This window comes from Panthera pardus, unplaced genomic scaffold (genome assembly GCF_024362965.1).
Source record: "Panthera pardus isolate Hobbes unplaced genomic scaffold, ASM2436296v1 HiC_scaffold_21, whole genome shotgun sequence".
NCBI classification, from domain to species: domain Eukaryota; kingdom Metazoa; phylum Chordata; class Mammalia; order Carnivora; family Felidae; genus Panthera; species Panthera pardus.
In genome coordinates this window covers 30,120,406-30,408,763 of record NW_026526777.1, presented here as the reverse complement: position 1 = coordinate 30,408,763, position 288,358 = coordinate 30,120,406, and the positions used below count along the sequence as shown (strand labels likewise).

Genomic DNA, 288,358 nt, shown 5'->3' with positions numbered 1-288,358 from the left:
TTCCTAGTGCTTAAACAAGAGTGAGAGAGAGAACCCTAACATACCTACCATCTTTAAAAAGACTTCTTTTCATTTCTGTTTTTTTTTTTAAGTTTATTTATTTTGAAAGAGAGAATGAGAGAGAATGAGGGAAAGAGAGAGAAGGAAAGAGAAAGAATCCCAAGCAAGTTCTGCACTCCATGCTGAGCCTTGGGGCTCAATCCCATGATGGTGAGATCATGACCTGAGCCGAAATGAAGAGTCAGTAGCTCAACTGACAGCCATCCAGGTGCCCCGTGGGGTTCTCTTTAAATTCCAAACTTCCTATCTTCAAAATGTACAACATTTTCAGGTCTTCTGCTTGCCTCTTATTTTGTAAGAACTGTTAAGTTTATCAGCCTCTTTCTTAAGCCCAGATATGAGAAAAGAGTTACGTTGACATTTGTTTGGTTAGTTGGTTTTATGTATTTTTTTTTTACATTCTAGTGTCTATTGGGAAACAACACCATGATAAAAAGGACAAACAGGAACCCCACACCTGACCACAATAAAAAAATCATGGTTTCAAACATCACACAATTGGCTGACCCGTATTTTTTTTCCTATGGGCCAACAGCTGCATGACTCACTGATGTATGTTTTGCCTGTCTTCACACTGAGTGGGCTGATGTAAATAGGAAGTGATGAGGAAAATCAATTTGGGGCAAACACATTTTTTCAAGGCTGTAACAGGAAGAGATAGGAAGCCCAGGAAGATACTTGATAGATATTCAACTCTGTAGAAAGGAGGAAGTAGCATGTTGAAGCACGAGGCTAGTTATTTTGAGTTGTTGAACGGAAACGGGATACAACAGAGAAAGGACGCAGATAGGATGCATTTTGTTGCATAGCAACACAGAGGATGGCAGCCACTGTACATAACGGAGACCATCTGTTTGCATGAAAGACTGAGGAGAAACGGTTGTTTACAAGAAAGGAAAAAAAATGAGGTGAATAAAATAAGTCTGCAAAGAATTTATGAGGCTCCATATTCCTTTTTAAAAGCATGTTTTGTAATAATATAAGACGACTCTTATTAAGATTTAAATGTTATTTCAAAGAGTTGATTTTAATCCATGAAATATGATGCCTTATACTACCACCCTGACTCTGTACCACACTCCTTGCTTTGGATCAAGCACTTGCTGCACAACTTTCTAGAAAGGCTTGGAGGGGGTTAGGTTGGTGCAGTGTGTACTGTTTATAACTTTGGACAACACGATTCAACCCAAAAGTCAATGTCCAATAAAAATTAATGGTCAGTGGAATCTCCCAGATAGTTATACCAGCAAGACTGTATCTAGAAATGATTAGGAGTGGGACTGTGCTGTATTTCAGATGGGTAAAGGAGGTATCTGGTAAGAAGGTACCAAGGTATATCAAGGAGGCAGAAAAATGAACGATTAGGTTTCCAAGGAACAAGCAAACGCAGTAACTGCCTCCAAGGTCACCCAGCCTGAACCATGCAGGGATCTCAGTCACTGGTAATCCGATCACCAATGTCCCTCAAAGGTCCCTCAGGTGAAAGGCATAAACTGGGCTGGTGAACTGGCTAGAACTGGCCAACATCCTGGTGCAGCACCCCAGCCCACATTGGGACCTTCTGAACTCTGTGTGGTTAAAACTGAGAGAATTTCAGTAAATCACAGTTCAAAAAAAAAAAAAAATAGTGGCCAATTAGCTTAAAGACGAATTAGTGGAGTGGGGGTGATAAATGAGGAGGGGAGTGAGAATGTTAGCTCCACTGAAGATAAATGTCCTCTCTCCTGTCCCATAAGTTCCTCCAGAGGACTTCCTGGGGAGTAACTCCTATCACAGACCCCTGGCTGAAAAGAGAGACATGGAGCCACAACAGTATTTTCCTAGGAAGCCCCTAGTGTAAGTAGGAAAATGTGCAAAGTGGATAAATTCTTCCTTTTGGGACAGGAAGTGCTCTCCAGAAATAATATCCAATTTCCTGCTGCCAAAGACTATCAGCCCTTGGCTGATTCTACTTCTATAGAAATGTACTAGCCTGCTTCCTTCCCTCTACCACTGATATGCCCCAAATTTGCCCCTTTCTCCACCCCACAGAATTATCGAGCCACACTTGTCCAGAGACTGTGCCTCTGTTGCTGTCTTCATACACTGGTTGGCAGCCATATCCTTGCTTCTCTTTTATGCAGGGGCACAACTAAGGGGACAAAGGATCTATGTTCACCCAGCAGTGGCACCACAGGCATTATATTAGGGGAAACCATCATCCCATCATAAAAACCTTCACTTTGGTGGTACCAAAAAGAGAACCCTACCCCCAGCAATATTCCATTTTGGAAGAGGTATTTATATGATATCCCACAAGATAGAAAACATCAAGGAGAATACCAAAAAATTAAAAAGAACATGAGCTAACACTGACCTAGAACAGGATGAGAAGCAGAAGTATTAGTCTATTTGCCACTTTCACCTTACATTATAGGTAAATAATACAGTTAGGAGCATGGACTCTGGTATCAGAGTACTAGGTTCAATTCCAGATTCCCCTCTCTACTGGCCTGATGGCCTTCGGGTTTTCTCATCTGTAAAATGGAAATAACTACACCAAATACCTCATGAGGTGGTGAGGATTTGGGAAGACAACTCACATGAAGCATGTACATAATAAACATATACACACATGGTAAGCACTCACTAAATATTAGCAATGACCATTTGGGGAAACCAATTTTGGCAGGTAAAGTTATGAACCTGAAAAAGTTTTAATCCATATAATAAATCTAACACAATCCATCATATATGTAGATCTCTGCAAAAAAATGTGGAAAATAGTTTCCCTTGCTGAAATATCAGGAAATCAAAACTACATGACCTGTGATATTCTTAAAGTACATATGTTTATACTGATTAGTGACTGTACTATTTATTGGAAATTAAAGTTCAATTTTTGGTATGTTTGTTCCTAATAAAAAGTTTATTATAACACAGACCTTTCTCTCGATGTGAATGCTTACCCAGAAGAACCCGAATCAAGATTTCTTAGAGTGTATTAAATTTTTAAGCAATGAAATGATTTTCAAGTTTTAGTCCTAGGATTCCTAAATTTAAATATATCACAATTTCTCAAACTCATGTGTGTAGGCTCTTAGTTTTGCCCTATATAGTTTACACTTGTATATTACAAAATTCTCATGAAATGCAAAAGACAACTGACAATACATTTACTCCCAGAGTAATCACTGAAGAGTGGCTAGTACTGGAAGTGCAAAAATTAAGTTCAAATACCAGCTGCACACCTTGTACCTGAGAAATACTGAGCCTTCTGCTCAACCTCTCAGAGCCCCAGTTTCCCGATTTTTAAAATGGTATTTTTTATAATAATATATATATTTTTATAATATATATATTTTATATATATTATTATATATAATATATATTTATTAATATTAATTAATTAATATTAATATATATTATATATTATATAATATATAATAATAAAAATAAATTCATATTATTAAGACTTGTTTTGCAGTCTAACAAATGATCTATCCTAGAGAATGTTCCTTGTGTGTTTGAGAAGACTGTGTATTCTGCTACTGTTAGATGAAATACTGTAAATATCTACCTGGTCTAATATGTCATTTAAGCCAATGTTTCCTTATTGATTTTCTACCTGGATGATCTATCCCCATTGTTGAAAGTGGGGTATTGAATTACCCTACTATTATTGTATTGCTATCAATAACTCCCTTCAGACCTATTAATATTTGCTTTATATAGTTAGATGTTTCTATGTTGGGTGCATAAACATTTACAAATGTTATATCCTCTTGTTGGATTGATCCCTTTATCATTATCAGATGACCTATTTTGTCTCTTGTATAGTTTTTGGCTTAAAGTCTAAAAGTCTAATTTGTCTGATATTAAGTACAGTTACCTCTGGTTTCTTTTGGTTTCCATTTGCACGGAGTATCATTTTCCATCATATCAAGCATCTTTTCCATTCACAATGTTATAAAACTAGAAATTAATTAAAAGGATAAAACTGGAAAATTCACGAGCATGTGAAAATTAAACAACATGCTCTTGAACAACCAATGGGGTCAAAGAAGAAATTAAAAAAAAAGAAATCAAAAAATATCTTGAGACAAATAAAAATGGAAACACAATACACAAAACTTATGGGATACAGCAAAAGCAATTTAAAGAGGGCAGTTTATAGTGATATACACCTACATTAAGAAAAAAGAAAGATCTCAAACAACCTAACTTTACACCTAAAGGAAACTAGAAAAATGAGAACTAAGCCCAAAATTAACAGAAGGAAAGAAAAAACAAAGATCAGAGTGCAAAGAAATTCAATAAAGATAGAGCATGTGACCCTTTGGGGTCCTGATTTCAAGCCTCATGTTGCGTGTAGAGTTTACTTTAAAAAAAAAATCCTCAAGATTCCATCAAAAAACTGTTAGAAATAATAAACAAATTCAGTAAAGTTTTGGGAAACAAAACCAATATAAAAAAATCAGTTGCATGTCTATATACTAATAATCTATCATAAGAGAAATTAAGAAACAATCCACTTTATAACAGCATTAAAAAGAATAAAATGCTTAAGGATAAATTCAACCAAAGAGGTGAAAAATCTATACACTGAAACTATATGATGCTGATGAAAGAAACTGAAGAAGACACAAATAAATGGAAATATATTCCATGTTCGTGGATTAAAAGAATATTGTTAAAATGCCCGTACTATCCAAAGCAATCTACAGAATCAATGCAATATCTATCAGAATTTTAATGCCATTTTTTTTCTCAGAAATAGAACAAACAATCCTAAAATGTGTATGTAACCACAAAAAGTCCTGAATAGCCAAAGCAATCTTAAGAAGAACAAAGCTGAGCACATCAAGGTTCCTAATTTCAAACTGTATTGCAAAGCTACAGTCATCAAAACAGTATGGTATTGGTTTAAAAACAGATACACACACCAACAGAATACAATACAGAGCCCAGAAATAAACCAAACATATATGGTCAGGTAATTTATGATAAAGGAACCAACAATATACAATGGGGAAAGGATAATCTCTACAATAAATGATACTGGGAAAATTGGTTAGCCATATGCAAAAAAATGAAACTAGACTCCTATATCATACACAAAAATTACCTCAAAATGGATTAAACACTTGAACATAAGACCTGAACCCACAAAACTAGTAGGCATTACAGAAAATGTAGAAATATAAGAAAATGTAGGCAGTAAACTACTTGACATCAATCTTGGAAGTGATTTTTTAATTTGACAACAAAAGCAAAGGCAACATAAAGCAAAAAGAAATAAGTGGGACTACATCAAACTAAAAAACTTTTGCACAGCAAAGGAAACCATCAAAAAACTGAAAAAGCAACCTACTGAATGGGAGAAAATGTCTACAAATCATCTATCTGATAACGAGTTAATATACAAAATATATAAGGAATACATGTGACTTAATAGCAAAAAAAAAAAAAACCTGATTAAAAAATGGGTAGAGGAACTGAATAGACATTTTTCCAAAGAAGACCTACAAAAGGCCAACAGGTGCACGTGGGCACTGTCAGTAAGAATGTAAAATGGTGCAGCCACTACAGAAAACAGTTTGGAGTCTCCTCAAAAATTAAAACAAGAACTAGCATATTATCCAGCAATCCCACTTCTAAGTATATGACCAACGGAAATGAAAATAGAATCTTGAAGATATATCCACACTCTCATACTTACTGTGGCATTATTCACAATAGCCAAGATGCAGAAACAACTTAAGTGCCAGTCAACAGAACAATAGAAGAACATAAAATGATATACATATATGTATCATATATATTATATATATATATATATAATATTAAGTACTATTCAGCCACGACAAAGAAGGAAACCTGTCTTTTGTGACAACATGGGTGAACCCTGAAGGCATTATGCTAAGTGAAATAAGTCAGATGGAGAAAGATAAATACTGTACGATCTCATGTATATGTAGAATCTAAAAAAGCCCAATTCGGGGTACCTGGGTGGCTCAGCTGGTTAAGAGACCAACTCTTGATTTCGGCACAGGTCATGATCTCACAGTTCATGAGATTAAGCTGCTGTTGGGCTCTGCACTGACAGCACAGAGCCTGCTTGGGATTCTCTCTATGTCCCTCCTCTGATCATGCTCACTCACACTCTCTCTCTCTCAAAATAAATAAACATTTAAAAATTAAATTAAATTAAATTAAATTAAGCCAAATTTGTAGAAACAGAGACTGGAATGCTGGCTGCCAGAAACTTGGGGGTGGAGGAAATGTGTGGGTCAAAGAGTACAAATTTCCAGCTATAGGATGAATACATTCTTGGGATCTAATGTGCAATATGGTGATTATAGTTAATAATATTGTATTATATACTTGGAAACTGCTAAGAAGGACCTTCAGTGTTCTTACCATAAAAAAGAAATGGTATTTGTTTGATGTGATGAAGGTGTTAACTAATGCTATGGTGATAATCATCCTACAATACATAAGTATGTCAAACCAATACATTGTACACCTTTAAGTTACACAATGTTGTATGTCAATTATATCTCAATAAAACTGGGGAGAAAAAAGAAACCTGGAAGCTCATGCTAATAAAAAACTTGACTTCAGCTTATTTTTCCAAAGATTTTTCAGAAAAGGATTAAGTTTGTGTCTCTGTTATTCAGATGGATACCTTAATATATACTTTTCTTGGCCACTTATGTGTTAGAAACAAAAATAAAGGGGTGCCTGGCTGGCTCAATAGGGGGAGCATGTGAATCTTGATCTCAGGGTTGTAAGTTCAAGCCCCACATTGGGTATAGAGATTATTTTAAAAAAAAATCTTTAAAAAAAAAAAAAGAAACAAAATAAGATCATCTACTTCTAGGATGCAATAAAAAAAAAATTTAAATCAATCACAGTCTGCATTTACAATTAATTTTGAAGTGCTTTCTTAAAGTATTCTTATCAGTGACGTGCAAAAAACTGAATCCTTGGCAAAGACTTCAACATATTGTTAGATAAACATTGTAAGTGAACCTTTTTAATGCTCCAGAATACACTTCAACAATGAATATAGTTGGCACAAAAACAGACACATAGACCAATGGAATAGAATAGAAACCGCAGAACTAGACCCACAAACGTATGGCCAACTCATCTTTGACAAAGCAGGAAAGAACATCCAATGGAAAAAAGACAGTCTCTTTAACAAATGGTGCTGGGAGAACTGGACAGCAACATGCAGAAGGTTGAAACTAGACCACTTTCTCACACCGTTCACAAAAATAAACTCAAAATGGATAAAGGACCTGAATGTGAGACAGGAAACCATCAAAACCCTAGAGGAGAAAGCAGGAAAAGACCTCTCTGACCTCAGCCGTAGCAATCTCTTACTCGACACATCCCCAAAGGCAAGGGAATTAAAAGCAAAAGTGAATTACTGGGACCTCATGAAGATAAAAAGCTTCTGCACAGCAAAGGAAACAACCAACAAAACTAAAAGGCAACCAACAGAATGGGAAAAGATATTTGCAAATGACATATCGGACAAAGGGCTAGTATCCAAAATCTATAAAGAGCTCACCAAACTCCACACCCGAAAAACAAATAACACAGTGAAGAAATGGGCAGAAAACATGAATAGACACTTCTCTAAAGAAGACATCCGGGGGGCGCCTGGGTGGCGCAGTCGGTTAAGCGTCCGACTTCAGCCAGGTCGCAATCTCGCAGTCTGTGAGTTCGAGCCCCGCGTCAGGCTCTGGGCTGATGGCTCGGAGCCTGGAGCCTGTTTCCGATTCTGTGTCTCCCTCTCTCTCTGCCCCTCCCCCGTTCATGCTCTGTCTCTCTCTGTCCCAAAAATAAATAAAAAAAAAAAAAAAAAAAAAAAAACAAAAAAAAAAAAGTTGAAAAAAAAAATTTAAATAAATAAAAAAAAAAAAAAAAAAAAAAAAAGAAGACATCCGGATGGTCAACAGGCACATGAAAAGATGTTCAACGTCGCTCCTCATCAGGGAAATACAAATCAAAACCACACTCAGATATCACCTCACGCCAGTCAGAGTGGCCAAAATGAACAAATCAGGAGACTACAGATGCTGGCGAGGATGTGGAGAAACGGCAACCCTCTTGCACTGTTGGTGGGAATGCAAATTGGTGCAGCCGCTCTGGAAAGCAGTGTGGAGGTTCCTCAGAAAATTAAAAATAGACCTACCCTATGACCCAGCAATAGCACTGCTAGGAATTTATCCAAGGGATACAGGAGTACTGATGCATAGGGGCACTTGTACCCCAATGTTTAGAGCAGCACTCTCAACAATAGCCAAATTATGGAAAGAGCCTAAATGTCCATCAACTGATGAATGGATAAAGAAATTGTGGTTTATATACACAATGGAATACTACGTGGCAATCAGAAAAAATGAAATATGGCCTTTTGTAGCAATGTGGATGGAACTGGAGAGTGTGATGCTAAGTGAAATAAGCCATACAGAGAAAGACAGATACCATATGGTTTCACTCTTATGTGGATCCTGAGAAACTTAACAGAAACTCATGGGGGAGGGGAAGGAAAAAAAAAAAAAAAAGAGGTTAGAGTGGGAGAGAGCCAAAGCATAAGAGACTTAAAAACTGAGAACAAACTGAGGGTTGATGGGGGGTGGGAGGGAGGGGAGGGTGGGGGATGGGTATTGAGGAGGGCACCTTTTGGGATGAGCACTGGGTGTTGTATGGAAACCAATCTGACAATAAATTTCATATATTAAAAAAAATAAATAAATAAATAAAAAGTGGTATATACATACAAAAAAAAAAAACAACAATGAATATAGTAATTCCAAATTAATATTCCTCAGGTAGGGGCACCAGGCTGGCTCAGTTGGAAGAGGAAGCAACTCTTGATCTCGGGGTCGTGAGTTTGAACCCTACATTGGGTATAGAGATTACTAAAAAACTAAATAAACTTAAAAAAAAATATTGCTAGGGCATAAAGAACTTAGAATAATATTCTAACATTCTGAGTAGCTATATTAGAAGTTGTATGTGTTTTGATGATGTTAGCTACAGCACACAATGTCATCATGTATTTGTTTTTCGAAAATAAAACAATCAAAAAATAATTTACTGTGTCCTTAAAAAAAAAAGGAGTACAACTTGATAGTATGGGATTTTTAATACAAATTAAATGTTTTAGGATAGGAAAATACCTGGCACAAAGCAAGCATGAAACAAATGATCATTTCCTTCCATCCTCCAGTTCATAAAAAAAATTTCTTATGTCAAATTGCTCTATCAAATCCTCAGATGGTAGGTACTATATCTCATCCTCAAATGAAAGAAATGAAGTAATGAATGAGTAAACTGTCTTGGTGACTGCCTCTCCCCTGCAGAGTAGGAGAATCAGTCTTGTTAAACCCCACACGACTCTCTATAGTGTATAGGGAAGAGGCCACTCCATGTGTCTAAGTCCTCAAGACATAGTTATAAGCACTGCACAGTCTCAAAGATGGGTCTCATCTGGTGACAATTTTCCCAGCATCCTGAGAGGTAGGGAAGCTTCTGAAAGTGAACTCCCAAGTTCCTAGCTTACAAGTAATCACTCTCTCCTTAGTCCTTAATAAGAACCAAGAACCTTGACTTGAAGAAAGGTGTGTGTCCCTCAGGTGTGACAGTGGGATGTAATTAGTTTCCATGCACTGTTCGAACCTGTACTAGTCTAAATATATTTGTTTGTTCTTCTTGTTCAGAGGTTCCAAAGGATTATTTGAAAAGTTAAACTCTTTTCAAATGGTTGAGTTAAAGAGTTAAACTCTTTTCATGGTTGAGACTTGCTCATGACAAGCTGTTTGCTAAATATGTGATACGTCTAGTTACATAATTAGCAACCCAATTTATGTCAACATAAATGTGTTCCCCATAGGAAAATCTAGGAGATTTGTTCTTGGCACTTGCTAAAACTCACCTTTACCATGTAACTTATTCTCCACAGCAACTTATAAAGTAATCTAGAAAAGCTGAATCGATCACATCATATCAGCAAAGTAAAGCTGTGATGGAATTCACTAGTTAACAGAGGATACTGGTATAAAACATGTTCATTATGCTTGGTTAAAAGATAACTATACCCCAGGGGTGCCTGGGTGGCTTAGTCAGTTAAGTGTCCGACTCTTGATTGGCTCTGGTCATGATCTCACAGTTCATGGGTTCCAGCCCTGCACAGGGCTCTGTGCTGACAGCTCGGAGCGTGCTTGGGATTCTCTCTCTGCCACACCCTCACCCCTTCTCACACACATGTGTACCCTCTCTCTCTCAAAATAAATAAAATTTAAAAAAAAAAGAAAGCTATACCCCCTATTGCTCTGAGTAATATGCTCAGTAAGAAGCATATCAAATCTAACTGCTATCACATCAAGTTTTAGTTACAACTGAAATGTTTTTTTCTGTGACAGGACTTTTTACTACATGAATAACCCAATATTTCAGAGACTTAATTGTAATGTTGAAAGAAATAGGCTTAATTTACTCCACCATTCATATTTCTAAAAGTATAGATTTGATGTCAGATCCAACAATCTGGGCTCTAAGATGTCTTCTTTGGAAGCTGATAATCTATAGCACTGTTTTAAAATATTATAACATGAAAATTAAAACATTAAAATATGATTCATATAAATTAACAGGAAAACTAATCCAACTGGCTAATAATGACAAAATCTGTGCTTAGTTTTAAATATGGCATAGGCATATCTGTGTGTGTGTGTTTGTGTGTGTGTGTGTGTGTATGTGTGTAGAAGGAGAAATGGAAGGCAACTGAAAGGAAAAAGAAGATGAAGAGGGGTGGAGAGAAAACAGAGGAGCAGGGAGAGGTTTAGTCTTGGCTCTCACACTGACCCTCACAAGCTGCATGACCCAGTGCAAGTTCCTATGAACTCCCAGCTCCCAGCTTTGTATTGAGAACAATTATTTCTGTTTGTAAGGTTGTCATTGAGATCCCTTGTCTCAGTGTGTGACCCAATGAAGATGCTCAACAAATGACAGCTGACAATGCCCTTTTCTATCCATGGGTTCATTTGATTATTTAACTCCTAAATGCGCTGTCTACTGGTCCCATTCTTCCTTGAAGAGCCTATGACAGTCTCCTGTGCACAGTGCACCTTCACAAAAAATTTTTGTGCCTCACCCACAAGTATTTCTCAAATGCTTATATAATAAAAGCTCATGTTTGTTTCTAACTTCATGAAACACTTTCATGTACATTATGTTATTTGAGCCCTTAACCTAGGAGACTGAGTCCTAACACCCCCCACAACCCCTTGAAGGAGGCAGAACAAGGATTACCGTCCCCATCTTACACCTAGAACACTGAAGGTCCCAAAGGCCCAGAGATTTGCCTTAACTCTTGCAGCCAGCAAGTGGGCTGGTCTTCTGCCCAGGAACTCTGGCTCCTTCCTGCTCATCCCAGGCTTCCCCTAGAATATGAGCTTTACAGAAGCTGGCACCATCTAGGACCCAATTCTACCCCCTTTATTTCTGTGGATGGTGAGCATTCGAGTACCAATTATTACCATGTACAGCATAGTGGGGTATTTGAAAAAGAAGATACCATTTCACTCTAATGACCACCTTCCTGCCAGTGGTCAGATTGAAATCCCCCGGGGTGGGAGAGGAAACAGTATTTCAGAAGAAGAAGCACAAATAGCTTCCCTTGTTCTCAGCATTTGATTCCATTTTATTTCCTTTCCCTACTACCGTCTGAAATAAGCATCCAGCAAAGTAGTCATTTTCTGGGGCACCCAGTATGTAATTGTTGAGGAAATAACTGTGCTCCATCTGTCTTAGCTAATTTATTGCCACATACCATGCTGGCCTGAATTGCCGCAGTGACATTGCTGGGTTCAGGTGGAGAACAGGGCACTCCCACTCCCAGTGTTTATGCACAGAGTTTTTACTGAGGGTTGTTTGAATTAAAGATCTCGTGGTTTTTAAAATGGTGCGGGAGGGGCACTGGGGTGGCTCAGTTGGTTAAGGGTCCGACTTCAGCTCAGGTCATGACCTCACGGTTCATAGGTTCGAGCCCTGCGTCGGGCTCTTTGTTGACAGCTCAGAGCCTGGAGCCTGCTTCAGTTCTGTGTCTCCCTCTCTCTCTCTGCCCTTACCCTGCTCATGCTCTGTCTCTCTCAAAAATAAACAAACATTTAAAAAGTTTTTTTTTTAAGTGGTGAGGGAGTGAAAACTTTTGTTCTAGATGATTATAGGTTTGACTAAAGAGAAACTTGAAATGGAAGCAAGAGACACAGGCAGAGGTAAAACAGAATGAGCCACTGGATGATCACAAGAATAAAATTTTGCATTTCTAAACTATCTACTTTACAGAGTAGCTCGTTAAACCTTGTAGCTATTAGGTTAGTGCTTACAATTTCTTTTAGATAACACAGAAGTTCCATTTCCTTATTAGTGGAAACTAAGGGCCAGTTACTGGCAATCAACCTGGGGGGGGGGGGGGGCACGTTGTACAGCAGTTGGCTCCTGCCCTGAAGAGAAGAATGTCTGAGAAAGCAGGGAGGAAAGACAGAGACCACCAGGGAGTGGCAGAGGTGGCCTGGAGCAGGTGGGAGCATCAGGCAGGAGGCAAGCTCCCATGACTCATGTAGGACTGTGGTCTCAGAGGTTTGACAAGTGAGTGCAGTGAAAAGCTGGAGAAAAAAAACCACCACTCACTGTGCACCTTCTCCTAGTGAGGGGCAGAGCAGAGGCATGAGAATGTTGATGTGTACCTACCCAGCCACTCGTCTCACAAAGTGGGGCAGTCTCTACACCTGTTTCCTGAAGTTCTACCTAATGGTCCTTCCTGTGGTTCCTATGGGTCCCCATCTTTTTCCCTTCATGTCAACTATTTTGCATTCTTACTTTTAATGCTGCCATAGAGGAAAATTAATAAAATATAAATTTAAAGTATGTGCAAATTAAATTTATTTGCTCACTTAAGAAATACTTCCTGAGCCCCTATGATGTATCAACAGAATGTGCCAGGGATACAGCAAATGAAAAGGCAGAGGCAGTCCTGCCCTCTTGGAGATGTGATGTTTGTACTAGGAAGGCAAATACTTAACACTGCTTTAATTTTTAAGGAAGGTCTAATTTTATAAGCAAATCATGTATCTTAAGTATATTAGCAGGAAAAAAAATGTAGTGTTTGAAAGTTATTGACAAAAGAGTATAAGCTTTTACTATGTACTCAAAGGAAACAGATTCTCTGAGGTTCCTGCTTCTTCCTGGAAGAAATCCACCAGGTGCCATTATAAGGCCCTAACAACCTCCATTATCTTACCTCAAGTATCTTTGATACTATCAGACAGGAGTATTCCAAGCGTGGTCCCGAACCTGCTTCACCTGCATTACTTGGGAACTCCTTAGAAATGCACACTATTCCAGGGGTGTCTGTGGCTCAGTAGGTTCAGCATCAGACCTTGGTTCAGGTCATGATCTCATGGCTCGTGAGTTCAAGCCCCGCCTCAGGCTCTGCACTGACAGCTCAGAGCCTGGAGTCTGCTTCAGATTGTGTCTCCCTCTCTCTCTGTGCCCCTCCCCCCCGTCAAAAATAAATAAACATTAAAAAATTAAGAAAAAAAGGAAGAAAGAAAAACAAGTGCCCACTATTTGGCCCCAGTTTCAACCTAACAAATCAGAACTCTAGGGCTAGGGCCCAGAAATCCATGTTTCAATAATCCCACCAGGTAATTCTAATGCACACTACAGTGTGAAAGCCTGTTTGATAAGATAATGTCAATCAAAAGTCATCCCCAGTGGCAAGGCTCTTGACCTCAACAGAGTCTCTAGACCTTATTCCCCACACTTGGAACTGCCTGAACATCACTTATAAGCTGATTTTCATCACCTAATCCTTAGGCAAGAAAAATATGAGGACAAAGTTTGATAGCTCAGCATAAAACAAGCTTTACCAGGGTTATCCTCTCAGCTTTGAATTCTGCTTTGAGCAACCAGGCTCTTTTGTATTCTCCTGAGCAAGCCTTGCCCCATTATCCAGTTTCAGTAAATCTGCCATATTATCTTTTGCTTAACCTCTGCCTTCCGTCCCATCTCAGTATCTTGATATCTTCATTTCCTAATTACTCTAGGTGACTGCTCTCCCAGCCCTGAAAATGAGGTTCAGGGTCTACAACTCCACATCTGGCTGTCAAACTTTTGTCTGACTCACACTTGCTGTAGGATCCTTTGCCTTCTGGCTGCTGTGCAACCTCTGTGATCAGGGCTGCATCGCCTGTTCAATCTTCCACTTGCCTGTGCCCCGCAGTCTAACACTCCTGAGATTACAGGTGTTCATCACAGTCAGCTGAGAAATCCATTTGGCCCTTGACAAGAGACCTGAAGTATGTTCTGTTTCCGGATCTTAGTGGATAAACACCTTCCTAGAATTCTAGTTGACAAATAAAATTGTATTCTAGGTGATGAAAAGAGAAATAACTGGGTAGAACATTTATTGACAATCCAATAATCTACCTTTCCTTATGGAACAAAAATTACCTTCAAAGTACCACCCTGATTCAATCACCTAGACTGCAATCCCCACAGTTACTGGTAAGGCTCACATCCCTGTCGTACCCTACTGTGTCTCACGGAGTGTCTTACACAATGCACGGCAACATGGTAAGCACTCGATAAATATGTGCTACATAAATGAAGGCATAGTCTATTCCCTTTCTCTTGTTTTCCAGCTAATTTATAAATTAGCTTAGTCATCATTCTCACATGCTTATTAAGTACCATCATGGGAAACATTAGGGCCAAGACTGACTGTTGATTGCACAAAGAGAACAAAGAGAGGGGAGAGGGTTCATTTAAAACATGCACACTGTCCTGGGGGCCAGACAACTGGATTTCTCTCATGGCTTAGCCACTGGTTATCTAAATTACCTGAGCATGTAGCATAAGATGTCTCAATTGCCTCATCTGCAAAAGGATGAGATTGGATTATACAGTCTCAAAATCTCCTTCTGGCTCTATCATTCTAGGACCTTACAGTGGACCAAAGTCCCCTGGTTTTTAATTTTTAGAATAGATTCAACACAGAAGTTGCTGACATGCTACATAACTTATTATATTTCATTACAGTGCATAAAGGTAATTATTTTTCTGCTAATATAGGTAAGAGACATAATTTGCTTTAAAAATGGATATTCCCTTCAAATTTGAAATAGACTACAGGTAGTCTTGCTCAAGGGTATAGAGGTTGGCTGATCTTGGCTGCAGACTCTGAAATGGGTTTAGGTCTGCTTCACACGTCTCCTCCTTCTCTTTGGATCAGCAGCTACCTGAGGATGTTCTTGTGTTAACTGGTAGAAGCACAAGAAGCCAAGTCAAATCACACAGGAAAATTTAAAACCTCTGTTTGCATCACAGCCACTGATATTCATTCTACTGACCAGGACACGAAAAGATGTTCAACATCATTAAGCCATTAGGGAAATGAAAACCAAAGCGATAAGATACAACTTCACACCCACTAGGATGACTATAATCAAAATGACAGATTATAATAATATTGTTGAAGATATGGAGGAACTGGAATCCTCAAACATTACTGAAGAAATATAAAATGGTACATCTACTGGAGAAAAAAGATTGGCAATTCTCCAAAATAGAGGTATCTTATGGTTCGATGCTATCCCTATGTATATACTCAAGAGAACTGAAAACATTTGCTCATATAAAAACTTGTACATGAATGCTCCTAACAGCTTTATTCACAACAGCCAAATGGTGGAAACAAGCAAAATGTCCATTAACAAATAAACAAAATGTGGCATACCCATACAATGGAATATTATTTGACCATAAAAAGAAATGAAGTCTTAGTTCATGCTGCAGCCTACGTAAGTCTTTAAAACACTGTAGTGAGTAAAAGAAGCCAGACACAAAAGACCACGTAACATATGATTCTATATGACATGTCCAAAATAGATGGACATATCTTTCTTATAAAGACAGAAAGTAGATTAGTGGCGGCTTGGAGTTGGGGGAGGGTGGAATAGGCAGAGACTGCTGACTAGTATATGGTTCCTTTCTGGGGTAATGAAAATGTCCCTAATTAGATGACAGTAAGGGTTGCACATTTTCATGAATATGCTAAAAGCCACTGAACTGTACACTTTAAAATGGTGAAGTTTATGGTATATGAATTACGTTTCAATAAAAAATAAGATTAGAGTTTCAATGAGTAAAGTAAATCAATGAGATAAGAAGTAAATCAATGAGATAAGAAAATATGTATGTTCTGCCTATTGTAGAAGGAGGGACTGTGAAGCCACACAGTAAAGGCTTCAATGTATGGTCCATAATTAAAAGGAGTGAAGAAGTGGAAAATTAATCCAGCATACTAAAAATAATGTTCTGTATTTTCATAAATTTTAAGCATATTTTCAAAGCTTAAAAAGCAGAGAGGAATTCTCAGCAGAGATAAACTTGGAAATGCCCAACATTAATAATATATATTTGCCTAAAAATAAATTATATATAAATATATATATATATATTTTTTTAGATACATATATAGATAGATCTCCTGTAGAAATCCTGCTTTCAGGAGCTTCTTGAAACAAGGTGGAAACAAACCATCAAACATCAGTAATGAGGGATGAGAAACAATTGGAATTTGTGAAGCATCTGAATTATAAACATTCTTGAAGTACAGTTTCATTCCTTTCAAATACAAACAACATAAACTAATCTGGAGAAAAAAAAACACCTGGTAGAAATCTTTAGAAAATTAGTTTAATGAGATTTCAAATTGCAATTAGCACATCAATTATCCATATATAAATTGTGTTTCTACAGTGCTTAGTGGAATTTTTTAAGTGCCTCAAACCATGTATTCTGTTGAACAACTTAAAAATTTCCTCCTACCCTCAGGTCTTGTTTACATATTTAATGTGTGTTATCTACAAATTAAGTGTTTGCTCATGCACCCTAATGTTTATAGCAGCATTATCAACAGCCAAAGTATGGAAAGAGCCACAACGTCCATCGATGGATGAATGGATAAAGAAGATGTGGTGTATATATACACACACACACACACATATATACACACATATATATACACACATATATAATGGAGTATTACTCAGCAATCAAAAAGAATGACATCTTGCCATTTGCAACTCCGTGGATGGAACTGGAGGGTATTATGCTAAGTGAAATTAGAGAAAAACAAATATCACATGACTTCACTCATATGAGGACTTTAAAATACAAAACAGATGAACAAAAGGGAAAGCAAAAATAATATAAAAACAGGGAGGGGGACAAAACATAAGAGACTCTTAAATATGGAGAACAAACAGAGGGTTACTGGAGGGGTTGTGGGAGGGGAGATGGGCTAAATGGGTAAGGGGCATTAAAGAATCTGAAATCCTTGTTGCACCATATGCTAACTTGGATGTAAATTAAAAAAATAAATTAAATTTAAAAAAAGAAAAAAAATTAAGTATTTGCTTAGCAAAATAAACCTCAGTACTACGCTCCTAACTCAACCATCACCAGTTGAAAATCACTCAAGTTCCAACTTCATTTGATCTTCCTCATGATACATCATGGTAAAGCAGTGAATGGCAATAAAAAGAGATTTTAAATTCGAGTCTCAGAATTAAAGTGCCTGAATGTTCTGATTCTACATATGCAGCTAACACTCTTTTCTATACACCAGGCTTACAGTGGCCCATGTTAATGTACACCTGAAAAACAAAAGGCCCTCCTACACAGAAATTCCTCTGTGAAGTACAACTCATTAACTCTTCTTAGCTTTATCTAAAACTGACCTGATCAGGTTACAGTTAAACTCATACCTCTCTCATCTCGCCATAACCAAAATATCCTAGGTAATCAGAAGCACAAGTGAAAACTATCAACATGTTCCAAAGGAATCATTCTTTGGTTTGAGATTCCAGAGAAACAATACATACAACCTCCCCACACACACAATCCTACTAAATTGCAGTTACTACCTTCCCATTTACTGCTCAAAACTCTTCAGAAGGGGGTGCACCATGGACGACAAAATCCTTGATTTCGTTGGATACCAGGGAAGAAAAAAGAGAGAGGCAGCAAAAATGTGCACTACAGACGAGACAGAGAAGTGTGGGAAAAGAGCAATGAATGGGTTAGAAGTAATTCTTGGGCAGAAGCAAGACAAGAATAGAGTGAAAACCAAGAAGAGAAGGAACACAAGAAAAAAAAATCATGGGATGGGTTAAACAGGTTAAGGGGATTATGAGTACACTTATGAGCACTGAGGTATTGTATAGAATTGCTGAATCACTATCTTGGACACCTGAAGCTAATATAATACAGTTAACTATACTGGATTGATAATAATTAATTAATTAATAGATGAATAAATAAACAAATAAATAAATAGAAAAGGCTATTCCTCTGAGAGTAGGCAAAGCAAAGAGAAGCTAAAAGAAAGAAAAGGGACAGAAACTTAAAACTGAGGAACAAGATATGCAATATTTTATAAGCAAAATTTGGGCAAAGTATCTGACTTCATATGGTAAAAATGGTATCTGTGGAATAAATAAATGAGCATCTAACTCTGAAGCAACAGCAATAAAAGCAAACTCACCATTTCATCTCCAAAACTCATTCTTTGCTGATGTCCTTTCTTCTGTTAATAGTGTCATCCTTTTAGGGGCACCTGGGTGGCTCAGCCGGTTAAGCTCCTGGCTCTGGATTTCCACTGGGGTCATGGTCTCACTATTGGTAGGATCGAGCCCCGTGTCAGGCTCTGCCCGGACGGCAAAAAGTCTGCTTGGGATTCTCTCTCCTTCTCTCTTTGTCCCTCCCACCTCGCTCTCACGCATGTGTGCACACTCTCTCTCAAAATAAATTAATTAAAAAAACATTTTTTAATAGTCATTGTTTTCTCAGCTCCCCAAGCTCTTAAAATCCTAGAATCATCTCTACTATTCACTTTGCTTCTCCAGTGCCAGCTTCAATCATTGGAGCATAATTAATCGTTTCTTCATCAGGTCTCCTTTACCCACCTTTTCTGTCCACTCTGACCAACTCAACGCATATCTCAATTATGGACTCAAATTACCCTGCACCCGCACTAGTAATTGAAGATAGTTCTTGCCTTCAACGAGTTCAAATGAGACATATAAACAAATATAAGTTGGCCCTTGAATAATGCGGGTTTCAACTGCAACAATCCACCAATAAGCCAGAATTTTTCTTTTTTTCTGCACAAAATTTTATTGTCTCCATTTGGTCCGCAGCTTTGAAGAAGGTTCCAGGGTGGTTGAAAAGCCTCCTAGTGACTGCAGGGATAGGCTCAGGCAAAAGCCCTGACACCGTGGGGCTCCAGAGGTTCCCAGTGGCGACTGAGGGTGAGCCTTTCCAAGAGACACTCACCCAGCCCCGCCTGGAGGCCAGCCAGCCTGCACAGTCAAGTTGTTGCCCATCTTCTTGAACAGTTTCCTCTCCTCATCCAGGAAGTGGTTCTCCAGGAAGTCACAGAGATGGGGGTCTGCCCGGGGACAGGCAGGACATGCACAGTTCAGTACATGCAGCTTCAGGTCCTTCTCCGTCCAGGGCCATGGCGGCTTCCATGATGTCCGCGGTTTCTGACTGTCCTGAAAGAGAGCACAGCCACGGAGCTGGTTTGTTAAGGTCAAGGGACACGTGGCACCCTCTGGCGGAAAAAAATGGCCCATGCTCTCAACATCCACATCCTCCAGGTGGAAACAGTAGCGTAGAGAAAGGTAGGTGCCCAGGTCCTTGGATGCACACTGATCAGGTGGTCCATGGAGCCTTCACCACCGTGGAGTAATTTTGATGAATGTGATCGTTCACGGTTGATCAGCAATGAGGTGCTAAGCTCAAGAAACAGTGTTGGCTTGCCCTGGAGATAGAAGATGGTAAGAAGATGCCTTCAGAGGTTTCAACTGGAAAAGAAGTTGGAAGGGTGGTGGGGGGCTGGAAGAAGCTATTCCCTGGATGTGTTCCCTCCCAACACTGTTGAAGCAAGAGACAGATCCTGTGGATCTGCCTACACATAGATTTTTTTATAGTACACTAGTGTAAGTGTATATTATCTTCCTTATAATTTTCTTAATAACATTCTTTTCTCTAACTTACTTTGTGATAAGAATATATAATACATATAACACACAAAATATGTTAGACTGTTTATATTATCAACAAGGCTTTCAGTCAACAGTAGGCTATTAGTAGTTAAGTTTTGGAGAGGTCAAAATTTATGCCCAGATTTTTTATGTGAGGGGGTAGTTTCGGTGTCCCTCACCCCCTGCCCCCAACCTTGTTAAAGGGTCAGCTATAATACAGTGTGAGAAAAATGCCCGAGAAACTCATAATTTAATTATAAGTTTCCCCTAATCTCACTATCCCTAGCCTCTTCCCTTTTTTTTTTTTTGAGAGTTCATGAGCATTTAATAGCACTTCCTGTTTAGACATACCATTTCTTTTACATCATTATTTACTTATTTATTTATTACTAAACATGAATTCAAGGCAAGTATGCAGTTTCTTTTATACTAAAGCAAATCAGGAAATGAAGACAAAATTGCCATCATCGAATGTTAATCTCCAGAGGGGCACCTGGGTGGCTCAGATGGTTAAGCGTCCCACTCTTGATTTCAGCTCAGGTCATGATTTCATGGTTTGTGTGATCCAGCCTTGCAATATCAGCCTCTGCACTCATAGGGCAGAGCCTGCTTGGGATTCTCTCTCCCGCTCTCTCTGTCCCTCCCCCACTTGTGCACCTGTTCTCTCTCTCTCTTAAAATAAATAAATAAGCTATAATTTAAAATGCTAACATCCAGAGAACAACATCTCCACAAAGTTGGCCTGAAGACACTCAGATTCTACCAGTTTTTGAGATATTCCATATTTAGGTAGTATAGACACTGCAGTTACTTTTAAGCTTTTTCTTTTTTTTTTTTAATTTTTTTTAATGTTTTTATTTTATTTTTGAGACAGAGAGAGACAGAGCACAAGCAGGGAAGGGGCAGAGAGAGAGGGAGACACAGAATCCGAAGCAGGCTCTAGGCTCTGAGCTGTCAGCACAGAACCCGAAGCGGGGCTCGAACTCACAGACTGTCAGATCATGACCTGAGCCAAAGTTGGACACTTGACCCACTGGACCGCCCAGGTGCCCCACTTCCAAGCTTTTTCTGAAGTCATTATTTGGATCTTTGCAAAAAGGTTTTTCTCCTACTTGGCAGCAGATGAACACACATCCTTCACTAGCAAACTTCAGCCCCTCTCCTAAGACTGGTTCAGCCTGTGCACAGTTGGACATCAGCCATTCCCTCCAGCATCCTCAGAGCAAGTAAAGTTGGCAAAAATTGTCTTGCCACTGTGCTGCTCCATAGCCAGTTGCCATCATGAGGGCACATGACCACAGGGTCTCTGGGTGACACCACCAGGGGCTGGGGCCCCATAAGCCTCTTCCCTTTTAGATAATATTTTTAGCTAATCTATCCTGAAGGATTATGTGCCAGGCATGTATGAAAGGACCAAGCATTTTACATACTTCCTCTCATTTACTCCTCACAATAACCCTAGAGATAGGTGGTATTATTATTCAACACCTCCATTTTAAAAATAGAGCAACAGTATTTTTCACCACAATGAAAAATAAAACTTAATTAATAAATTAAGTTCTTTAATGAGGGAACTAAGGCTCAGAATGGATAAAGTATTTGCCAAAGTTTATACAGCAAATAAATAGTCAAGGCTATGGTTCTGATTCTATACCCATGCTCTTTACCTCTGTGCTATATACTGTATATTATCACCAGATTCGCTTTCTTTTTTTCTAGTGCTTATTTTATTTTTGAGAGAGAGAGTGAGAACACGGAGGGGCAGAGAGAGAGAGAGACAAAGGATTCAAATCAGGCTCTGCTCTGAGAGTGGAGAGTCCAATGTGGGGCTTAAACTCACCAACCATGAGATAACGACCTGCGTCAGACACTTAACCAACTAAGCCACCCAGGCACCCCCCAGATTCATTTTCTTAAAGTATTCTGTCACTCTCTTTTCCAAAACACATTTCCCACAGGATCAAATCTTTAGCAATTTTCAAGGCCCTTATCACCTAACCACAGCCTCTTTTACTAACTTTACTATTGCCAATACAAACTCCCTCTTCTTCCGAATGAACTCTACACACTCCCATACATACCAGCTCATTCTAATCCATTCCTCTCCCCAAACCTGATGTGGCCTCCACCTCTCCAACCATTTAAATCCTGCCTATGATTCAAGACCCACTCTAAGTCATACCTTCTCCATAAAAACATTCTCAACCAGCAAAAGCTCACCCTCAGGGCCCTCTTCTCTGAAATCTCAAACTTCACTATGTGTACCATTAACTTGATACATAATTATAGACTGCATTTGATTGCTTTTTAATTTACAAGCATCTAAACCTTAGGAGCACCTGGATGGCTCAGTCAGTTAAGTGTCCAACTCTTGATTTCCAATCAGGTCATTGTTTCATGGTTCGTGAGATGGAGCCCCAGGTCAGGCTCTGCACTGACAATGCGGAGCCTGCTTGGTATTCTCTCTCTCCTCTCTCTCTCTCTGCCCCTTCCCCTGCTCACTCTCTCTCTCTCAAAAATAAATAAATAAACATTAAAAAAATTTAAACCTTACCTGTGAACTCCAACAATGATCCTAATCTCAGCATTTCTTTATATCTCCTACTTATGCCTTTTTTTTTTTTAACATTCACTTATTTTTAAGAAGAGACACAGAGTGTGACTGGGGGAAGGGCAGAGAGAGAGGGAGACACAGAATCTGAAGCAGACTCCAGGTTCTGAGCTGTCAGCACAGAGTCAGATGCGGGCTCAAACACCAACCACAAGATCATGACCTGAACCAAAGTCAGACACTTACCCGACTAAGCCACCCAGCTTCCCCCTACCTATGCCTTTAATAAAGAAGGAGCTAAACAAGTGAATACTAGGACATCAATAAATGACTCATAACTCAGCTAACACTTTGGGGGGTTATAGGAATTGGAAATATAAAGATTAGTGCTTGTTGAAAATCAAATGCATATAAGCAAGGAAAATGTCACAAATATAGCTCTTAAGCACATACACTAACTTTTAATTAATTTTCCAGTAGACACAAGTGTATTTTAGTATTTTAGCATAAGCACACTGATGTAAAAACAAAAAAAAATAACAGTCTAAAATACTATTAAGCCACTAAGCTATACATTTTTAATAATACTAAAAGGGAATTTACCCAACTCAAATATCTTGTCAGAATCTAGATATCAGAAGAAAAGGAAAACTGAGGAATCACTGGGAAGAGATACTTCTCTTACTCCATGGAGGACCTAAGAGAGAGAGATAAGAGTAAGATATAAGAACTCCCCTGCACAACAATGTGCTTCTGAGAAAAATTATAGAACCATTTACTTTGAAAGTCTCTAAAAATATGGATATAGGAATAATCTTTGCAAACATCCAGATCATGGATTCATTGATTTCCCAAATCAAATCTCAAAATGATTTATTTTTCCAAAGTATTCTTTTTCCTAAGAACAAGACAGCAGAGTTAGAGACTTTTAAGGTCATGTCCAACACCATAACCATCCGACCTCTCTTTCTTTCCTGCTGGTGACTCTCCCTCCTAAGCTTTGGAAGAACTTGATCTTTCTAATGATGCATCCAACATCCATTAACCCAAAAACAGTGTTAGCTGAGTTATGGACCTCTTAAAATTCCCTGTGGTGTAATGGCAAATTCTGGCTCTGGTCCTCTATAGAATGACACATGTTCAAGCTGTAGTCAGAATGATGAAATGTATGCCATGCAAATGGAGCCTACTTTTTGCGTAATATCAATACTTTCTATTTACACTGATAATACCTTATTCAATCTGCACAATATATTGCTATTTAGTCTCTCTTGGAAACAGTTTGCTTTATGATTCATTAAGTAGTTAAGGTTGCTCTTTCACAACAAGAAGGATGCATTCGTGCCCCTCAACTACACTCTAAGAGTCATGAATATTTAAATTAGGACATTATAGCCAAACTAAATAGCATATTTATTGTAGTCCTTGTCATTTTTAACCTGAAAAGGTATTGTTCCCTGACACACAGGATAAGAAACAGAATGGTGTGGTTAAAAAAAAAAAATGTGGTATTGGAGGCAGAAGATCCTAGAAGCCAAATTCCAGCTCTACTACTTATTTCTTGTGTAACTTTGAACAACGTACTTAGCCCCTCTAAGATTCAGTATTTTCTTTCTTTTTCTTTTTTTAAGTAGGCCGTACACCCAGCACAAAGCCCAGTGTTCGGCTTGAACTAATGACCCTGAGATCAAGACCTAAGCTGAGATCAAGAGTCAGGTGCTTGAGGGGCGCCTGGGTGGCTTGGTCAGTTAAGCGACCGACTTCGGCTCAGGTCATGATCTCACGGTCCGTGGGTTCGAGCCCCACGTCGGGCTCTGTGCTGACAGCTCAGAGCCTGGAGCCTGCTTCGGATTCTGTGTCTCCCTCTCTCTCTGCCCCTCCCCTGTTCATGCTCTGTATCTCTCTGTCTCAAAAATAAATAAACGTTAAAAAAATTTTTTTTTTTTTAAAAAAAGAGTCAGATGCTTGGGGTGCCTGGGTGGCTCAGTCGGTTAAGCATCCAACTTCAGCTCAGGTCATGATTTCACAGTTTGGGGGTTCAAGCCCCCTGTCAGGCTTTATGCTAGCAGCTCATAGCCTGGATCCTGCTTCAGATTCTGTCTCTCCCTCTCTCTCTCTGCCCACACCCCCCCACTCGCACTCTGTCTCTCAGAAATAAACTTTAAAAAAAATTTTTTTTCAAAAATAAAGAACACTAATTCAAAGGGATACACACTGCTTGTGTTTATTGCAACATTACTGAACCAGCCCAAGTGTCCATCAGTTGATGAAAGTATAAAGAAGATGTTGTATATATATTTATATACATTATATATACATATAATGGATTATTATTCAGTCATTAAAAAATACTGAAATCTTGCCATTTGCAACAACATGAATTGACCTAGAGAGTTACAATGCTAAGTAAAGTATGTCAGAGAAAGACAAACACCGTATGATTTCACTCATATGTAGAATTTAAGGGGTGCCTGGGTGTCTCAATCAGTGGCTGAGCTGTCTGTGCTACAGCTCAGAGCCTGCAGCTTGCTTTGAATTCTATATCTCCCTCTCTCACTGCCCCTCTCAACCCATGCTCTGTCTCTGTCTCTCAAAAATGAATAAACATTTAAAAAAAATTTTGTTTAAATAAATAAATAATTTAAGAAACAAAAACAAATGAGCAAAGGGGAAAAAATAAGACAGAGAGAGACAAAGCAAGAAATACTCTTAACTGTAGAGAACAATCTGGCATTACCACAAGGGAGGTGGGTGGAGGGATGGGCTAAATAGGTGATGGGGATTAAAGAGATGAGTGCAGGGCGGTGTATGGAAGTACTGAATAATTATATTGTACACCTGAAACTAATATACAACTGTACGTTAACTAACTGGAATTAAAATAAAAACTTAAAAAAAAAATGAGCCATTAACTGCCCAGAACAATGGATGAAAACAGACCATATTATGGCACATGAATATGCAACTTAAGAACCCTGGAACAATTAAAAGATTCACCAGAAAGAGAAAGAAAAAGAAAAAGAAAAAGAGGGGAGAAAGGGGATCCATATGAATGATTTTGAACTTCTCAACAATCCTGGAAGCTAGATGACAATGGCATTCTATACTGAGATGTTCAATCAAGCACTATTTTTAAACATACCAAATTTATTAGATGGAGGTAAAGCAGTGCTTAGAGGGAAATTTTTAGCTGTAACACCAAAATTGTAAAAACCTCAAATCAACATGTAAACCTCCACCTTAAGAAACTGGAAACAGAAGAGCAAACCAAACTGAAAGCAATAGAAGGAAGGAAATAAGAGACATTAGGATAGAAATCAATGAAATAGAAAATAGAAAAACAATAGAGAAAAGGCAATGAAAACAAAATTGGTTCTTTGAAAGTATCAATAAAATTGACAAACTTTCAGCTAGACTAACCAAAACTCATTTAAGTTCCTACTCTAAAACTGACATACAAGCTGTCTGAGAGCTTTATATTCTAAGTGACAAGAAAACCACTTATAGGGAAGTTAAGAACTAAAAAGTTACCCTAAAATCCAAGATTGATGATAGTCCTTGACAAAAGAATTGATATTGCCCCAAAGTTTGTAACCTATCAGTGAAATAAAGTCACTTCCCAACACATAAGGTTGGTTTTATGATCCCATGTTTAACTTACAGTCTCACACATCTGTGTTCACCTCTACTAAGGAAGGGGTTAGACTCACCTATACTAAGGAAGCATTGGCATGCAACAGAGGAATATATGTCTAAAGATATTATATAACATATATACAAATGTACAATAAAACCTTGGTTTGCAAGCATGATTTGTTCTGGAAACATGCTTGAAATCCAAAGCACTTGTATATCAAAGCAAATTTACCTATAAGAAATAATGGAAACTCAAAAGTTTCATTCCACAACCCAAAAATATTCACATAAAAATGATTACCATACTGTAATGTAATACAAAATAATAAATAAAATACAAAATATTTTTTAAAATGAAAAAATTAACCTGCAATTACCTTTGAAAACCTTTGTGGTTGGTGTGAGAGAGACAAAAGAGAGAAAGGATACTGTGTAGGACGACTTTCACTATCACTAACAGAATCACTGCTGTCTAGTGGCTCAATGGCATCTTTTTCTTTTCATGAAACTTTAACAAGGAGCCTATCCAATGACACTTGCTTTGGCCTCCTTTTGAGGATTTCACGGAAATGTGACATTGCATTGTTGTTAAACAGATTAATGGCTCATACTGTTACAGCCTTACTCGGGTGGTGCTTTTCCACAGAATTTGGCAACGTTTCCCACATTTTACACACCTCCCTAATCTCATTTGAAGTGATAGATTCCTCTGCCTTTTTCTCCTCCTCTGCAGACAAGATCTCCTCCATAACCTCTCACTGTTTTTTTTTTTTTTCAGTAGGTTTTACTTTTTATTTATATTTTCATGGCCACTTTTTATTACTTTGATAGTTGACAGATGATCACTTAATATGATAGTGCTTATACTTTCACAGATTTACCAAACACTTGTATTCTTACGACTTTTTTGTTTTGAAGACAATTCTTTTCTTGCAATAAAAAAAATTATTTTCAAAGAGAACTGCTTTCAAAGTTTCATTTACATTGGTATATTAGAGAGCCTTGACCTCTGCAATTACATAATAATTGAATTAACTATTCTTAAATATCTATCAATTTAGTCTGATTTAATTTAATCTTTTATGGTTTCTTTTAATTTTATATTTTTTAATTTACATCCAAATTGGTTAGCATATAGTGCAACAATGATTTCAGGAGGAGATTCCTTAATCCCCCTTACCCCTTTAGCCCATCCCCCCTCCACAACCCCTCCAGTAACACTGTTTGTTCTCCATATTTAAGAGTCTCTTATGTTTTGTCCCCCTCCCTGTTTTTATATTATTTTTGCTTCCCTTCCCTTATGTTCATCTGTTCTGTGTCTTCAAGTCCTCATATGAGTGAAGTCATATGATATTTGTCTTTCTCTGACTAATTTCGTTTATCATAATACCCTCCAGTTCCATCCACATAGTTGCAAATGGCAAGATTTCATTCTCTTTGATTGCCAAGTAATACTCCATTATATATATATGTACATGTACATATATGTATATACATGTACATATATATACATGTACATATATATACATATATGTACATGTATATATATGTATATATATACACCCCACATTTTCTTCATCTATTCATCCATCAATGGACATCTGGGCTCTTTCCATACTTTGGCTATTGTTGATAGTGCTGCTATAAACATGGGGGTGCCAGGGGCACCTGGGTGGCTCAGTCGGTTAAGCGTCTGACTTCAGCTCAGGTCATGATCTCACGGTCCATGAGTTCGAGCCCCGCGTCGGGCTCTGTGCTGACAGCTCGGAGCCTGGAGCCTATTTCCAATTCTGTGTCTCCCTCTCTCTCTGACCCTCCCCTGTTCATGCTCTGTCTCTCTCTGTCTCACAAATAAACGTTAAAAAAAAATTGACGAAAAAAAAAAAACATGGGGGTGCCTGTGTCCCTCTGAAACAGCATACCTGTATCCCTTGGATAAATACCTAGTAGAGCAATTGCTGGGTCATAGGGCAGTTCTATTTTCAATTTTTTGAGGAACCTCCATACTGCTTTCCAGAGTGGCTGCACCAGCTTGCATTCCCACCAGTGCAAAAGAGATCCTCTCTCTCCACATCCTCGCCAACATCTGCTGTTGCCTGAGTTGTTAGTGTTAGCCATTCTGACAGGTGTGACGAGGTATTTCATTGTGGTTTTGATCTGTATTTACCTGATGATGAGTAATGTTGAGCATTTTTTCATGTGTCAGTTGGCCATCTGGATGTCTTCTTTGGAGAAGTGTCTATTCATGTCTTTTGCCCATTTCTTCACTGGGTTATTTGCTTTTTGGGTGTTGAGTTTGATAAGTTCTTTATAGATTTTGGATACTAACCCTTTATCTGATATGTCATTTGCAAATATCTTCTCCCATTGTGTCGGTTGCCTTTTAGTTTTGCTGATTTTTTCCTTTGCTGTGCAGAAGCTTTTTATTTTGATGACATCCCAGTAGTTCATTTTTGCTTTTCTTTCTCTTGTCTCTAGAGACATGTTGAGTAAGAAGTTGCTGCAGGCAAGATCAAAGAGGCTTTTGCCTGCTTTCACCTTGAGGATTTTGATGGCTTCCTGTCTTATATTTAGGTCTTTCATCCATTTCGAGTTTATTTTTGTGCATGCTGTAAGTGGTCCAAGTTCATTCTTCTGCACATCACTGTCCAGTTATCCCAGGACCACTTGCTGAAGAGACTGTCTATTCCATTGGATATTCTTTCCTGCTTTGTCAAAGATTAGTTGACCATACGTTTGTGAGTCCATTTCTGGGTTCTCTATTCTGTTCCATTGATCTGAGTATCTGTTTTTGTGCCACATAACCTCTTACTCTTGCTCTTGACACAGATCCATCAGTTCATCAGTGGTCAGCTCCTGGCCATGTTTCCCCACCAGCTCTTGAATGTCACCCTCATTCACCTCCAGTCCCACAATCTTCCCCAAGGACACAATTTCATCCACAACTGGTGATGATCAAGCCCCTCTAAGTCATGTTCAAGAACACAATCAGGCCATAGCTCTCCACGCAGAATTGAGGGTTCTCTTGATGACCCCATCCTAGGCTTTATTGATGATCTTGAGGTAGTTCATGATGTGGAAATGATTTTTCCCAAACTCTTGGAAGGTAAGGTTTGATCCTTCAGTCACCTCAAAGCATTGCTGAAAATAGTGCTTTGGTATAAAGCATTCTAAAGTTCAAAATGACCTGCCAATCCATGGACATACCTTGTTCATTCTTCTCGATGATTTCCTTAACTTCTGCCATAGTCATCTCCTTCTTCTTACTGCCTTTCTTTTCAACCTTTTTCTGCATCGGGGCCATTGTATATGCTCTCACAGATGTTGACTACAGTACAGTATCAATAAACTTTATCATATACAGTATTTAATGTAACTGGCAATAAGGCAGCAGAGGCAAGGTTCTATATCTGTAGGCAGCCTGACCTAGAATGAAGCAAAGCAGTCCTAAGCTTACTCTTATATGAAGAAGCAAAGGACTGTCCATTGGTGCTTTGAAGTGACAAAAAAATACACTAGTGCCAGTTGTGGGCACCTTCCAATGTTCTTAAAAATCACTGATTTCTGCCAAACACAATGGCCTGAGACTGAGCATCCAAGCATGGGAAATGATCACCCACAATCCCGCAGCAAGAGAGAGAGAGAGAGAGAAGAACCATTGGCTCAGTTGTGATCATGTGAGATTCAGCATCACTTTCTACTCATATTGCAAAATATTGCTCATTTATCAAATTAAAATTTATTAGAAATATTCGCTCATCTTGCAGTACCCTTGAAGTTACTCACAATTCAAGGTTTTACTGCATATTTGAATGTCTTTGGGTAATTTTTCTTCCATTATTTTACCTCTGTATTGCTTTTTTTCCCCTTTATTCTCTAGTTAACATACAGTGTAGTCTTCACTTCAGGAGTAGAATCCAATGATTCATCACTTACATATAACACCCAGTGCTCATCTTAACAAGTGCCCTCCTTAATGCCCATCACCCATTTTCCCCACCTCCATCAACCCTCAGTTTGTTCTCGGTATTTAAGAGTCTCTTATGATTTGCCTCCCTCTCTGTTTTTATATTATTTTCCTTCCCTTCCCCTATGATCATCTGTTAAGTTTCTCAAATTCCACATATGGTTGAAATCATATGATGTCTTCTGACTGACTTATTTCGCTCAGCATAATATTCTCCAGTTGCATCCACATTGTTGCAAATGGCAAGATTTCATTTTTTTTCATCACGAAGTAGTATTCCATTGCATATATATATATATACACCGTATCGTCTTAATCCATTCATCAGTTGATGGGCATTTGGGCTCTTTCAGTAATTGGTTATTGGTAGCACTGCTATAGACACTGGAGTACATGTGCCCCTTCTAATCAGCATTTTTGTACCCTTTGGATAAAGTCCTAGTAGTGTAATTGCTGGGTCAAGGGTCTTCTAGTTTCCATTTTTTGAGGAACCTCCACACTGTTTTCCAGAGTGGCTGCACCAGATTGCATTCCCACCAACAGTGCACAAGGGTTCCCCTTTCTCCACATCCTCACCAACATCTGTTGTTTCCTGAATTGTCATACCTCTGTATTTCTAAGTCCACAAAATACTGTGCTGTGCTTAGGAGATTCATTCAATTTTTTTTCTTTCCCTACTTCCCTCAGGATCCATAGCCACAACTGGTCTTACAGTATTTTAGAAATAAGAGTGGTTGCTGTCTTCAAATTTTATGACTTCAGTCAGTCTTATTCCTTTCCCCTTTGGCTGGAATTCTGTTTAACTGAGTATCCATCTGTCATGTGACCTCCCTGTGTCTGCCTTATGTTTCCACATTTTAACTTAGATGGAATTCTCTTGTGGATGAGAAAGGAGAGAGAGTGACGACTGAAAAGATGGAAGGTAGGGAGTTGAAAATAGTGATACACACACACGGACATATACATACACACACACATAAGCACACACATGCATACACAAAGTACAAAAAAACAAATTACAAAATTATTAAGAGAAGAAAAACTATGTGATTGAAGTAGGTCACAGTTGGGGGTTTCTACATTACAAGCAATGAATGACCTATTTCTTAACAGAAGTAACTACACAGTTTATTTTATTATAGTATTATTTGTTATATTATCTAAAAGAGATACATTTTAGACACTTTTCTACATGTGTGACATAGTTCACAATTATAACATAAAAATAATAAAAACAAAAATGTACCCCAAAATGCAGAAAAGTCAAAATTAAAAATACTTTTAATTTAAAAATATAATAAAACAAAATTTAAAATAAGTGACAAAACTATTAGCTCTTTATCTGACAAAGAGTTTTGCAAATCATTCAACAAAATATAAACATTTCCCAAAAGGAAAATGGACAAAGGCTACTCATTGGCAAGTCTCAAAAAAAGAGAGGAAAAAAGTGAACAGCCAATGTATTAAGCAATGTTCTCTAGAGAACAGAGCCTGCAGAGAGACTTAAGCATGAATGCTTTATGGGGGAGATACAACTTCAGGACAGGGAGGGTGAGGGAATAAGGGAAGGGAGGAGTGAAGGATGAGAAATAAATTCAGATGGTCCTGCATCACCAAAATATGCAGAGCATTTCAGGTCCCAGTGGGTCAGATTATACAGATATGCAGTACCTTAGTCCATGGGTGGGACAGGAATGGAGAGTGAATTTAATTAATTTACAATTTCATTCACTTGACTCTTTCAGCCTGCCCTGCTCGCGCGCTCTCTCTCTCTCTCTCTCTCTCTCTCTCTCTCTCAAAATTAATAAATAGGGGCACCTGGGTGGCTCAGTCGGTTAAGCATTCAACTTCATTTCAGATCATGATCTCACCATCTGTGACTTCAAGTCCCATGTCAGGCTCTGTGCTGACAGCTCAGAGCCTGGAGCCTGCTTCAGATTCTGTGTCTCCCTCTCTCTCTCTGCCCCTCCCTACTCGCACTCTCTCTCTGTCTCTCAAAAATGAATAAACATTAAAAATAAATAAATAAATAAATGAACTTTTAAAAAAAGAAAAAGAAATTTCTCTATCTTGAACACCAATCTTACATACCAGTGTTATTAAAGGAATCTTTATAGAATGGGAAATCACATTGTTATAGTTGACAACAGAACAAACAATCCTCTGAATGGTTTAAAAATCCAGTTGTATGTTCTGTTCAATCCTTCAGTTATGTGTGCTTAGGAGGTAATTCTAGCAGAGTATAACATAAAAAAGCTGGCTACAGGCAGCAAAACTGTGGTCACATTCATAATTCTTCTGCAGCCAAAGACAACTTGACATACAAGAGGTTTCAGAACTGCCTGATCATCATATAAGATGATCAAACAATAAAAGATAATAAATGTCTTCAAAAAAAAAAAGCAAAGAAAAATAATTTTAACTGCTTTCCAAAAGAAAGCCTTAACATTGTACGTTGTAGAGATGAATATCTACAGCACAGAATACACTAGCAACTCATAGTTCCTCACAGAGAAAGTGGTTGGTTGAGTGAAGCTTACCACGAAAGAGTAAGTATTACATGATGATATCTGCTGTGAAGAGCTTCAGGTCACACTGTTCCACCAAAGATGCAGTGAAAGCTGAGACACAGATGGAAAGGCAAAGAAAATTTTGCTAAACTGAAAGCCAATTACGTTATTCCACTGCTACATGTCTAGATCTAAGACTTAAGAACAAAATTGCCCCAGTGATTATATAAAACATCATGTGTAGACAAAAGAATTTTTTTAATTAAAAATATATGTTATTCAGGGGTGCCTGGGTGGCTCAGTCAGTTGAGCATCCAACTCTTGACTTCGGCTCAGGTCATGATCTCATGGTTTGTGAGATCAAGCCCTTCATTGGGCTTTGTGCTGAGCCTGCTTGGGTTTGTCTATCTCAGTCTCTCTCTGTCACTCCCCTGCTCGTGCTCTCTCTCAAAATGAATAAGTAAGTTTAAAATATATATATATGTATGTGTATATATATATATATGTATATATATATATGTGTGTGTGTATATATATATGTATATATATATATGTGTATATATATATATATACGTGTATATATATATATATGCTATTCATTAAGTATCTTTCTCCCATTGAACAAAAAGCTTAAATTTGTGGAATTGCTTCAAAAAAGCTACATAATTACCACTAATCAAATCTTCAAAGACAGAATATAAATAACAGATAAATTTTTACCTTAGTTGGTTACAATTCCAAAGAAGCAAACACTCAATCACTTAGGGCAACATGGCCATTAGCAACAAACATCATGTTTGTCACAGAACTGAGCTGAAAATGAGCATCTCTTTAGTAGCCCAAAGTGGAGTCTGAGGCCCATGAGCAGACCAGCAGCTAAGATATCTAGGTAGACGGTAATGTTCCTGTCCCATAATGTCAAACTTTCAAATTATATTATGAAAATCTTAATATGGAACTGTAGTAATAATTAAGTTTATTGACCTCATTTTGAATTTACTTTGGTAAATTCATTTTTGATGGTTACATTTGCCTTTGGTCTCAGTTCCACTGAATATTGATCTTCATAGTCAATCTCTCAGCATTTGGCCAAGATGAATTTAGTGTTCCTTCACTATCAATGTACAGAAACCATGGGTGCATTATACAGGTACAACATGAGAAAAAAAAAGGCCAACACATTAGGCATGACTTTCTCTAGGTGCCAGTGAATTATATTCTTCTTTGTACATGTCTCATGTTTCCCAGTTTCTTCAAAAAATATATATTGGTAGTTAGATAAAAAAGAAACAAATGCTCTTTTTAGCAAAATAGCAGGACATACAAATATCATTAAAATGCAGACTTTGATCATTCTGTTTTTATAGTTTATTACAAACGTATCATTGAAAATATTTTAATATGATGACAGAGATGCACAAATTCTAACTCTTGGAGTTCACTTCAGGGCTCTACAAGGATTTTAAGTAGACCTAACATTGCTTGTGCATCTTTATGTTCATGGTGAAGATCTGTGAACTGAGATTGAGTATCTGAATAATTAACAACCTAACTGCAAGCAGAGGAGCTGAAAATTTATATCCATCTTATTCCAAAGACAGGTTTAGGACATTTGGCAACTGTAGACTGAGACAAAAGAATTGGAACTGAAATGTTGAGTGTGAAATTGAGGTCAATTAGAACATCCCTCAATCTAAATTTTTCCCCATGGAAACAATTCTACCCAAAATTTTTTCTGTGAAAAAAAATTGGTTTTCTTTTAAAAATACATAGTTCTAAAATATATGGAAAATAGCAAGGCTGCCTACATCACAGGACATGTAAAAAATAAAATCCAAATGCATTAAATATTTAAAGACAGAAAAGAAATACATTTTTGGTCTTGGAATAGAAAAACATTTTTTAGGCAGGACAAAAAACACCACACTTATAAAGGCAATACAGAAGCTAAAATTTTTGTGGCACAAAGTGCAACGATATCTATTGCAGAAACGTTCATAAAAATCAAAAATAGAACACAAACTAAATGTCCACCAATAAACAAATTATGATAGTCATAAAATAGAATACTATGTGCCTACTAAAAAGAATAAGGTTTATCTGAATATGTAAACATGGAAAATGATCCAAAATATATTATTAGGTTAAAAGAGAAATTTCAGAAAAATATGTATGGTATAATTTTGTTTTAATAAAATGTATAGGGATATGTATGAATGACTCTTTGCATAGTAAGAATACTATTTAGAAAATAGTAAATATAGTCTTTATTTCCTCTATAAATCATATTTGCTCATAGTCCTCTCATCCTATGGCCCCAGGGAAAGGATGTCAAATGCTACCTTCATATGGAGAAAGACACAACCTGATCATACAGACACTGGTAAAAAGAGAAGGCCCTTCATCTTCCAGAGGTGGAACGATGCTGTGAAAACTCAAAGAGATGTTTAGAAAATTCAGATAAATATGACTGGATCTGAGAACATCAGATCTAATGGTAGAGATACAGAAATGGCTATGGCAGGGAAAGGTGATCTGCAAGATAGACTTAGCACATAGGCTAGTATACAAAAGATCCATAAATTCCAACCTGCCATGGTGGCAAGGGCATGCTGAGAGGACCCCTGAAATGGCAGGAACCTGGGGTCAGAATGTAGAAGCCACAAAGAGCAGGTACCTCAAGACTGGAAGGTAATGGTGGAGCTTACAGTTAGCAACAGTGGATGCTAACACCATCAAAGACCAGGTAAGACTTGTTAGTGAAGACAGAGGTTAATACCCAGGGAGAGGCACGATATCTCAGCTGGAAATCAGATGACAGCAAGTGGATCTCACCTCCTGCACACACATACCCCACTGCTCCCCAGACACGCACACACACACTTCTCACATTGTCATAAGTCAGCTTTCCTCCACCCAGATGCCCTCTTAAGAAGAAATCGGGGGAAGAAAGAAATCTTAAAAGGCTAAGTTAACCTAAAATAGAACCTGGATGAAACTGAGGCAAAATATATTGTTAAATGGATGCTCCAACACCACCACCCATTACTACCTAAGCATACCAACTATAAATTTTTGGCACAGTATGAATTGTAGAATGTTACATTTTCACTAACTACAAGAAAAAATGGATTATTTTGAGGATTAAATGAACATGACTTAGTGACAGGTTGGATACTGAGGTGTGAGGGAAAAGGAGAAATTAAATATGACCCCCAGGTATCTGCCTTGATTGCCAGGTGGAAACAATATCATTAACTAATGTATAAATATGAGAAGAACACCTAAAATGGGCTTATAGGAAAACAGATTAATCTGATTTTTAATCTGTTGAATTTGAAGGGCCTCTGATACACCTTAGTAAAGATGTCCTGGAACCAGTTGGAAATTCTGATCCAGAAAAAAGTTTTGGGGGTGCCTCGGTGGCTCAGTCGGTTAAGCGTCCGACTTCAGCTCAGGTTATGATTTCACGGGTTTGTGAGTTTGAGCCCCAAGTCAGGCTCTGTGCTGACAGCTCGGAGCCTGGAGCCCACTTCAGATTCTGTGTCTCCCTCTCTCTACCCCTCCCTTGACTGTGCTCTTTCTCTCTCTCTCAAAAATAAATAAACATTAAAAAATAATAATAAAAAGAAAAGGAAAGAAGTCTTGGAAGTCTTCAAGGTGCACAGCAAATTTAAGCTAATGCTAATGGAAATGGATGAGATCATTCAGGAAAACAAAGTAGAATTCCTGTGCTCTTAGAGCCAACTCTACGTAATCAAGCTCCAATTGGGTTATATTGTCACCTTGATTGTGAACTCCAAAAGAGTAAAGAACATGCCTTCTAGGTATCTGTGATGCTGTAATTTATAATAAAAAGTATGTATTTGTTATTTGTCCTGGTTTCTGGCACAGAGCTTCTAAAACACTTATTTCCCGGGGCGCCTGGGTGGCTCAGTCGGTTAAGCGGCCGACTTCGGCTCAGGTCATGATCTCGCACTCCGTGAGTTCAAGCCCCGCGTCGGGCTCTGTGCTGACAGCTCAGAGCCTGGAGCCTGTTTCGGATTCTGTGTCTCCCTCTCTCTCTGACCCTCCCTTGTTCATGCTCTGTCTCTCTCTGTCTCAAAAATAAATAAACGTTAAAAAATTTAAATAAGTAAATAAATAAATAAAACACTTATTTCCCTAAGTGATAAGAGCACAAAGGTGTCTTTTATTAGGTTAATGAGGTGACTTTAGAAAGCCACTAAGTAAACTAAGGATGGAGGCTGATTGCTCTTGGAGCCAACCATGTGATTAGACAGTTGAAACTTTTGGTCCCACCACAGGACCTCCTGGAAAGGGAGAGGGGATGGAGACCGAGTTCAATCACCAATGGCCAATGATTTAATCTATCATCTCTATGTAGTAAAAACCCAAAAGGGCTGGGTTCAGAGAGCTTCCAGGTTGGTAAACACAAGGAGGTCTGGGAAAAGGCATGAAAGATCTGTCCTCTTTCCTCCTACATTGCCCCATGTGTCTCTTCCATTTGGCTGTTCCTGAGTTCTATCCTTTTATCACAAACTGGTAAGTAAAGTCAGTAAAAACTGGTAAGTAAGTAAAATGTTTCTCTGAGTTCCGTGAGCCTCTCTAGCAAATTAATCAAACCCAAGGAAAGGGTCATTGAAACCTCCAAGCTATAGCTGGTAAGTAGGTCAGAAGCCCAGGTGGCAAGTGGAGTGTGGACTGGGGAGGCGTTGCAGTTTTATAGAACTGAACCCTTAATCTGTGGAATCTGTCACTATCTTCGGGTAGTGTAAGAATTGAGTTGAACTGTAGGACACTCAGCTAGTATCAGAGAATTCCATGGTGTTGGGAGGAGGGGACCCCACACATTGGCATTGGATGCAGAACCTTTAATCTCTAATTCCCTTTAGATTGTACTGAGTATGGGACAAAGCTCAGTAGATACCCATTGCTGAATTATGAAGTATTTCATTTCTCAGTGGGTGGTAAACAACGATTCCAAGTGGTCACTCTTTCCAGAATTAAAAAGATCTCAGTTTGGCAGAGATAGTCGCCCTCTTTATGTACTTTCCCATAAGGTGGTAATGAACCTGGAAACTGTGGAAATCAATGTCTGGAGATCTTGGGTGGTGTGCAGGTATGAACCAAGGACTTCCCTGGAAGTCAGGAGTCCTGAGTTATAATCTAAACCCTCCTAAAGAAATCATTCACTGCTATCAAAGCTTCAGGTCCCTCCCTACCCCCACCACAAGTAAACAGATACAGAATGCTTCTCATTTGTCTTAATCAATATACTGTGAGTGCTTTAAAGGCATCATCTATAAATATCCTAGACATCCATCCTAACCCACTCTACAATAGTACGAAAAGCTACTAGGTGCAGAGCCTGTCTTGGATCCCTGTTTATTTAACTCTTCAGAAAGAAGTAAATAGAAGGAGATACCATAGTATCTCAGAAATAAAATGTCAGTGGGACTCCAGACAAAACAGTCACATACTCCTTTTAATTTAGTTGTACAGAACAATTCGCATTTCTCCCAAACTTCTTACTCCCAAAAGCTTTGTCACATGTTGTTCTGTCTGACTGAAAGATCATTAGGCTTCTTCTTCACTTCATAAACTCCAGCTCGTTCTTCAAGGCCCACCTAAAAGTTTCCCCTTTCTAGGAAGACTTCTTTAAGCAGAGTTGGTGACCTGTTACATGGTGCTTCAATTATAGAATTTTTTTACACTGTATTATCACCTATTCATATTTTTCCCCATCTAGACTTCAAGACTGGGACTATATCCTTCATTTTTTTAAGTTCAGAACCTGACAGGGCACCTGGGAGGCTCAGGTGGTCAAGCATCCAACTTCGGCTCAGCTCTTGATCTTACAGTTTGTGGGTTCAGGCTCTGTGCTGACAGATCAGAGCCTGGAGCCTGCAAAAGATTCTGTGTCTTCCCCTTTCTCTGCCCCTTCCCCACTCGCACTCTGTCTCTCTCTCTCTCTCAAAAATAAATAAACATTAAAAATAAATAAATAAATAAATAAATAACCTGAGTTCTAATTAAAAAAATAATACACGCTGTTCACAGAAGGTGGTCACTAGTTTTAATGATGCCTCTGATCCTTTGCCTCTGATCTGTGGTCTGATGCCTTGGAATAAACTCGCACAAGGAGGAAAGAATGAACGCCCTGCTGGAAACTCTCTCCCTTTATGGAAGCAAATATAAGATCCTATGCTATAAAGACTACAGTGCAAATTTTTGGCAGGTCCTAGCATGACACTAAGGTTTCCAGAGAAGCATCTCTGATATTCTTTCACACGTCATATCTTCGGAGTATTCGAAGACAGTGGAAGGATGTTTCTGGCTTTATCCCATAACAAAGTTGTCATAATGCATTCTGACATTTTAAAAATACATTCAAAGCTGATAAAATGAAGATTTTGGATTTTGGCATTGGAAAAAGGCCTTGAACTTCAGCCAGAGGGTTCCCAAGAGAAATAAAAGTGATTTATATTGGAAGCTAGGTAGCAAAATGTATTGGACATTCAAGAACTATTTCAAGGTCCATAATCATTGACTTCACTGTCAGAGAGTTAAAATCTCTTTGCAGTAGCTCTACGGGTTACAGTTCATTACAGCGTTAGGTTAGAGCAACTGTTCTCAACCATGGTGTCATCACTGACTGTACTGAAACCACCTGAGAGGTGGACTGCAAAGAACTTAATACAAATAATAAACTACTAACATTTGTGAATGCTATTTTAGATACAAAATTACTGTAGATCTAATATTTCCTATCAATACATTATCATTAGTATTTCTAGGCATCAATTATTTTTTTTCTGAGTTACAGATGAAAAGTTCTAGTCACAGATTAATTCTGTAGAAAATAAACGTAAACTGCCATCTACTTTGTCTGTTTTGCATAAGAACCACTAGCTTTCATGGCAGTTAAACATCTCTTGATGGGAGGAGTGCCAAAGAATTCTTGAACCTCTTTAATCTCTCAAAGGAATGATTAACAGCAGCATATGTGGCAAAGAGATCCCTAAGAGCTGGGAAATGCATATTGCATTTAACAATATGAAGGTCAACAGGAACCATACTGAGATCAGTTCAGTGCAACAGTTAAAGCAGAAGTCAAATTCAAGTGTTTGGGAAATGAACTGAAATGTATTGTACTTCAGAGACATTCATAGAAGAGAACGGGAAAACTGAACTGCAGCCAGAGGAAGGACAAGAGAGTTGTTATGAAAGAAAAACAAAATAAAAACAAAGCAAAACACCAACAGGTTGAAAAGAAGAAATCAGAAAAGGAGATACAGCTCAAAACATAGGGTGGAGAAGAGATAAATGAGGTCTTATAAGTCGTTAAAAGGAAAGGAGTAAAAAGCATGGATGGAAAGTTTATCCCTGAATAAGAGAAGAAATGTTTCAACTTCTTTTTTTAGTATATGTGCTGTCTAAGGAAGCACAGAAATGTTTCAACCTTTCAACAGTTAATTTTGTACCTCAAGTGTCAGGAAGTATATACACATGTCCTCAAAGCATATTTCTCCATCTCTGCCTTCTCCTTCCACCAACAGGAACAGCGTCTACAGGCTGATACACCCTAAAGAAGTCTGTCTGTCTGAAGAAATGCCATCTTTCACAATTCAGCTGGTGACGGTTAGGTACCGTGTTGGACATTTCCCAGCCATAACCACCTATGGCTTTGTGTGAGGCAGCTGGGGAAGGTCTCTTTCTGCAGAACTTTGCTGTAAGTTCAGAATCACAGCCTCCTGGTCATAGTTAGGCTCAACCAGTTTTTGGAACATCCTAGTTAGGCATATACATGGCATAGGGAATGGGATACAGAGATATCCTTTTAAAACATTATCCACAGTACAGCTTGCTAATCAAGGTGCCAAAATATACTGGTACATAGTGAATGGATTATGGATACGCTGAGTGATACAAATCCCCTCAAAATGCAGGGCAACTTGTCCTAGACTAACTTGTCCCCAAGCCAGTCACCTCCATCCATAAACAGCCTCCCCTGAGGACCCTCAGAGGACTGAAGGAGTGTGAGCAGAGTTTGACACATCTCAGAAGTGCCTGCAGGGGACAAGCAAAATGACTGTTACCTGGCACTTGCTGCTTCGCCACTCTCTAAGCCTGGCCAAAAGGGTATTCCACTGCCTGGATATTGATTTTTAGGAGCCAGCTCTCTAGATTATTTCAAAATAATAATAAAGCTATTTTGCAGAATGTGTTTGACTTTTTAGAGTGGTCACTTAGAACACATTAGTACCAATGGACAGATGTGTCCAGCATGCATGGTGACAAAGACTCAAGCTGCTTCCTTCCCAGGGCCTGCCAGGAGCCCTGTCAGCCTCACCACCACCTACCGCCTTCATACCATGGGCAGGAATGCACTTTAGGAATCTTTTATATAAACTTCTCCAGCAGCTCCATGAGCCCCGTATCAGAAGGTTAAATGGTGGCTCTTGGCAGACACTGTTTTTTACAGCTTAAATTTCTTGTCATTATATGTATCAGATACATTCATTGCTACTGACTGCCCTAACAATGCAAGTGCATTCTGCAATATGTAACTTTATTATTATGTTAAAATATCTGATAGGAAAGGCTTTACAGAAATCACATTATCCTAAGAAATAAACATTAATAGAGTGGGAGAGAGCATAAGAGACGGTTAAAAACTGAGAACAAACTGAGGGTTGATGGGGGGTGGGAGGGAGGGCAGGGTGGGTGATGGGTATTGAGGAGGGCACCTTTTGGGATGAGCACTGGGTGTTGTATGGAAACCAATTTGACAGTAAATTTCATATATTAAAAAAGAAAAAAAAAAGAAATAAACATTAATTACACTTCTAAGCAGAAGGAAAAATGTTATTTCCAATATAATTCAAGTGTTATAAATATTTTTAACCGTTTAAAATTTTCATCATATAATTGCAGGAAGTTCTATTGTCAAACTTGACCTTAAATATGAAGAGACTATTATTTAAAAAGTCTTAATCAGAAATTATATTTCAACTGTAACACCTGATAATAAAACTTTATGGACATGAAAGCAAGTTTAAGGTTATTAATTTTTTTAATATTTTATTTATAAGTAAGTTCTTTGTAAGTTCTTCTCTTCTCATAACCATTTAATAACAAAAAGGGGGGGGGGGTGCCTGGGTGGCTCAGTGGGTTAAGTATCCGACTTCAGCTCAGGTCATGATCTCATGGCTTTTGAGTTCAAGCCCTGCATCAGGCTCTGTGCTGACAGCTCAGAGTCTGGAGCCTGCTTCGGATTCTGTCTCCCTCTCTCTCTGCCCCTCCCCTATGTACTCGCTCTCTCTCAAAAATAAATAAACATTTGAAATTTTTTTTTTAAAAAAAACAATGAATTTCTCCCCAGGCTTCATATAGACAACTCAAATCCCCTTCAGTTCATTCTACTGTACAATACCAATATCATTTTTCTGTGTGTGTCATTACAATGAAAAAGGTTAGGAAGTACTGATTTACAGATACTAACTGAATATAAGAATAGCAGAAAATACACAAATAAGGCACATTTGATAGAATATGGATGCCTTCATCAGAACATTCCAGAGAAAGACACACCCTTCTCTCGAAGCTATTTGGAAATGAAAGAGAAGTCCTGAGATTTACGGAGTAAATTCTTCTTTCTTCTAATTCCTAAACAACGCATTCTCATCTAATTCTTTTTGGTCTTTTAGGTATTGCCTAAATTAATGTAGCACCTGCTTATCTAATACACAGTATCTAATATGCATCCCAGAAGAATGAGAAAGAAAAACCATACTGCAGACACATATACATTGTACCAACCACAAGGGTTGAGATATCCCAAAGAGGGGTTCAGAATGGTCCAATATGGAAAATGTTCCACAGACAGAGATTTGACTGTATTGGAAGCAGCTTTGCACAACGAACAAGGACCATGTGGATCCAGAATAAACAGACCTCCTTCAAGAAAGGACCTTAAAATTCAGCTCACAATAAATGAAACATCTCCACCTAAACTCAGAGAATGAAAGCCCAGGCCAAAGTGAACAGAGAAGCCTCAGATCTTGGCTTATATAATTTCTTGTGACTCCAAGATCAAGTAAATAAATAATAGGCAATAACTGACTTCATTTGGAGCCATTTAAAATGACTGCCTCCTTCAGCAGTCCTGTAGAGCGCCCCAAACACAGATAGGACCTGACAAGCAGGCAGCTACGAGCTGGCCCAAGAGCTAAGCTGTTGGTAGGAAGGCATCTGGGAAACAGAAAGGCAAATGCGTTGAAGCAGTTGCCTGAAATCCCCAAAGCTTTCTCCATTAATGCCTGTTTTAAAATGCCGAGAGCATTTCTGTGAACTATTAAGGGTAGGCAGAGTTACCTAATGAGGCTGTTAAATTCATTAGCCGTGTGCTTCATCTTTCTTGGTTTCCAACGTGCACGTGAAGGAGACCTCAGAGAAGTCTGTCAGAGGTCATAACCGCAAGGTGGTCACTCAGTCCTGAGCCTTAGTGAAAGGCTCAAGGCTCCTCCTAAACCATTTCTTTGAAAATACAATGGATTAATTACTGTCATTTGCATCTGTAGCTATGCAAGCTATGATAATGATGTGCTCTAATGAAACCGATGCCTCAGGCTATAAGCTGACGACCTGAGGGGCTGAGGGAGGATTCTCTCCACCTGAGCCCCAGGATTTCCTAAATCCTAAAGTGTGTTAGAAAAGTTGGGGAATGGTTCATAACTTGGGGCAAATTCCTAACTGTAGACAAGCTACGCTGGGTCTTATATTCATAGCTCTCAGAAACCTTTACATGCCAGAGTTTGTTAATCTACATGTTGCCAAATACTGACAACATTTATTTGGGTGAAATACCATTTAATCACGACTGGTTCTCAACTGATTTATAAGGCTCTTCCAAAATATATGCATCTAGGCCACCTTGATTCAAGTCTAGTTTTCCTATTATTAGAAAAAAGTACCTCTGCTCTCTACAGAAAAAATGACTATATTTTTTAATAGTCTTTAAACAGGATCCTTATAATTTTCTCAAATCTTAGGGTCTCAAGTTGTATGTTTATTAATCAATCACTTCGCAGGAATGGAGCTTGCTTTCTGCTAACGCTTTTTTTTTCTTCCAATTTTTTTAAGCAGCCTCCACACCCAGCATGGAGCCCAATGCAGGGCTTAAACTCACAACCCTGAGCTGAGATCAAGAGTCAGATATTTAACCGACTGAGCCATGAAGGCGTCCCCCAATTTTTTTTAATTGAAGTTGACATACAATGTCATACTGTTGCAGGTGTGCAACAGGGATTGGTGAGTGTAGTTGCCATGTGTCATCACACAACATTATTACAGTGTACTACTGTTTTCTTTAATATCAATTGCACGGTTTACAAAGCGAGTGGTCCAAAAGACAGTAGACTGTATCTGTGTTGAAAAATTAAAAAGTTGGGGCGCCTGGGTGGCGCAGTCGGTTAAGCGTCCGACTTCAGCCAGGTCATGATCTCGCGGTCCGTGAGTTCGAGCCCCGCGTCAGGCTCTGGGCTGATGGCTTGGAGCCTGTTTCCGATTCTGTGTCTCCCTCTCTCTCTGAGCCTCCCCCGTTCATGCTCTGTCTCTCTCTGTCCCAAAAATAAATAAAAAAGTTGAAAAAAAAAATTAAAAAAAAAAAAAAGAAAAATTAAAAAGTGAAAAAAAATATCTATCAATGATTTCAAAAACTGGCCGAAGGAATGTTACTTAGCTAGAGATTTCAAAATACTGATTTTTCACTTCTCATCTGGAAATGTGGGAGCTGGACAGCCTCCCTGTAGTCGTTTTGAGTATTTCCTTATATTAGACAAATTTGAATAATTGTTTAACCAGTTTCAACCGTGTTGCATTAATCACAGCAAGACTTGGAGGAAAGAATTCGAAGGTGAAGCAACACCCTGGGATTTCTGTTTTTGCTGGGAGGTGCGGATTGTTGTTAGTTTGTTGTCACGCCCTGTTAGACTCTTGAATGCTGCTGTGTTCTTAAAACATATAGACTATATTTTCAGTTCACAAAGAACTTTTGCAGGTATTATCTAACGCAGATCAACTTAAATGCAAAAAAGAGAAATGTTACCCAAAGAACAATTGTTTACGAGTTGAAATTTTGTGAAAAAATGTTTAATCAATACTTCAAGATTTTCTTCTACCCTGGTAAGTTTGCAAAACTTAGCAAGTAAAAATACAAGACACCCACTTAAATTTGAATTTCAGAAAAACAAATAATACTTTGTTTAGTATAAATATGTCCATGTAATATTTGGGACATATTATACTAAAAAATTATTTGTTGCTTATCCTAAATGTAAATTTAACTGGGCATTGTGTATTTTACCTGGTAACCCTATTGGTAAAGAATAACCTAAAAATCCTCTTCTAGCCAGGCTTTCTAGCAAGTAATTATTTGAGCAGAGAACACTAGGAGGCCTCTTTTTAAATGAAGTCAGGGTAATTTAGTAAAGCAAAGATTCTCTCTGAAAAACAATTGTGTCCTAAAGTGTTATTTTTGCACATCTGTATTTTTGTGCAATACATTTCTCAAAGTACTCTACACCTTTAAAAGCATAATTTTGAAATAGGAAGAATCATTTCTGTTTAAGTCTGTTTCAGGCTCAATCATCACAGAAACGCATGTTGATAAAGAAAAAAAAGGGGCCCCTGGGTGGCTCAGTCGGTTAAGCATCCGACTTCGGCTCAGGTCATGATCTCACGGTCAGTGTGTTCAAGCCCCGCGTCAGGGTCTGTGCTGACAGGTCAGAGCCTGGAGCCTGTTTCAGATTCTGTGTCTCCCTCTTTCTCTGACCCTCCCCTGTTCATGCTCTCTCTGTCTCAAAAATAAATAAATTAAAAAAAAAAAAAAAAGATGTAGGCAGCAAAGACAGTGATAAGCTTCAGTTATCCTTAAGACAAAAAACATTACAATAAATTGAGGATGAAAAACTGCCTTTCCTAGACATCATTTTAACTAACCAGAATATAATTGATCTTATGGTATTCTGTTCTTTAAATATGATATATTATGGCCTTACTCTGCTCTTGGCAGAAGGTATAATGTTTATAGGAAATAAGCTTAAAGATTGTAGGAGCTAGGTGATTCAAAAATTACAATGCTGTATTTCTAGACAGACGACCTAGACAGGATAGGTCTAAAGAAAAAATCCACGGCTGTGTGGAAATTGAAATACTCAACACAAAGAGTTGAGGGACTACTAACAGAGGCCATTTTACTTACCCTTCAAAGTATCCCTGACATCTATCTCCATCAATTCCTTCCCCATTGCTATTGTCAGAGAAACAGTTTTCTGTGTGATGCAATGCTGAGTAAGCCCAATGTGAAGCACCAATGTTTGTCAGGGTCTTACATTCAGATTAAAAGTCACTTTCGCTGAAATTATTATTCTAGAATCCTATAAGCAGAACTGTCTTGGAGAAGGAAAAACTAAGGTCACATTCACCTCAGACCTACACAGTGTTTAGAAAAAGATATGAGCAATGATGTTCTCCCAACCCATCCTTGGGAAAGTGCAACTGCCTCTAGTGTATAAACATGGGCCATTCCCCTCCCCATGTGACTTATAGAATGCGTGTTCTCATAAATAATACATGAAAGATGCTGCAATTGCATTGTTTTGAAGCTGAAGGTCATCAGTATTCTTTCCAAATTATCACAGTGGCGATTCTATTTTCCAAGAACTTGGTTGTTTAAAGAGGTTATTCCAAAATTGTTTGCATCTGTTTAGGACATGAGGATCATGTCTGACCAACACAAACAACCAAAGGGCAGGTCACTTATTATAGATAAAACCAGACTGGGGAAAAACTCACAATATTTAGTATTAGGATATCTTCTCTATGTAACAATAGGAAACATAAGGGGCTCTTGTTATAACATCATAGCTCTTGGGAGTCTAAAATCTATGGCTATTTCTGATTGACTTAATTATTTAAATACCTGAGCATAAAAAATAAAACTTCATCTTTTCCTTCTTTAATTGTCATTTTTTAATGCTTTGAAGTTTCAATATGCCTGCTTATGACTTACTAGGAATAGACAATGATCATCAAACCAACAAAAAATTACTTAGCACTTATCATGAACTTGGCCACATATTAGATCCTATGAGGGATAAAAAGACAAACAAGGTATAGCCTTGTCCTCACAGAGCTTAGGTTTACACACTAGCAGAGAAATGGACTATAATAACTATACTACAAATTAGAATATGTAAGTGCCCTAGCAAAGAAGTAAACAGTAATGAGAAAACATACAAGGAAAAGTTTAATTTAGGGTTTCTAGAAAGATAGCTTCTGAGTCTAAGGTAGTGGGTAGGATTTCATTTAGCAGATTTGGGGGGAAAAACAAAAATTCCAAATGTGCATTAGTTCAAAAGCACAGAAGTAATAAATGGTGGGACATGGTCACAAAACGGTTGGGTATAGGATGGCTGAGAAAGAACAGGAATGATAAGTTTGACAATAGAGTATAAATAATAGCGTACCCATTATGATAGACTTCTAATTTGGTTTTTGTTTTGTTCTCTTGCTTATTTTTTGCTTTCCCAATATCTGCTTCTGGTATCCACTTTCCTTATTCTGGCAACAGTACTGGATTTTTTTCTCTACAGAACAGTCAGTTGCTGTTCCAGTAGGGCTAAAGACCGTGTAGAGTAGGAAGAAAAGAAGTCTAGAAGAGCGCCTCAATATATCCCAGCACTTAATAACTGCATGGAGGAAGGCAACCTATAAAGGAACAGAGAAGAGATGACAAGAAGTAGGAGCAGGCTGGCAAGAAGAAGGTCAGGAAATGGACACTGCCAGAATAGACAACTTTTTCAAGTCTTTAAGGTGAATGTGTTGTAAAAGAAAGATGACTGATAAGGCAGGGGCACAGAGGGAAATGAGGGATCGAGTGAGGGTTTGTTTGTTTGTTTTTAATTGGATGTACTTAAGCATGATTAAAAATTGATGGGGAGAATCTGAGAGAAAGATGACGATGCCTGAGAAAAAAGAAGCAATACTTTATTTAGATCCTATATGTTATCCATCATAGATGGCAAAAGTATCACTGACTGATCTGGTAGGTTTTCAAATTTTCTCAAATTCAACTGATTCAGTCAAACAGCAGAACACTTTAAAAGTAAACAAATAAAAAGAAAACAGAAATGATTAACAGTGTGAGGTTCCTGGAAGGTGGAGGCGATGTGATCCAGAGTACAGACTGGTAGGCCCTGCCACAGGATAGGGATGACAAAGAGGTGCAGAAGAAGAGACAACGGCAAGTTCGGTATCGGGAAAAGAGGGCATTCGCAGACAATGGAAGTACGAGTGATGTGAAATCAGGCACCAACATGGACGAGAGCTAAAAAGGGAAAATAAAGTTGGAGGACAGGAATAAGTTGCTGCAAGCACCACTACTGGTTAAGTTTTTTAGTAGAAATATTTATTTCCACATTGACTTGGCATGCCCATCAAAGCAGCTAAATGGAAGAAACATGTTTGGAGATACTTGAAAATGTCTCTCTCATTCTTGAAAATTAGTAGACTGCAAGTAAAATAATACTTTTAACCCTCCAGGTTTAGACTGGATAATGCAAGTTTTATTTATTTTTTAAAGCAAGTGGGGTTTTTTTTGTTTTTTTCATGTTTTTAATGTTTTTTAATTTATTTTGAGAGAGAGACACCAAGTTGGGGAGGGGCAGAGAGAGAGAGAGAGAGAATCCCAAGCAGGCTCTGCACTGTCAGCACACTGCATAGGGCTAGCATCCACGAACTGTGAGATCGTGACCTGAGCTGAAACCAAGAGCTGGACTCTTAACCGATTGAGCCACCCAAGTGCCCCCTAAAAGCAAATTTTAAATGACAAACTGAAAATGAGTTTTGGAACCAACAACTAAAGTCTGTATTGCCAAGTGGTTAGTATGCTCATCGTGTAAGAACCATTCATTTATATAAATTATATAAAGTATAGTTACTGATGGCCACACCAAACATTCAAATTTAATCAGTATACGGATAAATGGGTTGTATAAATAAATAAATAAATAAATAAATAAATAAATAAAGCAATGCCTTTGTCTTTGCTGCTTGGTTATAAAAGCCTTATTCCATCACAAATATTTTAAAGGTATCATAAACAACAATCCACCGACATAAATCAGAGCATACACCTTGCAAAGCAATATCACTGATGTCTATTATCTGGCTGTGATTGATTATCTGCTTATCCCAAACTCATCTAAGTTCCAATCCAGATTGTACACTGAAAGCAGGCTTGGTTCTGAAAATAGGGGGAAATTATTTTCAAAGCCAATGCATTAGTGGTCTAGAATTTTTAGTTACTCATCTTAAACATATGCACAATCTGGAACAAAAGTAATTGCTAAGTAGTAGTAACAGAGTAGTCTAAGTCACATGGGAGACGGGCAAGATGCCCACATGTCTCTTGAAAAGGAAGTTCCTGGTATACGATTTTAAAGGCAGCTTTGTTAAACTGGCGTTCAGTAAAGGCCAAAAAAGGATCTATAGAGAATTCCAAGCTCATATTTGTCTTGTCGCATATCAATTTTTTATCAAAGTAATCATTTTATCACTAGTTTTTAAAAGCTTAGATAAAATTTTTTAAAAATTTGTCAATGATTATGTTCTACTTTTAAATATTCTTTTTTTTTTTTCAAATTTTTTTTCTAATGTTTATTTTGGAGAGAGAGAGAGAGACAGAGCACAAGCAGGGGAGGGACAGAGAGAGAGAGAGGGAGGCACAGAATCCCAAGTAGGCTCCAGGCTCTGAGCTGTCAGCACAAAGGCCCACACAGGGCTCAAATTCACAAACTGCAAAATCATGGCTTGAGCTGAAGTCAGATGCTTAACTGACTGAGCCACCCAGGTGCCCCTAATTTTAAATATTCTGATTTTGGGGTGTCTGCATGGCTGTCAGTTAAGAGTCGGATTTCAGCTCAAGTCATGATCTCACATGGGTTCATGTGGGTTCAAGTCCTGCATCAGGCTCTATGCTGACAGTGCAGAGCCTCCTTAAGATTCTCTCTCTCCCTCTCTCTCTGCCCCTCCCCCATTCACAGATTCTCTCTCTCAAAATAAATAAAACTTTAATTTCTTTTTTTTAGATTTATTTATTTTTGATAGAAGAGAGAGACAGAGCACAAGTGGGGGAGGAGCAGAGAGAGAGGGAGACACAGAATCTGAAACAGGCTCCAGGCTCTTGAGCTGTCAGCACAGAGCCCAACGCAGGGCTTGAACTGACAAACCACGAGATCATGGCATGAGCCGAAGTCAGACGTTTAACCGACTGAGCCACCCAGGCACCCCTCAAAATAAATAAATAAAACTTTAAAAAAATAAATGAGTAAATGTTCTGACTTTCACTATTCTCTCTTGGTCAGATTCTTTAGTTTACCTTGTCCTTCATGACATATTTTCTTGTGCGTATCTCTTTATCATCTGTCAAAACCCAGTTTAAAATGCCATCTCCGGGGCGCCTGGGTGGCTCAGTCGGTTGAGCGCCGACTTCGGCTCAGGTCACGATCTCGCGGTCCGTGAGTTCGAGCCCCGCATCGGGCCCCTGTGCTGACAGCTCAGAGCCCGGAGCCTGTTTCAGATTCTGTGTCTCCCTCTCTCTGACCCTCCCCCATTCATGCTCTGTCTCTCTCTGTCTCAAAAATAAATAAACGTTAAAAAAAAAATTTTTTAAATGCCATCTCCTCAGGGGTGCCAGGGTGGCTCAGTCAGTTAAGCTTCTGACTTCGGCTCAAGTCATGATCTCGCAGTTAGTGAGTTTGAGCCCCGCGTCTGGCTCTGTGCTGACAGTTCAGAACCTGGAGCCTGCTTCAGATTCGGTTGTCTCCCTCTCTCTACCCCTCCCCTGCTTGTGTTCTGTCTCTCTCTGTCTCTCAAAAATAAATTAATGTTAAAAAAAGAACTGACTCTGCTAAAAAAAAAAACATGCCACCTCCTCAGTGAAGCTTTCCCAACTTCAATTAATAAATTAGTTCCCCGTCCTCCTCACATGGCATTATATAGTTATACACCTCTCTCTGCCCCTGAGCACCATTTCTGACATTGTAATCTCAATAAATGCATGAGTTTGAAAGTCACTAGTATTTATCGGTAAGCACGAAAACAACTGTCATGACCTCTCAAGTACTTCCATAATGCCATCCAGGTTACACATTATGTTCTCTGCAGACAAGACTCCAAACGCTAGCCTTTCCACTCACCCAGGCTGTTTTGGACTCATCCTCATCAATTCTGTATTTACAACTTTGTATGTACTCTCATATTTGCACCCATGTCCCAATCTCTCTGTCAATCCCTCACTCTCTTTCTCCCTCACCAGAATTTATATCTCTATGGTAGGAGACAATGAGAAGTCTGTATTTTCTTAGCCCCTTATTGCTATTTTCAGACTGTTCTTCTAGTGCTTTTATCTACAAAACCCTCTTCCCCTGAAGTTCATGCCTCCTTATTTATTACCAGCTTCTCCATTTCCTTGTCAATTTCAAACATCTGTTTCAAAACCATGACCCAAAAGTCATTGATGACTGTGGCACCCAATTCACATTTTTTCTCCCATCTCTTATCTTATTATGGGCAACTTCAACAATTATGTGGAAGCTTAAAAATTGGAAAAGAACTACCTGGTATTTTTTAGCACCTTCTATGTGCTAAATACTGTGCAAGTGCTTTCATGAATTATCTTGTTTAATCCTCCCACTGATCCCATGAGACATGTGCTACAATTAACCCCATTTTACAGGTGAGAAAATGGAAGCTTAGACACTCTTACTGACTCTTGGCCAAGATCACACAGCAAGCAACTAAGTAGCAGAACTGAGAGGGAAACTCAGGCAGCATGACCACTGGGCTCACTTTAAACCACTAGCCCATGCTGTCCCTAGATTAACAGAAAAACCACAGTTCCTTGATTTCCCAAACATGGTGGCCTCTCCCTTCGTAACAACAAACTCCCAGTGCCAAACCAGGAGTCTGTGGGCACTGGGAACTGCTCCTATATGAAATATTCCAAATTGCATTACGCCTTCTCCCTCCACCTCACCTGATTGCTTACTGCCCTCCCACATGTTCCTCTACCCCATGGAGATTTCAGTCCTTCTACTCACCCCCTACTAATCTCCCTTACCCACACTTTCTAGACTATTAATAACCATCTAACCTGCACCCTCAACAAGCTAATGCCCTGTTCTCCAGCCTTACTGCTCCCCAAATTTCTAATCATGATCCATTTTAATCACATGCCTTTCCTCTCCTATATCTAGCCCTGACATTACCTCACCATTCAGCAGCATCTGATTATGATGCTGTCCCTCACCTTATAGTACTTGGGGCTGGGTTTTCCTGGTTTTTATTATTTCCTGACCTCTCTTTCTAAGAATCTCTATTTGGTTTTTCTGACCAAACTTTCAATGTTGGATTCCAAGGGTTTTCTCACGGACTCTTTTATAATTTTAAAATAATTTGGGGGCATCTGGGTGGCTCAATCGGTTGAGCATCTGACTCTTGATTTCGGCTCAGGTCGTGATCTCACAGTTTGTGACATCGAGCCCTGAGTAGGGCTTTGCGCTGGCAGCACAGAGCCTGCTTGGGATTCTCTCTCTCCCCATCTCTCTCTGCCCCTCCCCCCACTTCTCTCAAAAATAAACTTTAAAAAAATACTCTGTATGATACTATAATGGGGGATAAATGTCATTATACATTTGTCCAAATCCATAAAATGTACAACACCAAGAGTGAGCCTTAATGTAAACTATGGACTTTGAGTGATTACGATGTATCAATGTAAGTTCAACTCTACCAAATGTACCATTCTGTGGGCTATGTTGATAATGTGGAAGGCTGTGCACGTGTGATGGCAGCAGGTATTAAAGTCTAAAAAAAAAAAAAAACTTTATAGTATAAGCTGTACGTATTTCTACAATTTTATCCTTCTACAACTTGTTCTTTTCATTCAAATTTTCAACATTATTTTTAGACACCTGAAACAATTTATCTTTTCTCCTACTAGTAGACATTTAGGCTGTTCCCAGCTTTTTACAACTGTAAATAACACTGCAGTAAGCATTCCTCTTTCTTGGTACACATGAGACTTTCATAAAGATTTTCAAACTTTTTGTAATCAGGACAGCTTTACACTCTTAAAAGTCACTGAGGACCCAAGGAACTTTTGTTCATGTGGATTATATCTATAAATATTTGTCATATCAGAAGTTGAAACTTAAATATTAACAATGCAGGGCACCTGGCTGTCTCAGTCTGAAGAGACTACAACTCTTGGGTTGTGAGTTTGAGCCCTACGCTCCATGCTTGCAAGGTGTGGAACCTGCTTAAGATTTTCTCTCTCCCTCTCCCTCTGCTCCTCCCCCACTTGCACACATGTACAATAAATAAATAAATAAATACATACATACATACATACATACATACATACATACTTTATTAAAAAGCTTTGACCTTCCAAAACCCCTAAAGGATCTCAGGGGCGACCAAAGGTCCCAGATCACATTGTGAGAGCCGCTACTCTTAGGTATATACAAGGTTGAAGATCTCTGCATTAATATAACACTGCCAAATTTCTCTCCAAAGTGGTTATACTAGATACACTCCCAGCATCTGGCAGTTCTGCTTTTTATTTTTTCCTAACTGGTGGGTGCAATTTTCAAGGATGTTATTTATATATGTGTGTATGTAATATATATAATTATATATATATATTACATATAATTACATATAATTTTTATTATATTATATATATATAATATATATATCACAATTCCTTGCTACCTTGATAGATCTCAAAGGCCTTCAAACAGCTTTTTAAATATTTAATCATTTTTCTTAAATGACTGAGCCACCCAGGTGCCCCTATTAAACAAGTTTTTCTAATGAGCTGAGCAGAAGATTGCTTTCTAGCACAAGAATGTCTATGATTACCACAAGCAGAAATCAGATTACATTTTCTTTTTAATATTCATATTATTTAATATTCATATTTGGCTTAATAAAATGTAAAATTAAGCAACAGTTCTATTCTCCTCCTGAACAATATAAGAACCTAAAAACACTTTAATTGTAATATCCCTCCTATTTTAGCACTGTTTATTGAGTATTTTTTATTAACTTATTTTTATATTTCCTAAATCAGTCATAGTTATATGTGTATATGTACATATATATGTATACATATATAAATTACATAGAGTTTCTCTGATTAGGGAAATGAAATATATAATATGCATTATATATTTTATTATTATATATGTTACATAATTTTGTAGTATTATTTATTAAACATTATACACGTATATATTTTATATGTTATATATATTACATATGTATATACATATATAATGTATATAATTTCTCTAAACTGTTTTCTGGATTATTTTCTCAAAAAATATCTTCCAATTCACTAATTTTGTCTTCAGCTATGGATAATCTGTTATTTAACCCATCTACTGAGTTTTCTATTCTTTTCTATTTTTCATCTCTAGAAGTTATTTTTTTCTCTTCCAATCTATCTGCTCTTTTCTCAAAGTATCATATTTTTCTCTATATTTTCAATAATCTTAAGAATTTAGTCTTTCCAAAAAGTCTTATTTATTGTTTCTCCCAGATTGTTTCATTATTCAAAGGTCTGTGGAGTATAATCCTAGTTTTTTTGTGTCCAATGACTTTTCCTTTCGACGGTTCTTTTTTTTTTGAAATTCCTATGAAGTTTTGAGGTACATCAAATATACTGTATCTTGATTATTTTGGAGATTACATAACTATACACATTTGTAAAAACTCATCAAACCTTTAACTTTAAAAGACTGAAATTTACAATCTGTAAATTATACCTCAATGTGATTTAAAATTTTTTTGAACCCCAAACCCATATTGATACAAATTTTTATTTAAAAATCCCTACATGAGACTTTTTCTATCTACCTCAAAACCCAGGTAAAACAGTTTACAGGCCTTCCTTCTGTGCCAGTGGGCATTTTTTCCCTAATCCACCACTTGAAGTGCATACATCCATTCAGGGATCCCAAATGGGTTTGAGTCTTAAAGTCCTACTCCACTAGGGACAAAAGCTTCATCTCTTGACCACATGTGTTACAACCCAATCCTCTAGGTTATTGAAAGCACAAAACCTCCACCGCATTCCATCAGGTGGGCACCACCTCAGCTTACTCTTTTACCATTATGGTAATTTTGAGGGAATCATAATTGAGAGGTAGTGAAGGAAGCTTTCTGCTCCTTTTTCATTTCTGACCCCTGGAAATACCCACTACTTTCTGAGTGTGGCTCTGCTTTAGTGAGAGTCGCTGCATGTGTATTAGATTTGTATGAGTTTGCAGGGGGTGAGTTCTTATGTTTTCTGGTCTGCCATATTTTCAGGACCAGAAGTGCCCTCCTTTCCTCTTATTCAATGAACTGTCACTGGGTGGCATGTATTCCCACGGCTTCAAGTTAATAGGCTGATTAACTCCCAAATCCACATCTCTAGCATAGACATCTCATTTCAAATCCAGAAATACACTTGCAATTCACAAGTAGATATTCCCACCTGAACATCCCATAAAAATCTTAAACTCCATAATATGTTCATATCTAAACTCCCTCAAAACTATATCTTTTCCCCCAACTAATGGCATCACCATCCCATCAGTTTTCCATGCCATACATCTGGCATTTTTCCTCTACTTTTCTGCTCCTTTATCCCCTGTCAATACTGCAATTCTACTCCTTTATGTCCCCCAGATAAGTTCCCTCTTCTCCATTCTCACTGCCTTAATTCATACCTCTCTTTATAGTCTCCCCAAAAATATTCTCTACAGTTAACAGTCCATCTTTTGTACTTTTTCCAGAAAATGACAAACCCAAATGCCACTCTTCTCTTTAAAATCCAAAACTGCATATATGTTCTGCCACTGTATACATAAGGAAGCGCACATCACGAAATTTCATGTCACATCCTTTCATGACCTCGCTTCTTATTCAATGTCAACTCCTGCTAGCTCCCTCTGAAGCTCAAGCCTTAGGGAACATCTGACTTCCCTAAATGCAATGTACCTTTTGACACTACCAAATCTTTGCACATGAGAACCAAGCTGCCTAGACTACCACCCACACCACACACCCTCTTGGCCTAGAGATTCTCTGGCATCCTTGTCATTCACGTCAGCCCAAGAAACATGTTCTCTCTGACACCTTCCCCAACCTTTCAGAACCCTGCCCTAGCCATCACGAGTGCCCCCTCTGAGCTCCCAGGGGAGTTCAGATAAATGCCAAATGCCATTTACCACATTGTTTTGAAAAACTATTTAGACTTCTGTCTCCTCCACTATACTACGAATTCCCTGAGGGAGGGGAATACTGTTGTACTATTTATGTTACCACTCCTAATTCCTAGCATAGTCCCTGGCCCATAGTAAATATTCTGCTGACTCATTAATAAAAATTGTCATACTTGCAATTTAGGGAAGACTACATGATCTATTGGGTCTCATCCAGATATATGATCAGTGAAGGTTGAAAATAATTGTACCTAAAACTCTACAGGCAAAATATGCTTATTCTTTTCCTGTCTGTAAGCCTTATAGTATAGGCATTCTGTAATGTACAGGTCATGATAAGGCTGCCACTTCCAGCTTCAGTCTATTTTTTAGAATTCATAGGGATTAGTGTACATTATCCTCTCTTAAAGCAAATGGCACTTCAGCTTGACCAAGTTTAATGTCCATATAAAAATCAGAAATGCTACAAATTGAGGCATATAGAAATATTTCCCATCTCTCCTTCAGGCTCTGTCTGCCATCTGCATCCTACATCCCCACTGCTAACCTGCATCCAACCACTTTCAATCTAGAAACCTCATTCTCTGTGGAATACTTGAATCGGAACTAATTATAGCAATAACTAAAATGGTCCTATGAATGCATGCACTGCACAACAAGAATACTTTTACTGGATTACTTAGCCGTGGCATGCTGGGTCTGTTAATGTGCTCTGCCTGGCTTCACTGCAGACATACTTCAGAAATTGTAAGGCTGCAGTTAAAGTAATAGAAGGCCAAAGAAACCTGAAGAGATAAAGAATCAAATTCATCTCCTTGGGAATATGTTTTAAAACAATCTTCTAATGGGAATAAGGGACTTAAGAGGTTCATTTCAGAGCAGATGTCAAACCGGAGCTGGGTCTGTTTTGTAGGTTTTGTTCACTAGTTGGCTTTCTGCTGCATCAGTTTTACTTGAGTTTAGAAAAGCAGCCTGAGACAGCACTCACAGCAAAAAGTTGTACAGGGCCTTGTGATGCTCAGGCTCCCTTTCTGTGCAGCAACCCACTGAGAAGGAAGGGATGCACCAGGCCACTGGTTCTCTCTCACTCAGTTATAAACACATGGCTCTTGCTTCCTGAAAAGCAAATGGAACTAAAAAACTTAATTCGGCATGGTGTTGCCAAAGCATAAAAGCAATCAGCTTGGTCTTTAGCTAATTCCATCAAAATAGAAGGAAACATGAAAATAAACAGGCAACAATAGGACAATGTCTCAAGACAGAGGGCATATAGCATGGCAGTTAATACTTTGGACTATGAATCAAAAGGGAGCTGTGTTTAAAGCTTAGCTCTTTGGGAGCACCTGGGTGGCTCAGTTGGTTAAGTGTCTGACTCTTGGTTTCAGCTCAGGTCATGATCTCATGGGTCATGAGTTCTAGCCCTGCATCAGGCTCTGTGCTGACAGTGCAGAGCCTGCTTGGGATTCTCAATCTCTCTCTCTCTGTCAAAATAAATAAGCTTAAAAAATATTTAACTTAGCTCATCCATTTACAGCCATATGACCCTCTCAGAGCCTTAGGGTCTCTGCCTATAAGAGAAGAATGAAGCTTTTAACCAAGCTTCAAAAAATTATATTCATCAATAAATTTAAATTGTCTTAGCCTCAGTAGTACAAGACAGCAGGTAGTATAAGAACAAGAGGGTGGATCTATTATGTCCTTCTTTATTGAATACTACAGAAGAAACTTTATATAATTGTTGGCAACTTGGCTCAATGATCAATGCAACAAACATCTAAATACGTTGCCTAGATTCTATCCACCTCTTCCTCTGACTTATCACTTCACCTTCAACAAACCTTCAGTTAATCTAGTCTATGACAGTATTTTCTACCATATACTGTAATTATAATATATTTAAAGGGATATTCCTAAACTGACAACATGTCTGTGATCTTCAAATACAAGATTCCATCATATATCAAATTACCACCAATGCTAAGCATGTAGAATGTTACAAAAAGCATTGCCACTATACAAGTTGAAGTCAGGAGCTCAAACCAAATTTAATTTAGATTTGATTTGGAAACATTCTAGTGTTATGGTTGCGTGGTTTTAGAAAAATACTCATGGTTGGTTCTGGTTTGAATAGGTTGACTGGGTTAAAACTAAAACATTTCTCCATTGGTTTGTGGTTAACCAATTAATTTATTGCTTCAGAAATTGAAGCTGGTTAGCCAGCCCCAGGTTTGGGTTCCCGGTTCAATTCAGTTCAAGTTCCTAGAAAATGTATACTCAGAAAACTGAATGATTCCTAAATTACCATGTGCTAAATATCCCAACTTCCTCAAAAACCACAAGTCTCCCACAAACCGCAAACTCTCCTACTCTGGTAAGACAACAAATGTCCTAGCAAGAGGCTGCCCAGAATCCAACCCAAAGTAGAGCAGAAGGCAGGCAACACCTAGTCTGAGAGCAAAGAGGACCCTGACAGTTCAACTTACAGCAGAAGATAATCACTGTACTAAAACATGTGCCTTTCTTGGGCATTAGGAATCTTTATGTTAGCAACTCTCAACCATGATATCTGGACATAAATGTGTATCTCTTCTAGTTAGGAGGCATCTGTCAGGTAATCATTTACAAATAGTTGTTGAATTTGTTTCAAATGGACATATTAATACATGGATGTGTGCATTCATATATATAATGACTATATGTTTATGCCTTAATGAATTATTCTTAGTCACATGCATTCTGATACGTGTTCTTTGTCCAGGAGGAAAATACATGGGGCTACAGGGGGTACATATCTGGGAATGATATGTACCTGCATTTGGGCATAAACTGTATGTGGCAGCAGAAAAATTTGACAGCGGGTTCTTTGGATGGCATTCCCTTATTTCTGTTCATACCACGGGATAAACTTGGTAATGAAGACATGAGAATGTGGACATCAGACTAAGGGTTGAGGTACAGCCATAGGCATCACAGGTCTTGGATTCCCTGAAGTATTACAATGGCTATGAGACCTATTAAAGCATTGCAATAGCTGAGGCCTATATTAAAGCCAATTTGCCCTGAGAGTAACTAGCTCTAACAATATCACAGATTCCTTGATAAGACCACTTGACCTTGGTTAGTGCCAATTTGCATGAGTTGAGCAATTAAGTATCAAAACCAAAACCTTCTCAATATTCCAAATTTAAATTCTGGAATGTGCAGCGGAGAGGAAATTTAGAAATCTCCTAATCTAGTGGTTTCTAAATTTAGCTGGCCACCAGAATCAGTCACAGAGGTTTATAGAAAAGATCTTTTAAATAAGAATGTCCAGTGCGGCAACCTGGAAATCTAGGACCTTAGGAAGCACCTCAGGAAATTGTGATGATCAGTCAGCTTTGGACACTACTGATCTAGTCCATCCCCCTTTTTCCATTCAGAATAATGTAAGTGCAGACAACTCTTCAGTTGTAATAATCATAGTTAATATGTGTAAAGCGCCTGCTGTGAACCCCTTTAACAAACCTCCCCTCCAATCTTTGTAACTACTCTTAAATCCATACTGTGAGTAAACAACTTTCTACAATCTCCTCTCTCTAGATGTTCTGCACTATTCTCATGCAGTTTATCTTTTCATATGCTTTTGATGGGCATTGTTAGGTGTCCATGTGGTGCTTCAGAAAGTCCTGCCATCTTAAGCAAAGAAGATAAAGTGATTGAATGGCATTTTTCATCAACAGCAGGTTCTCAAGGATGTTTCCTAGGACCTTTAAGGCATACATTATACTTTTCTCAGGCTTGTGACATGTCAAACCCCATAATGATCAGGGAGATTAATGAACTCTTAGCAAATTAATATGTTCATGATTCACATGAGTATAAATTACCCAGTGAAAACCCATGGTGCTTGATCACCAGGCACTTCCAGGACCAGGGCTCCAAGATTTCAACCTCTTCTTCCCACTTCCAACCATTTCCATGTTGGGCCAACATATGATTTAGATTGATGGGCCTACTCAGAACATTAAGATGCTTGGCTACATGACTAAGTTTTCATACACAAAATGGCTTCACTTTTATTAAAAATACCCACAATGAAACAAGTCTAACTTCAAGAAATTTTGTTGCCAGGGTGCCTGGGTGGCTCAGTTGGTTAAGCATCCGACCTTGGCTCAGGTCATGATCTCATGGTTCATGAATTTGAGCCCAGCATTGGGGTCTGTGCTTACAGCTCAGAGCCTGGAGCCTGCTTCAGATTCTGTCCCTCCCCTGCTTGCATGCTCGCTCTCTCTCTCTCTCTCTCAAAAATAAATAAACATTAAAAAAATAAAAAGAAATAAAGAGAAATTTTGTTACTGATGTTTCTACTATTACTCGCTTCCAGAATTTCTAGCAACAAACACTTTGACTTTAATCAAAATCCACATAAAAAAAAATCCACATAAATGCTTTACTTTTCAAATGATTGTCTGGCATCCTGGTAGAGAATTTACCTATTAAGCATCGTCTGCCAAAAGGGTGAAATGAAATAAGACAGCATCTGACAATATCCCTGGCAACACTGCCACAGGCCCTCAGTTCACTTACATCATTTCTGAACTCTAATCAAAGCCTCCCAAGGGAAAGTTTTGGAAGCCTGAAAACATATCTAATCCCCTTTGAAATAGTTATTTTGGGGGGCTCCTGGGTGGCTCAGTTAGTAGAACATCCAACTTCAGCTCAGGCCATGATCTCACGGTTCATGGGTTCAAGCCCCACGTTGAGCTCACTACTGTCAGCATGGAGCCTGCTTCAGATCCTCTGTCCCCTTCTCTCTCTCTCTCTCTCTCTCTCTCTCTCTCTCAGTCTCTCTCTCTCTCTCCGCCCCTCCCCCACTCATGCTCTCTCAAAAATAAAAATGAATATTTAAAAAAATAATAATTAAAAAAATAGTTATTCTTAAGGGGGTGCCTGGCTGGCTCAGTGGAAAGAGCATGTGACTCTTGATCTTGGAGTCATGATTTTGGGCCCCCTATTGGGTGTAGAGATTACTTAAGTAAAAATAAAACTTAAAAAGAAATAAGAAACAAAATTATTTTTCTAAATTGCAGAAAATTGAATGGATCATATCACAAACGAGCTATAAAAGTTAGTGCCTCCATAATAAATGCCAGCTACACTTCTTGTGATTATTTCATCTCGTTTAGCCAACTGTGTAAATGATGTTACCTAAACTAACAGATGAAACAGGAAGAAGGTATAATAGAGTCTTCTATAAGCTAAAACTTCAAGAGTCGTATTTACAGACACATGGGCATTTGGGGAACTCCAAAATCATTGGGTCTTAGCTCATTTTACAGTTTTCCAAATCCATTCACGGACATTATCATGCATGTTCCTCACAGCAATTTCCAAAGGAAGCAGTCATGCAGCAGTGAAAGAAGTGTGCTCTGAAGCAGGAAGCTTGAGTTTGAGTCCAGGTTCTTGACTTAACTAGAGGTCTGATAGTTATTTATCAATGCCATTACCTGTGAAATGTGTGTGGTGATAGCTACTTTCACTTGCTGAACAGATAAGTGAAATGAATACATAAAAATATCTAGCTCCGTTTCCAACTTCTAACTTCTTTCCATGCAAATCCCAATGGGTATTCTTTTTTATTTATTTAGAGAGAGAGAACACGAGCGGGGTGGGGGGGGGGGGGAGTGCAGAGAGAGAGGAGGAGGGAGAATCCCAAGCAGGCTCCATGCTGCCAGCACAGAGCCCAACCTGGGGCTCAAACTCAGGAACTTTTAGATCATGACCTGAGCTGATGCCAAGAGTCCAATGCTTAACCAACCGAGCCACCCAGGAGCCCTCCAATGGGTATTTTTTTTTATCGTGACAAAATGGTTCCAAAATATAACAAGTCTCCAGGAAGAGCCAATAAAAAGTATTAAAGAAGAATAATGGAAGACTACCATGGTGGTACATGAATTACATTAATGGACTCAATTCCTCAATCCCTCTCTGCATCCACCTTTTTTGCAGTGTGACTCAGCAGTTCCTTCTAGGAAAAATGGAATGTGTTTCCCTGCACCTCAAGTCTAAGTTCAGTCCTGTGAATTGTTTTGGCCAATGAGATGTTAGCAAACTTGCTGCAAGCAGAGATTTATAAAAGTGGTTTTGCATTTGCTTCCTGTCTGCCCTCTGCACCTCACCATGGAACATGTCTGGGCTAGCTGGCTGGTGGTTAAAAGATATGTAGCCCAATTGCATGCATTTCCTTAGACCATGAGCCAGCAGACCACCAGACTTAAGAACGAGCCTAACTAAAGCCAGAAAAACTTCCCAGCTTAGCCCAGCCTAAATTACAAGCTGCAAATGCAAGAGCTAAATAAACATTTATTGTTTTAAGCTGTATTTTCTCAGTGGGGTTTTTATAAGAAAATTAAGCCCTATAGAAAAAAATATTTGAGTGACTATTTTCTCAATTCTCCCAAATGGTACATAGTTAATTCATTACATATAATAAATGTCTTAGGCTTAATTATCTTCTGGAACCCTGCTAAGAAGGGATGTTTTATGCCATTGCACTTTGGATGGTTGTCATATAGCATAATTGTAACAACAGATAACTAATACAACCATATATGCTTTATAAAGTCATCATTCTTAAAATAATGTGTCACAAAAATGACAGAGTAATGGACCAAAATTAAATATCAAAAAGTCTGAAATCTATAAAAAATACAAAATAAAAGTGACATTTTAAGAAAGAAATGGAGCATTCATTGTGACAAGTGGCTACTATATGCAGAACAAAAACCTAACTCCTTGACATCTTGCCTTCAAATACACTCCATATTGTTAAAAAGAGTATTTGTTTGAAGAAAAAGCTGTATTATAAAAAAAATAGGTAATAGTTCACATCATCTTCTACTGATAAAGGCTTTTTTAAGCATGATTACCAGTAAAGGAAACAATAATAGAATGATTGATAGATCTATGTGAAACTTTTAAACACCACTGTATGTTTAAAAATCAAAAATATTAACTCTGACACAAAATTTTCATATTTCAACAAATAGTTAAAAGGAAAACAAGAATTAAATTTGGTAATTCCTATTACTTATATATGTGTTTTCATAGCAAAAACTTATTGAGCTTCTTCTATATGCCAGAACTGTGTATTTGGAGCTTAAATAGAAAGCAGGGGGAAAAAAAAGAAGGAAAGAAAGCAGAAAGAAGCACAATCCCTATCACACAGCACTTAAAGTTTAGTGAAGAAGCCAGAATAGAAGCCAGTAAATAAGTACAGGAGAGCATTCCAGTAAGAGGAAACTGCATGTGCAAAGGCCCTGTGGTGGGAGGGACTTTAGTGCATTTGAGAAACTGAAATAAGGCCAAAGCAGCAAGAACACAGCAAACAAATGAGAGACTGGCTCAAAAAGAACTAAAGAGGAAAACAGGGGCCAGAAGTTGCAAAGCTTTATAAGGCCTCAGGAAGACATTTGATGTTTACCCTAAGAAAGTTACTTAAAGTGAATGGTTTTAATTGGGTGGGTGACATGATCATATTTGTGCTTTGACTTTCTGACTATAGACAAGATAATTTATTCAAACATGTGAAGTTAGTGAGTTACTGTATTAACACAGGCAAGAAGCTCTAGGAATTTGGCCCAGAGGGATGGTAATGAAGATACTGACAAGTGAATGGATTCGAAGATACTTTAATGATTAAACACACACACACACACACACACACACACACACACACACACAAGCTTGGTGATGGGAAGGATTAAGGGAGTGACGGAAAGATAATATTCTATTATGCCAAAATGTGATAATGGCATTCACCAGGCAAGTTAAAATCAGTAGAAAACCAGGTGGGGAAGAGATGGATCATGAGCTTTATCTTAAATATTAAACATATTAAGGCTGAATTGTCTCTGACACATTCATGTAGAAGTGAAGTAAGAGGTTCAGTATAGAGTAGAGGTAGGAGCTAGAGAAAGAAATTTGGATCTCATCAGCATTTAGCGGATAGCTGAAGCTACAAACATGGATATTTGAAGCTGTGGGAAAGCTTCTCAAAGCAGAGATCGAAGATAAGTATCCCTAAGACTTAGCCTTTAGAAGTTCCCAAGATTGACGGCCAGCTGGAGAAGAACAAAGACTTGCGAAAGCATGAGGCGAGCGGGGAGGAGTAAAATCACCAAGGCCAGCAGAAGAGAAAACTTCACGAAGCAGTGGTCACCAATGTCCAACTCGGTGGAAAGGCCAAGTCAGACAAGGACCTGACAAGGTGGTATCCTGAGCAAGAGCTGCCAAATGCATTCAGAGGTGGGAAAATGAAGACATCAAGGACAGTCCTTCCCGCGAACCCACGGGGGATACCTTCCAAGACTCCTCGTGGATGCTTAAAACCAAGGAGAGTACCAAAATTTATATATCCTATGGCTTTTTCTATACATACCTATAATGAAGTTTAATTATAAATTCAGCACAGTAAAAGATTAACAACGATAATGATAAAACAGAACAATTATACCAATATACTGTAATAAAAGTTCTGTGAATGTGATCCCTCTCTTTCTCTCAAAATATTACACTGTAGGGGCACCTGGGTGGCTCAGTCGGTTAAGCGCCCCACTTCGCTCAGGTTGTGATCTCACGGTTCATGGGTTCCAGCCCTGAGTCTCTGTGCTGACGGCTCAGAGCCTGGAACATGCTTTGGATTCTGTCTCCCTCTCTCTCTGCCCCTCCCCCGCTCGCTCGCGCGCTCGCTCTCTCTCCCTCTCTCTCTCAAAAATAAATAAACATTTTTTTTAATTTAAATACTGTCATCTTTACAAAGTATCTTAAAAAAGATATTACCCTGTACTCACCCTTCTTGTGACGTTGTGAGATGTGAAACTGCCTACGTAATGGGATGAAGAGAGGTGAGTGACGCAGGCGCTGTGACGTAGCTAGTCTACTATTCACCTTCTGATGATTCGTCAGGATCATCTGCTTCCTCCCTGCGGTTTGCCGTGGGGAAAATGAAATCACGGATAGCGAAACTGCGGATAAGAGGGGAACTACTATATAGGCAACTCTTGTCAGAAAATAGGTTGCAGAACAGAAGGATTATCGAGGGATGTGAATAATCTTTCCCTGCTTTCTTCCTTTTTGAATTTGCCATATGTTTTGTTATTAACAGAATTTTAAGTTTATTTATTTTTCATTTACACCCAACGTGGGCCTCAAACTCACAATCTGGAGATCAGGAGTCACATGCTCTTTCACCTGAGCCTCCGGCGCCCCCTACAAAATGTTAAAGGTTATTAATATCGTCAAATTCAGTACTCCAAAATTTTGTCAGTAAGTATAAAATGGATAATAGTTTAAAATATATGGGCGATTTACATACTAAGTGGTATATATTAGTCCTCATCATTAAGGTTTGTAAGAAATAGAAGTAAAAAGTAAATGTAATTTAAAAATCAAAAGTAAGTAATGTATGGAAAGTTCTTACTTCCCTGGCTGACACAAATAGACATTTTCTTCCCTTTTCTCTTTATATGAATAATACTACAGTCTAAGACAATTGAAAGATTTTGTGCAATTGAAACTGAGCATTCTGCTTTATCAATGTTAATCTTCATTGGACAAATTCTACTTATTTCATCTCTTTCTTATTCTGTTAGTACATATATACTTCCATTATAATTAAATTGATATAGGTTTAATAAGCAAACAAATACTTCACAAAAATACCATCCAGTATTTTTGGTTGTGGTGTTTTTTAAAAAAGATAGGGCACAATTTATGCATATACACATATTATAAGTAAAGAAATGGGTACACAAACATGTTTAACTTGTTTAAGATCAAAATTATTTGATTAGGGGCGCCGGGGTGGCTCAGTGGGTTGAGTGTCAGACTCTGAATTTCAGCTCAGGTCTTAATCTCGCGGTTGGTGACTTCCAGCCCCACAAGGGGCAGGCTCTGCACTGACAGTGTGGCTCCTGCTTGAGATTCTCTCCCTCTCTCTCTCACTCTCTCTCTCTCTCTCTCTCTCTCTCCCTCTTTCTGCCCCTCCCCTGCTCATGCTCTATCTATCTCAAAATAAGTAAAAACTCTTTTTAAAAAAAGAATATTTGATTAAATGAAGCAGTGAATAAATTTTTTTCTTGCAAAAATTTTGCCTGAGCCTGAAAAGGAGTAGGAATCAGCGCCTGGCATTATGAATGCATTTTATCAGGTGCCATAGGCACATAAAAATTGGTTATTCCTGCTTTACTCATATGTTGGACATAAACCAACACCACTCTGCAGCAAGTTCCCTTACAGAAGGAACTCTGTCTAATCTCTTACAAAATGTCCTAAATAAGAAAATAAAATAAGTAGAATTAAAGCTGTACTATACCAGGGCACATTTATATTTCTGACAACTATGGATTATTCAGTAATACCCCTCAGTGCACCAGTAAGCAGAGAGCATGGAAAGCTAATAAAAGTAATGAAGTCTTTGTAATACATGAACTCACTGCTATTAAATCTCTTCTGAGAAATGGGATGAGCCTGCCAAGTTTGTTGGGAGGACAGCTGAATTTGTAAGCTGGTGAAGTGAATATAAGTTGTGCCACGTGGCAACAGGGGCTGAGAGATAATGGGTGTTAATCCTCAGAAACTGAATGCTTTCTCTAGCCTTCAAATTTATTGAGAAGTGATCATGACACAAAGCTGGATTTGTCATATCTGTGTACTTGTCAGCAAAGTCCAGAGATGAAATCGCAGTTTCATAGTATACAAAGCTTGGGTGTATCATAGTTGCTACCAGTATTGAGCCACACAATGTAAACTTAACATTCTTCGTCCAATGACTGATATCATTTGCCATCCCTGTTTAAGGCCTGGTGAAGTGCCTTAGTTGTCCAGAGCTCCCTGGAGCCATGATGATATTCAGGTCTATGGAAAGTGCTAGTCAAGTGGTGTATTGGTCAAAGACCAACCAGGAAACAGCACACTGTAATTTAGGAAAGCTTAATATACAAAGGTGTGGGCAGGGTACACGAAAACCACAAAAATAGTACAGTACATACCCTGAGGTAGTATTAGTGGGGAGCATTTACCACTCCTGGAACAGAAGTGTCAAGAGAAGGAAGAGGTTACTGGAATCTAGAGACAGAAAGGGCTATGCAGAAAACGTCACCTTACAGAAGCTGTGACTTTCAGAAGAGGGACACAGCCAGTCTGAAGCCATCCTGCAGGGAGGGGGATAGGCAAGTAATACCCCAGCCTTCTCTTCCCTCTACTCTCCAGCAGGTGCCGCCCATTGACTGAACCCAACCAACAGCCCAGGGCAGAGAGCCCTCTGAAGCAGTCTCTCCGGCATGGTGCAAGGTGGAGTAGCAGGTAGGGTAACCTGAAGGGGCAAATGGAAGGTACCCAACGTAAGTGGAAAGACAGTGTTATTGTCTTAAGTAAACTCTAGCTTTGCCTAAGCCTTATTTTATCGGTAGTTCCCTAGATGATATTATTTGCTTGGTTTCCTCTCCAGCAGGAAGAGTTTTAACCTAAGAGTGGGTGAAGGACATTAATCCCCCATAGTCAATTTCCTTAAGCATTTTCAGGTAACATTATCTCCTGCTTCCCCATAAAAATCAAGAAGGCTCACCTGAATCCCCAGGAGAATATTTATTTTCATTTTACAAAGAATGCCTGTTGTTGAGTCGTGGCTTTTTTTAAAAAAAGAGAATAATTAAAGCTCTCAGTTTTTCCTTTTACAAATCAGGTGAGCAATGTACTTACTCTGAACAATGACAGTTTTTTGGCTGCTTGTGAACCCTGGAAATATTGATCAGTTAAAAATATTCGGACGCTTGCATCTCCTGAATTTGCTTACTGCAGCCCTTCTTCCTGGTCGGTCAGGAGAACACCAGCAATTTTGTTCTCATGATAAATTATCCTCCCTGGTAGGTCACTCTTTTTTACCTAAAGTCACAATTTGCTCCTTCCTCTAGGTCACAACCTGATTTTTCAGGGTGACAGATTTATTGCTTGCTTTGTGCTCCAAAAAACAAATAGCCAACATTGCTCAAAATACAGTACTGTCACAATAACTTTGGCTATTTCCCAATGGGAATAAGACCTGGCATTTATATTCCTGTTTGGATTTGGTAGAGAGAGAAAGAGAATTTCCACATTTCTCCAGATCTGGGCTGGAGATTGGTAGTTAGGTTCAAGCCACGCTGCCAGCGTAAGCAAGTGTTTGTTGGCGTAGTCTTGGAGGTTCTCTTCTTCTTTTGAGGAAGTCCAAAAAGCAGAGCAAACAGCTACTTCTGACCTCCAAAGTAAGCCTTTTCACTGATGGCACATTTACCCCTTCCATCATAAAAGCCCAAGTCACCCATAAAATGTCCCTCAAACCTGAGAAGGAAGCTGTGATATTAGGTAAGGTCATGTCGAAGACCTCTCATGGTGGAATGTGGATTAAAGTGATGAACCACATTTCCAGGACTGTTCATAAAAAAGAAAAGGAAAGGAAAGGGGAGGGGAGGGGGAGGGGAGGGGAGGGGAGGGGAGGGGAAGGGAGGAAAGGGAAGGGGAAAGAAAGAAAGAAAGAAAGAAAGAAAGAAAGAAAGAAAGAGAAAGAAAGAAAGAACAAAACCCACACTCAAGTCTTCCATGGTTCCTTCCCCAACCTGCCATCTGGATATGCTGCAAATCTCCAGCCCTGCATCAAACCCACATTGCACATTTGTAAATGCTGTGTGACCTTGCAAACGTTATTAAACAGCTCTGTGCCTCCGTTTCCTCATCTGTTAGATAGAGAAAATTATAGAACATACTTTATAGGGCTGTTGAGGGAATTAAATAAGCTACTGCTTATAAAGCATGTAAAACAATGCCTTCCTATGCAGGAATTAGATAATGTTTATAAATTTAGTCTGGTGAAAATAAAGTGGTATCTTCTTTGTGGTTTCCATTTCCTAAAATGACTGCTCACATCTTTTGCCATTTTTTTCTACTCTGGTTGTTAATCTTTCTCTTATTCATTCATTGAAATTCTCTATTCTGGGCTAAACATTTGCTATTTGTGTGTTGCAAGTATGGCTATTCTTATTCATTCACTTTTAAGGATGTGGAGGAATGGTTGGCAGACCAGCTGAGGGTTTATTTGGGAAAAGACACTTGAATTGGCTTTTAGCTGGGGGCAAGGGTGAGAGGGAATACCCAGGGCAGTAGACTCCCCAGAAGGGTAGACTGAGGATTGGGACTGAGCCTCAGGTGGGTCTCCTGTTCCTGTAGCCACCCTGCACAGCCCCTTCCCCCAAAGGCTCTATGGCAGCCACAGGAGCGAGGAGGCTGGGAGCAACCACAGTGGCTGCTCAGTTGGACAGGACATCAGATGACTCGGAAACCAGCTTCCCATCACGTGTCTCAGCCTTCTTCACAACCACAACCCTGGAGGAGCTGACTCGGCTGAAGGTACTGGAGCCCCGCCGCAGCAGAAGCAGGACTGGAAGGAGCTCAGGCTGTAGTTGTGGCCAAGGTTCCTGAGGCCCCCCCAATGGGTGGAGCTCAGCCCACGGGAGCAGCCACCTTGGTATGGTTACTCATGTTGTGCATTCCAGACTCCAGCTGTATCTCCCCGCCCTCCAGCAGCTTGCAGGTGGTGGCGCTCTCCATGTCCAGGGCCAGCTTAATGTTCCCAAGCTCCAGGCCCTCACACATCTGTCCTGCCATGGTCCACTGGGCTCGCTGCAGTGCAGCCTCCACTTGGCGTCAGCGTCCTTCGTGACCAGCTCCCCACACTGCCCGGTATCAGCAAGGGCAGCCTCCAGGGAAGCCCCCTGGCCTTTGAGGCTGTCGATCTCAGCCTGGAGTCGGCCATTGTTCTGGTTCATCTCACAAATTGTCTTTATGCAACTGAGGTCATCCCTGTGCTTCTCAGCCAGTGCCAGCACCTCTCATACTTCTAGTACAAGGTCTCAGCCTCGGCCGGATACAGTTAGCAATCTCCTTGTACTGGACCTTGACCTTGGTGATGATGCCATCGGTCCAGGAGGCTGCTGCTGTCCACGGAGTGGAATGCAGAGGTGTCCGAGATCTGTGGCTGCTCTCGGCTCTCCTCTGCACAGGCCGGCCAGCAGCTCCAGGAGGGACTCCAGCTCTGCCTCATCCATGGAAGCTTCACCCACAGCCTTCTTGACTTGGAAGATGCATCTTCCCATCTCTGCGTGCTCTGTATCTCTTCCTCCTACTTATTCTTGAAGTCCTCCGCCAGCCCCTCCTGTTGATGGGCTCCACCTCAGGTTCCAGCTTCTCCTGGGCCAATGTGTCCAGCTGGCACCCGAAGCTGTTGATGTAGCTCTCCAATATGTTATCCATGTTGCTCCAAGCCGTCTTCCACTGCTGCAGGAGGCTCCAGTTGGTCTCCAGAATCTCATTCTGCTGCTCCAGGTTGCGTAGCTTGTTGATAAAGGAGGCGACTTGCTGCTGAGGGTCTTGAGCTGCTCCTTCTCCTGGATGCACACCCTTGGATGTTGGGGTCCACCTCCAGCTTAAGAGGGCTCAACAGGCTTTGGTGCCCTGAGACAGCTACGGTGCCCCCTGGACCCTCTCACCTGCGTAGCCCCTGACCACATTCATGCTGGTGCTCAAGCCACCTCTGAAGCTGCTGCTGCTGCCCACCTGGGGGGCTGGGGAGCTGATATGGGAGCCAGGTGTGCCAGAGCATGAGCTGCTGCTGAAGGCCCAGGGGCCAGAGGTAGACACCTTATAGGACCTCTGGGTCACCCTGATGGACACGGTAGAAGCTGGAGAGGAGGCAAGTAGGCTGAACCAGAGATTCCAGAGGGAGCCAAGGATGACTTCTAGGTGGGGCGTTCACTCTCATTATGATATGCACAGTATAGATTTTAATCAGGAAAATAAGAATTTTCAAAAAAGGCATTGAAAGGCAATGCCCTAATAATTGGAATAAAATATTCCAAACAGGCTGACTGCCAGCCTTCATTAGACATTGCTTTTTACCAAATCAAACTGGCTTAAATGTTACATCAAATTGTTAAATCAGAGTAAATTTATAAAATAATCATCAATAATAACACATTCGGGGATACACAGAATAATAAACACAATTCCTGCCTTTATCAGATTTAACATCTAGCTATGATGAAAGAATAAGCACATTAAAAATATTTAAAATTATAAGGAAGTATAAATTTTAGGTAGTACACACCACTGTACGTCTCGTTATAATTCATTCCTATATTTAAGAAACTCATTTCATAAGTCACACCAACAAAGACAACAAAATGGTGAAAACTCATTTCCTTCCCTGTTGATGGGAATCCTTGAAAAGTCACAGTTTCTAGTGTCCAAACCATGAAAGAACAGATTTTTGTTATTGGAATTAGTCCATGGATAGGAATATTGTCATAGATTCAGTGTCCAAGAGGATGATCGGGCTGCAGCTAAGTCCTTGTTCTCTTTCTCTTATCTTTACCATCTCTCATTTGTGTTGTATGGTTTCTAACACATCATGCATATGGGGAAACTCCTAACCTTTAAAAAGTCTCGTTATCTTATTTATGTAAACATTATTAAGTTTTTCAAGGCTCTTTCTATATAGGTCTTGAGTGATAAATGCATGTTGGTTTCAATTATTTTTATTCTTAAGCATTTTGTGATCCAAATATGACCTCTGTGGACTCAAAATATTTTTTTTATTTTTTTTAATGTTTATTTATTTTTCACAGACAGAGAGAGAGAGAGAGAGACAGAGCATGAGCATGAGCATGAGCAGGGGAGGGGCAGAGAGAGAGGGAGACACAGAATCCAAAGCAGGGTCCAGGCTCTGAGCTGTCAGCACAGAGCCCAACATGGGGCCCAAACTCACGAACTGCAAGATCATGGCCTGAGCTGATGTCAGATTCTTAACTGATCGAGCCACCCAGGAGCCCCTTAAATTTCTTTTTTTTTAATTTTTTTTAAATTGTTTTTGAAATTTATTTATTTTTGAGAGACAGAGAGAGACAGTGCATGAGCAGAGGGAGGGGCAGAGAGAGAGGGAGACACAGAATCTGAAGCAGGCTCCAGGCTCTGAGCTGTCAGCACAGAGTTCACGGGGCTCAAACTCACAGACCTCGAGATCATGACCTGAGCCGAAGTCGGACGCTCAACCGACTGAGCCACCCAGGCATCCCTGGACTCAAAACATTTAAAGTCTCAGGTGTTTGTTTCAAATCAGTCCAGCTTCGGTCCTTAGTTCAGTATTGGTTATCAGAGAACAAGAATATGTTAAAACACAGTTTTCTCTGGACAGAGAAAGAGGAAGAATGCCAGGCAGGACCCACGCTGTCTTCACAAAGCCCGATGCAGGGCTTGAACTCATGAACAGTGAGATCATGACCTGAACTGAAGAGTTGGATGCTTAACCAAGTAAGCCACCAGGCACCCCATTTTTTAAGGTGGTTTTTTTTTTGTTTTTTTTTTTTTTGAGAAAAAGAGAGAGAGAAGGGAGGGGCAGAGGGAGAGGGAGAAACTCAAGCAGGCTCCATGCTTAGCACAGAGCCAAACACGGGACTTGATCTCACTACCTTGAGATCATGACCTGAGCTGAAATCAAGATTCGAATGGATAACCGACTGAGTCACCCAGGCACCCCAAAAATATTACATTTTAATTGTAAAAATTTATTCCTGAATTCTTATGACTGTTACAAGCCAAAAGACCAGTTGGCAGAGCAAGTATTTAAATTCTGATGTATTGTTTCAATTCAATAAATGTTTGTAGTAATGGTAAGAATAGTTCATAGAAAATGAACGTCTGTGTGCCAGGCCCTGAGCAAAGCTCTATCAGAACTAGGGCTTATCTACTCAACTCAATATATGCTTCTTGTGATCGTGGTATTTGCAAAGCACTGTCCTAGGCGTTTTGGAGTCTATACTCCAAATGCCTGCTTTGGTAGCTCAAAGACTGGAGAGAGCCTATCTCTAAAGGAATCTGGAAAGGTTTCCGAGCCGATGTTAGCACATTATGGCTTGAAAACCGAGGAAGCCTCCCCCGCTCTGCCCGCCCCACACAAGCCACAGGGGCTGGGCCACGGGCCTTAGCAGAGGCACTGCTGCAGCAGGACGCTGCCCACACAACTCCATCCCCACCCCTGCACAGGAGCTCCAATCCCCATCGCCCTGTGCGTGTGCTCTTTTTGACTCTGGTTTTGTGTTTCAGTCCTGCTTGGTGGTGGTGTCACCTGCTCATGAATTGGTTTGTGGCCACGGCCCATTCTCACCTCAGCCTGTCACATACCCCCTGGGAAGATCTGTTAGGACTCAACAGATCACCATGTCCATATAGCTCCTTAAGCTTTTCAAAGTATCATCTCAGATAAGGAAATGTGTGGAGATTTAAAGGTGATTAACTATATCACTATGTAGTAAAGAATATCGATAGCAAAAAACACTGGATTGTATTAAGCAGGAGTTACAAACCTGCAAGGCATCTGGGGGAAATAGATTGGGCACATAATGACATCCCTGACTTCAACCCACCGGTATTTTTTCAATTTACATTTTGTAAGATGATCTATAATGACATGCCATCGAAACATAAATACTTCCACAGGAATCAGCAGAATTTTCCAAGGTCCCATCCAAACCACTCTGTACACATTCATAATCCGAATAACAGAATTCCTTTCCCTCTGTCAGTCACTGTGTTTGTTTTCTTTTCGTGGCCATCAGAAGCTACCAGTGAGATAACTCAGAAAATATCATGCACAGAGAGCTAATTGGAATGGACTTTGCTACTCCTTGGCTGGTTTCAAGAAGCTGACCTCGAGCAAGAAATTTCAGAAAATGGGGGGTGAATGCATGAGCAATGTGTTCGAATTCACTAACTCTCTTCACAATTCTCTTCCGGGAATGATCGACTCAGAGGAAAATATAACCACAGCTGAGCCTTAATGGTGGGCACTGAGTGGAATGTAATAAAAATATTCTCTTTTTAATATTCATTTATTTTTGAGGGAGAACGCACACAAGCAAGGGAGGAGCATACAGAGGAGGGGGCAGAGGATCTGAAGTGGTCTACATGCTGACAGCAGAGAGCCCGAAGCAGAGCTCAAACTCACAAACTCACAAACCTGAGCCTGTAACAGACACTTAACTGCTTAACCAACTCAGCCACCCAGGCACCCCTTTCCTCATCATTACTTCAGGAGACCATGGAGTTTAATGGAGAGATCAGTGAATTTAAGGCAGAAAGATGGAGATCTAATCTGCCAAAAAGTAAACATTAGTCCTTGCCCAGGATCCTTCAGTTTCTCCTGCTGTAACAGGGTGGGGAGTAACTAAATATTCTCTAAGATTCCCCAGAGTTTTAACATTGTCTCACTAGATTGCTCTCCATTCTAGGCAAGCTGGTTTTCCTAGACTATCCATTAAGTATCCAATATACAAAGGAAGAGATTCTTAAAAGTGGCAGAAGTTAGATTTCAGGTCAAAATTGTTTCTCAAGGTTAGAGTCTTGAGGCGCTTGGGTGGCTCAGTCAGTTAAGTGTCCAACTCTTGATTTCAGCTCAGGTCATGATCCCACTGTTCGTGAGATCTAGCCCCATGTGGGGTTCTGTGCTGACAGAGTGGAACCTGCTCAGGATTCTCTCTCTCCCTGTCTTTCTGCCCCTCCCCTGCTCGTGAGCTAGCTCTCTCTCTCTCTCTCTCTCTCTCTCTCACTATCAAAATAAATAAATAAACATTTTTTTTTAAAGATTAGAGTCTCTCTCTGTGAACTAAGATAAAGCAAGCACCACCTCTCAATTTGACAGAGACAAACTGACTCTCTGTGATAAACTCAAATCAAATGCCTAAAAATTTTTAAAGTTACATATAAAGCTTTTTGGCCAATCCTGTTCCTGTATTGGGGCGCCTAGCTGGCTCAGTTGGTAGAGCATGCGACTCTTGATGTCAGAGTTGTAAGTTCAAGACCCATGACGGTATGGACATTACTTAAATTTTTTTTTAATCTTTAAAAAAAGAACCTGTTACTGTATTATTGTCATTCAAATACTTAAAAGTAAACTGTGTTGATAAGGTGCCAGATAAAGATGCCTACTGCAAGACAACCTGTGCCTCTCCTTCCCATTTATTCTCAGCTTTCTTTTCCAGGAGGGGCCCTCCCCAGCCACCATGTCCTAAAACGTACCCCCAGAGGCTTTCTCTTCACCCTTTACTTTTTTCTTGAGTACTTATCATCATCTAACATAAGATATATTTTATTTACTTGACTTATTCTCTCTCCATGAAAGCAGAGAATTTTGTCTATTTTATTCACTGCTAAATTTGTAACATCTAGAACAGTACCTAGTACATAGGAAGCACTCAACGTTTATTTGTTGAATGCATAAGTAAATATTATTTACCATTATGATAAAACAATTGCCACTTTTAAAAGAGTGGTGTATATCTGGTATATAACCGGAATAAATGTAGGCCTGCATTCAGGATGTTTTCCAGCTCCAGATTACAAGAAAGGTACACCTTTGGTAGGTACACCCTACCAAAAATAACTACATAAATGAACATTCCACATTGGCAATTATGACACAGTCTGAAGTCTGACATAAATCAAGGGATTTAACTTCAGGATGACAAGAGAATCAGAGAAACACATTATTCTCAAGTGTCTTCAGTCTGGGTTTGGGTGACACACAGAGCAAGCAAAGGTATCCTAAAGGCTTTTTTGCTGGAGTGGCAGCCAGACTTGTCTTGCTTTTGCTTTATAAGCGCAAATTATAATGAATAGCTCTATGATAAAATATAATTCTGGTTCTCACCCACATTCCAGAAGAAGAAACTCCAGAATCTCTCTTTGGGCTTCTCCTAAATTATTCCCGAATTCTAGGGGCTGATGCAGTGTGAACGGGGGGTGGTTAGTCAGTAAGATGCCCACCAGAGTAGGAAAGGCCATTCCGATGTCTTGCCCACCTGTCCGCCTCTCAGTTCTCAGTTCCGTGTGCCTCATGCTTAGTCTACCCCAGGCACCAGGCAGCTCTACAGCATTGTAGTAAGATCTGCTCTGTGACTCACCTGCAAAATCACCGTCTTGTTTTGCCTCCCAAAGCCCAGAACTGTCTTTTCAATACTGACATACAGGATCTTTTTCCCTCTTCTTCCCTTGCTCAGAAACCATTCACTATCCTGCTACCCACTTCCTCTCCTCAACCCCTAAGTTCCTTAACACACACACACACACACACACACACACACACACACACACACAATTTATTTCACAAGACTCCTTTATTCCTATATCCCAAAACCTAAGTACTTTTTGCTTGGCAATTGCACTAAATTGGCTCTCATGTAGCTAGTTCCACTTACCTGTTTACTCTTTGGAAGTAATACTTTCTTGTCTTGTTATCAATTTATCACCTCCAATGCCACCCCCATTTCTAGGCTTGTCCATTTGGTTGGCAGAATTCAATGCCTTGCAGTAGTGGGACTGAGGACCCCATTTCCTTGCTGGCCATCACTCACTCTCAGCTGTAGAGGCTGCCCATATGCCTTACTGTGTAGCCCTGTCCATTTTCAAACAAGCAAGAGTGCATCAAATCTTTCTCAGATCTCCTATGGTTGGTAAGTGGCAATCAGCCATGTTGCCTAAGCCAAAAATTTGGTGATCTTTCTTGACTCTGTCTGTCTATTCAATTCTACCTCCATATGTATAAAATTTATCCACTTAGCCTCATCCCAACTGTTTTGAATTCTAGTCCAAGCTGCCATTGTCTGCTACCTGATATTTTGTAACAGCTCCTTAACTAGCCTCCTTGCTGCCCCACCTCCTGGTAATGGAGTTTCCTCATTGCATCCAAAAAGGTTCTTCTAAATCTTAGATCTGGTCTGTTTTTTTAAATTGCCTTCCTAATTCCCCGTCATCTTCAGGATAAAGATCAAATTCCTTACCATAGTCTACAAGTGACATTCCTAATCTAGTCCCTATTTATCTCTCTGATTTCATCTCTCGCTCCTCTCCCTACCCAATCCTCAACACAGAATAGAAGAAAATCCAGAATCCCCCTCTTAGGGCTTCTTCTAAATTATTCTACCATTTTCTCCCTGTCTCTCTGCTCCAGCCTTTCAGAACTACTTTTTATTCACCCAACATGCCTTCTCCTCTCCCGCCCACCACCAAACCTGTAGGCAGGCAGTTTCATTTTCCTAGAATATTATGTCCTCCCTCTAGGCTTTCTTAGATGTCACTTTAGAAATCATGTCTTTAAGAAATCTTCCCAGGGCCGCCTGGGTGGCTCAGTCGGTTGAGCGTCCGACTTTGGCTCCGGTCACGATCTCGCAGTCCGTGAGTTCGAGCCCCGCGTCGGGCTCTGTGCTGACTGCTCAGAGCCTGGAGCCTGTTTCAGATTCTGTGTCTCCCTCTCTCTCTGACCCTCCCCCGTTCATGCTCTCTCTCTGTCTCAAAAATAAATAAACGTAAAAAAAAATTAAAAAAAATAGATAAATGTTAAAAAAAAATTTTTTAACAGAAAAAAGAAATCTTCCCAGACTTGCCAAAGGCTTCCCTAAGTCCCATTATGTTGTACTTACTCCACCAAACTGTTCATTATGTTCTGTCATCAATGCCCGTCTCATGGTACTTCCATCAGACTGTAATGAGACCCTCAAGGTAGGAACCATGTCTTCTCTCTTGTGTCTCTAGTAGTTAGAAGGTGATTAGTAAATGTGAAGCACTACATTTTTTAAAAAGTTAATGCATGAATTTATTACCAAAAGTCACAGGTTGTTTCCCCTGGAAAGTAAATAGTAGGAGGTTAAGAGTACAAGAGATGTATCAGTGAGTAATACTAATTAGGAAGAAAAAAAGGAAGAGCCAGATGGGCAGAGCTAAATGTCAGGCTGAAATGCATACCTGACAATGTCTCTGCCGGCTCAGCAGAGAGTGTGCGACAAAGGTTTCCCATGACAGGGGCTTCATGTTGGGCACATGGCTGGACTGCATAAGCCTTGCTTAGACATTGGTGGAGACCCCTCTGAGAAGAGTATGACCTCGGCCTGAAAGCGGAGGCCAACTCTGAACAAGCCAACAAGTGGAGTTGTCAGCTGAACACAACTTTTGGGAGCCAAGTAACAAACAAGTCTTTTTTTTTTTAAACAGGCTTGTTTGTTTTTTAATGTTTATTTATTTATTTTGAGAGAGACGCAAAGACAGAGAGAGAGAGAGAGAGAGAATCCCAAGCAAGTACTGTCAGCCCAGAGCACCACACAGGGCTCAAACTCACAAACCAAACCATGAGATCATGTCCTGAGCTAAAATCAAGGGCCAGGCACTTAACCCACTGAGCCACCCAGGCACCCCCAAACGAGTCTTTTCTTGAAGGGGAATCTGAGTAGCACATCTCCCGGGCTACCATACCAGCAAAGGTGTCCAAAAGTGTGTTCCTTGGGCTTTGAAAACAATATCAAAAAATGGGTTCTAAAAATAGTTTAACTTTAGTAACGTCAATGACAGTATGTATGAAGGGGCACCTGGGTGGGTCTGTTGGTTAAGCCTCAGGCTCTTGACTTCAGCTCAGGTCATGATCTCACAGTTCATGAGTTTGAGCCCTGCATTGGGCTCTGCACTGACAGTGTGGAGCCTGCTTGGGAGTCTCTGTCTCCCTCCCCCATTCATGTGTTCTGTTTCCTGTTTCTCTCTCTCTCTCTCTCTCTCTCTCTCTCTCTCTCTCTCTCTCCCTCTCTTTCTCTCTAAATAAGTAAACTTTAAAAAAAAACAGTATGTATCAAGATAATACTGTGTTAACATAATATCAACAATATACGTTAACAATATTTATAAATAACATCATGTTTTAAGTATATTTCTCCCAAGGTAACAATTTTTGCTATTTTTGAGGAGAGGGTATTCATTCTTTGAACACATCAGTTCTGGCATATTTGGTTTTCAAAATCTTAATCATATGAGAGCACCTGGGTGACTCAAGTCAGTTAAAGGCCTGATTCTTTATTTCAGCTCAGGTTATGATCTCATGGTTTGTGAATTCAAGCCCTGAGTCAGGTTCTGCACTGACAGTGAGGATTGTGTTTAAGATTGTCTATCTGTCTGTCTGTCTGTCTCTCTCTCTCTCTCTCTGCCCCTCCCCCACTTACACACACACTCTCTCTTTCTCTCACTTAAAATAAATAAATAAACTTAAAAAAATACTTAATCATATGACTTTAGAATCATTACTCTTACATATACAGGATGATGAAGTCTTGTTTCATTTTATTAACATATATTGTTAGAATTTCTAAACGGGCTATTTTTGACCCAATATTTGTCTTTTAACAAATTGTAAAGGAATAGTAAAAAGTAAATTATTGTTCTAATATGCTCACATAATCTAATTTGCACTCCTGCAACCCAGAGTCTGCAAAATGTCAATCACTTAATGACACTTTGATAAACTGAGCAAAATGAACAAATTCCACTAAATATACTGAGAATAAAATGCAAGAATTTTTGCTTTTAGCACTTCATCTCTATATTCAACTTGATAACTATACATTTTAAATTGAGATTTGATAGAATCTAAAGACAAGTTTTCCTATATTTTCAGAAACCAAAGTAGTAGAAACAACCACAAATTTTCAGGAAAATATTCTATGTGAGGCAAGTTGTTTCATGAGGCCTAGATTAGAAAATTCCACTTTAAATATCTTGTGCAGGAACACAGTGACCACACATATGCAATTTCACCAGACTTCATAGTATATGAGCAACATAGTTCAAATATCCCCAGAACCTTTTTCTAATATTAAATATGTTGTGTTCCCCATCCTAAATCATCTTTATAATTTATTCAGTCATTTTTTCTGATATCTTAAATTCTTGGCTTTTCTATATCCTGTATACATACTCAAACTTTGCTTCTAAAAGAATAGAGTCCAGGAGCACCTGGATGGCTCAGTCAATAGAGCATGAAACTCTTAATCTCAGGGTCATGAGTTCAAGCCCCATGTTGGGAATGGAGCCTAGTTAAAATTTGAACAATGTATAAAAGAAAAGAAAAGAATAGAGTTCATATACTCCCTCACAAGAGAAGGGTTCTATGGGTTACCTATAATATTTGGAAGACAAAAATTATTGGTGAGAAAAAATAATTATTGGGGTGGGGGGGATAGTCAAACTGATTCTATCCTACAGGCACGTACTGAACAATGACTTCATACAGAACTCTGCAAGGTGTTTGGGATACCAGGATGTACAAACTAGAATCTTGCCTCTGGTAGTTTGCATTTTAGAGAAGGAGAAGAAAAAGGAGAAGGAGAAGGAGAAGGAACAAGCGGGAGAGGAAGGTGGGGGAGGAGGAAGAAGGAGAAGAAGACAACATAGAAAGAAACTTTACTGATGAAGAAGCATATAACAGTGAAGAATGAATGTGATGTGAGCATGACCTATCAGAAATAAGAAGAGGATATTTTAACAAAATGGGTCTATTTTGTGTATGTGTATGAGAAGAACACTTACCATGAAAGCTACCCTGTTAACAGACTTTTGTGTGTGCAATATAGTGTTGTTACTGCAGACACAGTATTGTACTGGCTTTGAAACACAAAGCATATAAAATAGCTGCCTTTTGAAGTTGTGGTTGAAAAATGGATCTTATCATCATCATCATCAAAGAATGATCACTATGTTGCTGTCAGTCCACGATTATCATGTGAGATTCCCTGGGTTGTTCACACCTTTAGAAGTCATGCTGCCTCAGGAGTCATATCACCTCTTTCAGATCCCTAAACTCTTACTCTATGATAACACACTTCAAATAGTTCTCCACATAATGGTTAACTTCCTCTTAAAGCAGTGGTTTGTGCCCTCAGGAGACTGGTATTCATTCAGTCAGCACTTACTGAGAGACGACTAGATATCAGGCTTTCAAGAAAAAAAAAATCATATAAGCTCTCAAGGAGTTCACCTTTTTCTCTACACCACAAAGTCCAGCCTGCAATTAAATGTGTTTGTATGGGAGTGCCTCGGTGGCTCAGTTAGTTAAGGGTCCAACTCTTGATTTTGGCTCAGGTCATGATCTCACAATTCATGGGATCAGGCTCTGCACTGACAGCACAGAGCCTGCTTGGGATTCTCTCTCTCCCTCTCTCTGCCCTCCCCCCCACCCTCAAAAAAATAAATAAACTTTTTTTTTTAATGTGTTTGTATGATTACTTATTTGAAGTCTGGCTTCTGCCTTACACTGTAACTTCCCTGAGGCAATATAACATATTGGCTAATATACGGGACTATGAAGTCACACTGCCTGGGTTCAGATCCTTACTGTGCCACTTACTTGCTGTGTGACCTTGGAAAATGACTCAACCTCTCTCACACCTGAGTTTCATCATCTGAAAAATACCTACCTTGTAGAGTTGTTGTGAATACTAAACAAAATAAAGTCTATAAAGCCCTTAGTATAGTACCTGCCACACAGAAATGCTTGATAAATGTTAAATATTTCTAGGATAGGAGTCATTTCTCCTTTGCTATACAGTTTATTCCTTGTGCCTGATACCCACCAGTGCTCAATAAAACAATTTAGTTCATTTTGGTCCCATTAAGAGTACACAGAGCAGATACTAAATGCACTGTTGAATTCTTTAATTCAACAAAAATTTGACCGCCTACTATGTGCCAGGCAGTGTTGATACAGCAATCAATAGAACAGTAAAAAATCCCTGTTCTTATGAAGCACATAATATAATGGAAGAAAGACATGCCAAAAACATAATGCATGTAGAAATGCTATCTTTAAAGGTGGCTAGTGCTAGAGGACAAAATAGCACAGAAGGGAGACTGGGAGTGCAGAGGAATAGGTTGAATGTTTAAATAAGGTAGTCAGGATAATCCTCCTTGAAAAGTTACCATTTGAACAAAGACTTAAAGGGGTTGAAAGAATAGGCACTGCAATCATCAAGGTAGGGCATAGCCAGTGCCAAGTGCCTGAGGCAAGAGCATGCCTGGTGAAGGAGCAGCAAAGGGACCGGTGGGGCTGGAGTAGAGTCAGTAGAGGGGAGAAGCGTAGCAGATGGGGTCAGAGAGTTAATGGCAGGATGGGAGAGGGCACAGACCATATAGGGCTCTGTAGACCATTGTGAGAACCTGAGCTTATACTGTGTGACATCAGAGCCAGCATTGAACAGAATGACATGATCTGTCAGACATACGTATAGATATAGATATACACATATATAATTAAGAATCAATCTAGTTGTTTCCTCGGAATACATCAGATGAAGGAAGGAGACCAGGTAGGCAGCTGGTATAATAAACCAAATGAGACATGATGGTGGCTTCGATCATAGATGTAGTAAGCAATAAGCTTCTGGATGCATTTTGCAGACAGTGTCATCAGGATGTCCTGAAAGATTGATGTATTCGGAGAAAAAGAGTCGATGAGGTCTCCGAGGCTTTTGGTTTGAGCAACTGAAAGGATAAGGTTGTTATCAACCAAAAAGGGGGCGGTGATTGGGCAGAACTGGGGATAAGGAAGATCCAGAATTCAGTTTTGGATACATGAAGTCGGACTTTCAAGTAGAGAGCTGAATAGGCATTTTGGAGTACAGGCTTTTGGGCCTTCCTCTAGGTGGGTCAATCTGAACTCTCTCAGGACTGTCTTCTCTGAAGGAGAAAATCATATGGAGGAGTTGGGAAAAAAATGTCTTTTAGATTCTTCCACCTGTCATTTATTCAGCTGGTATTTATTTTATTGGAGGTCTTGAATGTATCGGGAATTCCTGAAGGTGCTGATACAAATGCAAACAAGAAAACAAAACCCAACTCTTTCCTCATAGGACACATTCCATCTTTAACTCTGTGATTCTGCAGAATGACCCATCCAAAGGAACAGCTAAAAATCTGAGCCTTCCCAAGGGTTAGTCCTGGAATTAAAAATAAGTGAGCTGTTGAAAAGGTTTTTCTGATATTCTGTTAGGTCTTTTTTTTTTTTTAACTGTTCAATGGAGAATGTGAACCAGGTAGTCAGTTTGACTGCGTTCTAGAGCATCAACATGTGAGAGATCAAGATGGAACATCATTGTCACAAAACTGCCTTTTCTGGGCAGCGCCCTGGAAGAAATTGCCAGAACGTGAGTTTTCTAGTTAAAAGGAAAAAATGTTGCAACTACTCAAATCAATAAATGACTACCTCTATCATCTCTGTGGCCACATGTGTGGAAATATCCTGGCAGCACAGCCAGTATTTGTGCTAACATTAGCACATTCAAGGAAAATCAAAATGTGCTGTTTTTGGTTGCCAGGCCCTCTTAAAAGCCTTCTCCCTCCCATCACCTCTTAGATGAGATTGACATATCTGCAGGGTAATGGAGAGAAGCCAAACCCCTTTTTCATCTACAAGGACCATGGCTAAAATTATCTATAGAGTATGCTCCCCAGACAATTGTATATCACGTCTGCCTAGAACAATAAACACAAGATTGAGTAATGAGAGGAAACCCAGTGGATTACACAGACACCCTTTCTGGATCTCAAGTCCTAAGTACTTTGTGTTCCCTCTGCCTGATGCCCCATTCCCCTAGATATTTACTTAGCTGGCTGCTTCTCACCAAAACTTCTGAAGCTCCTCACCTCAGAAGGACTTCCCTGATCGCATCTTCTTAAAGGGGGATCCAACACCCCCCAGACTCCCAAGTGTCCACAGTGATATAACTGCCCTTCCGATAGAACTGTATTTGTCACTCTGAAAGAATCTTGATATTTAACTTCTTGATAAGCAACTTCTTGATATTGTTTCAATCTCACTTGAATATAGGCTTCATGAGGGCAGGCACCCAAGACTGTCTGATTCTCCTTTGCGGGCCAGAGTTGAGAATAGTGCCCAGCAAATATTTATTATCCAATGAGCAAATGCTTGACCTGGATTACCTGGGTGGTGGTCTACAGTGCCTGAAGCCTGAAGATCATTTTTCAATCGCTCCATTTCAATGGGTTAAATCCCTCATAAGCAAGTCAAAAGTAAGAATTGTGGCAAATATCCAGAGAATTCAGGTGCAAAAACCTACTTTGACCTCAGATATCCATTTCAAGAGAAAGTGAATCTTTCCAGTTCCTTCGGTTCTTGACTTGACTTTGTATGTGTAAATCTGGCTATAAACAGCTTTTCCACTGATAGTAGAGAATAGGCTTTTCTCCTTCCTCAACAATTAGGAAGTTTCAAAGTAGTGAAGCTCTAATGAATTATGGATATATTTGCAGATAGTTTGGGGTTTTGTTTGTTTGTTTTTTCATTCTTCACTTAGAAAAGAATTAGGCCAGGGGCACGTGGGTGGCTCAGTTGGTTGAGCGTCTGTGAGTTCCAGCCTGGAGTCGGGCTCTGTGCTGACAGCTCAGAGCCTGGAGTCTGCTTCGGATTCTGTGTCTCCCTCTCTCTCTGCCCCTCCCCACTCATGCTCTGTCTCTGTCTCTCTCTCTCTCTCTCTGTAAAAATAAACATTAAAAAAAATTAAAAAAAAAAAAAGAATTAGGCCAGAGAAGCTTTGGTTCTAGACTCAATACAGCTGATTCTCTGTCAGATCCTGACTTTGCTGTACCTCAGTTTCCAACTTTTTGAATGACAAGGTTTAGCTAATAACAGGTAAAGTTTCTTCTTTAGAATACGTAATTCTAAAAATTAGACATTTTTCTACAATTCTAAGATGATTTATGAGCAAGATTCTATCTCATGGGGAACAAGGAAAAGAAGAGTTCTCTTTGAATCCTTTCTTACATACTTTTACTCATCTGCTGAACTTTGTTCACCACAAAGTATTGAAGATTTGTGTAAGCCATGACTTACCTGAAAGGATTTTGTAATTATTATTTACACACCAAAATGCTTCAACTGGGTTAAAGAGTTAAATATACAAGAACAATAGCAAATATTTATTTGCATAGCATTTAATACGTGTTTCAAAGTATCTTAATCTCTACATCAGCTTTATGAAGTTGGTAATAGTATAATCATTGTACAGATGAAGAAACTGAGGCATAAAGAGGTTAATGATCTTGCTTCAAGTCACACAACTTGTAGATACCAAGTGAAGATTTGAACTGTGTGCAGAGCTCCAGAACTCACACAATCACCAAGTTATACTACCTCTGGGTATAGGATTTTTCTAAATCCAGAATGCAGAAAGGTAATGCAAACCTTACCAAAAAGAAAGTTATCAAGTGTTTTGATATGTTGATTAATCTACTTAAAAATGAAAATGGCTCGGGGCACCTGGCTGGCTAATTCAGTAGAGCTTGTGACTCTTGATCTCCGGGTCATGAGTTCAAGTTCCACATTGGGCATAGACTTAAAGAAAGGAAGGAAGGAAGGAAGAAATGAAAGAGAAAATCGTTCTGTCAGAAAACAACGTACGTAAAATTTAAAAGACAAATAAATAATAAATATCTGGGGAAAATACCAGTACTCTCAACATTTATGACAGACAAGCTATTATTATCCCTTTTATATAGAGCTCTTTAAATAAGACAAAGATAAATACCAGAAAAGAAAAATGGACAAAGGATATGAATGTACAATCCAATAAGAATAAATACTGACTGTAAACAAGTGTGAAGAGTATCTTCAAACTCGGCTATCAAATAAGTGCAAATCAAAACAACAAAATAATTTTTGCCTATAAAAATTTGTTTTTTCACACTAATATTTTTACTGAGACAAGCTCATGGTAAAACAATTTGGCACAACCTTTCTTGAAAGTTTTTTTTTTTTTTACATTGAGTACCTGGAAAAATAAAAGTAATCATTCATGAATGTGGGAAAATATTGATAATTGTGAAAATCTTGATGTCTTTTGAAACTTGGTGACAGGAATGTGGGGGTTCATTGTAATAGACTCAATCTCTGTGTTTGAATTTTTTCACATAAAAATACTTTCACATAAAAATACTTTACAAAAAACACATTTCAAAAAAAATGTGGGGGTTCATTGTAATAGGCTCAACCTCTGTGTTTGAATTTTTTCACATAAAAATACTTTCAAGAAAAAGTTTTTAATTTAAAAACATTTAATACTTTAAAAAAATCACTTAATGCTTTTAAGCAACACCTCAAAAAGCTTATATACAAGTCATCTTAGCCTTATTTATTATAGCCAAAAAAAATCACATTATATTCTGGCAACAGAAATGTGTTTTTAAAATAGTAGTGTCAAATTGCTAAGATGGAATATTAAGGGACTGTCAAAAACCATATTTACAAAGAATGTTTCATGACACGAGAAGATATTCCTGGTAAAATATCAAGTAAAAACAAAAAGAAACCAAAAGATTTTATGCTTTGCAAAAATATATTTATGGGCCCAATAAAGTTGAAAGAAAAACATTTTCAAATTATACACAGATTTTCTTTGATAATTTTCTTGAAATTATTTTTACACTTTCAAAAAAACATTTGCTACATGTTTAACAGTACATACAGTAATGTTACAATGAAGCCAGAATATAATCTCTACATTAAAGATAGGGGGGAAAAAAGAGCAAGAAGGACAGAGAATCACAAATGAAAAAATTAATCTTATTTGAACCCATTTAGTTGAGTTTCCCTGGAAGTGCTACTATCCTAAGGAGATGTGTACAATAAACATGATAATACCATGAGAGATAGCACTCATAGCCCACAAATGCTGAAGACTCTTCTCTTTATCAAGTTCTAGCATTTTGTAAGTACTGACATTTGACCGAGCAAAAAGCATTTCAGACTCTAAGCTCAAATGACTTAGGGGCTCCCATCTGAAAACAGCATGTCAAGCCCATGCAAGAGAATAAAGTTGAGGCACAGGTGATGTAAATTAGCCGAACAGCCTTCACAGATCTGAGGCCCAGAGAGACCGCGGGCTAGCAGCACAGATGTGAGCCCCATTGGCTTTGCCACTGAGCACATTGCAAGATCATAGAACACTCTCTGGAAGAACAGGGCTTTATGAACAACAAAAATCATTTTCACAGATAGAAATAATCATTCCTTCTTGTAGTTCATTAGTATAAATTCCCACTCCTTTTTTTTTTTTTAAATGTTCTTTCAAAATGGAAAATCTGCATGACCCAACTCAACACGTATGTGTTCAATTTTTTACTATGGTCAGCAATTGAAGGTTCAGGGTTTAAAGATAGACAAGATGGCTGCAGTTGTCTGATAAATGCTCTGCTTCTCCAGATGGAAGAAATTTGAGAAAATTCAACAGAATGTCAAAATGTTTATAAGAAATATGAGATGAGAGAATACCGTGATACAGGACAGATAGACAAAATAAACACATTTTAGTCCTTTGCCACCTCTTAGGCCTCGTTACAAATCTTTTAACTCCCTGAACTGTGTGCTTCAATTTCCTCAACCAGTGGGAGAGTTGAGATTATCCAAAAGCATACACAAAAAATGTAATGAAAACCTTGTCCTGACATGATGTAGGACCTACTTTAGTCCTGCACATCCAACTGCTATGTGCCCAGGTGCTTCCTTCTGCACAGTCTTGCCAAGCATACTGCTGTAACTGCCCAGGTAGCAGGAACTAGAAACTATAACTTGTTTTGTAGAGTTCAACAACATCAACATGTATGACTGGTTGACAAATAGGACTTGGAGGTTGAGGTGATAAATTTTAAGGCACATGTGAAAGATGACAGTCCAGTTCCCTAATGATAGAAATATAATTTTTAGGATATAAATTGTCATATTATTTCTAAGAGTGGAGGATTAAAGAAGCAAGAAAAAAAAGCAGAGAGGAGATTTTAAATCACGGATGAAAAATCAAATCCTTTACACCTTTCTCCTACGAAGTGCGCATTTTTAAACTTTTAGCTTGGTTATCTCGATTTAAGTTTTTACTCTTTTTAATGTTTATTTATTTTGAGGGGGGGGAGGGCAGAGTGAGAAGGAGAGAGTCCCAAGCAGCCTCCTCACTGTAAGCATGGAGCCAGAGTTAGGCCTTGATCTCAAAACCCCTGAGATCATGACCTGAGCTTAAATCAAGAGTCAGATGCCTAACCAACTGAGCCACTCAGGTTCTCCCAATCTTTTTTTAATAGAATTTTTAAAAGCAGCTTTAGGTTCATAGCAAAATTGAGTGGCAGGTACAGAGCTCCCCATATAGTCCCTACCTTCGCACATGCTAGCCTCCGCTATTATCCACGTTCCCCACCAGAGTGATTTATTTGTTACAACTGATGAACCTTCATCAACATATCATTATAATCCAGAATTTGTAGTCTACATTAGAGTTCACTCTTGGAGTTGTACATTATATGAGTTTGGACAAATATATTCATGTATCCACCATGATAATATCATACAGAATAGTTTCACCTCCCCCAAAATCCTCTGTGCTTTGCCTCTCGTGTGTGTGTGTGTGTGTGTGTGTGAATAAGAGTTAATAAGTAAATAAACCCACTTTTCTTTTAGTTATTTAGTTTGTCATCCAAGGATGTTCATAATCAGACTCAAAGTTCCTTCCTCTACTCTCTTCTATACCAACTTGTCTTATTTAATCACTGCTTCCTCAGCACATTTTGTTCATTTAAGTCCTTATATCTTTTTTTAAACACTTCTCACCTGAGTGCTCCCATTTTTCATCTCATCATCCATCCACTCCTTGAAGACCCAGTTGTATCCTACCTTGCCTAGGAAGCTGCTACTGATTCCTCCTACCAACAATGATTTCCCCCTCTGAATGCTTACTCGGTCACTGTTCCATCATTTGACTTTGGTTTATATAACTGGTTTTTACTGCTGGTTAAATTTTCGTATGTGTAGGTCTTGTCCCCAAAACTGAACTGTAAACAGCTAAAACACAAGAGCTCTGTTTTCCTCTTAAAAGAAAGCATAGTTCCATGAATGGAGATGCAGTTCACTAAATTCTTTGCACTTTTAATTAAATGGAATCAAACCAAATCCATGGAGTTTCCATCATTAGAAAAGTAGGTATGGTTAGAAGACCATAAAGACCATCTCTTTATGCCTCAGTTGAACTATAACAAAACCATAAACCTGTTTCAGTTCAATTCACTATGGCTTATCCAGATTTATCTCCAAGCAAAGTTTTCCAATCAAGAAACAAGTACACTGATTCCACCTTCACTAGATGATTAAATGGCTTACAGCTAACCAGGCTAGCCTTCCCTCAAACTCCACACCCAATTGGTTCACCATGTTTCTCCACAGATAATTGGAATTTTATGTAACAAATTATTAGCACTAGCATATGTTTCTTCTGAAACCAACCTGCCCTGATGTGCCTTAATGAAAGCCAGTTGCTGGTCCTTCTGTAAAATAAAGTACTTTCTAAATTATTTTAATGTTTATTTATTTTTGAGAGACAGAGTGTGAGCAGGCAAGGGGCAGAGAGAGAGGGAGACACAGAATCTGAAGCAGGCTCCAGACTCTGAGCTGTCAGCACAGAGCCTGACGCAGGGCTGAACTCACGAACCACGAGATCATGACCTGAGCTGAAGTCAGATACTTAACCGACTGAGCCACCCGGGCGCCCCTAAAGTAAAATAGTTTAAAATATTTTTGTACAAACAAAAAATATACTTGCAGCGTAATCTCTCATGGAGTTCTATAGATGTGGAAACAATTTTAAAAAGACTAAATTGAGAAAGGTATGTTTGTATAATGAGAATAACCTGTCTTGGTCGACATACGGTTATTTTCTGCTTAAAAGCTGTTTTAGTGCTATTGTAAGAACCCCCCAACACACCCTTTTCTTTTTCAAGCCCATCCCTTAGGAGAGAAGAAAATATGGCTGGTGATCATTAGCCAGTTTTATTTTATTTACTAAGATAAGATTTATAGCTTTCAAGTAAGACTAAACTCTTGTGCACTACCCACAATTACCTCGTGACACAGAATATGGTGACCAAGTTTCTTTGTAAATGTTGGACTCTCCCAAGACAGTGAAAATTCCTGGATACCACTTGCCCCACTGACCTCAAAGAAATTGTCAGATCACAGCTCATAACTGATTGAAACAGTCAAATAACAGAAGGTAATGTGTGGGAAATAAGTTATCATAAGACAATGGAAAAAGGAAGATTATTATTAACTGGTATTGGGATAACTAGATAACTCTACATACAGGAAAAAGGAGGCCAGACAATGATTTATATTAATTCATAAAATCAAACACCAAAATAGAGTGCATTAGTTTTTAAATCATTCAAAATTAGCAAATATGTCTTTGGAAGAGTGATGATAATATGTTCCTCAGCTTTGACACAATAGAAGAAAATATAAACAAAAAGATAACTAGATAAAATAAAATAAAATAAAATATTTAAATTTCTATACAATAAAAAGATCAGAGAGGAAAATCAATATAAATGTCAAACAATTTGTGTTATAAATATCTCATCTTAAGGTTTAAGAGTAACAAAACTTCAGGGTGCCTGGATGATTCAGTTGGTTAAACGTCAGACTTTTGGATCAGTTCAGATCATGATTTCACAGATTGTGAGTTTGAGGCCTGCATTGGGCTCTTTGCTGACAGCACAGAACATGCTTGAGATTCTCTCTCTCCCTCTCTTTCTGCCCCTCCCTCACTTGTGCTCTCTCTCTCTCCAAATAATTAAATAAACTTAAAAAAAAAAATAACAAAACCTCAAAAAACAAAAAGACAAAAGAAGGAAACACCTAAGTCATACAAAAGAAAATGAAAGTTATAGCACACAAAAAAATACTCAACTTGTTAACAGTTAAGGAAATAAAAGTAAATACTAATAACACCATAATAATAATGAACATTTATTATGTGGTAGGCACTGGGCTAAACTGTAGATGTCATCTTATTTAATCTTAACAATACACATAAAAGTGTACATTTCATTCCCATTTTACAGATAATGAAGCCTTAGAGATATTAGCAATCTATCCAAGGTCATGTAACTAGTATTTGGTTATACAGAAATGTGAACTCAAGCAGTTTGATTCCAGATCTTCATATATTCAGGATACCTGTTTACAACTGATTATTTGTAATGTGGACAGATGGTGGTGAAACCATTCAGCTTATACGTTGATTGGGTACAAACTGATACAACTCTTTTAAAGAAATGGCAACACGTATTGAGTCAAAATGATGCTCATAGCATTTGTATTGATAATCTAGTTTCTTAGGAATGCATCCTAAGAAAATAACTCAAAAGAATAAAAAAGATGTCATAAAAATGTCTATTGCATATTAATTCAAAATAGCAAATAATCTGAAAACTACCATCACTCAGAAAGGTAGAAATTATCAAATAAATGTTGGCATAAGAACATGCCGGACTATTAAGCAAATTTTAAAACATCTTTATTAAATACAAAATAGCAGCATAGAACAAGAGAGAAAAATGTTAATATATAAGATAACACTTAAAGCTAAGTAAGTGTTAATCTTGTTTATCTTTAATCATTATGATTATAATGATCTAAAATGTAAATGAAGATTGAAAGGGAATACAGAAAAAATGCAAACATCTAGATTTGAATGTTTCACAAATATCTCAAAGCAGGAATGTGTTCAAGCTGAATTTATAATCTTTATCCAAATTTTGCAAAACTAAAGAAAAATCTACATTAAAAATATTTTTAAACTTTCCATAGAAACACAAATATATATGATCTCATATATCCTAATCATAATTGTCTCATTTGAGCCAATGCATTTAAAAACTAACTGAAATAGAGTTTAAAGGTCCCACAAAATGCCTTAAATTTAAGCAAAACCTCTATGAACAGCTAACGCAATGCTAGTTTGAAGTGCAAGTTGCTGGAGAACATTCCAGTCCACTCTTCCAAGCACAAGATATTTGCAAAGAACTAGCATATTATTCTTCCGCCCTTTGTGAGCAAATGTTGGCTTTTAATTTAATATAAGAAATGACATACAGTGTCTAACCTCACTTGATAGATCCTTTTTTTTATCACTTGATAGATAATTGACCTCTAGAATCCATGAAAGGAAAATGGCAGCAACAGTACAGCACAATATTTTGGGGGGCACGATATATTCAAACAGCCTCCAAAATTATGAATTTCTAGAACAACAGTACTCAATAATCCAATAAAAGCCATCATAATGTTAGATCTCTTTATAGTGGAAGAACAATTCTCATCAGATTTAATTTCAGTTTTAGATATATAACTTGAGCATAGTACAAATGTGTCTATCTAATATATCGATTTGTAATGTGCTCCCTTGCTCACATTCTGGTATAGTATCTTGATTTTGGAATCTCTTATTCTGGTATCCTGATTCATCAGAATTTATGTCATCCTTTAATATGATATTTTGGCAATAATGTTAAGTGTGAAAGCAGATGTACTACATTGTCTGACTGTTTTAGCTTGGTTCTCACCCAAGAATGAAAGCAGCACTGTCCAATTGAACTTTCTGCAATAATGGAAATGTACTATATCTACATTGTCCATTACTGTAGCCACTAGCCATGATAGGTTATTAAGCACCTGAAATGTGACTATTGGAACTCAAGAAATAAATCTAGTTTAAATAATTTAAATTGAAATAGCTAGTGTCTACTATATTGGACAGTACAAGTTTAGAGAATCCTTATCCATTGTTAGGTTATTTGTTATCTTTTCATACTTGAGCTTCTTATCTCTGGAACCAGAAAAGTCATCTTCAACATCAAACAAACACATATTAGAACAACCTCAGTTCCCATTTCAAAGACACAGCAGCAACTCCTTGAACCAGTGTCCCAGATTAAATTAATGATATTCCACATATATATTGACTTCAGTTTCATCAAAATTCGGTTGACTTGTTCATTCTGATAGAAGCCTATTAATTTAGAGGGTAGCATCAAATTTAAAGCTTAGGTCACCTTAGAATGATCACTGGCAATATACAGAGAACTAACTTTAGTGTTGAATTAGTACTTCCAACTTACTCATGTCTACCTCGCCATCAAAAGCCACCATGTGTACATCACTATTGGTCACATACCATACTTAAATCAAGACAGTGGTTTGCATAAGACTGGCATAGCCTTGAATGTTCTCTGGAGAAAGCAAATAAAACCTACATTTTAATAAAATTGGAAAACCTGCTTCTGACTTTCTAAAGTTCCTCTGAAAGGCAGTAAAATGGGAATCTAAGAGATGGAATGTAAAACAAAGCTGTTTTCTGGTTTATGGGATGGCAATTCTCTAGAAATTCCAAATCCTGTAGAATGCAACATTAGAACTTTGCCCTGGGAGCAGCCTTTGATTTGTAAATATTCTTAAGGAGCTATGGCCAATCAAGGCAAACTTCAAGGAGGGGGAACAGGTGGAAGTCTGCCTCCCAGCTTGGTGCTGTCCCCACATTCCACTGAACTTCCCTCCTACCTACTTCCACCCCTCCCTCCCAGTCCGAGGAACCAATGGCTCCTGGAACTTGAGGCCAGTCATGGTCTAGTGGGAGAAAAGAGGTCACTTAGCACAACTGGAATTTGAATCTACATTTGTTTCCTAGCTCCTCCCTTGGGCTCTAAGCTCCATCACAAAAGGGACTACATATGGGTTCTTTACCGAAGAATTCCCATGCTTAAACTGTCTGCTCATAAGCACTTTGGGGCATTTTACTCATTTACTCATGAATTTTAACTCATTAATGAGTAAGGTATGGTGGTGGGATTATGTGCGTTATAACCTTTCCTCTTCCGTGATGTTATAATATTCTTCTTCCAGTATTAAAATTGGAAGCTGAGATTCACTTGTGTACTATTTTTCTGGATAAAGCAAATACGATGAGAAAGAGAAAACATTTTTATCATAGAAGCACTTATTGAGTGGCTGTTACTAGGAACTGGATTCAGTGTAATGGAGGACCCAAGGATAAGTAAGACAAAAAGTCCTTGCCCTCAAAGAGCTAGTATTAGAGTACAGGGTGGGTGGGGAAACATGTACACATACAACTTCTACATGGCAGCAGGTGACGGGTGCTATGAATGAGGACAGAGGATTTACTTTTAGCTAGAGTCGCTTGGTGACTTCTACGGGCATTCCATTTCCAATGACCTCTTGTTTCTGATTAACTGCCTGTTAACTTGCCCGAATATTATACTGAACTAGAAAAATTCCTGGAAAATCAGGGTTTATGCTTTATCTTCCACAGTATCTGTAAAACCAGCACACTGATTTAGAATAAGCACTCAATAAATATTTGCTAAATAAAGAAATGAATGAACTGCAAGGCAACAAAAAGTTTTATCATGAGTCTTTGCCCTCCCCTTTTCACTAATAGTCCTGGTTACTACCCAGAATGAAGAACAAACAGGGCCATTAAAACCAGTTTGAATTTGGGGCACCTGGGTGGCTCAGTTGGTTAAGCAACTGACTCTTGATTTTGGCTCAGGTCATGATCTCATGGTTCGTGACGTTGAGCCCTGCATTGGGTTTAGTGCTGATGGTATGGAGCCTGCTTGGGATTCTCTCTCCCTCTCCCCTCCCTGCTCCTCCCAGGTTCGCATGCTCTGTCTCTCTCTGTCTCAAAATAAATAAATAAACTTCAAAAAAATTTTAAATTTGAAAATTCCATAATGAACACAAACTCCAGTTTGATGAGGGGCACCTGGATGCCTCAGTTGGTTAAGTGTCCAACTCTTGGTTTTGGCTCAGGTCATGATCTCAAGGTTCATGAGTTCGAGCCCTGCATTGGGCTCCACACTGCACTGGCAGTTCACAGCCTGCTTGTGATTCTCTCTCTCCCCCTCTCTCTCTTCTATCCCTACCCTACTCATGCTCTCTCTTTCTCAAAATAAATAAACTGTTAAAACATTTTTTTAATTAAAAAAAACTCTCCAGTTTGACAAGAACTAAGCAATATATTAAGGACTATTTATTAAAAAGTATTTCAGAAAGAACTGAATAGCAAGAAAATATATCTCTGAGTATCCCTCTGTGACAGCCAACTAATCCAAAAGTTGAACTCAGAGCAAGCTTGTTCTGGCCTGGAGGTGTAAGTGTGCCCAAGCTTTACAGTGAAAATGTGAATATCTTCAAGATAGCAGAGTTAGTCTTCCAACTACAGATACCAATCCAGTCATCTGAATGAAGAGTGAGATTTTCATCACTTGATTTCACTTAGCATATATTTAATTGTTCGGTAAACTTAGACTCAAACAGGAAGAAGAGAGAGGTGAAAATAGTAACTAAACTGGTTCATATTTATATATTTCAAAGGAGAATATGAACATCTGGAAAGTACTCGCTTTAAGGAACCAATTGTGTATAATCTTTGACTAATTAAAATTAATATGAATAAAGTTACAATACTCATTTTCCACATGGGTTGGTGTTCTGTGATTATTACCAACTTCTAGTTTTATTCTTTTCCTCGGAAATCACTAAGACAAAGGGAGGGGGAATAATTTAATGAAGGAGTTTGCAGAAGAGGATTTTCGTGTAATATTCTTGGTCCTCCCAAGTGGCTCTTGGCATACAGTGTAAATATTCACAAATCACAGACTTAGCAAGAACTGCTTGCCAGAATCTTAAAGATCCACTATTAATAACAGCAACAGTTCTGATAAAGAATCACAGTGCTGGGTGCTTTAAATATATCCTTCTTAATCCATTTTGAAACCTGCAAGGTGGATGTTATTATCCCTACTTTACAGATGAGGAGACTGAAGTTCGAGTGGGTAAAGAAATTTTCCCAAGATCAGACAAGTAAGTGCCTGATGAGGATTTAAATCCACATCAGTGTGATTCAAAAACCCATGCTCTTGAGCACCTGGGCGACTCAGTCGGTTGAGCATCTGACTCTTGATTTGGGCTCAGGTCATGATCTCACAGTTTGTGGATTTGAGCCCCAAGTTGGGGTCTGCACTGACAGCCTGGAACCTGCTTGGGATTCTCTCTCTCTCTCTCTCTCTCTCTCTCTCTGTCTCTCTCTCTCTCCCCCTCCCCTACTCTCCTTCTCAAAAATAAACATTTAGAAGAAAAAACCCCAAGCTCTTTGCTCAGCTTGACTTCCTGAAGTAAAAACTACATATACACGAGTAACAGCTAGCATCCCTGCAGCTGCTAGAGCAGGTTTGTAAAAATGGCAAGAATAGCATCAGCCATGCTTACCATTAAAATCTGCTACATGTGCTGTTTCGTAAGTCTGGGCCTGGGGACACCTCAGTCATCCCTTCCTCCGCACTCCCCCCTCTCTTCTCCCTCCTGTAATTTATGTGGTGATTCTCTTGGGCCATTCTCCCTGAATACATCTATGCTCTTCCATTTGAGAGTCATCAAGTCTAGTTCATCTTTGTACCCTCAGAGCACTTAGTGTAGAGATAAACTCATGGCATTCATAAGGGGCTGTTTTATCTTCTATGTATCTCAAAGAAAGAATCAGACATAAATGGAACCCTCTAAGCCCATGGATATTACCACACATATCATCACTTCACATGCTGGTTTTCATACCAATGCCTATTGTCTCCAGGCATTGGAAGACAGCTAATATTTTTTTTTAAGTTTATTTATTTATTTTGAGAGAGAGAGAGAAAAGAGGAGGGGCAGAGAGAGAGGGAGAAAGAGAATCCCAGGCAGGTTTCACTCTGTCAGTGCAGAGCCCGACAGGGGGCTGAAACTCATGAACTGTGAGGTCATGACCTGAGATGAAATCAAGAGCCGGATGCTTAACCGACTGAGTCACCCAGGCATCCCTAATATGTTTTTTTTTTTAAGTTGATTTATTTATTTTGAGAGAGAGAGTGTGCACACAAGTTGAGGAGGGGCAGAGAGAGAGAATCCCAAGCAGACTCCACACTGTCAGTGCAGAGCCCAACACAGGGCTCAAACCCATGAACCGTGAGATCATGACCTGAGCCAAAGTCAGACACTTAACCAACTGAGTCACCCAGGCACCCCCCTAATATGTTTTTGTTAAGTAATCTCTATACCAGCGTGGGGTTCAAACTCATGACCCTGAGATTGAGAGTCAGATGCTCTACCAACTAAGCCAGCCAGGCATTCCAAGAAAACAGCTAATATTTATTGAACACCCACTGTGTGCCATAACTTTGCTAAGTGATACTCATTGTCCGATACAATTCTCACCACAACCCCATGATGTGAGTACTGTTACTGACCCAGTTCACAAAACAAAGGAACTGAGGGAGGCATACGTGGTAGGGCTACCATTTAAATCCACACTCTTTCCCACAATGAGGGACAGTATGGACAGGTCTCCACAGTGTTTCCCATCCATCACATCAGAAGCCCCAGTTCAACACCCACATCTCATATTGTTCATTATTGTTTCATGTGCTTGACTACCTTCAACTAGACTCTGAATTCCTTAAGGAATCACACTGCATTACCCAGAACACGTGGCACAATGATAATCACACTCCACAGAATGCTTATGGGATCAAGTACTACTTTTTTTTTTTTTTTAATTAGTTCATTTTTTTAAGGTAAGTTCCACAACCAACATGGGACTCAAACCCACAACCCCAAAGTCAAGAGCTGTGTGCTCTACCAACTAAGCTGGCCAGACACCCCACAATCACTACTTGTAAACACTCAGAGTAACACCATTCTAAGTCAGGCAGTGCTGTGGAGTGGGACAACAAACAGACACTTTAGAGCCAGACATGCTTGGGAGTGACTCCGGTTCTTACTAGTTGAGTAAACTTGGGAATTTACTTACATTCTCTGAGGCTCAATGTCTCCAATTGCAAATGATATAGACACATGCCTTACTGGTGTCATGGTTAAAGTTAAATTATCACATGAGAAAATAATCCCAAATACTTATCAAGGTGACTAACACCTAACAGGTTCTCACTAGTATTCTTGATATAGATTCCTAAATCCCGTCGGTCAAATCAGGATAGGTTAGATTATACTGTGGTAACAAATAAGGTTATAATATTGGTGAGTTAACACAATGGTAATTTATTTGACACTCACTGAAATATCTGGTTAATATCTCAAGGTTTGAGTGACTTTCCTGGGACAACAGTATTATTATTTTTTTAATGTCTATTTTATTTTTGAGAGAGAGAGAGAGAGCATGCCCAAGCATGGGTGGGGCAGAGAGAGAGGCAGAGAGAATCCCAAGCAGGATCTGCACTACCAGCGACAGGTTTGATAGATGGGGGCACTCAAACTCATGAACTCCCAGACCACGACCTGAACCGAAATCAAGAGCTGGCTGCTTAGCCAACTGAGCCACCCAGGAGCCCCAAGATAACTGGTTTCAACGTAGCAACTCAGCCATCCATACTGAAGTAAGCACCACCATCTTGTATCATCTGGAAAACATAGCCTCTTTGGTTGATATGGAAAGGGAAAAGGTTCTGGAAAGTGTCACACTGACACCTAAATAAATGTTTGTCTCAGAAGTATCACATAATTGTCACTTCTTCTTGCATAATCTTGGCCAAAGAAATTCACATGGCTATGTCCCACTTCTAGGAGGCAAGGAAATACTACCTTCCTGTATGTATGAAAATATTGGTAAGCAGCTATCATACCATGTTAGACAGGAAGTCACTTCATATTGAAAGAAGAATTAAAATGGGACTTTCTGGGGGCGCCTGGGTGGCTCAGTCGGTTAAGTGTTAGACTTTGGTTCAGGTCATGATCTCACTGTTACTAAGTTTGAGCCCCACATCAGGCTCTGTGCTGACAGCTCAGAGCCTGGAACCTGCTTCAAATTCTGTGTTTCCCCCTCTCTCTGCACCACCCCTGCTCACACACACACACACACACACACTCTCTCTCTCTCTCTCTCTCTCTCTCTCTCTCAAAAATAAACATTAAAAAAAATTTATTTTAAGTAAAATGGGACTTTCTTCCAAAACAGAGGTAGAACAAACACACTAAAATGGACACTGTTGGGGCAGCTGGGTGGCTCAGTCAGTTAAGTGTCTGGACTCTTGATTTTGGCTCAGGTCATGATCTCACAGTTAGCAAGAGTGAGCCCCTTGCCAGGCTCTATGCTGACAGCACAGAGTTGCTTGGGATTCACTCTGCCCCTACTCTTTCTCTCTCTTTCTCTCAAAATAAATAAGTAAACTTAAAAAAATAAAATAAAATAAAACGGACACTCTTTACTACCTTTGGAGTGGAAAAGACACTGAAATGAGAGGTAGGTGGTATGGTTTTAGTCCCAATCCACATTACTATCTGAGTGTACGTTGGCCGTGGACCACATTATTATTCTGCACTTTGTTTCCTCCTACATAAAAAGAGAGGAATAGATAAAGCCTATTTTTAATGTTTTGTTCAGATCAAGTAGGTTTGGACATTTTCATTGAAATTGAATTTTAATTGAATTTGAAGTGAAAAATTAGACCAGATATTTGAGTTCATCTAATTGTCTTAAACACTTCAGGATGGACTTTTATTTATAGGCGTGGAAAACAAAAATGAAATAGAAGGAGAAAACCCAGAAAACTGATTCAAGTGGCAAGTTCTTAATTATTATTTGAAAAAAATTGAACAGTAACAGTAGTGACAAGGAGTGTGCTATGAGCTATGTGTAAGCTATGAGTAAGACTCCCATAGCTGGAACTCTCATGTCCAACTGAGACAGTCTTGAGCCTCAGTCGTTTAGCTCTTTCCGTCTTCTCTGCCATCTCTGCGGAGCATGGGATCAGAAATGGAACTGCAATCTCCTGCTTGGTCATTTACTGCTACTTTCAAGCAGCAAGAACTTTGTGGTTAATAAAAATATATATCCTGGAAAGACCTGATTTCTTCTCACCACATGGCTTCATGTGTCTTAAGGCCAACACTGAGGGAATATGTCAAAGACAAAGGTCTTGCCCTCGACAAAATTCTAAGAACATCAAGGGTAGGACAAGTCTTATCTCCACTGTCAACCATCCTCCACTCCTACCTTCTTCCAACTCGTTTTCCTCCTAGCAAGTAAAGCTCAGGTCCTGGAGCCAGACGACCTGATTAGTAGCTGCGTGACCTTAGGTAAGTTGCTTAGCATCTCTGAGCTTTAGTTCCCTTGCGTGTAAAACAGAGTAATAACAGTACTTAACTTATAGGGATGCTGTGATGTAAGGATTGAGTTAACAGTTGTGAACTATGTCTGGCATATAGTAATGATGGAGAAATGTCTACTCTCATAATTATCAATAACAATAGTAGTAGTAGCAGCAGTAATATAAACAGTGCTTCAACCTGGTCTGCTACCCCAGCACTTTGTACCCTGGAAAATCTGCCTTCATAGCATTGCCTATAGACCAAGATCATAATGGGCAGGTATGTTGTATCCTTGACTTTTAAATAGGTCCTGGTGTGATTTACTTGATACTAAAACAGGGAGGGAACTCAAAGCACCAAGGCAGATTGGTGAAGAACAAATAGGGACAAATAGTTTTTTCTGCATCCTGTGACTGCAGATTTGAGTGACTTTCCTGGGTCCTTTGATACAAGGTAACTAAGAAAACTCTGCTTCTACTAACCTCTACTAATTAATACTAGCAGAGATATACACTCAAAATCTAAAATATATGTTTCCTCAAATTGCACACAAGATCAATTCAAATCCTAGTACCACAGTACGTAAGGCTCTATGTATTATAGAGATTACAAAGAATTATAGATCCCAGTCTTTTTCCTTGAGTGGTTCACAAATGGCACAGGCTTTCTTAAGGAATTCAATTTTATTTTATTTTATTTTGTTTTACATTTATTTATTTTTGATAAAGTGAGACAGAGCACGAGTGGGGGAAGGGCAGAGAGAGAGTGAGACACAGAATCCGAAGCAGGCTCCAGGCTCCGAACTGTTAGCACAGAGCCCAACATGGGGCTCCAACCCAGGAACCGTGAGATTGTGACCTGAGCAGAAGCTGGACACTTAACCCACTGAGCCACCCAGGTGCCCCAAGGAATTCCATTTTAAATGTGTAAGAATAAATAATAACTCGATAAAGTTGAGGGGGGAAAAGAACAAATATCAATACAAGACACCAACGAAAAAGAAACCTGGCACATTATGTAATTAATTGCTAGATGAAAGGCACAGATACAATGAATTTCAAAAAACACTGATGAAGCAGATTAAGTAATTTAATCAAAATCAGTTCGTCTATTTGTGAATCAGAGAATTAACTCTAATTACACAGGGGCGCCTGGGTGGCTCAGTCGGTTAAGCATCTGACCTTGGCCCAGGTCATGATTTCGCGATTCATGAGTTCGAGAGTCAGGCTCTTTGCTGACAGCTCAGAGCCTGGAGCCTGCTTCTGCTTCTACATCTCCCTGTCTCTGTCCCTCCTTGCTGGTGCTCAGTCTCTGTCTCTGTCTCTGTCTCTCTCTCTCAAAAACAAGAATAAACATTTTAAAAATAATTATAAATAAATAAATAAATAAATAAATAAATAAATAAATAAATAAATGAAAGTAATTACTCTGGAACTGCCTAATGGCTCAGAAAGTGAAGTCAGGATTGGAACCAAGAGACTGCGGCTCTTGCTGACTCCTGGGCTGTGCTGAACCAATCACTTAGTTGCACTGTGTTTCTATTTCTTGACCTGAAAATTGAGGCCAATAGATCAAACCAGCCTACAGATAGATTCTGAAAAATAATCTACCAGAAAGATAGGAAAAGGTTTTTCTGACGTTATAAAAAAAAATTATGCTATAGCATGAGTTCAAGTGATTCAAAATAGCATGTGGAAATTAAACCCCAATTAAAAAATCAAAAAATAGAAACCATGGAAAACCCAAATGAAGTCCTTCATTACTAACAGTGTTTCAGAAGCAATCCAAATAAGGTCAGTTTCGCAACTGCAATGGGACAGTCCCTCTATTTTGCATGAAATATTATTGAGATTAATTAAGCACTCCAACATTACTGGATTGTATAGTTTTCTGGAAAGCTATCCATTTTTTTAATTATTGCTCAATTAAAAATAGAAGAAAAAATTCATAGAGATAATCATGAATCTAAGGGGGCAAAATTTTGGTCACTCTCTTCAGTCTTTCAGATGAGTTGAGAAAACAATGTATACTTTGTAATTTGTAACTTCTCAAGGCCCATAAGGAAGGATCCAGAAAACAGATACCTAACATGAAATCATGCCTTAATGAACACTAAGTATTGGCATAGACTGGGGGATTTTACTCACTGAATATGATATTGCTACAATTTAATTTTATTCTCAACCAAACCAACTTTAAAAAGCCTTATGTTTTTCAGGGACATTGGAATGTCAGCTAAACAGTATTATCTGACATGGTCGGGTCAAGGCAAATTATCTGCTCGGCCTAGGGGTAGCCTAACCATCAAGTCCCAGTTCCTTAATAACCTAGTTCAACCTGAATCCTTTTCTTTTACACTCTAAGCAACCACTGGAAGCCTATATAATTGTCATCTTATAAAAGAATTCATTTAAAGGTGGTTTGAAAGTTAATGGTTAAACCCATTGTTTGTGGTTCCATGAATATAGGTCACAATAGTAACAAGCCTTTAGACTGAAGGTACATAAAGAGGCAGTGAGCAGTTCAGGACCTTATTACAACATGTCTATCAAACCCAGAGGAACAAACAATGTGTCTGATTGATTTTAAAAAAAAGAAAAAGAGAGAGAGTCTGGTAGACAGCTCTCATTGTGCCATTAGCCCCAAACCTTGTCCCAAATTAAAATTGGAAGTTGAAGCAAAAACTTTCCTGACTCAAGTCCCCAGGACCAGCTCTCTTTAGGGCAAAACTTTCAGTTACATTCAAAATTCTCATCTTTCCTGTCATAGGTTCAGCTGCTGGTGACCCAGAAATGTCTATGTATAAACAATGGTCCCCAGGATGGCAAGATCTATGGAGAACAAAACAAGACCCACCCACACTGCCCCCAACAGCACATAACATAAAAGCTCCCTTTCACTTTTGACACTTCTGTTCTAGTTAATCTCCTGTCTCATTATGGGAAAGGCCAAATATGAACACTGCAAATGAATGATATGCATGGCCTTTTGAGAATAGTTTAGGGAGAGGAATATAATGTCTGAACAGTAATTTTTATTTCTTAAACTAATATCACATCTCAAGTCTCTCACTACCAGTTATTTGGACCCTTGGAAGCCTATAGGTAATATAATGGTGGCTCATATCACATTACATTATTGTCTCCCATGTGACCATGAAGAGTTCCCTTTCTCTTCTTATTACCAGCACCTCATCCAGTGTGAGCCATTCAAGAGGTGCTCAATGAAAGCTGTGCAGACTACACTGGTTTAAACACAGCTAGTTAGGGTGCCTGGGTGGCTCAGTCTGTTAAGAGTCTGACTTCAGCTCAGGTCATGGTCTCACGGTTCGTGGGTTCAAGCCCTGGGGTGGGCTCTGTGCTGACAGCTCAGAGCCTGGAGCCTGCTTTGGATTCTGTGTCTCCATCTATCTCTCTCTCTCTCTGTCCCTCCCCTGTCTATTCTCTCTCTCTCTCTCTCTCTCTCTCAAAAATAAGTAGACGTTAAAAAATTTTTTAAACACAGCTAGTCAAAGGTTTCAGATTTAAGTTTCAAAGTATGTATCAAATTGTAAAAGCATATTTTAGATTCAAATAAATGAGGGGAACATAATTGGAAACTGTGAATACTTAATTAAAGGACTACATAGGACAATTCCAGCAATCACATTTAAAATTTATAAAGCCTGTGCAACTGAATCACAAAAACTGTGGGTATGGGATCCGGGAAATGCAAATAGAAACCACAGTGAGATTGCACCTTGCACTCATCAGAATGACTGGAATCAAAAAGACAAGAAATAACAGGTGTTGGTGTGGATGTGGGGAAAAAAAGGTACTCTTGTGCGCTATTGGTAGGACTGTAAGTTGGTAGAGTCACTGTGGAAAACAATATGGAGTTTTCTCAAAATATTAAAAACAGAGGTACCATATGATCCAATGTTTCCAGTATTTATCCAAAGAAAATGAAAACACTAATTCAAAAAGATGTCTGCATTCCTATATTTATTGCAGCATTATGTATAATAACCAAGGTATGGAAGTGACCCAAGAGTCTACCCATAGATGAATGGGTAAAGATATGGTGTGTGTGTGTGTGTGTGTGTGTGTGTGGTGTGTGATAGAATATTACTCAGCCATATAAAGGAGAAAAATCTTGCCACTTGTGAGAATGTGCATGGTACATGGACCTAGAAGGTATTCTAAGTGAAATTAGACAAAGACAAGTACCATATGATTTTACTTACATGTAGAATCAAACAAACAAACAAAAAAGAATAAAGAAAGAAAAAGGAGAATCAGACTTACAAATTCAAAGAACAAACTGATGATTATCAGAGAGAAGGGGATAGAGGAATGAGCAAAATAAATGAACATGAGTGGGAAGTATAGGCTTCCAGTTATGGAATGAATAAGTCACAGGGATAAAAGGTAGAACATAGGGAATATAGTCAATGATATTATAATAGTAATGTACAGGGACAGATGGTAGCTACAATTGTGGTGAGCATTATGTAATGTATAAACTTGTTGAAAAAAATAAGTGAATGGTATATTTGGGTATATACTTAAATTTTATTTTTCACACTGAGTCCTGACCAAATGCAAAAGGAATTAACCAGTTGACCTAAATTCAAAGTAACTCCCCCTCTCCCCCCCGTCCCCCACACACACAAAGACTATCTTCAAATGCTTTAAGTTCCTTGAGGACAAGGCTGATGTCTTAGGCCTCTACTGTATTTTCCATAGAACCTACCAATATGCTACAAAATGCTTATTAACAGTTTGATAATACACGCTAAGTGATCGGCCTTCTCTATTTGAAAATATAAGACACGACCACTTCGACAACCACATACCACTATCTAAATGTTTGAGGTTTCCTTAAATATGAGTAAAATGAGTAAATTGGAGAGGATTTAATCTCTTTTAAAATATAGAGACTTTTATTGTGTTGCTTTTTAGAGGTGATAAATGATGAAGATTGCTGTTCAAGGTGATGCTGTCACGAGGTTTCCAGGGCCTTGGTGCATCTTGACTTAGGTTTTACTCGCAACACCTTGTGCAATGCCTACTACAAAGTAGGTACTCAATAAATATGAATTAATATCAAAGAGTCAATACCTAAATATCGGCAACTTGATCGTTAATTCTTATAAGGTGAAAACCTCTCTTTCTTGCTTATTTTTGGCACTAAAATATCCCAAGGCTGCCAAATTCTTTCATTAAAAAAAAAAAAATTTTCTGTAACTTGAGAAAGCTAAGATTGAATCTGATTAGTGGTGTGAAAACCTAGGAGAAAAGAACCTGGAGACATGTTGAGGAGGAGAATACAGGGAGCTTCCTGTAGAGAGTGAAAGAGAGATAGAAGAAATGGAGACATTTTTGTCCTGGATTATTTTTGAAGACCTTCATTTTATTTTTTTATTTTTTTTGAAGAAGACTTTCATTTTAAAATAATCAGAATAATAATAATCAGAAATGATCAGGGGCGCCTGGGTGGCTGAATCATCTAAGTGTCTGACTCTTGACTTCGGCTCAGGTCATGATCTCACAGTTTGTGAGTTTAAGCCCCACACCTAGCCCAGAGCCTGCTTGGGATTCTCTCTCCCTCTCTCTCTGCCTCTCCCCTGCTCTGTCTCTCAAGATAAATAAACAAACTTTAAAAAAAGATCAGAAATGATCATTTATGAGTAAATTAATTATGCCAAATACACTTGTCAATTTCTAAAGTAGCAAGAAGGCTTTGAACTTAAAATATTCTAAATATATTTACCACTGTGCTCATTTACCTGCACTGCTAGGCTTTTTTCTTTGTATATCCCCAAATAGCTTATTCCTCAATAGCTTGAAAATTCTGGACATTTTATCTCTGCCTACCTTTTGACTAATCAGGTTGAAATCAAGATATTACAATGATTGAGACACAGGGTGCTGGCTATGCTACTGTACTGAGGTTTCTCTCCTGTACAAGCAGCAAACATGGGCACTGGCCATCTCCAGCTTGGCCTTACCTCAGGGAGAAAATGGACTTTGCTGTTAGTCAGCCTCAGATGTCAAAAGACCCACTTGGGTCCTAAAGAACAAGGGAGGCTCAGTGGTCTTCTCTTGTTTATGGTTTCTTTTTGTAATAGAAAAATGAAAAGGAGGGGCACCTGGGTGGCTTAGTTGGTTAAGCATCAGACTCTTGATATCGGCTCAGGTCATGATCTCATCGTAGTGGGATCGAACCCCTCATCAGGCTCCAAGCTGAGCGTGGATTCTCTCTCTCTCTCTCTCTCTCTCTCTCTCTCTCTCTCTCTCTCCCTCTCTCTGTACCTTCTCCCTTCTCTCTCTCTATTTCAAAAATAAAACAAATAAACATTTTTTTAAAGGAAAGGAGAAATCTTAAACCAAATGGAACACCATGCTAATCTCTTGCTAAAATGATTTGAGGACTTGGGACCGTGGATACCTTTAACAAATCAGAGAGGTCTTGAGGCAGCTAGGTGGCTCAGTTGGTTGAGTGTCCAACTCTTGATTTTGGCTCAGGTCATGATCTCATGGTTCATAGGATCAAGCCTTGTGTCAGGCTCCATGCTAACAGCAGGGAGCCTGCTTGGGATCTTCTCTCCCCTCTCTCTGTCTCTGTCCCTCCCTCCCCCCCTCTTTCTCTCAAAATAAATACACTTAAAAATCATAGAAGTTTTTCCTGAAAGCCTGATACTTTGATATCTCAAACAAAGATTCAGATCACAAGTATAAAAGTGATGTTTTTACTGAGAGAAGTTAAATTGCTTAAATGTATTAACTGTGCAGAGGGATTTTGTTTTTATGTGGTAGTTCTGGAATAGCAGATTTGATGAGAGTCATTTGCTCTTTGAAAGATATTAGGAGAGGATCTGCATTTGCTGGTTTTCATATGTGAAACAAGAAAAGAGAATAACCAAGTTCTTAACATTAAGCCAGTGTAAACATGTAGCCAAATCGATTTCAGGCTGTGGGCTTTCCATGTGGCAAGGCAGGCTTCTCTGGGAGGCCATCAACCTGTGGGTAGGCTTACCCAGGATCAGAGAGGTGGCTGGATGTAGCCATCCCCCTCTGGGGTCATAACTTACGCAATCTCAAACCTTCTATTGATTTGTTACTCTGACTTTCACAACACCACCACTCATGCCTGAGTTTTTCCATCTCATTAAGGAATAATAGTAATAATATTTGTCTTTTCCTCATGGTACAATGGCAATGGAAGTGAATGGAAGTGAAGTTTCGAAGTCTTGGCAGTCTAAAGAAGGATATTCTTCAGGCTCCCTAGAACACATCTCAGAAGAAAGTATACACAATATACATAAACCAAATCAGTATTTAACAAGCTATCCTAAGTGACATTAGGTGAGGTTTTTGTTCTAAAATTAATGTTTAATTATTTTTGAGAGAGAGAGAGAGGCAGAGAGAGAGAGGGAAACACAGAACCTGAGGCAGGCTCCAGGCTCTGAGCTGTCAGCATGGAGCCCAAGGTGGAGCTCGAACTCACGAACCGTGAGATCATGGCCTGAGCTGTCCGCTTAACCAACTGAGCCACTCAGGCGCCCCCTAAAATTAAATATGGGGGAAAGCAATGATTAAAATTAAACACAAGCTACTTTTCAAAGTGATGAAAATGTAAAATCCCAAGATGGTACTTTAAGTGTTTTCAATACATACACACACACACACACACGAGTCTCTAGCTATAGAATTCTATTTTAAGGGGCGCCTGGGTGGCTCAGTCGGTTAAGCGTCCGACTTCAGCTCAGGTCACGATCTCACAGTCCATGAGTTTGAGCCCCGCATCAGGCTCTGGGCTGATGGCTCAGAGCCTGGAGCCTGGAGCCTGCTTCCGATTCTGTGTCTCCCTCTCTCTCTGCCCCTCCCCCATTCATGTTCTGTCTCTCTCTGTCTCAAAAATAAACATTAAAAAAAATTTAAAAAAAAAAAGAATTCTATTTTAAGCAAAACCAAGAAGAGTAAAATATTTAATGTGGATTCCAAGAGCTATAAAGAAAAATTCCCTAAAGTTCTAAAGTATAATTTTTATGTTGAATGCAGAAAAGTAATGAAATATTCCCTGAAGGGCTCTAGAATAATTTTTCTGTATCATCCCTCTCAGCAATCTGATAAGGCAGATTTATAATTGCAACTAGTTTTTACAGATGAGGAAACTGAAGTTGAATAAAAGGGAAAAAAACATCTTCACAAAAAAAGTTCAAATGTAAGCTCTTGAAATCCTATTCCCCAGTATTTGGGCATAATAGAAGAATTTATTTTCAAATACACAAGTTTATTGCAAATTCAATTAAAGGTCTTTAGATGTTTAGATCATAGTTCAGAAAGGTTTTAGAAAACTGTATTTCTTTAAGAAGTTGCATTTGAAGCACATTTGAAAATTATCTAATAATACATTTAGAAAGTGTCAACATAATAGTAATTCCCATAAAACTTCAAAAGTTGTCAACACAATAGGTCTTTTGTACCTCCTAGTGACTTTAGGACTAAGGCAGATCCTTCTAGTAATTCAAAATTGTCCCACCAGCTTCTAGAACAATGAGCCATCTAACTGAGGCTTAAGATGAGGTACAAAGTATTGTGGATTCCTAAATTGGACCAAAATTTTTCTTTCGGGGTGGGGGCTACTTTTGATGATGTCCTTACTGATGCCAGATAATGTAAAAACAGGAATGTCTAATTTGCTATCAAGTTGCTTTGAAACCCATTCATCAAGGAAATATTTTGAAGCCCCTAAATCAATCAATCTTTGCAAGCATTTCTCAAAGAGCTTTTTTGTCTTTTGCTTTCCGCTTTTAAACTTAGGCAAATCCCACATGGCTTCATTGATCAATTAATTCACGGATGGGTACTTTCTATAGAAAATATAACGTCAGTATTAATAGATGAAAAATAAGGACCTGCGGGTGTATTCTATGCTCTGGCAATCTCATCTCGTTCCCTCAGGCTGAAGCCAGTCAGCAAAATCAATGACCCCACCCTCCCACCAAAAAGGAAAATTATTTTTTTCTAGTGTACCTTGCCCCACGTCCCCAGACCACTCTTCATACTTCATTTTATGCCACATCAACTTTGATGTTAAAAGGACTGCAAAGCAGCTTTTACCAAAATGGTAATTCTCAGCATTCTTCCCAAAGAGATATTAGAGTTTTTTTCTATTAATATATATGTAGGTTTAAGATGAATAAATGATTGTTAGAATCAATTCTAATCAATATTTAATAATTCTAACTCTAGTCAAAAACTTTCACCTTGGAAGGCTTGAGTGGAGAGCCAACCATGGGGAGAAAGTAATAACTAAGATACTTTGTTACTATGTACCAGGCTTTCAGTGTAACTCATTTCATCCTCACAGTGACCCTAGGACATTTTAGGACAATTAGTATCCTTTTTTCATAGATGAAAAAACTGAGGCTTACAGGGGTTAAGTGACTTGCCCAAAGTCAGCTGAGCTTAAATCAATGCAGTTGGCCTTTGGAACCTGCACACTGAAGCCCAGCACTCTACTGCCTACACACACACACGTGCGCGCGCATATGCACGCACACGCATTTCTTTAACTCCAAGTATGCATCGTCTCTCCCATTTGGTACTAAGAATGTACCTTCTTAGCAGACATGCAGGGAGCAGTGTGATCTAATAACACACCAAACACAAGTAAGGAACTAAAACTATAATGACCCTTCAGGTCCAGAATCCACTGCTCTGTTACTCTGATTCTTTGTTTCCCCCTACAAAGCCTAGGACAGTTCTGGGAGGACATCCTCTCAGTACTGTCTATTAATTTTTTTTAAGTGCTTATTGACTTATTTTGAGAGAAAGAGTTCACATGAGGGAGGGGCAGAAAGAGAGAGGGAGGGAGAGAGAGAATCCGAAGCAGACTCCTCACTGTCAGCAAATAGCTGTACTTGGGGCTTGAACTCACGAATGCTGAGATCATAACCTCAGCCAAAATCAAGAGTCAGGCACTTAACCAACTGAGCCACCCATGTGCCCCTCTACTGCCAATTAATTTGATTTTAGTAATACTGAAGGATGGATGATGAGCCTTTAAAAAGACTCAACCCAACCACTAAAACTCTCTGTAGCAGCTAGAAGTCCAGCCAGATCATCCAGATAACAGTCACAGTGTGGACAGGATAACTTGGGAGCAAGGAAATAGGATGTGACCGGGGGGCTGCTTTTGATGCAGTTAAAAATTTTTTGAATATTTCCCAGTGGTCAGATTTATGGCTATCTTATGTGAGTTATTGAGATAGCTACTTTGTATGAGTACATGTGTGACTAAGCATAGAAAAAATAAGTTGGAAAAGGATGGAAAATGGGAGAAGAGAAAGAGGAGAAAGGATCCACACCACAGACTTGGTATCCCAAACTGCAAACTTCAAATGGATCAATGGGAGAAGGGTATCAACACTGCAAAGAGATTTCCATTTTGCAAAAGGAATACAAGTTGGGGGCACTTGGGCGGCTCAGTCGGTTAAGCGTCTGACTACGGCTCAGGTCATGGATCTCGCGGTTCGTGAGTTTGAGCCCTGCGTCGGGCTCTGCGCTGAGGCTCAGAGCCTGGAGCCTGCTTCAGATTCTGTGTCTCCTTCTCTCTCTGCCCCTCCCCTGCTCATGCTCTGTCTCTCTCTGTCTCAAAAATAAATTCAAAAAAACATTAAAAAAAAAAAACAAAAGGAATACAAGCTTGCACTGAATAGCAAATATGGCATTTTTGTTTTGTTAAATTTGATTTACATCTAAATTATTTATTTATTTAAAAAAGTTTTAATGTTTTATTTAAACATTAGATAACGTTCAATTATTATTAAACATTAATAGTAATTAATGAGATGGAGACAGAGTACTAGCTAGGGAGGAGCAGAGAGAGGGAGACACAGAATCTGAAGCAGGCTCCAGGCTCTGGGCTGTCAGCACAGAGCCCGATGCGGGGCTCAAACTCACAGACCTCGAGATCATGATCTGAGCTGAAGTCGGACGCTCAACCAACTGAGCCACCCAGGTGCCCCTATATCTAAACTTTTTAAAACAAATCTATCAAATAAAGCAAGATATGATGATACTTACTTACACTTGCAAAAGTTTGATCTACATTATTTCCAAAGTTTTCGGAAATAGCCACCACAGGTTCCAGTGCTGTAGCTGGGTTTTATTGCTAGATCATTTAGATGTTAAGATTGACCTTTTCTAATTAAACATCTTTAGAATACAAGAATAAAAAGCCTAGTTGTGTGTTTAAGGGTACTCTAGGAAAACAGTGACTTAAGTACTCAAATATAATCATCATTGCCTCTAAGGTTATTCATTATCAGAGAGTATACACACACACACACACACACACACACACACACACACACACACATCCATACATACAATGTACAGTGTATGACTTCTAGCTCTATATTTGTCTGAGGTGTTAACCAAAGACTCTCTTGGATTTACAATTTAAACTTTAAGCCGTGGTATGAGATGCAAAACAATTATCAAAACAAAACAGAAAAACACTAGTGAGAAAACTAAAGCATTTTTAACATTCCCCTGTACCAAGGTTAAGTGAAACTACTTAATAAGGCAAAAACAAACAAACAAAAAAAACTTATCAAAGTGGCATCTGTAGCAGGTTCAAGCCTCCTGAAGGAAGCAGGAAGGTATGGGGCTAAGTGCAAAAACAACGAACTCACCAGTTTCTTCCATTTACAATGTCTTCAGCCCTATGCAAGTTACACAACCTCACCATGTGTCAGTTCTTGATCTTCAAAATGGGAGTGCAAATACTACTTGCCTCACAGGATTGTTGAACAAATGAATTAGTTCACATTAAGTGCATATAACAGTGTCTCAACATAGCAATTTGCACTTAACTGTTTGCTATTATTCGTGAGATAAAAGATAGGACCGGAACATTCAGATAAGGTCAGACATATAAAAGTACCACATATGTTTTGGTTCTACCCTCTGCCGGTTTCCCTGTGGATATTCTGATGAGTCCAATTTTATTTTCTTACTGCACAGAATCTCTGTGCATCTCCAGAGAAAGATGGAGAGAAAGAGAGAGATTGAGAGAGAGAGAGAGAGAGAGAGAGAGAGAATCCCAAGCAGACTCCATGCTATCAGCATGAAGCACAACTCAGAGCTTGAACCCATGAATCATGAGATCATGACCTGGGCTGAAATCAAGAGTTAGACGCTTAACCGACTGATTCTGGTGCCCCAGAATCCTTGTGCATCATGATAATGATGGCCCAGATCAAAGAATTGATAGAAGTTGATAATTATGCAAAATGTCTAGGGGAATATAAAGTTTCCAAGCCTCTGTATCTCTTCAGGCTTATTTTGGGTTCTCAGGACTTCTACCTCTTGCACGTCTTATCTTAATACAGTTGGGTAGGAAACGGTGTTTCATCGATAGGTGTGACCTACTTCTAACCACCCCGTATGATCTGTGTACACTGCTCTCACCTCCTTGCCTGTGAGTCTCCTTTCTGCCTCAGGCTGTTAAATCCTCCCCCACCCCCACCCCCACCACACACAAAGACTGCTCCATTCTAACTTTGCAAACTCTCTTGTCTAAATATGTGAAATTAATGATTGCTAAAATGACATAGGCATTAAAGGGGCAGAAAGAGAACAAAATTTAAAGAACGTGGCAGACATTAATTACTTATCCCAAACCATCCTCTCTTTCTTCCTACCAACAGAACCCTAATTTTTTCCCACTGGACAAGTGATCTATTGTAAGCTGAGCTTGAGTCTAAATCCTGAATATTCTAACTAATTATGGCTATTCCATTTCCCTTCCCAGTGAGTGGTTTAGGGATGGGCATGTGACCAGGATATCATCAGTGATATAATGAGGAATCTGCCAGGTGTTATTGGGAGGATTTCTTTTCTGATAAAAGGATAAAAAATAAGACACCCTCATTTCTTTCACTGGACCTCATTTTGTCATCTGATGTGACTTCTGTAACTGCTGCAGCCACCTGGCAACAATGAAAATTACCAGAAGACAAGTCAACATATTGGCTGAAAATTACCAGAAGGGTAATTACCAGAATAATTACCAGAAAAAAAAAGACAAGGGTTCTGATGATGTCACCAAGCCATGGATTAACCAGCCCTGGAGCTGCCCCACCTCTGACTCTCTGATGATGTGACAGAGATTATATTTTCCTCAGGTTGAAGCCAGGTGGGTCTGGGCTTTCTATTGTTTGCAGTTTAACTAAAACAAAGGGAAACCATTGTCTTGGAAAAGAAAATAACCTAAAGATATGCCTGGAGAAAAGAGGGTGGAGGATGGAGGGAGAGGGACAGGGTGATTATGAGTTGCTTAATGATGGATTCAGGATATATTTTAGTCTATTTTTAATTGTAGGAACAGCCTACCCTTTTCTTTGCATGAAAGCTGATAAACTGTATGAACAAATATTAAGTGACATACAGACTATAGGTCTGTGGCATTTATCCATGGTGAAGACCAAAACACTTCAAATTTTTGTCAAATGCCTCAAGATTACTGGATAGTCAAATTGGAAGTCAAGTCCAGCATCTACTCCTCATTACAAAGTCAGAGCTTACCTGAGGCGACATTATGAAAAGAAAATCAATGCTAATTATTTAAATCATTAGTTCCCATTAACTGACACTCCATATCTCTGATACAATGATTCGCTGCAAACAACTCTAACCACCCACTAACTCCCTATGAGACTCAATTCGGGAGAGAAAGTAAAAGTATTTTTGCTTTTGATGAATAAAGGAGAAAACACTCCTCTTCAAATCTTTCTCTAGTTGAGTGGCCTCTTTGTAAAGATCTAAAGTCCAGTCGTATCAGAAATGGGAGACTGCGAAGATATGATGAACCCCTAAAAACTGTTTGTCCAACCCAGAATTCAGAAGTAAATGATGCATTATCGGGACCAGTAAGAACCTGGAGTCATTTGTGGTTCTGCTGCAAAGAGCCTGCCCAAATGAACTGCCCCTGGACATTTCTCTAGAACTGCAGTTAGAAACCTTCGTGCCCTCTATTTAAAAGCTCAAATCGTGGGGTGCTTGGGTGGCTCAGTTGGTTGAGCATCTGATTCTTGGTTTCAGCTCAGGTCATGGTCCCACAGTTTATGAGATTGGGCTTTGCCTCAGGCTCTCTCTCCCTCTCTTTCTGCCCCTCCCCCCCTCCTTCTCTCTCTCTCTCTCTCAAAATAAATAAATAAACTTTTAAAAAATTAAATAAAAGCTCAAGTCTTTATTTTATTTTTAATTATTTTAAGTTTGTTTATTTTAACAAGGAGAAAGAGAATGCATGTGCAAGTGGGGGACGGGCAGAGGCAGAGAGAGAGAAAGAAAGAGGGAGACAGAGAGAGACTGAGAGAGACAGAGAGACAGAGACAGAGAATCCCAAGCAGGCTCCAAGTTGCCAGGGTGCAGCCCAGTGCAGGGTCCAAACCCACGAACCTTGAGATCATGACCTGAGCTGCAATCAAGAGCCAGATGCTCAACTGACTGAGCCCCCAGGTGCCCTTCAAATCTGTAGTTCAAAGCAGTCCTTTTGTTCCTTGTACTCTGTACTGTGGCTTTCTCGAAGCTCACGTTTGGGATTTTATAAATATATTTTCAAATGTTTTAACCTTTAGCTTCTCAACTGTTGAAGATTTCCAGATTCATATCTCTGTTTAAAAATAAAATAGATTTTAGTTTTGCTGTTCATCTTGTTAATGTCTCCCTGCCTATTTCACCAACACTGTGCTACTTTTCCATGATTTAGTATAGGAAAATGCCACTCCTCATCCCATGTCTACTCATTGCCCTCAATTTTCCTTTCTTTTCACTGATGCCTCATAAGCAATGAGATGACAGATGTCACTGCAGACAGCCCAAGACTATGGATGAAAAAGGGCATGACCACTGCATACCTTTAGCTTGGTCCACTGAAACCAGGTTCTTCCTGCCATCTTTCAGGGGACATTCTGACCTTCTTGATTTGGTTTCCTCCTGCAGGACGTTGCCTTTTCATATTACTGGATGGCCCTGTAAGAATGTCAATAACTGTATGCCGAACCATTACAGGAGAAGAATACTGAGAGCCAGGCTGGCTGTGCAATTTACCATGGTGACTGACAAGACACACTTGACCTTATTTGACAAACACTGAAACCAGGTCTGGTCCAAGCTCCATAAAGGACTGGGGAAAGCAGAGTGATGAGTGCCCAGGCCCTAGAACCAGACAGACCCATGAATCACAGCTCCATTTCTTACTAGCTCATTGACCCTGGGCAAATAACTTAACTTCACCAATCCCCAGTTTTCTCACCCTTAAAATAGTTCTGGGAAATATTTCCCCCGGGGAGGAATTAATACATTTACCTAACGCAGGGTGCTTGAAGTGATTAAATGAAAATCATATTAGAACTTAGCCCAGTGCCTGCCACATAGCAGGGACTCGAAAGTTAGCTGTCAATTGCTAGGCAGAGAGGGCAGTCCCACCTTGCACCTTGGCCCGGGATTTCCTCTTCTTCCTTTTGTTTTTTACCCCAAGTAATCAGTTCGCACTACAGAGATCCTCACCAATTTCACTGCTCCTGTTATCTTCACATTATCTTCCCTTTCTTCACCTTCTCTGGTTCCCTGACAGTTTAATCCCATTTCTCACGATGATTCTTCTTTGGTCTTTTTCTTCTCTGTTCCCTCAAATAACCTCCCTTGTAGGCCCTCCTTCTTGCTACTATTCCTTTGCCAGACATTGAGTGCCCACAATGTATGAGCCATTGCACTGGGTGCTAGGGACAGACAAATAAAGGACTCAGATGTTAGCAAACAAGTGAAGGGGAAAATAAGCCATCACAATACAGAGAGATAAGTCCTATAATAGAGTTAGATGCTGGCTGTCATGTGAGCACAAAGCAAGAACATTTTATGGAGGCTGGAGACCTTCTGAGACCCAGGAAAATGGACTGAGGGTCTGCTATGTATCACATATCACATTAGCCACTTGGAGCACATTGTTTAATACTCAATAACAGTGATAGGAGGTAGACACTGTCCTCTTCATTTTAGAAGAGAAGAAATTCTCATACACTGCTTAAAAGAGCTTCGTAAGAGCAAGTATTTATTGAGTACTTACTTTGCAGCAGGCTTTGTTATAAGCAAATATATTTTAATCATTTTACTCTTCACAACTACCCTATACTAATATGATGTCCATTTTACTGAGGCACGAAAAGATTAACATAGCCAGTAAATGACAAGATTGTTTAAATTAACAAAATACATACATAACAAATGTCTCACAATAGGAGACCAAGTTATGAAGGAACCATCTGAAGGACAGTGGTCAAAAATAAAACGCATATTTTAGAAAACATATGGTGTGGAAAAATATTCATCATATAATGGTAAACGTCTAAAAGGGAAGAATATGAAACTGTATATACAATATACCAATTTTGTCTGTATTTAAGTACTCCGATACATACAAAAAGATTAGAAAAAAGACTTCAAAATGTAAAGATCTCAAGATGTCAGGATTACAGGTGATTCGTATATCTTTTCTTTATACTTGTCTGCATTTTCTAAGTTGTTTTAATCTCTTTATTTTATTTGCATACATAACCTCATGTACACAGATTTTTATGTAAATGCATGACGTGATCATACTCCAGTACTTTATTTGCTTCTCTTCTGCTTGGTTCTCCCATTCACATAATTACTTTGCTTTGCTCATGCAACACTAAATGTTTCACACGAATTCCTCTAAGCCATCCAGAAAGTCTCTACTTAGCCAGTTTTAATGGCTGCATTATAGCCAGTGAAGTGGAGATACTGTAATTTATTCAGCCATTCCCCAATTGTTGGCCATTCCCTCTATTTTCACTTATGAATAATCATTTGCCACTATTGAAGAAATGCTTCAAGAACAATACATATATATGTATACGTATACAGATACGTATATGTATATGTATATGTATATGTATACGTATACACACACACACACACACACACACACACACACACACACACACAGGCACCTGGGTGGTTCAGTTGATTAAGCATCCTAGTCTTGACTTCAGCTCAGGTCATGATTTCATGTTTCATGAGTTCGAGTCCCAAGTCAGGCTCTGCAGTGTGGGACTCTCTCTCTCCCTCTCTCTCTCTCTCTCTGCCCCTACCCCACTTGTACTCACACACACTCTCCCAAAATAAATAAATAAATTTTAAAAAAAGGAGTATAAACTTTATCCCATAGTATGAGAAACCATCGAAGAATTTTAAGCAGCAAAATATCATTAATATTTTTTAAGTTATTTATTTTGAGACAGAGAGAGAGAGAGAGCACAAGCAGGGGAGGGGCAGAGAGAAGGAGAGGCAGAATCCCAAGCAGGCTTTGTGCCATTAGTGTAGAGCCCAATGTAGGACACAAACTCACAAACTGTGAGATCATTACCTGAGCTAAGATCAAGAGTTGGACACTTAACCAACTGCCACACAGGCGCTCCTCAAAATATCATTAATTTTTTAAAAATTCTTTAGGCTGGGGCGCCTCAGTAGCTCTGTTGGTTAAGTGTCTGACCTTCGGCTCAGGTCATGAGCTCATGGTTCGTGAGTTCGAGCCCCGCATCAGGCTCTAGGCTGGCAGCTCAGAGCCTGGAGCCCACTTCAGATTCTGTGTCTCCGTCTCTCTCTACCCCTTCCCTGCTTGTACTCTGTCTCTGTCTCTCTCTCAAAAATAAATAAAACATTAAAAAATTTTTTAAAAATTCTTTAGGCTGAGTATGGAAGATGTCCTATATTAAGCCAGAGGAAAGACCAGGTACCATTAGAAGGAAACAAAGTAATAAAAGGAGAAATGATGAGGGCCATCTATGTGTCGACTGTTGGCCTAGATTTGTCACATGTGTTTTCATTTAATCTTCCCATCACCCCAAGATTCATGGTTCATGCTCCGCCCATGCTAAGGAAGCCATCTATGTGTCGACTGTTGGCCCAGACTTGTCACATGTGTTTTCATTTAATCTTCCCATCACCCCAAGAGCCATGGTTCATCCTGCACCCATGCTAAGGAAACCATGCTAAAGGGAACAAATCGATCCCCAAGGGTCACACTGTTAATCAATGATGTGCCCTGACAGGACCTCAAGTTCCTCTGGCTCAAAGCCAGTAAGCTCTCCACGTGGACGTTGTGAAGAAAAGGCAAGGGCACTGCTAGAGAGGAGGGATGTTAAGGAAACAGAATGGTCTAAGCTTGTCAACTGGATAGACACAGCAAGTAAATCAGAGGGAGATTTTAGAATGATACCAAAATTTCTGATTTAGTGGTGTCATCCAGCAAAATAAAAAGGGGAGGGGGTGGGCATTTGAAATGAAATTTAATGAGTTCCATTTGGGACTTGAAATCTAACAGAACTCCAAAAATCTAAAATGTATTAGTGTGTCCAGGCACCTGGGTGGTTCAATCAGTTAAGGGTCTGACTTTGGCTCAGGTCGTGATCTCACAGTTTGTGAGTTCAAGCCCTACATCAAGCTCTCTACTGTCAGCACAGAACCCACTTTGGATCCTCTGTCTCCCTCTTTCTCTGCCTCTCCCATGTGCTCCCTTTCTCTCTCTCAAAAGTAAATATTTTAAAAATAATAATAATAAAATAAAATATATTTAGTGTGTGCATAAATAATGCTTGAGGACTTGTTAGATTCACAGTAATGAAAATAACAGGTAGAAAGTAAGCTTACCTTTGAAACTCATTTACGTTTTTTCAATTTCATATTGTATATGATGACCTTTCTAAGTGTCAACAGCTTTTTTTTGACTAATCCTTTCTTTCTAGGTTTTATCCTTTATTTTTCAAAATATAATAAAAAAGATAACATATGTACATATATGCACTCTTTCTACTTTATGATTTAAAAAAAAATTTTTTTTTAGTAATCTCTATGGCCAATGTGAGGCCCAAACTCACCACCCTGAGATCAAGAGTCCTGTGCTCTACTGACTGAGCCAGCCAGGCACCCATACTTTATTTATTTATTGTTATTATTATTAACATTATTATTATCATTTTTATTAACATTTCCTTTTTCCACAAATGAATTTAGAGAGCAGAAAATAATGTCTATTAAAATAACTGAAACACAATCAAGATAGGCTTATATAGCCATATATAAGATTTAGCCGTATAAAATATTTCGTTCTAGGGGTGCCTGGCTGGCTCAGTTTGTAGAGCATGTGACTCTTGATCTTGAGGTTGTAAGTTTGAGCCCCACAATGGGTGTAGAAAAATAAAATACTTAAATTTTTTAAAGTTTATTTGTTTATTTTGAGGGAGAGAGAGAGAAAGAGTTCAAGTGGGGAAAGGACAGAGAGAGAGGGAAGGAGAGAGAATCCCAAGCAGGTTCCACACCACCAGTGCAGAGCCAAATTCAGGGCTCAAACTCACGAACTGCAAGATTCTGACCTGACCCTAAGTGGGATGCTCAACCAACTGAGCCGCCCAGGTGCCCCTCCCCCCAAATAAAATATTTAAAAAGTGTTCATTCTAGAGGAACCTCTATTATCTGAAAAACTATTTTTCTTAATGTTTATTTATTTTTGAGAGAGAGAGAGAGAGAGTCAAAATGGGGAGGGACAGAGAGAGAGGGAGACACAGAATGTGAAGCAGGCTCCAGGCTCTGAGCTCGCAGCACAGAGCCCGATGTGGGGCTCAGACTCACAAACCATGAGATCATGACCTGAGCCTAAGTAAGACACTTTATGGGGTGCCTGGGTGACTCAGTCGGTTAAGCATCCAACTCTTGGTTTTGGCTCAGGTCATGATCTCAGGGTTCATGGACTCAAGCTCTGCATCAGGTTCTGTGCTGCCAGTGTAGAGCCTGCTTGGGATTCTCATTCTCTCCCTCTCTCTCTTCACCTCCCCTGTTTATGCTTTCTCTCTTTTTCTCTCTCTCAAAATAAATAAATAAACTTAAAAAAAAAGAAAAGAAAAAAACCTATTTTATTTACGTGGTCTACCAGACAATGTTTAGTGACATACAACAGTTTCATGAATTAAGATCTATTTTGTGGTTCCATATTTTAACAATACTTACTATGTGACTCCTAAGGAAATCACTTTGAATGCACTATAGATCCCTTTTTTAAAAATAGTTTAGTTGAGGTCCCTGGGTGGCTCAGTCATTTAAGCATCTGACTCTTGATTTCAGTTCAGGTCATGCTCTCATGGTTTGTGAGATTGAGCCCTACATACGATGCTCTCTTTCCCTCTCTCTCTGCCTCTCCTTCTCTCTCTGTCAACATAAATAAACATTTTATTTTTATTTATTTTTTTAATGTTTATTTATTTATTTTTGAGAGAGAGTGCAGGTGTATGCACACAACTGGGAAAGGGGCAGAGACCGAGACGGAAACATTAGAATCTGAAGCAGGCTTCAGGCTCTGAGCTGTGAGCACAGAGCCCGACACAGGGCTTGAACTCATGAACCGAACCATGAGATCATGAGCTCAAGTCAGACGCTCAGCTGACTGAGACACTCCTGACTAAATATTTTAAAAGCTTTTAAATGGAAACAAAATGGTACTGAGTTTACTTCATTTACCCTAAATAAAGATATGAACCATAAGTCACTAGACATAGATCATAGATTGTGATAAACGTGGGGAACTCAACATAAGCCTACAGAACAGTAAAGTCTTAAACATTTCAATTGCCAAAAGATTGACTAAGGCTCTGTTTAATTGTTAGTGCTATAAAAAGTGGGTAATATTTACCTGGACCATAATAGTACTGCATAAAAGTCACTTATCTTCCTGCCAGGTGCCACATTTCTCACAGCTATTAAAAAGAATGAGAAGAAATCTTTACTTCTTTTCCAAACCTGCCATCCCATCGTCTCACATAATTTGGGGGTTCACGGGTTGCTAAGGAAGCTGATAAAAAAAAAAGTGCCAACCTTAGCCCCAGGTTCTAAATGCAATCAGTGGCAAATGCCTTTGTCAGTGAAGAGTCCAACAACAATGGACCAGTAAGCAATGGTTCGGCAGAAACTACCCAGTTCGATATTTATGCCTTCTGTAAACTCCCTAACATCTGGTTCCTCAGTCCATTTGAATGATGACTAATTTAGGGTGGTGGTTCTTAGTAAATCCAAATTATAAACAAACTTGAAGGGCTTTTCTGGTATATGTTCATGTACAGTGCTCACCAGAAATCCAATTTTACAAGAATATCAGTTCCTAACAGATGTGTTATAATGCCTTGGAAGAGTATATTCAGGAAGTTTACAGTGACTGTAATTCATTAACTGAACTTTTAACATCATCGTGCAATACGGGTTCAGATGACATTGTTGAATGCCTTTTGGATTTTGGCAAAGATGCCTTGGGAATCATTAGTGATCTGTCAATCATTTACAAACCCTTTCTGAAATCAGTTAGCAAATAATGTTTTATCATCATAAACATGTATTTTTGTAAATGTGAGTCATTATAAGTATGCCATGTGGTGGTATCTAATGTGTTCAGTGGGATGCCGCAGAATGCCATAATGGAAAATGCCCACATATGCCAAAAGGAAATGGTTACACTGTGCCTTGATTGAGAAAAAGAATTACTCAAAACTGAGGTTGTCATTTGTTTTGTGGCTTTCCCCACCATAGTTGGAATGTAAATTGCTTATTAACTGTCACAGGGGCTGAGTTCTGAGCACCTGTTATTTGCATCACATGTGAATGTTACTTCACTCCCTCTTTCACAAAAATATGTTCATTTCTCACAAAGTACTGAGTATTTATTTCTATTAAATTAACCAGGTAGATAAGCTTCAAAAGACCAAAGTAACTCATTAATGTAATGTTTCCTCTGCATGCCAGTAAGTTCTACAGAAAAGTAAGAGAGCAGCAAATAGTAAATAGTATTTTCTTTAAAGGTTCTTGTAGGAGTTATTAGGAACCTAGTGATGCTATCATCCTTCAACTTTTTGGGTACATTTGGTAATATAATTCTGTCTAATCAGAGGCTTATAACAAAGAATGAAATTCAATCTTTTTTGTTGTTACATGTTTTATTAGCCACATATAAAAAGGAAGAGAATCAAAGCGAATCACTACATAATGTTTTTAAATTAAATGAGTCATATGAGATCTTCTATAGAATGTCAAATAGTATCTGTGACTAAGAGCTGGTGTCAAAGACAAAACACAAAAGAAGAAACTTGCAGATGTCTTTTAAACTTCCATAATGAGGTGCACCTGGGTGGCTCAGTCAGTTAAGCATCTGACTTCGGCTCAGGTCATGATCTCACGGTTCATGGTTTCAAGCCCCTCATCAGGTTCTCTGGGGTCAGCATGGAGTCTGCTTTGGATCCTCTGTCCCCTCCACTCCTTCTCTTGCATGCTGTCAAAAATAAACGTTAAAAATAAATAAATAAATAAATAAATAAATAAATAAATAAATAAATAAATACTAAAATTCCAAAATGAAAGGTGTCTCTCACCTAAGACCCAAGTCACATGGTCTATATTGGTTTTTAATGCCATTTAAATATGTATTGAGCACTTTGTCTCTCTTAGAAACTGAGCATTTCTATATTATATCATTTTATTTCTCACAACAACACCACTGGATTCCATCACTTTTGTCATTTTTACTTATGAAGAATTCATAAGGCTTAATTAAAGAAGTCAAGCATTACTTGGCCCCTGAGTAAGGGGCAAAGCAGGGACAAGAGTTGTGAACCTTGTGATTCCAAATCTTAGCTACTGTTTTCATTTGTACCACGATTTCATGATGTGTTGTCATGCTCAGATAGGTTGTATTCACCAAGCACAACTGCATGGTTTCTCAGGGAAACACACTTATGTCTATAGCCAGAATGTTGAGGAGTTGATGGACAATGTTTTATGAACTGAATAATATGTAAAACCCTAACAAATGTGTCTCCAACATTTTGTCATATATAAAAGAAGACCCATGTATTTCAAAGTAGTCATAGGTATAAAATATGCCTAAAAATATATGCCCTTTCTGACTTTTCAACTTATCACTAGTTTCACTAAAAATTGTATTTTCAGGGGTGCCAGGGTGGCTCAGCTGATTAAGCATACAGCTCTTGATTTTGGCTCATGAGGTCATGATCTCACTGGTTCATGAGTTGAGCCCCCAACTTCCCCTCTGCGCTGAGGGTCTGGAGCTTGCTTATGATTCTCACTTTCTCCCTTGCTCTCTGCCCCTCCCCCGCTCATGCTTTCCCGCTCTTTCTCAAAATAAATAAATAAACTTAAAAAAATAATATTTTGAAATCCACATATATCTGAAAGAAAAAAATGAATCTAAACAAATGATACCTAACATGGTGTTAATGCAGAGTAGATTGGGTTGGTTATGTGTACAAAAGAACTTAAAACTCAGACAGACATAATGTTTACCAAATGCTCTCTCCGCTGGCAGCCAGAATTACCAGTCCCCTCACTTTGTGTGAATCAGCAAAGTTTTAAACTACCTACATTCCATGAGCAGGTCTCCTCAACAAAATCTCACCTTGATGAGGCTATGTGAATATTTAACTGGGGACATTTCCAACACCCATGAGGACCACAGTCATGGCCATGGCCAGTTCTCACCCTGACTTTCAGGAGTCGCCCAGACCTCAAATCACCCAATCCAATACAGACGTGAGTCTGCACTGGGTGGGGTTGGGAGTCAGCAGAACATTTAAAAGGCAGGGGACAGGGACAGAGGGTAAAACCTTTCTTTGTTCTTCTTTCCCTTCTATCTGGTCTCTCTCCATAAAGCATGTTTATCATTCTCAGACTATATTCCAACACTTCAACTGAAATAAAGTAAGGTGACGGGGGGAAATAAAAACATAACAGTAATCAGAATAAACAACAAACGGGGGCACCTGGCTGGCTCAGTTGGTAGAGAGTGTGACTCTTGATCTCAGGGTCATGAGTTCAAGCCCCATGTTGAGCGTGGAGCCTACTTAAAAATAATAATGATAAAAATAAATAAATAAACAACAAAGAAAAAAAGAGATCATAAATTCCATAATGTGAATCTTCAGACAATGACTGCTAAATCTGTTCTATGATATGTGAAATTGTGTTTCAAGAAACACCCATATATTAAGTTATAAATTACCTGCATACATACATACCTCATTTACTTAGTTTAAAAGAAATGTCAATGTTAATATTGTTTAAAACCACATGAATGCTTGAAAATATATTTACATGGGCTTTAGTCACTTATAGAGGCAGATTTTCTACAAGAAACCTAAAATAATAAAGTAAAATTTAAAATTTAACAGTGAAACTAGCTAGAGGCATAAATTTATATTCTAATTGACTCGGTATCCTTATCCAACTGAGATTTCAGAAAAGGTCCCGTCCCTCTTTATTAACTGCACAATGAGTATATTGTGTTGAGCCCTTTCTAATGAAGGCACAACTCTGAGTGGTAGCTAGAGATAATAGGTGTCCATATGATCTTGCAAATAGTTTTTCCCTTTATGAAACTTTTCTTCCACAGGAATTAAAATTTAGACTTTAGCCTCATTAACACTCTGATTTAAACAACTAATCCAATTAGATTATAATGTGATCATTAAGGGAACATATAGTCCCTTTTATATATATGTATGTAGACACCTTTCTATTCATTTAACTTTTCTTCTTAGGTCCTGGGCCAGAGGTACAATTATTTGGGCACTGCCCCTCACAAACACCAAGTCTTTTCTGTTTAAAGAGCTTCAAAGGCTCAGGGAAATATCCTTGAGTTTTTTAACTTCAATGCCATAAACACAAACCATTTCTCCAGAAACCAGTCTTCTAATCATGGACAATGTATCCCCAAGATACAGAGAGGTACATTTAAAATAATCTTGACATTTGTTTCAAAGAGATGAAAAGCCATAAGAATAGCTAAAATTGGGGCCGCCTGGGTGACTTAGTTGGTTAGATGTCTGACTTCAGCACAGGTCACGATCTCGTGGTTCACGAGTTTGAGCCCCACGTCAGGCTCTGTGCTGACAGCTCAGAGCCTGGAGCCCACTTCAGATTCTGTGTCTCCCTGTCTCTCTGCCTCTCCCTGACTCACACTGTCTCTCTCTCCCTCTCAAAAATAAACATTAAAAAAAATTAAAAAGAATAGCTAAAATCATAGGATACATAGGATCATAGGCTAGCACATAAAATTCTGTAATAAGCTCCTCCTTGTTCTGAAAATCCCTCACAACACACTGGGGACATGCAGCCCCAGGTTAGGATATGGAAGCCTATGAGACCAGGAAAATTTCTATTCACAGATGAAATCTCAACTTGCCTCGTTTTCAACATGGGGGTGGGGGGTGGGAAATGGCTCATAGTATTTGACAAAAGAAGAAATAATCTATTTTAATTCAATTTGGACTTCTTCTATGCCCCCAATTTCACAGAAATACAAATATGAAAGTATGTTTTTAAAATAGATGAAATTAACAGATCATTTTGTTTTATAAAAAATTCCGTATGTTGTATTCTGAGTGGAACAACTACCGTGTTGAATATATGATGTGGGTTGTAAAAAGTAATTAACACAATACTCTAAGAACACAGCTACTTCACAAAGTAAAACTTAAATTTCCCCCTGAATGTACTGCCCATAGTTCTTTAAGTTCTTCAAGTGTCGTTAAGTGCTTAAGTCAAACCATGAAGGCTGATTCTAGGAAAAACACTGATGTGATTGTTCAAGTGGGGAGCTGATCTAGCTGCTTTTTAAAATGGAACGTTATTTCTACATTTTAAGAATGACCTATAGATAAACTGTGGTTATTTAGACGTGGGTATTTTGGAGGAAATTCTCAAATATGAAGTGAATCTGTTACTGCACAGAAAAAACTGATGGTACTTCTTTCCATTGGTAAAATTCAGGCTTCCAAGTGAAAATTTGGATTTAAGAAAATTTGTATATTCCACGGTGAGTTTGACAGCTTCCCAGTATTTAAAGACATCTGATGAGATCAGTGGTAATATTAATAAATAGAATTTTTTTAATGTTTGTTTGTTTTGAGAAAGAGAGAGAGTGCACAAGTAGTGTCAGTGCAGAGCCCAAGGCAGGGCTGGATCTCACAAATTGTGAGATCACGACCTGAGCCGGGATCAAGAGTCGGACCAGGCATACCAATAAATAGAATTTTTGATATTCTGTAACAAAACATGTCAACATTTAGAAAATTTGCCAAATTTGATGAACTTCTATCTTCCAAATTACCAACGTAAGATGTAACAAAATCATGCATAGGTGAAAGGTGTATTTTAAGTGTAAAATAAGCCAATGAATTTTAGTATAATAGGGTGCAAAAAGTTCACAGATATGGTTTCAGATTCCACATTACAACTAGTCTTTAAGAAGATATTACTTGTGGAGTTTTGATGCAGTGTCAAAGAAAAAAATCCAAAATTATTTGAAGAAGTTATTATAATATTCCTCCTTTTTCTATCTTCATATATTGAAGACCATATTTTCTTATATATACTTTAACAAAAACAATGTATTGCTACAGATTGAATATAGAAGCAGATATGAGACTCCAGCTTTCTATTAAGGTGGATATTAAAAAGACTTCTGGAAATGCTGCTTTTTTATGAATTATTTTGTTTTGAAAAAGAGTTATTTTAATTTAAAATACACTGTACATATTAATGTTTTTTAATAAAAATAAATTAGTATATTTCTAAATAATTAATAACTTATTTTCTCAATTTTAATCTTGAATACAACAAATACTCATAGGTATAATTCACAGAAGCAAAAACTTTTGGGGGTCCTAATAATTTTTACGAGAACAGCTGCTTTGGGCCACCTGGCTGGCTCAGTCAGAGGAGCATGTGAGTCTTCATCTTGGGGCCCTATATTGGGTGTAGAGATGACTCAAATAAATAATCTTAAGAAAAAAGAGAGAATAGTAGAGGCATATGTCCTTTAACACATGCATAGGTACATTTCTAGTATTGTGGCATGTTATTGTTTGATTATTCATTTTTTTATTTTTTTTTTTAAATTTTTTTTCAACGTTTTTTATTTATTTTTGGGACAGAGAGAGACAGAGCATGAACGGGGGAGGGGCAGAGAGAGAGGGAGACACAGAATCGGAAACAGGCTCCAGGCTCCGAGCCATCAGCCCAGAGCCTGACGCGGGGCTCGAACTCACGGACCGCGAGATCGTGACCTGGCTGAAGTCGGCCGCTTACCCGACTGCGCCATCCAGGCGCCCCAGATTATTCATTTTTTTAATAAAGTTGGGTTTTTTGTTGTTTTTGTTGTTGTTGTTTTTTAAGTAAGCTCTACACACCCAAGGAGATCCAGGATCACATGCTCTACTGACTGAGTCAGCCAGATGCCCCTATTGTTTGATTATTTTAAAAAATAACAGGGGAAGTTGGATGGCTCACTCAGTTAAGCAACCAACTCTTGATTTTGGCTCAGGTCACGATCTCGTGGGTTCATGAGATCATGCCCCGCTCGTGCTCTATGATGACAGCACACAGCCTGCTTGGGATTCTCTCTCTCTCTCTCTCTCTCTCTTTCTCTGCTCCTCCCTCACTCATTCTCTCTCTCTCTCTCTTAAAATAAATAAAGTTTAAAAAACGAAAGAAAGAACAGTAAAGAACTGACATGGATAATTATAATCACCCGATCCTTTTTAGTTTGAAATACTTGTTCATTAAAATACTTCACTTCCTAGCTTCCCTTGCAGCTAAGGGTAAGTATGTATCTAATTTCTGCATAATGAGATGTAAGTAACATGTTTATGTGGTACTTACAGGTAATGTCCTTAAAAACAAGTATGCATTCAGGGCACCTGGGTGGCTCAGTGGGTTGAACATCCAACTTTGGCTCAGGTCAGGATCTCCCAGTTTGTGAGCCTAAGCCCCACATCGGGCTCTGTGCTGACAGCTCAGAGACTGGAGCTTGTTTCACATTCTGTGTCTCCCTCTCCCTCCCCCTTCCCCGCTCATGCTCTGTCTCTCTCTGTCTCTCAAAAATAAATAAACGTTAAAAAAACAAACAAAACAAGTATGGCGTTCTCTCTCTTTCCTCCATACTGCTTCCTGGAATGAGAACTGGAATTCTAGCAGCCATTTTAGAACATGAAGATAAGAGATCAAGGATAGTAAAAACGGAAGGAACCAGGTCTCCGACAACTTTGTAGAGCTATTGTACCTTCCCTGGATTGTCTACATCTGAACTTCTAAGAGGAAAATAAAGGTTTTATTTAAACCACTGTTATTATGACTTTTCTATTATATGCAGTGAAATCTAACCCAAGAAAATATAATTTTGAACAGGGGTGCCCAGGTGGCTCAGTTGACTAAGCGTCTGACTTCGGCTCAGGTCATGATCTCACGGTTCATGAGTTCAAGCCCCACATCGGGCTCTGTGCTGACAGCTCAGAGCCTGGAGCCTGCTTCGGATTCTGTGTCTCCCTCTCTCTCTGCCCCTCCCCTGCTCACTCTGTCTCTGTCTCTGTCTCTCTCAAAAATAAACATTACAAATTTTTTAAAAAATGCTGTACATAAACATTTTGAGTTTTCTAAATAGAATCTCAGGCAAAAAAAAAAAAAAAAGAAAGAAAACAGTTTGCTTCATTAGACAAATCAAAACAAATAAGAAAACAATGAACTGCTCCACAACATGGGAAAAGATATGCATTTGTTACACAATCCATAGTTTATTACTTTGAAGAACAATAGGGATATTTAACAAGAGCCTAAAACTACCCTTGGTCATTTGCATAATAATTCTTTCATGGCAAAGAGTGATCCAGATTTGTCCTATGGATTCAAGCAAAGAGTAATTACTTAAAATTATGGAAAATATATTACACATTCACCATTTTGCCAGCACCAACCTCAAAGTATAAATTTTACTTTATTGAGGGTAAATAGATAGGCTGCCCTTTTAATCAACTGACCAGTGTCCAAACAAGCTAAGATTAACAACTCGGCTAATGAATAGGCATGATTAAAAAGTTGGTTGACGATGCATGAATGAATAAATAGCCATAAGCTTGGAAATACTACCTGTAGTATTTTAAAGTGTCAATCATATCTCTAGTCATCATTTAAAGAATTAATGTGTGCCAATGTTATCATCTAAAACGTATTTACAGAGGTCAGAAGAGCTACGTCTGTCCTCCTCTATGCAAAGAGGTGATGACATCAAGGGGGTATGTCACAAGCCTAAGTTCAGTTAGTAGATTTAAGTTGGTTTGGAGTTTTATCCACTAAGTATGATCTTCTGACCCCTCAGTTTTACAACTTTCCACTCTCTGTGCTGCATAGCACCTCTCCACTTCTGAGTTAATCATTTCTTTGCCATTATCTGCCAGGAGTTCTTATCTCTTTTGCTGTCACTTTATAACAGGGTCCCCTTATCAACCTGCATAGAGTCATGTGATCCATCCAAGCCTATCAAAAGTTTCCATTCTTCTGATTAGAAACCATCATGTAACTGGATACATGGTTTACAGCAGGCAACTAATGCTGGAAAAAGTACAGAGTCCAGGGAAAGACTTGCTTGTAACTTTCTGAATTCTTGGACCTTTTTTTTTTTTTTTTTTGCTATTTTTTTTTTTAACTTTCACTAAGGGTTACTGTAGTCTGATGTGTCCTCCTCAAGGCTACAAAAGCTATACTTTTTCTTATGCTCAATGATTTCTGCTTTAAACCAAAGGACCACCTGTAATTTTACTAAGAATGTCTTCTAATTCGGATACTGGAAATTTACAGGATTCTCTAAAGCACGGACTTACACCTGTTGGTAAGTAGGAGTTGCTTTATATCATCCATTTATTATTTTGCTACTATATTAATTCATGTAATTTAATCTTATTGATGTATTTAGTATTATAAGTCATTGCTCCTCCTATTGTCTATTAAAAGCACATTAGCCCATGTATCACACATTTATCTTTCTTGAAATTCAAAAAAAGCAAATGGATATTTCAATATTTTTTATTATACCCACTGGTTTTGGATGCCCATCCATTATTCTGAAACAGTCAGAAACAAAAATGTATAATATATGTATTTCATCACTAATATTTTCTGATAATTTCTAATCAGAGATAATCTAAAATTTTAACAACTTGAAACAAGTTAACCATATGGAAATCATCACTGATCAAACTTTAAAAAAAGCTTTCAAATACTGTAAAGTTTCCAGCCACACCACAGTATGGTGTCTCATTCATTGCAGATACTATAGAGAATCTTTTGTTTCTCTGACGAATAAAAGCCATGTAAATAGATACATATTTTAATATATTTAATAAATATATGTATATATACACACATACACCATCATTAGTTAAAGATTCGAATTTAAGGGTTACTGTCTGTTTTCCAAAATAATGAGCATGGCTTGTTTTTACAAACAGAAGTAAATAAAGCTAATTTTCATTTTAAAAAAGAACAAAAAATATTGTTGTTACAGCAAGAATACATTCACTTAATCCTAAAAGTAAAGGACTAAAGGGAAGTGATTTCCAGTGGTGTGTAATTAGTAGTCTGTTGGCAATCATGTCTTTCTTCCTTTCCCTTAGTTTTTGAAGGACCTGTTCCTTTTCTTGTAGCACTTTCTCAGGCTTTCGCACCGGAATTTCCCTGCGAATTCGCAGAGGCCTGTCAGGAGCTCTGAGTTCCAGCTCCGCTGTAGAAGGCAAATCAAGGCTTGCTTGGGCTTTTCCTCTTTCTCCCTTGATAACCAGCTGACTCCCCTGACTGCAGTGATTGCTTTTTTTTATGGGCCAACTACACCCTATAGTATATCAGTTGAGGAAATGGTTACCAAAAAAAAAAAAAAAAAAGTTCTCTACTTGCGAAAAAGAAAACACGAGGGAGACAAGCAGAGTGCAACAGAGAATCAATTGCCCTGCAGATAAAAAGAAAATACGAGCGCAAGGAAGGAGGTGAAAGAGAAGCACAAACGGTTTCAAATCTTTTTCGCCCGGCAAAACCGCCGCGACGCGCTAATGAGCCCTCGCAGGCAGCGGCGGGCTGGGTGTTCCGGGGGCTCTGGGCCGGGGGCTCGCGGCGAGAGCGCGCTCCAGCGGGGACGAGGGCGGCGCGCGTGCGGGGCGGGCCCGCGCTCCGGCCGCAGCTCGGGGCGCGCGCAGCCGGGACTGGTAGGCAGCGAGTTAAGAGGGCGTGGGGTCCCGAGGACACGTTCTGTTCTCCCCCTCCCCGTCCCCCGTCCACGGCGTCCTTCACACCCCTGGGGTGAATTAAAGAGGGTAAAGTGGTAGAAGGAGACGCCTTGCATGTCTCTCTGCTACCGCGGAACTGTATTTTTACCCACCGTAGCGGGACTCACACCGCACCGGCTATGCTATGGAGCAGAGACAGGTCCATCCTGCACGCAGAGAACACCCGCAAGTCGGGATCAGCCGGGTTCCAGAGAGCCAGAACCTGCGGAATGTCTGGTCCGGGAGGGACTGCTAAAGACAGCCTCGAAAAAAAAAAAAAAAAAAAAAAGTACAGATGGAGTCGCTCAGCGAGTCTATCCCAACATCCTAACCCTCTCCAAGGCACTTCCGGGCGCCAGATCCCGGGATGACAAAATTCCAGTCAATTTTCCGGTAAAAGAAACCTCTTTCCGGATCTCGTTGGAAGCCACCGCCCCATCCCGGCCCACCCACTGTCCTTCCTCAATTCCCTGGTATTCCCAGGTAGCTGTGAGATGTCCCTGTGTGCAACATCCTAGACACTCAGAGGCGGCTCCTGGCACTGCGAATCCGATGTGTTCATGGGGTAGCCTCCAAGGAATACTGAGGGTCATTCCTGGGGTTCTTGGCTAGACAGGTCACCCAAAGGGTTGACAGGAAAGGGGGACAGCGTGAGCCATCAGAGTAAACAGTTAGGGCTGACCACAACCACGAAGGTGAGTGCCTCTTGGGTTGGATTCTGTCTGCCCAGGGCAGGCCCATTGAGAAGAACCCACAGGTGGAGCTCTAGAGAGTGTCAGGTCCTGGAGTAGCTTTGAGGTGGCAAATTGCAAGTTAGGGTAGGGATGAGAAGTGGTTCACAAAACTGAGGCCAAAGCATGTAGAGATCAGTCAAGATTTCCAACTTTACATTGATTCAGTTGTGTTGTACTAGAAAATGTGCCTCTGTTCATTAAAAAAGCTGTCTCTGGGGGTCCTAGCTGGGCATGACATTTTCCTTTTATGCACGCTGATGGCTACATGCAAATTGTGCATAGATGTCAGTACTTTTTTAGAAAAGTAGATATAAGATAACGTTGTTCCTTCTGCCTACCTGCGAGATAATCATTCAGTGTGGTGTAAGAGTAGCAGACTTGGGGATATAACCAGATTGTTCCCTTTAAGTTAACTAGCTCTGGGACACTTTCTGGATTCTTGGTTTCTGACTTAGGTACTTCTTCATTCTCCAAAATGGGGCAATTTTACTGATGATATGCAGTACTAATTTGAGAGAGAAAGATAGAGAAATGGAGAAAGAAAAAGTACTTGTCTGTATCAACGAAAGAGCCAAATTTGCATGGTGGGAAACATGTCATATAACAAGTATTTATTGACTCTTCTGCAATGTGCTCAACATTATGCTTTGGTTTGTATTAAATTTATGTAATGCTTCAAATTAAGTGCATTTATGGAATATATTATACACATTTATTATTGTATATTATCCACAGGAAACTATGTCTTCATAGTAAGGGGTACATAACACACAATGCAAACAATATTAAGAAATGATATAAAGTTTGTTATCTAGTCCCCTTAGCACTCTTGGAGTCTGATTTTTTTCCAGCAATAACCTCCAGTTAGCTCTGTGCCCATAAGGGTCTCTCCAAGTAGGGGTCATGGAGTGGAAAATGAGATAGCCCATTATGTCACCCTAAAGTCTAGCCAGCTCTATTTGCAGTGCAGTTTAGAATGTCAGTCACTCAAACCCATGTTCTGATTCTTGCTGCTGGGCTTAGCCAGTTCCCTCGAGGAAGCTAAACCCTGGTGCCTCTTCTCCTTCCCTGCCTCAGCCCAACTCCAAAACAGTGCTTTCCCAAACTCTTTTTACTGGCCTTGATCGACAAGTTGTGACTGGAGCTAAAGTCACCCCTTTTAATACACCAAGAGAGATTTATGGAGAAAGGGAGAACAGAGGCTTGGTAGTGCTTTTTTCCTTTACTTAATGCCTCCACCCAGACACATGTCTAAGGTTATCTTGGCTTCAGCCTTGAACTTGAGATGAGCTAGCTGAAGGGCTCTGGGACGGACTCCCACCTGGAGGCCCAGCTTCCCCCAAGTACTTACGGGGAAGTTTGACACAGGGAGACAGTCAGACATCTTCCGGTCCCCGAGACCAGAACCTACCCCAGGATAAAGCTATTTCTTTGGGTTATACTTCCTCACTCTTCACCTTATTGGAACAAAAATTCTCTGAGAAATCCAGTTGGCTTTAAGGAACTTTGGGATTTTGGGGGCTTTGAGGTCTGGGGAGGTCCTAGGGAAGAATTGAAACATGACCAGAGTGGCTTTGAGAGATTAAGCCTGGGAGAACCCTGTGGACTGAACTTGAGCAGACAAATTAGCAAAGGCTGCCTCTTTTTTTAGTCTTTTGGGAAACTCTGATATATGTTTTTTTGTGTAATAAGTAAGAAAAGACACAAGTTTAAACTCCAAATAATCTGAATACAGAGGAACATAAGCAGTTCGGTGAGCAGTTTTTTCTGGGAGTGCAATTAAGTCCCAGAGGACTGTGTCAAGCAGTGCACGACAGTCAAGTTTAGCGAGTACCTCTTACTGAAAGGATCTTGTTTTTTATGTTATGTTATGTTATGTTATGTTATGTTATGTTATGTTATGTTATTTAAAAATTTTTTTGGGGCGCCTGGGTGGCTCAGTCGGTTGAGCGGCCGACTTCGGCTCAGGTCATGATCTCGCGGTCAGTGAGTTCGAGCCCCGCATCAGGCTCTGTGCTGACAGCTCAGAGCCTGGAGCCTGCTTCGGATTCTGTGTCTCCCACTCTCTCTGCCCGTCCCCTGCTCATGCTCTGTCTCTCTCTGTCTCAAAAATAAATAAAACATTAAAAAAAATTTAAAAAAAATTTTTTTTAAGTTTATTTCTTTATTCTGAGAAAGACAAAGACAGCATGAGCAGGAGAGGGGTAGAGAGAAAGTGGGAAGGAGAGAGAGAATCCCAAGCAGGCTCTGAACTATCAGTGCAGAGCCCAACGTGGGGCTCGAGCTCACAAAACCAAGAATTGGGCGCCCCTGGAAGGCCCTTATTTTTAATGGTTCTAAAATGGTCAGTGATTCCCTTCCTAGTGATTTTCCTTACAGAAAGATGAGTGTGGGTGAGTTTAGAAGAAAAGAGATAAATACAAAGGAGAACTGGTATTTATTAACAGCAGGATATGCTGCCCTGCTGGGACTGTCTCATCCAGGTGTAAAGTTTACTTTGTTAACCCTATTTTACTGATGACAACATTGAATCAGAAAGGTCTTGTGAGTCACCCAAGACCACTCGGCTTTGTCAGGAGAGTGAACCATAAACAGAACCCATGGATGTGATTCTGAAATCCATGCTCTTTCCTCCAAGTAGTGACTATTTGCCTTTGTTGATATAATGGAATGATGGTTGAAAATAATGTTGATCTACCCAGACTTTCTTTCCAAAGGCATTCTGGGATTAAGAAGACATTTGTAAATGGTTATTTATCTTCCTTTTCATTCCACAGTGGAAATCAGATTTAGATTCCAGTAGAATTCAGAAGGGTGGGATGGGAAGAGGTGTAGCGGGCAGGGTGGAAACAGCAGCCCAGTACCCTTGAGGGCAGAGCAAATCAGGGTGGGGAGGCACTTTGGATCTTGTATTCTGGGATTTCTTGGAAAGGATCTCTGGAGTTTGGATGGAGTTTTGCTTGCAGTTTGGGGTGTATGCTGGCAACTTGCAGGGCTACTGACAGGGTGTAAGGGAATTGAGAGACAATTCAGAGCATCTATTTGTTAGAGAGTTAGTGGGTATGAGGAGGGCAGAGAAATCACTCAAAATGAGGGACTGAGTTTTCAGAGAAAGGGACCTTTTTTTTCCACCCTGAGAAACCAACATCTGTTTTCTTATAAAGGGAGGAAATAGAGAACAAGATAGTTTAAGCACAGACAGGCACGCACACACCCTTTTGAAAAACCACTTTTGACAAACCCCAGGGGTGTCCCTAGTGAGACGCTGGTCCCACAACCGGCGCTATCATGTTTCACAGTAAATGCTGATTCCTTCCCCATGATCTGGACATCCGCGGCCTCACCCCCACCAAGCTCCACCTGTTCCACCAGCGGTCTATACATGATTGAAAAGAAAATAGGTCGGAACCCGCCATCAGGTCCCCGATGCATCTTCCCAGTTTCTAGACAAGAAACCTTGGAGGGAAGGAGAAAGAATTTGCCCCAAACCTTTGCGCTTGGCTGGCCACCACCTCTTCATCGCCAAAGTTGCCTTTAGGTTAGAGGAGCCGACATCCTCCCAAACCAGAGAACGACGGAACCTCCTAGACCCGAGCTCTTCCCATCCTTGGGGACCGTGAGCCAGAGGGTGAAGCTATCACCGCCAGTCCCGCCTTTCTAGCCTCTCGCTTTGTGTTCTGTCCCAGAGGGGCCCAAATTGGTAGACAGAGCTCTGCGCGGCCCCGTACGCTTTGATCTTAGAATGGAAACCTCTAGGTGGGGGCTTCCCTAAGGCAAGAACCTCGAGACTGCCCATCCCCGCGGCGCTGCGAGAACAGAGGAATTCGCGAGCTCCGCGGAGCGCAATCCCTTCCCTCATGACACTTCCAGTCTGGTCGTATTCACCTGAATGGTAGCCCTGAATAATCTCGTGCTAAGGATTTAGTTCCTAGTCCGGGTTGAGGAGGGGGGGGAGGGGACATGGGGAGTGGAATTGCAACGCAAGTTCTCAGCTGGTTTCACTAAGCGCTCGGTGGCCTGCTGGCGCCAGGATCGCCCTCGAGAACGTCACTCCGAGTTCTGGTTTGTCCCGAGGAGGGATGGCGTGGTTCCGAGAGGGGACTCCCACTGTTTTGAGTTGGAGCTGACTCACATCTGCATTTCAATTACAGAGGAAGAGATAGATTAGATTGGACCACCTACCCAAGATTATTTCCCTAGCCAGCTCCTTTCTCAAGACCGGATCTCCCCGCCCACTTGGAGAAGGGCAAGGGCTATACCCAAGGCGGGATGCGCCCGGACCCCTGGGTTGGGGCAACAGCCGCCAAAGAAAATGAAGCCAAAACGTTCTAGATTAGCCTTTTTCCAGAGAGATGCGGATACCGATAATCCAGGCCAAACTCTCCAAAAACCTCACCTTTACTTCAGGACAAGGGTGGGATGTTGTTTGGAGGAGGGGCTGGAGGAACCTGGATTGCCTGGATAATTGCTTCACCTTATATTTTCCTCCTCAGTAAAGATGGGGCCATGGTATATTAAGATACTCCCATAGTGATTGTGAGTCAATCCCCATTTGCGGGTTACCCCAAACACACAAGTCTTTCCAGGGGTAGAATGTCTCAACTGATAGCAGTTTTTCCTCCTGCTCCAGGGCTGTGGTAGATGATGTCTTAAGTAGTAATTTACACTCGTAGCAGAAAGGGATCTTTTTTTTTTTTTTAAATGAGGCAGGACTTCTCACCTATTTAAGTTTTTTTTTTTAAATTTTTTTTAACATTTATTTATTTTTGAGATAGAGAGCATGAACGGGGGAGGGTCAGAGAGAGAGAGGGAGACACAGAATCTGAAACAGGCTCCAGGCTCTGAGCTGTCGGCACAGAGCCCGACGCGGGGCTTGAACTCACATACCGCGAGATCGTGACCTGAGCCGAAGTCGGCCGCCCAACCGACTGAGCCACCCAGGCGCCCCATAAGTTTGTTTTTTCAAAGTTCCGGCCAATAAGGTGCTCCCCGGTAACTTGTGTGTCTATACTGAAATTTAACCCTTCTTAAAACAAAGCGCTCCGGACGCCGGCGGGGGGGCAGGAGACCAGAGGCGGGGGCGAATAGCCCAGCCTCCAGAGCTCTGGAGCGGAACTCTGGAATCCTTTGCGAAACTTAATTTTCGGAGAAAGGCAAAAGTGGCTTCTGATGGGCTTGTTGAGTGGGAGGGGCGGAAAAGTTAGGCAGAGCCCGAGTTTTCAGTAGGCTGATAAACTTGCTTCTCTTTCCCCTCGGGCTATCCCGGCCACTTGGTGGAGACCTCCCGAAAAATATCTCTGCTGCTTCTGAGGCTGAAAAGCAGACACGTGCTACAAAAAAAAGTAATGATTCTGGTTCCTTAAAAACACCAAAAAGTAGAAATGGAGGAGACATCAGAAATTGTTTCCAAGAATGCAGATTTGAAAGTTTCGTGCGAGATTCGGTAGGTCATGCGAGGCTTCTCCCACCTAGGCGCGCGGGAGGGGTGGGTCTTCCACTTGGAAGAGCCCAGGAAAGTTGAACCAGTTCTAAAAAATCATGACATTTTCACTCCCTTTGCGGCCTGCAAGCGTTAAGCGCGCAGGGCTGGCATACAATTCTCAGGTCAGGTCAAGGGCAGGCTGTTCCCGGCGCGCTCTCTGAAATGCAGCGCGGAACAGCGCACAAGTGGAGGCGGGGGAGGAGAGCGAGGCAGTTACATCCTCGCGGGTGGGGAGTGCGAGACCTCCTCAGCTACAGCCCGCCGGGTGAATGGGGCGCACGGCCCCGTAACGCTGAGCCTGGATAAAATATGCCAGGACTGCGCTCCTCGGGCTCATCAAGGCTGCGCGGGAGCCTCCCCGAGCCATCATCCTTTGTAATTGCAACCGTCAATCAACGCTTTAAGACAAAGTCAGAACCGGGAAGGACGAGCCCTGGAGACCAGTCTCGTCGGAAAGAAGGTGGAGGCGTGGGGGAAGTGAGGGGAAAGGGGAGAGAAGTTTGTCAGAAGTTGGCAAAGGAATGGAGGGGAGACATTGTGAATCCGCACCGTAGCTAAAGCCGGAACTGTCTCCCCCGGTCTCCCGGCCTCTGGTCTGTGGTCTCCGCCACCACTTGTTTCCCGCCAGACGGGGTGGATTCTTGAGTGTGCATCCACTGAGAGGCAGGGGGGCAGTAGGTTAGATGTTCCTGGCGGAGGATGGGATGCGTCTGCCCGCCTGCGGGCGTTTTAGCATTCCAAGTCGATCGATGTGTCTGTCGGTCAGTCCAGACCACCACCAGCATCAACGTTTAGACCACACAGGCCCTGTTGCCCTACTCCCATCACAACTGCCTCCCCTTCCCGCGTCCACTTGGCTCTCCTTCCTCACTGCTGCCTCTGCAACCTAGAACCATCTTCAGGTAACCGATCCGAGGCACCGTGGGCGGCCCGGGCTCCTCCTCTACCAGCTATCCTTCCGAGAGGGTGTTCTGGGAGACGCCCAGGCCGATCCCAGGTCACAGGGCAAGCGGGTCCGGGGCTCCAGTGTGGGCCCCTGCCCAGCGGAATTGAAGGGTCAAGGGACCAGATCGTTCGGAACCAGGGAACTTAGGGGGTTTGGAAAGGATGCGCTTGCAGGGCGGAAATGAGAGTGATGTGGGAAGCCTGGTGCCGCCGCCCCACCCTCTGCGTCTGCCCCAGGGCTGGGGACTCTGCCGCTCCCCTAAAGCCCTTAGGAAGCGACCCGGGAAAAGGTGAGTGTGACCTCGGGTCCCTGACATGAACCAATTCCAGTGGAAGATTTCCCCCTTGTCCACCGCCGGCAGGGGTTTCGACGTCCCGGATGGGGATCTGGATATGGTTGACCCTAGGGAACTCTTCTCTTCCTGGAGCAGGAGGCCTGGGACGCCGAAGTTTTCTCTCTGCTTGAGACCTGCTATTTAGGTGCCCCTTCCGTTGGGGGGCGGGGGGGAAGCCGTGAGCCTGGACAAGAACTTCAAAGCAAGGTGAAGCACCTTGGATCTTTCTTCTGTGATACAACTGCGGATTTTTTTTTAAGGGTGGTTTTTTGAAACCTTGTCTGCAGCCCCTGTTTCCCCACCATTGCCCCCTCTGATTTTGGGAGGAGAGAAATGAATGCCAACTGCTCCTTTGTCACCATCATTCCTGGTTTGGGGTGTGAGGCAAGGGCAGACTGGCCTGGACTGAAAAGGCGCTAGGGTGGTCTAGGCAAGCCCCTTCTGGGGCTGAAGCTGGGTTATGAATGTGATCACAAAGTTTTCCTTGGCTAGGTCAAGGCTCTGCCTCAAGTGCAGGCAAGCACTTTTGCCATGCTACAAATATATGGTCCTGTCAGACCCCCTTTCTACTTCTTTCAAACTCTCCCAACCTCTTCCTCCAGCTCTACCAATCAGAGGACCTTCCCTCACCCTGGAAGCTCCCTCTGAGGACCAAGAGTCTGGAGTCCCCCCAAAGCTGCCAGCCTGGTATTTGCAAAGTGCTACATAAGTGCCCCCATGAGCTCTTTGATTATAGTGAGAGGAGGCTCTTCCTAGATTAAGACTTTGGAATAAACTGATTTTCCAAGTTCATCCGAATCCACAAAGCACTGCAAGAACTGAGTTGAGCCCTGAGACAACTCCTTTCCTTTTCTGAACTTTGTGTATGTGTGTGTATATATTCTATATATAATATATATATACTTAAGCCACAAAACTTATTTAATTTACAATGATATTTAAAAACAACTAGTAATATTGAAAATGAATTGACAGTGTTAGTTGATGCTACCCTGGAAATCTGATCATCTTAAGGGTCACTCATTTTGGCAACTACATCCCACTGCCCTTTACAAACTAGTGGCTGGTCCCCCTCCCCCCAAGTTTAAACATTTTTATGAAATTTGGTGCTACAAAACTGAGATTTAAATAAGCTAGATTCTGAATATACATTGAAGAAGAACAAAATGACCAAAAAAAAAAAAAAAAAAAAAAAAGAATTAGAGAGCCAACAGTACCTGAATTACCAGGCGTGGGTGGGTGATGAACAACCCGCTTCATATAAAAGTGTAGATTAATCGTGGGGATGATTGGAGTGTTATTCAATTCATCAAATACTGGCCTGGGCAGTTTGAGTGTGTGATCTCGATGCCATTCAAATAGAATAAATTCAGATCTTTTGAGATTCAAATTCACCCCCTTGCGGGAGGACTCTGATAATTACCCAGTCTCACAGCAGACACTGAATATGAGGCATTTCATATGCAGTCACGAGGCTGGAAAAAATGTTTTTTCATCTTGTTGGGATGAGATCTGAAAACTTTGAAGATGTGGCTGGGCTGGTGGCCGAAGAGCTTACATAACAGATGGTTCTTTAAAACTTTATTAAAGTGCTGGGCCTCTGGGCCTCATGTGGATTGTCCTACCAGAGACACCAGAATGAAAAAGGAAAGCCTAGTCCGATCGTTGCTTTCTGCTTGGAAACACAGTGCCCTAAAATTTAGGAAGTCTGCCGCCAATGTAATCTTAGTCTGGAGGGGGTGGGGTGTTTATAAATGAGTGAAGGACCCGGTAAAGAGCGGGGGAAACAGGGATAGCTGTTCCTCCATTGCCGGCGAGTGGGCGAACTCCCGGCGAGATGGGTCTCCTCGGTGAGCCGGGACGCTCGGCCACCGCAGGACTCCTGGGGCCCATGGTGGGGCCTTTTCGGACTGAATACCGATGGGCAATGAAGCCGGGAGACCCTTGAGAGCAGGCCAGCTCTTCTGAGAAGAGCGATCAACTGAATTCAACATCTCTTTTCTCCTTTAAGTTGTTTAAATGGGTGTTTAACTCCCCCTCCAGCCCCCGACCCGATATTCGCGCGGGGACACACACGCACACTCACACACTCCCGCGTCCCTTCTGGTTTCCCCTCAGCTCGCAGAAATAAATCGCCGCCCTAGCCTCCCGTCCTTCGCCGCTGCGCTCAGACAGAGGTCGCTTCCCACTAGCTGTAAGACCCGGCAGCATTCACATCCCCCGCCCCAGGTCAGGGTGGGGTGGGAGGGGGTTAAGGCGGGGTGGTGAGGTTGGGGCAGGCGAGGGGACTGGAGCTCGCGCCTCATCCTCATTGGCTGGCTGCTGGTGTCCGACCGAGTCCGGAACCCGCGTCCCCATTCACTGTCATCACCCCTCATCCCAGCCTTCCCCTTACCCCCGTCCTACTTACCTCCCCTCTCCTCCTCATCTTCCCCCTTTCCTTCCCAGCACCGTCACCCTCGGGGCTGGAAGGGCTGCTCTCGGACACGCGAGAGGAGTAAACGAGGCAGGAGAGGGGGGTTGTAACTTCACAACTCCACACTTGTGATAGCGAGAGGGAAGCAGAGACAGGGGAAGGGGCGGAGAGGAGGGGAGAGAGAAGTGAGGGGGGAGAGAGAGAGAGAGAGAGAGAGAGAGAGAGAGAGAGAGACCCCTGCCGATCTTGAGCCAGAGGGCGGGTGGAGGGAGGGGTAGAAGTCGCCGGAGCCGTCCGGGAGCAGCGGCAGCGGCACCGCCGCGGCGGCAGCAGCAGCTCGGCGGCCGCCTCCGCTGCCCGCCCGGAGCTCGGCCGCGCACGGATCCGCGCCCCGGGCAGCTGCGCCCTCGCCGCCGCCGCCGCCGCCGCTGCCGCCCTAGCCGAGCCAAAGCCAGGCGCGCGGACGCAGGCTTCGCCGCGTCTCGTAGCCCGCCTTCTCCTCCCAGCAGCTTGGGGTCGGCTCCGGAGTTGCGAGACTGGACGGGGCTCAGGGGTCCTGACCCGCGGCCCCGGAGGAGGCGGAGGCACGCTCCTGCGAGCGGGTGGGTGAGCCAGCACCCCAGCCGCCCCTCCCTCCTTTCCGCCGGAGTTGAATCTGTGCTGCCCGTGTCCAGGTGCTGGGCTTCCGGACGGACGCGGACCCCCTCTCCCCGCCCGCGGCCGCCTTGTCATGCTGCCCAAAGTGGAGACGGAAGCCCTGGGACTGGCTCGATCGCATGGGGAACAGGGGCAGATGCCGGAAAACATGCAAGGTAAGGAGGCGCTGCGCGGCGCTCGGGTTCCCGCGGCCACACCGCCCCCGGGCTCGCCCTGAGGGCTTCAGCCGCCCACCCCTCGCGGGCGCCGGAGCAGCCCTGCGGGGCGCTCGTCGCTGCCGGGCTGTGGGGCCGCGCGCGGGCGGCAGGCCCCCTCCCGAGGGGCAGGCATAAAAGTTTATGGCTCTTGAACAATGCGGGGCGGAGGTTTTCCAAGCAATGCCTAATTGGCCGCTTCTAATTAAGAAAAGAGAGGTTTCAAGCTCTATGGCAACCCGAGGGGGGCAGCTTCAGGCTAAAGATACTTCAGAATAATAAGATCATTCTAAGAAATGAAATGCCTCACTGGAAACCGGAGCGGGTTCTCGGTCATTGGAATCGGTGGGAACTTTAATCAATGCTCGTGTGTGGAGGAAGAACACCCTGCTTAGCAAAGTCAGCTACAAAGAGAGGAGGCTCCGGGAAAGCTGGTCTTAGCGGCGTTAGAATGCATGTTGGGCACCCCAAAAGCCCAGGGGGACACTGCGAACTGGCTCTAATTTGGACAACTTCAGAACCGCAGACAGAACTGAAGAAATCCCAAATTATCCCACCCCCATCCTCTGCGCGGGTATTGCCGAGTTAGTTGAGGGAACGGGGCACCGGTTTAGCTTAATGCCTCTTCTACAGTCCCAGAGCTGGGAATGTGGAAGCCCGGCTTGTTTTCTTACCTCTTGATTGCTAACAACAAAAAAAGCAAACCCTGCTGGCTATATTTTCGCCGCATTCCAAATAGCGACTCTAGATGTGGTTGTATTAAGCCCTTCAGAAGTTTATCGCAGTTGCCCTGGGCCGGGGAGGGAACAATGCTAGGAAAAGTCACCGGTGCTCTTCCATCCTCGCCCCTTCCCGCGCGCAGGATGTGCGGGCAGGCGGGCCTGTGATCCCGGAACGCTTCCTGCCATCCCCTTGAGCGAACTTGAAAGCGCCGGGGAAGTGTTGGGAGCACAGTTGGAGCAGAGTTTGGGGTTGGTGCACGCCGCGGTGCGGGATCGGCGGCGCGCCTGCCGCGCTCGGGCCCAGGGCCCCTGACGTCTCCCGCCGGGACTGGGGAAAGCGGGTGGCGGCTACGCGTGCGTTGTGCCTGTGGGTCGGTTACCTCTCGGTGATGCTGGGGTCTCTCCAAGCCTCCAGGAAGGGCTGTGGACGTCCCCTGGGGGCTGCGGCCCCTGAGGCTAACTTGAGGGTTGGGTGCTGGAGGAACCCGGTTGGCCCAAAGAGGCATTGGCGCTCGTACCTGGGAGTCCCGCGAAGTCGGGGCGTGGGGGACGCGGCGCCGTGACCGGGATCCCGGAACCCTCCGCCTCTAGCTGCGGAGAGGGAGTGCCCTTTGGGCGCCCGTGAGGCCACCGCGATCTTAGGTCCAAAAGGAAAGTTTCTGCCCCTCGTTCAGGCGCGCGCGTTTCTGAAAGACTAGGGAAAAGACGCTCAGGGAAACGCTGGATCAAGAAGTAGGGGAGGCAAGAATAAGGGTTTAGGGGGCGGGGGAGATGCGAGGGAAATGCCACTGTAGTATTCCTTTTAAAGTTCGGGAGGGGCGTTCTTGACACGACCTACTGTCCCAAAGCAGAAAGTTAGACTTCCATTGTGCCCAGGTCTCAGCAGAAGCCGCCGGCCGCTCGCTCAGCTCTGGGTTCGAAAACATCGTGGGAAGGGTCAGGTCACGACTTCCTCTATGCCACTCGGCCTGCACCTCGCGGGAAGTCCCTGGGGATGGGGACCCCTTTCCCTTGCTTGCTCTGGGCTCAGCCGGGGACGCGCCCTGGTCCTACCAGAAAGACTCGCCACTAGGTTTCGGGACAGCTTACTGTGGAGGGATTTATCCGCGTGCCTCTCTTCGGCCCTAGCTTTCCAAGGCCCCACGGCCCTCTCTACTTTCTAAAGACAGGGACTTCTTTGCCCCAACGGATTCCGTTCTCCGAAAGCCTACTTGGGTACGGCACCTGGGACACTCTGAAAGATGCCCGGGTCCCGCACAGCAGCGATTGGCTACCCACAAGGCCTCTGTCTTTGTCCAAGAGGGTCCCCATTCCCAGCCCTGGTCTTTTGGCGTTGGATCCCCGAGGTGGGCACCGAATCCTCCTGCAAACGGTTGCCTCGCTGTGCCTCTTAGGTGCGAAATTAGAGTTTACTTTTTTGGGAGAAGGGGAGGTAGAGAAGAACACACTTGGTAAAGTACAGTTTTTCCCGTCCCGAAAACACGCCGCAGGACAATAGTTACGAGTTGTGGAAGAGATGGGGCTATAAACAAACTTAAACCCTCAGTTTCCCCAACCCCCAGCTTCCCAAAGCCCGAGCGCGGACCTCTTAGGGTTGGCGCCACTAGGAGGACTGCGCTTAGCGTCTCTACTTCTACTTCACGGAGCTCAAGGAGCCTGCTTCTACGCGAACATCTTTTCCCGGGACCCCACCCCCACCCCCAAACTCTGGCTAACTCACTCCGGTTTAAGCCCCAGGCCAGGGCTCTGTGTCTCGGGAAGAGACGTCTCAACTCAGCTGCTCGGTCCTCGGCCCTCAGCCTCGAAGTGGTGCCAGTGACCTCACCTCCCCACGGCCCTTTCCGGAGGCCTGCAGAATCCGTAAAGAAACAAAAAACAAAACAAAACAAAAAAACCCACTGTACTTTAAAAAGATAAAAAGGAAAAGAACGAGTCCTTGGCGAAGAGGGCACATTATCGTGATGGAGTGGCCGGGAACTTTGGGGATGCAGTGGGAGCTATTTCTCTTTCCTTTTTGGTAAACAAATCAGAGGAAACTTTTGTCCGGCCGTCGGTTCCCCCATCTCCCTCCCCCCCCCCCGCCCCGCCCCCTGCAAACGCCACTGATTAACTTAAACTCGAATCTGCATTTGTGCGCCCGTGTGTCGCCGAGCAAGAGTTGGGCAAGGGGCGAAAAGGACAGCGCGCCCCGGGGTTTCACAGGAAGGTGCCCGGGAGGGGTACAGCTGGTGGCTGGGCTGCGCGGACCTGCCCCTTAGCACCGATACCCGCCGCGTCGCCCTCCGAGACCTGCCCCTGAGTGAGTCTCAGGAAGGGACTAGATCAGGTATCATCTGGGGTCTCCTGGCCACTGTCCTTCCTGTGCATAGTTTATCCATCTTTTAGCTGCGATGACGCCTTCGCAGGGGCTAAGTCCGGCGGAAGGCGGTTACTCGATCCCCGCAGTGAGCCGCTTGTAGCCGCGGCCTGATTTCTGTTTAACTTTAACCGGGCAATCTCAAGGTGTTTATATTTTGCAATGATTATCGGAAACATGTGAAGTTTTATCGCAGGACTTTAATACTTGGGGACGAAACCAAACCCTCCTGTGTATCTTTTCTTTTCTTTCTTTTTCTCCCCCCTCCCATCCGGGCGTCCTCCCTCTTTTCCTTCTTTATTTTAACAGGACGTTTTCGAATGTGAAGAGACTAAAGTATCCAGAACAGGAGCCCTGTCGATAAGTAACTGAATGTTTCAATTAGTCTAACAGATTCGAACGTAGGGAGCCGCAGGCTGTTAAAAGTGGGGGCTGCTGCTGGAAAGCTGTTTCTGGGGCTTCAGGTTCTCGGTCAAGTGTTTGCAAATCGGCAGTTGCTATCCTGATAAGCGCTGGGTACTTGCAGCAAACTTACTCCAAGAGTGCGAGAATGCGAGAGCTTGCTTCTCTTCCTTAGGCAAAGGTGACATTTTGGATCTTAACTTTAGAAGGTTGAAAAGAAGTTCTAAATGGTTACTTTCTGCAATTCATGTTTCTTTTCTGATTTGCTGTTTTGCAGTTATGACCTCTGGGTTCAACAGCGGTCAGTTTAAAATTCTTAACAAAAGAAGTTGGAAATCTTTTTAAGTTAAAAAAATAGGAAGTGCATGCTCGTTGAGTCCTAAAGATGTTTTGCTTTCATTGTATAAAACTATTTTTTAAGTATAACTAGACAAAATATCATATATATAATATATATGTTATATATATATATATATATATATATATATATATATATATATAATATATATATAATATTTTACCCGTGGTATTTGCCCACTGATCACCAAAATGCTTTTCACTGCAGGATTAAAACCTACATAGTAAATTAATTAGATATGTATACACATTTCTTTTTCTTGTTTCAGTGTCTCAGTTTAAAATGGTGAATTACTCTTATGATGAAGATCTTGAAGAACTCTGTCCGGTGTGTGGAGACAAAGTATCTGGATACCATTATGGGCTCCTCACCTGTGAAAGCTGCAAGGTTTGCCTCCACGTTGCTACCTGATAAATATAATGTTTAAATCCAAAATAAACCATTGGATTACTTTTTAAAGCTAAATGGAGGCTGTCTTCTATAGACAATTAAAAATGAGAGAAAGAGTTAGTCCTAGGGAGATGATTCTTTGAAATATGTGTTTGATTTAATTCCAAAGGCAAAAAAAAATTTATGCTGTTTAGAAAACTTTGCCCGTCTCATGGCTTTAAAATATTTTATTGTAGTAAAGTGATGTATCTGTAGAAAGACTTCTATTTCTAACAGTCCTAAATATTGATTTTACTTGACTTATATATATTTAAAGCATCGTTGTTCTTGAGAGGGAACATGACAAAGTATTTCCCAAATATATTTTAACTTCAGAGTATTCTATGCTGCAAGTCTAAAACATTTTTTTATCCACAGATAAAAGTCTAAATTCTCAACTGCATGATTTCATCCTGATTTATTCCAAAAACAATTTTGAAGATTTTTTAAAAGATTTATATCATAAAGGATAAGAAAGCACATCTCAGTTTATAGTATAATGGCATTCATAAATAAGTCATATGACCTATTTAAATGCAAGAAGTTTTAATATCTAAAATGTACTAAATTTTTCCTATTACTATCAACCATACATCAAGAATTTCTCCCAGACCTTTTTGATATAGTCCCAGTCCATTTGATACTATTTGCTGTTTCTCAACATTTTTTAAAGTAGAAAGCTTAGTACAAATACTTAAACCACTGCCAGGAAAATCCCTTCATTCTCTCTAACAAAGTAAGATTGTTCCACTTTATAGCTAGTAAGATAAACATAAAGAGTATACCATCCTGGTAAAGCTGTTATTATATTATAAAGCTACAAAATTTGTTTTGATGAATTCTTTTGGGTGAAATAGAAGAAAAGCACACTGTGCTAAAATTCAGCTCTCTGCTATACATTTTTTCTTTTCCATCAGTTTCACTTTTTTTTTTATTACACAGTTCCCCAACTTGAATGTATTTCAATGGAATTATGAACATTTTCCCATTTTACTCTTTAAATCCTCTTGCTCTCGACAGTCTAGTGCTGACATTTGTAAAAAAAAAAAAAAAAAAAAAAAAATCTGGGGTGTTTTGCTGTTCAGTTTTTCCAATGGTATTTTATAATAATTTGCCACTAAAATCTATCAGGCTGCTTACAAACGGTGCAGAGCTCCATGAGTACCTTATCTGGAATATGAGGTTAATAAGAAAACAGATTTTTTTTGAAATTACTGGTCAATGTGGAATGTATTTTTCTCCGTCTGTCGAGATTAAATGGTGTATATCCAAATCTCCCCAAGATTTGATGTTATTCTAGGAATATAACTTTAGTGCCAGAAAAATCTCCACTTTGGCCCAGCACCATTTTGGAGGGTTGATCTTGTTAAAATGTAGAACAAACCACAGAACCACGGAAAGGCTCATTGGTTCAATGAAAAGATTTATTGGTGATTTCCTTAAAATGAAACAATGGACGAGACGGGTGTTAGATTTATACTGTGCCTCACTATTTTCTCTGTCTTATAGGGGTTTTTTAAGCGAACAGTCCAAAATAATAAAAGGTACACATGTATAGAAAACCAGAACTGCCAAATTGATAAAACACAGAGAAAGCGTTGTCCTTACTGTCGATTTCAAAAATGTCTAAGTGTTGGAATGAAGCTAGAAGGTAAGTTTCTTCTAAAGACTACTATTGCCTGTTAAAACTCTCCAAGGACATAAGATTTAAAGTAACATTGTACTTATAATATGGTAACATTACTCTCCTAGTCTTCTAACACCATGGACAATAATGTAAGATCTTTTTATGTTTTATCAGCAGAACAGTCCAAGTCTCATTTAAATACTGGTGAAATCTACCAGGAAAAAATTTCAATCTTGGAGTCCCCCCGCCCCCCCTTTTCTTTTAATTTTTAGTTTGGGGAGCAGATGCACCTGACACTAAAGAGGCCAGGTGAGATGAAAACAGGACTGTGATTGAAATGAGAACAAATTTTAAAATTTGCAAAAATTAAAAAAAATGTATTGTCAGTTTTCAAGTCAGGATAACTTAGTAAAAGCCTGATTTTAATCTTTTAAATTGTTTAATTGTCATAATTGTTACTATTAACTTCGTGACTCCTGAGCAAGAGTCAAAGCTAATTTAACTGTGAAATGGAGTTGCTCATAGAGAGTGCAAGTTTTGATGGTGTAGGAAAACACGTTCCTTTTTCTTTTTTCTTTTTTGTAAGATAACGATCAAGTCTGCAAAATGAAGGTGGAGAGTAGGAAACGTGAAAAATGATGAACTATTAAATCAGTAGCATTGGTTTGACAGGAACAAGAAAGAGAGTGGTTCCCCAAAAGCCATGTTAAACTATGTCGAAAGAGTAGAACCTGGTACTTACAATGCACAGATTGGCAGGGAGTAAAGTTAATGTGTGACCACTGTAAATAATTTGGTGCATGGACTCTCATGGTGTGTTGCTGTTTTTCAGCCTCCAGCCTACTGACTGTCCACAGATTAACTACAGTGCAAAGAAAGTAATAATAAGGCATGCCGGTCACTGTTCAGTGCCAGATACAAGAATGCATTTTATTTGATCAGGGAGGCACAGGCTACTTTTGTTTGGAGTTTTTCTGTTATGTGGCACTCACACTTGATAGAAATATTCAAAAGATTTCAAATACATCTTCTGAATCGCTAACAGATTCCTTCCCAATAGAAGTAGCCACTTTGGTTATCATGAGAACTGTTAACTCTGTATTGTTTTTAAGAAGAGATTGGGAAAGAGATCGAGAAAGAAATGCTCATTCATTTCTTTATTACCAATCACGTTATTATTTTCCAGACAGCAAAATACTGTGGGAGATGTTTACTCTAGTATGAGACTCAAAAGATAAAATGTCAAAAACCAAATGTTGTGATTTCATATGATATCATTTGATTTCTTCTTTTTTTAATGAAAGGAAAAAGTTGCATTTCTTTACCTTAAAAAGTGTGCTTTATTAACTGTAAGTCACTTGTGGGGCTGAGGTCTACTTCTTTAACAGTGATGTGAAATAGTTGAATATTCAATAAATTATCACCCAGATGAAAAACTCTCTGTTATCTTGTGCAATATTCTGGATACCTTGCATTCACAATAAATTTTTAATGCCATACTAATCCTAAGATAAAAAGCTCAAAAACTTAACCTCCAGCAATTTCAACATGTCAGAAGCTGTCAGAGGTCGCTGGTTTCTGTCTAATTGCCATTGGCCACTATGGGCTTGGAGAGAACTGCTAACTCACTTATTAGACGTGGTCCCAGACTCACACAGCACTGTGATGGTGGACTGTCTTGACAGCTTCTGAAATGAATTTGCTTTAATTATGTCCAGTTCTGCCTAAATTAAAAACAATAACTGGTGGTTATCTGATGTGTGCTCATCAAGTCCAGGTGAAAATGATTTTCCAGGAAGAGCATGTACCCAATCCTTTTGCAGCAAATTAGTCAAAATGGCTTTGAGGGAGGAAGATATTCTAAGGGAAAACATTCACAATTTAATCCAGAAATGGGTTATTTGATTTTTTAGTTTTTCCTCTTAGCAGTTTGGTTTTCTGTAAAGAGAATTCTGACACAACAGGCACAATACTCTTTCTTAGCAATCTGAAGGATCCCCTGTGTGTAGCAAAAATTATGAAATCTTTTCAGTCCACCAAAGCGTTAATAGTAATGGGTTCCCAGGTATCCAAAATATTTTTTTTGATGACAAACACTTAGAGGAGAGAATTCATAAATAAGGAAGACACGGTTTTGGGGGGGAACCTTTGAGAGGTATGGTGTGAAACAACCACACACATAACACTTCTGGACAATTTTCAACATTTCTAGATATCTGGAGATCCAGAGAATGATAATAATTTCCATCTTATTTATACCCTTACTCCTTTTTTTTTTTTTTATTTCCCTACAGCGGTAAGGGCTGACCGAATGCGCGGGGGAAGGAATAAATTTGGGCCAATGTACAAGAGAGACAGGGCCCTAAAGCAACAGAAAAAAGCCCTCATCCGAGCCAATGGACTTAAGCTAGAAGCCATGTCTCAGGTGATCCAAGCAATGCCCTCTGAGCTCACCATCTCTTCTGCAATTCAGAACATCCATTCTGCCTCCAAAGGCCTACCTCTGAACCACGCTGCCTTGCCTCCCACAGACTATGACAGAAGTCCCTTTGTAACCTCCCCCATTAGCATGACAATGCCACCTCATGGCAGCCTGCAAGGTTACCAAACATACAGTCACTTTCCTAGCCGGGCCATCAAGTCTGAGTATCCAGACCCCTACACCAGCTCACCGGAGTCGATCATGGGCTATTCCTATATGGATAGTTACCAGACAAGCTCCCCGGCAAGCATCCCACATCTGATACTGGAACTTCTGAAGTGTGAGCCAGATGAGCCTCAAGTCCAGGCCAAAATCATGGCCTATTTGCAGCAAGAGCAAGCTAATCGAAGCAAGCATGAAAAGCTGAGCACGTTTGGGCTTATGTGCAAAATGGCTGATCAAACCCTCTTCTCCATTGTTGAGTGGGCCAGGAGTAGTATCTTCTTCAGAGAACTTAAGGTATGTCATCAGCTATTACAGCTTACAGCCCTTTCAAGAGAGACCTAACTCTGTTCCTAATTAATATATTCGTGGTGCTGAACATACTTTTTCCTTACTTTTCTTCTTTGTATGATTTACAGAGTAGAAGAATCTTATGACCTTGATTTCAGGACTATCACAGCTTAAGTTTATGGGGCTTTTATTCTATGTAGCTCTTAGTCTAGGGGGATGGCATTTCATGTAAACTATAGGAATTTTTTTTTTTTCCCTGAATAGTAGAATGTCTTTATTCCCTCTAACTCAGATGGTTTATGGCTATAAAATTTAAGACAACGTGAACCAGTACCTAGTGAACTTCTTAAAAATTATCAAGTAAAAAAAGCTGTAGTATATTGGTGCCAATTTAAAAGAAAAAAATACCAAAATTTAGTTGTGTTTAGACCCTAAAGAGTGAAAATGATACCACCAGTTAGTAGTGTAAAATGGGTTTTTACTACCTGTTTACCTTGACATTAGGTGGGTAAAGCCTTTGTTTTCTGAGCAGATTCCAATAGGATGTTTACTGTCATTGGATGGGGATTGGGCAAATGGTGAGTGCTAGTCTACTTGGCTCAGGTTTTAGTTCTCATAATCTATGCCTCTCTTTGATTTTAATGGATTGCTACATTGTAAACACGGTACTTGTTTGTATAAGGATCTCTGTTTAACTACATAATTATTTTATTTCCTGAAACTTAAGACTGAATTAATATGGGAAAGTGCTATAGAAGTTTGGAATCTAAGAGTACCTCCCATAGCACACATGGTCGTCAGTGGTTTCATTCTCTGTTCTAAGAACAGAAGTGAATCCTGGATTTGATTTCTCAGTGTATCTGTTACAAAACCAATTTCTTCCTTTTACTGTCACGGGAGTAGATGAGGCTGCTAGACATCTGTGGCTTCTGATCACCTAGGACTTTTGGAGGAGATTTAAAACTCTTGAGGAGGACAGTACAAAGCAGACCTTTAATGTAAAGGGTGGCCATTAAAAACTGTCTGTGTAGACGGACTAGGGCATATGGAAGCTGTGTGCAAATGGAAGATGGTGTTTTTCAAAGCAGATGTCCTTAAGCACTGTGATTTGTACAGGGAAACAAAAGTTTTCTGAACAGATCCAAACAAGTTGGTAGAATGCTACCACAATGCTGTTGAGACTGTCCACCTGTCCAGCTCTTTACTCTCTTGTCCTTTATCTTTCCATTTAAAGATGGCTTGAAGGTGGAGATAGATACTAGACTGCAGAGACGACGAGCAGAAAGTATTGAGTTAGCTCGTCAGGCCAGATGTTTTCCGAGTATGTAACCACCTTGTGATAATCAAAGTGCTTTTCATTAAAAACAAAAACAAACAAAGGAAACTTCATGGTGTTTTTACATTCACAGCTTTGTCCTTCAGTCGACAGGTAAGGTATTTGAAATGAAAATGAAAAGGACAATTTTAGGTGAATGTAAAAGCGAGGAAAGCAAAACTGACCTTGCAGGCAGGTGGACTAGCTTTGGGTCATGGCTTTCCTTGCTACTCAGTAACTGTGTCTTGATAGGCAGGATGTCAATCTCCGAGCCTTAGTTTTCTCATCTGTAAAATTGTACATGTGCTGTTTATGGTGCAGGGGGTATACAGGGAATGACAGTATTTTCATTGAAGAGGTTTTGCAAGGAATAAGTGAGACTATGTGGGCAAAATACTTAGTACTGGGAGCCTGGCATATATTTTATACTCAATAAATTATTAGTGTAATTTAAAAATTGTTATTATTGTGGTTTTGTGATAAGTGTGTGTCAGTTTTACATGACACCATCTCATATTCAGCATAAAAACATGCATTTGTGCTTTCTTCCTAATTTGACATTGGGAAACAATGTTACCACATGTGTTAGAAAGTAGTGTCATTACATAATACACAGTCATAACTACTACTAATTAAAGATGTAAAATTTGCCAGGCGGTAAGGTGGGTGTAAGATGAATACAAAGTCGAGTAACATAAAATAGTTCCTCTCAAAGATTTTATGATAAGCAGTTTCAAATATCTATTAAAAAAAGAAAAGCAGCTGAAGTTGTAGTTCCCAAATCTCCGGGGAAAGAAATCATGCATATCATTTACGTGTCAAAAAGGAGACATTGGAAGGGAATAGCGCCAGCCACAGTTAGGACCTGAAGGGTGCTACGAAAGCACTCTTCCTCTCCACATTTCTCTTTTCCTTGCCCTGCAGCTAAATTCTACAAGATTCTTTTATAGGGTGTGAGGTCTCATATTTGGCTAAAATATAAATACCTTTGGGAATGGAGTTATAGTAAAGCATCATCAGTCATTTATACTGTTTGATGCATTTATCAGTCTTTCATGAGAAGATGCTTTGAAAAAAGGAAAGGGAAAGAAAGTACAAACATTGGTGGGGGCGCCCCAGGAAAAGAGGTAGGAAGCACCCCCATGAGAGGAAGACAAATTTGACCCACTTTCCAGTTTGCCTTGGGCTGATGTGGAAAAGTGATTCAATAGAAGTATTTTTCAGAGACAGAAAAGTAGAATTCAGAATAACTTAGGGGCAGTTTAAATATAGAGTTGGAAGGTAACTATTCACATTCAGAAGAATTTGTATTCTTTTCATTTATAAATTTACCTTGTCACAAATAAGTAAGTTGTTGGGAGCCCACATTGAAACATGTGTATTGTGGTGTATGTCTTTACTTTGAGAGAGAGAGAGAGTGAGCACAAGTGGGGTAGGGGTAGAGGAGGAGAGACAGAATCCCAAGCAGACTTTGTACCATCAGCACAGAGCCCGATGCGGGGCCTGAACCCTCAAACTGTGAGATCCTGACCTGAGCTAAGATCAGGAGTTGGACACTTAACCGACTGAGCCATCCTGGTGCCCCTAGAAATACAAGTTTTTAAACTGTGACCTATAGTAAGAATGTATTTTACACTGGAACTTGGTGTCCCAAAACGGATCTCTCTCTCCCTCTCTCTCTTTCTCTCTCATACACATTCATACATACACACACACACACACAACAAAGTTTTCACTAGACATTACACGAACTTCTCCATGCCATGCGCTCTGATGTTTTTTATTCTATTCTGCTTTAGTCTAATTTGCTTCATGTTTTCAAAAATTTCCGGTCATCAGCCACTGAATTGATTGCATGACCCACTAATGAGGCATGATCTGCAGTTCAAGAAATGTTGCTCTGGGGAAGGTTTTGTGGACCATCCACTGGGCATTGCCTACCTGGCATTGCTAAGAACAAGTCCAGAAAAAAGCCTCTTTCCCCTGGCATGGCCTCCAAGACATCTCTGAAACTTATAATTTCCTCTCAAAGATTTTATGATAAGACAGTTTCAAAAATATCTATTAAAAAAGAAAGGCCACTGAAGTTATAGTTTGCAAAACCCTATCTTCCTGCAAAAGTTGTGATTTTTAAATATCATTTGGGAAGATGAATGCTCCCCTTTAAACCTTTGTCTTTTTTTTTTTCTTGTTAACACAGCAAATTACCCATCAAGTGATATACTAATAGGGCAGATTGCTTGTATCTCTACAATCCCAAGACGAAAAGTCACTTATTTGTTCCCAGAAAGTAATAGCATAATAAGGCAATTTTGCAAATGACCCCCTGGCTCAGTCTCCCAGGACAAGTTACACTCTCCACCATGTATAAAAGGAAGGAATACAGATTTCATTTGTTTACTATTTAAGAGAACAGAGGGGCCTGAGGAGATTTGGTGGGTTGTTCTGCTTTTCTACGTGTCTACAAGGTGCAAAAAAGATATTCTGGGTCCTATTCAAAGTATCGTCATGAGAAAGGAAATTACAACTCCCAACATCACAGTTAATGAAATAGGACACAAACAGCAAAAGAAAGAAAGAAAGAAAAAAGGACAGTATACTCATAGAAAGTGTGCATTTTCACAGCTGGAAGATGATTAGGGAAGAGGAGATAGAGGAAACGTAAGTGAGCTGTTTGTTTTCTCTACACCTGTAAGGGACAATTCTAATTCTAATCCAAGATACTGGTGTGAGAAAGACAAAATCATTATTACAAAACTAGTAGCTTTCAGGGTGCCTGGGTGGCTCAGTCGGTTGGGCGTCTGACTTCAGCTCAGGTCATGATCTCACGGTTTGTGAGTTCGAGCCCCGCGTCGGGCTCTGTGCTGACAGCTCAGAGTCTGGAGCCTGCCTTCGGATTCTGCGTCTCCCTCTCTCTCTGCCCCAACCCACTCGCATTCTGTCTCTGTCTCTCTCAAAAATAAGTCAACATTAAAAAACAAAAGTAAAAAGCAAACAAACAAACAAAACTAGCAGCTTTCAAAACAACACATGTGCATCAAAAGAGATGCCATGCCTAGAAACCAGATTTTCCAGAGTTTGAAGACATGGTGATCATTTGACCCACCTCCTGCTTTTACATATGAGGAAACTGAGGCAGGAGTGGAATTGTGACTTGCTCAGGATGATACAGTCAGAACTGGGACTGGCAGATTCAGAAAAGCAGTACTTTGTACAGTCCCCCTCTCCACCCCCAACACACACACACACACACACACACACACACACACACACACACACACAAATAGACAGTGTAACCTTTGACCCTGAAAACACAGGCCTTTGCCAGTGAAGCTAAAGCAAATCTCTAGGTTATCAGAAGTCCATCACTACCGTCCAATTACTAAATCACTAATAATCAGTGAGACAGATTTTCTCTGAGCCCAGACAACCAACCTCCTGGGAGTGAATGAGTCACTTTAGAAAGCTACAATAATTCTTTCAGGCCACGGGGGTATCGTTCAGTAGAGTAGATCTACCAGCTAGCACTTCAGAGCCTTGAAAGCGTGTCCGGAGCATCCTTTAATACCTTACCCTCTACACATAGTATACTGTCTGGGAGAATCTGGGTCAGCAACCACATACGGGTGGTGCTCAGCAGTTAAATGGTTAACTACAGTCATATCTTGTGTTCTACTCAATGCCAGGCATATTCAGCATGGGTTACTTTTTTTTTTTTTTTTTTAACATTTTTATTTATTTTTGAGACAGAGAGAGACAGAGCATGAACGGGGGGAGGGCCAAAGAGAGAGGGAGACACAGAATCGGAAGCAGGCTCCAGGCTCTGAGCTGTCAGCACAGAGCCTGATGCGGGGCTTGAACTCACGGACTGTGAGATCGTGACCCGAGCGAAGTCGGACGCTCAACCGACTGAGCCACCCAGGCGCCCCAGCATGGGTTACTTTTTATGTATGTTTGTGAAAATATGCAGAAAGAGAATACATGGTTGTAATCAAGTGATAGATGAGCCGGTAATTATAAAAGTGTAAGCAGTGTTTTCTGAGGTAATATCTTAAATCCTGTGCACTTTCTAATTTTTAAACCGAATCTGTCTTACAATGGCCGATAATCTTGACTTTTTTCCTTGTGTTTTTCAAAATTAAGAGCAAATTCAAGATCTCCTCACGCTGCTGAAAGATCTGTCTTTGTGAGTCAAGAAGACAGTATGTTTTCTTTGTTATTTTTCTCTCATCTGGGTCTTAAACATCTCACGAACACAAGAGCAGTGAGAAAATAATTCCCACTTTGTTGAACAACTAATGAATCTGGAGGATCTATTTGATCTTCTAATGAGACCAGATGTCTTAAGAGGATTCTGGGAATGGATATATAAGAACTTCCCCTCGATGAATGATTCTGATACAAGTAGGAATAAAAAAAAAATTCTAAATTAATCCTGACTGAAACACATAACTGGCGTTTCTGTGGAAAATAGTTCTCAGAGACTCAGGGGGTTTGTGCCAAAGGAATTCAGCCACGCCGAAGCCAGTTTCTAAGCGCAGTTTTGTCCAAAGGCTAGAGTAGGATTAAACCTTCTCTTTTCTCTGGTCTATGACAGAAGCTTTCTGAGCAAAGTTTTACTTATTTCTTTTGAACATTCTAGGTCCTTTTTCCCAAGCCTTCGTTCACCTTTCCTAACCAATACAGGTTTATACTCTGAGATTTCATTGGATCTGCCTCAATTTTAAGCTATATTCTTTAGTAAGCTTACTTAGCCCTTTTCTATATGCATGTAGGGTAGTGGTGGGGAGCATAGAGAAAGCCCCTGCATAGGGTCTTTCCACATTCACCTACTGTCCAATCCCAGCATCCCTTCCCACCTCCTCACTTGCTCTTGTGGCTTCCCAGAGTTACAGTTAGTCACTTCACACGCACTGTCTTTTCATTCCTCTGGATGCCAAGTGGTTACTCCTGGGAGGAGATGATATGCAGGAAACAAACTTCAAAGTGATTCCCACTCAAGAGGAGAGAGATTTTTCTAACTGAAGGAGAATGAAAACATTTATCACCATCTTACTTACTCTTCAAAAGATGTCGGAATGTGGGCGCCTGGGTGGCGCAGTCGGTTAAGCGTCCGACTTCAGCCAGGTCACGATCTCGCGGTCTGTGAGTTCGAGCCCCGCGTCAGGCTCTGGGCTGATGGCTCGGAGCCTGGAGCCTGTTTCTGATTCTGTGTCTCCCTCTCTCTCTGCCCCTCCCCCGTTCATGCTCTGTCTCTCTCTGTCCCAAAAATAAATAAAAAACGTTGAAAAAAAAATTAAAAAAAAAAAAAAAAAAAAAAGATGTCGGAATGAAAGAAATCTGTCCTACTTAGGTAGAAATGGGAAAACTAACTTTTCTTCCACCAGAGGTGGGCATGGAAGTTTTCTTCTGAACTTGTGAATTTGGAGAGAATATTGGAATTGGCAGGTTTGACTCGATGGTCTGTCAGGTCTCTTCAGGTGTCAGACATCTGCTTCCATGATTTCTTCCAGGTAGACTTAGAAAGGAAGCCTCTGGTTTGGCTGAGGGTATTAAGATTTGTATTATTCTAAGCTTACTTGCTTATGCCCGTGCAACTGTATACATGTCTATTATCAGTTAAGGAATCCAGGATTTTAATCTTTCTTCTTCACTACCCACTGGATGAAACCACTCTTCTCAGTCAATACCTGTTATTCCTATGGCTAGTTCTTTGGTGGGCAGCTGACAATGCCCACCTGACTGTGAAAACATGTAGTCTTTACCTTCTCTGTTCTTGACAAGGATGTCAAGAAAGTGCACCAGGCACCCTGAAACTGCTATGTGCTAGTTCTTTTTATTAAGGTATAATTTATATTCCCTAAACTCGCTCTTTAGTGGACAGTCAAATATAAATCACTTCCCCAAATTCTCCTGTGCTCTTTGTCATAGTCAAGGCCTCTCTCTACCCAGCTCCTGTCAACCCTTGTTTTTGTCCTCATAGTTTGCAGTTACTTTTTTTTTTTTAAGTAAGCTCTACACCCAACATGGGGCTCAAACTCACAACCTTGAGATCAAGAGTTGCATGTTCTATTGACCGAGCCAGCCGGGCACCTCAGTTTGTAGTTACTTCTTAACGTTTATTTATTAATTTATTTTGAGAAACAGGGAGAGAGAGAGAGAGAGAGAGAATGAACCAGGGAGGGGTGGGGTGGGGGGTGGGGGACAGAGGATCTGAATTGGGCTTTGTGCTGACAGCACACAGCCCCATGTCAGGCTCGAACTCACAAACCACAAGATCATAACCTGAGCCAAAGTCAGATGCTTAACTGACTGAGCCACCGAGACACCCTGCACTTACTTACTTTTTAGAAGTATTAACTTTGCTTTATTCTGTGAGTATGCATTTAGAACTACAGACTCAGTTTAGACTCTAACTTCCTGAAGCTTGGTTTCAGTGTGGTGGTTTCCATGCAAACATATCCTCCATGGGAAGCCAGGATATTTGGTAGGAGTGTTAGTAGTGATGATCATAGCTTCATACTGGGTTTGCTTGTTCACACACCGATAAGCTTCCTGTTCCTATTAATCTTTTTGTTATCTACTAGAATCATGGGGAGAGCATGAGAATAGCCAGCCACACCCAAGAAATCCATGTTTAACTGGCTTGACCATTGTCAGGTGTCTAAAAATGAACAATGAGAATAGGAAGAAAATCAACATTTTCCTTGCTGTGCTCAAGGTCAGATGGTGAAGGGGAAGAGAAGTCCCTTTTATTGGGTGCTCGTTATTTGCTTGCTATAGTACTGGGTGCTTTCAGGCCATTTTCTGGTTTGATCCCTTAGAAAGCCCTCTGAAGTGAGCATAGTATAAGGTCTCCCTTTGGTGAGAGAGTCTGAGTAAAGACTTGGACCATTGCCATCACATAACATGTTCTTTCCAGAGGATATATCTATCCATCCACCCCTTCTCATGCTAGGGATCATAATAGCCCATAGAGACACTGAGTTACTTGATTACTAAAAATTTGCTACCTTCTTTTTTAACCAACCAGTCCTTTCAGTCTACTAATCTGTTAGTACCAGCAAAATTAACCAAGATACTTGAATCAGTTTGGTTTCCAGGAGGCAGGAATGAGAAAGATGGGGAAAAAAAACAAAGACATGAAAAAAACCTTGAGAGGTAGTTTACATGTAAGGCGAGGGATAACATTAACAGGTGAGAGTTTAGAGAAGACTCAAGGTCACAGACAAACACTTCCAGTTTTCCTTGACTACGGAGTTTGGACAATGGTTGATAATAATAGCTGCCATTTGTTGAGCTTTACTATGAGTCAGACAATTGTTACACTTTACATGTGTAAAGAGTGATAACACTTTACATGTGTTATCTCATTTAACACTAATTGATCCCTGTGCAGTAGGCTTTATTATTACCTGTGTGCAGATGATACTAAGACCTAGAGACATCTACTGACTTGCCCCGAGTCACATAATTAATAGTAGTGGTAGTGCTGTCATTAAAACAAAAAATGTATACGGAAGTCTTTGGTAAACTGTAAAGTACTTTATAATCGTAGCCATTATCATTGTGCCCATATCTGTGTACATTACAATAGATCTTAAAGGACCTCTGTTACCCTCAACCTGCTTTATCTTAAATTGGCCCAAGGATGTGCAAATTCTGTCTTTTTTTTAATTAGATGAGGACACTGTAGGAATGGAAAGTACTGAACAGTTCAGTAAGTTAGCATCAGAAGGGGGTCATGGTTGCCATTGGTTGAAGAGTCCCACTCCAGAGCCTCTAAACCTGACTGTAACTGGAGGCGGCAGTATGGAGGCGGCAGAATGAAGCAGTGACAGGCTAGAGCCCACTCATGCTCCCAGTTTAGGAACACCTGGTAGCTCCCCCCCCCCCACCCCAGTGCCTCCATTGTCCCAGCTCCTGCTGCATAATTACTAGAAGCTGTTTGGCTAGTTTGTCTGCTTAGAAGCAGTTGCCTATCTGTTTTCAGAGAATAATTATGGTCCCTGCTTACTGCATTAGTTGAACTTGCCCATCAGGGCACACAAATTGCTCACAGATCTTATGGAAAGTCTGTCCAGGTTAGCTCCTTGGTGTTGGGGAGGTGGAGTTCCTTCAGTCCCTATGCCCCCTGGGTCCCCCTCTGAACGCCGTATCCTCTGTCCTACAAAAGTCAGGTAACAGGTAAACAACTCTGAGAACATGACTCATGTGTGACACCCCTTAACACACTTTGAAGGGATTTGCCCTCTGAACTTCTGAGGTAAAATAGGTCTTTTTATTTTCCAAGATAAGTGAAGAATGACTTTGCTCTGACTTATTCTTCTACAGCTTGGGAAGTAGATCATACAAATCTTTGAGGGCTCAACATCCATTTGCAGAATGGCTGCATAGACATTGGGCCTTTAAGCTATTCTTCACTTTAAAGACATTAATCTCTAACCCAAGAACACCACCCACACTCAAGAACAACGACCCACACTGCATCACCGATTCCAGCAGCTGAGTCTTTCTTACATGACTGATACTTAAAACCTACTTCCGGCTGCACTTCTGTGTTCTCCGTGCACCAGGCCAAGCTCAGCCAGCCAGCGGCCTGGGGCCCGGCCACCATCTCTGGAGACACTCTTATCTTCTGTGTCAATTTCTTCATTCTCCACTGCCTTCCACGTCCACCTTTCCTTTTCTTTTCTTTGTGTCCAGACTGCCTTTCTTTTTTTTTTTTTTTTTTCACTCCACTTTTCTGCCTTCCCTTTTTAAGCCTCCGGCTTCTCAAAGGCATTTGACTACATTACTGTAGTCCCCCTCCCCCCCCCATCCACCCTGCCCCTCCTCTGCAGAGGATAAGACCTCCAGTGGATGCCTGTAACTGCACATAGTACTGAACCCCAAATATACAATTTTTTCCTGCATATACATACCCATGCTAAGGTTTAATTTATAGATTAGGCACAGTAAGAGATTAACAACTAATCATAACAGAACATTATAACAATATACTGTCATAAAACTTATGTGCACGTGTTCTCTCTCTCATTATCTCTTACTGTACTATACTCCCCATTCCTGTGATGATGTGCATGACAAAATGCCTATGTGATCACATGAAGTGAGGAGAATGATGGAGGCACTGTGACATGGCTGACACTGGGGAAAGCGAAACCATCGTGAAGGGGGGACTACTGTACTTTGTAGAGCATAGTGGTTCAGGGACCACATAGTTGCCCCCTTGGCTGTATGTGCATTTTCCCCTCAAGTGAAATGTGGAGCAGTGAGGGGACCAGAGCTCTGTAGGTGCAAGGAGGGATAGAGAAAGCAAGAAAAATAGTTGGGTAGCTAGGCCCTAGGAATGGAGTGTATTCAATGATAGTAGATAGAACTTCTATCTAGTTCTTCCATGGTGCAAGGTGACTTCCGCACTGTGGCGTTTTCTATTGGGGGTAGCAGGTCAGCTTTAAAGGTCAAAAGGGAATATTATGGCTACAGGTTCAGCAAAGGGAGTATGTATGAGTCCTCTGTATCTCTCATAGTCTTCCAGCTTTCAGATAGTGAAGAGAGTTTCTGTGCATGGCAAGGCACTTCTGTTTCAGGTGTTTTAGCCACATCTCCACATAGTCCCACAGATGGTTACCAATGTTTCCCTCACGTTTAACTTCCTCCTTGGAAATCAACTTCAAATGCCATGTTGTTGACCTACCATGACCAAGTCTATGAATTTTTCATGTACGGTGTACTCTGAAGGAATAGCCAAAAACTTTGAGGAGAAATATGTGCAGTCTGAAGTAGACAGAACTATAGGGCACAGCTGCTGTTCACTTTTCTCTTAGAAAACTAAAAGAAAACCACATTATCTTGAATATTTAGAAATGTCACTGGGATTACACAACGTTCGGGATTAACTTTACAACCAAACTTGATCCGACTTCTAATTCTGTAAGAAAGCTTTTTCTTTACATGACAGATAGAATAATTGGCCAATAGGTCCAAAGTCTGCCCTTCATTGTGCAAGGAGAGCATTGCAAAGGCAGAATGTAACCTCACACCGGTGCCTTTAAAGGCACCAGGCCTCTGTCTTTCATTTTGGGAGCATGGGCGTAACTGGCCTTTCATCAATGGTTCATAGTGTTGGTTTTTAAAGTCTACAGCAAGACCACCTTCTATGAATTGACTATCACATTTCTAAATACCTTGTTTACAGAATATTTTACCTGGGAGAGCAGTATAATTATTTCATTTAAATTAAAAACATTTTTATGGGAATGAAACACAGTAAAAACACAGGATACATGTTGAATTAATGCACTCAAGACTTAGAGGGAGACAGACTCCTCAGTGGTAAAGGCAACACATATACCTCTTGTCTTTTAAGCAACATTAAATATACATTCTTGGTAATCTGACAGTTCTCAAAATGATGTTTTAAATGATTTCTTAATTCATGTTACTGATTTTATACAGACACACCCACATTCATTTGCTAGAAAATAATTACATGCACCCAAGTAGTTCTCTCTGGCAGAACTTGTGTGTATATATCAAGGGTTTGAGGGCATATCCTGTTTTCAGGCATGTTCTCTGAAATGTTGGCTCATTCTAAGGTCCGTTGTTTTATTTTGACCACTGTATCCTGCCTACTCTAAAATCACTACAAATGCTTCTTTACCACACATATCTGATCATCACAGTTGCGATTTTTTTGATCCAAAGTTGCAATGAATAAGAGGCTTTGTTTGTTGCCTAATTTAAAAACAAAACAAAACAAAACAAAAACCACAACTTTTTACTACATTTCCCCTTGTAAAATAATGATATGGATTAGTGTTTTTGCAGAAGTGTTGGCAATAGAATTCTTCAAAAGTTTTCCTTTGGGTGATGAAAAGCTGTTATGTTATTTTGACTAGCTAATCAAATGTAATTGGGTAGCTTGAAGTGCCTTAGATTTTCCTTGTGCAGTTATCAAAGTGGGAAATGTAACTCGGGGAGCTGATGAAAGGCGTCTCTCATGGTATTCTTTCAATTATAGATCTTACAGAGTGAATGAAAGAACAGGTCTGCTGCTAAAAACTCGGAAGCCTGAAACGCCCCTTAATGTTAACTGCTGTATTAGCTAGTTAACACGTTATTATATATTTTAATTGATTCTTGCTCCAGCTTTGGAGAAAAAAATATTCTGGATCCATTGGCAAGTAAATTGGGCGGGGGGCAGGGGCAGGGGGGTGGAGGGTGGTGGTGGAGGAAATGCTTGGGCACAAAAACATTGCTGTTTACATTAGGTTCAAATCCTGTCAGATATTTACAGTGGAAATAATAGCTCTGGTTCACTTTTATGGGGAATAACTTGCTTTAAAAGCATTCATATTTTACACTCCTGTATTGGGATTCATAGTTATGAGTGTTTTGAAGGAGTCTTATTTGACCATTGAGAATTACTTTTATGATTTTTATCAATGAAATGTTGCAATCCTGAAAACGTAACCTCATTGCAGTCATATATTTGGATGGGTGCAGCTGAAGGTGTAGCTTTCGAAACCATCCACACACACTATGTCTGCATTTCACAAGGATATAGCATTTTTCTTTAGGGTTGCGTCACACTCTCAAGCTGCCCCTAAAACATTCCCGGCATGAATAATTTGTTATGATTTAGGATTAGGTTAGATTCAATTTTAGTTTGTTTTTATTTATTTTTTACTGTTTTATTTTATTTTTGAGAGAGAGACAGAGTGTGCGTGAGCAGGGGTGGGGCAGAGAGGGAGACACAGGATCCAAAGCAGGCTCCAGGCTCTGAGCTGTCAGCACAGAGCCTGACTCGGGGCTTGAACTAACGAACCGTGAGATCATGACCATGGCCGGAGCCGAGGTCTGGCGCTCGACCCACTGCGCCACCCATGCACCCCAGGTCAGATTCAGTTTTTATACATTTAGTAATTCACTTGTTCACTAGCTCATTCATCAAACATTTAGTGAGCTCCTACTGTGTGTCTATCTCTATGCTAACTTGCTAGAGATAAAAACAAAAGCAGTCTTGCTACACGTTAAGCCCTCCAGGGCACTTTTCTCAAAATAGAACTCCTTGGCATTGATGCAGCACTAAAATACAATGGCAAACCCTAACGTGGAAATCTTGTGCAAGGCATGCGGATGATCCTGACTTTGCTTATACCAATGTTTAAGATTATATTTGAACTGAAAAATGCAATTTAATTCTCATAGACAACAAGCCAACCCTTGAGAAACATGGCCTTAGTCCAATATTGACTGAAAAGGAGGGAGACTTGCCCAGAATATAGTGCAAGCTCTTTGGAGGGCACCTAACCCAGTGTAGGGGAGGGGAGAGGTAATATCTGAGGAGAGGCTTGGAGGATGAGCAGGAGTTGTGAACCAGGTGAGCCAGTGGGAGTGAGGGGAGTCAGGGAGGCATTGCTAGCAGAGAACACGTACAAAATCAGAACTGCTGGCATTGTGCTTCTGGGGAACTGTGAATAATTCCTATAGCCGAGGGTTGAGTGTGCAGGGAAGTGCCAAGGAGTACAGTTAGACAGGTGAGCAGGGGCACTTACATAAAGTCCTTATGTATGGATTTTACTCAAATGAAAGGGAAGCCTCCAGAGGAACTTAAGTACAGGAGACCCAGAGGTATGGGAAATCTACCATGGTAACTGTTGGACAATGCGTATACTGTGTTATTTCATGATTTTGGTTTTGGTATAGATTTTCCTTTGCATCCCAGCATTTAGTGGATAGTGAATTCCAACATGGTCTTTTTATGTATAGCTTAAATTTTGTTGTTGTAAAGAAGGTATGTGGTTGATATCTTTGACATAATTACGTTTGTTATTCTTTCAAGCAAGCCTTTTCCCTCTAGGTAAATTTCACTTCTTGGTGATATGTATATATTTGAGGTGTTGGTCCTTGTTTTGTGTGTAACTTAAATAAACAGGATGTTTTAATATTTTTTGAGAGAGTGATAGAGAGCAACTGGGGGAGAGGCAAAGAGAGAGGGAGACAGAATCCCAAACAGGTTCTGCACTATCAGCACGGAGCCCAGCACGCGGCCTAAACCCACAAACCATGAGATCATGACTTGATCCTAAATCAAGAGTCGGATGCTTATTTATCGGCTAAGCCACCCAGGTGCCCCAGTATAACATATTTTTTGACCAGGATGGTTAAAAAAAATTTTTAACCTCAAAATATCTATTGCTATTTATGTCTTAGTCATTTATTTAATTGGCACCAAATCAGCCTTTCAGTTTATATACATATTGAAGGGGGGCGGTCTGCCCAGTGTACCTAAAGTGATTACACATGAGCAAATTACTTGTGCCTAGGTCCCACCTCCAACCTGATGAATTACTCCTTCTTCCATTCAGCATATGTTCATTAAATGCCCACTACGTGCCAAGTCTTATTCTAGACCAGGGGATACCGTAGTAAATGAGATCCACGAGTGTATTGCTTTTATTAGCGCTCATGGGAGGGAAGCAGATGATAAGCCAATAAAAATACTGAGAACTGATAGCATAAAAGAGTAGTAGGGTGTGGGGAGGGAGGGAGCTCTTCAAATCGGAGAAGTGGTATGAAGAGCTGATACTTGAGCTAATAGTGCAATAGAGAGAAGGAATTAGGCTTGCTAAATCTGGAGGGAGATACAGAAGTGCAGGTATAGGAATAGCAAGTGCAAAAGCCCTGAGGCAGAAACTAGCTTGGTGTTTTCAAGAAACATGAGGAAAGCTAATGGGGGTAGAAATCAGCCATGGCAGGGGCGGGGGGGGGGGGGGGGGGGGAGTGGCTTTTGATAAGTCAAAGAATTTGACACGGTCCAGCTCATGTAGGGCTTAGACTCCATCAAATCCTCATTATAAAAATGTTGCTGTGGCTACTGGCGGGAAATGGGTCGAATGGAAGTAGGAGGTGCAGCAAACCAGGAGGGATATTATGGTAGCTGAGATCAGGGCACGACAGTGGAGATGGGAAGAAGTGGATTGAAATAAAGCTGACAGTGTGCTAAAAAGGGGTTTGAGAGAAAAAGATGACACAAGAAGACTTAGGTTTTTGGCATAAGCCATTGCGAGCCATTTATTGAGAAGGGGAACATAGAATCTCCAGTAGCAAGGACTGCACATTTTCTAAAAAGCTTCTGAACACATAGTTTCAGATGCCAGCCTTGGTCTTTTGATGTCTCCTTTGAGAACTACTGATTTATTCTGATCCCTATTTTTGTTCAAGAGAACACAGCTGAACCACCCCATTTAGATAAGAATTCAAGCTCCTCTGTTTAACAGCAGCCATGACATTGTTTTATACACACCTTAAATCCTTTGTGCAGGTATATGTCACTCCCTCTGGGTCTGTCAATATAGTCAAAGCATGAGGTTACCCTCCACTTGATCCTAATCTTTTATTTTAGCTGCTTCGTGAAAACCTAAAAATATTCTGTCACTAAAGGGATCCAAACTTGTTTCAGTATTAAGGCTGAAGAGTCTCGTTGAGGCTGGATCCCTATGCTGACCAAACTGACCAGGTTGCAAATTCAATCTAAGTGGTGCAGGAAATTAACGGCCAAGAACATACAGTGTTTGCCCCACATGACTTTTTTTTGTTGTAAGATTGGCTCTGAGCTCTTCTGAAGGAAGAGGGGAACTTTGGACCCCTTGTTTGTTTGATTTAAGTTTATTTATTTTGAGAGAGAGAGAGAAAGAGCTTGCCAGGGTGAGCATGGGGCTGGGGGGAGGGGGAGGGAGTGGGAGGGAGGGGGAGACAGAACCCTAAGCAGGCTCTGCACTGATAGCAGAAACCAAGATTCTGATGCTTAACCCACTGAGCCACCCAGGCACCCCAGACCCCTTCATTTAAAGGTGTAGAATACTACCTTTAAAAGTATTTTTCGGGGCACCTGGGTGGCTCAGTGGGTTAAGTGGCCAACCTGGGCTCAGGTCATGATCTCGCAGTTGGTGAGCTGGAGCCCCGCATCAGGCTCTGTGCTGACTGCTCAGAGCCTGGAGTCTGCTTTGGATTCTGTGTCTCCTTCTCTCTCTTCCCCTCTCCCACTTGCACTCTGTCTCTCCCAAAAATAAATGAACACTCAAAAAAATATTTTTCTTACTTCAATGTGGATTCTATAGAGGAATTTGACCCAAAGTTTGAGGTCAGTGCCTGGACATAGGCCCAGTTTGTTTTCCTCCATAGTCCTTTTTAATAAGAATAAAATTCTTTCTAAGCTTTATCTCCAATCCTTTAGTTCTCTTTGTTCTTTTAAAAACTTTTACAACTTTCTTTTCTATAGTAACACAGAATATCCAAGCTATGCTCTTTCCAACGCTTCTCTCCTCCCAATGCAGAGCAGGGGCAGGGTTTGGTTTATAAAACAAATCCAGGGATTCACCTACAAAATTGTAAATGAGCATAAATATGTCCTACCAGAATTAATAACCCTGTTAATAATAATGAGTGTTTCATCTATTAGAATTCTTCAGTCTCCTGATATTCCAAAAGGTCTTGGTTTTCCACTACTTAGCACCTTACTTACTTTACTTCTAGGCATTGAAAAAGAGTGGTGTAATTTTGTCTGATATGTTCGCAGTTGAAAAAACTTCTAGCCAGTTCACATATTAGCCCGTCAGCGGTCACTTGCAGAGATGGAACCCAGCTTTGTAGATCCTGGAGCTTACACATTTTAGGAAGCTCTTGATGAAAAAAAATGTAAAAATATCTCCTCTTTTGCGCATTTTACAAAAACAGACCTTGTGTTTACGAAAAACAGACCTTGTGTGTACAATCGCTTGGATCCCTGGAGAGCCTAGGAGTGCCTGGACATGGGATAGTTTCTGAAGCTTAAACTCATTAGTTGCAGGTAAAAGTCTTCTGATTTGCACGTGTACACATTCATTTGTACTTCTTTCATACAATATACATATGTGAAATCACCACGATAGACACTTAAAATATTTTATAACTCAATGTCAGCCACACTTCAATAAATAAATAAATAAATAAATAAATAAATAAATAAATAAATAGTAGCTGGGACCGAAGGATTATATGTTAATTGGATGAAGGGATGGAAGTAGTTTGAAAAGTGATGGGAGTGAGAAAGCAGTCTAATGACTTCTATGAACCAAGACATATTTTGGAGTGTCTTTTGATTTTTATTTTTAAATAGTCTACAAGTCAAGAATATCCTTTCAATACAGTGATCAATTAGGAGATTTCATAGACCGTTTTCTGCATAATAACATTTAATAGAAAGTCTGTTCTAAGAATTGGATATATAAAAAAGTCTGAATTAGAGCTGGCTTAGGTTGCTGGCTTTTGCTCTGTGAGAAGGCACCATACCTGATGATGTATGGACATGAGCAGTGATGATGTTCATTCACCAGAGTGTCAGTCTTTGCATGTAGGCTCTCAAGTGAAGGGGAGAATTCTGGAAGAATTTGTAGGGAATAGTCGAAACACGTTGGCATACTTTGTAAGAGCAAGTGAAAAACAAATTTGTTTTTTGAAATGAGAACAAAACTCCCTACTTTTCCTAGATGTACAGTACATATCCTTTTATGAGGTGGTCTTTTTGAGTCATCTTCTTTGGTTAAGAATTACTTACCCCGGGGCACCTGGGAGGTGGCTCAGTCCATTAAGCATCTGACTCTTAGTTTCAGCTCAGGTCATGATCTCACAGTTCTGTGAGTTCGAGCCTTGCTCTGCACAGGCAACGAGGAGCCTGCTTGAGATTCTGTCTCTCTCTACCCCTCCCCCACTCGCCCTGTCTCTGTCTCTACCAAACTAAACTTTAAAAAGAAAGAAAGAAAGAAAGAAAGAAAGAAAGAAAGAAAGAAAGAAAGAATTACTTACCCAGATCACGAACTGGTAAGAATTTAGAGATCAGTCACATCCTATGTAGAACCACTTTGATTCATGTTCTTTGATTGCTAAACTAAATGTATCCTACAGGATGCTTTCAGAGAGAGGAGTTAATATCCGCCAAATACTATTTCACCTGCTTTTGAAGTTTTGGTTTTTCTACAGCTTTGAGCCCTATCCCACTTCACCTGAGGAGGTAGAAAAAAACTCTAATATATCAATAATTAGCTTAGATCTGAAAGCACTTTGCTGCACAGATGTAATATTTTACCAAGGTTTCTGAAGTAAAGAGTATTTATTTTAGTTTAACGTGCCAAAACAAAACATTCGGTAAAAACACAATGAAATGGCACTTAAACTAACATCGGTGCCCAAACTCTATTATTCTAGTACATTTGAGCGTAGGGCAAATCCAGTTGTTAAATTATCCCATATTGAGAATCGGTGAATGAATGTCTCCATAATTGCCCTCACTTTTCCTGACTCTTTCAGTTCCATCAGTTTTAGAGCAGGGGAGTAAAAAGTATTTTTATTCAAAGAGAGCTTTTAAGATTGAATGCTATAATTAAATGCCGATTGTTTTTCTAAATAGACTATTTCAGATAAAAAAAACCTAATTGTCTCCATTCTAGTGGATTTTAAGGTTGTGCTGAAAAGCAGAGCTGATATTCAGTGAGACCACAAGAGCCTGGACCACCTGTGTTGCTCAGCATCTCACTACTTGGAGGTAGAGCCAATTATAATATTTAATGGATTTTTTTTTTCCCTGAAGATCTTAAGTTGATCAATTTAAAAAGAGATGTATACAGATGATCTGCCGTTTGAATTTGTGATTCAAACAGTCTATGCTGTGGAATAAAGGGCTCAATGGATATGGGATGTTAGTTAGGTTGACAGAATATACATTCTTGTTGTCTTAGAGGAAAGATTTGATCCATTGTTGATATAACCGTTTTGATAAGGAAGTACTTATAAAGGGATAGGATGTAACTTACTTATCAAAACTCAAGGTGAAGGAATAGAAGGGATCTGGAAAAATAGTCTTTCCACTTTTGGATGCTTCTTACACTAGGAAACCTATTGGCTTCAAAGCAGATTTCTAGGTATGACCACTTATAGAGACCCTGTATTCAAGAAAGCATTTTGAGGAGGAGGGGAGCGGAAGGAGGCACTTTTTTTCGTAATATATTTTCTAACCCTATTATGTAGCAATCAGATATCTTTTGCAATTATAGTCTGCTGATTAGTAAATTAATGGCAGGTTAGCTATAACAGCAATTTTGCTTTGATAGCAAGACAAAACTTGAGTGGTTTGAGAAAGCATGATCTATAACATACGTGAAAATATTTTAAGCAAAACACCTAAAGGTCAAATAATAAGGTTTCATATAAAACTTGCGGGAAAAATGTTTTATACCCCTCCCCCCATAGAAACCTGTTTTTAGTTAATACGGAAATGGGAGTAAAATATTTTATTGAGTCTAAATATAGGCTTTCATATATTAAAAGAAAAGCTATTTACAGGTAATTTGTTACTAAATAAAATCTTGGAGGAACACTTTAAATTACCAAAAAGGTAAGGTAACAATAAACACAGGAAATATAAATGAATAAAGTGTTCACAGCGTCATGCTGCTTTCTGGACTATAAATAACCCCCCCAACTCTTCCACTATTATTAGCTTGTATGAACAAAAGAAGATTCCAGAAATAGAAAGGGGAAGAGCATCTAGCTGAGCCTTATATTCCATGGCATAGGAAATGTTTCTAGCAAGCTCATGAATTTAGGGGGTTAATTGATTTTTAAAAAGGACATTTCCATGCTGTCTGTTTGCCAAGGAAATTCTTTTACTGGCATGTTTGTAAAATTGGCAGGCTGATGTTTCCTCTGGGTGACACAAGGTGTGATGAAGAATTTTATCTTTACTTCCTTACTAAAATCAGCACTGATTGCTTGCCTTTTTCTCAACTTATTTGGTTACTATTATCAGATTACATCTATGGACGATCTGTCGATGCCTCGAAGTTGCTGCAGGGTGGGCAGCCCTGGAAAGGAGCCAGGTCTCAGTTTTACCGGGGCCGCCAGTGAGCTCTATGACTTTGGTCAAAGCATTTGTCCCTGGCCCACAGTTGCCTGATTGATTAATGTAGCAAACATATATTGAGCCCCAATATTCCAGGCATCGTGCTAAGCCAGGAGGGATACAAAGTAAATAAAAATACCTGGTCCCTATGGCTGAACGAGCAGACTTGTGAACACATAATCAGAATTCACAAAGAACATATTATAGAGTTGATATGTGTGAGCACACAGGGCAGAGGAACTCTGTCTACTTAAGGAGCCCTCGGAAAACATTTCTATTTTATCTTATTTTTTAGAACAAAAGGACTCACGTGAACGAATATTATAGATCTACTTCTCATTTCTGATTGTTCATTAATTTGTTTCTTTTTGATAACTAAATTGTGAGTACAATTATTTAAGAACCGACTGAAATTGTAATTGAAAGTGACAGAAACACAAATTTCAAGTACTTTTGTTTTATTTTTAAGTTTTTTAAAAATTTATTTATTTTTGATAGAGAGAGAGAGAGAGAGAGAGAGAGAGAGACAGGATCCCAAACAGGTTCCGCATTGTCAGTGCAGAGCTGGACCTGGGCTTGAACTCACAAACTGTGAGATCTTGACCCGAGGTGAAATCAAGAGTCAGACGCTTAGCCCTGTTTTATTTATTTATTTTTTAATTGGTATAGACCAGAATTAAATGAAGATTAACTTCTCCAAATTTGAACATGTTTTGCCATAAATAGTAATGATAGTAATTATTTTTTAAATAGTTATGTTTTTGGTGATTTTCAGGATATGAAGTAATAAGATTATTTTTTAAGATATTTTATTTATTTGTTTATTTTGAGGGATAGAGAGAGAGCGAGAGCAAGAGCATGTGCATGGGGAAGGGGCAGAGAGAGGGAGAGACAGAATCCCAAGCAGGCATCTCACTCTGAGCTCAGAGCCAGACATGGGGCTCAAACCCACAAACCATGAGATTATGATGTGAGCTGAGATTAGGAGTTGGACACTTAACCGACTGAACCACCTAGGCACCCCCAATAAGATTTAAAAAAAAAAAATCAATCACTTATTCACAAACTATAGTAATATTCTGATGAAAGGCATCATCTTCTTTTTTTAAATATTTTTTAATGTTTATTCATTCTTGAGCAAGAGAGAGAGACAGAGCATGAATGGGGTAGGAGCAGAGAGAAAGAGAGAGAGAGAGACAGAATCTGAAGCAGGTTCCAGGCTCTGAGCTGTCAGCCCAGAGCCTGATAGGGGGCTCGAACCCACCAACTATGAGCCAAAGTTGGACGCTTAACCAGTCGACTGAGCCACCCAGGTGCCCCCAAAGAGATTATCTTCTAGGCAAAATAGGTAGTATTAGAATTACCTCTCTCCAGTAGAAATTTATTATTTTCGTATGACCGGACAACTCTGTGATTATTTCATTTAGTAATTCATTCAACAGATATTTTTGTGTGCCTGCTATATGCAATGTCAAACTAGATAAACAATATCTTACAGAATATGTTCCAGTGTCTTTTTAGAATGAAACCTTTAAAAAGTACATGCAAGTCGGATGTTGACTACATGTCCCACCCACTCATCTTGACTCCATGTCCCATCCACTTTTGTAATATGTGATCCCATTTTCAACAACAGAAAAGAAGGGAAGCCTCTTTGCTTCAGCAGTATGCAAATTAATTTTGAATATGCAAATAATTTGAGCACACATTGATTTAGAATTACCATTGCGAATAATCTTCACTTCCAGTATTACTTTTGCTAAAAGTAAATGCCAATCAGAAAAAAGTGTAAAACAGAACAGATATCTGTCCTGTGCACTTGAATGGTTATTGATGGGCTAGCATAAACCATTACCTTTACGGGTTCAACTGCAAAAGTCCCATGTCTGTGTCCTGTGTCCACCTCTCCATTTATCCCATTCATGCTGGCTTTTCTCCCTGCTGGTGTTTCCCCTCCTCTTTTTAACAGTTTGAACTAAGGCGTGGATAGACTAGCCAGGGGTCTTTTTGAGCCCTCTGCAGCCAGGTTCCCGGAAAATGTAAGCATGGTAGTTTGAATTTAGAATAAATACAAGTGTATATAAAAGCTCTTCTGGTTTCATTTGATTTTTTTTTTTTTTTTTTTTTGGTTAAGAAACAATAGTGTTTATTTATCATGTTTGGCTTACAATTTCTTTGGTATTCAGTTCTTTTAATTTTAAAAAAGAAACTAAACTCAATAACATCTTTCAGAAACAAAGTAGTTTTCAGTTGAGGGTGGGTGGGTGAGGAAGTTATATGAAGATTGAGTGGGAGCCTCAACCCAAGGACATAATAGACAAGAAACAATTTTTTTTCTCCCTTTTCTTCAGAAGTAGTCTTCCGCATGGTTTAATGTGCTAACATAGCCCCGGTTCCAATATTTCAAAAGATACAGAACTTCCCAGCATGATGATAAAGTTTTCCTGTGTTCCAATAATAAAACCTCAACGTACCAGTGATTTCCAGTTCCTTTGTGGCTCAGCAACTTGTGAAGACCAACTAACTCCTAAGTACTCAGCCTGCAGTATCAGTGTGGGAGTCGGAAACAGATGTTCACGGGACAATGCCATTTGTTGTCACTGTCGATACTATGTGGCAACTTTCCCAAACGAAATTGTTTGTGGATGGAAAAGAATGTAAGCAGTGATTCATGCCCAGGAATTTTTTTTTTTTTTTTTTTTTGGCTGCAGGCTAACCATATTTTATTTGTTTTAAATCATAGAACATTAGTGGATTAAACGTTTTAGGATAACTTACTATTAGAATATCTTTTCTTTTTTTTTGGGGGGGGGTTCAGCATTTCCTTCTAAAAGGAGTGACTATTTTAGGTGGTTTACTGAAAATATTAAATGCCTTACTTTTATCTGAGAATTCAGATAAATGAATGCCATGCTTTCAGCAGTATTTTTGTTGATAATTTGGAAAGACAGAATTCAAAATAATCAGACATTAAGTAGAAACATATTTATTTGGTAATATTTGGCATTACATGATCTTGGTTTGAAATTTTCATGACTATTACAAAGGAGCATCCACTAACTCATAGTTACTATAAGAGACAATGAGTTTATCTGTGCAAATGAAATACTAACTTATAGAGAAGCTTAAAATGTGCTCACAATGGAATAGACACAACAAAGCTACTTAAAAATTAGACTCACCATGTGAGCATGTGCTATGGCACATACACAAACCATCTTTTTCAGGAAGAAAACCTAACAAGAATTCAAAGCATAATATCCATCATTCGAGTGCCGTTTTTATAAAAACAAATTTTAATCCACAAATGAAAGTCTTTTAATGTTTATTCATAACAACAGATGCCTAAGGCCATAATTATAAAATGTTTTATGTTCTTTCAAATAATAGGTATCTCTTATAATTAGGTTTCTACATCACAGAAAAATTATTTTAAGAGACATGAAACAAAATCTGACTTTTAAACAACAGCCAAAGGAAAGATTGGGATCATAGGTAGTTGAAGGGTCCTAGACTAGGAAGCGAGAGTCTGGAGTCCCAGCTGCTCTAACTGGTCACGTTAATAAACTAGGGTTGTGTGCCCCTCTCTTGCTCAGCCTTCTTTGTCTTGCCTGCAAGATGATGGCTGGGCTAGATGACTTCTAGGATTCTTTCAGGCTCTCACCATTTTTGCTTCTAGTTCGGTAATAAAACCTTTCAAGACCTCAAATTTTACTTTCTACCATTCACTGTCAGTGACTTCTTTGGACCACAGACACCTTGGAGTATGTGATGAGAGCTCTTCTTAATCTTCCCCGAAAATGCAGAAACAGAAAATTTTTGCATGCCATCCTAGGACTTCACAGACCCCTGGGAGCCTCAGGGAGGTCCCAGGTTAAGAACCCTGTGGCTCTCTAAAGAAGGTTGGTATCCCCATGCTTATGTGAAGATTTAAGAGATATTTTTAAATTGCTCTAAACTTCAGCATCCAGGCCTTCCAATTATTTTGTTAAGGTTGAGAGTTTTTACCTTCTGACATTTCTAAGTTAGAAATTCGACATTGGTGTCAGCAGGGAAACACACGTTAGTCGACCAACCAAGGACCTGTGTTGTACTTGAGAGAAGTACTGTGTGTGCACAACTAGAGTATAGGGTTACAGAGGATGCCACTGTATCCTGGCCAGAGTCTCTGCTTTAGAACAGGAAATGAATGAACTAAGGCATGCTTGCATCTCTCCACCAGTAACCCCAAACTGGTTATTGTTGTTCTTAATTGGTGGAAAATTCAAAATTAAATACTCCCACTGAGAAAATAATGTGCTTACGGAATACTGGAATATGCAGAGTGACTGGAGAAAGCCATCATTTAAGTAATAAATGCGAACCAGAAATTAGTTCTAATTCACATTTGAGAATATTATAGGGGTACCTGGGTGGCTCAGTCGGTTGAGCGTCCAACTTCAGCTCAGGTCATGATCTCGCGGTCCGTGAGGTCGAGCTCTGCGTCGGGCTTTGTGCTGACAGCTCAGAGTCTAGAGCCTGCTTCAGATTCTGTCTCCCCCTCTCTCTGCCCCTCCCCTGCTCATGCTCTGTCTCTCTCTCTTTCAAAAATAAATAAAAACATTAAATAATTAAAAAAAGAGAGAATATTATAAACTGCTAGTTTCCTTCCAGTATACATCTCTGTTTCTTAAACCATTCATGGGTAATTATACATTTTCCTAAATTGTCATTTGGAGAAAACTTTGGACTTTTAAAAGTGCTTTCATAGACGGAATCTCATTTGATCCTTTAGTTACTATCATTTTTTTATGCGTAACACATAACTAAACCTATGTGATTTCATTTTAATGAATAGCGTTAAGTCTCAAAAATTTACTAAACCACTTATTTCACCTAGAAAATGTAGACGCTTCAGGGAAATTTCTTTTTGCCTTCGCAACTAGAGCTTTTAAATTCTCAGATTGAAAATTTTTCATGGCCCCTCTTTTCTATTTTTCAAATTCTATTCATTTCTCTGTATTAAGGTCAAATTAGATAGATTTATGTTGCCCATTCTGGCATTCATAGAAACTATAAGGATTACCAAGAAAACAGAAATTCTAATCCTGATGTTACAGGAAAGCCCCCAATTCTACTTGACAGAAATGATTTCAATTAGGGAGTCCCTGGCCTACCTTTTCTATTTCACCAGAACAAATGTTATTGGTATAAGGGGAAATCCTTGGATACCAGATAACCCGCACACTCTGTGGAGCAGAGTTACTTAGAGCTCTCCGAATCCCATCTTTGATCTCTGGCGATATTTTTCTCTGTTATGTCACAGAGGTCACCTGGCTCATGTGTGACAAACTGCCTGCATAAGTCACAGTGCCAGTGGCAGAGATTTGTAACCATGCCCCTGGTCCATTGCCTTTGAATTATTTCACAGGCCCGCTGCTTTACATTTACACTGTGTCGGAAGATGAACAGGGGAAGGGAGTAAAATCAAGGGCAGGGTCTCATCCTGAAGGACAAGGGGAAACAGGTGGAAGGTTAATGGCCCTGGAGCGATTCCACAAGCCTCTCCGGCTTGATATATGGGCCTCGGGCCTAAAACGGGCATTGGCTTTCAAAGATATATTATTTCATTTGAGGAGAGACATTCTGGAGTTCCTGCATTTGTCTGCTGATAGATGATCCTCTGTCCACAATTGGTTATGGCGTGTGAGTTTTCCTTGGGTCTGCTCCCGTACATAAAAATTTTGCTGAGCTCTCCAACCTTTCACATGCCTTTAAGAATGGGACGTGTGCAAGCCCGTTTGGCAGGCTGTTGGATTTTTGTTGCTGCTATTTTAGTAGTTCCTTTTGAACCATGAGGCAAGTGGGGGATGAAAGGCACTTCTGTTCATTCATACATAACTTGATAAGAGTGGCCTTGCCCCCCCCCCCAAAAAAAAGGGGGACAAAACGATGTTGGGAATCAGACATGTGTGTCAGTCTGGGAAGATGGGCTCAGTGCAACAGTCATTTGGGTTTCCAAAGTGACTTCCATAAAAGATCGGCCCCACCAAACAGCTTTGGACTTTGTAACTGGTTTGCACTCTCCTTAAGCTTTTAATAAATGGCTTACTCTATTACTGTGTTCAGAAAATTTGACGTGATTTGGGATACGGGGGTGAGCCACTAGTTAGAAAAAGATGCTTTACACAGAGACTGATGATCGATTTGCCCAACAAGAACTGCTGGGCAACGCTACCAAAAATATGTCTAATGGCTCAAATGTTACAAATGAATTGGTCACTAGATTAATGGAACCAGTCTCTCGAATTAACCTTGTGTGGCCTTTAAAAAGTTGTCCTCCAACGTCTAAGACTGCAAAAGTCACTTAGCCCCTGCCTCCAAATGTTCATGGATTAAATATTCATTAAAATCTTAGGAATTCTAATATGCCTTAATTTATAAGTATTCTAGAATCAGTTATTAACTGTGGTTTGGGGTGTGTACATGTGAAACCTTTGACTTTATAATTCCTGGTAATTGTTGTACTAGCCTTGACAGAAAGAGAGTGCTTAGTTTTTGATAAGGTATTAAGTAAAAATGATCTCTGTCACTCACTATCCAAACAAAAGGTGAGTTTCCAGTTCTTCTGTGTTCCACTGCCCTTGTGTTTGGTGAATACTCACATCACCTTATTAAGTGTCAAAATTCTATTTGTGGACATTTTAAACCCGAATAGCTTTGTCAAAAGCAAATTCTTCCCTTGAAGAAACTTTGCATTATCATTATAGATATACTGGTATTTATAAGAAGTTAATATTGGGCATCCAGTCTGATAAATGAATACCAATAGGAATTTGATTTTTGAATGAGAGACACTGATTATAGATACTTTCATATGTATTTTTCAAGGCACCTGTATCATAATCCTTTTCAGACAAAAGCTCCCAGCCCTTAGTAGATAGTTGTAGAAAGATGTAGTATCTGGCCATTGGCTCTGTAAAAGTGGGGTTATAAACATGTTCTTTTCTTTTTCTTTGGAATATTATAAAGCACAGGTTAGACCAGAAGTGGGGAGACTGGAGAGATGTGTTTAGTATGTGCAGGAAGGAAATGCACTAGCTCTTATAAAGGAAGGTTTCAGAATCACTAATTATACAGAGTTGGATGATGAGTGTTAGCAGTTAAGAGAATCTGCTTTTCCACTTGTTGCTTGGGTAAATGGATAAAAGGCTGCCAAGGACTTCAAGCCCCCAGTTGGGGGTACCATAGATAAAATAATCCCGGCAGAAGGGCAGGTCCCAAACCACGCAGGCATGCTTTTCAATCACAGAATTTAATGTGGTTGTTTCACTCCTTTTTGCTTGTGACCTAAATACCTCATTTTAATGTTTGAAAAGTTACCAACTTTATTTCAGTCATATTTACCCTTCCTCTGTGGTATTTCCCAGTCAGTAGACCACAATCCTGTGGGTTATGTCAATGCCTAAAGCAAAGATCAAATCAAAGGATCTGACATAATGGAAGCTCAGTCTGAATTAGTAAATAACACTAGTCTTCTGCATCTGTCAAAGTCCCCCAGCTCAGATGGACACCTCCATAAGCTGATCCATAGGAAGCCAAATACTTGCAAACAGTCTCTTAATTGCTCATTTGCAGTTGGACAAAATGCTAAATGCAGAAAGACTTCAAAGCCAATGGAATCTGCATTGAAAACAGGATCTCAATACACATAGTCGCTTATTGTTGCAAAATTAGAATAACAAATGTTCCCAGCATGAAGCCAACATAAACTTGCCTGAGTATTATTCAACCTGAGACTTATTCCACTTTTTTTTTTTTAACTGCGACAGAAGAGGCATACATGGTACCGTTTGCTATTCTATACTGTTCATTTTAATGATATATTTAGATCTCCATCACACTTTGTATTTTTACGTGTAATTACCCGTATTAAAAAAAACACTCATTAGTGTTCTGTTCCACTGACTTAATTATGCCCTTAATTAAATCTCGACTAACTGGGGGTCACTGCAGTGTCAGTGGGATTTGTCACTGTTCGTCAGCAGGTGTCTGGTTGCATCTATTTCTGGGTTTCCTATGGTTTGAATCTATTTAAGAGCTGGCTTTTTCCCTAAATGCCAGAGAAGGAGAGTTCTCATTGGAGAGAGCGAATAGCGCATATCTGACAGATAACTCCTCAAAAGCTGGTTTGGAAGAGGACATTTTTGTTATTAGTGTCGGAAAACCTCTGGATTAGGGGAAAGAGGTTGAAAAGAGAGTTGGGTACAACAGATGTACTTTTAAAAAGATCAACATGTTTACATTTTTAAAAGTTGTGATAAGATCTATGTATATAATTTTAAAGTTTCTTAAAGAATGAAAATTTTTTTTTGGTTGTTATAAGAGTATCACATAAGATGTTTTGTACCAGGGTACTTGTATTAGTTAATGATTTGGTTCACATTTGTCACTGTAAAAAATATAAAACAAATGACAAAAAAAGGAATCAAGTTGAAAAAAATGTGTTTAAGAGTCTAATGTACAGCGTAAAAGTCAATTCATTATTTGGAAGGGGTTTTAATAATATATTAAGACTGCTATACCTTCACATTTCACATTAGAATGTTTTAGACTCATGATTTTAGTACATTACTTAAGGGAGATATAATTCCCATGTTCATGTACATAATAGGCACCTAATGTTGATCTGAGTAATTGATTAGTCCAGTAAGGCTTTTATAATTAGTTGTCAGCTTTTCAACATAAGCCCTCAAAACACCTGCTGTGAATCTACAAAACTTTTACATTTATTAATCAGTTTTTAATCTAAAAATGTATTCAAACTACCTGAAAAGCATTTATATTTTTTTCTGGAATTAGGATGGCCCTTCTAACATAAGCCCTAAGAAACTAAACTCAGACTATATGTCTCTTCATTTTTCAGTCTAGGAAGTTTTGGACTGTGAAATCCTGATATTTAAAATGACATTTATTTTCGTGTAAAGGCAAAAAGCCACAATTTTTCTACCAGTTAAAATGTTTTTCAGAACCCAGATTTCTAATGGTAACTTTTAAGTGAGGCAATAAGCAACAGATATCAGACTATCAACAACATATAACAGTATTGTGACTTTATTGTCTTTTGTCATTACACGAACAATTTAAGTTTTACTGGTTCACCTACAAATATGGCAGCCCAGAGTCAGAAGGAATTTTAACGTTTATTTATTTTTGAGACAGAGACAGAGCATGAACGGGGGAGGGTCAGAGAGAGAGGGAGACACAGAATCTGAAACAGGCTCCAGGCTCTGAGCAGTCAGCACAGAGCCCGACGCGGGGCTCAAACTCAGGGACAGATCGTTGACCTGAGCCGAAGTCGGACGCTTAACTGACTGAGCCACCCAGGCGCCCCAAAAGGAATTTTAAAAGAAAGATATACAATAGTTCAACTTACTATATTTCTGAAACTCATATCATTTCATTTCATCCTAAAGCATTAATTCCAGCTATCTCTCCTTCTCCTCTTCTTTTTAATTGTTACCTTTTTTTATTGAGCTATAATTGACATATAACATTACCATTTGGTTTGGGTCCAGCTGCCTCTCTTCTTAAGTAACAAATATTCTTATTTGTTAACCAAGTAATTCTCAGTGCAATTCTTATTTCATGTTTCTTTTAAGTTTTCTTATCACTTTTAAGTAATTTAAAATTTAAATATGTGAGTATACATGGTTTTTTTTTAAACTGTTTCAAGTGATAAGTTTTTTTATGCATTCTGTGGATTCCTGTATAGTCTCTTAATTGTTCCTGGATAATGAAAGACTAGGTCCTGTGTGTGATCACAAGTACCTACTGAACCAACATGACCTCAAGATTTCCTCACATTTTTACAGTTGAAGTTATTAATGTACAGTTTATACTGTAAGTAGGATTGGTCAGGTGTTTTTTTTGTTTTGTTTTTTTTTTACGTTTCTTTATTTTGAGAGAGAGAGAATGAGTGAGAGTGAGTGCATGAGTGGGGCTGGGGCAGAGAGAGAGGGAGAGAGAATTTCAAGCAGGCTCCATGATGATTTAGTGCAGAGCCCATATGAGGCTGGAACCCATGAACTGTGAGATCGTGACCTGAGCCCAAATCAAGAGTAGGATGCTTAACCAACTGGGCCGCCCAGGCATCCCAGTCAAGTTTTTTAAAAATATGTTTATTTTGAGAGAGAGAGAGAGAGAGGGAGACAGAATCCCAAGCAGGCTCTGCACTGTCAGCACAGAGTCGAATGTGGGGCTCAGTCCCACAAACTGTGAGATCATGACCTGAGCCAAAATCAAGAGTTGGACACTTAATGGACTGAGCCACTCAGGTGCCCCTGGTTGGGTATTTTTAAGATTACTTTTTTTATTCAGTACATACTTACCAAGTGCCAGTTGTGTGCAGTTAACATTTTAGGACTTGGAGATTGCATGCAAAGAGTATAGACAGAATCCCTTCTCTCGAGGAACATATTTTATTTTACATATATTTTAGGGATTATGAAGATTTAAAAAAATTTTTTTAATAGTTTTCTTTATTTTTGAGAGAGAGAGAGAGAGCTTACAAGCAAACAGGGGAGGGGCAGAGAGAGAAGGAGACACAGAATCTGAAGCAGCTCCAGGCTCTGAGCTGTCAGCATGGAGCCTGACACGGGGCTCGAACCCATGAACTGTGAGATCATGACCTGAGCCAAAGTCAGCCGCTCAACCGACTGAGCCACTCAGGCGCCCTGGCATTATGAATGTTTTTAGAATAATTACATTAACATATAAAAAGCATTTGTAATTCAGCAAAGTAGCCTAATCAAAGATGAAAAATGCAGGTAATGGAAGGTTTCTTCTCTGTTGGAGCCTCCAGAAGACTTCACCAGTTCTAGTCTGTATACATCGTGCGTTCAAGTACATTCTCTTGGTATGTTCAAGGATAATAGTGTTCCTTTCTGAAGCACAGAGTCAAAGAAAAAAAAAATGACTAAGAAGAATAATATTTTTTTCGTAAACTTAGAGCTAGTAACTTTATGTAGGTAAATTAATCACAGATACAGGAAATCATACGAATAAGCATATGAATAAACAATGATTTTAAAGCTTGATAGAATCTTTAGGAATATTTTTTCCTGTTACAGCTAAATGATACCCATTTGTAGACTTTCTTTTCAACTCACAAAGCTCCTATCTGTGTAAATTTCATAGACCTGCCATCATTCTTAGAGAATAATGAGTTATATTGTGCAGCTTCATTAAAAAATGCATTAATCTTATAGTAACCTCTCTCTAATTCATCGATTTGATAATACAATAACAACGAACATTTTTAGCATAACAAAATGAAGTATCAAAGTGTACTATACCCTTAAATACAAAATGTAACAGGAAAACAAATCTACTTACCAAAAGGGGTCCAGTTTTCTACCTACAAAACAATGCTATGGTTTAACACAGCTAAAATCTAATATATTGAGAATTCTGTCACAGGGCCCCATGGTGAAAAGTTTTACACCAGGTCAAATGACTTGAAGATGATGAACAGGCAAAAGTATCCAGGTTCTTCCCCAGAGGAGGTTCTAGTGTGAGTTCATGTTTCTACCTCTTTGGAGCTATTGCTAATCTAGGAGCAACCTGCCTTCTCTTAGAGACAGGAGAGGGAGGGTCAGAGCTTCCTGGTTGTGGGTTATTTACTTAGCTTGTTTAAGGCTCAGTCTCCTCATATGTAAAACACAGTGTTAGTTCTTTCAAAGGTTTTATGTGGGATAAAAGGATTTAACCCAAATCAAGATGCTGGGAGTGTATGTTTAAGTAATACCAATGTCATCTTTCCTTCATCAATGCTTGAAAGTCTCTGATGCTAAATGAGATTCATTTGGCAAATACTTTGGCATGATGTAAGGCACAGGGTAGTTACTTCCCTCTTACCACAACAGAGGCCTGCTGATACAGAAATTAGGTGGGATCTGGGGTCAAACAAACTCAGCCTCAAATCCTACCTCTGCCACTTGCTGGCCATATGCTGTTAGGAATGTGACTTAACTGTAGTGTCCTTATCCATAAAATAGAGATAATGTATAGTTTACATGATATTTTTTAAAATTAAATAGTATTTGCAGAGCGCATGGTCCTAGGACCTAGTCAGAAATGAATGAGAAATGGTCTCTATCCTTGAAAGGAGGATACATGCATGTGAAATTATGTGTGAATATGCTATGGGGGGGGCACGGCGTGGAGATGCTTGAATGCTGTTCATGAACTTGTACCTCAACATCATCAAAGCGAGAATACATTTTGGAAATTTTACTATAAAGAAACCCCTGCTAAAGACTAACACGATTTATTGTTCAAACCAACACTTATGTTTATTCATGTGCATTTGATATTTGCTTTATAGCTAAATGGCATTTTATGAGACAGTTTTGAGTCTCTATTTCCCATTTCTCCTGGGTCTGATGTAAGTCCCCCTTAGTGCCTAGTCACCACTGAAGATGGAAAAAGGAAAGAGTAGTTTGTGAGGTGACCAGCTATCTAATCTAATTCTGTGGTAAGTATACTGAAATGCTGGGTGGAGTTAGGGTGCAGAGAAGGAAAAGAATTATAAGAGTCAAATACGATTCATTCACTGTTGTTCAGTGACTTTCTGTATTTCTTTTATTAGTATGTCAACTAAGGTTTATTTATGCCAAATAATTATGTCTGTTATTAATGGAAAGATGTGAGGGTGGAGAGAGAATGAGTTCTGGAAGCTTTTTTAGATATAAAAAACCTCAGATAATTACATTACAGTATGGTGAATACAATAATAGAGGTCCCCAAAGGAGAAGAAAAGCTCAACAGTGTGAGTCCCCTTCTCTCTAACCCTGACGTGGGTTAAAACTGGGGAGAAAGAAACAAATTTTAAGCAAATTTTAGTTTCTGAAGTAGATGAAGGGGAAAGGGCTTTATTCCGGTGATTTCTGCCTTTGAGCTCTGACTTTTGTTTGCCTTGTTTTCACCACATACAAACTCTTCCTCTACCAACACACACACCCCCATACATCCCTACTCCATCAATACACACTTCCTCCTGCACCAACACACACACACATCCCCCCCTCCATCAATATGCTCCCTCTTGCACCAACACATGGGCACACACACTCCTCCCTCAACATACTCCCTCCCTCACCAACACACACACACACACACACACACACACACACACACACACACCCCTCCTCCATCAACACACTCCCTCATGCACCAACACACATGCATCCTCCCTTCATCAATATGCTCCCTCTTGCACCAACACACACACACACACACACACACACACACACACACACCGCTCCTCCAACAACTCTCCTGCAGCAACACACAGGTGCACAACCCTCTCAAGCCCTATTTCAAGAAAGGTTCAGATTTGTGCTGAGTTCGGTGTCCTTTCTGGGGCACCTGGCTGGCTCAGTCGGTAGAGCATGTAACTCTTGACCTCAGGGTTGTGAGTTCAAGCCCCATGTTGGGTGTGGTGCTGACTTAAAAAAAAATGCTGTTTCTTTTTATGGAGTCTGGAGGTTTCCTTCTTTTCTAATTTTCCCACTTGAACGGTCCCTCTCATGTTCTCTCAATTCTATCAGTTTTTTCATGCTGTGCGAGCATTTCAATCTTCCTTTTCCACTGGGTCCCATCAGTTACAGGGATGTGCAAGGTCCCCCTCCTAAAAGGCCCAAAACAAACCACCTCTGTAACCAGTCCTCTCCATCTCACCGTCCTGCCTTTCCCAACATGGTGGCCATGCCATCTCTTCCTGGTGTCTCCACAGCCAATCTTGCTGGGAGTGGTGGTGGAGGGTGTAAGGGGGTGCAGGGGGCATGGGGAGTTCTCAAGCTGGGCCAGCAGGGAGGCTGCACTTCCACTTCTCCATGGGAAATGTCTCTCATGAATCTCAAACATTATCAGTGGCCTCAGCCAACTTTCTTTCTCCATTTTGCCTCCCTGACATTCCTTCTGAAACAGACTTTTGGTCACTACTCAATGTTGCTGATTTTTCCACGTGAGTCTCCCTCACTGGCTCTTCTCCTTCTACCCAACTTTTAAGTGGTACTTTTCTCTAATTCAGCTGCTGTTAATCTCCTTTTCTTCGCACACTACACATTCTTCTTTGTGATTTCACCCACACACACAGTTATGCTGAACCGTCTCTCCAGACTCCACCGTAACATTCCGAACTGCTGGCTGAACAAATGAATGTCTGCTACCAACATGATCAACATTACCTCCCAGAGGCCTCCTTTCCTTCCCTGTATTCTCCTTAAACACATTTCTTCCAGCTGTTACCCTAAGCTTTCTGATTTGATCAAGGCACTCTCAACTTTTCACTGCATCTACAGAAAAAGGTAAAACTCTTCAGATGGTATCCCATTACCATTATTGTTTCATCTCTCACCCCACAGCTCACTCCCTGACTCTCGACACACACAAGTGCTCATCTTTTTCCCCACGTCTTTAGCCGTCTTTATACCTCTGTGCTTTGGCTCACCTTGTTCTCTTTGCTTAGATTCCCCTCCCAGCATTTATCATACACGGTTGAGTTCAAATATGAATTCCAAGAAACTTCCTTGGGTGCTTGAGCTGGAATCAATTACTCTCTTCCCTATATTACTACAGTATTTTGTTCATTATTCTATTTTAGCTTATAGATATAGATAGATATAGATATAGACATAGACATAGACATAGACATAGACATAGACATAGATATATAGATAGATCTATTCCACCACCACCAAACTCAAAGCCGTTGATTTGGCAAGTCTAAATGTAGTCATGGAACTACTTGAAATTAGGACGGTCTGACAAAATCTCGGTTCTTATTACTCCCTTTTCCCCCAGTGTTACTTGCTTATGTCTGTCTCCCCAACTCATCCCTGTCTCTTACTTATCAGTGTTTTCTCTCACAAACCCTAGAACAGAGTTTTGAACTCAGTAGATACTCCATAAAATTGTTAACTTGTCAGAAATTTATTTATCTGGATGTGAAATGATTGATTATGATTTAAAGCAGTGGTTCTCAAACTTTTTGATCTCAGGACTCTCTTAAATGATTGAGGACTCTGAAGACCTTTAGTTTATGTGCATTTTAACTACTAATATTAACGTATTAGGAGTTAAAAAAGAGAAATGGGTAAAACACAAGAGTTCACAAGCATGCAATTCATTTGCCACCAAAGTGATGATGTCATTACATCCTGGAGCTTCTGTCTAGTCATGAGAGGTAGAGGGTCAAAAGGGCAAATGGCAAGTTAGTATAATTGGGAAAGTAGTTTTAACCTCTTGGACCCTCTGACCACACTTGTAAAACCACTGATTTAAATATTGATACCTTTGTGGTATTTACTCATTCATAGGGATTAAGGCTTGAATGCCAACTGAATGCAGTTCCCAAACTGGAATTTTCAAACCAGCAAGTAAGTGGAGTGTCAAGAGAGATAGGGGAAAAGAAACCCTCTCTGACTACCAGTGGTTGTGAAGTTGCTCCCCTGGGCAGAGGTGTAGAATCTTCAAGGGGGAGGGTGTAGCCCTGGGGGCAGCCCAGATGTATGTGTATGTAGGTCACTGACAAACAGGTACATATTTTCCCTGTATGTCACTATTGGCCCTCTCACCAGCCATACATCCACACTCACACTGGTGACATCCTGGGTCTTGACCGCTTTGAGATGCCACTAAAGGGCAGCTCGTTACCATTGTGCTCATTCTCCTGAGGTCCAGATCCCTCAGAAATAAAATAAATAAAACCAAACACAAACTTAGTATCTTACAGTTCTGTAGCTACAATTTCATTGAAGTATAATTTGTTTTGTAACACTGGACCAAGCTAAGGGTCAAGGACTAGATCTGACTTTTCATGGAAGAACACTGACATACTCTAATAATAGCTGTTATTTCTTAAACCTAAGCCTTGTTTTAAGTTCTGTGTGTGCATTAGCTCAATGAAGCCTCACAAAAAGGTACAGGAAGACGTGTCGATATTAATTAGAATTTGACTAAGCTGGAATAAAGTAAGGTTCAAGGATTTAAGTCATTTGCCCAGGTTACATTCATCTGTTAGCCACTGGTGGGGCCTGGGTTTGTATCGGGTTAGTCTGATCCCAAAGCTCTTACTCTTTGCCATCAGAGTATATTATTCTCATAACCGTATTCCTATGCCTAAAATGGGTGTGTGAGTGAGACAGTGTGTGTGCTCACACAGACACATGTGGCGAGGGAGTGGTATTTATTTGCTAGGATTTTCTAGAGCTTTTTATTTGAAGGGTGGTATATGGTATATTCAATCAGAATTGGCCTCACTGCTCAGCCTGTTAGATGTATAGAATCCTAGTCCCAGACCTGCTGAATCAGAACCTCCATTTTAACAAGATTCCCAGGTGAATTGTAGGCGTCTTCAAGTTTGAGAAGCCCAGACCTTGAGCACAGTTGTATTTCCCTGAACTCTTAAGAGCGGATGAAGTGAACCCATTAATAGGACATCCTGCTTGGAAAGATATCCAGTACCATTAGTGAAAGAAAGAAAGAAAGAAAGAAAGAAAGAAAGAAAGAAAGAAAGAAAGAAAGAAAGAAAGAAAAAGAAAGAAAGGAAGGGAGAGAGAGAAAGAAAGAAAGGAAAAAGGAAGAGAGAAAGAAAGAAAGAAAAAAAGAGAAAGAAGGGAGAGAGAGAGGAAAGAAAGAATGAAAGAAAGGGAGGTGCTTTTTAAAAGAATATGCTTTGTTTTCAAAGTATGCATTTAGGCTGTCTTGTCCATAATTTCAAACATAATATACTAATTCTGCAAGACCTACTTTGTACACAATATGCCCTATAATTTTTGGTAGTCATCTTTGAGGTCTCCCTACAGTGTGCTTTATTAAAACGAGCAAAGACTGAAGGTCCCCATTCAAGAATGTGGTTTGTGGCGAAGTCTAATTTGTACCACCGGGCAAAGGTCACACAGAGGAGCTCGTTAATGCACTCACTCTGGGAGGAGATCAATCTCCATACTTCACCATATTGATCTGAGAGCTCATTGGCGCTTCCCCCCTTGAACTGATTAGCTCATGTGTGAATGGAGATGGATAGCTTTCTGACCCAGAGGATTCTAGCAGGGCCGCCACCCGTGGCAGAAGGTGGAGGTTTTGACAATCCTCAGTTATGCGTGGTTTTGGTTCCTTGAGTTAGATCTCCCACTTGTTTATCAGTTACTCTGACAAAAGGGTTTTAAGAGAAAGGGATTGCTTTCCTACTATGAGCAGTGTTGTTTTCCTTCTGTAGTTTTTATAAATCATGTGTGATCAGTGTAGGAATTCAATGTGTTTGAATGTAGGCAGAAGATTTGCTTTTAAAATGTAACATTGCCAAGTTCATTTCTTAATTAAAAGACACCTGCCTGCCACCCGGGAGTCACCCCTATGTTCCTCTTTGTCAAACTTGCTGCCATTTCTTTTTTTCTTTTTTTTTAAATGTTTATTTATTTTTGAGAGAGACAGAGCATGAGCGGGGTAGGGGCAGAGAGAGAGGGAGACACAGAATCCAAAGCAGGCTTCAGGCTCTGTCAGTACGGAGCCCAATGTGGGGCTCGAATTCACGAACCGGGAGATCATGACCTGAGCCGAAGTCGAATGCTTAACCGACTTGAGCCACCCAGGCGCTCCAACTTGCTGCCATTTCTTTCTATGTTATCCTTTAATTGCAGAAACACTGAGGAAGTAGTGACTTGGTGCATCTAGCTCGTAAAACATTTATGTGACCTTTGTGTACTTCCTCTTTGAAGTAATAGGCCATGTGAATTCTAGAAACCAGGTAGAAGTAAGCCAACAAGCAACATTCCCTGTTTTTTTTTTTTTTTTTTTAAGGTGTGTAGATTCCAGACTGAGACTGGACAGAAACACAGTCAGAGTCCTCCAACTCTCAGACATGGTTTCCAAGAGAAACTGTGGATATTGGGAAAACCGCAGCCCCCACAGCTCCCAACCTCATTATTTTCATTGCACTTGGTTCTAAGCTCATTGGGAAGTGTTTCCTTTTCATCCTTGAATCCCTTCCAGGCCCAGCACAGTGCTTATGCACAGGAATGAGCAGTTGGCCTTGCACTCTGTAGACTTCCCCTAGACTTCATTTTCCTCATCTTCAAACCAAATTTTGCTTTGAAAGAAAGAAGCTTGAGTCTGAAGCAAGAATACTTAGGTCAATACTTAGGCTGGCAGTTCAGACAAAGTTGAATGGGGCCTCAGGGAACGGGGATAGGACAGTGCTGCACAAATCCGGCTAACGTTGAGCACCTGGCTAGGTCCTCCATTGGTGGAATATTTTAGGAACGTCCTGTGAGTGAGTTATGATTGTTATTTGGTATCTTACAAGTTCTGAATTATAGTCAACAAGGATTGCAAAAATATTATTTTGGCAGGAGAAATTCCTAATTGGTCACGAAGAAATAATAGGAAAACAGCTCATGTTGGACCTGGAAACCCTTTGCTTTCTAACTTGTGTGTGATGGCCAACATCAGTAAGAGAAGGACTTGTGACAGACTAATTTAAAAAACATATGCTCATGTTGCTGCATTTTTATTATTCCAATTATCAAGACTCCACCCACACCATAATGCTGCTTTCTTAATATTAGATACAATACGGCACTAATTGTACGACCAGCTGTGTGTAAACAGAACTGCTGTATGATTGATACGTTGTATGTGTTGTAATATCCCATCTCTAGGCCTATTATCTGTCTACACAATCTGGAAACTGTTGGCCTGTTCAATTAAAAAATTAATTGACTTTATGAGTTGGCTGAATTACTTTATTTGATATGAATCAGCCAGCCTACTACAAGAAAATAGTCAACGCAGTCACTCTGTAGGCACAGCATGTCCTTGAACTGTCAAGAATGTGGTATCTCTGAACAGATACAGTTCTTTCTCCAAAGAGTACTTTCTCTCAAAAAACAGTGCTGTATGTGGAAAATGTAAGTCATTTCATCCTATAAATATTACAGGATATATAATATATATTATAAATATTATGTCCATTTGCTGTGTGATCCATACTTAGACTAAAACACAGCAGAATTAATTACTTAAATTTGGTACTAACTTCTTTTGTGTGAAGCCCGGAGGTAATGGGGTTGAATAGCGTTCTCATTCTCTCTTCTTTTTTGAAGATGCTTATGTCCCCACCCTCACTTACCTCCATTAGAGAAGCCACCCTTCAATCTAAAAGGTTTTTTTCTCATTTTACGATGAGAATAATGAGGGACATGGAATTCAATACCTTGCATTTCCCTTCTCAGTCATCTTTGTAGGAACTTCTAACCTGTGTGAAAGGATATCTGTGCTAGCTGTAAGTTCTCTCAGAAATCAGTTTGCTACTTTTCATCTTTCTATTCAGATAGGAACACCAGAGCTGTGGAGTTTACTAAGAGTGAATAAAGGAAAGACCACCTAGAAATAAGGAAGACGTAAAGAGATTGGCCTCAGATTGACTTACAGAGTCATGGCCTCCTGGGAACAGAATCAACAGGCAATTCCTCAGTCTTAGGGAGTGTATAGGAGGGATGTGTTGGATGGGTAGGGAGGAGGCAGTGCAGCGTCATAACCTACATGTTTCCCTCCCTGAATCTAGAATAGAAACAATATGAAAGTAGCAATAAAGGGAAATAATACCAGAAGGCACATCCACCTCATGCACAGGTGCAATAGAGCAAGGTGTGATATTACTAAAAATCTAGGTCATGTGATTTTGATTCCAGAATCACTTCGTTTGCAGCTGGCGTAGAATGTTTACCCCTTTTAAATGGCCAGAACTGGGGGACTAAAAAAAATTGATCAAAATTAGTGCTGTACAGTTTTGGTGAATTATGTTTCCGTGATAATAAATGTCACTTGTTTTTAGATCTGGGCCCTTTGTTGGGCTCAGGAGTCCTATACTCCACCATTCCAAGCTGCAGAGGGTTGTAGGAAAGGGCATAGGCAACCAGGAGTTATGTGATGATTTAGTTCACCTTTGGGTCTTCTGGAACTGGGGCTAGGCCAGAAAGGGGCTACCCATCCTTTTCAGTGATGACACACAGGAGCACTAAGAAGTTAGGTGCACCACTGTGCAGAGGTCCAGGGCCAAAAGATTTGAGGGGAGGTGGTCCCAAATGCTATTCCAGCGGACACAGCTGGTGGCAGGTGGTTCCCATGGACTACTGGTGGAGTGCCACACGTGTTCTGTTGTGACCAAATAGACACATCCTGACAAAGTTGTATGTGGGCTACTAGGAAAAAGGCCTCAGAATCAAATGAGGTTGTTATTTTGCCTGAATACCTTAAAAGAAAATATGAAGTGAATGCAATCTTATTTCTCTAGGATTCTTCTCCTTCTTGATTCTAGTTGACCCAGAAAAATCTCATTCTTACCTAAATTGGGGCATAAAACAGATGCCCTTGGGATTAAGTAAATGCCCAGTTTTAGTTCATCTTCCATCCAAGTCACCTGCATAGTCTTTCCCCTCAAATAGGAGAGATCATCTCTCTACATTTTACATTCAAATAATTCCAAGGTTCTATCATTTGGTGTCTATGTTTTTACATTTCCAAAAGCCTTTAATTTTCAAATCACAAACTTCTTTACGTTTGAAATAAAGAAATTAAATTACTGTTACTTTCTTTCCCTGCAAGAAAGAAATTGAGACGGTATTATTAAAAAAATAAACTTCTGGAGGCGCCTGGGTGGCTCAGTCAGTTAAGTGTCCGACTCTCGATTTCAGCCCAGGTCATGATCTTACAGTTGTGAGATCAAGCCTCACGTTGGGCTCCGTGCTAAGCATGGAGCCTGCTTGGATTCTCTCTCTCCCTGTATCTCTGCCCCTCCACTGCTCGTGTTTATGGGTGCTCTCTAAATAAACAAACTTACAAAAAAATAAAAAATAAAAAAATAAACTTCCAGAGAAAAAATAAGATTATTCTTTATTCCTGTATGACAAAAGCATAGTGACAGGGCACTGGACTAGGATTCAGAATACCTGTATTCCCATTCCATTTCTGGCACCTGAGTAACCTTATGTAAATCACACCCCACCTTGCCTGAGTTTCCTCTTTTTTAAAATGAAGGAATTAAACTACAGGGGTTACTAGGTCCTTTCAGTGTTGATCAAGCAAATATTAACCAAGCACCTACTGTGCGCCCAAGACCAGGGTGTAGTTCGTAATATATCCATATGGGGATGCCCTCAATTCAGACAGCGTGAAGGGATGCCATTCATAGTGTCCCAGACGGGACATTAGATAGAAGCTATTAGTGTTGTTAACATGCTGAGTTTGGAGCATGTATATTTCTGAATATACGCTATTGAGAGGTTTTTCACAAAGCAGAAATTGGTGGTTATCCTGTCCTTGGGGGCTGACCCTTTGACTCCTGGAGCTCTTTCCTCAAATGCCACCACTTTCTGTGAATCCATTTCTGAGTATCTCTAAAGGCTTGGATTGACCATGTACTTAGCTCTGTGACCTGAAGGGAGAATGTAAATTGTGTGAAGAGACTAGGTCATCCATGTGTCGCTGGGGAGCTGGGTAGAGGAATTCTCCCAGGAGCCTTCGTACCCAGTGAATTCCCACCACTGGATGGTCCTTAAGGACCTCTCCTTTGCCTCTGCCCTAATTTCAGTTGTATTTTTGGTGAGTGATATTTAGGCCACTTGGGTTCTTTCCTCCTTTCTTTGGCCAATTGCCTGATTGAAACGGCCAGCCAAGAAGGACCCAAGGACATTTTAGCTTCTGAAAACTCTTTTTCTGGTTGTGAAATGTAGTCTACAAAGGAAGTTACATTAAGACCTCAGGGAGTCACAGAGCACACTCACCGGAATATCCTCAGCTTCTCCCTTTCTTCTCTACGCTGGTATCCCAAGGACTTCAAGAACATGCCCATTTCACAAGGTGTAGGGCAGCTAAAATGCTCCTTAATTATGCCTCAATCATTGATGTCCAGATAATGGGCCTGCTACATACCTGGAATTCTGTGGCTGGTGGTATTACTGCCTTCAGGCAATAATGAAGAATACAGACATTCTGAAAATGATCACCATATTCACAAACGCTTTCTGGACATTCCAGCCAAGCTAAAAGAAAATATATTCATCCTTAAAGGGCTTTGTCTTCATTGCTTGAATAATATCTGCCTGGTTGGACATGTGAGGAACATTGCTTTAATTATACAGAGGAGATTTTTAAACTAGAGAACAGGAAACAGGTAGTGGTCATAAATGAAACAACACCCAGCAAGAGAAAGCACTGGAAAATATTTCACATTAATCTGCCTTAAAATATTTTTCTTTAATCGTTCATCAGCCTTTTCCATCACCTGAAATTTTTTCCTTTGTACTTCATTTCGCATCTCCGGTGCATTGCCTGCTTTTAATTTTTTAGATTTAAGTTTCACTAGCATTATTAAGGTGCCTGTATGTGCCTGTTACTCAGCTAGGCACATTTACATTTATGTCATTTAAGTATAAGCTGTGAGAGCAGCTGAGGTTTGAAGAGTTTGAATTCTTTGCCCAAAGTTACATGTCAGGAGTGCCGAGATAGGAATCCATGTTTCCGAGCTGCAAAGCTCATATATTTCCTTTACAGTGTTTAATGGTCCTGAACTATGCTATTAATGAAGGGGCCTAAAATACATGCATTCTCTCCATTTCTGGATTGTCCCAGTTTATCTTTGGAAAACAGACCATCAGAAATTTGTCCTGCAGGACCAAATTATCTTGTGCCCTCTTAACATTGTCATTGGCTTTAAAAGGAACACTCCCAGGGCACCTGGGTGGCTCCGATGGTTAAGCGCCCAACTTCGCTCAGGTCATCTCACAGTTTGTGAGTTCGAGCCCTGCATCGGACTCCGTGCTGACAGCTCAGAGCCTGCAGCCTGCTTCGGATTCTGTGTCTCCCTCTCTCTCTGCTCCTCACCCGCTCACGCTCTGTCTTTCTGTCTCAAAAATAAATAAACATTAAAAAAAATTTAGAAGGAACACTCCCTGTGAAGCTAAATATCGGGTGCACTTAAGGATGTTGTTTGAGCTTAGTTTACTGCATTATCCAGAGTCCTCCTCGGAAAACTCACAGAGAAATTTCTCACAGGTGTCCAGTACTAAGATAGGCTGTTTTGCAGGTCACCAGATTTTATCTCATGCACACTGCAAATCATGTTAGTTAATGGTGCTCTGGCTATAAGGAACCAAAACTGTGGCCCATTTCCAATAACTGAAACCACCCTTATGAAACTGATTTTAGGGACTGATCCTAGCCTTGGCTTCCACTTGTCATTGTACCTTTATTTTCCTTTTATCTTCACTTTCTCATTTATTCCATTATTCATCTTTTATTATATGTACATATAAACTGCTTTAAATATTGTAACGATATGGCATTTTATACATACATATAATAACTCAGTTATAATAAATAAATATAGTAAGTTGAGTTATTACATATATAACTCAGTTATACACACAACTCAGACATACACACAGTATTATATATTCATTTTCAAGTCATTGATTCCATAGTTTAACACTGTGTATGCTGCCTTATACACTAATTACTTGGCATAGATATGTCTTATTTGTTCAATTCATTTATAAGTTCCTTGAGGATAACGCCTTATATTCATTCAAGTCTCAGTAAAACCCAGCTATATTTTGTTTGATTTATTGTTGATTGGGATATGTTCATAATCTGACAAGGTAAGTGACTCCTAGATTAACCATGCTGTCATACAGACCAGCCTTTTTAATACCAGTGGCAGAAATCGGGCTAGGCTGGCCGTGAAGTTCATTGCTACTCTAATTCCTGTCTTCTTTACTTTGCAAAAGTCACCACATGGAAGAACCACCCCATCATGCTAACTGAATTGTCATGTCAAAGTAACTCTCAGAGAAAGTATCAACATAGCTAACTTTCTACGCGTGGCAGAAACTCTCTTTCCCCCATCTCTTTACATACGTACATGCTTTGGCTTCAAAGCAGTGGAATGCAATGCATTTTATAAGCCACAAGGAAGAATAGTCTCTTTAGTGTTTTGTGTCCGCCCTAATCAGATCACATAAATTATATGTGGATGAATATGTAGACTTAAACAGGAAAGACTACCAGCACCGCTGTGTGCACATTTTTATTTTACACCCCCCCCCCAAAATGATGAGCTTACTATTAGCTTATAAGTAATTGATCTTTCAACAAGAAGCTTTTTGAAATGTGGATAAGAGGAGGGGTAAAAGCGGGGAAAAATTTGTCCTTTGGTGTGACAAAATCTGAGACCATAGCTACTGTGCTATGTGAAAGAAATTGGCTGAATTCCGTTATGCTGTCTCTGATGATACACAATTCAAGGGGTATTTAACAGGTACATACACTGTGCAGTATTCTCTCCAAACCTCAAAGATGTCTCCCACTTATGTAATTATCTCACATTTATTTAAATGAAAAAAAAACCTAACATTGATTATCTGGCATTAGCACATCTTTGAATAAAATAATCCTGCATGTGGGGCACCTGGGTGGCTCAGCTGATTAAGCATCTGACTCTTGATTTTGGCTCAGGTCATGATCTCACAGTTTGTGAGTTCGAGCCCCAGATGGGGCTCCATGCTGACAGTGTGGAGCCTGCTTGGGATTCTGTCCCTCTCTTCCCTCTCTCTCTGCTCATCTCACATGTGTGCTCTCTCTCAATAAATAAATAAACTTAAAAAAAAAAAAATCCTGCATGTGACATCCCTAGGAAATAAGGTATACCAGCCATATGAATGTTCTGGATAAATGGAACTTCCCTTTGGATGCATTAGACTTTGAGAGAAATTTAATAATTTTTGATGGAAGACCTTTACCACAAATCACACCATTCCTTGCTATTGTACCCTGGGTGACAGGGTGGTTCCCTTTGGGATTCCTTGGCCTGGGGCCTCTGACTGCCTTTGCTGAGTGACTCTGGATTGAGTGTTCAAGAAGTAGAGGCTGGTCTGTTTTATTTCCTGTCTTCTCTCTGTGCTGACAGCTATCTTATTCATTTCCCAACCACACTCCACTCTTTAACTTGACACCCGATTATGTGGAGGGTTTGGCAGGACTGAGGTGGCCCCACTTCTCTGGAGATTAAGGATATCAGCTGCATGGAAGCCACTTACTTCTCTTTACTCCCCTAGCTTCTGGCCACTCGAGGCCCCCCTAGGCTGAAGGATCAGCAGGCATGCTGGTCAGTAACTGTTCCCAGCATACACTGCTCAGGGAAGTCTGGTTTGGTAGACATCTCAGAATGGAAATCTAGGGAATTTGGAAGAGGTTCATGTCCAGGGGTTTGTGTTTATAAGTTTCTCCCTTTTTGAGAGAAATAATGCTGGTGACTCTGTGTATGATGGATGAGAACAAAAGGAGAAGCAGGTAGACTTACAGAGATCCTGGATTCTGTGGGCTGTTGGGCCTCAATGGAAGGTGAAATGAGTGTAGATTGGAAGGGGTTGGTGGAATGGAGACAAAGGACAGATATCATAGTGAAACCCCTCTACCTCCTGCTTCCATGACCTGAGAGGTTACATCAAGGGGGGTGAGGGGGAGGAATCCTTTGTTGTTCCACTCAAGAAACATAGAATAGGGCCAGAGTAGTACAGTGTGCTGGCCAAGCATTGACAGGTCCGTCTTTGTGTTATGAACCAGGAGAAACCCAGTTAGACAGTATACTGGAGCCACTTCAGTAATCTCAGGGCAGAGAAGAACTTCTGGCCATAAATCTATGGGGCATTGTAACAATTGACAGGGGAGTTTTACTGGCTGTTATTTCTCTTGTACAGTATTGTTTTTAGTGCTTGTTTAATCATTGTTAATGTGAAATCATTTTTTTTCTTGGACTTTGTAGCAGTTTATTACAGAGGCAGATAATCAGCAGTGTTCTTTATAAAAACAGTAAAAGATTAAAGCAACTTGTGTGCCTGCCTTGCCCAGAGCACGTTCCCGTTAAGATTTGTGAAGTTGATTTTGATTTGTTTTGAATTTTCTGTCCTTGCTTTTGAATATGCCTTTGTAAATGTCACCATTGTCACAAAAGGAAGTATAAAAAAATGGAGGTTCATTTTGAGGGTTTTTTTTCCCTTTCTGCCAGGAAGAAAAAAAATGAAATAATAGCTGGATTTATTTGTCATGATTGTGAAGAATCTTCACATTGTTTTTAAATACTTTATTCTAAGAATTATTCTAACAGGAGTTACTGAGAGAAAAAGAAAAAAAGAAAGTTCATTAAGTGATTCTACAACATTAAGTCCTGTATTTAAGTGCCCTCTTTTCAGAAGCTTCCCTGACCCCCTGGGATGCAAAGCAGGGTAAAGACTTCCTCAGCTTTCTTCTGCATGTGTGATTATAATAGCAGATTTACACTTCTGTCTCCTCTCCCTGGACTGTGAGTCTCTTGAAGGCAGGGATCGTGTCTGATGCATTCACCTCAGCCAAGTTTGTAACCGCGGCCCAGAACACCAGACTTAATGATCAGAAATAGACGGGTCCACGTCCACTTTTCAGTTACCAATCCACGTCAGTAGAATGTGCTCCTAAAAATATCCTTCTTAAAATTTAACCACAGTGATTCATGATGTCAATTTCCAAAACCCCCTGCCAGAGGAAAAGTGAAATCAGTTTTGTTGCCAGACTGTTAAAAGATAAACGGGAGGGGGCAACAGAAAGGTTTTGATAAATTAAATGAGGGCTTGAGAAAGTTCTACACATTTTTCTTTCTCTAATTGTTTGCCCAAATTCACTGTTCTTATGAGAAAGCATGAGTTTCTAATGATTAACATCCTGGGTTGTGGGAGGTGTGCTTCATTAACAATATGTGGATTGTGTTCTTTTACACACTCACCTGTAATGTCAATATAAATAGTTTCTGTGATGAGTAACTAGGTTTCTGAGAGAAGTGTTTCCTTTTATTACAGCTGATAACACAGCGTTGTATGAGGCTGGTATGGCTAACTAGTGAGAGGTTTTGATATATAATGGAAATTATACTCCATTGGTTCCCTTTCTAGGCTCCCCAGATGCCACCCTAAATATTTATTGACAGCATTGATACGTGGAGAATTTACTCAAAGTAGTGGATTATTTTTCTCTTCTTCCCCCTCCCACGCCATGTCACTATAACTCTGCTTTCTAAAGGAAAAATATCTTCAAAATTGCCAGCTTTTCTTATCTAGAGATAGAGAGCAAGTGGGTCATCAAATTTACCCTGCCCTTTTATTCATAGACCTGCATAAAACCTGTGCCACCCAGAGCACTGTGAAGCTGCATACTCACCAATTTCAAGATAACATGAAATATTGCATAATCAATTATGGAAAATAATGAAATGGAATGTTGGCATGGAAAACCCCCTCAGAGAGTGTTAAAACAAGGAATCAATTGCTCAGGAAGAGTGTTAAAATTACAATCAGTCAAGAAGTCTTTATGAAGGGGCAGCCGAGGGTCCAGACCTGCCAGCCCACGTGGGAAGGGTCGGATATAAGTTACTCGTGTGTTCATTGCTGGGGAAAGACTATTATTTATTCCACAAACACTGAAGGAGTTGCTTGCTTATCTTGTGGGCTAGGTACCAGAGATTCACAGGTGAATAGCAGAAACTTGCAGAAGGGAAGGTTTTCCCTCTTAACAACCATTTATGAGGTACATTTTTTTTTTGCCGGGTGCTGTGGTAGGCACTGTAGGATTTGTGGCCTGACGTTCCACCCCGTCCTCACGGAGGGCACACACACACACATGAACAAGCAATTACAGTACTTTGTGAAAACAGGGGCATTACAACAGAGATCCGATGACATGAGTAGTACAAAATATAAAACCAAAAATCAAGTGCTCATATTGAGAAACAGACATGTTCACCTATTCTTGCAATTTCTGAAGAAGCTGAGGAACCAGGAAATATGCAGATTTTAAAAGCTTACCTATTTTCTTACTGCTTCTGGATGTAGGCAGCTGCGGGCAGAAATGGGGATGAAGAGATACCCAGCCCTTTAGTAAGAAACTTACAGAGGATTGGGCACCTGGGTGACTCAGCCGGTTCAGCGACCGACTTCAGCTTCAGTCATGATCTCACGGTTTGTGAGTCTGAACCCCACATCAGGCTCTATGCTGTTAGCACAGAGCCTGGAGCTTGCTTTGGGTTCTGTGTCTCCCTCTCTGTCCCTCTGCCCCTCCCCCATGTGCTTGTCCTCTCTCACAAAAAATAAATAAATATAAACATTAAAAAAAAACTTAACAGAGGATACAGGAAAGCAGAACTTTGGTATCTTCCTTGGCAATTGGCTGGCACTCTTCTCTTTCTCTCTCCCTCTCTCTGTCCTTTTCTCTCTCTCTCTCTCTCTCTCTCTCTCTCTCTCTCTCTCTCTCACACACACACACACACACACACACACACAGAGTAAGGCATAAAGTCTGAAAATGGTACACCCCATTCTTTTTCTGAACACGAGACAAAAATATATCATTGTTTGGAAGTGTATCTTCAACATCCCCAAAGAAAAGAAGGCCAGAAGTCTGATTCTGTTTTACAACTGGAACATGGTTTGATGCTGGAAAACTATTACGGCAGTCTTTGTGTCATGTTCTATGTGAAAATAAGGGACCATAACATGCAAATGAAGAGGAAGAACCCCTTAATGGGATGGCTTCCAAAACTATGCTGCTTTTAATTTTCACTCACCTTTTCTCCTTTTCTGTGTGGCCCGCAGATAATCTCCTGGCTCTTTCATTTTTCTAAAATGGGAATAACAAATACACTTTGACATGTCTGTATTCCCCCACCCATGCTGAAATTATCTGCAACATGAACATGTATAATAATTGTTTCTGGGGAGACAATCTCAGGGTGGAGTCTTTTCGGTTTCCCTGAAAAGAGTGCTAAATAAATAACTAAAGCTTCAGACACACACAGACACACACACAACAAAACAAAGAAACATACAGGGGAGCCAAATTGCCCTCACAGACTGATAAATTCGAAATAAGATGCTGATCTTGTTTTTGCTGGAATGAGACTATAATAAGACCCAGTAGAGCAAAGTAAGATTTGTTTTGAAATCACCCCAAGCATATGAGAGAATTCTGGGACTCTGCCCTGGTTACTACAACATGTATGTTGCTGGTACATTTGGCCCCAGCTCCTTGTGACAACAGTTTGTGGAGAACATATAGGTGGATCTAATTAACTGCTGCCCAAAGCCTGACCTGTTACACCACATGTCACTCTGGGGATTTTCCTGGAGAGAAGAACATGACCTCCTATGGCCACTAAACCCCTAAGTAGTAGTTGAGTGAGCGTCGTCCCCCACGAGAGTCATTTTCACAAGGTAGAGACCACATTAGTTCACCGTTCTATCCCCGGTCTGGCACTCATACCCACCACACAATCATCTCTTAAAAACATCTTATTTGCTAATTGAATGAAATTCTTCTTGTCAGAACAGACTAACTGGTTCAAAGTATGGTTGTTTTTTGTTTTTTTTTTTTTAAGTTTATTTTGAGAGAGAGAGAGAGTGAGCAGGGGAGGGGCAGAAGGAAAGGGAGAGAGAGAGAATCCCAGGCAGGCTCCTTACTGTCAATGCAGAGCTGCATGCTGGGCTCAAACTCATGAACCTTGGGGTCATGACCTGAGCCAAAATCAAGCATTGGACGCTTAACCGACTGAGCCACCTAGGAGTCCCTGGTTCAAAGTATTTCTGATGGAGGTGTTTTGGGAGCATTTTCCTGATCACAGAGCCTGATTGTAGTTTCGTGTAGTTTCAATTTCTACTACCACTTTTCTCCTTCTCCACAGAATCGATGTGGTCTACCAAGCAGGAGCCCTCTTTATTTCTTCATTTGTGTATTATTTTACGTTTTATGAAGGGAATTTCCCACCCACAGTCTTAATTCATCCTCACAAAAACTATCTCATGTTTTTAAGTGAGGAAATAAGTCCGAAAGAATTAAGTGACTTGACCAAGTTCTTATAGCTGGGAAGTATAGAACTATGCCTTGAATCCTTCTTTGTACTATGAGTTCAGTGCTCTCTTGAACATATTCACAATGTCCTAGACTCATGGAAATAAAGTTAGTCACAAACTCACTACTAATGAATGTATGAGTGGAAATTTCCCAAGAATCAACAAGCTATCCAGAGTTCCATTGAATGGCCACTTGAAAATGAGTTTGTTAACGGGGTGCCTGGGTGGCTTAGTTGGTTAAGCATCTGACTTTGGCTTAGGTCATGATCTCACAGTTCATGAGCTCAAGCCCTGCTTGGGGTCTCTGCTGACAGCTCAGAGCCTGGAGCCTGTTTCAGAATCTGTGACTCCCTTTCTCTCTGCCACTCCCCCACTCACACTCTGTCTCTCAAAAAATAAATGCTAAAATAAAAAATTTTTAAATGAATTTGTTAAAAGTAAGTCAAATTAATTTCACTTAGAAAATGTTAGCATTGGGGCACCTAGGAAGTTCAGTCCGACTTTTGATTTCAACTCAGATCACAATCCCAGGATTGTGGGATCAAGCCCTGAGTCAGGCTCTGTACTGAGCATGGATCCTGCCTGGGATTCTCTCTCTCTCTCTCTCTCTCTCTCTCTCTTTCTTTTTCTCTCTCTCTCCCCTGCTCATACACACTCTTTCTCTAAAATAAAATAAAAATTTTTTTAAAAAAATTAAAAAAAAAATTTTAGCACCTCCTGATGTAATTTGGAGACAACCTAGAACTTGAGAGAGAGAGAAAATTTTTTGGGCATACCACTTAACCTCTCTGAGACCCTATTTTTAAATTGAATAGAATAAATTGAATAGAATGATACCAGCTTGGCTAACTTCAGAGGCATGTTCTGTCAGTCAAGTCTAAACCAATGCACAAAAAACGCTAAAAACTATGAAGCAACATCTCAATGTCAGATGTTATTTTTATAAATACACAGTGTATGTCTAGATGTGGCCACATTTGGAAAAACCAGGGTCTTTTGCTGGTATATGTTACGGAATGAAGAACAAACTATTACAAGTAGCCATATGATTGGGTGAATATGCTCGTCACATTTAGACCGTGGATATGTGAGCTGTACATGAAATAGGTATGGGTTTGTCATTGAAGAATCCAGTTTCCTGGAGGACAAGACGAAATAAGAATAAAATGCCCACTGGGACACAGCACATTTCATTTTCTTCATGGAGTCCTCTGAGGGAGGTAATGTTCTTGGTTCATTTTTCAGTTCTGGAAACTGAAGTTTAGAGAGTTTGTGGGAAAATCGTCCAAATCGTAAAGCAAATGCAGGGTAGCATCAAGACTATGGCTGGTGATCGTTTGGTTCAAAGTCTAGCAAGGTTTGGACTTCCGATCAACACTGATGACAAAGCATGGCAGTGTTCCTCTGTCTCCAAAAGTCATTTGTGCTGGCATGCTAGTTGTCTCTTATATAAATCTTCTCAGTTTGTCAGCTTACAAGTATCTATATACTATTTCAGCTTTGGGTCAATGTATTAAACTCTAGACACATAAGCACAGGCTATTTGGGGTCATTCCAGTGGGGTCTACTGAGGACAGAGTGAGGCGCCTGTACCTCCCATAAGCAAACTCTAATAGCTCTGTTAACGTTGGACAGACCGTTCTAATGGAGGACCTTTTCCTAGCAGCTCATTGATTATAAATACTACTCTTAAGTATTCATACGTGGCTTAAAACGTATTTGTCCAAATGAAAATAATGATTTTCAGGAGCAGCGATGTAAACCCCAAGCATCTATGCTGTGGCAACCGTCAGCGGAGAGTTCTTGGCTTATAGCGAGTTCTCTTATGCAGAAAATTATGCAAAGACAAAAAATGTGGTGAATAACTGTGCCATTTTTTTTTTCTATTTCTTTTATAGGTTGATGACCAAATGAAACTGCTTCAGAATTGCTGGAGTGAGCTCTTAATTCTCGACCACATTTACCGACAAGTGGTACACGGAAAGGAAGGATCAATCTTCCTGGTTACTGGGCAACAAGTGAGTATAGAGAATCAAAAAAAAAGAAAAAAAAAGAAAAAAAGTCTTTTTATTAAGCATGTTCAGAATGGCAGGAATTTAACTAGGTCAGAAGCACTCTGGTGCTTTGAAAGGGAGAGATTGGCTGTACATAATTTAGAAAAGCTGGCTTGGTGCACTCTGTTCCTACACTGATGATTACGGTTAAACTTGTAAAAGCAAACATAATCACAAACATTCTGCTGCTTTCAGTCTGCTGGGATTGAAAGTTGTGCTTTGAAGGGTCCAAACAATTGCTAAATCAGAATTCACGATTAGTACCCAGCATTTTTTCCACGAGCTTCTGCATTAATCTATCACACTTGTTTATCAGCCATTAAAAAAGCTTATACGTTGTGGAATCTTTACTGTCTTGAAGTCATAGTGGTGGGAAAGACTGATTCAAATATCATATATAAACTAAATGTTTGGCATAAAGGCAAGCACGTGAAAGGGGACAGGGGTTCGAGTTTTCAAGAGCCAGCCATCATTCAAAACAAAGGCAGAAAAAATTACTGTTAGGTCCTACACCTTTCTGAATTGATGTTTGTCAGTCAACAAATATTTACTAAACGTCTGACGGTGTGCTAGTCACTATTCTAAGGTTTTGGCAGGTACTAGTGAACAACACAGAAAAAGGCTGCTACCCTCGTGAAACTTAACATTATAGTAGGGAGAAGCTGACAATAAAGAATAATCCTATAAGAAATCTATATATAAGGAACATATACTGTATTTGAGGTCCAAGTGCTGTTGAATAAAGGAAGAAATGGAAAAAAGAAACAGGAAGTTCTGTGCAAAAGAGAATCAGCACACATCCATGGGCATATGTTGCATTGTGACCCAAGGATTGCAGTGTTAAATAGGAGTGGTTGATTTGGTCTTATTGAGAAGGTGATATTTTAGCAAAGACTTGGAGGAGGAAAGATAGTTGTTGGCTTCATGGACCTAAGTCCAACTTTACAGGATTTTGGCATGTCCCTCCCATTTCATAGCCTTCATTCAATAACCGATGTGTTATTAAAATAAATGCATGGAGCATAGGGCTTCCCTAAGTCCATTGGGTCATTCCTATTCAAGCATCACTGCCGTGTTCAGCAATGCCTCAGTACTTCAGGACTCAGGCACCGTGATCTTTTACATCCAGCCATAAATGTTTATGTGCTGTGAAACCACAGCAGTGCATATTTGAAAATGAGAGGCTGTCTCCACACCATTTGCTGTATTATTAATAAATCACATTTTCCCAATCAAATTAAAGGCAAGCACTATTTCAGAGTTTTTGCAAATTGGATCAATTCAACCATCTTCCATCACTGTCTGGTCCCTGCTTTCTGTACATCTCTTGAGAAGAGCCTTCTAGACGAGAAAATAAAGTCTCATGGGCTTGACGTCTTGCACTTTGAAATTTCTGTTTAACATTTTCGTCCAGTGACCCAAGTCTTTGGAGAAAACGTACCCATTTCTAGAGTTTAATCACTGGGTATGACTCCTAGCCCCCTCTCCCTCCTATATTCCCCCATCCCTGCCCAAGTAGAAATTGCATTAGAAGAAGACTCAGCCCACAGATTAATTTGATTTCATTTCCTTCCGAGTTTCAGAAATCAAATGGGTTTGTGCAGTTCTTTCTCAAAGCACTTCCATTCTTGCTCTTTAGAAATACTCCTTATTTCACATTTCATTTTGCCTTAAGTGCTGTCCCTGGGTGAAAGTAATTACCATTTAAAAAGTAGAGAAAGTGCATTTCTTCTCTCTGATTTTCAAAACCAAGAACACTCAGGAATAGATGGTATTTATAGTCTTTAGTATCAATTATTGCTACTTCATGTTTTGCCATCACAACAGAATAGAGAACTCCCTGGTGGAGAACTAGTTCTTACCGCACACCTTTCCTGCCACCCAAATTCTTGTAGCTCTCTCCTCCGCCCTTCTAAAGTGAGTAACATTTGCATCAAACCCCTCCCCTTCCCCTTTCCATCCAATCCAATGAATTGTAATGATTCATTATAGTATAGTATAGTATAGTATAGTATAGTATAGTATAGTATAGTAATGATTCATTATAATCAAACATTCTTATTTACGAAAATTGTGAAACAAATCTTCTATTCTGTTTTGGAACAGAGTAGACAAAGCATTTTGCACGTATCTCCGGGCTTCTTGCAATTTACACCTTTTTTTTTTTTTTTTTTTTTTTAAAGATCTAATTGGCTTTATTAAGCGATTCATGAATCCAGCAATATTTCATCTCCTAGAATTTCTTAAGTAAAAGCAAAAGAAGTGCTACAAAGGAAGACTTTTCCAAAGCATGTGACCGTTCCAACAGAATGACAAAGATATTTTAATGTGGGGTCATAGACTTATTTTTACATCTCCACAGTACCTATTTAGTGCTGAATATGTGAGGTGCGTGATAAATATTAGCTGATGGTACTAAATTAGAACCATTCTATCTGTAACCTAAGTGCTTAATTAAAACAAGTTAACTTGCACTCAACACCCAGAGTATTAATCCCCTCCATGTTCCCACATCTCATCTACACTGTCTTACAACTTCCCATTTTCTGTCGTGGGGCTGAGACACCAGCACGGGTCCTACATTACTAAGTCACTTTTTTACTGTAGGAGACATGCACTGCTTCCCACCCCAAGATGCAGGGAGATACTGAGAATGTTAAGTATAATTTTCTTAGAATGATAAACACTTCCCTGATTACGGTGGGGAAACCTAGATTTGTTGTTGTTGTTGTCGTTAAAGCAACAATGACAATAATACAGGATTTGGGGTATGCTAATTTTAGGAAGATCAGGAAAGCAGTGATGAAAGGATGAAAGGAAGTGCAAGAGTAGAGCAATATGCAGGGTGGGGGGAATGATTTTTAAAAGGAAAAGGCATGGAGATGGCTGAAGAAAGCAAAAAAAAAAAGAGAGAGAATTTCTTTCGTTTATAGACTAACAACAATTGAACTATGGGTAGAGTATATCTTTGTTACCAGTGCAGACTCCTTTTTCTCTGGTATGAAAATGGTGTGTGTGTGTGTGTGTGTGTGTGTGTGTGTGTGTGTGTGTGTGTGTTGTACACATGTGGTCTAGTTTAGAGGAGAACTGACCTGTGTTCAAGTCCCCATTCCAAAACTTACTAGCTGTGTCATCTTGAGCAGCCCCCTTTCTCTCCAAGGTTGAGTGTCCTTGCCTATCCAGTGGGGACTGTAGTGGAAACCACCTCACAGGACTATAGTAGGAATTACAAGAAATAGTTCTGTAAAGTGCAGATGTGAAAATTAGAAACTATCAAAACTAAGCTGGCATGTAGCTGACAGTTATGAAGTCAACAACCGTATGAAGAAAGTACTATTATTATCATTATTATTATCCCCATTTTGCAGATGAGGAACTGAGGCAAAAAGAGGTGACGTATTTGATTCAAGGCCAAAACACAACTATAAATAGTGGTAGAATATTCAGATTGAGGCAGCCTCGTGCCAAACTTTGTGTTCTTAACCAACATACCAGACTGCTTTTCTGTATGGTTTTAGATGTACAGAGCTTGCTGTCACCATAGGCTCTCAATTTGGTCTTCGTGTATCATGTCAGTGCCTGACCCCTTCTATGGAACTTCCAAGCAAAACATTCATTTCTTTTTCAGTGAGTCTGAATAAATAAATGTTTTTGTTGTATATATATTTTTTGGTGTGGCCTTGTAAACACATTGTAAAAACAAATATAAATTTTCCCAGGAGTATTTTCACCTGTTTATTACTTACTGTTACGAAGTTACTTCAGCATGAAGAAAATGCTAGAAAAAAAGAAAAAGGGTCATTCCTAATGCCACCACCCTGAATCAGCTGTCTTTGTTGAGTTTTCTTCCAATCTTTGGAGAAAAGTGTTTTAAATGTGGGTTTTTCTTACTTTCCTAAATCAAATAATTCATCTGCCACTGAAACACATTGACCTACTACCACAGATTTGTGCAGAATGTGAACTTTGAAACAATGATAGAAGCCTGTTTCCATGATGCGTCGTATAGAGTCATGATGTTGATATCGTGGTGAAGAAATTCCACAGAATTATTTCAATAAAGCAAAATACCCATATGAGCAGCTTAACACTCACCTAGGGGAGAGGAACAGCTTTATTCATTTAGCTAAAAATATTCCTGAGGGCCTATCAAAGATGTGAGGGGGAAAATTAGACACAGTCCTGCACTCAGTGGTGATAAGAGGTGTAATTTATCATCTAATGATTGTGATGACTGACCCTCACAGAGTGCTTTGTACTGTGCACTTTCACAGGAAAGCCGCGTGACACAGGTTCAGATAAGATGGGAGGAAGGTTCAGTGGAAGAAGTGCAAAGGGAATCACATGGGCATTTGAAGCTGTCCAGATTCCACTTCTAGAAGGAAGTGCCTTCTTTCCAAAGTGAAGGTGCTTGACCAAACTCCTTTGCAGGTTGAGGCAGACACCATTGCTTAAATCCTGCCGGGGTTAGAGGAGCAGTGACAAAGAATTTCTGGATAGAACTTTACCTAAACTCCACCACCTTTTACAGCCTCAACCAGAAGAAATAACGGGACTCCCAAATTACTCATTAGAAATTTCCAGGTTTGCGGTGCCTGGGTGGCTCAGTCAGTTGAGCGTCTGACTCTTGGTTTTGGCTCATGGTGTGTGAGGCCATGAGCTTGTGTGTCGGGCTCTGTGCTGGCAGCACAGAGCCCGCTTGGGATTCTCTCTCTCCCTCTCTCTTCCCCTCTCCTGCCCTCTCTCTCTCTCTGTCTCTCAAAAATAAATAAATTAGCATTTATGTATAACAACAACAAAAAGAAATTTTGAGGTTTACTTACAGAATTTTCTCAACTTCCCTGTGATGATTTCTTCTGGAACAAATGAAAATGTTTATGCTGAGTATTTTAAGATGAACAGTCATATAAAATATGCCTCAGTCCATAATATCAGGGCTATCGTCCTGACACAAAGGAAACCCAGGAAGAGATTTTTTGTCACCTTGAGACTGCATGTCGGGTCCATGCAATGCTTGATAGCAGCTCTGCTAGACAAGCTGAGGAATGTGAGGCCCCAGGTGCTCCTTGATCCCGTGTTCTGGCATTTTCCTACTGAACTCAGCTCATGGTAAATAAGGTGCATTTATTGCAACAGAGGAGGAAGAAAAAGACTAGACTTAGTTAGCTTTTTTTTTTAAATGTTTGTTTACTTTTTGAGAGAGAGAGCACAAGCAGTGGAAGGGCAGAGAGGGAAGGAGACACAGAATCTGAAGCAGGCTCCAGCACAATGCGGGGCTCGAACCCATGAACCACGAGATCATGACCTGAGCTGAAGTCGGCCACTTAACTGACTGAGCCACCCAGGCCCTCCAAGATTAGACTTAGTTTTAAGAAACAGTTCCAGGGAACTGCTTCTTGGAGCTTGAAGAGAGAGAAGAAAAGTTAGATAAAACAGCGCCACTTTTCTCCTAAGTCCCATGACTAGTGTACTGCCTAGCACATTATGTTTGCTACATAAATGTCTGCACAATTGAGTCCCTTCATGGTTCACTGAGAACTAGAGGAACTGAAATAATCCCACTGCAGACAGCAGCCCCGGGCTCCACTACCTAGTATTAAAATGAGGATTTGGTGATTCACACCAAATTTCTTGCTTAAACCTAAGGTCAGATTGTAAGCTTTCATTATATCTTTTAATCAGCCATCTACGTAAGCATATATTAAAAATCTTGTTAAGCAAAAAGGAAATAACTATTATCAGTAGTATTACTAATAATTAATATTATTAGTATTATCAGATCGATTCTATACTTTTATCCTTTTAAAACTATGACAAAAATTCATTTCTATTCAGTGTTTTAAAAGTACATGCACATAGGGCGCCTGGGCGCCTCAGTTGTTTGAGTGACCGACTCCTGATTTTGGTTCAGGTCGAGGGGATAGAGCCCTGCGTCGGGCTGTGCACTGAGCCTGGAGCCCAAGGTTCTCTCTGTCTCTCTGTCTCTCTTTCTCTCCCTCTCTTCTCTTCCCTCCCCCTCTACCCCTCTTCCTACTTGCATTCTCTTTTTCTAAAATAAAAGAAATACATGCACATAAGACATATCTGTGTGTACATAATACTTGTGTGTGTGTGTGTGTGTGTGTGTGTGTGTGTATTAACAATAGAGTAGTTTAAGGTGGGATCGCTTTTCGTATTTGCATATTGTAACTAATTAACAGCCACTGTAATATCATCCCAAGGGAAAGGTCCACTGGCAACTTCTTCATTATCTTCTATCATTGTGTCATATTAAAATGACAGGCATCTTACAGTGTATATAAGTCATCAAAAATTTCGGCTGTTAGAACTAAAAAACTAAAAGCAATTTAGCTAAAACTGTTTCTACCTTCATGATGATTGAAATTTATCCATAGGGGACATCAGCTTATAGTATTTCTTCAATATCTGCCTTGAATTTAATGGCACGAAGATTACATGTAAGAGAGCAATAAATTAATTTTACTAAGTACATAAAAGACAAGGCCAGCTGCTCCTGAAATGGGCACAAACTCTGCCCTCAACAATGAAAACATAATTATGTGCGTAATAAAATGTAAGGAAGTTGCAGATGTGTGTGCTGTTTCAGGAATAAATCACCTATCCTCCTTCAGAGCCGTGCAATTTGATAAATTATCCTTGAAGGAAATGTTATTGGAGCTCCCATTTAATAAGCATGTTTGAGCTTTCAAATTAGCATGTAAATAAATGTATAGCTGGAAAGTTGTTGGTATGCCGATTGATTTCCTGAAGTTCGTCTAACTATAGAATCTTGTGGAACAATTTCAGTTTCTATCGGTTTAGTGTACTATGTCTTAAGGTGTAAAGTTCTAGGAGTTGAACTTATTATCACATCCCTGTTAGAACTGCACATATATCAGGGCGCCTGGGTGGCTCAGTTGGTTAAGCGTCAGACTCTTGGTTTGGGCTCAGGTCATGATCTCACGGTTCATGAGTTCGAGCCCCGTGTCAGGCTCTGTGCTGACGGCTCAGAGCCTGAAGCCTGCTTGGGATTCTGTCTCCCTCTCTCTCTCTGCCTCTCCCCTTCTCTCTCTCTTTCTCTCTCAAAAATAAACAAATAAACATTAAAAAAAAACTGAAAAAAAAAAAAGAACTGCACATATATCAACTTTTAATTAACCTGTCTTTTAAAAAAATGATTTTAGGTTCTTGTTACAATGTACTACATTTTCAAGTAGGAGGTTCTCCTATTTGAACCTATTGCATACTTGTTGGAACTATATACATATCGACACTCAGTTAACTTTATCCTAATAATGAGAAAAGTTAATTCATAGTGACAGATTTGTGGCTTATTTTAGTGCACCTTCCTCGCTTAAGGCTTAACTGGTGATTTTGATTAACATGTGCTCTGTACATAGTATGCTACTCAGCTGCGGCGCATTCAACAATTGATGCCGAGCTTGAATTGGTAGTATTACCCCAGGTACTCTCATTTCCTGGTGGTCCCAGAAGTGGGGGGCACCTTATTATCACCTACCTTCACTGCATTATTTAACGTTCAGGGCCCTAAGGGATGGAGTTCTCATAAGACCTGCCTAAGACGCTTTGTTTGTACGTGGCCATGTCGGCCCAGATCTCTGCCTATCTTGTCCCAGTTTTCTTTGGCCTTCGCGACCCTACAGGACCTTCCCGCTGTCATTCCCTCACCTGTCCCATATGTCTCTGTAGGATTTATATTATTATTATCTGGGGTAGTTAGATGATGTGTATAAGTTTTGAAGAATTTAAGGCTCAGGCACCACTTTTAAGTAAAGCGAAACTTCCCCGGAGTAGAAAGTTCCCTTGTAAGAGAACTGGCAAAATGATAGTTGAGACATGCCTTTGGGTGCTACACAGATCCTCACAGAGTGCTCCACTGTGTTCTTCTGCTTGTCCTCTCTGCTTCCAGCTCACGGTTCAGGTTGCCTCTGTACTGGCCTTTGCCTTCACACATTCTCAGAAACCAAAGAGTTCTTAGAACACTTGATGTTTAAATGTAGCAGACAGGTGCCAGCACATGGACAGAGCTGGTAGGACAGTGCTGTGCCTGATACGACAGCATACCTAGAACACACATTAACTGTGGCTTTTTCATGCATAGTTGACTCTTTATAAACTGATTGACACCTTTGGGGTCATCTTTCCACTGACTCATAATTTTTCCCACTCTTGAAAAAGGTTTCTGTACACCCAGTATTCTCTAGTTAAAGCTGAAAATTCAACTCATCATATTTACACAATAAAAAAAAAAATCCATTCTGCCTTGTTTTTAATTGCAAATTCTACTCTAGGGACTCGTTCTCCTGCTTAGGAGGCAGCCCTGTGCCTTCTCCTGGAGAAGCAAGTGCAGTCAATTATGGTAATGAAATGTCAATAAATATAAAAATTTAATACAGTCTGCTCCGGGTGAGTGGCAGATGAGGACTTGCCTCCCAGACAAATTTGCTGCTGCTGCAAATATTAAATGCACCTAAAAGAGTATCTGGTTGCCTGAGAGCTCTCCAGTACAAAAAGGATGGCGGTATCAGGTACCAACTGGGCTTTCCCATTATGCTATAATTGCAGCAGCAAAGCCAGTACCATCATTGACAGCCATCCCAACATCTTAACTTATTATTCTAAGCTGAACTTTTTATGTCCCCATGAATAATCTAAGATTGGTGCATTACAGCACCTTTTTTTTTTTTAATGAAGAAGAAAATAAGCCTTTTTTGTTTTGTTTTCCAAATCAAGAAATTCTTTTTTCTTTTTAAATGTTTATTATTTTTGAGAGAGAGAGGAAGAGAGAGAATCCCAAGCAAGCTCTGCTCTGTCAGTGCAGAGCCCAATGTGGGGCTTGAACTTGAGAACCCGTGCGATCATGACTTGAGCCAAGAGCAAGAGTCAGATGCTCAACCGACTGAGCCACCCAGGCACCCCAAGCAGTTATTTTTCTTAATACAATCATTGCCGTCTTTAGAGAAAAATGTATTAATAATCATATGAAAAGAGTTGTTGCTTTGTAGGAAGCAACAAGCTTAAGAATAATCTAAATGTGATTCTTTCATCATCCACAAGCATGCATTCTTGAACGACTACTTTAAAATATAGTCTCTTAAAATAAAAATAGAAACCTATCTCTGCCTTCACTTTCCTCATGCACTGGTTAATATCATCACGTGCTCACAGAATGCTATTCTGGATTCACTTTGTATGGATCGTACATTTTTCTTTAAACTTACTTGTGAGAGTTAAAAATTTTAGCCTACCTGGTAATGTCTTGTCACAATAGAAAAAAGACGAAGGTATATACCTGTAAAATTTAGGTAGGCAAAAAATCTGTTCCCTACAAAACTTATCAAAGTGATTAGGTTTTTTTCAGAGTAATTATGATACATTTCAAAATAATGGCATGTGTCCAACTATTTTCACAGGTAATGTCTCCTCTGTTGTAAATCTATAGTGGAATCTGATTTTACCCACAATTCTTAAAAGTTTCAATTAAAATACATGTTTCTGATTCTGATAGTCACTAAAACTGTCATTCTGTGTTGCAGGTGGACTATTCCATAATAGCATCACAAGCTGGGGCCACCCTCAACAATCTCATGAGTCACGCACAGGAGTTAGTGGCAAAGCTTCGCTCTCTACAGTTCGATCAACGAGAGTTTGTGTGTCTGAAATTCTTGGTGCTCTTTAGTTTAGGTAAGGAATCCTTTCTCATACTACGTACAGCCAAATGTTACTATATGATGCCAGTCTTGGAGTGTCTTGAAGTCAATGCATGTTTTTGTTTTACCAAGGTAATGCCCTTCTTTTCAAATCACGAAATCTTCAAGCGTGAATATATTTTTATGTATATCCTTCTGCATGATTCATAGCTTGTTAGTAGGTGGGTTAGGGGTGGAAAAGGAGTTATTAGACTGGAGTCCTGAATTTTCTCTCATAATGGACATAATGAGTAAGCAGCAGTTATATAAAACTGTGTCAGAAGGTTGAATGGAGATTGCTTAGGAAGGACGTATGGTATCGAATTGGAGCCATCCTTCTGCTATTGATGATTTCTATGTGCCTTTTGTTGCAGCTTGCAAGCTACTGCTGTTTTTACTGTAAATGATGGATAGTAATTAAAAGCCTGTTTCTTAAATCTCTATCAGGATTAACCAGAGAATGTTTATAACCAGATGCATCACTATGCAAGTATAAAAGATGATGGTTGTCAAGGGGAAAGGATGCTTCTTTAGGAAAGCTTTGGAGAAGAAAGATAACTAAGCAAGACAGATTGGCTAAATCAAGGTTCTCAGTGAGTCAGTTGAGAAAAATCACCACTGCTTGGAATAAAAAAAGGATTAAGGAGATGGATTTTTATTGACTTCAAAGGAACAGATTTTTCTGCCTGTCCCATACTAGATTTCTGTATTTTGTTGGCTTAATAAAGCCAACTTAAATAAACTTTTTGCCAAGTCCATTTATTACTTATTGGCAGACAGCTGAGGGAGGCAACTTCCCCCGAGTGAAAACACTGCAGAAATCAGATTTACCAACATATGTTTTTTCTTTAGTCTTCAGTTATAAGATAGTTGTGAATTCATAGCCGAAGAAATAAAACAATAAAACAAACTGCGAAGTAAAACAGATGTGTCTACTCTCCAAATTTGGTACTTTCATTTTAAAATTCTTCGTGACAGCACTGCACAACTGTTGCTAATAAAGGGATAGTTTGAAGTAATAGAACCAGAGTTAATTTTTCACATGTAGTCAACATTTAAAATAAAAAGAACGTTTTCATATTTTGGAAAATGTGATAAATATAGCAAAGAGAAATGTTACTGAAAATTTAAAAAGACAACAGAATTTCATAGATGTGGTGTTCAAAGGTTTGCAACGCCAGGACTGGATCCTGTGTGGTTTCTGTATTAACCACTATAAATAGGAAAGTTCTACTCAAGTAAGTCTACATCTTTTACCCATGAACAGTGTTTAGAAAATCAAGAGGAAGATCGCACAGGCCTACATGCTGTAATCTCACAAATCATTCTGGTTTATGGCAAGATCTTTGTCTTTTCGACTAGCACCTTTTGATCAGTAATTAAATGGAAAACGTGGTAATGTATGTGTAAGAAATCTTACAGCATCTTAGGGACAAAATATTTAAAGAGAGTCCTGTCACTTCAATCGTATTTTAAATTAGGTGAATAACTGCACTGCATTTGAAGATGGAGAGATTAACCATGAACCGTGTTTCGTTTTCCTCCCTTTTAGTCTTTCCTTCATCGTTTTTCAAAATTCTTATGTTCTCTGCCAGTACAATGGAAGTAGGGGGTGGGATGGTGGTCCTGAAGTGCTTGTAACCTCTGAACCTTACAAATTACCATCCTGAACCATTGGGCCCTATATTTACCAGAACCTCAGCCACACACTCTCTTATTTGATTGTGTTCAAGAGCTAGTAGGAGATCAGTGTGGCCTGAGGGAAGCCTCAGTTATGGCCAGAGTGGTGGGCAAGAGCCCAGTCATGGAATGTCTTAAGGCATTCAACAAATGTGTACTGAACCTGGATGCCACTGAATAACGAGCTCAGTGTCCCTTAAAACTACACCTGTTTGTTGCTTAAGGGGAAAAAAGGAAAGCATGGCTTTCATGTCAGAGGTACATAGAGTTTTGGCTTAGAGTTTATTTTTGAAGAAGAAAGAAACAGTAACTGGCAATAAAGTGCAGGTAGTTTCCAATTTGCATATGGAAAACATTTTCCTCCAGAGAAAAAATAAATAAGCTTTTTTTAGCAGTTTTATTGAGGTATGGGGACAGTTAACCTTTAGGTACCTGGACTAACCCCGAACACCTGTTACTCCTGTAATGGGAATGAAATCCTAGCAGAGCCTCCTTTGAAAGGCACAGCAGCGTCCAGAGTCAGTACCTGCTATCTCAAACCCTCATGAGCCTTGCAAGCCCCAACCCACCCCAGCCCACCCCAGCCCCATCAAGTCTGAAAACGGATGTTTTGATCCCAGCCCAGCCTTGAGCCTCTCTGATCCTGGAGGAAAATGAGGACTTTGTGGACTGATCAGTGGTCAAGGGCAGCGCTGAAAGAGGATTATAGTAGTATTCTCTTGGGAGATGAAACAGTGTTTCCCACCTAGATTTGGTGAGGGCAAATAGGACGTGAGCCCAAGTAGGCACAACATTTTAAGCCAGAAGATTGGCTGATGCAAAAGCGTGAAGGCAAGTGAGAGCAAGATGAGTTCAAGAGCTAGTAGGACATCAGTATGGCTTGAGGGAAGCCTCAGTTATGGCCAGAGTGGTGGGCAAGAGCCCAGTCATGGAAAGTCTTAAGGCATTCAACAAATGTGTACTGAGCATTACTATGTTTCTGGTGTTAAGATAGGCATTGGGGATGCAGTGGTTAACAAAAAGAGGTGCCATGGTCTTCATTCTCTGGGCATTTAGAAAGTATAGCCAAATTCTTTAAAAAAGGAGTTAGGTGGGTAATGTAAGTTGATTTGCTTTTCTGGAAGTGATACGGAAAGTGGACTGGAGAGGAACAAGGATGGAAAGTATATTTGGGGTTGGTTTTAACAGTCCATAGGATGCAAACCATGGGATAATGACAGTTAGGAGGAAGAAGTCCCACATGAGTCCCAGGTTTCAGGGTGCTTGAACCAGAATAGAAGACTCTAGAGGACGGGGTGCCTGGGTGGCTCAGTTGGTTAAGCGTCCGACTTTGGCTCAGGTCATGATCTCATGGCTCATGAGTTTGAGCCCCGTGTTGGGCTCTGTGCTGACAGCTCAGAGCCTGGAGCCTGCTTCAGATTCTGTGTCTCCCTTTCTCTCTGCCCCTCCCCTGCTCACCCTCTGCCTCTCTCTCTTCCTCAAAAATAAATAATCATTAAAAAAAAATTTTGTAAAAGAAAAATCTAGAGGAGCAATAGTTGCTTAGTTGAGCCAAATCAAGTTCCAGTAGCAACCATCCTTCTCCCAAAAGTCATTCTTCACTAAAGCTGATTCCTGATTCTACAAGAAGCTAATGACAGGACTAAACTTAAAAGTATAGTTGGCTAAAAATTCTCCATTCTGCTGCCTGATTTTTTTCTCTTCCTCAAGTTATATCCAGGAGCAGATATCAATTGGTTAAGCTGATTGAATAAAAGTAAAAGTAAAAAATGCCCTTTCTCTCAGGATATTTTTGTGTATATAATGTAGTAGACTCTGGGAGCCCAGTCTGCTAGTTAGTTGTAATGTTTTCTTAAAACACTGTTAAATATATCTTCCTCCATGAGGTAACATAATTTGAACCCATTGATAATTTGGCAGAAAAGGAGATATTCTAAGTTGGCCATTTACAACTGATGACTCAAGAGAAGATAAAATAACATTTTTGAAGTTTATATATTGGTTTGTAGTCCCACCTTCTAAAAGGGAATGAAAGTGACCGATGAAAGGGAATTTTCTGTCTTTCACCAACAATGCAGAAGTAAATCTCGTAGAAGATGTGTGTGGAATCATGACCCTCAAATAACGTCATTACTGCATGCATTCCGAAGACATGAATTCCCACAAACTTGATCTCCTGAAAACAAAGGCAGAACTGGGAAGCTGACCTGGTTTTTAACTACAGCATCCTGAATGGTGTCATTATATGTCCAAGCCCATCAGGAATATTAGTATGGGTTAAGTGCTCAAAGGAACGAGTAACCAGAATGTGCCAACTAAGAGGTTACTCTCTGGCCTTTGGATTTTCTTAGCCTCGAGACTCAATGGTTAGATGCCGCTGGACTCTTGTTACCTCCCAGGTGGCTAGAGAAAGTACTAGAGGCCTATTGCCTCTTATCTTCCCTAATAAATGCCCTTGATTTGTTGTCAGTTATTCTCTTCTCTGGCTAGCCAGTATTTCTCAAAGCACTCTTTTATATTCAGCTGAGTTAAAGAGATTGTTATTCTCTTTGAAGGGATTTTCCCAGCCTAAAACGTAGCTAATATCTACCCCAAGTGTAGGCTAAGTGCACTGAAATGGTGGAAGATTCTGCTCTGCCCTGCAGTGTTTCTGTGCAGACATGCTCTAGACTGGGTCTCACTTGAGGTTAGAAATTGTCCTTTACTTTTTCTCGGTATCCCCGGTTTTTAGCACATTGCCTGGTACACAGTAGAGACTTAACAAAATGTTACTGATGAAATAGATGCATAAATGGATTTCCTTAATTTTAAATTGAAAACAAAGCCTTTACCAAAGTGGGTTGTACCATGTAGTAGGAGGTAGTTTAGCTAAAAGTCATACCTCAGGTGCAGGTTAGTTTTCTGAGACTAGTTTTTTCAGAGAACTCTCTAACTGACACCTCAAAATTAAGTTATTTCTATTACCAGTTTGCATTCTCCCAGTGTATGAGGGGAAATGTTCATTTATTAGCTCCTTGGGAAAGCAAGTTTGCAGAAAATCTAAAAAGAACAGTAATGACTAAAACCAGGTGATAAATGCATGTCTGTTCCAAGCAAATGCAAAATCATAGGCTTTCAGCCCATGTTAACTAACAGTAGTTGAGGAATGTTGTACAACTCCTTGACATTGATGGAATCTTGTCTACAACTTAAATGGATGGACAAAGTCATATTCTTTGTTCATCATGGTAGCTCTTTGCTTCACACCAAATTTCTAAATTTTGAATGAGGCATTGATTATACCACCCCACATCCCAGGCAAGAGTCATCCGCATGGAGGCATTTGCCCCAGGGAAGATGCATTGTGGTTGCCTTGGGGGAGGCTCAACAGGGAAAGCTACTGCCCATCAGATGCCCTTCACGAAACTGCCGCCTGAGCCTTCTTGGTAAGAAGTGCTGAACGTGCTTAATTCAAGAACAAAGCTGGCTGCAGGGCTGTTTGCCTCATCTCCAGGTTTGGTTCAGGCATTCTCTAGTGTCAGATCACAAATCCTTTACTTTATTCTTTTTTTTTTTTTATGTTTATTTTTGAAAGAGAGCACACGCACATGGGAGTGAGGAAGGGGCAGAGGATCCCAAGCAGGCTCCGTGCTGACAGCAGAGAGCCCAATGTGGGGCTCAAACTCATGAACCATAAAGATTGTGACCTGAGCTTCATGAAGTTGGACGCTTAACTGACTGAGCCACCCAGGTGCCCCAACTCCTTTACTTTAGAAGAGTTAAACGTATTACCTCTAATGTAAATTACCATCCAAGCTGTTGGTGAAATGTCTGAGACTTAAACTAAACAAAGAGTGCTCTACGGTTGTTCTAGTATTTTTAGTGAAGCAAAGACCTCTTATCTATCAGGTTAATAAACTAGAATGTCCATGAACACAGGAAGTATATTTGTTTTGCTCCTAGCATACCACTTGACATAATATAGGTTTTTAATAAATATTTATTGCATTTGTGAATGAAAGAAGGCTTTACCTTCCAACTTCTAAGTTAAAAAAAAAAAAACCAACAAGTAATGGAAACTAGAAAAATTAGCAAGAACAATAATAAAAATGCAGGCACAAAATTTTAAGAGAGAGGCTAGAAAATAGATCCTATGGATAAATATTAGAGAATGTGACATATTTTTTTAGTTTAGAAAGTAAAGCTATAAGTCTTCACATTATGAAAGGGGTTTTTATAAGGAAATTAGAGACTAAACAGAGTCTTCCTTTGTGAATAAAATAATGAATGGAATTAAGTACTGATGATCAGTATTTCGGTTCTGTTTGAAACTGAGACACTGAGAGTGTCTGATACCAAAATGAGCCAGAGAAGGAAGTGGCAGGAGTGCTTTTCTTTGGTAGTGTTAATAATAAAACATCTTCAGGTGGGAAATCACTCAGTTTCTCTCTTACAGAAGGAAGGGACCTAAGACATCGTCTCCCTCCCATTTTGGAGTTATAAAAACTAGGTGATTTATTCAACATTATAGGACCAGAGCCAGGTCTAGAACTAACAACCCCAAATGCTAGGCTGTGTTTTCTCTGCAACAGCACAGTATCTTCTTCACAGTCATTTGAACTCATCAACCAATATTTTGAAAATACTACATACATACTAAGGCGCCATCTATATAGACAAAATAGAAAATTCTCTAAGGAATAGAGACCAAAAAGAAAACCAAACTCTCATGTGTAAACAGGGGACTGTTTTATGTAAATTTCCCATCTTTATTGAATGAAAATGCTAACTAATAATAAAGCTTTTTACTTCCCTTGGCTTCTAAATATATCATAGGTTGTTTTTTGTTTGTTTGTTTCATGATGAGGTGAGCTCTGGGTTTCAGCTTCAGGAAGCTTGTAGAAAGCACTTGCCTCATAACCTTGGTACCTCCCTCACCAAAGAATTCCTTCTTATAGTTACTGTTGCCTAGAGGTTTAGCATTTTCTCTGGATTATTTACTGAACTTTAGGAAAGCTAAATGATCATAAGCCTTCATTGCTTGTTTGTCTCTCTTCTTATCTACTTGAGCTCGCTCCTTGTAATGTTAAAAGGAGAAAATGAACAAAAGTAACTTGGTGATCATACTCTTTCCCTTTGGTGGTCGTCAGCATTAAAAACCCTCAGATAGAAAAGAGAGGAGCCAAACGTGTCTTTAAAGTTCAGGAGATGAAGCTCCTTGGTGGGGAGAATTGGTAAATTCTACCTTCAGGTAGAACCTTCCACTCTGCTGAAGGGGCCCGCCATAACTCTGTTTGTGCATTATGATGTTGACATTGTTAATAGTAAATAAAATTGCACTGCGTTTACGAGCTGGAAAGTGTGGATGAGTTCAGTCTTTTAGGTGGGAAAATTTAATTTCAGCAATTAGCTTTCCAGTAGGCTTAGTTTTTGATGTAATAGGTATTTTTTTCTTTATTTGAATTATGTGTAGTAATTCTGCTTTACTATTTAAATAAAGATCTATCCTTTGTTTTCCTTTCCTAAGAATATCATTTCTCCTCCTGATTTTCAATATCAGAACCCAGCCAAGATGCACTGTCCAAGCTCCCTGCAAAGCAGTTGGTCAAGCAAAAATGCCAACAGGGAGACAGGTTTCATGTGACCCAAGCTCAAGTCAGCATCTCTGTGCAGAGCTTAAGACTTGATCACAAGCAATCACATAATGGGAACTCTCTCATCACTGTGAAGACTGGCATATATATACACTTCATTTGAAAAATGAAGGCTTTATAAATGGGCAAAGAATTGCAGAGCAACTAGTGATCTCACATCTCACTTGATAAGAGACTGTAAGGACCTGTATGAATATTAAACGTGGAGTCATTAAGAGACTTGTAGAGGCTTCTGTGTTAACATAGCCCAGAAAGCATGGCGGTTCAGTCAGGGCCCCTGAAGGGAAGACTCCTTGCTGTTTTGCTCAGTAAGAAAGACTATTACGAAGCGACCACCAAGGTTGGTCTGTCCTGTCCTGTCCTGTGCTGAGAAAAGACTTCACCATGCATACTCCCCTCATGCCACCTGCTTGGTTGTTGGCTCCCCCTGGGCAGCATAGCCTAATCGTGCAGAGGAGGGTGAAAACTGGTTGATTAAATTGCAGTCCCACCTGTGAACCCAAGTCCGGACGGGTAGCATGGCTTTGCAGTGTAAATCGTGACGATGCTTTTCAAAATCCCACCTCCTGTGCAGAGGAAATAGTTTTGCAGGGTCACCTGATGATTGGCCAGTTGTGGAGTGGTCTTGAGAAAGAAAAGTTGCTCTGGCCTGGGCTGTGTCAGGATTCCTGCACCTGCCTTTCCTGAGCTCCAGACCCCTAGAGGGTGTGTGCATGGGGGCACAGTTGGTGTCCAGAGCTCCCTCAGCACTTCCAGAGTCACCTGCAAATGTCCTGGAGTACACTGTTGGAGAAGGAAATGTAAGGTGTTACAAAAAGAAAGAGGATACCCCTTCTTTTTTTTGCCCAGCTCTCCAGAGGCCCAGCAGCTTGTTGGGTCTGAGACTTTCTACCATCATAAGTGTCCCTGTTCGCAGAGAGGTTGGGGATAAGGGTGCAATAAGAAAGCACATTTTTTTTTTTAATTTTCTTAATGTTAATTTGTTTTTGAGAGAGAGAGAGAGAGAGAGAGAGAGAGACAGAGCATGAATGAAGGAGAGGCAGAGAGAGAGGGAGACGTAGAATCCGGGATGAGAGAAGTAGAGAACTTCCATGCTGCTCTGCCATCTTGGCCCCTAATTGGGAGACACAGAATCTGAAGCAGGCTCCAGGCTCTGAGCTGTCAGCACAGAGCCCGACGCACGGTTTGAACTCACGAACTGTGAGATCATGACCTGAGCCAAAATTGGGCGTTTAAGCGACTGATCCACCCAGGAGCCCCAAGAAAGAGCAAAGCAACAGGAACAAAGGGAAACATGAATTTACCTTTCACTTTTTTGCAACATTAAATCCGGTTAACAAAAGAGGTTTCCAAATCCAACAGAGAGATTTGATCACAATGGTTAAACTCTGTGTTTGCAGTGCCTAAAGCAAAATGGACCATTCACTTTATAAATCAGAGAATGAGAGCGCAGGTATAGTTTGCTATAAAGCAAATCTCCAGCTAACCTAGGAAGTGAAATAGGAGTGCCTGGTCCCATTCCTTAGTTGACTGCCTCCCTCCAGAAGTGTCAGAAAAACTTCAGAAGGGTGGAAAAACAGTACAAATTTCTATCTGCGCGTGCCAGCGTATGTCTGTAAATACTCAGTTTTGAAACCAGCACAACAGTCGGCACATCACCAACTTCTGTTTACCTGGTATCTGTGTAAAAGATGGTCTTAACACAGCAGAAAACAGCCTTCCCATTATGTGGTAATAGTCCTTTCTGAGGCTGGTCACAGTATCTGCTTTGTTACAGCCTTCCTCTAAGTATGACCATACACTCCCCTGTGCAAACGCTTCTGTTTGTACATGTACACAGACGTGCATGTGCCACACTCCTACATCCGCTCACACACACACTCGCACTTACTGGCCTGTCTAGCGATGCAGTGTGCATCTCACATCGTCACCCAAGTGCATTGGTTAAATTGTGCCTCCTGAAGTCAGATAAGCAGAGGAGAGATCCCAGGGTTCTTCTTGTAATTAGCATTCAGTCTCTGCTTTTACCTTTTCATATATGATATTCTAATTTAGAAAAACACTCACTAGACACTTGTCAAATAACTATGCATATCTTCATACTAATGCCTCACTGATATATATGCAGCTGAGGGTAATGCTGGCAAATAAGCATTTCCCAAAATTTATGTAATCATTTGAAATTCAGAAAAGATTGATTAGCATTCAAGGGATGCCACCGTTCAATATTTACACCATAGAGATTTGGCAGAAGCAAATGATGGCACATAAAGTTGATGCTTGTCTTAATTAAACGCAGTATAATAGGTGTTGTGTGGATTTTTTTTTTCTTTCAGTGAGCAAAGCAGTTTAGCAATGACCAGATATAATTCATTTTGGAGTTCTAAGTTTGAACTTAATCAATACGTATTTACAGCCATGGAAGAAGTGATTATCATTTGTTATCTACTGGCACGAGAATATAATTGCCTAAATAGCATTTGTTTAGGCATATTTCTGAGTAGCTTATGCTTAAAAAATATTTATTATTTTTTAGTTGTTAATACTAATATTGTCATTTTGCTAACTACTGCTGTTTAGTGAGATGATTTTTCAGAGCTGTATTGGCCTGGCAAACTGGGACTCACCAGCAAGGAAAAAGATGTCAACCCTGACTGCTCTGGTCGGTATTTCTCTCCTCTTCAGCGGTAACCCCCCACACTGTTAAAATCTCAGAATGCAGTGGCTGTGCTAGTCCAGACTCCAAAGAGGCTACATGGTTAATGTGGTCAGTGTAGATCTGACATTCTAGTGAACTCCTGGGATGTGGTTTCTAGAATGGAGTCACTCAGTGACTCACTTCTGAGGAATTCATTAAACTTCCTTTTTGTTTTTTTTTTTTTAATATTTATTTATTTTTGAGAGATAGAGAGACAGAGCACGAGCAGGGGAGGGGCAGTGACAGAGAGGGACACACAGAATCTGAAGCAGGCTCCAGGCTCCGAGCTGTCAGCACAGAGCCTGACACGGGACTCAAACCCACAAACTGTGAGATCATGACCTGAGCCAAAGTCGGACGCCCAACTGACTGAGCCACCCAGGTGCCCCAAACCTTCTTTCTAGTTTACTGCTAAGATCCAGTGAGTCCAATCTTGAGTTCTGGCCGTGTTTGGTTAAGAGGGTTAAATTCCAAATAGAACAATTCATGACAGGAACCAAGAACAAATGTGAAGTTTAAAGGTCTTTCGTCAGTGTGAAAGAGTGAATCCCACAATATATGTTGAGTGTCTACTATGTGCAAAGCCAGTGTCCTAGGCAGCATGTGAACGGCAACCTACAGTCTTTCCAAAGAGAGAAAGTCCTCAATGTGACGCAGAACCGCACTTAGGACCCAGGGGACACTAATGAAAAAGGTGGAATGCATCGAGTGGAAAGTCTAATACACAACACATCATCGCAACACTGCATGATGCATTGACCACAGCTTCTCTTCCATTCCTTTTCCTCTTCCCACTGAACCAATGCATGCTCCACACACACATTAGTCTCGTCTAGCCTATTTTGTCAAAGAAAATACCTTTCTCAGGGCGCCTGGCTGGCTCAGTCAGTAGAGCGTGCGAGTTGATCTCCAGGATGTAAGTTTGAGTTCCATGTTGGAGTAGAGATTACTTAAACATAAAGGAAAAAAAAAAAAAAAACCACTTAAAAAAAAAAAAAAAGCCTTTCTCAATCCTCGTGTTACACAAATCCGACAGCGATCGGAGGCATGAAAAGAGTTGGGACACCGTGCATGTGGTCACCAAGAGCTCCAGCAGGGAACACCATGCCTAACCCCCCACACCCTCTGCTACCCAGCTTTCTGACAGAAACTTTGGCCTCAGTCCTGAAAGGAAACCAAATCCTAGAATTTTACCATAGAAATGAACCTGCAACGTGTCCACCTCTCCCTTCTGGATAAGAAGATTGAGACTCAAGGGGTTAAGTGACTTGTGCATAATCATGCGGAGTCAGGGCTCACACTGAAATTTTTGGATACTACACACAGGAAAAGAACACAGCCATGGATTTCAGTAATTCTTGAAATACCACTTTTACATTAGTTTCAAAATTAGGTATCTTTTTTTTCTCTTTTTTTTTTTTTTTGCAGCGGGGGCAAGCATCCTTTTCAACTGAATCTAAAAATGTCATCATTGTGATGCATAAAAATAATTTTCTAGAAGAGTAAAGCATGCGCATTACCTTTTATTGCGTCAGGGCTGTGTTACGCATGCTGTGTCTGGGTGCCCTGAACTTTGGAGGAAGACAGCTGGCCCACAGTAGCTCATACTTTGATTCTCCCAGCTTCGCTGGGGGGACACGGAGCTCTGTGCCATGCATAAAGGTCAGTGTGACCTGAGTGACAATGCTGACCTCAACCTGGACAGTTCTGCCTAATCCCTATGGAGCATGGCCACATTCTAGCTGTGTATCATTTTGTCTGCCTTGGTAATAAATAGTCATTGATAGCACACCTGAAATACTCCTTTCTCTCTACTGTTTGGCCTAAGAGAAAATAACTATTATGTCAGTATTACTGTCTACGTAGGACTTCTTTTTCTAAAGTACCGAGTTTTTCTTTTATTTTCACAAATTGTAGTCAAATATATACAACACGAAATATGCCATTTTAGCCATTTTTAAATGGCATGAAGTACATTCGTATTGTTTTGGAAGATCTTTAATCGTCCAGCATTAAAACTCTGCACCCATTAAATAATGACTTTCTGTCTGCCCTATCCCCCCACAACCACCATTCTGATTTACATGCAGAACTTTATTTAGAAAGTATTTTTGCCTGTAATATTAAAAGTTACAGTGATTTTATGGAACATGACTAGACGCACAACGTGGCTAGCGTGCCTAAGGAGTGGCAAGGAGTCTGAGCCCGTGCTCCAAGCCAGGTTTCCTGATTCCAGACTTGTCACTCTGTACTACACAGGAAAGGAAGTCTTAGGGTGTGGGTCTGGAAGAGTAATGCATGAAATAGCAACAGAGGAAAACGGGAGGCGTTCAAAACTAGCTCTCTACTATGGAGGTGGTGTGGTCTAGTGGTAAAGACTGCAGACTTGAGCTCGGTTTTTTCTTTTCTATTTGCATCCTTAGCCAACTTGCATCACCTCAATTTCCCCATTGGTAATATTGAAATCATGATGGTCTACCTAAAGATTGTTGGGAGAGGTTAAATGCAGTAGTTATTGTGGAGAACTTAGCACATCTGACACACGGTATCGATAAATTATTATCATTTAAAGCATCTGTGTTTACATCAGCAAAAGTCATCTAAGTGAAGGTTCCTTATTGGGAAATACCTCTTCTCAGATCTGATCTTCTTGGATCTACAGATTATATGAAAAAGGCCTTCCTCATGTCAGCAATAACTGCTATGTGAATTCAGTACCAAGCCACAGTTTAAAATCTTTGATCTACTAACAAAAGGAGCCATTATGACCTTTGGTATCTTGAGAGATGTCAGAGGAAGCAAACTCAAGTCACTCCCTTTATTTTATCTACTGCAAATCCCAAGATCAAACCAAAGTCAAATAGTAAACAATTAGTCCTCTGTCTAGGCTGGTGAGGCCTTACATAATGATGATCTGACAAAGTGGAGTGACCAGGTGGACACCTGCTCCCTGGAGAATGCTTATGCCAGGAAATTCTTCAACGTTTTTCGTCTGATTTTCTAGAATTGGAAGTGTTTATAGTTAACTTTACCTAAAAAGTTTGAATTTCTTTTCTCAGACTTATACATAGTCTCTAAATCTGATGGGTAAACAAAAATTGACTTCAACCATACAAAACAGAAGATTTCACTTAGAGGAGCCCTACTACGTCTTTTGGAACTAAAGTCCTGGGTAATTTAATCCTTCCAAGGACATTGTTGGAATTTGAGAAATGAAAACTTTTTAGAGCAATGAACTTTATTCTTTACTTAAGACACGTTTGGCAAAATAATATGATGCCTTATTAATAAAAACTAGTAATAGTAATTGTATAATAAAAAGAATATTAGCAGATTCTCCCCTCATATTACTAGCTTCAAGTTCAAGGGACTAAGGGGGTGGAAGAATGAGTGAGGACTGAAACATGAACTTGTGCATGGGTTAAAACGTTTTCACAGTTCAAAGATGTGGAACTTTGAAATCCAGTCTTCTGGGTTCTACCACCTAGAAGCAGAATAACAGGCATGTTGGCAGAATCCCTAGTTAATAACAACGTGCAAGTCTACTAGGATCTTTGCTTCCTTGGCTCTAAAACGTGGACACCAGTGACTATCTTGCAGGTTCTTGTGTCAGATGAGTGCATCATGTCTTGGTTCAAGATAACCTTCTCTGAGAAGTCTGCACAGACAGACTCACACTTCTTCCTCTGAATTCCTGTCGCTTATTACACAGATCTCCATTCACTCTATTTTGTAATTGTTTTGGATGCCCCACAACCAGAGTGCCAGGTCTGTTTTCATTCTATATTCCTAGCACTTAGCATCATGCCTGGAATATAGTTTGTATTAAAAGCAATACTTAAAAATAAGCAAACAAATGTGATACTTGCTTAATTAGTGTGTTCAATTATAATAGCTACCTCTTTGGTTTTCTTAGTATAATAGCTGCCTCTTTTGTCTTCTATGAGCAGAGCACCTTACACATATTGTTTCTAATCCTCACAGCAAATCTTAGACAAGAAGTGAGCTGTTCCTGTTTTACTACTCTTCTTTGAGAACAGAAGTCAAACAACTACAGAAAATCACCCAGCTAGAAACTAATAGAACAGAGACGTAAACACACCTCAGATTCCAAAGTCCAGATTTTTTCCACTACTCACTGCTGCTTTTTTTGGTGAAATGATTGCATCTGTACACCATAAAGCACTATACAAATGCTTGTCATTTATTATCAAGATAACCCCTTCTACATTAAGTAGACCCATTATGAATTTGGAGGAAATCTGATCCTTCTGGATATTTCATGAAAGTCCCTTCTTAATGGTTAGCAATGCCTTCTCACCAACATCCCTCTCAAGGTTGCCAAGAGTGGTTTCATCCAGGGCTGGTTCCTATTTACCAGTTTTAGGAATGGGATTGCAAGTTTTATCACTGCAAAGTCAGAAGCACTGTTGAAATTATAGGGTATTTATCTTTCATGCTGACTCTATGCAGATTTTCTTTTTAATGTGAAGAAGCATCTGGTGCCCAAATTCCTATCTTCTTACAAAGCTTTATTGTGAACAGAAGCTGATAATTTATCAGAGATTCTTAGCCTGGATTATTAACAGATTCTCCCTTTTGTTTAATATGGCTAGCTTCAAACTCAGAGGACTAGACTAAGTAGAGTAAAAGAACAGGAAATGGACATTTAAAAATGAATTCGTGCATGTTTTTAAGTGTTTTAAGAATACCAAAGTAAAAGTTTCAGCATGTAGTCTTTAGTATGTTCTTGATAGTCATGGTCAGGATAGGGTTTTTGTAATGAGCAACTTCTTTTAAAATCATAAAAAAGTTTTTGTTAGTCCTAGCTACAAGAAATTGTAGGGCAAATTGGATAACCACATGTGCTGGCATTTGTCCAGGACAACCCATGTCAAAAAGGATCGGGGTCCCTGAATACTGTAACAGTATCATTTCTAATTATAACTTCCAGGAACTTCCTCTTTCAAAGAGGTAGTTGCAGAAACTTATCTTAGAAAAGAATAAGGCTTTTTAGTATTAGAAGACACCTTAATTTACCTTTTCTTTGCTCCATATTATGTTTTCCAGATTTCTATTTTGATTCATGTAGCTCTGGAATCCTTAAGGAATCCAGAGCCCAGATCATCATTTTTACTGATCTGTAGTATTTCATTATATAACGAACCCCACAATTATTGCTCCATTCTCCACTTGATGGATATTTGTTATAAGCAATGCTGAGGGAACATGTTTTTCTACATGTCTTCTTATACATATATTTCTGAATAATACTTTTCAATTCTAGAAGTAGCCGAATTGTTCTAAGTGGCTGTGCCAAATTACATTCCTATCCACAGTAATTGAGGGTTCCCAATATCATCATCAATACTATAATTAAATTTCTGTCATTATTCTGATTTAATTTGCATTCTGATTACCAATGAGATTAAGAATTTTTTGTTTCTCTAAAGTACCTATTCATGTCCTTTGCCCATTGGGATGTATGTCTTTCCTTCTTGATTTGAAGCGTTCTCTTCAATAGATAGGTAAATAGATAGGTAGATAGAAAAGATAGAAAAAAAGAAAAGATAATTGGGTTTTTGTTTCACTTACGTATCTTTTCTATCACAGAGGTAGCCACATTCATTAATATTTTACCATTTGTTTTTGCTTTTTGTAGCCTTTTTAAATTGAGATATAATCGACATATTGGATTAGTTTCAAGTGTGCAGCATAAGGATCTGATAGGTATATATTGCAAAATGATCACAATAAAAGTCCAGTTAATATCCACATCGTACATAGTTACAATCTTTTTCTTATAATGAGAACTTTTAAGATCTACTCTTTTAAACAACTTTCAAATATTCAATACAGTATTAATAACTATATGTATCATGCTGTACATTGTATTTATTTGTAGCTTCTTTAAGGAATCCTTCCTTATCTATTCTATATATCATAAAAGGAATCCTTTCTTGTCTGTTCTATATATCATAAAATATATCCTCCTTTAGCTTTTTCCCAAACATATGAAAACCTTGCTTTTCAAATTTAGGTCTTTAATGTGCCCAGAATTAACTTTGTGTAAAATATGAGGTAGAGATCTAGTTTTTATTTTATTTTGTCTTACTGTCCTCCCTAGTAGTCAGTTGTCCCAACACAGTTTATTGGATAGCTTGTCTTTCCCACTATTTTTAAGGTCACATTTTTTTATATACTCAAGATCTATGTATGTGTGGGTCTCTTCTTGGACTGTTTTCTTCCATTGGTCTATTTGATTATCACTGTGCTAATTCCACATGTTTTAAGTATTCTTGATATACTTGATATCTGGTTGAGTAGTTGCTATACTTTATATTTCCAAATAGTCTCTTAATTATTCTTATGGTCTTGCTTTCCCATATGAACTTTATGATTGGCTTGCTGTAATTCCAGAGATGACACAAATGGGAATTTGAATAGAATTGCATCATATTTAGAGATTAGTTTGGGGAGCACTATTATCTTCATAGAACTGAGTTCTTCCCATCCATGAACATAGTTTATCTTTCCTTTAGTCACGTGTGCTTTGGTACAGCTTCTTCAATAATGCCGTGTAATTTTCTCCCCAGAAGTATCATTTTTTATTGATTTATTCAGAGTCGCTCTTAGAATTTATTGTGAATGCAAATTTTTTTCTATTACATTTTTCTCATTGGTTAATATACATGTAACTGATTCATATATAAAATTTGTGTTTAACAAACTTGCTGAATTCTCTCATATGAAATGGGTTTTCTGTGGTTTATCTTGGGCCTTCCATATAGACCATCATAGTCTGGAAATACAGATTTATCTTTTGCCTTTCTGATTTCCTTTGCCTTTCTGATTTCCTTTCCCTGTCTTATTTTACTGACTAGGCAGTATTGACTTGAAGCAGTGATAACAAGCACTCTTGCCTTATTCCAGTCTTTAATGGGAATTCTTCTAAAATTTCACAACTTACTATGGAAAGTTTTGTCCATTTTATTAGCCTTCTTTTTAAGTAAAAAGGTTTTGGTCTTGGTGATCCTTTATTTCAACTCCAATTTCAATAAATGCTGCTCTCATCTTTATTACTTTGCTCTTCTCATTCTACCTTCTTGAGTTAAAAATTCTGTTAGTATATTTTCATGAAAGCATTTAGTGTTTGAAAGTTCCCACTTTGCCCATCCATAATTGTATCTGCAGAAGTTTTGATGTGGGAAATGCTGCTGCAGAGTTATGCATATCACTCTACAAAACTCTAGGGGGCACCACTAACATCATAGTCTTATGTCAGTGCATCCTTTACAGTTGTGTGGTACACAACCTGAGCAGCCTTATCTGGTGACCCTTTTTCCAGTTCTAAATATTTTGTGATCTCTATTGTGATCTTTTTTTTAATGTTTATTTGTTTTTGAGAGAGAATGTGCATGCACGAGCCAGGGAGAAGCAGAGAGAGGAGACAGGATCCAAAGTGGCCTCTGCACTGAGATCAGAGAGCCTGACATGGGGCTCAAACTCACAAACCATGAGGTCATGACCTGACCCAAATTCTGATGCTTAACTGCCTGAGCCTCCCAGGCACCCCTATGATCTGTTTTTGTTTGTTTGTTTGTTTGTTTTTTAACCCACGATTCACTTAATATTTTAAAATTTCCAAACAAATGGATAGTTTGATTATCTTCATTTTTGGATTCTATGTTGATTACATTATAAGGCTGTGCATATTATTGATTCCTTGAAATAATTGTGTTAGAACTTCTTTTGTGATGTTATCCTTAGTTTTCATAAATGTGGCATATGGACTAAAAAATACAATCTCTGTTAGATGCCAAGTTTTATTTATTTATGTTATTCTTGACAATGTTCTATCTTGGTGGATTATTTCTAATATTACTACAGTGTCTTTTTTTCCTTTTAATTCTTTTATCTTAAAATCTGCTCTGTCTGATAGTAATAAAGTTTTAACAGCTTTTTAAAATTAATATTGGCAATATTTTTTCTGATCTCTTTATTTTCAGCTGTTCACTTGATTCAATAGGATTTCTATGATTTAGGTGGGTTTCTTATAAGCAGCTTGTGACTAGACTCTGTGTGTGTGTGTGTGTGTGTGTGTGTGTGTGTTTTAATCCAGTCTATAATCCCTTTTTAGCTTCTAATTTGGCATCATTATAGATTTAGAGGAAGTTGCAAAGGAAGAAAAATTGTACAGGGAGGTCCCACATTCCTTTCATCCCAGTTTCCCTCACAGTAACGTCTTATACAACTATAATCAATATAAAAGCCAGGAAATGACATGGGTGTAGTCCATTGAGATTATTCAGTTATACAGTTTGCTTGGATCACCAGTTTTTTATATACACTCGTTTGTGTGTAGTTCTTGCAATTTTTTCACATGCATAAATTTGTTATAGCTACCAATGGAATTATGATACAGAATTTTTCCATCACCACCAGACTCTTTGGCACTATCCCCTTATAGTCACATCTGCCTTTTTCTCCTTTCTTAAACCCTGGCAATAACTAATCTGTTCTCTGTGTCGGGAATTTTGATATTTCAAGATAATTATACAGTTTGTAACCTTTTGTAACTGGCCTTTTTCACTCAACAATATTCCCTTGAGATCCATCCATGAGGGTATCAATTGTTTGCTACTTCTATGGTTGTGTTGTATTCCATGGTACAGATGTCCTACAGTTTGTCTAACTTTTTGCCTGTTGAAGGACATTTGGGTTGTTTCTAGTTTTGGACTGTTACAGATAAAAGTTCTATGAAGATCATGAACAAGTTTTGTAGGAGCATAAGTTTTTCATTTTTCTGGAGTAAATGCCCAAGAATGCATTTGTTTGGTGGTTTGACAGTCGCATGTTAATAATCTGTTTTTTTAAGAGGTGAGTTTGATCTGTTTATTGCTAAACCATTCTTTATTTGTATGAAAATAATTAAAATTTTGCCTCATCATGAATGATAGTTTAGTTGGATATAAAATTTCATGTTGATGATATCTTCTCTGAACACTTGAAAAATCTATTGGATGTCTACTGCCATTTCTTCCTCATGAGTTTTAGGGCTTTCTCTTATTGCTAATATACTTTCACTACAAACTAAGTAAAAATTGATTCCAGAAGTGCACATCTTATTGGAAGATACTGGAAAATTCTGTTATTCTCTTTTCATATATTCTATGGAATCCCCTCTGCTAACTCCTGTTAGACATGTTGGAGCCTCTCAATCTATCTTCTGTGTTGCACTTTTTTATGCCCTCCTCCTCCCCAACCCCTTGCCCCCAACTTACTGTGCTGTTTTTTGTGTTAATATCATCTTCTAGGGGTGCTTGGTTGTCTCAGTAGGTATAGCATATGACTTACATTGGGTGTGGAGCCTACCTTAAAAAAAATTCAAATTCTGTCTCCAACTATATGTGGCCTAGCATATATCCCATCAATCAAAATTTTTTATATAAATAATTATTGTTTTGTTTTAAACATATGTACTGTTTTTAATTTTTGCCTATGTCATTACATAATTTTTTTCTTTCTTTTTTTAAAACAATTTATTTATATTTGGGAAAGCACAAGTTGGAAAGGGACAGAGAAAGGAGGACAGAGGATCTGAAGCAAACTCTGTGCTGACAGGCTGACAGCTGCAAACCGGGTGTGGGGCTCAAACTCATGAACCACGAGATCATGACCTGAGCCAAAGTCGGACACTCAACTGATGGAGCCACCCACATGACCCTATTTTTTATTTATTTTTGAGACAGAGAGAGACAAAGCATGAACGGGGGAGGGTCAGAGAGAGGGAGACACAGAATCTGAAACAGGCTCCAGGCTCTGAGCTGTCAGCACAGAGCCTGACGCGGGGCTCGAACTCACGGACCGCGAGGTCATGACCTGAGCCGAAGTCAGCCGCTTAACTGACTGAGCCACCCAGGTACCCCTCTTTTTTAATAAACAGGGTCCTGGGGCACCTAGGTGTCTCCATTGATTGAGCGTCCATCTCTTGGTTTCAGCTCAGGCCGTGATCTCACAGTTCATGAGATGAAGTCCCATATCTCGCTCCACGTGGCAGCATGGAGCCTGCTTGGGATTCTCTCTCCCTCCTCTCTCTCTCTCTCTCTCTGCCTTTCTGCTGCTTGTGCTGTCTCTCTCTCAAATAAATAAATAAGTTTAAAAGTTTTTTTTTAAAATCAATAGTGTCCTTTTATTTATCTCTTCAGCATTATTTTTTTTTAAGATTTTATTTTTCAGTTATCTCTATACCTAACCTGGGGCTCAAACTTAAAACCCAAAGATCAAAAGTCTCATGCTCTACTGACTCAGCCTGCCAGGAACACCTCTGTTTATTTCTTGAACATCCTGAGCATACTAATTTTGACGTTTGCTTCTGAATCTTCCATAGAAACAATTTCTTGTGGCATAAATTGATGTTTTAATTGTTTTGTTGGCTTCTTCCTTAGCAATATATATCTTGATGGTTTTTTCACATTATGACTTGCAGACTTGTTTTGAGTGAGATTTTTGGTGCCTCTTATTGTTTCTATGTCTTTCTCTTAGGTTTCTTTTGCTCTCCTCTTGAGTCATAATTTCTGTATTTGCTTCTGTCTAACACTACAACGTCCCAAGTTCAAAAAGCCAGCCTTATAATGGCATTTAGGGCTTTGCACTGCAGTGATACTGGACCTAGATCAGATCCAGTCAAAGACCGTTCTAATCCAGGAACCCCTTCCCTAGTTCCACAGCCTGCCAAAATATGTAACTCAGGCAGTATATTAGGAATAGTTTCTCTCTCTCTTTTTGCAGCCTCCTTTTATAAAAGGAGCAGAGCAATAGCATGCCTGCCTGAGCCCTGTCCCATGCCCGGACTTCAAGTAAGTCCTGCCTCTGGTTGCCTGATGCACAGTCCTTTATTTCCCATCAGCCTCCAGAAGCTGGACTCTAGCTACTGTTCACCGTTTCAGCACTGGCCACAGCTCTGCATTTCTCTTCTGCTTCTGACAGAGTTGTTGATACTGTTTGGGGACCTAACTATTGTCATTTTCTCTCTTTATATTTTTCTGTCATTGATATGTTTGAAACAGAAAGGGTATGTCCACACGTGATTCACTGAGACATCTTGACCGAAGTCCAGCAGATCTCTCTTTCCAAAGATCCTGGAAGCCCTTAGTCCTACTACTGCGACCACAACTACGTGCGCATGCACATCTGCACATGCTCACACGCACACACAGAATAGGCAAGATCTCATGTTGAAGCCCTATACGGTGAGACTCTAGCCTGCCTTTCCAGTCATGTCCCATTGTCATCTACCCCTCCTCAGCATGCTGTTTTTTCCCCAGCAAACTGAACACTTTGATGTTCCTAGAACCTGTGTTGCACCTTACTATCTTACTCAACCCCCTTTCTGGAAATGCCGTTCAGAGCTTTCCCCAATCTTTCAAGCTCCACAAACCCTTCCCTTTCTCTCTGAGAGACTTTCCCAACCGCCCTCTTTGGGAAATGGTTTTTCTCTCCTCTTAACCCTTTGTGGTTTTCAGTCTCTACTAAGCATTTGTCATCATCTAACATACTATTATAAAACATCTTACCCAGCCTCAAAGACTTAGAGTAGTGTTATGTTGAAGATGTTAATAAAAGTAATATTTCTTAAGAAACTACTATGTGCCAGATGTTGCCCGAGACACTTTAGGTACATTGCTGTCTCATGTAATTCTGTCACTAAATCTGCTATGAGGTAAAATGTGCTCATTTTACAATCGAGGAAAGCCAGCTAGAGGAGGCTTCATAGGGTCAGCTGGTGTGCAGTGGAGAAAGGGACTGTGCAGCCTGGCTCACTTCATTGCCCATGCTCTAGCCACTACCCCACTTTGCTCCACATGGGTCCCATACCTACGACCTGTGGAAATGCTGTTTGTGCTACTACGGCGTGAGCCCTTTAGGCCCCTGTTCAAGGACCACCTGTGTCAGCATCACCTGGGTCCTTCTGAAAAGAACAGATTCCAGGGAACCTCTTTTAGACCTACTAAGAAGGAATATCTAAGGATAAGGCCCGAGAATCTGTATTTTAACCATCTCCTTAGGTGATTCTCAAGCATGTTAGGTTTCAGCAGTAATTTCTAAAGTTAGATTGCTCGTTAAAATCATCAGGGAGGGGAGGTTAATAATGCCCAGAATTTCCTGAGTAATGAATGTCACTATATTAATGAATTCTCAGGTGAGTCTCAAACAGATATCCCACCAACCTTGTGTCTAAACAATTCTAACCTAGGTAGATGTCTTAAACTGGTGGCTGATTCATAAAATTTGGACCTCTTTTTTTTTTTTTTTTTTAGAAGATGATCTAACTTTTAAAATTAAGAGAACTAGTATAAAATGTGGATTTCAGTTTCCCTCTGAAAACTCAGAAGGTCTTACCACACTAGGTCCTCCCATTACAGGACTCTGAGTGACTTGATGCCCCAAATAACTAAAGTGACTGCAGTGGGGCACCCGGTTAAGCGTCCAACTATTGATTTCGGCTCAGATCATGATCTCAGGGTCGTGGGATCAAGCTTTTCATGAGGCCTGCACTGAGCATGCAGCCTGTTTAATATTCTCTCTTTCTCTCCCTCTGCCCCTCTTCCCAACTCACTCTCTCTCGCTCTCTCTAAAAAAAAAAAAGCTTTAGAAATGACTGCTAGAAAGGCCTGAACATAAAGGAAAAATTCATATACAAGAGAAATGCAGTTTATCATACAGACATGGATGTCTCCCCTGCTTTCAGAAATTTGAACTTTCAAAACACACAAATTTATGGGATGAATATACTGCATAAATGATTGTAAGTTTTACTAAAGATCATTATCAAATATAATTTTATTTCTCAAAAATTTATTGAATATACTATATGTAACCACACACATATATGAGCTCTCACTTTTTTTTTTAAGTTTATTTATTTTGAGGAAGAACACACAGGGCAGGGGAGCAGAGAGGGAGAGAGACAGAGACACAGAGAAAGAGAGAGAATGAGAATCCCAAGCAGGCTCTGAACTGTCAGCATAGAGCCCAACGCAGGGCCTGAACTCATGAACTGAGATCATGACCTAAACCAAAATTAAGAGTTGGACACTTAACCGACTGAGCCACCCAGGTGCCCCTAAGCTCTTACTTCAATAAACAGCACAATAAAAATGTAAGTGAAATAAAATTGTAAGTGAGATTCATAATACTTATAATGATTTATATTTAAGTTAGGTTTATAATATTTAGATAACTAAATATTAATAAGGTTGCTGGATATTAACAATAAGTTTCTTGCATTCTTAATTTACTTGCAGAAACACATCTGTGAGGTTTGCACTGGTATATAGAGAATTCTTCAAAGTCAATATGAGGTATCTGCAGTACTCCAAGTATACATAAGAAAAAAGAATATTTGGGCTTTCTGAATCCCTCCCAAATGAATACTGTTGCTCTGGATTGCTTACCTGAGACTACTGTAGTAGTATTCTGTGGGGACAGGCATAGGACCATGTTGTATGTTTGTTGGCTTATTTGTTTGTTTTAACATGATACAGCTATGGGGCGCCTGGGTGGCGCAGTCGGTTAAGCGTCCGACTTCAGCCAGGTCACGATCTCACGGTCCGTGAGTTCGAGCCCCGCGTCAGGCTCTGGGCTGATGGCTCAGAGCCTGGAGCCTGTTTCCGATTCTGTGTCTCCCTCTCTCTCTGTCCCTCCCCCGTTCATGCTCTGTCTCTCTCTGTCCCAAAAATAAATAAACGTTGAAAAAAAAAAAAAATTTAACATGATACAGCTATGATTTTAACAGTCTATAAATAGCCATTAGTAGGTACCATTGAAACCACCTGGCATTCTTTGTCTCTGTCCTAGTGAGTACGAGAGCTTTTTAAAGGCAACTTATGATATATTTAAGATGAAATTTTTTAATCATAAAAAGATTTTTATGGCTTTTTAGATATCAAAAAAATTAAATTGGGAATAGTTATTAAATTGCTCCCATATGCAAATTGCTGATAGATCTCTGAGACTCATGGTTCCTAAATGGGGACTGGAATTCAAAATTAATGATCAAACTACCCAGAATATTGTTAACACTTTCAAAAATTCATTTAAAAATTGCACGTGTGTCTCCAATAAGATTGTAAATGCTAAATAACACAAAATGTCTTTAGTTTTTACTTAACAGTAGCAAGTCAATACCCCCACCAGTAGTCATTTTGTGCTGAATAGATGTCTGATTGGCAGTTATGTATGTTTTGATTAAATGTTAAAAAAAATGGAAGTAATTTTTGGTTAATGGAAGTAATTGGTTAATTACTATGTATTAATCACATTAGTAAAAAAAATACCTTTCAAAAATGGGGAGAGAAGACAGTACTATAGAGTTGGAAAAAAAAAAAAAACAGGGAAGCACTGATATATATATAAGGGAAAAGTTCTGAATCAAAAATGAAGAAAATATAGTAGCTGTAAATTTGAGAGAAAAAAACCCCCACCATTTAAAAAAAAAATAAAAACTTCTGGTAATAGGGGCACCTGGGTGGCTCAGTTGGTTAAGCATCCGACTCTGGCTCAGGTCATGATTTCACAGTTTGCAAGTTTGAACCCCACATTGGGCTCTGTGCTGACAGCTCAGAGCCTGGAGCCTCCTTCAGATTCTGTGTCTCCCTCTCTCTCTGCCCCTCTCCCACTTGTGCTTTGTCTCTCTGTCAAAGATAAATAAATATTGAAAAAAAATTTTTTTAAACCTCTGATAATTAATAAATTATTAAAATTATTGTTTCTGTATAAGTGATTTTTCTTTTTCAATGTATTTTGTTACCTCAATAAATAATCTACAGGGGTGAAATAAAAATTGATCTTCAGGCACAAGAAAATGTGAAAGGGATCCTTTGTGAATCTTTTTTTTTTTTTTAATTTTTTTTTTTTTAACGTTTATTTATTTTTGAGACAGAGAGAGACAGAGCATGAACGGGGGAGGGGCAGAGAGAGAGGGAGACATAGAATCGGAAGCAGGCTCCAGGCTCTGAGCCATCGGCCCAGAGCCCGACGCGGGGCTCGAACTCACAGAGTGTGAGATCGTGACCTGAGCTGAAGTCGGACGCTTAACCGACTGAGCCACCCAGGCGCCCCCTTTTGTGGATCTTCTATACTAAAAAGGATGGAGATGATTCTTCTTCATCTATTTGTCTTTAGCTTCTGGTCCAATTCTTGGTATACAATATGCTTACCGACAGAGTCTGGTTTATTTGCACTTCTTGGTGCTGAACATCTGCACTCTCATATCCGAGAAAGCAACCATGGCAGACGAGAGTGGGTTGCGATAACAGTTATGTCGCCAACAGTGATTCCCACTCTGGGCTGGCCTTGAGGACTCTGATTGTGGCTAGGCTCACCCTTCCTGGCTCTAGGAATTATATGACTGGTGCTGAGGCTAAGAACCCTCTCGTTTCTGATTGTGACCTATCAAGCCAGTCTGTGAGTCACCGAGTCACTGGTATTCCCCAGCAACTCTCAGCTACGTTTTCACGTCCAAGCATGCCCTCCCTCAACACACTGGAAAGTGCCATAGAGGGGATGAGATTAGGGAGGACGGACCTTTCCATGACAGAGGGGCCCATGCTCAAAGGACACTGGCAGCTGTCAGAGGTAGCACCTGAGCCCATTTGTAGAAAGGTAGTGGTGCAAATTCAGAAAACCACAGGTGCTGGCAGTGTGTGTGCACCACAATGTCAGAAGTGCACATACCATGGGCCTCTCGTGATAGGAAGCCCATTCAGCATTGCTTTTACATCCCAACTGTATTTAGCATATACTAACCATACGATATATATGACTTAACCTGCTGTACAACTTAACCTGCTTCTACCTGTGGACTTCTATTGATCATTAAGGGCCTATCTGAAAGTTGCCTCTTTGAAGATGCCTGCTCTACTTCTGTATGCTATTTTCACACTTTCTTCCATGTAGTAATTGCCATATTGTGTTTGTCTATACTAGAGTTTGTACCATTTGTTTAAAATCCATAACCCCAAGCTTGGCTCACAGTATGGATGGATGGATGGATGGATGGAATGAATATTCATTGACTAGGAGCCATGTTAAGCAATTTGAATAAGAACTCTCTCACATACTTTTTTGCTGTCCCAATTCATTCAATCCCTAGGATAATACTGAAAAAGGGAACCAAATTCATTTGGAAAGCTAAGAACCTAACCCATATTTTGTCACCCTTGGTAGATACTTAGTGGAGGAAATGTGAAACTGTGCTATTCATACAAAGAGTTAATAGATGAACCAGTTTATTCATTGCTAGCTTGTTTTTATAGCATCAATCTGGTGTAAAGACAAAAACAATCCTGGACACTAGTAAGTATCATTTATATTTAATGCCTCTATGTTTATAGTAGTAAAACTCTAAATGATTATCAGCACCACTTAAAAATATGGCTCCTTCTTAAATAATTGATACATTTGATGGGGGCGAGCTTCAAACAATGCTCAAAGCTCCAGTAATTAATGGACAGATTATAAGATGCTTGTAAAATGGCTTAAACACTAAAAGTACGGCATCAGTGTAATTGTTTTGGAGTCAACCCTGTGTATATAAATGTGGGGAGATGTTTAATTAAGATGGTGGAGGGTGGGAGAAAAGAGAGAGAGTGATAAAGGATATTGCAATAATTTAGAGGCTTTATTGATTTAAGATTTTTAAAATGGCTTTGTAAAGGCAGAATGCAAGCATTCCTAATGCCCCAAACATTTTTCGAGCATTCCTTTCATAAGAACATCACCCATGAGTCATAGACTCCTGGTAACTTTTTAGAAGGTAGAAACTGGTGGGGGGCAAGTCCTCCCAGCCTCGTTTGCTTTTCTGAGCCAATAACTAAAATGCTGTTACTACCAACGCCCAAGTTCCACTAAAGTTCTGTTTTTCATTCCAGGCCCTTGAGAGTTAAGAATTAATGGCAGCTCATTTTTCCCCTATTGTTTGCTGTTCTCAGGAATGACCTACGCTCTGAGCTTTCTTAGAGTCTATGACATTTCAGCTCTAGAAAGAGAAGAGGAGAAGGAAAATGTCCTCCTGACTGCAAACCACCTAGCTGAAATGTCTCCCACTCAACGCCCAGGGAGAAAAAAGAGCCTTCTTTAGAAGATGAAACATTGTCTTGTGTCCTTTAGCACCATTCTGGGCAGTCAGTCTGTTAGGACATATCGGGCGATTATAGGACAGTCTTTTTAAGGAAAGCCATGGGTTTCAAGTTAGCAGTAACCATCTATCAACCCCTAAGATTATGCCATGATTTACTGTCAGAGCATCATGTATTCTCTGATTTTCTGCCTCCCATGAAACATTGTGCTTTCCTTTTCTATTGATGTATCAACTATAATAGTTACAAGCAGCTACAGAAAAATCAATAGCGAGCTTTCATTACTGTGTACATCAAGTAAAGAGCCCCACACTGCAAGAGCACACCTTGTTACGCTCACCAACCCAAGGTGCACAACACGCGACTGGCTCTTTGCAGCCTAAGTGAAAAATTGTGGAAGTCGACAAATCAACAGTAGGGAATTTAAAAAATACTACTGCATGCGAAACGGAAGAACACAGAGCCTAGGAAAGCCATTACAGGGCATGGACGGGGGGCATATAATCATGTTTCAGAATGAAAACAGCGTTGCCAAAGGAGCCTAAAGATGCAGTCTCCATGTGTTCTGTCTTGCGATTGCCTTTTTAAGGTCATCTGGACAGCAGAAGTAGGTACCGGGTTAATACTTACTAGATTGACTCTGTACGCAAAAGTCACTACCGAAGCGAGTGGCTAACAGTCATGGGCTCACCACCCAGCCAGGCAACGAGGACGCTAAAAACCATGCGATTGCACAGTAATGCTGCCAAAGTCTTAACCAGATTCAGGAATCCTAGACACTCATATGTACAGAGTCTAATTCTCTTTCAAAGCACATGTTGCAGAAAAAGACAGGATTTTCAAGCAACAAATACCTTTATCTACCTCTGGGAGCATATTAGCTACCAATTAGTGCATGTAAATCAAGAATGCTGAAAAACAAAACGTATGAGCTGATAGTCTGGAGGCTGTCAAGGCCTCAGAACTTGTCTAGCATTTCAGCATCAATTTGGACGATGCAAAGAGGAGACTGCCAACGCAGATCCTAACAAGTGCTGAATCTGAACCATGTGAGACCATAAATCTCGTTGAATTCCCAGTCACCGAATATATGTACCCTGGAATGTATCCAGGTATATAAGTAAATATGTTCATTACTTTCTGATAGTAATGATCTATATAAAGGCTTTTCATATTTTACTATTATGATCCAATTCCAAACCCCAGTTATACAAAATCTCTTTAGAGATAATATATTTAGCAAGAAAGTAGAAACTTGTGCCGCAATAATTTTTGCATTCATATCCTTGACTGACTGCAAAATATTTTCGGCAATATCACAAGAATATTAAACAAACAAAAATCTTGAACAGCAGATATACCTCCCCAAACCATTTAAAAATACTGGCGAATCTGGGCAGGTGGTTTGATTTCTTTGGGTGTATTTTGTTTTGGGGAAAAGGGAGGAATAATTCAGTGACGCAGTTTTCAAATATTCTGATTTCTTTCATTTTTTTCCCAATTAAAGAAATGTTTTTCCTTCCATGTTTTTATGCAACCAAGAAAAGATGTAAAGATTTTTAATTTCCCTTTGACATTCTGACAGAAGAATGAACTGTAACTCAGCTATAAGCACGACATTAAGTATTTGATGTTCAAAAACGTTTGCTCCACAAGGATCTTGAGATTAGTTAGCCAGAGGACACTGAGAATTTAGCAACAGGCTCTCTCTCCTTCTACACCACTGACTCCGAGAAAGATCTTTCCCCGGCTAATCAGATAGCAGTAACATCTACGAGGTTAGCCTTTTTATTTGCCAATATCCCTAACAATTAAAACTGTAAAGATAATTCATATAATACCAATCTCTAATTAAATTCTTGCTTTCATTTATTTCTTTTGCTCCTCTCCTGGTTGATGTTTTACATATTATTTACACACAGTATTTCTTTTCTTTTTTTTCTTCTTCTTTTTCCTTTTTTCTTCTTCTTTTTCCTTTTTTTCCTTTTTTAACCTACTATAGATGTGGTTGTCCTAACTATAATTGGAGGTCTAAGAATAACGGAGTATCATTTGCGTGGTTTTCAACCAGGCATGATTACAGAATCTCTGTGAACTAAGCTAACACTTCCCGGTATGTCTCACTTATAGTCTTTTTAATAATTCTGTCATCTGGCAGCAAAACTGCATTCTTTCCACATACTTTGTCTTGTGTAGTTAAAAAGAAATCCTTTCACGACACACTGAGCCCTGATAACAAACAACCTGGTGCTTTCCCTGAGCTGCCTGGGTGAATGTTCTTCTGTGAATGCCGCAGTGGTCCAGAGCTGCCCTAGTACAGTACCCCAGAGACAGAGAGCGGGAGCTCTGGCAGGAAAACCCAGAGCAGGACCTTACGCACAGTAGGGGGCTTTCCAACCCAGCCGTCCTCAGCCCTGTCGGGTCAAATTAATGGGGAAATCCAGAATGACAGCAAATTTGCCATCAGCTCATATGGCTCCCCACCAAACAGGTTGCTGGTCAGACATCTACACATGTCCTAGGTGTTTAATACATTTTTTAAATATGTATAGTGAAAAAATACATTTTAATCAGGAACTGAGAATATATAAGAATGAAGTAGTAATGTATGAGGAAATAAAAGAAAGGGAGAGTGAAAGAGAAAGAAAAGAAAGAAAGAAAGAAAGAAAGCAAAGAAGAGGCTAGTTGTAGAAAGTCATATATACACTAAGCAAAGGCAACTCTGATTATAGTTATTTCATTCCCTAATCATATCAGATTTGAATTTTCTTCCTAATTAAAAAATAAAGGAGGGGCACCTGGGTGGCTCAGTTGGTTAAGCATCTGGCTTTTTTTTTTTTTTTTTTAACATTTACTTATTTTTGAGAGACAGAGAAACAGAGTGTGATTAGGGAGGTGCAGAGAGAGAGGGAGACACAGAACCTGAAGCAGGCTCCAGGCTCTGAGCTGTCAGCACAGAGCCTGATGCGGGGCTTGAACTCATGGACCATGAGATTATGACCTGAACTGAAGTCAAGACTCTCAACCAACTGAGCCACCCAGGCACCCCAAGCATCTGACTCTTGATTTCGGCTCAGGTCATGATCTCACAGTTCGTGGGTTCAAGCCCCGCATCTGGCTCCAAACTAACAGTGTGGAGCCTACTTGGGATTCTCTCTCTCCCTCTCTCTCTGTCCCTTCCCTGCTTGTGCGCGCGCTCTCTCTCTCTCTCTCTCTCTCAAAATAAATAAATAAATAAACTTTTAAAAAATAAAGGAAGGTCATGTGTCAAAAGAACTATTCCAGAATTGCCCTGGCATAAATATTATCTTATGATCCAGTTGAATTCTTAAAATGGGTGCATTACTTACGCACATTATCTAAGAAAAATAATTTTGGATATTTTTATGTTTCACAAGTATACTTATAACATCCACTGCATTATTCCAGAAATGTCTTTCCATCCACAGGGATTCCCTGTCTGTTCTTGTTTCCTTCAACTCCCCAGTGTATGTTCCCTTCAAATTTGTCTCGGCAGTCATGAAGCTGTACGTGTGTAAGGATGATTAAGAGTACTAAGTAGTGTGGGAGTGTTCTGTGATCGGCTTCACAGGTGGTGTTATTTCCTGTGCGAAGACTTCCCACTCGCTGGTGGCCGACATGCTCACTTGACATATTCAGGAAAGGGACAGGTCGCTACTCAGGCAGAGGCCGCACACCATCTCTTAGCTCCCTCTAGTCCCCTAACAAGTGAAGCCTGACAGTGTGAGAGGGAACCTACTGGCCTTGCACTGTTTTAACTAATAGTAATAAACATTGGCCCTCGTGAGTCACCACAGAGCAATGGGTGACACTCGAGAGCCAGAGGGACCCCTCTCCTCTGGTGGCCCCTTAACAATCTATCGCTTGGAAATAAGAAGTTGATCATCAAAGACACTATAGGAATTCCAACAAAACATTTAGGAAAGGTCTTAGAAACAGTAATGGGCATGTAGTTCGGAAGCTGCTTTGTTCATACACTGATGCCCGGTTTAGGTTGTCTCTAATCTGCCCCACACCCTCACTGTTTCGGCATCTGCCTAGGTAGTTGGAAGCTTTTTCAGAAGTTTAAAAAGATGTTTCATTTTACTGACCCATCAATGTTTTTGCACATCCATGCATCTCAGAGGGACCTCCTTTGTATACATGGCTTTAGAAAAATACCTATCTTCACACCTCTGGAACCAAGATTCAGCAGAGCTTTGAGAGGCTGGAAGAAATGCACCTTGTGAGCTCTCTCTCTTCCCTCCACTCCCACCAAAAACGTAGTCTCCAGAATACAAAAAGCAGGATGTAATTTTAGGCAGGGAGGGCACAACTTTAGAATCCAAGGAACTGGATTCCAATCCAGTTTCCAGTTCTGCCGCCAACCAGCACAGAAGTGGGATTAATAATAATAACAATATTGACCCCACTGGATTGCTTTATGTATTAAATGAGATGGCACTAACCCAGATAGACACTTAAAAGATGTTGATTGCTGGGTGCCTGGCTGGCTCAGTCAGTGTACATGCAACTCTTGATCTCTGGGTCATGAGTTCAAGCCCCACACTGGGCATAGAGTTTACTTTAAAGAAAATGTTCATTGCTGACATTATAATTATTAGTTAGTAGGCCACCAATAATAAATATAAAAGTCACATAGTTCACAAACTAAAAATGCTTAGACAGCTGTTGCAAGATAATATATATTTCTGTATATCCAGCTGACTTCCTTTCTACCATGACTTTTGTTTTAATCACAGAAATAAGAACTGTTCTTGATTATATATCAGTTGGATGATGAGGGATTCGTTTGCTTTGAAATAGTGTTAGAAAAGATAAACAGTTGCTCTCTCCACCTCATGAAATCTAAGATTTATGCATCGTTATTTTTTTAAACACATTTAAAAAAATTTTTAATGGTTATTTATTTTTGAGAGAGAGAGAGAGACAGAGCACAAGTGGGGGAAGGGCAGAGAGAGCAAGGGAGACACAGAATCCAAAGCAGGCTCCAGGCTCTGAGCTGTCAGCACAGAGCCCCACGCAGGGCTCGAACCCACAAACTGTGAGATCGTGCCCAGAGTCGAAGTTGGCCGCTTATCCGACTGAGCCACTCAGGCACCCCAGATTTATGCATCTTTAAAAGAAATATTTTTGTATCCAGATGACATTTGTAGAGTTTAAAAGGAGCCTCAAAAGATATGATTTTTACTTATTATTAATTATGCAATAGACTGGGAGACAGACATCTAAGCATGTCAAGAATCATTTTTTTAAAGATGTTTTTAATGCTTTGAAGAAATGTTTATTTTAAAATTTGGGAAATGGAAGTCCCTTTGTTTCTTTACAACCAAAAAACAACCACACCACAGTTTGCTTTCAGAAGAATTCCACATAGAAGTGGGTGGTTCTGAAGTCATCACTAACTGCTCACTGCCAATTTGCTAATTTCACCATGTTGGAACTTAAAACATTATCCCTGATTTTCTCTGTTAATGGAAGCTTAAGGCCAACATTGAATCCACAGATAATCCAAAAATCGAGTTTTAAACATTTTAAAAAAATCTTCTATTTCACAAGATGACAGCTGTTATTAAATACCAACTAAACTTGGAAAAGTACAAGTGGTCCAGGGCTGCTCTTGAAATTGGATGTGGGTCTACTCACTGAGCCACCATGCGGCCAATGTGAAGAGTATTCGGTATTTTGTCTTATGTCCTGGATATACTTAAGTTTGAAAATCCCCAGGAGACAGTAATGGTTCTCTGGGGGCAAATTCCACAGAGGGCCTGCTTAAGAGGCAAGGGAATAGTACCCTGAGCTGTAGGAATGTCAGTGGACCCGAGCACTCTCTGAGGGGAGAGCACAGTGAATTGCTCAGAGCAGCTTAGAGTATCATTAATGCTATTCCTGATGTCTTTCAGGAGCCGCTGTCTGTATAAGCCGGTAGATGCTTTGGGCTCAGGAAGAACCCTATCTGAGCTTTCCTTTAGCACAGCATGAGGTGGGCTACAGGGTGGAGATGTGTCCTGGTCAGCAAAGTCAACACGGCAGAAAGGTGAAATAACTAATGATACTTTACAAACCAGGTGCACTGTCCTACTTCATGGTAATTCCTGTTAAAATACATTTTAAAAGATGAGGAGAGGAGGACTTTGAGCACTTTCCTCATTCCAAGGTTAGTTGATTAGTGGAGTGTTCACAGATCTAAAATCACGTCTTTTCATTTTTCCCAGCTATGGAAAATGCAAGTATCCATAATTCCCCTAAATAATCAAGAGTTGGCTGTAATGCAATTACAGGAGCATAAACATTTTCTGTCTCCTAAATTAATGATATCTGGGCTTGAAAAGGTATGGTGAACACAATTTTAGCTCCCTTGCTATACAGGGCTTAGGATTGAACATAGCATTTTATAAAACAAATATCACGTAGGAGATATTTTAGTATCATTGCTATCACTGTCTTAGTAAAATCCATAATCATGCTTTAAAAAAAAAAGGTAGCTTCCTTTGCAAAATGTTTAAAGCTCTTGGAAGTTCTTAGACTAATCTTTCCTGTTATTTTCTCTGCCACATGGTTAAACAAATACAAAACAAATTGGAAATATAGATTTTCTGTCTTTCACATACAAATGCATATCCCTGAGCAATTGGATGAATTATTAATTTAAGTTATGTCCCCAAAATTGATAAGTATTTAGTTTTAATGATCTTGTTAGGTCATCAGTTTCTCTTATGCCTTAGTTCTTCACCCCAAAGACCTCTCTTTTCTTTTTACAGTCCAAATAATTCAGAATAAGTATTGGTCATCTGAATGATTTTTTCCCCCTTCATTTCAACCTCTGATCTTACTGACCAGAATAGTGATAAGCCAAGGGAAATGATGTAATAATAAGTAACAAGTGTATCTAGCTCTTGAAGACTAGTCTTGGACTCTACAAACTTAAAAAAGTAAAACTTGGGTATTTAGAAGAGGCGTATGTAAACAACAGTTCTCAGAAGGGCATAAAGCTGCAAGAATTTTCATGATTGTGATGCTACTTTTTGGTACAAGTAGAAACAGACATAGAATGTACAATAAACCTCACTACTTTAGAACAATTCAACTCGGCAACAAAAAGCTGAATTTAACATGTACTTAAAGAAATGCAAGTTTAATAACCCAACCCAATGCTTTCTGTAGAGTAATGTAGTTAATATGGTGTCGTGCAACTAAAGGAGGTTGGGAATGTCAGATGTAACATGAAAATACCTCACCCTGCTCCCAACTCTATCTTAATTCATTGTGTGTCTCTCTCAGAAAGGCTAATGGCAGACCTGCCCGAGTGTCAGGAGAAGTTACATAAAATAGATGATAGGGTTTTGATAAAAATTCAAAGAACTAAGCAAATATTTTGTTTTCAGAAATTGCAATACACAATAAGCCTAGATTTATATAGACTTTGTAACCGGTCTTTAACATTTAAAACTTGGATTTTAAAATAAATGACACATTCATAATACCCTTCATTTCCTGAATTTCTGCTTCTGCTGCTGGGTTTAGACAGAATTGCTCACGAGTATGAAAGAGAAAGGCATCTGTAAACTTCTTATCAAAAATAAAACCTAAATGCAGTGTCTGAATTAGCATGGAGTTCAAGTTGCTGAGTCTTAATTAGTGAACCAACAATACACACTGTGGGACATTTGTCGTAATGTTTTCCATATTCTATGCTTCTTGCGGCTTGGGAGGCCAAATTTCATACCCTCTATACATCCTTGTATTGACCTGACCGTAATGTGTTTCATTCTTTTAAAATAATCAATACTTACTCTTTAAAATGACAAGTATATTATATTCCTATCTTGGTTTCAAACTCCTGTTGAAATGAGTGAGGTCAGAACTGAGAAGCAGGGAGGCAGTGGTTCTCCAGTGGTTTGACTTCATTCATATCTAATCATTCCAGCTGTATGCCCATAGGAGGTATTACAGGCAATTCATCACAGATGGCCCTCCCCCCCGCCCCCCTCAGGGTCACATCACTCCAGGGACTTGGGGGAGGTTAGCAGCTCAGGACAGTGGACCATATCTGTGTCCTTCTGGCACTCGAGAGCCCTCCCGTTTCCTGGCCTTGGCACCAGAGGACTAAGTTCAGCCAAAGATTTTACGAAGTTTCCTGCCCAATCCACGATGGGCATTGAGGTCTGAGTCATGTGAGTTATATAAAATAAACTGATTATTTTGTAGAAATTGTTGAACGCCTTTTTTCAACAATTCCACTCTGAAAGGATTTTTAAAGAGTGTTCTGCTGCTCTTTAGTTTCGTGTAAGCCTTTCCCCCATGGCATTCGCTTCCCTGCTCATCCCTGTCCCATTTCTGCATGAGCTACATCCCTCGCCACCCTGGGAGACCCGGAGGTTGGAAACAACAAGCCCTACCCGGGCTTCTGTGGGGAAGCAAAGCTGCACAGGAAGCTGCTCCTGGCAGTGCACCTGCAATGTGGCCGATGGGCTAACATGAGTAGTTGTAAAGAAAGGGATTTATTTCAAATGCTGAATTATGAAGGAGTATTGATTGATTGTATGAGTGGAAATATCTAGACGACCACGTCTTTTTTCTTCTGGACTAATGCTATAATGTGGGGAGATGTTTCAACTCTTCATTTCTAATACAGTGCCTTGTTTACCAATCGTCCATGTAAATTCTTAAATGTTGCCTTTGTTACCTCTTGGAAATCCTCTCTCATAGAGAGTCAGTAAGAAAGTTGTAGATCACTACCCAAGCTGAGTAAGTCGAACTGAATTGGGCTCTCAGCCACACTCACACAAAATAATATTTTAATTGGCTAAGCTAATATTTGATCCAAGTTCATAAAAGTTTGAAATCAAATAATTAAATGCAAATACAGTCTTCATCCCAAAGACGATAAGAATGCCTTTAAGCTAATATTTTTAACAAGAACTGTTGGACAGCGTTCTCTTGTAAATTTTATCATACCTGAGGCAGTTTTCCTCATTCGATTAGCTGGAAAGCTGAATTTATCCCGAGGCAAACCAGACATCTAGTACAGGCTAAATTCAACAACTGGAGCTTAAATTTGGCTTAATATATCCCCACTTGGATCTGCCTGTTTAATTCTCTTTCATATGATAACGTTGGTTTATTCATAGTCTTGACTTACCACCTGAACAAACTGAACCTCATATCTTATTCCGAGAGAATAAGAAAACTTTACAAAATCACAAAAGTTCCTGAATGGAAATCAAATGCAAACTTATGAATCAAAACCTGTTTTAGGACGTGACTACAAGAATGGAGTGAAGAGCTTTCCTGTCAAGAAGGGCTGCTTGTTTATGAATGTGGACATTTCGTATTCTGAGGGGACAGACGGTCTTTACACAAGATAAGGACTATGACTTCCAAGGCTGGCCAGCCCGGGCAGCGGCAAACGTCATGTGCACTTGAGAAGTTACCTGTTAAGAAGCATTGTGTGTATTTGCCCTTAGTGCTGGGTCTGTTTTGACACACAGCTTTACTTTATTTGAAATTGAGGGGGAAACCAGAAAACTGCCCCATCGCATGCCCCTTCAAATTTTGTTCTCCTGGCTCAGAATATTCAGTCAAATCCCAGCCAGAGACCTTGTTTTTGCCTTTCATTCTCCAAGCATTTTAATGTGGTTTTTGCTATCATCTGGTATGTGGAGGTTGATGAAACATAAGATCTATTTTAATTCATGATTTTAAAATAACTCTTTAGGATAGCCTTCCTTCCTCATTTTTATCCCCAAGGCTTTTGGAAAACAAATTGTAAATTTATACATAGAAGGAAAACTGGATGTCCCATGTCAGCTCATGAGGCCCCTTAACCCAGTACAGCCCCAAAATAGATTTTCCTCAGTATCAGGTTACCAATTCATAACATCAGACAAACCAAATGTTTTCCCTTCCCCTAATTCTCTGAACTCAATTCCTTCCATTTTAAATCAAACTATACTTTACCTAGAGACAAATGACAGGAAATGTGTTCTACTGTTGTATTTGAAATTGGTTATGAATTTAACAAGGTGAGGAACTTTAAAACTATTTAAGAGTTTAATAGTTAGGACTATTGGCACATAAAAGGTGCTCAGTATATTCTTAGGGGGGTTGATTTGCATATGCCTTATATTCGTGGGACCTTAATTCAAATTAGCAAGCTTAATAGTACATGTATTGGGTGTACATGTATTGGGTGGTGCTTTGCTTGTGCTGTGTGGGAAATAAACATAAGACAGGATCCCTGCCTTCCAAGAGAACACAGCCTAGTAGAGGAGGCAAGGTACAGTTCAGTGCCTGGAAGATCAAGAAAAGTGTGACAGGGAAGATATGATTGGAAATATTTGGAAGATCTTTGAGACACAAGCAAGGGGAAGATTGATGATGGATGAGTTAAGGTGAATGTTATTCTTTCATTCGACCAGCATGAAGTTGTCTCCTGCTCTGTCCAGGCATTGTGCGAGGCCTGGGGAAGGAAGTGTAACCATTAAGAAGGTAGATATATCCCTGTTCTCAAAATTGACAGTCAGATAGCCATGTGATACCTGTTGACCTATGTGATGGGCAAATGGAAGGTGCTGTAGATTCAACAGAGATCGCTCGAAGGAGGCTTCCTGGAGCAGTGATGTCTGTTCTGAGTCCTGGGAGATAGTGGCCCAATAATTGATATGGGGAAAACAAGAAAAGGAACAGGCTCAGAAACAATGGAGAGACTGAGCTCAGTTTTGGACATACCAAACAGTTTTGGACAGTTTTGGTGAGTTTGAGATACCCACCAGCCATGCGGGAAGAGATGTCCAATAAGGAGGTGTATCTGCAGAACCTTAAGTCGTATTCTGTAGCCTTCAGCATGGGTCACTGAGTGAGCTGGTAAATGTGTGAAACATGGCAAAATAAAATGTTCTACACATAGGAGAGTCCAAATGATTCAAGAAGAACAGGCAAGGTTGGCACTACAGTCAAAGCACACAGCCAACATTCCCTTTTGACTCTTTCCCAAGAAAGCACAATACATAATGGACTTCATGCTTTTTGCTTACTGTTATGAAATAATTCTGCGTGAAACAAAAATAAAGTCTGCCATGAATTTGATATGGAAGAATAGTAGTATGTCAAGGCAAAAAAAGAAAAAAAAAAAAGGAAGAAGAAAAAGGTTTTGGTTTGGGGCAGAGCAGCATTTATTTAATCAAGAAATTTCTTTGTTCATTCCTGGCATATTTGTGGTGTCCCCCTCCCCCTCCGACCCCTTATCTGTGGGGGAAATGTTCCAAGACCCCCAGTGGATGCCTGAAACTGTGGATAATACCGAACCCTTGTACATACTATGTTTTTTCTATAAATTCATACCTATGATGATGTTTAATTTCTAAATTAGGCACAGTAAGAGATAAACAGCAATAACTAATAATGAAATGGAAGAAATCGAGCAATATACTGTAAGAAAAGTTATGTGACTGTGGTCTTTCTCTCTTAAAATACCTTATTGTACTCACCCATCTTCTTCTTTGTGATGATGTGAGGTGATAAAATGCCTACATGATGAAGTGAAGTGAGGAGAAGGATGCGGACGGTGTGATGTAGCATTAGGCAGCTCCCGAGCTTCTGATGACACATCAGATGTGGGACCATCTGCTCCCAGACCACAGTTGGCCGCAGGTAGCTGAAACCGTGGGAGGCAAAGCCACGGTAAGGGGAGCTGCCACACTGAAGATCTTCTCTGTGCTGAGCACTGGCCTGGGTGCTAAGGGTGCAGCTGCAAGTTAGACCAAGTCCCTCCCATCCCGGCTTTCCTTCTTGGGAGGGTGGCGGGCAATTTTAAAAATTAGACAAATAAATGTGGAACATGAGATCAGTCAAACAAGCAACAATAAGAATATGTAGTTTAGGGATATAAGGAAAGAGTAAACACAAACCGGGTAGTGGTCACTCTGGGGCATCAGGAATTAGTTCCTGAAAGGGACACACAAGTAGCCTGAAGGGTGTTGTTCTGTTTGATGTGCTGTTTGTTGCTCCAGAGTGGTGGATTCACCAGTGTTCGTTATATTATGTTTAAAAACCTACACACACATTACATCTTTAAATTTTTAATTGTGGTAAAATACACATAACATAAAATTTATCATCTTAACCACTTTTAAGTTGACAGTTCAGGAGTGGTAAGTACATTTACATTCTTGTCCAGCCAATCTCCGGAACTCTTTTCGTCTTGCAAAACTAAAACTCTATGCTTAATCGAAAACAAGCCCCATTTCCTCCTGTCCCAGGCCCTGGCAATCACCATCCTATTTTCTGTCTATGAACTTACTATTCTTAGGTACCTCATATAAGTCGAATCATAGGGTATTTGTCTTTTCGTGACTGGCTTGTTTCACTTAGCACAATGCCCTCCTTGTAGGTGTCAGAATTTCCCTCCTGTTTGACGCTGTTGACTATTCTGTTGTATGTAGATACCACATTTTGTTTATCCGTTTAATGGTCAGTGGCCCCTTAGGTTGCTTCTACCTTTTGCCTATTGTGAACAATGTTGCTATGAACAACTATGGGTGTACAAACATATCTTCGATGTAGTACATACGTTTTTAAAGAAAAATAAGGCAGAGTAAAGGCCCAGAGACTGATTTGATAGTGAAGCAAAGCTCTTTTAGAAGGGGTGGTCAATAAAGGCTTTTTTGAGTAGATGTTATTTGAGCAGAGGCTGAAGCGAAGTGACGGAGTGAGTCCTACACAATAGGGGAAGAACTATCCAGAATGAGGGATAGGTGCAAGTGCAAAGGTCCTGAGGCCAAAGGAAACTTGGTGTATTAAAGAAGAGCAGGAAGACCAGTGTCTGGAGGGGAGTGAGGCAAACAGATGTGGTTTCAGGGTTAGACTATGAAAAAGGATTTCAGTTTTCTTCTGAGAAGGAAATGTATGCAAACTCACGGAATATTGTTTTGCTCAAAGTATTTAAGTGATGCCATTTGTATTCATTTCTGTATTCTGTGCCCACCGGGAAAAGATGCCTGATATGTGTCAGCACACAGGAGCTAGCTTTGAAACTTCTGTGAGCTTTGTTTCTGTGCATGCAAAAGCTACATTGTTCCCTATAAAGAAGGGAGCTACTTTAAATGAACTTAATGCCATTTTTCCTCTGGCACATTGTGTTCTATCATAGCTATATACTAAACAAAGTTTGAAATAATTTGTCATCCAGGTCAAAAACCATCTTGGAGAATTGAAGTACTTTCCAGACAGTTAAGCAGAGAAACAGGTGGTAGTCTAATGGAGTGATTGCAGAGTCATGCTTGTTCCCGTTTGTTGACAATCCAGAATCTTCCCTTTGATACTTCAATTCCTAATCATATAGTCGTAGACTCTTAGGGCTGTGGGTGACAGTAGAGACCAAGTGCAACCTTGAAGTTCACAGATGAGGAAAACTTGAGGGCCAAAATGACAACAATGATAACGTGCTTATGATCTCACAGTTAGAAACAGAATTAAGACTAAAAATAAAGACATTTAATTAGTGAGGAATTAAATGTCTGCTGCCTTGTCGTTGTTGTTGTTGTTGTTAATGTTTGTTTATTTTTGAGAGAGAGAGAGAAGGAGACACAGAAACTGAAGCAGGCTCCAGGCTCTTAACTGTCAGCACAGGGCCTGATGTGGGACTCGAACTCATGAGCCATGAGATCATGACCTGAGCTGAAATCGGGCGCTTAACAGACTGAGCCACCCAAGTGCCCCCAATGTCTGCTGCCTCTTGAGGATGACATATTATGATCAAAAAATTGACCAAAGAGCAGACACTGCTCCAGGTGACATCCTTTATGCAATGACATTTCCTGAGCCTGGGTTTCTCCGGGACCTATGCTGGGCACTGGCTTAGTAGAAGCATTTTGTGCAGACTGCCATTAATAGTTGGGAAAATTGGGTTTCAAGATTAGTATCATAGAATGAAGAGTCTTTAACCGACCTTAAGAATTGGTCTCATGTTCTTGAATATTCTTGGTGATTGAGGATGGGATAAACTTTGAGGCACTCACGGTGCCTTCCATTAATTTTGGAAAACTGTAACATGAGAGATTCTATTTTGTCCATGAAACTTCATGGCAGGGAAATGATCAGACTGCTGTGTAGGATGTGTGTTGGAAGCAAACAAATTAACCTGCAAACTTTAATATTTTATTGGTAATATTTTCAGATTTTATCATTCAAATTTTAAGAAATAGTGCCCTGTGTGTATATAATACCTGTACATGTTTAAAGTTTATTCATATTTAATTCAAATATATTTTACTTTCCCATGATCCTAAGAGACTAGGAGAGTTATTTCCTATATTTTGCAGATAGAAAAACAGGCTCGGGAGGATTAAATGACTTGCTTGATCGGCCTGGTCAATGAGATTATATTAGACCACGTTCCCTTTGCACGATGTTATTGTAACCACAAAATCAAGTGCTTTTCAAACTTTTTTTAATTTTTTTTTAATGTTTATTTTATTGTTGAGAGAGAGAGAGAGAGAGACAGTGCAAGTGGGGGAGGGTCAGAGACAGAGGGAGACACAGAATCCGAAGCAGGCTCCAGGTTCTGAGCTGTCAGCACAGAGCCTGATGTGGGGCTCAAACTCACGGACCGTGAGATATGACCTGAGCTGAAGTCAGATGCTCAACTGACTGAGCCACCCAGGTGCCCTTCAAACTTTTTTTTTAAATCAGTGGAATCCTTTTGCCTAAACTCCGTATATGAAGCAGACAGAAACTCTTATTTTTTAGCCCTTAGAGTCTCAGTGGAAAGGGCCGGGGTGGGGACTGCCCAGAAAAGGTCCCCAAGAAGGCACTCTATGACTCTAGATTGTACTCAGTCTCAATTGTCACTGCTTTTTACAATAATGCTCTGTGGCATTTAAGATGTTAAATCTCCTTCAAAATCATCAAAGATGAATTAAGTTTTGCTACATATCAGTATAAATGTCAAAAGTATATTATTTCACTCAAATTCTTGGAAAACTGTCCATGTGTTAGGAGACCCTTTAGAAGATGAACTATTTGATTAACCAGGACATCCCATTCTCCAACCCCAGCAGGTGGCAGAAACTTGCAGGCTGTGACAGTAGGGATAAACAGGCTCCATCCAGCACCTGAAAGTCACAAGCCCTGCAAGGTCCATTTCCCAGCTCTGCGGGTGGAACATCTTGTGGGCAGGGTCCAAGAACTCTAGACCCAGGTAGCAGGGTCTGTGTCTTACTAGCTGAGGAAGTAGAGTTACGCAACCCCTGTAAATCTGTTTCTTTATCTAGAGAATGAAGAGAATAATACCTTAGCAGTATTAAATGAGGACATATAAAAAATCCTTCGCATATTGACTAGTGCTTGGAAATGTTAGCTCCTCCCCCCCCCCCCCCCGGGTCTGGCATCCTTTGAGATCTTAGAAAAGCTATTTAATCTCTCGGTCTTAATTTCAAAATACCTATAATACCTTCTCAAGAAAGAATCCTTTAAAAGTTAGCCTTCTCCAGAACCCTGCAACTAGGCCTCTTCTCTCTCTAAACATCCTCATAGACCCCTGGGGTTTCATCCATCACCTGTCCATTGATGAGTCCCCAGTCTATACCACCATCTAGGCCTTTTTGCTGAGGTCTGGACCTTTATTTCCAGCCATTTCCTTCATAGCTACTGAGTGTTCCACACGCTCCTTAAGTTCAACGTGGCTATACCTAGACTCATTAAATATTGCTTCCTCAAATATGCTCTTCTGCCTCTTGCCAGTAGGACAGCCACCACCTTCCTCCCTTGTCAGACACCCAGAAGTCACCCAGGACCTTCACTCTCTCCTACTCTCTGTTCAGGGCCGAGAATCCCTGTCGACTCAACCATTTTGATGCCTTTCAAGTCCATCCCAGCCCATGGCCCACCATACGTCTCACCTTTATTCCTGTGACAGCCTCCTGGGTGGTCCTCCCTTCATGAGACCAATCCCTTCTCCATACTTCTGGTAGCGTGCTCTTTCTAAGTCAGAGAGCTGACCATTTCCTTCTTAAAATCTTTTGGTGCTTCTGTATTGCCTTCAGAACAGAATCCAGACCCCTTCTGACGTTCAGTGTCCTTAAGTCTTAAACTTTGTGGTCCATCCTTATCTTGCCCCTCTGCTCTCCTTCTGCATGAAAGTTAAGCTGCGTTACGGTGTTCCCAGGACCTCTTTTTTCTCCCGGTGGCTGAGTCTTTGTATATCGAATACTGTCTGCGGGGCGTCCCCGGCCTTTCCTTCCATGGATAGCACAACTCACTCCGACCCATTTTTCAAAACCCTTCAGTTGGGACCTTCCCCAGGGGTGCTCTTCCTGTGTGTGCCCCAGGCACCCACTGCCTCTCTCTATTCCATCAAATAAACTACTTAACACAGAGACTTTTGTTTTATTCCTGTGTCTTCGTGACCTGGTACAGGGCTATCAGAATGAATGGATGGATGAATGAATGAACAGATGAATGGAAGGATGAATGAATGAATGAATTCGTATATTGCATATACATAAAGGTGTGAAGTAATAAATAATGCATGTTAGAGTGCTTTGTAAGCTACAAAGCGTCAATCATTTGTAAGGGCTTGTTATTTCTATGTACATAAATAATGCATATGCTATTTGTCCACATTTCTACACACAGCTCCTGCCAAAGAGTTACATTTTCTTGGTAGTAATTTGCATAGGAAGGCACCCACTTGTATATTCTAGTTGCTAAAAATAGCTCTTGGGTTAATAAGCATACGCATACAAACACATTTTTGTGGGGGACTTAACAGTGATGAATTTAAAATCTTGGGTTTGAAGTTTTGCTGGAGACATGATGATTTAACTTTAGACATCCCCACTAAAAATCTCTTACCCTCCCATCTGCAACCCCTAAATAGCCCTCACTCTTTATTAAGTGAACTTTGTTTGTAGGAAAAGAATATAACAGGTATCTCTCCAAAAGTTCTTAAAATTATCTACATAAATTATTTAAATATAGCCCTTTAAAGAAATAATTGTAAAAATTAATTCCTTACGGAAAATTCATTTCCTTTCTCCTTTTCTGGTTTAGTAAAGGAAAGGGTCTTCTGAGGACAAATTGTGTACCAATTTATAGATTGTGATCTCTCCAGATGCCTCAAGGAAAAAAGAAGCGTTCTACTTCTTTTTCCCATTTTCATATTTTTTAAAGGGCCAGATAAAATTTTCTCCCCCACCTGTGAGAAATTAGCAAAGGTAATTATCTTCTCAGCAAAAGATAACAGACTCTATTTGAGCCTCCAGCCTCCCAACCCCCCAGCCCCCTTGCTTAGCGAAAGGACCCATCACTGAAAAAACTGCTGAACAGGAAGATTCACAGGCTGTGCCACGTGGCAGGAACCAGGGAGGCAGAAATCAGGATCTTCATCTTCAGAGAGAATCTGAGTGCTGTGTATGACTGAGAAGCCAGTACTGTAATATATTCAAGAAGACCTAAGGGTTTACTTTCCAATAAGGATGGAAAAAATCTGAGCATGCCACTGTGAGCTTATCGTAATGCTGCTTCATATAAAAAGTTGGTAATTAGTCCCTGAGTGAATAAAGTAGAATAGATGATAAGAGATTGATACTTAGAGGAGAAGCCAAAATGCTTTTGCCAGTTATCAAAATTTAAAGGCTATAGAGGAAGGGTTGGGGATGCCTCTGACTGTTTACATACAATTTCCAACTCCGAATTTGCAATGATAGAGCTCATTAACTTGTATTTTTAAATTGTATTACGATGAAGCCTATATCACTTTCAAAGGAGAACGTGGAGGGCCAAATGCAGGAGACTTGTGAGATCTATAGCATAAGATCTCACAGAAGAACTGGTGGGAATTCTGGTCTCCTATCAATCTCTCTTCCAGCTGAGTCTCTTTCTAAAATCCCAAATATGCTACAGTGGTATTTAATATGGGAAATAAACAAATCACAGAAACATATTATTTCTGAGGACTCCAGAACATGTAATAATCTTTCCAGATTTTGTTTTCTCATGTAATTTAATATCCATTCATGAAGTTTTGGTGTTACAGACTCCTGCTATAGATGAGTTTAGACTCCCTAGTATGCCAGCTCCCATTCATTACTTAATGTGGAATAAGGCTTGATTTGTAGGAGAAATATGTCAGAGAAAATGCTTCAGATTTTAAATGTATTTCATGTGTGAATTTTCACAAAAGGACATGAATTAGCATAAAAACTAATTCCATGCGTATTGTGGGAGCACACTTAAATTTCTGGACTCCTCCTAAAAAGTAAATACAGAAAAGAGAAAATTCCAAGTCTTCCGAGAGGTGATGTCATCTGTATTCTGTCATTCATGTCCTCCCTTGCTTTTAGGTCCTTGTGAAGTATCTCAACCACGGTAGAGAAACCAAGGTCTGCCTCTCAAGCCAGAGATGCAAGAAATGTGGGAGCGCAGGGACCCTATTCCAAGTCCAAATGAGGATGTGGGCACGTTTCCCTTAAAGCAGAACTGACCAGTGAAAATCCTCATTGGCAAAACATATAAATTAAGACCTGATTATTCAGCATTAAGACTTGATTATTCAGACCACGAAAGGATTCACCCAGGATTCTTTGGATAGAAAACAAGACCACATTGCAAATATTTTATTTCAGGGAGAAATCTATCATATAAATTAAGTTTTGAAAGCCAGTTTCGAATTAGAAAAAGAAAGGAAATTGGCTTATAACAGTTTAATGCAATAGGTAATGTCACAATGATATCAGTCTTGGACATATGCACCAATGATATAAAGCAAACATTAATGGAGAATTCTCTGGGGATGCTTTGACTAATACAGTCCTCATGCCAGGATGCTTACAGTCAGTCTGCTAGGGAAATGGACAGTTAACAAAGCCGTGCAAAATGAAGTGAGAGGCATATAGAGCTAAAAGTAGAGTCCACCAGCAGAGCAATGATCCCGGAACTACTTGGTCAGTAAATGAGAATCATTCAATAAAAATCTTTTTCCTTCTTTTTTTTAACCTTATGTAGTTTAAATATCAGGATCATTGATACCAAATTGCAAATTGCCTCCATAGACCTAGAAACAAAATAAGTAAGTACCTTTGGGACAGTTAGCAGCAGAACTTTTGTGAGATTTAATGAGATATTCTTAGAAATAGCTTAATGAGATAATGAATTCAGTCGTGCCAATTCTTTTTTTTTTTAATTTTTTTTTTTAATGTTTATTTATTTTTGAGACAGAGAGACGCAGAGCATGAACAGGGGAGGGGCAGAGAGAGAGGGAGACACAGAATCTGAAACAGGCTCCAGGCTCCGAGCTGTCAGCACAGAGCCCGACACGGGGCTCGAACTCACGTTCTGTGAGATCATGACCTGAGCCAAAGTCAGACGCTTAACTGACCGAGCCACCCAGGTGCTCTTCAGTCGTGCCAATTCAACTCTAATGTCTTTTAGAAAAAAATTATATATATGGCCAAAGTATGGGAAACGTGTATATTTTCCTTCAGAAGGAAAATTGGACGTATTTTTAGACTTGAGAGAAAGGTACCAGTTTGGACCAGTATTTCTAGAAATTATCCAGCACATGCTGATTTGAAGACTTTACATGATCATTCGGTGATAATAGTACACAAATAAACCAGGACTTAGGATCTATCCTTCGTTTTATGTTTTTTAATAGTTTTTTTTTTATTATTATTAACAGACTGGCATTATTTATCACAGAAGGTAGAACCTAGTTCTCAAAAAATACATTTATCAAAAAAAGAAAGTTTCAAAACAACTTTCTTAAAAGACTATTATTCATTTATCTTACATTTTTATACTGTGCAAATTCCTACATCCTCCCTGTTAATCTCTAGGACTATTGTTAGTTTTCCTTGCTTGTGAGAACATCTTTCATTATAGTATAAAATAATACTCCATTTCAGTTGTTTTTCTATCATTGTGTTTAGATCACCATAACCCCGAAAGTTGCTTGTTTTCTTTTTCAACTTTCTGGTCGGATGTAAAGGAGGATGCTAAATTCTGTCTCTTCGAAGTTGGACGAAGGGCAAAAAGAAAAAAATGCTGAGAAATTTGTCAAAATTCAAATGAGCTATTTTGAAATTATGTTATCTTTCTGCCACGATCCTTTATTGAAGGACCTATACCTGTAACCAGAATGTGAGCCTGTGAAAGCGTAAGGTTCGCAACAGGGGAAAAACTAACACGAATGTAAATTCTTCTGTCACAGACCCAGCTATAGCATACCAACGGTATTTCCAATTATTGACATTTTGTAATTTTGAAACAAATGTAACTAAATTTATAAGTATTTTCAAATAATTTAGAAAATTTATAAATATTTTAAATAATTTAAAAATAATGTTTAAAATACTTTAAATAAAATAGATGGAAAATACTTTATTAAGTGTAAAGTGCTACAGATATAAAACGTCAAGTGGGGGGGGGGTGCCTGGGTGGTTCAGTCGGTTAAACGTCCGACTTCAGCCTAGGTCATGATCTCACTGTTCCTGTGTTCGAGCCCCTCATTGGGCTCTGTGCTGACAGCTCAGAGCCTAGACCCTGTTTCAGATTCTGTGTCTCCCATTCTCTCTCTCTCTGCCCCTCCCCCACTGACTCTCTCTCTCTCTCTCTCTCTCTCTCTCTCAAAAATAAACATTAAAAAAAATGGGGCGCCTGGGTGGTGCAGTTGGTTAAGTGTCTGACTTCTGCTCAAGTCGTGATCTCCCAGTGGGAGTGTGGGTTCGAGCCCCGAGTCGGATTCTGTGCTGACAGCTCGGAGCCTGGAGTCTGCTTTGGATTCTGTGTCTTCCTCTCTCTCTGCCCCTCCTCCGCTCACACTCTGTGTCTCTCTCGCAAAAATAAATAAACATAAAAAGACAAATTTTTTTAAATGTCGAGTGGACAACAACTTGCCTGCCAGTTTAAATGCCACAGAGGAGGCAGAGCTCCTAAAAGTGTAACATTTGTCTGTTTGTACATCTCATTAATAAATAAGCAAATATTTTTTATTCTCCCATCTCACTTTGAAATAGATGTGGTATCCAATGCTCCCACTGTGTATCTGTTTCGCTACTAATTCCTCACTGTTTTTAATTTGGGACAGAGACTTGGGGGATAGGGAGGGAGAAAGCATGTTTAATGCAAAGTTATGGCTCAAAATATAAACACTAAAATCATCCCAGACCCATTTAAACAGCAAATGTAAGGTAATGTTTTTTGTTTATTTTTGTTTTTGTTTGTTTTAACTTTTTTGAGTATAGTTGACACACCATGTTTCATTAGATTCAGGTAGACAACATAGTGATTCAACTTCTCTATACATTATGCCATGCCCTGCGTAAGTGTAGCTACCCTCTGTCATCATAGAGTGCTAGCACAATATCACTGACTGTATTTCCTATCTTGTGCTCTTTATTCCCATGACTTAGTCATTCCATAACTGGCAGCCTATATCTCCCACACCCCTTCACCCATTTTGCCCATCTCCCACTCCCTTCCTTCTGGAAAGTAAGTAACCTTCTTTTAAAAGCATTTAGAGATACCGGGGCACCCGAGTGGCTCAGTCGGTTAAGCGTCCGACTTCAGCTCAGGCCATGATCTCATGGTCTGTGAGTTCGAGCCCCATGTTGGACTCTGCTGACAGCTCAAAGCCTGGAGCCTGTTTCAGATTCTGTGTCTCCCACTCCCTCTACCCCTCCCCCACTCACACTCTGTCTGTCTGTCTCTCTCTCTCTCAAGAATAAACATTTAAAAAATTAGAAAAATTAAAAAAAAAAAAAAAGCATTTGGAGATACCAAAGTGGACATGCACACATGTACAGGCTAAGTTTAACAGCCAAGTTTAGTGGCAAAAATATTGGGTATGAGTTACTATGGTAACTATTAACTGAGTTTAGTACATTTAACCTTTTAATCATAGTGTTATGTGGTTTTCTTCAGAACCATTCTTATTTATTTTTGTCCAATTAGAACATAAAACAGGGCTGGAGCGGTCCGCATCTGTTTACTTTCTTAGCGTGGACGTATGTAAACACACATATCTATATTTTTTTTCCAGAGGCTTCTATATACACATTGTATAAAAGTTGCAGTTAACGTAAATAAACTCCAGAAGAGAAATTCCAACATAACCATTTTTCCCGTGCTCATTGTCTGTGTATGCATTTGTATGTTGGTCTGTCTTTTTTTGACTCTGTGTTTCTCCCTTATTCAATATTTATAAGGACCTCTAGGGCAGATGCCTTAAAACAACTGGATCATCACCAGGAGTTAGGTTGAATGAATTGCCTGTGTCCATGTTCTGTGTCTGAGTGACCCAGGACCAGAAGAAAAAAAAAAAGAAAAAAAAAGCAAAGTTATCAGACTTATCAGACTTTGAAGCCACATTCAGGTTAAAGGGCACCGGCCATCCTGGCACATATTCTGCCTAAAGGACAAGGCTTTCATTTGATAAAGATCATTAGTCACTGAGATATATATTTTAGAGAGTTCCCAGTAGCGAATATTCTGTTGGCAGTCACTGGGGTGTACCAGATGGTTCATTAGCATAGGCTAGACAAGTCAAAGGCTTTCAGAATCATTTAGAAAATGTCAAACAGAAACAAGAACCCTGTCACTTTTTATTAGAATTAACTACATCATACCCTGGACACAGATTTCACCTTGGGTCAGAAAAATTAATACAGAATTATATGAATTGTGTAATATACTGGGTTAAGATAGGTCTTTCTCCAGGGACTCATTTGCTGGCAATATATTATGATCCCTCTACTTTAGGAATCCTCAAACCTTTCCTTTTGTAAGATATGAAAAGAGTTGACCTTGCTCAAAATCCATTGGTGTCTAATTGATTTGAGGTATATGCAGAATTTCAACAAGACATTCTTCTAAAGCTCTTTTGTGATCATTTTCCCAGGAAGCTTGGTGAGTGGGGCTTACTGAATATTCAGCAGCATATAAAGTATGCTTTATGTCAGGAGGAAAATACATCCATTAATTGAACACACCGCTGTAGTAAATAGGAATTAAAAAGCCATTAAAATATTGTGCTTTTTTTTTTTTTTTTTTTTTTTTTTAAATCCAGACGTCAAAAACCTTGAGAACTTTCAGCTGGTAGAAGGTGTCCAGGAACAAGTCAATGCCGCCCTGCTGGACTATACAATGTGCAACTACCCGCAGCAAACAGAGAAATTTGGGCAGCTACTTCTTCGATTACCCGAAATCCGGGCCATCAGTATGCAGGCTGAAGAATACCTCTACTATAAGCACCTGAATGGGGATGTCCCCTATAATAACCTCCTCATTGAAATGTTGCATGCAAAAAGAGCTTAGGTTACAACCCTGAGAAGCTCTGCTTTCAAAACAAAAAGAGATTGGTGGGGGGAAAAGAAGAACAGAAGTTAAAAAAAAAAAAAAAAATACTCTGAACTGCTCCAAGCAACACTAATTAAAAACTTGGTTTAAAGATATTGAATTTAAAAAGGCATAATAATCAAATACTTAATAGCAAATAAATGATGTATCAGGGTATTTGTATTGCAAACTGTGAATCAAAGGCTTCACATCCCCAAAGGATTCCATGTAAAAGACATTATAATGGAGTGAATTGAACTCACGGATGGATACCAACACCATATCAGAATAAAAACGGACAGAACAATTCTTGTATATTTAAACTGATCTCCGCTGTGAAGAAATTGAGGAACTGATCTGTGTTGTTAATTAGGCTTATACAGCAGGGGATTTGAGCTTACAGAATTCCTCCATGCTAAAGCTGAACTAAAACAACTCAAAAACCCATCAGCTACACCTGTAATAGCCCTTCCCTCTTCCTTCAAGGACCCAGCACCTTCTATCCTGTGATCACGGAATCTGTCCTTACGGACTTGTGCTCAGCCACGCCCACTCATAGCTCCACCAAATCATGAAAAGCATAATTTTGAATGTCTGTGTCTTAGACCTGCAAACAGCTAATAAGAACAGTCTATTAATATGTTAGCTTGCCATTTTAAATATGTTCGGGTTTGTTTTGTCATGTGTTCATAATGTTAAAAAAAAAAAAAAAAGAAGAAGAAGCAGGCAGTATCCCTCTTCTGATCTTATGTAAGCATTAATACTAAGGGAAAGGACTACAAACTTTTAAAGCAAATGCTCCATAGCTAAAGCAAGCTAGCCCTTATTTCTGCTACTGTTACTGAACCGTGGCTTTGGCGTTGTTGGATTTCGTAACAATTTCTCACCAAAAGGCTTCTTAGGGTACATCCGTCTTTTTAACCATCAAAGTTTGTAGTTCATTTAAAAATAAAACCTGAAGCGTATTTTGCTGGGATGTCAAATAGTCACAGTGCTAAGTAGTTTAAAATAAAACCGAAGCATGTTAAGCTATGCAAAAAGAAAGAAAAGGGTTGGCTAATAAATGGCCTCAAGTCTCATGCTTGTTGCAATTGAACATCCCCTAAACATAGAATGGAAACAGTGATTTTTACATGTGGATGGAAAAGATGATAAAGCAATTCAAAATCTTCCCCGAAAGGGAAAGGAAGAGGGTGATGCTGACCTTTCAAAGTCATAGACCAAAGTCTGCTCTAGAACAAATATTGAAGTACTAAGAATTGCAAAACAATATCTCCCAACGACAATAGCAGTATTATTAACGTGTGATGCCACAGGTATGGAAGTCTTGCCTTATTTCACAATTCCGAGAGGTAGCTGTGCAGACGTGGATCAACATTTGTTTAAAATAAAGTATTAATACTTTAAAGTCAAATAAAAGATAGTGTTTACATTCTTTAGGTCCTGTGGGGGGAGGGGAGGGAACTATGATATCACAAAATAGCTAAAGCAGTAATTTCCTTAATGTTATTTTTCTGATTGGTAATTACTTTTCACAGTACCTAATTATTGTATGTCGTGAGACACTAAAATCAAAAACGGGAATCTCATTTAGACTTTAATTTTTTTGAGATTATCAGCGGCACAATCACTTGTAGAAACTGTAAAAAATAAATATCTCCTAGTCCCTTAATTTTTTCATAAATGTTTCAGGCTTTTGAATAGTTTATTTATATTGTATATCATAGTTTCAACTGTAGACAATTATGATGCTAATTTATTGTTCCTTGGTTTCACCTTTGTATAAGATATAGCCAAGACTGAAGAAACCAAATATATGTGTTTACTGTAGCATGTTTTCAAGTTAGTGGAACATAGTTCAGGGACAGAAAAGGGTCTTAATGAATTAAAATCATTCACTTGATTAAATGTCTGTAAATCTTCATAATTCTTCCTGTAGTTTATTTAATATCTATTGTAAATTATGTGACTTGTAGTTTCCTCTGATTTCAAGTAAATTTAACAGGGGTGGAGTCTTACCTGGTTTCCTTTACAAGCATTGTAAGTTGTATACCAAAGATATTAGTTACTACTTCTCTGTCTACAAAAAGGGTTATTTTATTATTTTTCTTAATCTCCTCTAATATTCGTCCACATGAAGGGTACACATTCCCTAAGCAGAGTGTCCACAGCTCCTCATGCAAAATCTCAGTCACCTGTAATCATGGCTCAAAGGGCAATGAAAAATAGCCGACCAGAGTCAATATGCAAAGCATGAAATGGATTAACAGCATCATTATTCTCTCCAGTTAAAAACCGGGTTGGTTAGAAGACATGCGGAGAGGAATGGGTGTTGTTAACCGTTACTGAAATGGTTCCATCATGTATGTGCACCTTGGGTGGTGGCAGTTAGGAGATGTGTGGGATAGTTATTTGGAGGGTCTTTAACATTGCAAAACAAAACAAAACAAAAAAAACCCCACCCAAATATATTAATTCTGAAAGTCCATGTTTTCTTATTTTAAATAATGGAGTACTCCCCACTGAATATTAAACCTAAAAAAAAGTCAAATATTGGTATGTTGTTAACCTAGTAAATTACATCCTAAGTACACTTAGAAAGACGGGCAACACGGACAGTTACATTCACACTTCTGGTATCATGAAGAACAGAAGTTGATAAGCAGGAATGCGCCCCAGTCAACGTCTGTGGCCCATCCAAAGTTGGCAAATGAAATTTCTCTAGTGTTCATTAGTGACCAGTTTGTAACCAGACATTTCCTTAGCAACTGCCTTATCAATTACAAGATTTATCAGTAAAAGCAGACTCAAATATAAACGTTTTTGGCTTAGCCTGGTTTATTATAGTTGGTCTATGTGTGTAAACAGACAATCTGTAATGTCTGAATATTTGTATTACAGATCTTCTGCAGCTACCTTGGACCTGAATCCATGCAATGTTTAGAGTGTGAAGTCAGTTACTTGTTGACGTTTTCTTACTGTATCAGTGAAATACATATTGTCATGTCAGTTCTTGCCAGGAATTTCTCAACAAAATGGAATTTTTTTTCAGTATTTCAATAAATATTGATATGCCCAGCCTGATAATTTTTAAAAGTTTTTATGCTGTCCTCTTTCTATTACATACTAAAGCGTCCAGTAATTTAGATACTTGAGTAGGAATGGAGTCAAAAGAATTCCACATGAACAGATCCTTTTCCCTCTGTAGATGTTATCTGGAGAAGTCTTGTCCTTGGTTGGCTACTTGAAGCATTAAAGTCAATCTGTTCATCACATCTCTACACATGAAATAAAGCATTTCATATTATTTACTGTCATAACTGATGGGCAGAAAAATCTCATAGTGTCTATATTTTTTGTCTACCCTGTGCTGTAAGAACTTTACCAAGTGCCTTGTTAATTCAAGTGATCTTCAGAACAGCTCCATTTGGTATTATTATGTACCTCTTAAAGCTTCTTGCACAGACTGAGAAACTAGCCAGTGAAGGAGCAGTGATTTGAACCCAAGCAGTTTGGCTCCAGGACTCATGTTCTTAAAATGCTACACCACACTGTCTCTAAACCAGGGTGACACTTAGGATTTATCTCAAAAGGAAAAGATATGAAATAAAATCAAATCACTGCCGAGGATACAGATATCAATAAATTGGAAATCTAAAAGCCTTTAACACTTTCTGGAGTTTAACCCTGAAAAGTAACATGTCTATCTCCTAGAAAGTAGCCCCCTTCAGGACCATGGAGCCTTTGGAGATGTTTACAAAATCCATTTTGGTAATTAATAATTACCCCTGCTACAAAATAATGCAAGGGCCACAAAGCCATACGCTTATGAAACATTGTGATTCAGGGGAAAGCCACCTCCTTTTGCCCTGCCTTTGCCTTCCCTACCCCTGTCAAGATTGGCACAAGTCACCATCCCTTTGCCAAGCAGACACTGATTTTTCTTAGGTTCCTGCTAAAAGCTACCAAGGACTCAGATTCTACACCATATGTAGGGCCAGGTAGATTACAGAACTAAGATTTTTAAGCACCTAGATAGTGGCCTATAAAACACCTCCCTCATCAACCTCTTACCAGGAAGAACTTAATAAAAAAAAATTATCCTTGCTGACATCCCATGGAATTTGAAGATGTATATTCATATTTAACTGAATTATAATTTGCATACAGAAGAGTGTACAGTTGATACATTCTTACATATGTATACACCCAGGCAACCATCACATAGGTACAGCAAAGTATAGAACATAAACTTTTAAAATAATGTATTTATAAGTGGTTATGCACATTTGTTTTTTAATTTGGCAGAGAGAGAGTTTCTACAAAGCCCAACCCAGCAGCCGGCAGAGGTCATTCTGATGAGAGCAGAGGCCTCACTCCCCAAAGAATAACACTCATGAAGTTGCTAAATCCATCAGCATGAGGGAGCCCCAAGAAAAAAGTGGCTCACGTTGACGTGCATGTGATTGTTATATTTGATATTCACGATAACTTTGAAGAGGTTTGTACCTTTAACTAAGTTTGACGTTCAGTTTGAAACCATCTCTGATGTATATTTTTTATGAGAAACATGTGGAGAGTTTGCTCAACATAACACAGGTCAAAATGCTGCAATACTTAGTGATCTTGACATTTCCCTGGAATAATGAAGACCAATTTTCCTTAACACTGAACAGGAAATGTATAGTTTAGTCACTCAAAATATATATTCTTGAAATACTTTAACTGTTTCACATAGGCATTTGTTTTATTTTAAGTTGGGAATTAATAATTCAGTGACTGATATCAGGCAGTAATTGTGACTTGTTTGCAGAAAAACTTAAGAACCAATCTATGAAACGTTGCACGTTTAATTGTTGGGAAAGGGGCAAAAGGAGGTGTAATTAGACTGATCACCGAGTGTCCCCAATATGAATTTGACACTAAACACCTAAAAAACCAAGAAACCAGTAGACTTGAGCATGTTGGACCCTTCACACCACACCTGAGCTCTGGCCAGTGTCTTTCACACCCAAGGTTGCCCCAGGAGGCATTATGGATCCCAGACCAGATTCCCTGGGCCACTAGATCTGAAACTGTTCTCAGGACCATGTCAATATCAGGACCATCTCATCAACGGATGAGACTGGAGTTGCCCTCCCATGGAGACAATGTGTTGATACCTGATTTGCATCTAACTCTTGAACTTTATGAACCACAGATCACAGCACTCTTGTTTCACTTGATCCAACAGCAGCCCCCTGTCCTTGGCTGGCTCTGTCAACCCCACCTCTGAGGAGGAAGCCCAGCCCAGTGACCTCTGACAGGGCCCTGGCCTCCAGCACTTTTAGTGACAAGAATTGAAGCCCTTCCAGATTCCCCTTGACCTGGGGCCACGCCTGCTTCAGGCTCCTTGCCAGCTTTTCTTCATGCACCTCTCCTGCCTTCCACATTGCCCCTGTATCCAGGTCCTACCAGTTACTTTCCGTAACTGTCTCAAATCAACCCTTTCCTCTTCCCTGCAGCTGTAGATCAGGCCCTTGGCGTTTCTTGCCTAAAATTACACAATAGCCTCTGGGCCGGTCTCTTGCCATCAATCTCAACCCACTCCAAACCTCCCTTCCTACAGGTGCCAGTGCCACCTCCTACCCCAGAGCTAACCATGTCACTCCTTCACTTCCAGCCCTCTGGTACCTAATATCTGCAAGAAAAAGTTTCAGCCCACACCTTCCCCTAGGATGGCACCTCAGACCTGTTAGCACACAGCATCTGCGGGCCTTCCCAGACTCCACTCCCAACACATACCAACACACTGAGCTACTCGCCACCCTGAGCATCACCTGCTCTTTCCTGCCTCTGCACTTCCAGGCATGTTCCCCAATGGCCTAGCAAACTCAGACAAGACTTGGACAAATCTTCCTAGCTGCCGCATCCCATGCAAGCCTCCCCATCAAAGTCAAAAGATCCCATTTCTAGGCCCTAGACCTCTGATGTGAATCCTAGTCTAGTCTCATTGTGTTTCTCTCCCAAGGCTGCCCCTCTAAGCTGTAAGCATGGGGCAAGGGCAGTGCTTGGGACAGCTCTAAGCCACTGGCCCAGTGCTGGGCATAGAGCAAGCGCCACACGTGATCTCCACAGAATAATTAAGGACATTGCTCCCCATTTGTCTCCGTGACATGGGACATCTTAGGGGGGCCAAGACCAAGATAATCTAGTGCTCATCCAACATGCTCATCCAACTCCAAACGTAGTATCACAAATGAATTCCGTGTTTCCTTCAGGGATGGTGCATACGTGTGACTGCATCTCAGCTCCCATCTTGAGATTTGAGCTCCCATCTTTTGTTAATCCAAAGACCGAGGCGGTGAGAATGGCATTGTATTTCACGGATACGAGGCTCTCAGCATCTCTGTGCACCATCTGAAGAAAGAACCGCAAAAGGGAGAGGAAATGTGCTTTGCAGCATCAGGGAGTAAAAAAATGGTAGTAAAATAGGTAGATATCATGGACAGGGAGAGTTTGACATAATATGAAAAAAAAAAAAAATAGAATGAAAGCTTTCCAAAAATGAAACCAATGCTATTAGAGGCTGGTGATTTTCCAAAAACTATTCCACCTAAAGCTGGAGGGTTGGGCATGTGATTCCCCCCGCAGAGGGCTGGGTCACCTTTAATGACCTTCCAGAAGTGACAGTCCAAGATCCCAGCATGGCCATCCAAATAGACTGGTCCAAAATTTCAGGAAGGATCTTTTCCCTCACTTTTTCCCTCCAGGAAAAATTTGCTTGTGTCTTTGAAGTCTACTAGCATGATGAGACACTGACAGGCAAGATCCAGCCAACTCCAGAGACCTAAATGTATAAGAGATGAATTTACAAAGCTCATTTCAGTGTTTATGTAGGACGCAAGAGAGAAATCACATTCTGCCAAACATGTTAGACCAGCGCATCCTTACATCAGGCAGTAGTTAATGTTCTGAGAAAGAAAGGGTCTACTTTTTGAAAAATTCTATCCACGCATCCACAACTGCTTCTCCAACATCTGACCTGTATTGGGAGGTGGCTCATGGTGGTGGAGAAGCTGGTTGCCCTACATACACCTCCTCTGTGAGGGGCAAGATGCTCTGGGGCTAGAGGAGATATCCTCATCTGGTTGCTGGTCCTTGTCCCATCTTGTACTTACAGCCTTCCCTACCATCTGACAAAAGAGAGCAAATTAAAGAGGTTTCACTAGAGAAACCCAGGCTATCCATAAAAAATGTCTTAACTGAAAGAAAAACAATGTGTTTATTAATCCAGTCTTTCTCACCTGAAAAATATTAATTGAGCCTCTACTATGTTCTAGGTAATGATCTAGTTAAGGAAATGCATATGTAGAAGGCATACTGGAAATAATTCATGAAAACAACAGCATCTATTTACGTGCTATACAGTATGACAGACTTGACCGCTGTCTCCCCCGAATCCACCCCCCCCTTTTTCCCTGGACACAGGGCTACCAGTTAAAGACTACATTTTCCACCCTTTTTTACAGGTAGGTGTGACCATGTGAGCAAGATGAGTCCGTGACAATGGAATGTGAACAGAAATGATAAGAGCAACTTTTCAGTTTTCTCCAACTTTAGAGACAGTTCACCTTACCTGGGCTTTGGCTCCTATCCCCTTCCCTGGTTGAATCCCAGATGTGGCAGCAATCCAGATGACTGGGGGACTGAGGAGCAAAAAGATGGAGGTACCTGGGTCCCTCAGTGACCTGGTGAATAGTGTCCACTGGCCAGACTTAGGCAAGAGAGAAGCAAACTGTTCTTATTTAAGCCACTGTATTTAGGGCTCTCTTTGTTTCAAAAGCTTGTCATTTACCCTAATATACAAAAATGATTTCATTCAATCCTCAAGAAAACCCTATTTATGACTAAAGAAACTGGAGCTTATAGAAGTTAAATGACTTGCCCAAAGTCCTAAAGTTAGTAAGTGTTAGAGCAAGGGTTCAAACACTTCTGTTTGATTCCAAACCCCATACTTTTTTTTTTTTTTTTCCAACGTTTTTTATTTATTTTTGGGACAGAGAGAGACAGAGCATGAACGGGGGAGGGGCAGAGAGAGAGGGAGACACAGAATCGGAAACAGGCTCCAGGCTCCGAGCCATCAGCCCGGAGCCCGACGCGGGGCTCGAACTCACGGACCGCGAGATCGTGACCTGGCTGAAGTCGGACGCTTAACCGACTGCGCCACCCAGGCGCCCCTCAAACCCCATACTTTTAACCACTTGGCTATAGCACCTTCCTGAAAGCACAAACCAAGGCACCCTGCAAGACCAACATTTATTTCATTAAATGAACATTTTCTTTAGAATTCAAAACGCATACTGGTGACATTTTTTAAAGTTATGGCACCAAAACACAATTTTTTTCTTTGCCTCAACAAGAGCCTGAATGAGCTCCCTTATAACCGTTGACATCTATAATAGGTATCAGTTGGGTAAGCGTCTGACTTACCCTGGGTGGCTGTTTGGTTAAGCATCCGACTTCAGTGCAGGTCATGATCTCATGGTTCATGGGTTCAAGCCCCACTTTGGGCTCTGTGCTGACAGTTCAGAGCTTGGAGCTTGCTTCAGATTCTGTGTCTCCCTCTCTCTCTGCCCTCCCCCACTCACACTCTGTCCCTCCCTCTCTCTCAAAAATAAACATTAAAAAAAAAATAGCTGTCAATTGCTCAATGCCTTGGGAACATCCTCAATGCAAAAATTCTTTGAGTCTCACATAAATGAGAATTTAGGGTGAACATTTATTTCTGCCCCGTCTTAACAGAAAGCAGCATCCTAACCACTACCCTTCACCCAAATATTCGTGCTGACCATGTTGTAACTTTAAGAGCTACCTTAATTCTCTCACACCCCAGTTTGACTAGTAGTTTCCCTATTTATTTTATCACAAAAGTATTTGAAAAACATCCTATATGCATTAATTGTGGAGGACTGTGTGAATCCGAAGCAATCGTGTTTACAAAGAGAAAACATTTTGTGCTTGTCATTTCTACTCATACTCCACTGCCATGGGCCCAGTTATGAAAGTATTCACCATTTTAAAAAAAAAAATCTTGTCCTAAGGATTTTCCCCCAGAAACAAATTAGGACTGGCCAAAGCTCCCTGCTATAGACGTGGAATGAGCTTCTATAAATAAGTGTGGAAACACGTGTTACATTGCCCCTGAGTGTTGCCATAACAGGTTTTATTTCCCCTCTGCCCCTGCCTTGTGGCCTTGTGTTATTTGAGTGTCAAACGTTCCTATGACCATTGTGTGGCCTGGATTCCAGCCAAGCTCCCTGGGCAATGCCCGGCCAGTGCTCGCTCATCCTCCCACCTCCCTTAAAGGAGCCTGAAAGTGGGGTGACCGCCTGGGGGAGAAAGAGGAGTCCTCACGTCTCTTGACATGGGCTGCCAGACACACATGCCAGACTATTCCACCCACCCGGCACCCAGTGTTGTTCATGAAAACAGGGACAAGGAGGACGGACAAAGATCTCATCCTTAAAAGTGCCGAGCCCCTATTTAGTTAAATCGTCTCCTTTTAGTCACACAACAACTCTACAACATGGATGTTATCGTAGTTGTGTTGTGGGTTAAATACTGCGCATCTCCTGAGGTCACACAGCTGGTAAGTGGCGAGGCCGTGACTCAAACTCAGCTCCAGCTGAACACAAAGCCCCAGCCTTTCACCGCAGAGCCACGAATTTCATTTTGGATTCCTACAGAATCTATGAAAAACACGTGGAAGAGAAGGATGTCAATCTCCACATCTGTATCTTCATTCCATCACCACGCTGCCTGACCCCTTGAGACAAATCTCCCTTTTCTCAACTGCAGTTGAAGTACATATATACAGAAAAGGCAGGAAACACACCGTTGCCACATGATTATTTCACACCTTTAAAAATAATCCCTTTATTGGGGCGCCTGGGTGGCTCAGTTGGTTGAGCATCCAACTTCGGCTCAGGTCATGATCTCGGAGTTTGTGGGTTTGAGCCCCATATGGGGCTGTGTGCTGACAGCTGAGAGCCTGGAGACTGCTTTGGATTCTGTATCTCCTTCTCTCTCTGCCCCTCCCCTGCTCATGCTGTCTCTCTCAAAAATAAATAAACATATCATTATTCACTCTAACACTAGCTGTAAATTGTTGCATAGTAGTACATCCTATGGATTCATTTAAATAATTTGTTATTTATGAATATTAATTTTTTTCTGTTATATAAATAACATATGACAACAATCTTTATTGCTTAGTCTTTGTGCATGTCCTAATTATTTCCTTAGAAGTTAAATTGCTGGTTCAAAAGTACTTCCCTCTTTAAGACTTAGGGTACAAATTGTCATCTTGCTCTCCAAAATGTTTGGATCTATACTCCTACCAGCACTGTTAAGAAAAACTACTACTCCAAGCCCCACCTTACCTTTTTTTCAATATTTAAAATTTGAAGATGAAATATGACATCTATTTATAAGTTGATTCCTAAATGTTATTAAGTGCGAAAAGCAGATTGTGAAATAATGAGTGTAGCATGACCCCAGGTAACATTTTGTAGGGAGATATACTTAGAAGAAAGATTGGAAAGATTAAAAAGAAAGAGATGCCAAAATATTAATAGTAGTTATCTTTAGATAGTGAGATTTACATAATTTTTTTTCTTGGTAGCTTTTTATTTTCTATAACTCCTGTAATGAATATTTATTATATTTGTAAAAAAGATAAAAAATGTTCTAAGTCCTTGAATAAATAAAGAAAATAGTGAAACCAGAAAATAAATAAATAAATAAATAAACATAAAAAATGTTTTTAAATAATCACTTTGGCATAACTAAGCACAAAATAAAAGTGGCTCAATGATTTCTGCTTCTTATCCTTGTTTTCTCTTCATTTACTCTCGCTTCATTCCATTTTCATGTAAAAAGAAGTCAAAGGAGGACCTGATTTATTTTCCACACTAAAATGCAGGTACCTTACCCAGCCATATTGGTGCCTGAAATGTTACTAGTCGAAGAGAATTTTATGGAAGGTGCAACATTTAAATGCGGATACCGCTTACAAAGGTGTAAAAGGCTGAGCAATAGGAGACTACTGACAGATGAGAACTGGGAACTAGTCAGCCAAGGGAGATTCCCAGGGCGGATCAGCGAGAAGACAAGGGCCTAGAAGGGACAAACAGATGAGCTCAAAACACGGAGGGATTTGGAAAAAAAAGAGAGAGAAAGAGAGAGAGAGAGAGAGAAAAGGAAGTGTGATTAGGCTATCACACTGAAAAAAGAAAAATCATGTCATGTAGGACCCACCAGGTAACAATAAGAAGTGTAATTCTTTTTCCTAATGTTAAAGCTGTCATTGTATTACCTCATTCTGTGCAAAACTATGGCCAAATAAGGTATCAATGTGTTGGGAGTTGAAATCAAGTGATTTTATATATATGTAATTTTTTTTTTTGGCTCTACAGAAGCATCCACAGAACTTCCTGCGTTTATTTTCACGAGGTGCAGCAAGAGCTTAGCTGGCACTAGGCAAGTCAAAAGAAGGGGGTTTCCATCCAACTTTGATTTATGATCCACAGAGATGCCAATTTCCTGTTTTTGAAGCAGTGCGGAAAACTTTCCCAAATATAATCTGATATGCAACAAAGCCTCCTAACAGATGTGAAGATACGAGAAAGGATCCAAAGCGCAACGGTGGGTAAGCACTGTTTTAATCTTAAGGAAGGGACTTCAGGGAAAATTGGGACTACAGATATTTTTATGTGTTTGAAAACAATTCATTATAATTACAGGGGAATAGGGAAACTCAAAGCCTGCTTCTTTTGTAATCAGTTAGTAAAATACTTGTTATTAATCATGTACGTTTGCTTCTGAGCTCTCCAAGCAAAATAAAGACACGTGGTCTCCCTACGATCTCTCCATTGGGGATTTCTCAAGAGGTCGGGGATGGCAAGTAGGTCCTGTCATCCTATCCATGCCTACACAGGAGTCTATGACTTCAGTGGCACAGGTGGTCAAGGCTTCGTTCAGCTCTTGGTTAGGAGTGTGATGTGGCAGAAGGAAAGGACAGTGGCTTTGCAAAACATGTGGTGAGGGGCACCTCTGCCACTTGTATATCTGAGGACATCCAGAGAAACCCTGAGGCTCCTAGAGATGGAAGGTCACAGGAGAGAGAAGGCAGCTTGCTTTCTCTCTCACAAAATGACTAAGTGAGAAGGCTCTCACTTTTCCTCACTGCCCATCTTCACATTCCCCACTGTGTTGCCAACTACCCTTCAATCAGGTTACTGTGCTCCCCAAACCAGCTAGTACTTGGTCTCCAGGTTGCTGAATCTTGCTCGACATCTTTGCCTGGACAATTTCAGACATGTACTTTCTTGATCAGAGTAAAGTAAATTGGCTACTTATCCACCCATGGTCAGGGGCTTAAGGGAGCTGTGATCCAGGTCCCGGCCCAGATGCCCAAAGGCAGTGATCTTTCCTTTCCGTCCTCTCTCCTTACTTCCTTTGTAGTGAATTGCTGTGCTCTCAGAGAGAAAACAGGACTTACAAAATTTCAGTCACAAATCTCCCAGCATAAACAAAACACACATCAGGAGTACTGTGCCATCACATGGCTCCAGTGCATTAAAAAGGAATGGAAAGTCTACCGAATGCCTGTTTCTTCTGCCATGAAGTTTTGGGTGGCCAAGCTCTCCACCAGGGACCTAAGCCAGCTCATTGCTTTAGCTTCTTTTAACTCAATATCTACTCAAAATAGATAGTCAGTAAATGTTTCTTGGATTGAACAAAATATTTAATTGCTTTTCTTATGACCGACGTATACTTGAAAACATAAATAATTTGAAAAGCAGTACTAATGGTCTATCTTTCCCCTTGAAAAAGGAATACATGCTCTGATTTGTATGAAAATCTTCCTCTTTGCTTTTCATATAACTGCTTTCAAAGCATCTAACCATCAAAAAGAATCTAACCATCATAAATTGCACTATCACTGATAATTTCAGTATCATCAGATTCTTAATTATCCAGGATAAAGAAAATATGACTTAGAAAACAATTCTGAAAGCTATTATCATCCCAAACATGAAAAGCTACTTGGTTTTTTATTGTCTATTAATTCACCATGAATGTTCACATTGTTTGAAAGTTAAAGCCAACAATAGCCTTGCACTTAAGATATAGGTACTATTAGCTTCCTGAGCCCTTGCACGTTGTTACATCAGAAACAACGTAAGTTTACATTCTTACTTGGGTGAATATGTTCTTTGGCCACTCTTTGACCTGAGAATCCAAGTGAGAAATACCTTGTGGCTTCAAATTTCATATCAGCTCATCACACATAAGTTGCGAGACCCACTATTATTTTATTTACCATTAAAAAGGAAACGTGCTGGGGCACCTGGGTGGCTCAGTCGGTTGGGCGGCCGACTTCGGCTCAGGTCATGATCTCGCGGTCCGTGAGTTCAAGCCCCGCGTCGGGCTCTGTGCTGACAGCTCAGAGCCTGTATCCTGTTTCAGATTCTGTGTCTCCCTCTCTCTGACCCTCCCCCGTTCATGCTCTGTCTCTCTCTGTCTCAAAAATAAATAAACGTTAAAAAAAATAAATAAAAAAAATAAAAAGGAAACGTGCTTCTGCTATCTCTGTAAGACATACCCTGACTTGAAAGAACCTTAACTGTAAACAGGTATGTCTTAGAAGTGATGATACAAAGTGTCCCTTGCTACAGGTTCCTCACGGTCAGAAGTCCAGATCCTTGGACCGTGGAAGGATAAAGCACCAAGCACTCTACCTGTGACTAGCATCCATATAAAATTACCAATGGATTTGTCTTAGGGTTTATATATTTATTTCCATATTCAACAGATAGTCTTCTGTACCTAGTACATGGGTTAGACACCATTCCTGCCCTCAAGGACTTACAGTCTAGAAATATATGACTTTAGGTTAGGCCAGGGGTCAGCTAACCATGGCCCATGTGCCATACGCAGCAGGTCTGCTTTTGTAAACTTTTGTCACAACACAGCCACACACATTTAGATATCGTCTGCTTCCGCACGACAATGGCTGGACAGTTACAACAAGGACCACACATTGCCTGCAAAGTCTGAAATATTTACCAACTGGTCTTTTTCAGAAAGTCTTTGCTGCCCCCTGGTTTAGGCTAAGGGCTTGGAGTTATACCTGGGTCACTTAAAAAACCTTCACTTTGGGGCACCTGAGTGGCTCAGTCAGTTAAACGTCCAACTCTTGATTTCAGTTCGTGTCATGATCTCATGATTCGTGGTACTGAGCCCTGTGTTGGGCTCTGTGCTGACAGCTCAGAGGCTGCTTAGGGTTCTCTCTCTCTGCCTGTACCCTGATCATGCTCTCTCTCTCTCAAAATAAATTAAAATTTAAAAAAACCCTTCACATTGGAAACAATTATTCCATCAGTTTAAAGTGGCACAGACTTCAAAGTCTAAAAAGGAAAATGAGAAAGGGAATAAACAAAGAGGATATAATCATAATAGAGAATAAACAATAATGACTAAGAACTTTCTGCTCTCTCTTCTTCTTGCTTCTAACACGTAGTCTTCTGAGTTATACCAACATTGGTAAGGAAAGAAAGATCTATTAATCCGACAATGTTGCAGTTTATTAGCAAGTCTGGCACTCAATTTTACAAAGAAAGAGTTGAGCGCGTGTAGGTAACATCAGATGTAATGACAATGGACTTGAGCCACTCTCCAATAATCTTTATCAATGGCACCCCTTGATGCCTGCTTTTTGTGCTGTCATTCATTCCATCATAGAACCAGTATTTTCTATGCAATTACTATATGCTAGCCTGTTCTGGTGACTAGGATGTAGCAGTGAACAAAACAAATCCTCTACCTTACAGAGTTTGAATTTTAGTGGGAAGAAACGAAAATAGGTAAAATGATAAATATGTACTATAGTAAGGAATGGCAAAAAGTACCAAGATGAAACTAAGTAGGATAAGGAGATAAAAAGTGATAGTGGGTGGGAAAGATGGAAGAGTTATGTGGTCAGGGAAGGACTCTACCATTTGAGAAAAAACCCAAAGAAAGCAGACAGAAAGCCATTTGGAAAGTTTCTCAGCAGTGGAAAGGATATGTGCAAAAGCCCTGAGGCAGAAGCCTTGGTGACTGGGCTTGAGAAACAACAGCCAGGAGGCCTATGTGCAGGAGCACAAAAGTGAAATGGAACAAGTTAGCAAGAAAAGATGAAGTTAGAGAGGATGGGGGTTCTTGCCGGGCATAACGAGGATTTGAATGTCCTGCAGATTGAGATTAGCAGCCATCAGAGGATCTGGGGCAGAGGACGGCATGATCTGACAACTGAGTGGAGAATAGACTGTTGGGTGGTAGGTGGAAATAGGAAAATGGATAGGAGGCTCTTGTAACAGTTACGGCAAGAAACGAAGGTGGCTTAGATTAGAACAGTATTGGGAAGGGGCGCCTGACTGGTTTAGTCCGGAGAGCCCATGACTCTTGATATCTTGGGGTTCATGTGTTCAAGCCCCACATAGGTTGTAGAATTCACTTAAAAAAAAAAAAAAGAGCAGTATTGACAAAAGTGGTGAGATGCAGTCAGGTCCTGGGTACCTTCCAGAGGTGATGCCTAGAGGATTTGCTGGTGGATTGGATGTGAGGTCTTACAGAAAAAGATTGGCAAGGAAGTTAACTCATTCCTTTTATGAACAACTGACATTTCCTCGAACCTATATAAAATGTGGATACTTGTATCATTAGACAAATTAACTTGGTAATTTGATTTAAGCAAAACCTGGTAACATAATCTAAACAAAAGAGTGTGTTGTCATACAGATAAAATTTCAAGACAAATTGTTTAGCCTCCTTTTCCAACCAGGGGTCATCCTTACGCCCCTCCTACGAGGAAACAGATTATGAGTCATACTTTACTCATCCATGTGGTCTCATGTCCTTTTTACAGGCAGAAATTTCCTATATCTGCAATGGTATCAAATGCCAATGATAATTTATATTTTTCATAAAAAAATTACTCCTAAATTTAGCATACTAGAGTTTTACTAAAAACTTTTTACAAAATTGCTTAGAATAGTATACTGTTATTTCAGGGAAAAAATGGTTAAATTCTAGAAGTATTTTAAAAGAAACAAGATTGCATTACCTTCAGTTACCTATGGCAGTGCTTGTCAAACCTGAAGGTGCACACAGTCACCTGGAGATCTTACCAGAATGCAGATTCTGATTCGCAGGTCTGGGATGGGTGGGACACTGCATTTCTAACAAGCTGCCAGCTGATACAGATGCTACTGTCCTGGGACCACACTTCAAGGAGCTGAGACCTATAAACTAAGAAACTAGGCTAAGCGTAAATTAACTAAAGATGTCTCTTTTAGAACAAATATAGAAAATAGATAGGAACAATTTATTCAAGAAATATTTATTGAGTGCTTATAAACGATCACAAAGTGTATCAGATGCCGGGGTTCAGAGATGGAAGCCGGTCCCGGGTGTGAGGAATCTTCCAGTCTGAAAGGGAGAAACTAGATAAATAAACAATTACAACAGCCTTGGGTGCAGTGATAGGATCTTTGGGGGCCCAGAGAAAAGGTAGGGCAGGACGGGGTGGGTAATGAGACATGTGAGTTTCATCTTGAAATACACATAAGGAAGAGAACACAGAGGGAAAGACATTCCCGATGCAGGGAAGTGCAGGGGCACAGATATAGCCCCTGATAGCTCATAAATCCCTCTGTAATTGCAAATTGTTCGGCGTGACTGGAACACAAGTGCCTGTGGGGGAGGGTGGAAAATGAAGCAGAGGGTGGGCAACAAGGAGGACCAGAAGGCTGGAGGAGCCTGAAGGTGATGAAGGGTTTTCAAAGAGAATCAGGTTTGCATATTGAAGAGACCATGCTAGCCTCTAGCCGCAAGCCTTGGGATGTGGGGAGAAAGGACAGCAGGTGCCGTAAGAACCACTGAAACCCAGGCAGCTTCTTTCTAATTCGGGACTTGAAATATACACATTTTAAACCAAACAGTTTATGTGAACCTGATAGCCTGAATACTACACACAATAAAGGCTATGGAATATAATTAACATATCAGTGATTTGCAAATAGTGTAGTCATCTACCTAGGGCTTGAAGAAAGCTTAATTTCCAAAGACAAAAAATTTTTGACCTAACACAATCAATTTTCCCTGCAAAACTGGGAGGGTAAAATTCAAAATAATCTCTGCCCTAAAAATCACAACTTCCACATGGATAAATAAAATTCAGGGCTAAAAAAATCAATAAATCAAGGAAAAAAATAAAATAAAATAAGTAGCAATAAGAAGAGAAAAAAAAAACTCAGGCTGATGTAAAATGCTAGCTTTTTGCCCACCTGATTCATAACACTGTGTAGCCCCAATGTGACAATGCAGGTGACCAGGTACCAGCAGGGAGGGCCCCACGGGGCTTTGCTGTTGTGTGAGCACTAGCAACTCCAGTTAAAGCTGGCCAACAATTCAACTAACTGCGCTTTGATGAAACCGTAAACCGTATTAACACGTCACAGTTTGAATTCCTGTGAATGTTCGGTGGGATGCATGTATACGAGGGCAAATCATCCCGACTTCCAAGACTGCAATCTGCCTCCCAAATTGGAAGTGAAAGAGAGACAAATTCGGCCTCTGTTTGCAGAGGGGAGAAGAAAATGAGCCGGCAGGCAAAGGGTCAATATCCCGAGGCAGTGCAATTTGTCTGCAGCAGACAGGAGCAGGCTTGCGAGGGGGAGGCCCAGAGGCTCAATCAGAAACCACTGCGTGGCCCTCTGTCAAAGAGCCTGGCCACCCTGGGCTTTAATCCAACGGGTGAGACTCAGACTGTGGGCAGAAAGTCTAAATAAACATTACACTGATTAAGTAATCAGACACGGGCAAGTCAATAATGAGCAATTTTTAATATTTAATTATTTAATATTAAATGTAATACGGAAAGACCCAAGCACTGCCCCCGACTGTACTGTTTGCCCTTGTGTGGAGGCCACATTAAAATTCCAACTTGCATATTTAGATTCTCTGTAAATAAGGAGAATGATAATAAAAAAAATCACACAACAACAGTTTGCATCAGTCAGACATCTTAACCCCTCCTAATAAATTAATTGTATCGGTTCATTTGACCTGCTCCTCGTAACAATCCGGAATAAGGCAGGCAGGAATTATCTTCCACCCAGTTTTCAGAGAAGAAAACTGAGGTCCAAAGACAAGAAACATGTACCAAGTCACACAATGGTAGTACTTTTTTATTCCCTCTTCGTGGCTCTGTGTGACACTTAGTACTTGAGAAATCACAGGGCAAGTATCTACTCCTTCTACACCAGTTTGTGCTTTCAAAGTATAAACATATTCATATTGCCAAGAATATTGGAAAGTTTCACTTATGTTTTCCCACAGGTGGCAGTTCCTGCTTAGACTGATTGGTTTCCACACTCCTGAAAGCCATTTCCTTTCTGAATCATAGCAGAGTTGGCAATAGTTAAACTGTTTAGAAAGCCACTATTAAAACACAGCCATCTGTGCTGGGAACTAAGGATTGCAGAATTATAAGAGCACAACCTAATGGAGATGGCCAGGACAGTGGGAGCTGAGGGTGGCCCAGAACTGGGCCTTATGCACCCGCCATGTCCAACGTACTTGACCTCCTACACCCAGAGGAGGGGCCAAGGTGGACTCTGGCTCACCCGCAGGTATGAGGAAGAAGAGGGAGCCTTGTTCGTTCACAGCCATAGGCCACTCTTGCAGCTCCTTTTCATTCTCAGCCCAGTTTTCTCTGAGTTCACAAATACTTCCTCTAGACCTTCTGGAAAGGCCAGTCCAAAACCAGCAGGCTCCCTGAGTCTTCACGCGGAGCAGGATGTTACTTCCTTCCATTGGTCTTCATGGAAACCTCAAGGTCCCAGGACCCCACCCTGCCCATGGTTTCCAGTCTTTGCGGTGGTCAGTTTTCTGTGTCAACTTGGCTCAGCTGTAGCGCCAGTTACTTAACTAAACACCGATCTAGGTGTTGCTGTCAAGGTAGACGTGGGGAACATCTACAATCGGTTGACTTGAAGTAAAGAGATTATCCTTAATAATACGGTGGGCTTCGTTCACTCCATTGAAAGATCTTAAGAGCCAAAACTAAGGTTCCTGGGCAAAGAAGAAATTCTGCCTCAAGACTGTTGTATCAACTCCTTCCTGAGATCTCTGCCGGACAAATTTCAGGCCCGCAGCCCCTACAATTGAAACAATTTCTTAAAATAACTCTTTCTGTGTGTGCACGCGCACATGCGTGTTCATGTTTCCCGCGTACCTCAGTGTCGGGAGGAAGGAGATCCTGCTGTTTCTCCTTGCCGTGTTCAGACCTCTACTCGTACATGCTTTTGTCAAACTATGAAAAGACACGAGGGAGGTATCAGGACGAAACCTCCGTTCCTCTGAGACTCGTCCTCCAGCTCCACCACAGCCCCCTAGCAGAGGGGTTGGGGGCCACTACTGATGTCTTAGTCGCCCCGTGGCCTTCACAGAGACGGACTCTGGTCCCTAGATCACAGGCCTCTGCATCGACAGCCTCAGCTGCGATCACCTCCACCTGCATGCTTGTCTCTCACCCGTCCCAGTCCCCATGTCAAATGCCTACCCGCCTCCCTTCTTGAGCGTTGTCGCCCGAGCATCTCACACTCAGTGTGTCCACATCCAGTGGACACACTCCTCCCTCTACACTCAGTTCCCTTCACGAGTTCCCAAGTTCAATGTATGGCTCTCCCGCCCAACTAGTCATGCCAGCCCAAACTGAAAAAGCACATATGCCCCTTCTCCCTCATCTCTGTATTTCCGACTCATGACCAAGTCTTCCATAAATATTTCTCAAATGTGCTTTACATCTTCATCGCCCTGCCCCCCCCCCTTAGTTTGGTCTACCATTAACTCTCATTTAGACTGTTCCAAACTGTTGTTTTTGCTACAAAGGAGCCAGAATAATCTTTTCAAAATGCAAATCTGCTCATCGTCTCTGATTAAACCCCTTTAATGGGTTTTGTTACAAGGAAAAGCCCCAACCCCCCCCCCACCCCCACCGCCTCCAGGTCATGCCACACCATGCTTCCCCTCCACTCACTCTGCCCCAGTCCCTTGAACTCACCATGCTGTCCACTCTACCTGAATTTCTCTGTCTTCCTTCTTAGCTTAGGTAACCTCTGTTCATCCTGTAGGTCTGCCAGTTTATGTCCTCTGGGAGGCAGATGCCAAGATAGATTCAGGAGTACAGGAGATTTACCAGGGGGGGACTTCCATGAGGAATAAAGGGAAGGGAAGCAGGCATAAGCTGGAAAAGCCTCTTGAGCAACAAACAAGGGTGTGACCCTGTGGAAGACCAGAAGGAAGGAAAACCCGGGTGAGAGTACCCTCAAACTGCAGTCCGACGTCTGCTCTGAGGAAGCCTTAGCCGGGTCCATGAGGATGAACAGTCCATGGAGAGAGTGGTTTTGGCGTGAACGTTGTGTTGGGTCCCAAAGGTGCAGCAGCTGGAGGCTGTCAGCTGACTGCCCTTCTTCTAGCGGGACAGCCATGTGACATCCTCCAGGACGGCCACAGATCTCACCTTGAACTCTGCACATGTTTCAGCAAAAATACAAAAATGTTTCATGTATTTCAAGTTGATTCCTTAGGGGCGCCTGGGTGGCTCAGTTGGTTAAGCCTCTGACTTCTGCTCTGGTCATAATCTCAGTTCATGAGTTCGAGCCCCACCCACATCAGGCTATGTGCTGACAGCTCAGAGCCTGGAGCCTGCTTCAGATTCTGTGTCTCCCTATCTGTCTGTACCTCCTCTGCTCATGCTCTGTCTCTGTCTCTCTCTCTCTCTCAAGAATAAACGTTAAAAAATGTTTTTAAATAAATAAAGTTGATTCTGTAGATTATTAGAGATTACCAGAGCAAGATATACCAACATTTTAAAGATTCTTGACTCATCAAAATTGCCAATCACTGAAAAAGACTAAATCACTTTTGCTGTGCCATGTTTAATAAGATATGAAATTGTACCAATATATTTTATAACATTTTGAAGAACAAAATTAAAAGAACGTTGGATGAGGGGAGGCTTTGTAACAGTAAATTGAGAAAAAGAAAATTTTATTACATTCCATTTTCTTTTTAAAGTTTTTTTTGGGGGGCGCCCGGGTGGCTCAGTCGGTTGAGCGTCTGACTTCGGCTCAGGTCATGATCTCACGGTTCGTGTCAGGCCCTGTGCTGACAGCTCAGAGCCTGGAGCCTGCTTCGGATTCTGTGTCTCCCTCTCTCTCGGCCCCTGCCCTGCTGTCTCTCTCTCTCTCTCTCAAAAATAAAGAAATAAACATTAAAAAAATTAAAAAAAATAAAAATTAAAAAAACATAAAGTTTTTTTTTGTTTTTTTGTTTTTTTGTTTTTGAGTGAGAGAAAAGTGCGTGCAAGCAGGGAAGGGACAGAGAGAGAGGGAGAGAGAGAGAATTCCAAGTAGGCTTTGTACTGTTAGTGTGGAGCCTGACGAGGGGCTCAAACTCATGAACCATGATATGAAACTGAGCTGAAATCAAGAGTCAGATGCTTAACTGACTGAGCCACCCAGGACTCCCTTCATCCCATTTTCTAAATATTCTATAAAATATCAGTTTTATTACAGAAGGGCGAGAGTTATAAATATGTGTGCTTGCTGTTAAACAGAACTCCTCTCTTTTCCGTTCAATTTGCCTTATAAATAACAAACTCCAAACTGGAGATTGAGATGGACTCAGAACACTTTAAAAATTTTTTTTTTAATTTTTAAAAATATTTGTATTTATTTATTTATGAGAGAGAAATAGTATGAGTGGGGGAGGGGCAGAGAGACAGGGAGACCCAGAATCTGAAGCAGACTCCAGGCTCTGAGCTGTCAGCACAGAGTCTGACGCAGGGCTTGATCTCACAAACTGTGAGATCTCACAAACTGTGAGATCATGAGCTGAGCCAAAACTGGACGCTTAACCAACTGAGCCACCCAGGCGCCCCAGAACACTTTTTCTTAAACAATACTTATTTTATGTTTCCCGAAAAGGTGGAGAGGTAAATATAACACAGTTGCTACCCTTGGGGGAGTTCATATCCTAGCCAGAGAAGAAAACATGGAATAACTAACCGTATACCACGACATGATGTACATTAGAATGAAGTGAATAGGAATGAGAGAGGAATTTATTCAGCCAACATGGAGAGATAAAGAGAGAAAGAAGAAACAGAGATTCAAAGAACTGACATACAAACTGGACTTTGAGGAATGAATAGGAGTTCACCAAGCAGAAGACCAATACAGAATTCATGCATGCAAAGGCATGGAGGTATGACACGTGTGGACAATGTTAAAGAGAGTGATTACAGATGAGGTTGTGCAAAGGTAACTAAAGATGGGGTGTATCAGGTTTTGTTCTGGTATACTAAGGAGTTTGCATTCTCCTCTATAAACAATGCAAGTGTTGACAAGTTTTGGGGTTTTTTGTTTGTTTTTAATTGAAATATAGTTGCCATACAATATTCTATTAGTTTCAGGTATATAACAGTGATTCAACAATTATATACTTTACAAAATGTTCATCATAATATGTGTAGTTATCATCTGTCATCATACAAAATTATTACAATAATAAGTCATATGGTACTTGCCTTTCTCTGTCTGACTTACCTCACTTAGCATAATACACTCTAGGTCCATCCAGTTGTCATGAAGGGCAAAATTTCATTGACTTTTTTTGGCTGTGTAATATTCCTTTATGTAGATACACTACATCTTCCTTATCCATTCATCTGTCTATCACTGGACACTTAGGTTGCTTCCATATATTAGCTATTGTAAAAAGTGTTGAAAGATTTCTGAGTAGGGAAGTGTCATATTCAGAGCTGTGTTTTAGAAAGACCATGCTGGCAGCAAGAAGGATGGATTGGAGATGAGACTAGAGGCAGACAGGCCAGTTGAGCTATTGCAACAGTCTAGGTCAAGCAGCGTCAAGAGGATTGAATCGAATCTCAGAGCAGTAGCAATGTGAAGATGGACAGAATCAAGAAACTTTGGGGGTATAAAGTTGGGTCTTAAGAATTATCAGAAGGTCTAAGTCTGGCCTCTAGATTTAGGGGCTCAGTCTTTCAGTGGAGTACACACAGCCAATGGCCCTGAAAACAAGACCTTTAAGAAGAATCACGTTTCAGAGATACCATGAGTGCATTTTACAGCTTGTCATCTGCTAATTCAAATTTGAAGGCCTTCAGAGTTAATGCAATCTTCCTGATTGACACCAATATAGTCTCAAATCTTACAATGGTTCATTGAGCATTGGGTTCATAGCATGAAATCTTTTCAGTAACTTGGAATAAGATTCTTGCCATTTTCATAAACAGCTGAGGTATGTTATAACAGGAAGAGTGAGAAGTGGACATGATCAGTGCCAAAAGTGGACCATCTGGCTCTCAAACCAGACAAAGTGATTTCTCATACTCCTTTTTTGTTCAAAAGATGTCAGTTCCTTCTCATTTACGTATACAATTGGGATTCAGCCACTTCATTATTTACAAAAAGAACAAAATTAATCAACTTATTCCAAAAAAGGAAACTCAGAATGAAATTATGATCTAGAAATTATAGTCCAAAATCATGTGTGATTGCAGAGCTAAGTTAAATAGGACCGATGGTCACTACATTAAGCAGATTATACGGATGGTGGCGACACCGTTCAAGAGATGGCTTTTTAGAAGCTCAACAAAAATGGAAGAATCCAACTAAAGTTTTAATGCATTGCCCACCCTTGGTTTTGAGGAGCTTTTAATGGGTAACTGAAAGACATGTGCCGTTTTACCCCACATTCATGTGTGTGGTTGCCTGATAGGCACTTCTACTTTGGATGTCTCACTGACCTCCCAAAGCTGACACGTAGTCATCTTGCTCCTGGGGTCAGCTCTTTCTCCCATGACCCCACGACTATTGACAGCTCACCACTGGCAGCCCTCATCCATCTTTGCTTTTTTCCTTCCCCACCACACACACAGGTAGGTTACCCCGCTACCCCATTAATTCTTCCTTTTCTGTGGCTCTTCTTTTGTCTTCTTACTATCACCTCCAGGTTTTAGTTCTCAGTTCTTCTCTCCTGGAACAGAGTCCTCTAACAAGCTTTAATCTTCGCATCTCATATTCCTGCCCGTCCAGTATATGATCCCCAAATTAACCTTTCTAAAGCAGAGTGTCGGAATGTTCAAAAATGGTCAAATGGTTTCACCTTTTCTACCAAATAAAGTCCATACTCTCCAGTCTGATACTCTCAGGTCCTGCAAATCTAGCTCCAAAGTCTCCCTCGCCTTAAACGTGAACCCAAAGTGCACAACAAGTAGTTGTTATACACCTCACAATCTTTTCTGAATCCATGATCCTGTTAAACTATTACTTTGCTGAAAATACCTCTGCTCTCTCCACCCATAAAATCTGTGAACTACTTCCATAATGTAATGTTGGCTGAGCAAACAAACAAATAAGAATACATCAGTACATTGATATAATCATGCTCATTCGTGTCTCTCTCTCTCTCTCTCTGTCTTTCTCTTTCTCTCTCTCTCCATTTATTTACCCATCAACCTATCTAGAAAAAGGAAATTAGGTTTTAAAAGATATACACCAAGTTGTTAAAAGGAGATTTCTCTTGGTGGCACAGTTCTGGTTGGGTTTTTTTCTTTTTATTATTAAATTATGTCCATTTTTTTCTGCAAAGAACATGTACTATTTTTATAAGAAAAATAATTGACCCTGTAGTGGGTTCTGTGCTGACAGCTCAGAGCCTGGAGTCTGCTTTGGATTCTGTGTCTCCCTCTTTCTGCCCCTTCCCGTTTGCTCACTCTCAAAAATAAATAAACATTAAAAAATATTTTTTAATTAA

General features: G+C 40.0%; 1 protein-coding gene, 1 long non-coding RNA gene and 1 pseudogene across 8 annotated transcripts; 1 reads left to right on the top strand and 2 right to left on the bottom strand.

Annotated features, from left to right (window-relative positions):
* Positions 1 to 69,511: 69,511 nt before the first annotated feature.
* LOC109250426 (keratin, type II cytoskeletal 8-like) lies at positions 69,512 to 76,151 on the bottom strand (annotated as a pseudogene).
* A 45,984-nt stretch (positions 76,152 to 122,135) lies between these two features.
* On the bottom strand, positions 122,136 to 132,694 carry LOC128778831 (uncharacterized). Of its 3 annotated transcripts, none has more exons than XR_008424601.1 (3): positions 131,440 to 132,694; positions 124,001 to 124,077; positions 122,136 to 122,493 (listed from the first exon to the last, which is right to left on the bottom strand). It is a non-coding gene; the product is annotated as an uncharacterized LOC128778831 (long non-coding RNA). The 3 variants fall into 3 exon arrangements; XR_008424600.1 differs by having other exon boundaries at positions 124,001 to 124,080; positions 131,455 to 132,694; XR_008424599.1 differs by having other exon boundaries at positions 131,462 to 132,694.
* On the top strand, positions 129,697 to 266,500 carry NR5A2 (nuclear receptor subfamily 5 group A member 2). 5 transcript variants are annotated; one of them, XM_019430732.2, is made up of 8 exons: positions 129,697 to 129,900; positions 141,913 to 142,050; positions 146,196 to 146,314; positions 147,866 to 148,007; positions 150,278 to 150,924; positions 203,047 to 203,166; positions 212,760 to 212,907; positions 263,154 to 266,500. In XM_019430732.2, exons 1-8 carry the CDS (start codon positions 129,837 to 129,839, stop codon positions 263,399 to 263,401), a joined length of 1,626 nt encoding a protein of 541 aa, XP_019286277.1. In that variant the 5' UTR covers positions 129,697 to 129,836; the 3' UTR covers positions 263,402 to 266,500. The 5 variants fall into 5 exon arrangements, with proteins under 5 accessions (XP_019286277.1, XP_019286285.1, XP_019286309.1 ...); XM_019430740.2 differs by lacking the exon at positions 141,913 to 142,050 and having other exon boundaries at positions 129,700 to 129,900; XM_019430764.2 differs by lacking the exons at positions 129,697 to 129,900; positions 141,913 to 142,050 and adding an exon at positions 144,959 to 145,137.
* The last annotated feature ends 21,858 nt before the right edge of the window (positions 266,501 to 288,358 follow it).

Excerpts from the sequence above, each read along its gene's own strand:
- NR5A2 (XM_019430732.2), top strand. The coding sequence starts at position 129,837 with ATGTCTTCTAATTCGGATACTGGAAATTTACAGGATTCTCTAAAGCAC. Across the intron at positions 129,901-141,912 it reads GCACGGACTTACACCTGTTG|GTGCTGGGCTTCCGGACGGA; the intron begins GTAAGTAGGAGT and ends GCCCGTGTCCAG. Across the intron at positions 148,008-150,277 it reads TGTTGGAATGAAGCTAGAAG|CGGTAAGGGCTGACCGAATG; the intron begins GTAAGTTTCTTC and ends ATTTCCCTACAG.